The sequence below is a fragment of the Dendrobates tinctorius genome, unplaced genomic scaffold, assembly GCF_039654945.1.
Source record: "Dendrobates tinctorius isolate UK_male_01 unplaced genomic scaffold, ASM3965494v1 ptg000176l, whole genome shotgun sequence".
Classification (NCBI taxonomy): Eukaryota; Metazoa; Chordata; class Amphibia; order Anura; family Dendrobatidae; genus Dendrobates; species Dendrobates tinctorius.
In genome coordinates this window covers 261,319-549,676 of record NW_027361843.1, presented here as the reverse complement: position 1 = coordinate 549,676, position 288,358 = coordinate 261,319, and the positions used below count along the sequence as shown (strand labels likewise).

The following is a 288,358-nucleotide window of genomic DNA, read 5'->3' as shown; positions in this document are numbered from 1 at the left end:
TTGAAACACAGTGCAAAGCTCAGAAGGGAAGAAGCACCATATTGGAGTTTTTACTTAACGGTTTGAGGATTCCATATAACATTGGCAGAGCCCCTGAGGTGCCAGAACAACAGTACCATTCCGTAATTGACCCCAATTTACAAACTATACCTCCAATAAATTCATCTAGGGATGCAGTGATCATATTGACACCACATGTGCCTCACAGAATTTTATACCTTTGGGAAGTGAAAAAAATAATTATTACATTTTGCCACTCAATATTATTCAATGAGGAAGTGAAGATCTATAATTTTTTTTCTTACCTTTATTCAGTGTCAGGAAAAAAATTGAAACATTCTGTGTATGGAAGCATAAATCGGACGAGACTCACAAATGCAAGTCTATGGGTGCCAGAATTAAAAAAACCACCATGGTTACTTACCGGTAGCCGGTTTTTCCAGAACCCATGACAGCACACCTGAGAGAGGGATCCGCCCTGCCAGGACAGGAACCTACTGAGACATAAGGGGCGGCACCTCTCCCCCGCTTCAGTTGGGTTACAGAGCATTGAGAGGACTTCCCGGTTAGTTACATGTTAATCCAACACCACATCACTCAAAAGCACCCTACTAATTGTGCACACCCATACAGTGAAAAAGGGGGGGGGATATACGGGTGCTGTCATGGGTTCTGGAAAGTCATAGTTACTCACCGGTTAACGGTATTTTTCGGAGTCCATGACAGCACCACCTGAGAGAGGGGATCCGCCCTTTAGGAACAGGAAACCTACAGATACAAAAGGGTGGCACCTCTCCCACGCATCAGTTGGATTACAGAGCACAAGAGGACTTCCAAGGTTAATGCATGATTTATGTACAGTATTCTTATTATTATTATTATAAATGTTTATCACCAGTGGGCATATACAAGAGGAAGACGTGCACACCCAAATTAAACTAAAGGGAGGGAATATACGGGTGCTGTCATGGACTCTGAAAAATACCGTTAACCGGTGAGTAACTAAGACTTTATTCGGTCGTCCATGACAGCACCACCTGAGAGAATTACAGAGAGTAAAACTATTTAGGGAGGGACTACAGCCTGCAGTACCCTTATACCAAAAGAGAGGTCTGTGGAAGCACCCAAGTCTAGCCTATAATGACTATAAAAGGTGCTTGGAGAGGACCAAGTAGCCGCCTTACATATCTGGTCAATGGAGACTTCTGATCTTTCGGCCCACGAGGTCACCATGGCCCTGGTGGAATGCGCCCTCAGCTTCCCGGGTGGCGACCTGCCCTTTGAGGTGTATGCTATTGAAATCGCCTCTCTAATCCATCTGGCTAGTGTATTTTTCGACGCTCTACAACTTTTCCTAGGGCCTTGATGGGAGACAAATAGGGCATTATCTTTCTTCCAGGGATCGGTGACAGCCAGATATTCTATGAGGCATCTCCTAACATCCAGGGTGTGTAGTTTCTCATCCTTCTCGTTAGCTGGATTAGGGAGGAAGGATGGGAGGACTATTTCCTGTGTCCTATGAAAGCTAGAAACTACCTTAGGTAAGTACGCTGGATCAGGTCTAAGTATTACCCTATCCTCTTTGAACTGTAAATAAGGAGGACGCCTAGATAATGCCTGGATATCGCTTACTCTGCGAGCTGATGTTAGAGCTACCAGGAAGGCTATTTTGAGGGACAGGTTTTTTATGGAAGCTGATGAGATAGGTTCGAATGGGGTTTCCGTCATAGCAGTGAGGACTAGGTTTAAGTCCCATGGCATGAATCTATCATGCACGGTGGCTCAGTGGTTAGCGCTGCAGCCTTGCAGCGCTGGGGTCCTGGGTTCGAATCCCACCAAGGACAACATCTGCAAGGAGTTTGTATGTTCTCCCCGTGTTTGCGTGGGTTTCCTCCGGGTACTCCGGTTTCCTCCCACATTCTAAAGACATACTAATAGGGAATTTAGATTGTGAGCCCCATCGGGGACAGTGATGATGTGTGTGCAAAAACTGTAAAGCGCTGCGGAATATGTTAGCGCTATATAAAAATAAAGATTATTATTATTATTCACTATTGGTCTGGTTCTACCTGCCGCCTTAATGAACCTGCTGACCCAGTAATTACCAGCGATGTTGCAGCTAAAAAGGGCCCCCAAGGCTGATACTTGTACTTTAAGGGTACTGGTAGAAAGCCCCATGTCCAGACCTTTCTGTAGAAACTCTAATATCTGAATTATAGGTGCTGAATCCCCAGCGACTACTCCGGAGTTTTGAAGGAATTTTTTCCAAATTCTAACATAAATTTTCGTGGTAATGATTTTTCTACTTTTAAGTAGGGTATTAATTAGGTCTGGGGAGAAGCCTTTCTCTTCTAGCAGTGACCGTTCAAACTCCACGCCGTCAGATGTAGGCCAGCCACCTGAGGATGGAAGACTGGGCCCTGGGATAGGAGATCCGGGATGTCCGGAAGAACCCAAGGATCGGATACCGACATGGTCCTGAGGCATGAGAACCATGCCCTCCTGGGCCAAAATGGAGCGATAACTATAACCCTTGCTCTGTCTTTTCTGATTTTCCTCATCACCAGGGGTAGTAGAGACAGAGGAGGGAAGGCGTAGGCTAGCCTGAAGTCCCACTTTATCAGAAAGGCATCTACCGCCAGAGGATTCTCTCTGGGATTTAGGGAGCAGAATTGTCTCAATTTTCTGTTCTCCTTGGTGGCGAAGAGATCTACCTCTGGATGTCCCCACTTTTGTACAATCAAGTTGAATATGGAGGTGTTTAGGGACCATTCTCCTTGCTTTAGCTGATTGCGGCTTAAAAAGTCTGCCGTGATGTTGTCCTTCCCTTTTATATGTAGAGCTGTTAAAGATAGAAAATGCTGCTCTGCTAATTGGAACAACCGCTCTGCTAAAATCATCAGGGGTCTGGAACGGGTCCAGCCTTGGTGATTGATATACGCCACGGTGACCTGATTGTCGGAGAACACTCGCACGTGATGGCCCTGTAGATACACAAGGAGCTTTTTAGCCGCCTGTTCTACTGCTGTCAATTCTTTTAGGTTAGACGACATTCCTAACTGATGATGTTCCCATTGGTCCTGGACTAGCATTTCACCCATATGAGCCCCCCAACCGGAAGGGCTAGCATCCGTGGTGACTATGCGGGTTATGTTATACTCCCAGGGTACCCCTTTAGATAAATTATCCTTGTCTAGCCACCACTCTAGGGACTCCCTTGTGTTACGGGACAAGGTTAGCTGGCCCTCCAAGTAACCCCCAAGGACTTTTTGATGTAATAAAACCTCGCTCTGTAGTTTCCTTGCATGAAACTGGGCCCACTGGACTGCCGGGATACAGGCCGAGAGAGAGCCTAGAAGGGACATGGCTTTCCTGAGGGACATGGTGGGGTTATTGGAGGCGTTCAGGACCTGGTAGTGGAGGCGAACAAGCTTCTTCGGAGGCAGACGGCATTCCTGTTTCTCAGAATCTAGGATTAGGCCCAAGAATTGTTGGACTCTCATCGGTTGCAACCAAGATTTTTTGATGTTCAGCAACCATCCTAACCGCTCTAGGGCAGACATTGCCCTTTGTAGCTGTTCCAAACAATGATTCGCCGTTTTGCCTACAATAAGAAAATCGTCCAGGTAGGGGACCACCAGAATGTCTGATTCACGTAGATGGGCCATGACCTCCGCTATCACTTTAGTAAATACTCGGGGGGCGACTGCCACACCAAAGGGAAGGGCCGCATATTGGAAATGTCGAACTGAGCCATCGAACTGAACCGCCACTCTGAGAAAACGCTGATGAGCTGCATGGATGGGTATATGGTAGTAGGCGTCTTTTAAATCTAACACCACCATAAAGCAGTTTTGGAACAGCAATTTTATTGTGGATTTAATTGTTTCCATTTTAAACGGACGTATGACCAGAAACTTGTTGAGGACCTTAAGGTTTATTATAGTCCTAAAGGAGCTGTCTGGCTTGCGGACCAGGAACAGAGGGGAGTAGAAACCCTTCCCCCATTCTCCCTCTGGAACCTCTGTTAGGACTTTCTTGCCGCACAGGTCATGAACCTCGGCCTCCAGGGCAGCTTGTTCTGAAGTAGAAGACCTGAGTGGGGTGATTTTAAATCGATCATGGGGAACCCTAGAGAATTCTAGTCGCAGTCCCACAGCTATCACCCCCAGTATCCAGATGCTATTAGAGATCAGCGACCAGGTTGGGTAGAAGGCAGCTAGTCTCCCTCCTACCGGGGCAACTAGTCATTGGGGCGGCTTTTTCGTGTCACGAGCTGGACCTTCCTGGCGCCCCCCTCCTCCAAACATGAATCCTGTACCTATCCTTCTTTTCTCATCCCATCTGCCCTGGTAGGAGCCTTCTACGGAAATATCCTTTCCTGGTAAAGGGACGTCTATAAGAAGGATTCGGCAGACTGGGAAATTTCTTTTTGTCATCCCCAGCTTTTTCTAATAATTCGTCCAGGACGGGGCCGAATAGATACTCCCCCTCGCAAGGAATGGAACAGAGACGGGACCGGGCCTGAATATCTCCCGGCCAGCACTTTAACCAGAGCGCTCTTCGCGCTGCATTAGATAGACCCGCGGCTCTAGCCGCCATCCTTGCAGAGTCTGCTGAAGCATCAGCTAAAAACGCAGCGGCATTCTGGATGATCGGCAGATTTTTTCGAATGGATGCTCTTGAGGCTCCGTCTTTTAGCTCGGAATCCAGTTGATCTAGCCAGACCATCATGGATCTGGCTGTACAGGTGGCAGCTATCGCTGGTCTTAGTGCGCCTGCTGACATCTCCCATGTTCCTTTTAGAAAAGAATCTGCTTTTTTATCTAGCGGATCTTTCAAGGAGGCCATATCGTCAAAGGGTATGGAGGATTTTTTGGACGCTTTGGCTACTGCTGTGTCTAGTTTCGGGGCCTTATCCCATCTGCTTACTACTGGGTCATCAAAGGGGTATCTCCGCTTGAAAGCTGGTGGCCTGGTGCCCCTTTTTTCAGGTCTCTTCCATTCTCTGTCTATCAGGCTCTGGACTTTATCATTTAATGGAAAAGCCCTGCGTTTTCTGGGGTCTAGACCCCCGAACATTATGTCCTGTGCTGAGAGTTCCCGTTTTGTGTCCGCTACCCCCATGGTGGACCTTATTGGTTTCACTAGTCTGTCCATTTGATCTAAGGGGAAGCAGAACTGGCTAGAGTCTTCATCCGAGGAAGATGACGAGGAGGCCGAGGAGTCCGAGGAGTTATCGCCTTTCCTAGGGGTGACTGAGGCCTCCGAGCCTGAAACACTAGCCTCTCTTTCTTCTAGAAGGTTCCGCTTGAGATAAGACTTTCATCTCCGACCTGATTATCTCCCTGAGGCTTGAAGTGAAGTCAGGTGTCTCTTCCGCTACCTGCGTAAACAGGGGAGAGTATAAGGGCCTGACAATCTACCCCTGGACTCCCTGTCTCTATCAACCCCTACCGTCTGTCGTATGCATGGCTGACATAACTTTTTACGGTGGCCATCTGGTAGGGGGCAACTACAGAGGGCACATTCCCTGTGCTTCTGTTTTCCCGTAGCTTTCTTCTCCTGCGAAAAAACATAAGGGAACACTGCATCAGGGTACATTCACGGAGATCTCTTACCCATGCAGTTGAAGCAGGTACCGGATCACGGAGGGAGGCAGGGGGATCCTTTAGTCCTTTAGTCTGGAGGAACTTCCGCGGCTTTGGTCGCTTGTTCGTCTCTGTTTCTTTTGCTGGCCACTCGTATGTGGTTTTGTTGTGGCCTGTTTCTGCGGGCACTCCTGCGCCTCGTCCTGCTGGTCTATGGGGACTTCCGTCGTATCCATCGCTGGGCCCTTCGGAAGCACCCCAGCAGCGTCCCCGCCTGCCTTATATGGCCTCTTGGTGTCCGGGTCAGCAGGGATCTGGCCATGGCACCACCCACCTGGGATCCTCCCGTGACCTCCCCCCCATGCTCCGGCCCCCCCACCTTACCCAGGCCACCGCCCGCGACCCCCGGACAGGCGTGCACCCGTGGCGCGCATCGGAAGCCGGCCGGCACCCGACTTCCGGTTTCGGCGTTCCCGGCTCCGCCCCTTCCACCTCGTCACTCACCAGAGCTTTGCGGGAGCGCGCGCGAAGGAGCCGGCATGGCGCCCCCTGCCCGGAATGCCTCCCAGCCCCGCGCGCACCTCCATGACCGCCGACCAGGCGCCAACGTCGACCGGGAGGACCGAACCCGGGGGAGCGCACCAGGAGGGCCCGGGGCATACGTACCCGGTGCTGGCGTTCTGGAGGCGGTGTCCACCGGACCCTCTGCTCCACCTGCTCCGTCCACTGCCGTGGTGACCTACCCGGCCCCACCGTGCGCTTTCAGGGACCCCACACTGACCGAGGTAGGAGACCCCCCCTACCTGGGTCGGTCAGCCGGCCTGGGAATCCATGACGACTCCATGACGGACGATCTGTAGGGAGTCCTGTCCTCTAGGAACAGGAAACCAACTGATGCGTGGGAGAGGTGCCACCCTTTTGTATCTGTAGGTTTCCTGTTCCTAAAGGGCGGATCCCCTCTCTCAGGTGGTGCTGTCATGGATGACCAAATAAAAAACGGCTACTGGTAAGTAACCATGGCGGTTTTCCCTTCACCCATGACAGCACGCAAGATTTTTGGAGACTTTGAAACACCTTAGGGAGGGACCACCGCTTGCAGCACCCTTCTACCAAAGGTTAAGTCAGCAGAGGAGGATAGATTTAATCTATAGTGCTTAAAGAAGGTTGAAGGTGAGGCCCAGGTAGCGGCCTTGCAAATCTGTTCAATCGATACCTCTGCCTTTTCAGCCCAGGAGGTCGTCACAGCTCTGGTGGAATGAGCCTTAATGCCGTCAGGAATCGGAACACCACTAGCTGAGTAGGCTACACTAATGGCCTCCCTAATCCATCTAGCAATGGTCCCTTTTGAAACCCCATAACCTTTCCTGGCACCCTGAAAAACTATGAATAGTAGCTAGTGACTTATGTATTCTAACAGGGCTCTCTTGACATCCAAACTATGGAATTTTTCCTCCCCCAAATTTTTTAGATTCTCGCAGAAGGATGCGAGGACAATCTCCTGACCCCGATGGAAATCTGATGCTACCTTAGGCAGGTAAGCGGGGTCTATTCTTAACACCACCCTATCCTGAAAAACTTGTGTATAGGGTGGATTTACCGAGAGAGCCTGCAAGTCGATTATTCTACGGGCCGATGTAAGGGCCACTAAAATGATAGTCTTTAGGGTCAGAAACTTTAGGGGTAGCTGATGTAACGGCTCATACGGTTCCTTTGTAAAAGCCTCTAGTACTAGGTTTAAATCCCAGGGGGGCTATTCTGGGTATTGGGATAGGCCTAGCCCTACGGCAGGATTTAATGAACCTGGCAACCCATCTATTTGCTGCCAAGTTGCAGTTGTAGAGCGTCCCTAGTGCAGACACCTGAACTTTAAGTGTGTTTACCGCTAACCCCAGCTGCAACCCTGATTGTATAAACTCCAAGATGGTGCTAATCAGGGGTTCTTGTTCTAACGGCTTACCTAGGAACTGTAGGAACTTTTTCCATGTTCTGCCGTAGATGTTAGTCGTCACCGGTTTCCTACTTTTAAGCAGGGTGGCCACCAACTCGGGGGAGAACCCTCTATCTATTAAAAGCGACCTTTCAAATTCCATGCCGTCAGATGGAATCCTTTGACCTGAGCGTGGAATATTGGGCCTTGAGCTAGTAGGTTCGGGATTTCCGGCAGAACCCATGGATCGGAGAGGGACATTCTTTGTAGTAGAGAAAACCAGGGCCTTTTTGGCCAAAATGGGGCTATTAGAATCACCCTGGTTTGATCATTTCTGATCTTCTTGACAACTGTTGGGATCAGAGTCACTGGGGGGAACGCATAAGCTAGCCTGAAGTTCCACTGAATGTGCAATGAGTCCACTGCCCATGGCTTTTCCCTCGGGTTTAGAGAGCAAAACCTTTCTGTTTGCCTGTTGTGCTTGTTGGCAAAGAGGTCTATCACTGGTTTCCCCCAAAGCTGCGTTATTTTTTGAAAAATGGACCGATTTAGCGCCCATTCTCCTTGCCTCAGAGTATTGCGGCTCAGAAAATCTGCCTCTATGTTTTCTGCCCCCTTTATGTGCAAGGCTGTTAAGGAGTGTAGGTGTTGCTCTGCTCTGCTCAGAATGTCACTCGCCGCTTTCATTAGGGAGTGTGATCTCATCCCTCCTTGGTGGTTGATGTATGCCACTGTTACTTTGTTGTCCGACATGATGCGGACATTGCGACCCTTGAGTAGCGGAATGAAGTGACTTAGAGCTTTGTTCACTGCCCACAGTTCTCTCAGGTTGGAAGATGCCCCCATTTCTTGAGGCGTCCAGGAGCCCTGGCCTACGTGACCCCTTAGGTGTGCCCCCCACCCCGAGGAGCTTGCGTCTGTTAGAATCACATCTGTCGTCTGTCTGTCCCAAGGTATTCCTGAATCCAGGTTTGTACCGTCCAGTCACCAGTTGAGAGAGTCTCTGGTTTGTAAGGAAAGCTCCAGCTTTCCTTCTAAATGCCCTCTTAGCGATCTTTGTGCTGATAGTATCTCCCCCTGGAGTTGTCGGGTGTGAAATTGAGTCCATCTGACCGCCGGAATACAGGACGTCAGGGTAGCTAGTATAGACATCGCCTTTCTCAATGTCATATATGGTTGATTTCAGGCAGCCAAAGCCAGATTCTGTACCTTCTCTATTTTGGTATCTGGGAGCAGACACGCCTGCCGTTCTGAATCCAGGATAAATCCCAGGAAGGTCTGGTTTTTTAGGGGTTGTAATTTTGACTTTTGAAATTTATTATCCACCCTAATTCTTGTAAGGTGTCGGTCACCCGGCTCAACTGTGCCGTGCAGTGGTCCTCTGAGCTGCCCACTATAAGGAAGTCGTCCAAGTATGGTATGACCATATCGTGAAGCCAGAGGAAGGCTGTCACCTCTGCTATGACTTTGGTGAAAACCCTCGGGGCTATGGATATGCCAAATGGAAGAGCTCTGAATTGGAAATGCCTCAGTACGCCTTGGATATGAAGAGCTACCCTCAAGTATTTTTGGTAATCTGGATGGATAGGGATGTGATAATAAACTGTGCTCCAAATTATTATGCAAAAAGAGTTTAGGAGTGATAAGGTTACAATTTTTTTGCTTGTCATATAAACTCATTGATGGTGATGTGTGTCAGGGCTCTTTATATCACTGAAAGCAATTGCAGATACCTGTGCAAGTTAGTTTGGCAGGTGTGTCCAAATAAAGGCAAGACTACTTAAGAAGGCTGTTCCACATTATTAAGCAGCCTACATTTTTTGCCAAAACGGGAAAGAAAAAGGATGTGTCGGCTGCTGAGAAGCAACAAATTGTGGAGTATTTAGGTCAAGGCATGACTACAATCAACATTGCCAAGACACTTCATCATGATCATCGCACAATCAAGAAGTATGTAGCTGATTCCCAGCACACACGTGTGCGTGCTGATAAGGAAAAATTGAGGACTCTTTCCAACAGGCAATTGCGTCAGGTTAAAAGAGCAGCTGCAAAAATGCCTTGTCATAGCAGCAGACAAGTTTTTGAAGCTGCTGGTGCCTCCAACGTCCCCCGAACAACAAGATGCAGGGTCCTTCAGAGGTTTGCAGCTGTGCGTAAGCCATCCTGTCGACCACCTCTATCCACTGCACACAAGCAGAAACAGCTCCAGTGGGCCAAACGATACATGAAGACTGACTTCCAAACTGTTTTGTTCACCGATGAGTGCCGTGCAACGCTCGATGGTCCAGATAGATGGAGTGGAGGATGGCTAATTGATGGACACCCCATGAAAACACGGCTAAGGCGCCAACAAGGAGGAGGTGGAGTAATGTTTTGGGCTGGAATCATGGGGAGAGAGATTGTCGGCCCCTTTAGGATCCCTGAAGGGGTAAAGATGAACTCCATAATCTATGTGGAGTTTCTAAAACAGCACTTCCTGCCATGGTTCAAGAGGAAGAACCGTGCTTTCCGCAGCAAGATCATTTTCATGCATGATAATGCACCGTCTCATGCTGCAAATAACATATCTGCATCTCTGGCTGCTATGGGCATAAAAGAGGACAAACTTATGGTGTGGCCACCATCTTCCCCTGACCTCAACCCCATTGAGAACCTCTGGAGCATCATCAAAAGGAGTGTCTATGATGGCGGGAGGCAGTTCACATCTAAGCAACAGCTCTGGGAGGGTATTCTGTCCACATGCAAAACAATTGAAGCACAAACCATCCAAAAACTGACAAATTCAATGGACGAGAGAGTTCAGAAGCTTCTTTCGAACAAGGGGTCCTATGTGCAAATGTAACATCACCTAGAATAAAGTTTTGACTTGAAAACTGTTTGATTTCATTTTGTAATAAGCTGATAATGCTTATAATTTCACAATTGACAATTTTTTGTTCAAAATAAAAATAAAAAGGTTGAAAATTCTGCTGTGCATAATAATTTGGAACATGCATTTTGAGTGTTTCTTATTTTTAAAAATATACTGTTTTCATAGGCAGTTTGTTCAAAAACATTGCAATTATACTAGAATATTAGATGACTTGCATAATAATTTGGAACACAGTGTATGCATCCTTTAAATCGACTACGGCAATAAAACAATCTTGATGTAGTAGCTTTATGGCCGTAGCCACTGACTCCATCTTGAAGGTTTGTTTTTTTATCCACTGATAGAGCCGTCTGAGGTTTATAATCGTCCTGAAGGATTGATCCGGTTTCTTTATCAGAAAACGGGGTGAATAGAACCCCCTTCCTTCCTGTGTGTTTGGGACTTCGTAAAGTACCCGCTTGTCTACCAGGTTCAGGATTTCTGCTTCCAAGGCCAACTGTTCTTCGGTTACCTTCCTGATAGGTGTAATGACAAACATGGCTTTTGGCCGGCGAACAAAGGGGATTCTCAGGCCTTCTCTTAAGATGCCCAGGATCCAGGTATTGGAGGAGATCTTTTCCCAGGCCTGGAAAAAGAGTGCCAATCTCCCCCCCCACTGGAATACTGGCGCCATTGTGGCGACTTCTTTGAGGTGGAGGTGCCCCTACCAAACATAAATCCCGACTCTTTTTTCCTTTTATCCTCCCATCTTCTCCTGTCAGCCGGAGGACGTCCTCTATTGAATCTTTCCCTCCGAAAGGGCTGTCTTTGATCCGTCGGGAAGCCTTTCTTCCTATCGCTTGCCTTCTCCAGGATATCGTCCAAGTTCTTGCCGAATAAGAACCGACCATCGCAGGGGAGAGAGCACAGCTTAGCTTTAGACTGCAGGTCACCAGGACAGCCTTTAAGCCACAACGCACATCTGGCAGCATTTGATAATCCTGCTGCCCTAGCTGTCAACCTCATAGACTCCACCGAGGTATCTGCCAAAAAAGCTGCTGCCCCATGCAAGAGATACATATCTGCTAATATCTTCTCTCTTGGGACCTTTGATGCTAGTTTTTCTTCTAACTGCTGCAACCAGATCATGAGGGAGCGTGCCTTGCAGGTGCCCGCTATCGCCGACTTTAATCCTCCTGCTATCGCTTCCCACACGTGTCTCAAATATGAGTCCACCGTTTTGTCCAGCGGGTCTCTAAGAACCCCTGAGTCTTCCAGGGGCAGGGCCGATTTTTTTTTGAAGACCTGGATACTGCTGCGTCTATTTTTGGGACTTTGTCCCATATCTCTGCATCCTTGTGCTCAAAGGGGTATCGTCTCTTAGAGGTGGAGGGAAGGGCCCCTGATCTTTCAGGTTTCCTCCACTCTCTCAATAAGCGCCTGGACCTTTTCGTTTACTGGAAAGGTCCGTTTTTTCCTTTCTTGCAGCCCCCCCAAACATAACATCCTCTAGGGTTTTAGCCGCCTTCTCTTCCTGTAGGCCCATTGTAGTTCTAATGGCCTTTAGGAGAGCATCCGTGTCTTCAACAGGGAAACATGGCCTACCCCCTGTGTCACTGTCTGAGGAGTCTGAGGAGGATGCCTGTTCCGCTTGAGACGAGGCTGATGAGGAATCTGAGGGAGAACTAGGGGGATTTTTCCTACTTTTCCTCCCTTTTTTCAATAGGGTCTTAATTGAACCCTCCATCTCTGACCTAAGGGCCGATATCAAATTGGCTTCGAAACTAGGCGCTTCCTCCATGTTCCGCTGAATGCAAGTAGCACAGAGATCTTTCTGCCAGTCTCTTGCTAGGGGAGTTTTACATATAGCACAGTCCCTATTATTCTTCTTGCTTCCTGCTTTTTTGGGCCTTTCCTACGGGGTAAACCATACAACAGAGAATCCCTATTAACATAAATGCTAGCATTCACGAAGATCACTCACCACCCGTAATCAAGGGTACCGGACTCGGAGACTGCGTCGGAGCACGTGACCTGTGCTCTCTGGACCTTGAGGATTCTACCGACCTGCGGCTGGGGTGGCTGCTGCTTGTGCGGCTTCCATGTTTGCAGCCCGAGGGTTGTGAGGGAGGCAGAGACAAGGACCTCTCCTGCTCTGACTCCATTTTCCACCATCTCCCCTGCCGCTGGTCCTTATTTATATGCAGCCTCTGTCCTGGTGGTGTCTCCTCCCCTCCCCCCTGCGACTGCCGGCCGACCGCTTCAGAAAAGCCGGCGTCGCACCCGGCGCCATGACACCGTTGCCTTCTGCTGACGTCAGCTGGCGCACCCATAATCCACTGCGCTGCCGATGTCAGAGGCCGGACGAAGCCTGCGTCTCTCCCCTGCCTCAGGGATCGAGTTGCGGCGCACGTGAGGGGAGGGCGGTGCGGTGGGGGCTCCCCGGAGCCACCGGGAACCCACCTGCGCCTACACGAACCCGGAGCCCAGGGGAACACCGGGGACTGTGCCTCCAGCACCTGACGGCCGGCGCTACAGGTAAGATACCTGTTCTTCCCACGCCGGGATGGGCCTGGGTCCCTTTTTTTTTTTTCTTTTTTCTTCGCCCATGACAGGCACTGCCAACAGTAGGATTCCTTCCAGGACAGGAACCCAACTGAAACAGGGGGGAGGTGCCGCCCCTTATGTCTCAGTAGGTTCCTGTCCTGGTGGGGCGGATCCCTCTCTCAGGTGTGCTGTCATGGGTGAAGGGAAAAAAAAGGTCGGTACAAGAGCCATCTCTATGGTGTTTGACCACGCGGATTCCACTCATCTAAATTTTCTGGATGAAAATGGGTCAGATTTTTATACGCTAGTGTGAGCGAGTCCTAATCAGGAAATATTTTTAAAGCATAGTGCAATGCTCAGAAGGTAATGAGCACAATATTATAGTGCAGATTTTGCTATTAGGGGGCTTTTAGTGGGTTATGGCACCTGCAAACCATGAAGTGCCAGAACAGCAGAACCCCCCATAAGAGTCCCCATTTGCAAACTATACCTCTCCATTAATTCATCTAGGGATGCAGTCATCATATTAACACCACAAGTGTGTCACAGAATTTTAAACCATTGGGCAGTGAAGAAAAAAAATAAAAACCTTTTTACCACAAAAATTTTGCATTTGCCCCAGATTTTATACTTTTACACTGGGAAATTAGTAAAACAAATGGCACCAAACTTTGCCACACTATTCATGATGAATGTAAAAATACCCCATTTGTGGTTGTACAGTACTGCTTATCTGCACAGCGAGACTTGGGAGGGACAGAGCGCTATTTGCCTCCTGGAGCGCAGATTTTCCTAAAATAGTTTACGGACTCAATATACAGACACAGCTGTCGGGTGACCCGGGACCAGGGGCTCCTTCCCTGTCCCTAACACTAGGGGACGCCCTAGCTTGCCCTATTCCCTGGGATACTTCTGAAGATGAATACACCAGGGCCTCCGCCCTTGCCTTATCTCCTGAGTTAGCCCTCCATCTGTTCTCTCCCCCCACCCAGAGAAGAGGGGGCGCTACTGTGCACCGTGGTACACCAACCCGACAAACAAGGCAGCACAAACAAGGGTTAACAGAAAACTCCAGGCATACAAAATCTTCACTCACATAACAGAGGAATGCATCGGGGCATGAAGGTAGGGGAACAATCCAAAAGAGAGAAGGATAGGGATTTACCACACATACAAACCAAACAAACCAAACAACAGTCACAGATAACTGCTCCAGCTCTCCTTCTCATAAGTACCCCTCTCCCTCCGCTAGCCATGCGGCAAAATGCTTGGTCTGACAAGGATTTGTAACAGAGCTCAGACTATAAAGGGGAAAGGAGTGGCTAACTGAGCACAGCTGAGCACAGGGATTTCCAACATGGCCGATTAACCCCTGTTATGCCAGAAGAAATAAACACATTTAAAATGAAGAAGTGCTACTTCTCAGCGCCGGAGTAGGAGCAATCAAACATTGTGGTTTTCTTGCCACAGACTTTATTTGCATATTTGTATTTCCCAGGGAGCAATGCATCTAGGATTTCACTGATTGAGCGCCTTTGCCGGCTGCCGCAGTGTTTTCTTTGACTGGTCTCCCTGAGGTCAGTGATTGTTTCGTGACGGTAACCCCGTGACACAGGATTCCTAAGTGCCATCTCAAATTACTACAGAAATGCCATTTTGATACAGGAAAGATGTATATCTTTGTACCGTGTTAGCCAGTAGATTTTGTATTAGTCAATGCGTGATGAAGAGACCTGAGAAGTCTCGAAAGCCTGCAATGTGTTACCATCTTTTCAGTAAGCCATTAAAAGGTATCAACCACTGAGTACTCTAAATTCTGAATACAGAAATGCCAAACGTGGACACTATATGTGGTTTAGGAACATTATGGGGCTCAGAAGGGAGGGGACATTTGGATTTGGGAGCACATAATTCGCTGGATTTCTTTTTGGGGAGGATCTTTTAGTCCCCAATTTTTTTATTTTCTCAAGGGTAACAGGAGAAATTGGACCCCAAAAGTTGTTGTCCATTTTGTCCTGAGTATGCTGATACCCCATATGTGGGGGTAAAACTACTGTATGGCACACGTCGTGGCTCGGAAGGGAAGTAGTGACATTTTGGAATGCAGACTTTGATGGAGTCGTCTGCGGGTGTCATGTCACGTTTGGAGAGCCCCTGATGTGCCTAAACAGTGGAAACCTCCCAATTCAAACTCCAACTCTAACCCCAACACACCCCTAACCCTAATCTCAACCCTAACGGGAAAATGGAAATAAATACTTTTTTTAATTTTATTATTTTTCCCTAACTAAGTGGGTGATAAAGGGAGGTTTGATTTACTATTTATACCTGGCTTTTATGTTTGGCAGCGGTCACACGCTAAAAGACACTTTTTAGTGTAAAAATAGTTTTTGCATCACCACATTGAGAGCTATAATTTTTCTGAATTTTGACCCACAGAGTCACGTGAGGTCTTATTTTTTGCGGGATGAGTTTACGCTTTTATTGGTACCATTTTCGGGTATGTAATATTTTTTGACCGCTTTTATTCCGATTTTTTGGGACGCAGAATGAACAAAAACCGGCATTTCATGAATTTCTTTTGGGGGGGTGTTTACACCGTTCCGTGTGTGGTAAAACTGATAAAGCGGTTTTATTCTTTGGGTCAGTACGACTACAGTGATACCTCATTTTTACCTTTTATGTTTTAGCGCTTTTATACAATAAAAACAATTTTATATAAAAAAATCATTATTTTTGCATCGCTTTATTCTGCGAGCTATAACTTTTTATTTTTTTGCTGATAACGCTGTATGGCAGCTCATTTTGCGGGACAAGATGACGTTTTCAGCGGTTATTTATATCCGTCTTTTTGATCGCGCGTTATTCCACTTTTTGTTCGGCAGTATGATGATAAAGCATTGTTTTTTTGCTTTGTTTTTTATTTTTTTTAAGGGGTTCACTAAAGGGGTTAACTAGTGGGACAGTTTTATAGGGCGGGTTGTTACGGACGCGGTGATGCTAAATATGTGTATTTTTATTGTTTTCAAAAAGCTTGTCGGCAGAGGGAAGCATGAAGTGCTCTAAAATTTCCTGGTAGATGGCTATGCTGACTTTGGTCTTGATAAACCACAATGGACCTAGACCAGCAGATTACATGGCTCACCAAACCATCACTGATTGTGGCAACTTCACTGGACCTCAAGCAGCTTGGATTCCTCCAGACTCTGGGACCTGGATTTCCAAATTAAATGCAAAATTTACTTTAACCCCTTTCTGCCATATGATGTACTATCCCGTCCATGTGCCTTGGGACTTAATTCCCAAGGACAGGATAGTACGTCATATGCAATCAGCGGCGCTCACGGGGGTAGCTCTGCTGATCGGGACCGGGTGTCAGCTGATTATCACAGCTGACACCCAGCACTATGGGCGAGGGGCGGTCATGGATTACCCCTGGCACATTAATCCCTGGCACACTGCGATCAAACATAATCGCAATGCACCGGGGGGATAGGGAAGAGTCGCGCAGGGAGGGCGCTCTCTACATGCTTCCCTAAGACCTCAGAGCAAAGCGATGTGTTTGCTTTGTTCCAAGGGCCTCCTCCCTGCAGGCCCCCAGAACCAATATGGCCACGGGGGCCTTCGGGGAGGCAGCTTTCTCAGTGCCTACTGAGAGCAGGCGCTGAGAAAGCATCCTGCAGTGCCTGTCAGATCGCTGATCTGACACAGTGCACTGCAATGTGACAGATCAGCAATCTGACCAGGGGCGGACCCTGACAGCTTGGGGCCCCTGTGCAAGAAATGTGTCTGGGTCCTTTTATGGCGTCAAAGCTACATGCGTGTATATATATATATATATATATTGATATTATATAGCCACACACACATACATGTGTATATATATATATATAACAGTCTCCTTTATTATGTACATTGCTGTCCCTTACACAGTGCCCTCTCTTGTTATGTACAGTACCGTCCCTTACATATTGAATTATATAGTGCCCTGTTTTTTATTACATACCGTCATGTCTTGTTAGCTGTATAATGCAATGATGGCTGATGAATCAAGGGAAAGCTTCCTTTCTAATGGAGGAGCTGATGGACTGGTAGTTTGGTCACCGGCTCATCAATCAGCAGTCATTTTATATCTAAAAAGAGAGGGGACTATGTAATAAAAGAGGGCACTGTAAATAACAAAATTAACAAGAATACACTATGTAAGAGACAGCACTATAGCAGAGGAAGCTATATAATAAGGGACAGCACCATATATAACTAGAGAGGATGGTACGTAATAAGGGACGTGTTATACATAAAAGAGGAAACTATGTAACTAAGGATGGTGTTATACAGAATTAGTGAGTACACTATATACTAAGGGACTGTGTTAGACATAATAAGCAATAATAATGTCTTCCTCCACCTCCCCCTGTTCCTAAGGCCATTATAAGTCCCCCTTCCTCCCATCCCAATATCCCACAACCCTTATTGTCCTCCTTCCCATGCATCCCTTTATTGTGCTCTCCCTCACCCCATCATTGCCCTCTTCACCACCACCATCATTTTCTTCTCCCCACAACTCCCATCATTGCCCATTCCACCACCTCCATCATTTCCTCCTCCTCCACCTCCATTTATTGCCCTTTCCACCCCTATCAATGCCTTCTCCCCATCACCCCCATCATTGCCTTCTCCCCATCACTCCCATCATTGCCTTCTCCTTCACACTATCACTCCCATCATTGCCTTCTCCCCATCACTCCCTGCTCCATCACCCCCATCCTTGCCTACTCCATCACCCCCATCATTGCCTGCTCCATCACCCTATCACTCCCATCATTGCCTGCTCCATCACAACATCATTGCCTTCTCCCCATCACTCCCATCATTGCCTGCTCCATCACCCCATCACTGCCTTCTCCCCATCACTCCCCTTTCCACCACCACCATCATTGCATTCTCCCCCACCACCCCATCATTTCCTTTTCCCCCACCACCCCATCATTGCCCTCTCCATTATCCCCTATCAATGCCTTCTCCCCATCACCCTCATCATTGCCTTCTCCCCATCACTCCCATCATTGCCTTCTCCTTCACCCCATCACTCCCATCATTGCTTTCTCCATCACCCATCACTGCCTTCTCCCCATCACTCATCATTGCCTTCTCCCCATCACTCCCATCATTGCCTTCTCCATCTCCCCATCACTCCCATCATTGCCTTCTCCATTACCCCATCACTGCCTTCTCCCCATCACTCATCATTGCCTTCTCCCCATCACTTCATCACTCCCATCCATTGCCTTCTCTATCTCCCCATCACTCCCATCATTGCCTTCTCCATCACCCCATCACTGCCTTCTCCCCATCACTCCCATCATTGCCTACTCCCATCATTGCCTGCTCCATCACCCCATCACTCCCATCATTGCCTTCTCCCCATCACTCCCATCATTGCCTGCTCCATCACCCCATCACTCCTCGGGCACGGAGAAACCGGCCAGATTGCCCTCATCATTAGCCACCTTGAAGGGCCCCCTGGAGGCTCTGGGCCCCAATGCAGTCATGGTATGTCCGCCCATGGATCTGACACTATATAATAATGTCCCCCCGGGACAATATAATAAAGTGAAAAAAAATTGTGTACAAATTTAAAAAAAAATCCTGATAAAAAAAAATTCCCTAATATATATTTTTTTGTAAATAAAAAAAGATAAAAATACACATTTAGTATCGCCACGTCCGTAACAACCCGCCCTATAAAACTGTCCCACTAGTTAACCCCTTTAGTGAACCCCTTCAAAAAAACAAGGCAAAAAAACAATGCTTTATCATCATACCACCAAACAAAAAGTGCAATAACGCGCGATCAAACAGAGGGATATAAATAAACATGGTACCGCTGAAGACGTCATCTTATCCTGCAAAAAACGAGCTGCCATACAGCGTCATCAGCAAAAAAATAAAAAAGTTATAGCTCGCAGAATAAAGCAATGCAAAAATAATAATTTTTTATATAAAATTGCTTTTATTGTATAAAAGCGCCAAAACATAAAAAAAAGATATAAATGAGGTATCGCTCTAATCGTACTGACCCGAAGAATAAAACTACTTTATCAATTCTACCACACACGGAACGGTGTAAATGCATCCCTCCCCAAAAGAAATTCGCGAATTGCTGGTTTTTGTTTATTCTGCCTTCCAAAATTGGGAATAAAAAGTGAGCAAAAAATGTCACGTGCCCGAAAATGGAACCAATAAAAACTTCAACTCGTCCGGCAAAAAATAGACCTCATATGACTCTGTGGGTCAAAATCTGGAAAAATTATAGCTCTCAAAATGTGGTGATGCAAAAACTATTTTTACAATAAAAAGCGTCTTAGCGTGTGACAGCTGCCAAACATAAAAACCCGCTATAAATGATAAATCAAACCCCCCTTTATCACCCCCTTAGTTAGATAAAAATAATAAAATTTAAAAAAGTATTTATTTCCATTTTCCCATTAGGGTTAGGGGTGTATTAGGGTTATGGTTGGGATTAGGGTTAGGGGTGTTTTAGGGTTAGGACTAGTGTTAGGGCTAGGGTTAGGGCTAGGGTTGGGATTAGGGTTAGGGGTGTGTTAGCGTAAGGACTAGGGTTAGGGATGTGTTAGGGTTGGAGTTAGAATTTGGGGGTTTCCACTGTTTAGGCACATCAGGGGCTCTCCAAACGCGACATGGCTTCCGATCTCAATTCCAGCCAATTCTGCGTTGAAAACGTCTAACGGCGCTCCTTCCCTTCCAAGCTCTGTCATACACACAAACAGTGGTTTACCCCCATATATGGGGTATCTGCCTACTCAGGACAAATTGCACATCAACGTTTGGGGTCCAATTTCTCTTGTTACCCTTGGGAAAATAAAAAATTGAGGGCAAAAACAATTTTTGTGGAAAAAAATATGATTTTTTTATTTTTATGGCTCTAAGTTATAAACTTCTGTGAAGCACTTGGGGGTTCATAGTGCTCACCACACATCTAGATAAGTTCCTTGGGGGGTTCAGTTTCCAAAATGGGGTCACTTGTGGGGGGTTTCCACAGTTTAGGCTCATCAGGGGCTCTCCAAACGCGACATGACATCCACAGACCATTCCATCAAAGTCTGCATTCCAAAATATCTTCCAAGTCCCTACGTGTGCCCATACAGTAGTTTTCTCCCACATATGGGGTATTAGCGTACTCAGGACAAATTGGACAACAACTTTTGGGGTCCAATTTCTCCTGTTACTCTTGGGAAAAAAAATTGGGGACTAGATAAGTTCCTTGGGGGGTATAGTTTCCAAAATGGGGTCACTTGTGGGGTGTTTCCACTGTTCAGGCACATCAGGGGCTCTCCAAATGCGACATGGTGCCCAATCTCAATTCCAAAAATTGGGGGTGAAAAGATAATTTTTGTGGAAAAAATATGATTTTTTAATTTTATGGCTGTATGTTATAAACTTATGTCAAGCCCTTGGAGGTTCAAAGTTCTCTCCACACATCTAGATAAGTTCATTGGGGGGTATAGTTTCCAAAATGGGGTCACTTGGGGGGTTCACTGTTTAGGCACATCAGGAGCTCTCCAAATGCGACATGGCGTCCGATCTCAATTCCAGCCAATTTTGCGTTGAAAAAGCCAAACGGCACTCCTTCCCTTCTGAGCTCTGCCATGCGCCGTAACAGTGGTCCCCTCCACATATCAGGTTTCAGCGTACTCAGGACAAATTGCACAATAACTTTTGCAGTCCGATGTCTCCTGATACCCTTGGTAAAATAAAAAAAATTGGACCTGAAGCAATTTTTTTTGTGAAAAAAAAAGTTAAATGTTCATTTTTTTTGAAAAACATTCAAAAAAATCCTGTGAAGCACCTGAAGGGTTAATAAACTTCTTGAATAGATTGTATGCTTACGAGCAGGGCCCTCATTCCTCTTGGTATCTGTTATGATCTATGTGATTATTGTTATGCTGTAATGTCTATTGTCTGTACAAGTTCCCTCTGAAATGTAAAGTGCTGCGGAATATGTCGGCGCTATAGAAATAAAATTTATTATTATTATTGAATGTGGTTTTGAGCACCTTGAGGGGTGCAGTTTTTTTAGAATGGTGCCACTTTTGGGTATTTTCTGTAATATAGACCCCTCAAAGTGACTTCAAATGTGATGTGATCTCTAAAAAAAAAATAACCCTTATAAACTTCCAAACAAAAAAAAATTTTGGTTCCAAAATTGTGCTGATGTAAAGTAAACATGTGGGAAATGTTACTTATTAAGTTTTTAGTGTGCCATATTTCTGTGATTTAGGGGCATAAAAATTTAAAGTTGGAAAATTGCGATATTTTCAAAATTTTTGCCAAATTTCCATTGTTTTCACAAATAAACGCAAGTTATATGAATGAAATTTTACCACTAACATGAAGTACAATATGTCATGAGAAAACAATTTCAGAATCACCTGGGATCCATGGAAGCATTCCAGAGTTATGACCTCATAAAGGGACAGTGGTAAGAATTGTAAAAATTGGCCCGGTCATTAACGTGCAAACCACTCATAGGGGTAAAGGGGTTAATCTGAAACAACACTTTGGACCACTGAGCAACCGTCCAGTTCTTTTTATCCTTGGCCCAGGTAAGACACTTCTGGCATTGTCTATTGGTCACGAGTGGCTTAACAGAAGGAATGCAACACTTGTAGCCCATGTCCTGGATACGTCTGTGTGGCTCTGAAGCAGTAACTCCAGCAGCAGTCCATTCCTTGTGAATATCCCCCAAATTTTTGAATAGACTGTTAACAATCCTTTCAGGGCTGTGGTTATCCCGGTTGCTTGTGCACCTTTTTCTACCACACTTTTTCCATCCACTCAACTTTCCATTAATATGCTTGGATACAGCACTCTGTGAACAGCCAGCTTCTTTAGCAATGACCTTTTGTGGCTTACCCTCCTTGTGGAGTGTGTTAGCGACTGCCTTCTGAACATATGTCAAGTGAGCAGTCTTCCCCATGATTGTGGAGCCTACTGATCAGACTAAGGGACATTTTTAAATGCTTAGGAAGCCTTTGCAGGTGTTTTTTAATTATTCTAACTTACGGAGATAATGACTTTTGGAGTTTATTGGATGTAAGCCATAATCATCAACATTAACAGAAATAATTGAAATAGAGCACTCTCTAATGGCTCTATACAGTGGGGCAAAAAAGTATTTAGTCAGTCAGCAATAGTGCAAGTTCCACCACTTAAAAAGATGAGAGGCGTCTGTAATTTACATCATAGGTAGACCTCAACTATGGGAGACAAACTGAGAAAAAAAAATCCAGAAAATCACATTGTCTGTTTTTTTTTCATTTTATTCGCATATTATGGTGGAAAATAAGTATTTGGTCAGAAACAAAATTTCATCTCAATACTTTGTGATATATCCTTTGTTGGCAATGACAGAGGTCAAACGTTTTCTGTAAGTCTTCACAAGGTTGCCACACACTGTTGTTGGTATGTTGGCCCATTCCTCCATGCAGATCTCTTCTAGAGCAGTGATGTTTTTGGCTTTTCGCTTGGCAACACGGACTTTCAACTCCCTCCAAAGGTTTTCTATAGGGTTGAGATCTGGAGACTGGCTAGGCCACTCCAGGACCTTGAAATGCTTCTTACGAAGCCACTCCTTCGTTGCCCTGGCGGTGTGCTTTGGATCATTGTCATGTTGAAAGACCCAGCCACGTTTCATCTTCAATGCCCTTGCTGATGGAAGGAGGTTTGCACTCAAAATCTCACGATACATGGCCCCATTCATTCTTTCATGTACCCGGATCAGTCGTCCTGACCCCTTTGCAGAGAAACAGCCCCAAAGCATGATGTTTCCACCACCATGCTTTACAGTAGGTATGGTGTTTGATGGATGCAACTCAGTATTCTTTTTCCTTCAAACACGACAAGTTGTTTTTCTACCAAACAGTTCCAGTTTGGTTTCATCAGACCATAGGACATTCTCCCAAAACTCCTCTGGATCATCCAAATGCTCTCTAGCAAACTTCAGACGGGCCCGGACATGTACAGGCTTAAGCAGTGGGACACGTCTGGCACTGCAGGATCTGAGTCCATGGTGGCGTAGTGTGTTACTTATGGTAGGCCTTGTTACATTGGTCCCAGCTCTCTGCAGTTCATTCACTAGGTCCCCCCGCGTGGTTCTGGGATTTTTGCTCACCGTTCTTGTGATCATTCTGACCCCACGGGGTGGGATTTTGCGGGGAGCACCAGATCGAGGGAGATTATCAGTGGTCTTGTATGTCTTCCATTTTCTAATTATTGCTCCCACAGTTGATTTCTTCACTCCAAGCTGGTTGGCTATTGCAGATTCAGTCTTCCCAGCCTGGTGCAGGGCTACAATTTTGTTTCTGGTGTCCTTTGACAGCTCTTTGGTCTTCACCATAGTGGAGTTTGGAGTCAGACTGTTTGAGGGTGTGCACAGGTGTCTTTTTATACTGATAACAAGTTTAAACAGGTGCCATTACTACAGGTAATGAGTGGAGGAAAGAGGAGACTCTTAAAGAAGAAGTTACAGGTCTGTGAGAGCCAGAAATCTTGATTGCTTGTTTCTGACCAAATACTTATTTTCCACCATAATATGCAAATAAAATGAAAAAAAAACAGACAATGTGATTTTCTGGATTTTTTTTTCTCAGTTTGTCTCCCATAGTTGAGGTCTACCTATGATGTAAATTACAGACGCCTCTCATCTTTTTAAGTGGTGGAACTTGCACTATTGCTGACTGACTAAATACTTTTTTGCCCCACTGTATATGAGCTTCACTTTTTATATTGAAGAACTTAAATAAATGATCTTTTTCATGATATTCTAATTTTGTGTGAAGCACCTGTATATAGAGTATGTTCCATTACATTACTGATATTGTTCTGTGTAATGCTGAAACCTGAAGAAGTGTGTGGAGCATATTAATGCATTGATATTCCACAATGTCCAAGTGCAGACCCAAAAATCAACATCAGGCTCCCAGATTCACACGTAAAGAGACCATGAGAAGGGCAACACAATACAGAAAGTATAATAGAATATATAGAGATAGGGAGTACAAGTTTCACCATTGCACAATGTGCAAAGTTTTCCAAAAATAACCCAAGGGATGTGTATCATACACGCTGAAAGAGAACGTGATGGGGACCTCACAATACATTTTGAAGTTATCATTGCTAGAGATATGGAGTAAAAGTTTCACCATTGCACAATGTATAAAGGTACCCACACAGAGTATACATATATGACCACTATGTACTTGTTGCAAGAGGAGTAGGACATGATTTCCTTAGCAAAATGTTTATGGATGGTAAGACATGGACGTTAAGACAACTTCCAAAAAAGAACATTTGGCCTGCATTTACATAAAGTTGCTGTCATCCATAGGGCTTGCAAAGTCAGAGGAAATTAAGCCCTTGTTCAATTTTACCAGAGTCAGCCTGTCTGCATTTTCCATTGACAGGTGTGTGTGCCTGTTGTGATTGCAACGGCCGAACTAAAAATCTGCTCAGACAACACACTTGCAGTAAGGCATGGCAGCACCACTAAGGCTGGTTTCACATTAGTGCTTTTGTGCGCAGCGCATCGTGCGCACCCGTGCGCATGCGCACTGCGCACCTATGTTTAACATGACGTGCGCATGGTCTTGCGCACACTTGCGTTTTCGTGCGCATGCGTTTTTTTGTCTTTCGCGCCAGGCACGCCAGACGCAACATGTTGCATTTTTTGGTCCACCCTGTCTCGTCAAAAAAAACGCATGCGCACGCTTGCGCACGGAATGCGCAAAAACAACACATTGAAGTCTATGGGAACGCATGCGTGCGCATGGTCTTGCGCACGCTTGCATTTTTTTGCGCATGCGTTTTTGAGTTAAACAAGTCTAGAATGTTCTCTAGACAATGGAAAAAATGTCACACCTAAAAACGCATGTGCATAAAAAACGCAAACGCATGCAAAAACGCATGTAAAACGCAAGCAACGCTGCGGTTTTTTGACGCATCAGCGTGCTCATGACGCTAAAAAAACACGCGTTTGTTTTGCGTTTTTCTTTACGTTTTTTATGCGCCCTATGCGCTGCGCAAAAAAACGCTAATGTGAAACTAGCCTAAGGCGTACAAAGAGTGGTCAGGCCAAGTGTGCAGCTTGGACAACCAATATTTAAAGGGCACTAAAGAACAAGGAAGGACGCTGATATGGTCACTTAAATACTCCTTCACCATCTTGGTCAACTTCTCCTTCCTCATCACATCAGCAAGGGCTATCTCTGGGTGTATCTGTTTCACGAAAACAAGCCCCCTCACAAGTTGCAACTGACATGCGTGTCCCTCCCCTGCAGGGCCGGTTTTAGGTAAAGTTTACAATGGGGCCCCAAATGCTCGCATATTGCACATCATGCAGAAGCATTTTGGTTGTATTTAGTTACATGCGCTGAGTTCAGGCCGTTAAACAAGTGTGATCGACAATATTGAAATCATTCAATACTTGTGTCCAGGCCTCTTTACACCAACTGAGAAAGAATGATGGGGACAGAACAATCACTATTAGATCAATCTGTCCCCATACAAAATCATGTTATCAGCAGCACATCTACAGTTTACACCGGCGATGTGCTGCTGAGAACAATGATTTTTGTTCCGACATAAACAATCCAATCACTCGATGAATATGCAGCATTTTGCCTGTTTAGTATAATACACCCCATAGTCCTCCACATATTATAATGTGCATCACAGTCCTCCATATTGTAAAATGCACACCCCATAGTCTTCCATATAATATAATGTGCCCCATAGTCCGCCATATAGTATAATACACTCCCTATAGTCCTCCATATATTAAAATACACTCCTCAGTCCTCCACATAGTGTAATACACTCCTCATAGTGCTCCATATAGTATAATGCACTGCCATAGTCATCCATGTAGTACAATTCACTTCCCATAGTATAATGCACCCCATAGTTCTTCATATAGTATAATGTATTCTCCATAGTCCTTGATACAGTATAATGCAGCCCACATATAGTATAATACAGCTGCCTCACAGACTATAATGCAACTACGCAGAGCATAATGTAAGCCCCCACAGAATATAATGCAGCCCCCCTCATATAGTATAATGTAGCCCCCTCAGAGTATAATGCAATCACCCCTCATAGAATATAATAAATATAACACAGCCCCATAGAATATAATGTAGTCCTGAATAGAATATAATACAGTCCACCTCCCCATAGAATATAATGTAACCCCAAAGAGTATGATGCAATCCTTCCTCATAAAATCTAATACTGCCCCCATAGAATATAATACAGCCCACCTCATCATAGATAAAGTATCCCCCATAGTATATAACACAGCCACATAGTATATAACACAGCCTCCCCCACAGAATATAACACAGCCCATTTAGTATACAACCCCTGGCAAAAATTATGGAATCACCGGCCTTGGAGGATGTTCATTCAGTTGTTTAATTTTGTAGATAAAAAAGCAGATCACAGACAATTTTTTCCCACAAAATTGAGTGACTCCATAATTTTCCCCCTCTGTCTGGTCTAAAAAAGTAACCATTACTGACTACCACATTTTTTGTTCTTGATTTCTTTTAGTGTTTCTTAAAGCCAGAAAGTTGCCATTTGAATTGACTTTATTTTTGTGCCATGTCTGTGATCTACTTTCTTTCTACAAAATTAAACAACTGAATGATCATTCTCCAAGGCCGGTGATTCCATAGTTTTTGCCAGGGGTTGTATAACACAGCCCACATAGTATATAGCACAGCCCACATAGTATATAAGCACAGCCCGCATAGTATATAGCACAGCCCACATCCCCCCCCCCCCAAAGAATGGCCCCACAGTCCAGTACTCACTGTTATATAAAAAAAAAAAAAAAGACACTCCCCACCTCTCCTCGTACCCACGCTGCTCCCGGCTCCTGTCTCAGCAGCTGCACTGCCTGTTACACAGTGAGTGCGCGATGACATTATCACACACCTGCTGTGTCAGAAGCAGAGCGGGGAATGATGGGAGAGGGAGCGTCAGCTGATGCACTCTCCTCCATCATTGCTTTAAACTGTACCGGCAGACGTCAGTATAGTTCAATGTGGCAACGGCAGGAGTCGGCGCTGGGGGCAGGTGGACCTCCTGCCTCATGGGCACCATAGCGGCTGCATGATGTGCCACTAGCTGAGGGCCCCTGGGGGAGCGGGGGTTCTAGGCAGTTGCCTGGTCTGCCTGCCCCTAATACCAGCCCTGCTCCCCTGTAATCCTTGCTGGTGTAAAGAGCCAGTACTTCTGCCAGCAGCATTGTCTGAGGGTAATCTTTTCAGCAAGTCTTCCACGACAGGCCTCTGGCAGGCACGCACTGAAAAAAGCGCATCTGCATCTGACATGAGAGGATATTTCTACTTGTACCATGTGTCAAGAAAGGTGCACAGCCAGTATTTCATGGTGGACAAAATGTCTTTTATGGGAGGTGTGACGGATCACACAGGGGAAGGTGGTGTTGACTTCGCTCACCTCGGGGAGGGGAGAAAAGGACCTAGCAGGGGTCTGCTCTGGAACCACGACTTGCCTCTGGTCAGTCAAGGAACTCGTTCAAAATAAGCCCCGTCTGACAACAGGCTTATATCGGGGCAGAAACCAACCCAGGTAGCGTACAATTGACCAACCGAGCATGCGGACGTGGGGATTCGTGAATTGAGATAAAAGAGCAGTCCACGATTAATTTTTTATTTAATCATCGAAAAGGCACACTAGAAATATACAGGTATATATTTACAAGAACAATATACAGGCATACAGTCAGGAGTGCAGTACATAGGTAGGGCATAGATAGGTTGCAAATACTGTGTTATGCAGCATGTGACCAGAGGGAGGCGCTGATGGATCACAGGTCTAAATCTTAGTTATGTGGTTCCCTTGGCCGCGTCCGATAATGGGTCCTTCTGCCAGTAGAAAACTAAGTCCAAAATGAGGGACTGCCTTATATCTCCTAAGCTGTTCCCTCCCACACTCTGCTGCCACCCCTGGGCTGCCTACCTCCTCCCAAAGCTGAGAATAATGATTTTCTGTCCAGAATCTTGGATGGTCCATAACTTTCCGCCCGAAGCTCTGAATGGGTTGGTGGTGCCGCCACTGGGTTCCACTGGATTTTATCTGCGCATAGAGACCAAATATGAATACAGTATGTAATTCCTGGTGGCTAAGCTTTATAACTCCATAACGCAGGGTGCTACAGGCGGCTGTCAGACACGTGAGTATGTGGGAAGGAATGCCGATTCGAAGAATGCGCTTGGCTAGTCTCAAAGATATTCCATTGTTATTATAGGTCATTTTCCAGACTCAATACCTCAGAGCCTGCTGTGACTTGTTGTACCATGGTGGTATAGAAGACCAGGCACACACTCTTAAATGCAATGAAGAATTTTAATGTGCAATACATACAGTAGTCACATCACAAATGTTTCGGTCTGTCAAGACCTTCATCAGTGTGCTAAATACATTAGCCTTGAAGGGGTGTATCTGCCTTGGGACGGGGTGTCCACTCCGTGACAAGCGGTGGACACTGCGTCCCGAGGAAGATACGCCCCCTCAAACTCTCTGATCCTCCATATGAGGAAACCATCGTGCCTCCACTATACCCGTTCTATTGCCTACCATTTTATTTGTGCCTACTGCACATATGAAGGATAATCTATTTAGTACACTGATGAAGGTCTTGACAGACCGAAACGTTTGTGATTTGACTACTGTATTCCATGGCTTGGGAACCTACCAGAGGCACCTCCACCACTGGCTGTGCTAGCATTTTTTATGATTTATTTATATAGTGCCATTAATTCCATGGTGCTGTACGTGAGAAGGGGGGTTACATACAAAGTTATAGATATCGTTAACAGTAAACAAATTTTCAATGACAGACTGGTACAGAGGGGAGAGGACCCTGTCCTTGTGGACTTACATTCTATGGGCTAGTGGGGAAGAGATAGAAGGTCGAGGATACCGCAGCTCTTGGTGGTTTTGAGGCGGCGGCTCGGGCAGTGGTGAGGCAGATTAAAAACACACATGTGACATGCACAATGTGAACAAGTCTGTTGGACCATGTTCACTCCACCCTGACTGAAACACAAACAAAAAGCACAGAATGACAAATGTGCAAAAATACCTTGCAATAAGACATATAACAGTAGTCAGCAAGTGCTGATAAAAGGTAATAACAAACACAGGGTATTTAGTCTATACGTTTTTTTGCAAAAAAATGTATACCAAGCTGCCTCACCAACGTCAAGGTAACCCGTATTGAAGCAGTCCCTATCTAATGTATTTAATACCTGAACATATGAACTGTGTCTAAATGAGCAGGATTAAGATAGGCGCTTTCTGGTATGGGCACGTGATGCAAGACAGCTCCTTATGTGCATGTCACACAAGAGAGGGGTGGGGTCTCTCAAATCATGCATAAGCATGAAAAAAACTGGATTAAAAACACACATGTGACATGCACAATGTGAACAAGTCTGTTGGACCATGTTCACTCCACCCTGACTGAAACACAAACAAAAAGCACAGAATGACAAATGTGCAAAAATACCTTGCAATAAGACATATAACAGTAGTCAGCAAGTGCTGATAAAAGGTAATAACAAACACAGGGTATTTAGTCTATACGTTTTTTTGCAAAAAAATGTATACCAAGCTGCCTCACCAACGTCAAGGTAACCCGTATTGAAGCAGTCCCTATCTAATGTATTTAATACCTGAACATATGAACTGTGTCTAAATGAGCAGGATTAAGATAGGCGCTTTCTGGTATGGGCACGTGATGCAAGACAGCTCCTTATGTGCATGTCACACAAGAGAGGGGTGGGGTCTCTCAAATCATGCATAAGCATGAAAAAAACTGGATTAAAAACACACATGTGACATGCACAATGTGAACAAGTCTGTTGGACCATGTTCACTCCACCCTGACTGAAACACAAACAAAAAGCACAGAATGCTTCAATACGGGTTACCTTGACGTTGGTGAGGCAGCTTGGTATACATTTTTTTGCAAAAAAACATATAGACTAAATACCCTGTGTTTGTTATTACCTTTTATCAGCACTTGCTGACTACTGTTATATGTCTTATTGCAAGGTATTTTTGCACATTTGTCATTCTGTGCTTTTTGTTAGTGGTGAGGCAGAGCAGAATGGTTATTGCAGGCTGGAACCTGAAATAGATGGGTTTTCAGGTTCCGTTTGAAGGATCCGAGGGTGGTGGATAATCAGACGTGTTGAGGCATGGAATTCCAGAGGATAATAATCTTTATTTTTATATAGCGCTAACATATTCTGCAGTTTGTACAGTTTGCACACCTTATCATCACTGATGGGGCTAACAATCTAAATTCCCTATCAGTATGTCTTTGGAATGTGGGAGGAAATCGGAGTACCCAGAGGAAACCCACGCAAACACGGAGAGAACATACAAATTCCTTGCAGATGTTGTCCTTGGTGGGATTCGAACCCAGGACTCCAGCGCTGCAAGGCTGCAGTGCTATCCACTGAGCCACCGTGCTGCCCATGGATATGGGATAAGGATAGGGGATATTTGGGAGAAATCTTGGAGGCGGTTGTGAGAGGAACGAATAATTGTGGAGGAGAGTAGGAGGTCTTGGGAGGATCAAAGATGTTGGGAGATTAGTTCAGAGATATAGGGAGGGGATAGGTTGTGGATGGCTTTGTAGGTCAGTGTTAGTAGTTTGAACTGGATTCATTGGTGAATTGGAAGCCAGTGGAGGGATTTGCAGAGGGGAGAGACGGGAGTAGCGAGGAGAGAGTTGGATTAGTCGGGCAGCAGAGTTGAGGACAGACTGAAGTGGTGCAAGAGAGTTAGCAGGGAGGCCACAGAGGAGAAGGTTGCGGTAGTCAAGGCGGGAGATAATGAGGGCATGTGCAAGAGTTTTAGTTGATTGAGGGCTGAGGAAGGTACGGATTCTGGAAATATTTTTGAGTTGGAGGTGGCAAGAGTTTGGACGTGTGGTTTGAAGGACAGGGGAGAGTCGAGAGTTACTCCGGAGCGGCAGATTTCAGGTGCGGGAGAGTGTGATGCCACTTACCCTAATAGATAGCTCAGATAGGGAAGATACGTGAGATGGAGGAAAGATAAGTTCAGTTTTGTCTACATTGAGTTTTAGGAAGTGAGAGGTGAAAAAGGAGGATATGGCTTATAGACACTCCAGGATTCTGGACAGCAGAGAGGTGACATCTGGGCCAGAGAGGTAGATCTGAGTGTCGTCTGCATACAGGTGGTACTGGAAGCCATGGGACTTTATGAGTTGTCCTAGGCCAAGAGTATAGATGGAAAAAAGTAGGGACCCCAGGACAGAGCCTATAGGGACTCCAACAGAGAGAGGGCGGGATGAGGAGGTAGTGTTGAAGTGGAAAACACTGACCGTGCGGTCAGAAAGGTATGAGGCAATCAAGGACAGGGCAAGGTCTTTTATGCCAAGGGAAGAATCTGTAGCAGTAGGCAATGGTCGACTGTCGATGGCAGAGGGCAGGTCGAGAAGGAGGAGGATGAAGAACTGTCTGTTAGCTTTGGCTGTAAGTCATTAGTAATTTTGGTCAGGGCAGTTTCAGTGGTGGGGCGGAAGCCAGATTGGAGGATGTCAAGGAGGGAGTTAGATGAGAGGTGGGAGGAAAGTTGAGCATGGAAATGCTGTTCAAGGAGTTTGGAAGCAAGCTGGAGCAGTGATATGGGGCGATAGCTGGGCATGGCAGTTGGGTCAAGGTTTGATTTTCTCTTAAGTATTGTGCCATGGTATCTCCATGTGCTTGGTCAAACAAAGGGAGCCAGCTGGCTGTAGCTGCAGGAGATTTCACACCATTGTGTTAAGTGCTTCAAAGAGCTTCTTTCTGCATTTTAATTAAAGCAAAATATTGCATTGCCTTTTATAGCCGGGGGGGACACAAGGGTGGGGGCACATTCCAGGAGTGGATGGAGATGTCCTATAATCCAAAATGGATTCTCCCTCATCCCTCACATGAGGATCTTGGGAAAAACACCTGGACATGAACTGTGCCTTGTGTGGCAGACTACAAAGAGACAAACATTTAATTTTTTTATATCCCCTTTATGACACACACCAAATATACAACAGAGTAAGGAAAATTATTAGCACTGGTAAATTTTGACATTTACCTATCTCTGCAGGTTTTGCGCCAGTCGCACAACTGCTAAAGATACGCTATTTATTTAACCAACAGCAGGGAAATTATTGGTACTGATAAATTGTAACAGTTGCGTATCTCTGCAAGCTTTGCACCAGTCGCACAACTGCTAGATAAATATTAGCTATTTCAGCAATAGGCTAGGAATACTGTTTAGCAATTAGCTTTTAAAAAGGAGGTTACTATTCACTGGCACTGACAAATACTATTTAGCTGTAAAAATAATTATATATATTCATTCTGGTACACAGGAATACTATGTAACTCCCAAAAAATGTGTTTAGTTTATGCTGGTACTAACTAATATTATTTGGCTCTAAAAAGAGCGGTTTTGTATATTATGGTATTGAATTAAACCTTTCCTATCTATCACTAATCCCACAATCTGTTCCTAAACTATACAACACAATGCCAACTAGCAGAGATCTCCAGCATGTACTTGCAATGATGATAACACCCAAGTGCCTGCCTTTTACTATCCCTCATATTAAATCTCTCCCTATGCTATCTCCACCTAACAAATAACTAATCTTTACCCTCAGTAGCTCTTAAAAGAGCTTTTTTGGAATGAATAACTATCACTCCTACTATACAAAAAAACACAGCACTCCAGAGAAAAACAGAGGAAAATTGGTGCTCAAGTAAGGTTTCCAATCCATAGACATATGCAAAAATACTTGGCACTCAAAATCGGAGAAGCAATTTTTTTTATTGTGCATCCAGACAAAAATAGACTCATATCATATGAACGTTTTCGGTCCAACAACGGACCTTCATCAGAAAGGTCTTTTTGTTTCTTTTAGAGTAGACTATAAGTTACAAAAAAGTAAACAAGAGAACAAAACAATATGTCAGAACAATGCTGTAGACATATAATACACTTTCACAATAATAATAATCTGACGTCAGAAGCAGGATCTATAGTGAAGGAAAGTGACTGCAGACATTCATTCCAAAAGTGTAGATGCAGTTTTCAGATTTCATCTGTGCCATAAATGAGGGTGAGAACATGGTTAAAGAAAATGGATTTATGAGTAACAGAAAATTTTTTTCAGGGACCGAAGTCCACAACTATGGTGAAATGGCTATAAGTAAAAAGGATATCCATGTGCTCCCAGAGTGTTCATCACTATAATAGAATAGAAATGTCCATACTGACAAATATGGATGGCAAGGAGGATATACCTGTAAGAGATACAGTGGGGTAAAAGATATCCTAAGGCAGGAATGAAATCCTATAATGCTGAAAATAAGAAAAAGAACAAATAAGAGAGTGGTATGCAGCTGAATGGTACACAGAGAATACCAAGGGGTTAATGATTAGCATGAGTGACCAAGATAATGTGGTTGAATGGTGAGCTGTAAACCTCAGTACCTGTTTATTTTGTAATGACTGGAGCTCGAGTCTATCAAAGGGGCTGGATACAATATGACTAGAGTTGAGCGAAACGGGTCGAAAAAATTCAAAAGTCGCCGACTTTTGGCAAAGTCGGGTTTCATGAAACGAAACCCGACCCTAGGATGAGGTCGGCCACGAGGTCGGCGACTTACGCGCCAAAGTCGCGTTTCAAAAGTTTGTTTTGCGCTCTTTTTCAGCCAATCAGGATCCACGGACACTGTGGGCAACGTGATGACATAGGCACGGGTCACCACCATCTTTCAGAAGGGCATGCAAGTGATTGGCTTGCTTTGGTGGTCGTCACAGGGGGTATAAAAGGGCATGCACGCCGACCGCCATCTTACTTCTGCCGATCTTAGTATAGGGAGAGGTTGCTGCTGATTCTGTAGGGAGAGCGTTAGGCAGGGAAGAAGACAAAAAAACTGCTTCTGCTGCTAGCGATTTGGCCTGCACAACACACAAGTCACTGTGTGTGCAGTGCAAGGGGAGGCTATATTGTGGTGTATCAGTGGTGTTGGTTGTTGGGCTGCCTTCTAAGGCTTCCTGACACGCTGGCATTGCTGTTTACCCACTGCTCCGCAAACTGCTTTTTTAAAAGCAATCCAATCTCCCTTATCCTCTCGTCACTTTGGTCACAGGCAGCTGTGCCATCGAGCGTGTCACATAGCGCTCAGATATCAGTGGGCCGCACACAATCCACAAGTGTCCAGTGTCCAAAAGTGTACGCAGAGATTCAAAATCTCCATTATCCTCTCGTCACTTTGGTCACAGGCAGCTGTGCCATCGAGCGTGTCACATAGCGCTCAGATATCAGTGGGCCGCACACAATCCACAAGTGTCCACTGTCCACAAGTGTACGCAGAGATTCAAAATCTCCATTATCCTCTCGTCACTTTGGTCACAGGCAGCTGTGCCATCGAGCGTGTCACATAGCGCTCAGATATCAGTGGGCTGCACACAATCCACAAGTGTCCAGTGTCCAAAAGTGTACGCAGAGATTCAAAATCTCCATTATCCTCTCGTCACTTTGGTCACAGGCAGCTGTGCCATCGAGCGTGTCACATAGCGCTCAGATATCAGTGGGCCGCACACAATCCACAAGTGTCCAGTGTCCAAAAGTGTACGCAGAGATTCAAAATCTCCATTATCCTCTCGTCACTTTGGTCACAGGCAGCTGTGCCATCGAGCGTGTCACATAGCGCTCAGATATCAGTGGGCCGCACACAATCCACAAGTGTCCACAATCCACAAGTGTACGCAGAGATTCAAAATCTCCATTATCCTCTCGTCACTTTGGTCACAGGCAGCTGTGCCATCGAGCGTGTCACATAGCGCTCAGATATCAGTGGGCCGCACACAATCCACAAGTGTCCAGTGTCCAAAAGTGTACGCAAAGATTCAAAATCTCCATTATCCTCTCGTCACTTTGGTCACAGGCAGCTGTGCCATCGAGCGTGTCACATAGCGCTCAGATATCAGTGGGCCGCACACAATCCACAAGTGTCCACTGTCCACAAGTGTACGCAGAGATTCAAAATCTCCATTATCCTCTCGTCACTTTGGTCACAGGCAGCTGTGCCATCGAGCGTGTCACATAGCGCTCAGATATCAGTGGGCCGCACACAATCCACAAGTGTCCACTGTCCACAAGTGTGTGCAGAAATTCTAAAACTCCCCTGTCCTATAGACACCTTGTACCTTGTTTTACATTACTATATAGTTTGTTGGATTTTGTCTACATTTCTACCAAAAATGAGGAAGGCTGGTGGAAGAGGCCGTGGAATTGGGCGGGGGTTGGCAGCTGGTAATGATGGTGTTGGTGGTGGATCTGATGGTAGTGGCAAGAGCAAAATAGGACCAAATGCAGGAGGTGCTGACCCTGCGTCATCGTCTGTCTACATAAGGCCTCGAACGCTTAGTTTTCTAGGAGTTGGCAAACCGCTTTTAAAGGCAGAGCATCAGGAAAAAGTTTTGTCTTACATTGCTGACTCAGCCTCCAGCTCTATCGCCTCCTCTTCTTCAGTTGTAAAAAGTAAAAGCACTGAGTCGTCATTGGAGGCTCATGTTCATGAACCACACCTTTCCTTGTGTCCTTCACCCCAACCAAGATTGAAGGATGACGCAGGCCATACTACTGATTACTCCATGGAGCTGTTTTCACATACCATGCCTGGATTATCAAGTCAAATGGTGAATTACCCAGGCCAAGATGAATCTGACATGGAGTGCACTGATGCACAGCCGCTGATGGATGATTCTGCTGGTACATTCACTCAGAGCACTACATTGTCCTCGCAGTGTACAGAGCCAGATTTTGACCCTGATGAGACTCAGGTGCCCCTTCCCGCACACTATACCACCATACACGGTGACACAGAGAAAGGTGCACATGACATAGAAGAGGAGGTGATGGATGACCCAGTTGTTGACCCAGATTGGCATCCATTGGGGGAAGAGGGTGCTGCTTCCAATAGCTCAGATGAGGAGCATCCACAGCAGACATCGACATCGCAACAGCTGTTATCTGGCAGGCCCGGAGCACTCCAAAGACAGGTTCCAAACATCAAAAGAGTTGCTGGACAGCTTGTCCAGAGGGTCAAAAGATCACAGCGTGCTAGGCCGCAAAATGTCTGCCAAAGTAGGAAGAGTGCAGTGTGGCAGTTTTTTGAACAAAATCCTCATGATCAGGCCAAGGTTATCTGTAAGAAGTGCGCAAAGACCTTTAGCCGAGGGAAAAATCTGAAAAATTTGAATACCAGTTGCATGCTTAGACATTTAACCAGCATGCACTTGCAAGCGTGGACACAACACCAAACCTCAAGTGCCACATGTGCAACTGATCACAACGAAGGTAGTCAGCAACGCTACATTGTTTCCCCCACTGTAAGCACACCGGTTAGCACAGCAGCAAATGTTGAGGTGTCGTTGCAAGGCCACAGCAGTCAGGGAATCCCACTGTTATATCAACGAAAGACTGATTCTAGGCCATCAGAAAGAACACCAACTCCATCACCATCATCAACCCTCTCTCAGTCCGCCCTGTCCACCGCTACTTCCACCATATGCAGCTCTCAAGTCCAGCTCACCCTCCCAGACACTATGAGTAGGTCAAGAAAGTACTCAGTCTCTCATCCGCGTACACTGGGTTTGAACGCCCACATTGCCAAACTAATCTCGTTTGAGATGATGCCCTTTCGGTTGGTGGAAAGCACAGCTTTCCGCGAACTCATGGCCTATGCAGTACCACGCTATGACCTACCCAGTCGCCACTTCTTCTCTCGCAAAGCCATCCCAGCCCTCCACCATCATGTGAAAGACCGCATTGTCCATGCACTCAAGCAGTCAGTGAGTGGAAAGGTGCACCTCACAACTGATGCATGGTCCAGTCGGCATGGCCAGGGCCGTTACGTGTCCATCACTGCGCACTGGGTTAATGTGGTGGATGCAGGGTCCACAGGGGACAGCGGTGGTGGGACAGTGCTGCCTAGCCCACGGTCTAGGAAACAGTTGGCTGTAGGCGTTCGACCCTCCTCCTCCTCCTCCAGAAGCGACAGCTCGTCCACAGAGCGCAGTCGTACGAGCACTCCATCTGCAGCTGCCACTGTTGCACACGATGTGTCCCCCTATCGAGCAGCTAGTGGAAAGCGTCAGCAGGCTGTGTTGCAGATGATGTGTTTGGGCGACAGAAACACCGCCGAGGTGCTGGCCGAGTACTTGAAGCGACAAACTGAGTCATGGCTGGGCAGTGTACATCTTGAGGCAGGCAAGGTAGTTAGTGATAACGGCCGTAATTTTGTGGCAGCCATAGCCCTTTCAAAACTCAGCCACATACCTTGCTTGGCTCACACCTTGAACCTGGTGGTGCAGTGCTTCCTCAAAAATTATCCGGAGTTAACAGCCCTGCTCCAGAAGGTGCGAAGACTGTGCGCGCACATCCGCCGGTCGCCTGTACACTCCGTTCGTATGCAGAAGCTGCAGCGATTGCTCCACCTTCCCAACCACCGCCTCATTATCGACATTGCAACAAGGTGGAACTCCACCCTGCACATGGTGGAGCGGCTGTGCGAGCAGAGGCAGGCCATAATGCATTTGTGGGAGGATACACGGCCAGGCACTTTGAGAGCAGACATGGAGTTGACAGGCGTGCAGTGGTCGAAGCTGAAAGACCTTTGTAAAGTCCTTCAGTGTTTTGAGGAATGCACACGGCTGGTAAGCGCAGACGACGCCATCCTAAGCATGAGCATCCCACTTATGCGTCTGCTCATGCAAACTTTGACGCACCTTAAGGAGCAGGCGTCTGCAGCCAATGTTGATGAGGAGGAAGAGGAGGAGGGAATCCTTGATGACATTCAGCCATTGTCTGCTCAGGGACCTCTCCTGGACGAGGTGGAGGAAGAAGAGGAGGAGGATGATGGGGATGATTACTTAGGGGAGGAGGATGCATCTCGTGGGGCAAGTGAAAATGTTGGCGTGGCAAGGTCTGGTACAGGGTTTGTGCGTGACTGGAGGGATGTGGATTTGCCAGAAAGTGCTCCTCCACCCAGCACTCGCAGTGCATCATTGACACCGGGAACATTGGCCCACATGTCAGATTATGCCTTGCGGATCCTAAAAAGGGACCCCCGCATTGCCAAAATGATGAACGATGACGACTACTGGTTGGCCAGAATCCTGGATCCACGCTATAAAGGCAAATTACAAAACATCATGCCACAGGAGAACCTTGACCTAATATTGGCTAATAAACAAGCAACTCTGGTAAATCGGTTGCTTGAGGCATTCCCAGCACACAGCAGCGGTGATGGTTCTCACACGAGCCGTACGGGCCGGGGGCAGCTTGGCAGAGGTGTTCGTGGTGCACACAGCAGAAGTGGCGTTGGAGACAGGGGTTTCATGACAATGTTGTGGACTGATTTTTCAAATACCGCTCACACAACTGGTAATACTGCATCGATGGAAAGTGACAGGAGACAGCAGTTGTCAACTATGGTTACAAACTACTTTTCCTCCCATATCGATGTTCTCCCACACAGGTCATTCCCCTTTGACTATTGGGCCGCTAAACTGGACACCTGGCCTGAATTGGCCCAATATGCCTTACAGGAGCTCGCTTGCCCAGCTGCAAGTGTGCTATCGGAAAGAGTCTTCAGTGCAGCTGGATCAATCCTGACAGAAAAAAGGACCCGTCTGTCAACCCAAAATGTGGATGATCTAACCTTCATTAAAATGAACCACGCATGCGTTTCCAAGGATTTTGTCCCACCTTCCCCTGATGACACATAGGGTGACAGAAAAATGGCTTGCTTTGGTCCACCTCTTCCTGGTACTTCACCTATTTCGCCTTTTGCATCAGTTGAATGTCCAACATCAACATATGCCACTTTCTAAAACTCCCTAACTGTGCTGCCTCCCCCCCCATGGCCGGGGTCACCACCTAGCGCACGACACCGTGCGAGTGCCGTTGCCCTGGACAGGTGGGTAGGCCGACTCTTGGGCGCGGGCACTGGCACAGGGTCCCTCATAGTGCAATCAAGTGTCTCTGACGGTGGTGGTGCACACCCACCGTCAGACACACCGCTGTACTATGAGGGGCCCAGTGCCAGTACCGACGCCCACGAGTGGGCCCCCCTTGCTTGGCCAGGGCCCCAGCATTTGCAATCTTTACCTCTCCCTGCTCCTCCGCTGTGTAATCTGGGCCGTCAAATCCATACTGTGCCTGACACCGTCTGAGCCTGCCTCCTGATGTATAGACATATATTTTGAATGTGTACGCTATCCATACATGTTATCCGGGGATACGGTACCCCTTCTAACCTTTGTGCAATGACGTGCAATCCATACTGGGCCTAACACCGTCTGAGCCTGCCTCATGCTGTATAGACATATATTTTGAATGTGTACGCTATCCATACATGTTATCCGGGGATACGGTACCCCTTCTAACCTTTGTGCAATGACGTGCAATCCATACTGGGCCTAACACCGTCTGAGCCTGCCTCATGCTGTATAGACATATATTTTGAATGTGTACGCTATCCATACATGTTATCCGGGGATACGGTACCCCTTCTAACCTTTGTGCAATGACGTGCAATCCATACTGGGCCTAACACCGTCTGAGCCTGCCTCATGCTGTATAGACATATATTTTGAATGTGTACGCTATCCATACATGTTATCCAGGGATACGGTACCCTTTCTAACCTTTGTGCAATGACGTGCAATCCATACTGGGCCTAACACCGTCTGAGCCTGCCTCATGCTGTATAGACATATTTTGAATGTGTACGCTATCCATACATGTTATCCGGGGATACGGTACCCTTTCTAACCTTTGTGCAATGACGTGCAATCCATACTGGGCCTAACACCATCTGAGCCTGCCTCATGCTGTATAGACATATATTTTGAATGTGTACGCTATCCATACATGTTATCCGGGGATACGGTACCCCTTCTAACCTTTGTGCAATGACGTGCAATCCATACTGGGCCTAACACCGTCTGAGCCTGCCTCATGCTGTATAGACATATATTTTGAATGTGTACGCTATCCATACATGTTATCCGGGGATACGGTACCCCTTCTAACCTTTGTGCAATGACGTGCAATCCATACTGGGCCTAACACCGTCTGAGCCTGCCTCATGCTGTATAGACATATATTTTGAATGTGTACGCTATCCATACATGTTATCCGGGGATACGGTACCCCTTCTAACCTTTGTGCAATGACGTGCAATCCATACTGGGCCTAACACCGTCTGAGCCTGCCTCATGCTGTATAGACATATATTTTGAATGTGTACGCTATCCATACATGTTATCCAGGGATACGGTACCCTTTCTAACCTTTGTGCAATCACGTGCAATCCATACTGGGCGTGAGAACGGCTGGCGAGCTGTTAAGCAAGCTACAGCACCTGTCCAGACAAGTACAGGGATTCCCTAGCGAGGAGACTTATTTGATTGTTTTCTATGTTGGGACAGCAATTTTTGGGGAGCACTATACTCTGGAGAATGATAGATGGGGCCCACCATACACAAGGTGGACATCAGACACTGGAGCAGCATTTACAGGGCCCATTATACACTAGAGCATTAGAAATGGGGCCCATTATGTTTGGAGCATTATTTGGGCCCATAAGACAGTGGAGCTTCATCCATGGGGACCAACATATACTGTAGCATTATGTGGAGCTCATCATATACTGTTTCAAACATTATATGGGACCAATGATTTTGTATGGAGAAATAGATGGGCCTCGTCATGAGATGTAAAAAGTGAGGTATTTTTCATTGTACTATACCGCTATTTCTCTGCCGTATCGGAGCATGATGAGTTGTGGTATGTGTTAAAGGGGCGCTCTTTCGCCCAGGGCACATGAAAACCTGCAGCCAGCCCTCCCCCCCCACAAATTTAGCCAAATAACCCCCATTTTTCAGTGCGTAACTTGTATTATGAAGTTAATTAAGGTTGACAAGCTTAAGTAAGAAGAATTGATGCTTTTGGCATTCAAATGGGCACTGTAGGTGTGTTTCCTGTCCTCCTCTCACTGCCGACTTTTATTCCCCATTGACTTACATTGGGTTTCGTGTTTCGGGACGACCCCGACTTTTCCCTATAATCGGACGATCTTGCTCGACCCGACTTTTGGAAAAGTCGGGTTTCACGAAACGAAACGCGACCCTAAAAAAGCAAAAGTCGCTCAACTCTAAATATGACTACATAAGGAAGAAAACACGGGTGTTAAATGATGCTAAAATGTGCAAAAACATCTTAATGGTGGCCAGAAGAGACCAATAAATAACGGCACTATGTACCTGGATGAAGCAGGCCTTAGGGAGAGCGAAGAAGCCGAGCTGTATGGAGCAGTATCTGAAGGCCGCTGAAACAATCCAGGGTGCCGCTGTGAGAGGAGGACGCTGTGTGAGCCATGCTTCCGGGTTAAATGCCCAGCTGTAGCTGCGTCATGAGAACGTCACAGTGGTCACATGACCGCGGGGAGCTTACTGTGCATGCCCACAGATTCTAAGGCAAAATAGGAAGTGAGACCGCCTCTAAAGTGGTCATGTTTCCTGTGTTAGTAAGCAAGGAAGGCGCTTAACCCCGTAGTGATTAGGGGAGCCTGTTGTGAAATGCTGGTCATATTTAAAGGGGATTAAGTAAAAAAATGGCGAGTTATAATGCAGCGATATGCCAGTGGCAAAAAAAGGAAACTGCAAGGAAGGGATAGTGGATTATTTAGCAGAGCGCCGTATCTGCAATATAGTGGGGCAAGCTATCGATTGGTGTATGATTGAGGCAATTGGAGTGAATCATATGTACTCAGTCTCGAGTAGCACAGGGGTCTGTGTGTAATGAGGTATAAATATGAGTGGATGCATGTACGTATATACACAGTTATGTGCACATACACGCATGCATGGTTGATTTTGAGGGAATATGTTGTAAGATGCAAAGTGGGTACAAATACATACTATACAATTAGTGATAGAGATAGTGCCCAGTGGTAAAGTGACACCTAGGATTTCACTGATTGAGCGCCTTTGCCGGCTGCCGCAGTGAAGAATCTGCTGAGTTTTGGGGTGCCAGTTACTGGTAATTAAAAGGAACTACTGGATCTTTAAAAGGGGGTTTATTACAAACAAGGGATTTACAATGACATACATAAGGGAAGGCTAACTAAGAGGAAAGGGTACAATTAAAGGGAAGAGGTTACAGGAGAGGGTAGTAGCAGCAGGGATGTGGGGAAGAGAGAGATATAAATCTGATCCTTACATATATATTAAACCAATACACATCCACACCCACATACAAGCCATGACTCCACCCTTCCTCTGGTATCCTTTGTAGTAGAGTGTCCAATCATCTTCCCCTTGATGGCGTCCTTGGATTTAGGATAAAGTCCTGGTGTCAAAAGGCCTGAGGGCATTCAGTTTAGGCCAAGACTAGATGTCCATCTGAAGAACAATGGCTTGTACTTCACCTCCACATGGAATGTGTGTCCAAGATAAGATGTTCAATTGAGGAGTAATAGCTTATACTCCCAACCACACAGTTATGTATCCATCAAGAGGTTGGAGACACAATGTCCATCTACAAAGTAGATTCTCTTTATTGAAATAACAAAGGACTTTTCAATCCTGGACATAATAGCCTTCCTTTGTAATCACATATTAGATCTTATGGTCAGTCCCTTTGATGTAGGTTTTAGCGGTTATGTAGAGCTCAAAGAATGTTCACTGCCCTTATAGTATATGAACTGTCCATGTTGGCTCCAACATGCAGTGTTTTCTTTGACTGGTCTCCCTGAGGTCAGTGATTGTTTCATGATGTTGGTCTACTAGGCATTGCTCCCACCTAGCCAGAATCCTACTCCACACTGATGAGGGGCAACACCCCGAAACAGCTGTCTGTGGATACCTGGCCTTAGTATTTCCCTTGTCATATCTGTAAACTCGTAAAGAGCTGGATATTGACTTAAAGGGCCACTTAATATGGTGGTAATGGTGGTTTCTGAAAGGAGCCACTCCTTGGCTGGGTCCTTCCCTGGAGGAAGATCTGGCTAGTCCCGTGTTTGAGACTCTTAAATGAGGCTCCACGGACTTTATTTGCACAGTGGTAAAGTGAAAGACACGGTCAACGATTCTATAAGAGAAAGAGGTAAACAAAACACAACAGGGTTATTGACATTATAATGAGCATGATAAACATGTTATAACAAAGTTATAAAAAAAAGCCGACACATCATAATCCCCGTTCAAGCCCTTAGGTTCTAGGGTTTGCAAGGTAAAGATCCAGTAGGCCTCCCTTTTTTTTTTAGGATTTTATTCCTAATAGCACCCCTCCTCGAGATATCTACTTGTTCCAAGACCTGAAACTTTAAGGGTGTGTGCATACGCTGCAGAATCTGCTGCTGATTCATACGCGCGGATTTTGCAAAATCCGCAGGTCAAAAGACCTGCGGTTTCACCATCTCCACAATGGTGGAGATAGGAATCCGCAGAAAGAATCGACATGTCAATTCTTTCTGCGGTTTAGAAACTGCAGATAATCCGCGCGGAAAATTCCGCAGCGTCTGCACTGCGGTTTCCATTTCCCATAGGGAATAATGGTACTGTACACCGCAGTACCAACTGCTGCGGATCCGCAGCGGCCAAATCCGCTGCGGATTCTGCTGCGGATCCTAATTGTGCACACACCCTAATTGTGAGATATTGTGATTTTTTTGATGGAAGTGGAATGGGAGGGGAAGCTGAGTTTTCTTACATCGGTTGTTTGATTTGTGTTGGTACACTGTCTCTGATGGCCTGTGTCGTTTCCCCTACATAGGCGAGTCCGCACGGACACTTGATGACGTAAATGACATATGATGACTCACACGTGTAAAAGCCCTGAATGGGGATCCCCTGTCCTGTATGTGGGTGAACAACTTCGGCACCTTTTTGTACATTGTTGCACTGTAAACAGTGTAGGCAGGGGAAAGTGCCTTGTTTTTGGGTCTGAAGAAATGTCTGTTTGGGTTGTATAGTGCTACACCCTACATCAGCTTTTACCTATCTATCCTTCAGATTTCTGGGCAGGCGATAACACGAAAGGAATGGTACCTGGAACTCCGGAATGTTAGGATAACTTTTAGTTAGGAGATTCCAGTGTCTTCTGATGGACGACTGTATCTGATTGGAGAAGGGGTGATAGGTGCTAACAAAAGGGATGCGTTGGTTATTATCATGTGTCTCTGTGGGTCTGGAGTTGTCCCTGGCTTTGGATAATACTGCTAATGGGTATCCCCTGTTGTGGAACCTGTTCTCCATATCTGTCAATCTCTCTTCCCTTAGCTCTGTGTCAGAGACTATTCTGTCTATCCTTTTAAACTGAGACTTCGGAATCGCTTTCTTTATGGCTGGTGGATGTCAACTGTCAAAGTGCAGGAGACTATTCCGGTCGGTAGGCTTGGTGTATAGGTCAATAGCTAAAATGCCATCAGTGCCTTTGCATATACATGTGTCCAGGAAGTTAATACTGGTGGAACTGTGCTGGATAGAGAATTGTAACTCAGGCCAAATGCTATTGATGTGTTCATTAAAGAGTAGAAGTGATTCTAAAGGGCCATCCCAGATGCAAAATATGTCATCTATGAATCTGCGCCACAAGATGGAGTGTTTCTGAAACAGGGGGTGAGGATATACGAAGTCATCCTCAAAGGCTGCCATGTATGCAATAGCATACGGGGGTGCCACATTGGAGCCCATCATGGTGCCCTGCTGCTGGATGTAGAAAACATCCTCGAAGATAAAATAGTTCTCTTTGAGGACCAGGCCCAAAAGATCAGCATAAAGGTAAAGGTGCATTATAGGATTTCATTATTGCCTTAGGATATCTTTTACCCCACTGTATCTCTTACAGGTATATCCTCCTTGCCATCCATATTTGTCAGTATGGACATTTCTATTCTATTATAGTGATGAACACTCTGGGAGCACATGGATATCCTTTTTACTTATAGCCATTTCACCATAGTTGTGGACTTCGGTCCCTGAAAAAAATTTTCTGTTACTCATAAATCCGTTTTCCTTAACAATGTTCTCACCCTCATTTATGGCACAGATGAAACCTGAAAACTGCATCTACACTTATGGAATGAATTTCTGCAGTCACTTTCCTTCACTATAGATCCTGCTTCTGATGTCAGATTATTATTTATTATTGTGAAAGTGTATTATATGTCTATAGCATTGTTCTGACAGATTGTTTTGTTCTCTTGTTTACTTTTTTGTAACTTATAGTCTACTCTAAAAGAAACAAAAATACCTTTCTGATGAAGGTCCGTTGTTGGACCGAAAACGTTCATATGATATGAGTCTATTTTTGTCTGGATGCACAATAAAAAAAAATGCTTCTCCGATTTTGAGTGCCAAGTATTTTTGTATATATCACTCCTACTATGCTCTCCCTACGCTGTTTCCGGCTGCAATGTGCGCAAGATGGCGCTGGCAGGGATTAAATATCCCCTATGATGCTGTAAGGCTAGCCAATCACAGTAATGCCACACCAAAGTGTTGGTACACTGTCTCTGATGGCCTGTGTCGTTTCCCCTACATAGGCGAGTCCGCACGGACACTTGATGACGTAAATGACATATGATGACTCACACGTGTAAAAGCCCTGAATGGGGATCCCCTGTCCTGTATGTGGGTGAACAACTTCGGCACCTTTTTGTACATTGTTGCACTGTAAACAGTGTAGGCAGGGGAAAGTGCCTTGTTTTTGGGTCTGAAGAAATGTCTGTTTGGGTTGTATAGTGCTACACCCTACATCAGCTTTTACCTATCTATCCTTCAGATTTCTGGGCAGGCGATAACACGAAAGGAATGGTACCTGGAACTCCGGAATGTTAGGATAACTTTTAGTTAGGAGATTCCAGTGTCTTCTGATGGACGACTGTATCTGATTGGAGAAGGGGTGATAGGTGCTAACAAAAGGGATGCGTTGGTTATTATCATGTGTCTCTGTGGGTCTGGAGTTGTCCCTGGCTTTGGATAATACTGCTAATGGGTATCCCCTGTTGTGGAACCTGTTCTCCATATCTGTCAATCTCTCTTCCCTTAGCTCTGTGTCAGAGACTATTCTGTCTATCCTTTTAAACTGAGACTTCGGAATCGCTTTCTTTATGGCTGGTGGATGTCAACTGTCAAAGTGCAGGAGACTATTCCGGTCGGTAGGCTTGGTGTATAGGTCAATAGCTAAAATGCCATCAGTGCCTTTGCATATACATGTGTCCAGGAAGTTAATACTGGTGGAACTGTGCTGGATAGAGAATTGTAACTCAGGCCAAATGCTATTGATGTGTTCATTAAAGAGTAGAAGTGATTCTAAAGGGCCATCCCAGATGCAAAATATGTCATCTATGAATCTGCGCCACAAGATGGAGTGTTTCTGAAACAGGGGGTGAGGATATACGAAGTCATCCTCAAAGGCTGCCATGTATGCAATAGCATACGGGGGTGCCACATTGGAGCCCATCGTGGTGCCCTGCTGCTGGATGTAGAAAACATCCTCGAAGATAAAATAGTTCTCTTTGAGGACCAGGCCCAAAAGATCAGCATAAAGGTAAAGGTGCATTATAGGATTTCATTATTGCCTTAGGATATCTTTTACCCCACTGTATCTCTTACAGGTATATCCTCCTTGCCATCCATATTTGTCAGTATGGACATTTCTATTCTATTATAGTGATGAACACTCTGGGAGCACATGGATATCCTTTTTACTTATAGCCATTTCACCATAGTTGTGGACTTCGGTCCCTGAAAAAAATTTTCTGTTACTCATAAATCCGTTTTCCTTAACAATGTTCTCACCCTCATTTATGGCACAGATGAAACCTGAAAACTGCATCTACACTTATGGAATGAATTTCTGCAGTCACTTTCCTTCACTATAGATCCTGCTTCTGATGTCAGATTATTATTTATTATTGTGAAAGTGTATTATATGTCTATAGCATTGTTCTGACAGATTGTTTTGTTCTCTTGTTTACTTTTTTGTAACTTATAGTCTACTCTAAAAGAAACAAAAATACCTTTCTGATGAAGGTCCGTTGTTGGACCGAAAACGTTCATATGATATGAGTCTATTTTTGTCTGGATGCACAATAAAAAAAAATGCTTCTCCGATTTTGAGTGCCAAGTATTTTTGTATATATCACTCCTACTATGCTCTCCCTACGCTGTTTCCGGCTGCAATGTGCGCAAGATGGCGCTGGCAGGGATTAAATATCCCCTATGATGCTGTAAGGCTAGCCAATCACAGTAATGCCACACCAAAGATTGCGCCGGCATTACTGTAATTGGCAAGCCAACCCAACATGCTCATTGGCTCATTGTAGATTGTAGGCTCTCACTAGCAGGGTCGTATTAGTTTACTTTGATTATTGTATTATCTTTAACCCCTTAATGACTGGAGCTTTTTCGGTTTTGCGTTTTAGTATTTCACTCCCCTTCTCAGAGGCATAACTTTTTTATTTTTCTGTCAATATGGCCATGTGAGGGCTTATTTTTTGCGGGACGAGTTGTACTTTTGAACGACATCATTGGTTTTAGCATGTTGTGTACTCGAAAACGGGAAAAAAATTCCAAATTAAGTGAGATTGCAAAAAAAAGTGCAATCCCACGCTTGTTTTTTGTTTGGCTTTTTTGCTAGGTTCACTAAATGCTAAAACTGACCTGCCATTATGATTCTCCAGGTCATTACGAGTTCATAGACACCAAACAGGTCTAGGTTCTTTTTTATCTAAGTGGTGAAAGAAATTCCAAATTTTGCTAAAAAAAAAAAAAATTTGCGCCATTTTCTGATACCTGTAGCGTCTCCATTTTTCGTTATCTCAGGTTGGGGAGGGCTTATTTTTTTGCCCGCCAAGCTGACGCTTTTAAGGATACCATTTATGTGCAGATACGATCTTTTGATCGCCCGTTACTGCATTTTAATGCAATGTCGCGGCGACCAAAAAAAAGTAATTCTGGCATTTTGATTTTTTCCTGCTACGCCGTTTAGTGATCGGGATAATCCTTTATTAATGATAGATCGGGCGATTCTGAAAGTGGCAATACCTAATATGCGTATGTGTGATTTTTTTATTGCTTTGTTTTGAATGGGGCGAAAGGGGGGGTAATTTAAACTTTTATATTTTTTTTCATATATTTTAAAACTTTTTTTTTTAATTTTGGCATGCTTCAATAGCCTCTATGGGAGGCTAGAAGCATCCACATCTTGATCGGCTCTGCTACATATAGGCGGAGCAGATCGCCTAGTGTAGCAGAATTACAGCATTGCTATGAGCGCCGACCACCGGTGCTGCAGAAACGGTCAGCTCTGTACTGACAGAAAGTTGCTTATCATGCACTGCACATGATCAGCAGCTTTCCTAGCTGTGGTGACCCGGATGTCATCAGGACGACATCGGGTCCCATGGCAATGATCGAGACCTTGCATCACGCAACTGGCTCTTAGATCCAAGGGCAGAGGGGCTGTCATCCTTCTGCCGGCTCCAGGAATGCTGCGATCACATTCAATCGCAGCATTTCGGAGGTTAAAGTGACAGGAACGGTGCATGACAGAATCAGCTGACACCTTGTGGCGATCACTCACGCACCACCCGTGTGCATGGGCGATCAAGAGGACGTAATAATCCGTCTCTGGTCAAATCGGGCCAGGTCACATGGACAGATTATTACGTACGATGTCAAAGGGGTTATAGGCAATGGTACCAAATACTGATGAAATGTATGTAAACTTTTGACTTTGCAATAAGTAATAAAAATGCCTTAAAACATTCTCATTATTCTGGCATTTGGCAAATAATTATGGTATTCCTAGTTGACCTAAAATGGGAAAGGATTATTTTGATTTCATGTCAGATATTGAGAAAACTGTGTCTTTTTATAAAGAGTATGTAGACTTCTGGCTTCAACTGTATATAGGAGGCAATGTGGGGGCTCATACTCTACATGGAGAGCCTCTGTGGCGGCTCATATTGTATATAGAGAGGCTATGTGGAGAATCATACTGCAAATAGGTGGTTATATGGAGGTCTCATGCAGTATATGGAAAGGCTATGTGTGGAGCCTCATACTGTATGTATGAGGCTGTGTGGGGGTCATATGGCATATAGGGGATGTCAGCATTATTAATTCTGCTCAATATTAAATACTTAATAATCAGTAATATCTGACTTTGACCAGCACTTCTTACCATAGTGCATCCTTCCTCACAAAGAGAAAGTTTCCAACCCATTTCAAATAAATTGTATATATATTATATATATATATATATATACACATATACACACACACACACACACATCTAGATACACAGCACACATTATGTCTGTATATATAACGTAATACACAAATAATTTAAAAAATTAAAATGTCCCAAGGGTGTCCACAATCTTTAACCCCTTTCTGCCATGTGACATACTATCCCGTCCATGTGCCCTGGGACTTAATTCCCAGGGACGGGATAGTATGTCATAGCGGCTGGGTGTCAGCTGATTATCACAGCTGACACCCAGCACAATGTGTCAGGGGCGGTCACACACGATCGCGGTGTACCGGGGGTTAAAGGGAAGCATCGGCAGGGAGGGGGCTCCCTTCGTGCTTCCCTGAGCCCCCCACGGCAGCGCAAAGTGCAGCGCTGCTGCAGGGGGCTCTTTCCCTACAGGCCCCCGGATCGAAGATGGCGACGGGGACCTTCGCGGGCCTGTATGGAGCAGACTTCCTCACTGCCTGCAAAGCGCAGGCATGAGGAAGTCTGCAGCAGTGCCTGTGACAGATCGCTGATGTCACAGTGATCTGTGAAGTGACAGATCAGCGATCTGTCACAGGACAGTGATGTCCCACCTGGGACAATGTAATAAAGAAAAAAAAAAAAAAAATTTAAAAAATAATTTTAAAAAAATCGCTAAATAAATTAGTAAAAAAAAAAAAATATTCCTCAATAAATTCATTTTTTGAAAACAAAACAATAAAAGTACACATTTGGTATCGCCCCGCCCTATAAAACTGTCCCATTAGTTAACCCCTTTAGCAAACCCCTTAAAAAATAAAAAACGAAGCAAAAAATAATGATTATCATACCACCGAACAAAAAGTGCAATAACACGCGATCAAAAAGACGCATATAAATATCCATGTACCACTGAAAACGTCAGCTTGTCCCGCAAAAAACGAGCCACCATACAGCGTCATCCGCAAAAAAATAAAAAAGTTATAGCTCGCAGAATAAAGCGATGCAATTTTATTTTTTAAATAAAATAGTTTTCATTGCATAAAACCGACAAAACATAAAAAACGACCTAAATGAGGTATCGCTGTAACCGTACTGACCCGAAGAATAAAACTGCTTTATCAATTTTATCGCACACGGAACGGTGTAAATGCACCCTCCAAAAGAAATTCATGAAACGCTGGTTTTTGTTCATTCTGCGTCCCAAAAATCGGAATAAAAAGCGATCAAAAAATGTCACGTGCCCGAAAATGATACCAATAAAAACGTCAACTCGTCCCGCAAAAAATAAGACCTCACATGACTCGGTGGGTCAAAATACGGAAAAATTACAGCTCTCAATATGTGGTGATGCAAAAACTATTTTTACAATAAAAAGCGTCTTTTAGCGTGTGACAGCTGCCAAATATAAAAACCTGCTATAAATAGTAAATCAAACCCCCCGTTATCACCCCCTTAGTTAGGGAAAAATAATAAAATAAAAAAAATGTATTTATTTCCATTTTCCCATTAGGGTTAGGGCTAGGGATTAGGGTTAGGGGTATGTTGGGGATAGGGTTGGAGTTAGAATTGGGGGGTTTCCACTGTTTGGGCAAATCAGGGGCTCTCCAAATGCGACATGGCGTCTGATCTCAATTTCAGCCAATTCTGCGTTGAAAAAGTCAAATGGTGCTCCTTCCCTTCCAAGCTCTGCCATGCGCCTAAACAGTGTTTTACCCCCACATATAGGGTATCAGCATACTCAGGACAAATTGCAAAACAACTTTTGGAGTCCAATTTCTCCTGTTACCCTTAGGAAAATAAAAAATTGGGGGCAAAAATATCATTTTTGTGGAAAAAAATGATTTTTTTATTTTCACGCCCAGGCGTTATAAACTTCTGTGAAGCACTTGGGGGTTCAAAGTGCTCACCACACATCTAGATAAGTTCCATGGGGGGTCTAGTTTCCAAAATGGGGTCACTTGTGGGGAGTTTCAATAGTTTAAATATATCAGGGGCTCTCCAAACGCACATGACATCCGCAGACCAATCCATCAAAGTCTGCATACAGTAGTTTTCTCCCACATATGAGGTATCAGCGTACTCAGGACAAATTGGACAACAACTTTTGGGGTACAATTTCTCCTGTTACCCTTAGGAAAATAAAAAAATTGGAGACTAATTGATCATGTTTGTGGAAAAAATACGATTTTTTTATTTTCATGCCTGGGCATTATAAACTTCTGTGAAGCCCTTGGGGGTTCAAAGTGCTCACCACACATCTAGATAAGTTCCTTAGGGGGTCTAGTTTCCAAAATGGGGTCACTTGTGGGGGTTTACACTGTTTAGGTACATCATGGGCTCTCCAAAAGCAACATGACACCCGCAGACAATTCCATCAAAGTCTGCATTCCAAAACGTCACTACTTCCCTTCTGAGCCCCGACGTGTGCCCATACAGTAGTTTTCTCCCACATATGAGGTTTCAGCGTACTCAGGACAAATTGGCCAACAACTTTTGAGGTCCAATTTCTCCTTGTACCCTTGGGAAAATAAAAAAATTGGTGACTAAAAGATCATGTCTGTGGAAAAAATATGACTTTTTAATTGTACGGCTGTATGTTATAAACTTCTGTGAAGCCCTTGGGGGTTCAAAGTTCTCACCACACATCTAGATAAGTTCCTTGGGGGGTCTAGTTTCCAAAATGCTGTCATTTGTGGGGGGTTTTCACTGTTTTGGTATATCATGGGTTTTCCAGTCGCGACATGGTGTCCGATCTCAATTCCAGCCAAAAACGTCAAATGGCGCTGCTTCCCTTCCGAGCGCTGCCATGTGCCCAAATAGTCATTTACACCCACATATGAGGTATCAGCGTACTCAGGACAAATTGCACAATAACTTGTAGGGTCCTGTTACCCTTGGAAAAATAAAAATTCGGGGTGAAAAGATCATTTTTGTGGAGAAAATGATTTTTTAATTGTACCGCTGTACGTTATAAACTTCTGTGAAGCCCTTGTGGGTTCAAAGTTCTCACCACATATCTAGATAAGTTCCTTGGGGGGTCTAGTTTCCAAAATGGGATCACTTGTGGGGGGTTTCCACTGTTTAGGTACATCAGGGGCTCTCAAAACGCGACATGGCGTCCGATCGGAATTCCAGCCAATTTTGTATTGAAAAAGTCAAACGGCGCTCCTTCCCTTCTGAGGTCGGCCATGCACCGAAAGAGTGGTTCCCCCCCACATATCAGGAAATCAGCGTAGTCAGGACAAATTGCACAATAACTTTTGCAGTCCAATTTCTCCTGTTACCCTTGGTAAAATAAAAAAAATTGAACCTGAAGTATTTTTTTTGTGAAAAAAAGTTAAATGTTCATTTTTTTTTAAATATTCAAAAAATTCCTGTGATGCACCTAAAGGGTTAATAAACTTCTTGAATGTGGTTTTGAGCACCTTAAGGTGTGCAGTTTTTAGAATGTTGTCACTTTTGGGTATTTTCTATCATATAGACCCCTCAAAGTGGCTTCAAGTGTGATGTGGTCCATAAAAATAAAATGGTGTTGCAAAAATGAGAAATCGCTGGTCAATTTTTTAACCCTTATAACTTCCTAACAAAAAAAATTTTGGTTCCAAAATCGTGCTTATGTAAACATGTGGGAAATGTTATTTATTAAGTTTTTTTGTGTGCCATATCTCTGTGATTTAAGGGCATAAAAATTCAAATTTGGAAAATTGCGAAATTTTCAAAATTTTTGCCAAATTTCCATTTTTTTACAAATAAATGCAAGTTATATGACTGAAATGTTTACCACTAACATGAAGTACAATATGTCACGAGAAAACACGATAAGAATCACTGGGATCCATGGAAGCGTTTCAGAGTTATAACCTCATAAAGGGACAGTGGCCAGAATTGTAAAAATTGGCCCGGTCATGAACATGCAAACCACCCTTGGGGCTTAAGGGGTTAAATTTTGTAATTCTATAGTCAGACTAGTAGCAGTAGCCATACTCCTGTATCTGTGGCCTCAGCTCTGTGCCTCTAAAATGTTTGCACCACAAAACCAGATAGATGATATAAACTTCATAAAAAGCAAACAGCTTACAGTAAAAACTAAACGGTTACCATATTCTGCTCCTGTAGCATTGTTACACTGCTCCCACGCTGTCTCTGCATATTCACACGGCCTCCGCTCCCACGCCACCCGACAGCCACCTGACAGGCTCGCGGCCGACGCCATCTCTGCATACAATGCGCATGCGCCATAGGTCGCGTCTCCCTTATGCTTCTTGTGCTCTGGCTGTGCCCTGACCCGGAAGCACCTTCGGACCAATGGCAGACCAGATGGGGCCATACCAGGCCGCTTTTCCCAGAGGGAGTCGCCTGATCATTGTTACCTTGCACACTGGGCCCCGCTTCCTCCTTTGCTCTCTGCAGCCCCTCGGTGCCGTCCTCGGTGTTTCCTGCAGCAGTCTTGCAGCCTGTCTTCCCTGCAGTATTCTCAGTCCTGCTCCAGTGTTCCTGTTTCCTCCTTCTCCTGCCCTGTTCCTGTGTTCCAGCCTACTCCAACCCTGCCTCCAGTGTTCCTGCTCCACTCAGCTATCCACACTCCTACAGTCCTACTCCAGCCCTGTTCCTATATTCCTGTTCCATCCTACTCTAGTCCTGCCTCCGGGGTTCCTGTTTCATCCAGCTATCCACTCTCCTACAGTCCTACTCCAGTCCTGTCTCCTGTGTTCCGCTCCAGCCATCTCTCCACGTTCCAGCCTTACAGTCTACACTTCAGTCCCACACTCACACTCCAGTCCATCCTGAGCAGCCCCTCTCGGTACCGGCTACTGTGGTACTTGAACCCCTGGGCCAGCTCCTAACGGTCCCTGTATAGGGGTCGGTTCCACCTGGCAGCTCGCCCGGGGCCCCTCGGTGCCACGGTCCAGAGGGTACACTCCTGGAGATTCCGGCTCCTGACCACCCATGCTAACAAGCATAGGGACAACATGCCCAAGAATATGCACAACAGTGGAAATATAGTCATTTAAAGGTATGTTCTAAGGAAAACAAGATGCTTACAAAAGGTTTAAGATTGTGGATGTGTGCTATAAGGTACATTGGTTTTATTTTTAGAACAATAAAAGATTTAAATGAAGAACTAGAAATGATTTCTCAATATACTTTTTACAACCTTGGTTTGTTTTAAACTAAAGATCTTTACAAGTTTTAGAATGGGCTATAAAAAATAGCCTACGTTACTTTCCTCAGTACCAGCTGCTTTCCTAAGTAAATAACTTATTTTCAGATTTCAATGCATGGTCCTCAGGATTACTCGGAATCCAATTACGCATAAATAACAGTGAATGGTAAGGAATTCAGGTAATTTAGTCCAATTTTTTTATATGAAATCGTATGATAAAAAGTAATACTGTAGAGCTCCGTGATTTTGTATATGGCCTTAAAAAAAGAAAAAATAGGGCCCACACATCTTTAGTATTAAATTAACACGCAGGTACAAAAAATTTGCTATGTGTGCAACATAAGAACATATGCATACATGATGTGTCAGCACACTGCTACTAATGAATACATGAACTCCAATATTGGTGTAAACGTTTAAGGCGTAAGGTACTTAGTGTTTTTATTAATCACAGAGCTTTTTTAAAAAATTAAAGAGCGCAAAAGCCATCCAACCATATAAAAGGTGTACCTCAATATGGATGGTCCCCATCGCTGGAGTTTTCAATGTTTGCAGCAATATTGGAGTTTATTAGACCCTTAATCTACACACCGTACCCAGGCAAGGTTTTAAGTGACAGCTGTGTGCGTGGTTTCCTTTTCACATCCCCATTCAGATGAGGCCTGGTTTGGCACATGGAGAGTTAGGACATTATTAGTAGGGATCATCCATATTCAGGTACACCTTGACATGGCTGGAAGGCTTTTGGGCGTTTTGAAAAAAAAGAAACGCTAACAAAGTACCTTACTTTTTAAACGTTAACAGCAATAGTGGATTACATTAATCACAGTGTGCTGATGTATTGTGCATGTACATTTATATATGGCCTTGTCATGGCATGCTACCTCATCTTTAAACAGGCTTATGACATTTTTAATTTGCTAAAAACAATGGAAACAAGTTCTCGGAGATGATAGAATCGTAGAGTTGGAAGGGACCTCCTGGGCCATCTGGTCCAACCCCCTGCTCAAAGCAGGATTCGCTAAATCATCCCAGTCAGATGTCTGTCCAGCCTCTGTTTGAAGACAAGAGATGATGAATCACATTTCACTAGCAGGCTGCCTTATGAATCTGAAGGCCCCAAACACAGACTAATGTCTGCTGAACACACAGATATCGATGGATTCGTCAGATAATCTAATCTGTATGGGGGCACCAGCCAACTGATGGTTGAAGGAGATGTCAATTTGGCAAGTCCAATTTCAGACTGCCGATTACATTGTTCTTCTGGAGATAAGCTGCCTACCGACTCGGAAGCAGGCGGCCATCTCATAGAGAACACAAGAGTTGCTCAGTCAATCAAGTGATTCAGCGTATGGCAAAAATTGATTAAGATGGCTGTAGCCCGAAGGATCCTTTAGCCGATACCCATTTAATGTGTTATGGGCCCTTAAGTAGTATCCGAGTTTCTGGAAAACTGACCAAATGACATCGTGCCTATTGTAAAATTTGATGGGAGTCTGGATTACGGCATTTGGATTTTCCATTGAAATGTAATTTAAATGCTACAACAAAAACATTTTTCACTATGTCAGTGTGTTACAACTTTGTGGGAACAATTTATAGAAGCTTTTTTAGCTGGTTACCACTTTTAAATAGGCAAACACAAGTAAGCACCAATATCTGTGTAAGAGGCTCCCAATAAATAAACATCACACAATAATGTTTTTCATGGTTTTATTTAATGTTAAGGCTTTACAGCATTTTCCTTAACTGGTGGTTTATTCACACATTTGTTTTTAAAATATATAATTTGTGCAAAATGTAGTTCAGTGAATGCTTGTACCTTAGTTTGAAAAACGACTTTATAAAATGGTTTCTATCAAGATCGAGAACACTACAGACACATAAAAGAATTGCAGCACATCAACAAATCAGCATGTAGTCCGCCCTTTCTTTCCACTACTCACAATGCACTTTGGTCATTAACAAGTTATAAAAGAAAAATGTATTTTGTAGTGTTTGTGTGAACGCACAAGTAAGGACACAGTACTAGATATGGATGACATACATCGGCATTCAACATTATTCAAACACTAGATCTCCAATCTCATATTTTCAGTCTTTAAAGACTGGCTTCCCAGTATGGGATTTCAATAATGCTGGTTTGTAACAGTGCCGACCTTATATACAAAGTCAAAACCAAGACATACACTTATTGCAGCCAACACTGCTTCTGGAAATGTGAAACACTATAGCAATACCTAGAACAAATAGAAAACTAGTTTTGAGACTTATTGCTAATCCTTTTGTATCTGGAACATGGTTTAAAGGATCAAATTATTCCGGAATCCTTGAAGAGCGATAATTTTATCTGCAAGTTTTCCCAAGAGCAATTTTAAAAGGGACACCATCACCTTTCATTCATAAATACTTCACCCATTGTAAACACTCCTATATCCAACAACTCTTACATAATTACGTACCCCAAATATACAGATTAACATTTTCATTATTAAACGTCTGTCTGTGCCTTCAGTCGTGCTGCCACAATAAATGAGAAATTGTGTTTATAAAAGTGATCTGTTAACTGGGGATCCAGTGAAGTGGGATCATTCATTACCCATCCTTCTGCTAAGTCTTGGGCCGGATTCACACATTCAGTGTTGTATACTTGAATGGAGTGGTAGGGCACATGCAAGACCTTTTGTTTGCGTCACTCAATTCGCACTGGACGGGTTCTAGAAAACCAATTCACCTTTCAAAATTTAGAGAATTAATGGAAAGAGCACAAATTTCATGAAACCACAGTAAAGAAAAACAAAAACCCAGCAGTGTGATTAATAAAAATGAAGTTTGTTTTTATTTAGTCTGGAGATCCCTTTAAAGATCAATTTCCAGAAATTAATTCATTGTAACCCAACGGGTATTTTTCCCATTTCTTACCATTTGCCGCTTTACTTTTTAAGTCTCTGCCCTGCAGACTACATCTAACAATACCTGCTAATATCCTCTGACCAGTACAATCAAAAGCGCGTCATATTGCACACAAAAAATGATACATGTTTGATAAACTACTGAATGTACTGTAGAAACTAATTCCTTAGTTTATAGTGAAGGATCAGACAGAGATTTATCATGAATGGACTTTTAAAAGTCTACATTGCCATTATATATGCCAAAAGCTTTGCATGGTGTTTGCTAAATTTAGTGCATGTTTAGCTATAACACTTCTGGTTAGAGTTTTTTCTTCAGTTTTTATGTCCCACCACACATATTAAAAAGTTGCAATTCATATAATTGGATTGCACTTATTTGCTTGGCTAATCAAGTCCACTTTCCCAGTCACAAAAAATGCCAAAATTAGCAATTTTTGGGTGTAAAAATGTGCAACTTTTTGACCCCAGAAAACATACGCATTGACCTTGATAAATTCTCACCCCATAGGTTACACTGATGTCTCATCAATGATTGTCTCAGAAATCTAGCACTCCGTAGAGCGTCATACAGTTGTGGCCAAAAGTATTGACGCCCCTGCAATTTTGTCAGATATTAGTTTCTTCCTGAAAATGATTGCAAACACAAATTCTTTGGTATTATCTTCATTTAATTTGTCTTAAATGAAAAAACACAAAAGAGAATGAAGCAAAAAGCAAAACATTTATCATTTCACACAAAATTCCACAAATGGGCCAGACAAAAGTATTGGCACCCTCAGCCTAATACTTGGTTGCACAACCTTTAGCCAAAATAACTGCGACCAACCGCTTCCGGTAACCAACAATGAGTTTCTTACAATGCTCTGCTGGAATATTAGACCATTCTTCTTTGGCAAACTGCTCCAGGTCCCTGATATTAGTACGGTGCCTTCTCCAAACTGCCATTTTTAGATCTCTCCACAGGTGTTCTATGGGATTCAGGTCTGGACTCATTGCTAGCCACCTTAGAAGTCTCCAGTGCTTTCTCTCAAGCCATTTTCTAGTGCTTTTTGAAGTGTATTTTGGGTCATTGTCCCCCTGGAAGACCCATGACCTCTGAGGGAGACCCAGCTTTCTCACACTGGGCCCTACATTATGCTGCAAAATTTGTTGGTAGTCTTCAGACTTCATAATGCCATGCACACGGTCAGGCAGTCCAGCGCCAGAGGCAGCAAAGCAACCCCAAAACATCAGGGAACCTCCGCCATGTTTGAGTGTAGGGACCGTGTTTTTTTCTTTGAATGCCTCTTTTTTTTCTCCTGTAAACTCTATGTTGATGCCTTTGCCCAAAAAGCTCTACTTTTGTGTCATCTGACCAGAGAACATTTTTCCAAAACGTTTTAGGCTTTTTCAGGTAAGTTTTGGCAAACTCCAGCCTGGCTTTTTTATGTCTCGGGGTAAGAAGTGGGGTCTTCCTGGGTCTCCTACCATACAGTCCCTTTTCATTCAGACGCCGACGGATAGCACGGGTTGACACTGTTGTACCCCTGGACTGCAGGGAAGCTTGAACTTGTTTGGATGTTAGTCGAGGTTCTTTATCAAACATCCACACAATCTTGCGTTGAAATCTCTTGTCAATTTTTCTTTTCCGTCCACATCTAGGGAGGTTAGCCACAGTGCCATGGGCTTTAAACTTCTTGATGACACTGCGCACGGTAGACACAGGAACACTCAGGTCTTTGAAGATGGACTTGTAGCCTTGAGATTGCTCATGCTTCCTCACAATTTGGTTTCTCAAGTCCTTAGACAGTTCTTTGGTCTTCTTTCTTTTCTCCATGCTCAATGTGGTACACACAAGGACACAGGACAGAGGTTGAGTCAACTTTAATCCATGTCAACTGGCTGCAAGTGTGATTTAGTTATTGCCAACACCTGTTAGGTGCCACAGGTAAGTTTCAGGTGCTGTTAATTACACAAATTAAAGAAGCATCACATGATTTTTTGAACAGTGCCAATACTTGTGTCCACCCTCTTTTTTATGTTTGGTGTGGAATTATATCCAATTTGGCTTTAGGACAATTCTTTTTGTGTTTTTTCATTTAAGACAAATTAAATGAAGATAATAATACGAAAGAATTTGTGCTTGCAATCGTTTTCAGGAAGAAACTGAGTATTATCTGACAGAATTGCAGGGGTGTCAATACTTTTGGCCACAACTGTATATGGCCAACCAATTGTTTAAGTCAAGTTGTGTTTTATAAAAGGCTCAATAAAATGTACACTCCCAGATTAGGAAACTCAATGATAGTGAATGGATCCTTATTAAATAGGTTGTTAACATGATGGACATAGACAGTCCTTTGGTGCTCTTTGCCTTGCCAAATAAACTGTTTATATTTCCAGAAATTAAGATTCAGCACTACAAGTTCATTCGTGAATGGCATTGCTTACTGTCGAAACTTAGATTTTAGTTACAGCTGTATATAAATAAACCTCAAAACGTCAGTATGTCCTATTCCTGATGTTCTTGGTAAAGCTTTTACCCTGTGGATCACTGCATGTGAAAACCACATGGTTTATTTTAACATACAGACCCATAATGTCAATTTGTCTTCTGCATGAAGAAAACATTTTGATGCACGGTCTACAGTCTAGGAACAAGGTATAGAGAAATGCTAAAAGGTGGCATAAAATAAGTCAAGCAGAGAGATGAGCACAACGTTCAGGAAAGTCACAGCTCACAACCTTTATTCACCAATACAAGTAATGTTTGGCCACATATGAACTCCAGGAAACATGAATAGTTAGAAAGCTTGTGACCTCGACTTTCTACGAGTGCGGTAGTCATCTTTCTGGCTTATATTTTCTGGCTAACTTTATCAAAGACTGTGAAACTGGTCAAATACTGGACAAACCTTTAACAATGGCGCAAGGGTGCTGTGTACACCACAAAAAATAATGTTCACTCAGCACAATGGATCGCTCAGGTTTTCTGATATAAACAAGGTCTTTCTGACGCTTGGACAAAAATTTGAAGGCTGTTGCTAATTGGTTGCAGCAGTCACAAAATTGTTTATAGCAGGAGACCTGCTAGGGACTCAGGGCTGAGAGTGGAGCTGGTCTAGGAGGCAAGTATAGCGTTTTTCAATTTCAGTAGCAGTCTTGGGCCACTAATAAGAGATTACTCACTAGTGGACAACCTCTTTATGGTCTTACTAAGCTTCGGTCTTGTGATACCTCATTACATTTTCACAATAAAATACACAATCGTGACTGATCACATTATAAAAGAATGTTCGCTTCTGGGTCTGATTTGAAATATTCTGAGGTGTATTTCCACTGGAATCCATGGTAGAGATTGGGGATTGACCTTCAGATTTCTGTGATTGTTCTGCGCGTGACCTAGCTCATTTCAATAGGGTTAATCTGCGTTCGGCTACTACTTATGGCTTCTAGGCAGAAGCCACATAAAAGGGTCACATGACACTTTAGCAATTTTGAAATCCGTGGCAAAAAAATCTGCACCTATATAAATGGCAACTCAGATTAACCATTAAAAATTGGAAGAAGTTTGCAGGTTATTTTCACATGGAATTTGGTGTGGAACACACAAAATCCATCTGAAAAAAAAAAACCTGACGCTATGTAGTCTATGAGTAAACGTCTAGCTAAACCACCACTGGGTCCAGCATTATAAGTGGTAGAACTAATATGCTCTTCTGACTTTTGAAGACCTAACAATCGCCCCGTTCCTGCATGTTTGAAAATTGCTTTTTATTTTTAGCAATAAACTGCTATTCCTACATACAGTAGCTGCCTATAATTATTTTATGCTTTTCTTGGTATTGCTTAGATGCTGGTACAAATTCCTATTACGTGGAAATGAGTTATGCCAAATTGTTATTTTGTTTGACTTCAAAGACAATACTGCAAAACAGAAAATGCAATAACTTTACTGAAATTCACCCTTACAAATGGGGACATTTAGATGAAACACTGTACAATTTGACATTTTTGGCACTGACAATATCCTGAACCTATTTATGGTGTAAATTAAAGAAAAATAGCTTACATTTTACCCCCAAATAAAAGTTAATACTTAAGAAAAAAAAGAAAACATTTACTTAAGACAAAGAAATACAGTAAATAAATTGTTGACTTGTGTTGGTATAGGTAGAGGCCACATGCTAGTAAAATCATATTGGGGAAATGGCATAAGCCAAAAATTAGGCAAACAAAGCTTTTAAACAATAAAACACTACTAAATATCTACAAATAAATGTAACAGTAAAAGGTGCAGGGCTTCAAATCCACATTACTGCAAATAGTCACAAATACCAATACACAACCTACAGAATAGTAACCAAGAACAATTATTGCTTTAATGACAGCTTAATAGGAAGCAATGTGAGCAAAACCATCAGTGGAAGGTGAATTAGGGGGGCTATCACAGATTTGTTTCACAACTTTGTTGTCCAGTTCTAATAGACCATTTTGGTAAAAAACAAAATAAGAGACAGACATGATCAAACCTGTGTAGTCACCCGTTAATCAAATGCTATGCACAGCTATACATATGGACTGTGGTTAGCCAGAAATCGGCAAAATACAAAACAAGTTCCAATAGAAGTAGAAGCTAAAAAGGTTTTGAGAAAAAAAAAAAAAAAAAGTTTGTTGGCCCGTGTTTGCCCCCTCCCCCAAATTAAATAAACCCCTCAATCAGCCAGTTATTAAAACTGATATGTTGGAGGCACAAAAAATGGGCAAGACTAAGGATCTGAGTATTATTAATGATTATCAAAATGTGATAGATCATTTCCTAAACAGCACTTTTGTGTGTTTTTTTTTTGGTAAGCAGTGATCAGTGCTGATAAATTATATACATCTCCAAAGAAGGAAGGCGAGACAGTGAACCATGGTTATAGGCATTCCAAGCCCAATGATGCACATGGAGGAAAAAGCTAGCTTGTCTGGTGCGATGGGCTTCTGTAGCATAAATTGTTGAAAAAGTTAACTATGGATATAATCTAAATGTTTTAGGTCACACAGTGCATTGCAGTTTGCAGAGAATATCTCTACACAACCAGAAATTGGTCTAAGTGTCAATATTGAACCCTATCCACTGCCAAAGGCACCTACAATGGGTACACAAGCACCAGGACCGGGCTATGGACAAATCTTAAATCATGGATTTCTTTCCATCATGAGTGGCAGTGTACAGCGCATACATGGGGTAGAGATATCACCAGGGTGCACCATGAGAACAAGGCAATCTTGTGCAGGCAGTGTGATGCTGGGAAACCTTGGTCCTGACATTTATTTGGATGTTATGTTAACAGGGTTGTCCAGTACAAGTCTGTGGTCACTCTGTGCGACTCCAAACTTATGAATCTCAGCAGCGCAGAGTGAGTTTGAGCCAGGACCGGATAGAATGTATGCATTAGGCTGCTTTTACACTTACCGTGTTTTTGCGGGCCAAGTTTGCGGCCACAATATCAGCCCGCATAAATTCCACGGTGCGCCGTACGGCCGTATTTGCAGCTATGATAAAAGATCGAGCTTGCTCAATCTTTTTCACGGCGTACGGACACGGCCCCCACCTTTTTTTTTTCCCAGTACTATTTCAATAATATTGGAAAAATGAAAAACGGCGATCCGCAAGCTTTTTTGCGGTCCGTTATTGCGGCAGACCGTAAAAATTGCGGCGATACGGCCTGCAAAAACAGTGATAAGTGTAAAAGTAGCTTTATAGATACTCCCGGCCAGAGCCCATCCAGTGGGTGAGGCTTCATAAGGAGCGCTGCAGCCTCTGGTCAGCCACACCCATTGGACGGGTGCGCTACTAGATTGGGCATGGCTTTGCTCAACAGAGTCCTTTGCTCAACAGAGTCCCGGCGAATGCTTCAAGCACACAGTGCATGTGTTGGGGGATTCACAAGTCTGGAGTCACACAAGGTGACTGCAGACTTATTGATTTGGACCGGACAAACCTGAATGGTCCAATAATTATGCAATAAAGTAACAAACAAAATAAAATCTGAACCTCCCACCCTGTCTCTGTAATGGACCTATTATTTTATAACTGCTTTTTTTGGCCTATAGGCCGCACCCCAGATTTAGCGGTCATAAACTAGGAAAAACATATTTACCTCTAATTAAAACTTCCATGGCAGTGTAAAGAAAAGGATGAGTCAAAACACCAATTTTAATGCATTTCTGTACATGAGGTCCTATTTCTCCTGATTGTTTTTCTGCTGCATGTATACTATACGCACTCATAAGCTTTAAAGCATACAAACTCTACACGCAGTACACACACACACAGCTGATACATACACACACAAGTTCAGCTACATGTGCGCGCACACATTTGTCCTACATACAAAACACAGCTCGGCTACATAAAGACACACACACTGATTTTATGTGAAATGAAAACACTACTGCATTTTGAAGTTCCTTCCAGGAATATGATGGCTCACATGATCTTAAAGGTCCTTCAAATAATCAGAAGTTGAAGTAATAGTCCTGGTAGATTCCTCTCCTGCTCTGCATGATCTGATTGATCAGCGACTGGCAAGAGGAGAAAAAACCTGCGCCGCTGCCTAGTTCCTCTCGGTGATTGTGAAGGAAGCAATGTCAGGGTTCTCCACAGTTATATCAAGCTGCCTCCGGACTATAAGACGCCTAACGCTATTCAGCCAGATTTTTTTGTTTGTTAAAAAAAAGTCTTTTAGTTCAAAAATATGGCAATCTGATTAGTTGTGGTAATGCATTTCAATTCTCCCAGTTTAAACCATTCCAAAAAGTGACTACTTATCTTTTTATCACCAATATTATTTGTAGCCTCGTCCCTTCATTCAGTATACCCCACACCCTCAAGTGTATGCTGAGAAATTAAATGCAGACAATGGCTCAGTCACAGGGCAGTACATATTAAGCTGTATGAGCCAATGTAGTATACAAGATGCCTGGGCATTTGTACCGAGCAAGCACTGTTTACCTTATGTGGGATGCAAATTTTCTGAATACATCCCAAACAAAAAGGACATATTGCAGTGACCTAAAATGTACTAAATTCGCAATCAAAATACTGAAAACAGTGTAACACAAGTGTGACCAGAATCTTATTTCACCATCATCAACCAACAGTAATACTGCAAGTTTTAGTGACCTATTGATTCAAGACCGATGTTATTTACGCCAGTCTTGATGTGGGGTTGTGGTGGAGTCAGATGCTCCGTACACATTAACAAGTGCAAGCCAAAAGTTGCAAAATATTTACACAACTTAAAGTTGGGCAAAGATTTTGCAACTGATGCCTGAAATTTTGATGTATCAGGGCCAATATCGATAGGGCAGCAACCTGCAACACTGAAAGCGATAACTTTTTAATAAGTAATTATTTTTTAAAGAGAGTCACTTTTGATATAATTTGTGATCAGGAAGTTAATATCACAAATCTGCCTGTAAATGTGCATTTGTTGCTCCTGAGATTTTTCTTCTGCTCATACCGTTTACAGAAAAAATACAAAGAAATGTCATTAGAAATAATTTCGGATAAGGAGTTATCCAAGTATCTTGGGCGTGCTCGGATAATAGAGTCCCTGCAGCTGCCTCTTTTGCGGCGGTTAGGCAATCCCCGCTTGTATTGTGGCTGTCTGACAAACAGGCAATCATGGCATGTGTTGCGGCTGTATGACAAACCGACAATCAGGGCATATGTTGCGGCTGTCATAGGGTGACATTATCTTTTGTTCAGCACAAAAGATCTTTCTCGGCAGCGCATCGTCCTGTGTAATCATGACTCATGCAGCGGAGATCAATGGCAGTAAAGAACATTCAGTGTGCAAGTAAGGGTGTAGTCCGCCTGTGTAAACAGGATATTAAAGTTGCTTTTCAGCAATCATTTAGTGCCGTGGATTGATGTAAAACACAACTTAAAAAGTGTCTGCTAGCACTGCTGTCCACCTGTCTGCTGAGCTACTACTGTGACCTGGAGATAGTTGATCAGTACATGGTATAGGTTCTCTCCAGGTCACAGTGGGGCAGCTTCCTACTGATGGGCCATAATCATTACCACCCTGGACAAAATCAGTGTGATTTGACAAGCAGGGTTATTTGGGGATCTATTTATAATTACATTTTCTCTACTTGCATTTTTTTTTCTATTTTCAGAGAACCCCATCCACGTAAAAAATATAACACAAAAACAATCACAAGACAATCCTGATGTAGATTGAGTAACTAACCTAACAATTAAGAGATATTAGGTTTTGAAACAATGGTAGAAACACTTACCTGAACCAACAACATAAACACTTTCTAAGAAATGGGGCTAAATCATGAGGTATGGTAAAGAAGGCTAGAAACCAAACAGTGATAGCTCCCCCTGAAATCCCCTACCAAGTTTTGGTCAACAATCCAAATATTAAATTAGGAAATAATCAACTTCATATTTGTAATGCCAAATAAAATGTAACGGTTGACGCACTCCACTTTACTCTTTCCATTGATACATTTCTTATGTAACAGGACCAATTAGCTTCAGAAGTTCTGTATATTGTATCATTCAGCTCGTCATAGCTTGAGAAAACTGCTCCAGCCGCTTGAACTTTTCTAGCAGTTGACAAAACCGAGGAACAATGAAACTTGGAGGCTTAATTCCTCAAATGATGACAACCTTTGAATGTCCGATTGTGTTGTATTTTCCCCTTTTGTATTCATGCCGCCACTGGATTTTCACACAACCAAGAGGGCAAAACCCCTCATAACAATTACACATGCATCAAACTTAGGCTCTCCAATGTCTGCAGAGGCTTCTCTAAAGAGGTGCTGGTTGCCTTGCCTTGATGAATAGAAGCACGATCTACCACCATAGGCTAAAATAATAGAAAAATAAAAAAACAACAAACACTGACAAGGTAAAATAAATAAAGAAATTGCACAAGTCAGTCAGACGTAAACACTTCAGTTTTGATAACCATGTCTTGCCATAGGCCTCAGTTTCCGGACATAAGCACAGTAACCACTGAGAGGCAGCTTATTTTATGCCAGAAATAGTGCTCCACAGAACTGGTGGAAAATCCATCTGTTCAGCATCATGATTTGATCTTCCATAACTAGAAAGAAAAGTAAAAATAAAAAAAATTACCAAAAAGAAGAATATAACCATAATAAGTTTTTGGTTTCTACATTTTGCATTTGGATAAAATAATAACTGAAATGTAATTAGAGAAAAATCTTTACCAGTTTTTAATCATTTTATTTGTGCTTTTGACCATCCAGCTTCTTGACAGCTGAGTGACTAGGCTTTTTACCTGATGTGGGGTTAGTGCTGTACACTATAAAAGATGCATTTACACTGCACCATTATTGGGAATGAACTTGTCTCACCATAATCTTGCAGTGTAAACAGGCTGCCGATGTCCCAGCGAACAAGCAAAACACTTATTCATCAGGTGAAATGATCTTTTGGTTTACTTAAAAGATCATCATTCAGGCACAATCTATTACTGATTCTTCAGTGGTTCTTATTAAGGGTACCGTTACACCTAGCGACTCACCAGCGATCCCGACCAGCGATATGACGCGGTCAGGATCGCTGGTGAATCGCTGGGTGGTCGCTAGTGAGCTGCCACACAGGCAGATCTCATCTGCGACATCGCTGGGGACGGGGGTCGCTACTTACCTGTCAGACGAGGCGATCCTGCGTCCTCCCGCCCAGCTCCACGCGTCGCTCGTCGTCACAGCAGGAAGCCCAGCAGGAAGTGACCGACGAGAAATGATCCAGGAGCTTCTCGCGCGATCAGCGATAACCAGCGGGGGAGCCGGTCGGAGGTAAGTATCACATGCAGCGATATCGCTAGCAATATCGCTGCTACGTCACAAAATCGGTGACTTTACAGCGATATTGCTAGCGATATCGCAGTGTGTAACGGGGGCTTAAGGCATAGGTATATCAACACTAAGGTGCCAGTGTGAGGAGGGAGGTCAGGAGCTGAACTCTCTCCACATGTGGTTGACATTGGCTATATTACATAGCCAGCATCTGTGTCTAACAATAGCGGCTGACGCGGAGATCTGATCACTTCTATTTTCCATTTAAATATCGCTGTCAATGTCTGACAGCAGATCTTTAAATGGAGTGGTTTCTGGTGTCTGCATGCACCAGCTCCCAGTGACGCAATCGTGGGGAACCGATGACTTAGGGTACCGTTACACTTAGCGATGCACCAGCGATCCCGACAACGATATGGATCACTGGTGCATCACTAAGTGGTCGCTAGTGAGCTGCCACACAGGCAGATCTCACCAGCGACATAGCAGGGGTCGGGGGTCGCTACTTACCTGTCAGACGCAGCGATCCTGACGTCCTCCCGCCCGCGTCCACGCGTCGCAGGAAGCCCAGCAGGAAGTGCCCGACGAGAAATGATCCAGGACCTTCTCGCTCGACCAGCGATAATCAGCGGGGGAGCCGGTCGGAGGTAAGTATCAGACATTGCGATATCGCTAGCAATATCGCTGCTACGTCACAAAATCGGTGATGTTACAGCGATATTGCTAGCGATATCGCTATGTGTAACGGGGGCTTTACTCTGGCAGCTGAGAACCTGATGAAGACCGCTGTTGTTGCCATCTTGGTACTCCGATGAAGCTCAGCCCATAGGTCACAATTTTCACCAAACACCGCATACTATTGTAGATGAGAGCTTGAAATACAGCCTTGGTGTGATTTCAGTGGAATAGCTTTGCCTGTCATTGTACCAGTAATAGGTGGCTCTGGGTGTCACTAATGTGAGTGGGGCAGGAGTTGGATGTGGCTCTCGACCCTCTCTCAGAGCTGAATGTAGCTCGCGACCCGCTCTCAGAGCTTAATGAGGCTCTCAAGGTCAGAAAGGTTGGGGACCTCTGGCATAAGTGATCAGACTATAGGAGGTTTAAATCCCTTAAAAGGAATCTGTCAGCAGGTTTTTTCTACCTCATCAGAGAGAAGCATGATGTAGGCAAAGAGACCCTGATTCCAGCTATGTATCACTTAGCTTACTGGGTGCAGCTGTTCTGACAAGCGTTTTTAGATTTAACAATGCAGAAGAGCTGAGGAAGCAAACCCCGCCCACACCAGGCTCTGTATTCATAATGTCCATAGACAGTGAGGTGACATCACAGGAGGGGATGTGTCGGACTAACATACATGCGTTGCTGTATCCCAGCAATGATAAGGTCCTGGAGCTAAAACATTCATTGTAAGCAAACAAAACCATGTAGTTTGTCAAGAGAGGTATTGCTGAAACCTGTGTTTTAACCCCTACCTCATGCGATATTCAGCAAACACCTGCTGACAGTTTTCCTTTAAAGCAAACCTGTCAGCAATATTTTGCTCAGTAAACTACAGACAGTGTCAGGTCGGCGCTGTTATACTGATTAAAATGGTACCTTGGTTGATGAAATCCGTTTTGTGACTGTTTAATCTGTATTTGTAGTTTTTAGTTAATGATATTCTCGTGCTCCGGACCCCCCGTCTTTATGTGGTGCTCTGCTTAGATATGCACGTTTATGGGCTTATGACAGGTCACTGATCCTTCAGTGACCTGCCCGCTATTTAACATACTGCATATACTACTGAGTAGTTAGAAAAAAATTAAACTTCATCAAAATGGCACCAGCGTTGTAGCATGATACATGCCTATATGCATTTATGCTTTATACCTATACATGCCTATACAATTTTGGGGTAAAAAAAAAAAAAAAAAAAAAATTATCCTCATCAAAATGGTGCCAGCGGCGGCACTTGTGCAGTAGCATCTACTGCATTCCGATAGATGCTACTCCACAAGCACCACCGTCATTTTACTGCCGCCAATTTTTTTTCCTCAATCTAAATGGCACCTGCGCATGCACAGTAGAATCGATGGCATCCTGATAGATGCTACTGTGCAAGCGTCGCCATTTTGCTGGAGAAAAAGAACAAAACATTTTGCTCCATCAAAATGGCGCCTGTGCCATTTTGATGCAGCAATTTTTTTTTCCTTCAGCAAAATGGAGCAGGTGTTTGTGCAGTAGCATCTATCAGGATGCCATAGAGGCTACTGTGCAGGCATCGCCATTTTGATGATCATTTTTGTTTTTACTCCACCATAGTACAGGCATATAATCTGTGTTCCAAATTATTATGCAAAAAGAGTTTAGGAGTGATAAGGTTAGAATTTTTTTGTCATTTAAACTCATTGATGGTGATGTGTTGTCAGGGCTCTTTATATCACTGAAAGCAATTGCAGATACCTGTGCAAATTAGTTTGGCAGGTGTGTCCAAATAAAGGCAAGACTACTTAAGAAGGCTGTTCCACATTATTAAGCAGCCTACATTTTTTGCCAAAATGGGAAAGAAAAAGGATGTGTCGGCTGCTGAGAAGCAACAAATTGTGGAGTATTTAGGTCAAGGCATGACCACAATCAACATTGCCAAGACACTTCATCGTGATCATCACACAATCAAGAAGTATGCAGCTGATTCCCAGCACACACGTGTGCGTGCTGATAAGGAAAAATTGAGGACTCTTTCCAACAGGCAATTGCGTCAGTTTAAAAGAGCAGCTGCAAAAATGCCTTGTCATAGCAGTAGACAAGTTTTTGAAGCTGCTGGTGCCTCCAACGTCCCACGAACAACAAGATGCAGGGTCCTTCAGAGGTTTGCAGATGTGCGTAAGCCATCATGTCGACCACCTCTATCCACTGCACACAAGCAGAAATGGCTCCAGTGGGCCAAACGATACATGAAGTCTGACTTCCAAACTGTTTTGTTCACCGATGAGTGCCGTGCAACACTCGATGGTCCAGATGGATGGAGTGGAGGATGGCTGGTTGATGGACACCCCATGAAAACACGGCTAAGGCGCCAACAAGGAGGAGGTGGAGTAATGTTTTGGGCTGGAATCATGGGGAGAGAGAGTGTCGGCCCCTTTAGGATCCCTGAAGGGGTAAAGATGAACTCCATAATCTATGTGAAGTTTCTAAAACAGCACTTCCTGCCATGGTTCAAGAGGAAGAACCGTGCTTTCCGCAGCAAGATCATTTTCATGCATGATAATGCACCGTCTTATGCTGCAAATAACACATCTGCATCTCTGGCTGCTATGGGCATAAAAGAGGACAAACTTCTGGTGTGGCCACCATCTTCCCCTGACCTCAACCCCATTGAGAACCTCTGGAGCATCATCAAAAGGAGTGTCTATGATGGCGGGAGGCAGTTCACATCTAAGCAACAGCTCTGGGAGGGTATTCTGTCCACATGCAAAGCAATTGACGCACAAACCATCCAAAAACTGAAATTCAATGGACGAGAGCGTTCAGAAGCTTCTTTCCAACAAGGGGTCCTATGTGCAAATGTAACATCACCTAGAATAAAGTTTTGACTTGAAAACTGTTTGATTTCATTTTGTAATAAGCTGATAATGCTTATAATTTCACAATTGACCATTTTTTTGTTCAAAATAAAAAGGTTAAAAACTCTGCTGTGCATAATAATTTCGAACATGCATTTTGAGTGTTTCTTATTTTTAAAAATATACTGTTTTCATAGGCAGTTTGTTCAAAAACATTGCAATTATACTAGAATATTAGATGACTGGAAAATAACAATGACTGCAATTCATATAGGTAATTTAGAGAAAATATGAGGAAATATTTTTTGCATAATAATTTGGAACACAGTGTAGGCATGAATCATGGTACAGCGCAGGTGCCAACATTTTGAAGTTATTTATTTATTTTTTTTAAACCCACCATAGTATATTCAGTATGTAAAATAGAGTGGCAAGTCAGTGAAGGATCAGTGACCTGTTATAAGCCATACAGATGAAGATGAAAGCAGAGAGCCACACGAAGCCCTTCCTCCCCCCTACAGGCCGGCCCGAAGCACCAGAATCTCATTAACGGAAAACTACAAATAAAGATTAAACAACAATCAGAAGACGGATTTCATCAACCCAGATATCATTTTAATCAGTATAACGGCACCAACCTGACAGTGTCTGTAGGTTACTGAGTACAATCCTGCTGACAGGTTCGCATTAAAGGGAATAAAAAATAAAGTTTTAAATATACAAAATTTAAAAACAAAGATTAAAAAGAATATACGGCAGACACCATAAAAAGAAAAAAATTCCAGAATTGCATTCTTTGGTTACCAAACCTTCCTAAAAAAAATGTAACAAATTGCTATCAAAGTGATGCATGAACCCCAAATTGGTATCAAACATCAGCTCACATATAGAAAAAAAAAGCAGCCTGTACATAGCTCAATCGACAAAAAATAAAGCATGTTACAGGTTTCGGCAAATGGCTATAATTATGTCACTACTTAAAATATTGTGGTGCCCTGTAGAATCCAGTTTCCAGACTTTTTCCAATGTATGTCCTAAAAACAAATCCTAACACACAATAGCGGAATTAGATTTTTTTTCTTTCCACAATTCCATCCCATTTGGATTTGAAAAAAAAAAAAAAACCGCTTGTACAGCTACGACTGTGTAAAACTAAAAAATAGTTATGGCTCTTAAAATAAGGGAAGGGAAAAATGCAGAGTAAAAATTATTATTTGCTGAGAAAGTAATGCGTTAAACTAGGTCTACCTATATAAACACATTGTTAAAGAGGTAGTCTACTACTTGGACAACCCCTTCTCAATCCATACGTTTCCCACTTGTAAAATAATAGAACGTATACTTACCTCTGGTGCTGATGCGGCACCAAATGTGTCGGCCCTGGCTGCTCTCTCTTCATTTGGGTTTAAGTCATTCATTCAAAGGAGGGGAAAGTGAAGCCAATGGTGAGTGGCAGCAGTGATTGCATGACATAACGTCACACTATCCCAAGAGAGCCAGTGCCAACATCACTGGAATGGTGCTGGGAATGGAGGAGAGGGTACGTGCTATTATTTTGCAAGGGGGAAACAAAGGGATTGAGAAGTGGTTGTCCGAGTAGCAGACAACCCTTTTACACAGCAGCCGATCAGCAAACAAGTAGCCGATCAGCGATTGTTCAATGACTCCGTTTGGCTGATATAAACACATCTTAATTCAAATCTTTTACTTCTGCTACCTCTCAAAGCATAGGCAAGAGAGATGGCAGCTTACATCCTCCCTGGTTTCTATTAACTATTACGATGCACAGCTTTGTTACATGTTAATTTTTAGGGGGGTGGGGTGGAGATGACATGCATTATTGATTAATGCCAAATAAAAATCAATAAGTATTATTTAAAGGCTAGTCCCAGAAAACTGGAGAGTTCTCCAAGTAAGAAGCTTACCTTGAGATTAAATCCCAGTAGATCACTAATAACACCCGAAACAGCAGATAAAATAACCACCTGAGTGATATTATACAGTAAGGGATTCATTGTCAGACCGTATAACCTAAAGGGACTGTCCAATTCCTTCAAAGGAAAAAAAAAAAGCAAGTGAATTAGAAAATCAGCGTAAAATCAAATGCCAACATTAGAATTAGGCTATGTGCACACGTTGCGGATTGTAAGCGTTTTTCGTCGAAAACGCTTACATAACGCAACCCATTGAATTCAATGGCATTCCGCAATGCTGTGCTAATGCTGCTATTTTAAAAATATGCAGCATGCTCATTCTTTGTGCAGAATCGTGGCGATTCCGCACACATAGGAATGCATTGATCCGCTTACTTTCCGCATGTGGCTTTGCTCACCATGTGCAAAGTAAGCGGAAAATGTGTGGATGGTACCCAGGGTCTGGAGGAGAGGAGACTCCCCCTCACGTCCTGGGTACCATATCCCTGTTAAAAAAGAGAATGGAAATAAAAAATCGTGATATTCTCACCTTCCAGCGGGCCCCGCAGCCTTCCCATTCCTTGCGATGCTCCCGGCAACTCCCGTTCCCAGTGATGCCTTGCGACAATGACCTGTGATGATGTAGCGGTCTCATGCGATGCTATGTCATCTGGGGTCATTGTCGTAAGGCATCGTTGGGAACGGGAGATGTGGGGAGCATCGCGACGATTGGGAAGGCTGCGGAGGCCGCCGGAAGGTGACAATATCACGATTTTTTATTTTTCTATTATTTTTAACATTCTATCTTTTTACTATTGATGCCGCATAGGTAGCCTCAAGAGTAGAAAGTTGGTCACACTTGTCAAACACTATGTTTGACAAGTGTGCCACCAACCTGTCAGTTTTCCAAGCGATGCTACAGATCGCTTGGAAAACGCTAGTATTCTGCAAGCTAATTAAGCTTGCAAAACGATAGTGTTTAGCGGGAATACGAATGCCAATTTCCGCGGCAATTCCAAACGTGTGCACATAGCCTTAATGTTAACCTTCAATGCCAAGACAGCAATGTGTGATTAGAAATCTTGAATAATATTAATATGCCGCACTGGACGATGTTTGTTTCACTTTACCCTTTCAGAGAATCGGATTTGCTCGAATACCATTTCAAAACACATTTTAGAGTTACGAGAAAGATGCGACTTGACAAATAAAAGCTTTCTCCTGTTCTACTGCAGGCTCTGATCCGTCGTCTCACAAGGGAAAGCAGCGTGGATACTGCTACATCTAAACAAGCCCTAAAGCTGTTTGCAGCTGCACAATTGTTTTGCTTCACTTCTATTAGTTCTTCCATTTACTCGGGAACCTGAGTGTAACCCTTTGGGGAGAGCTGCCTAACGAGCTTACGGTTTAACCGTCGCCAAAATGCTTCAGCAAGTCAGCGCTCAATTCATGTACAACCGAGAAATCCCATTACAGCTGGTACTGCCATTACCAAGGGGAACATATGCATCACTGTTTATATAGAAAATGGCGATCACCAAGGAAATCAACAAGTAACGCAAACTGGATCAGAGATGCATTCATCTCTCTGTTGTGTATTTTTTGTATTGGCTTGGTATGAAGAGGAAAAGAAACATCTCTTAGGCTAGTTTCACACTAGCGCTTTTGAGCGCAGCGACGGCCTGCGCACGGCCGCCGCTAAGCCCCGCCCCTGCCACGCCTCCGCCGGTAGCTCCGCCTACCGGCGCATGACGCTGTATGCGTCCTGCGTCCCCTATCTTTATCACTGGGGGCGCAGGCCGTGCGCAGTATGCGTTTGGCGGCGCATGCGCCTTTTTGACGGTGTGCCGGCGCAACCAAACTGCAGCAGGTTGCGTTTGGCGCAGGTCGGCGCACAGTCAAAAGGACGCATGCGCCGCCAAACGCATACTGCGCACGGCCTGCGCCCCCAGTGATAAAGATAGGGGACGCAGGACGCATACAGCGTCATGCGCCAGTAGGCGGAGCTACCGGCGGAGGTGTGACAGAGGGCGGGGCTTAGCGGCGGCCGTGCGCAGGCCGTCGCTGCGCTCAAAAGCGCTAGTGTGAAACTAGCCTTACATCTTAAAAGGTAATCGGTCACCAGATTTTTCTACCCCATCTGCGAGGAGAATAATGTAAGAATAGAGAGCCTGAATGCAGTGATGTGTTAGTTACTGGGCTGCTTAGCGTACAGTAGTTTTGATAAAAATAAGCAGGTTTTCACTGGAAGACATGTAAACTTGCTGCCATGTAGTCCTACATATTGAGGAGCTCTGTTTAACCTCACGTCCCCACCGATTGGCAGCTTTCTGCCTATGCACATTGTACAAAGAAAACAGCCAATTAGTGATGTGGGCGGGGTTATACACAGCTCAGCATTCAGAGAAATGATCGATCTACACCTGTGAAAACAGTAATTTTATGAAAACTGCAGCAAGCAGTTCAGTAAGTGATACAGGGGTGGAATCAGGGTCTCTGCCCAAGATCATGCTGTTCTCGCATGGGGCAGCAAAACGTAGTGACAGATTTCCTTTAAATAAGTATTCCCATTTCATTAATGGTGGTATATTGCCTGCAGCTTGCGTAGGATCTGACCTCTGGGGACTCAACTGGACTCGGGAATGAAGGGGGAACATTAAGTGCTGATTGAGAACTGTGACCCCTTAAAGCCCTTCCATATACAGGAACCCCCCCATGGTCTCCTTCTCCAGCACAGTTAAATTAGCGAACACTACAGTGCAGGGAAACTGATCATAAAGTAAACGAAAATCCAAGTGGTAAGAATTGGCTACCCCAATAAAAAAAAAAATTGTAAAAAGATTTGTAACTTATTAATGTATCACTTACTTTTAACAGCTTGGTAGCTAATTTTAGCACATTGTTAACAAGCGTCAGCTCCTCCTTCTTGTTTGGTTTCTTCTCCATTTTCAAGTACAAATTAATCTGTTGAACATAGCAGATCGTTGCATGATGCATTGTTATAATGTGCCAACGTTACATCAGCTCAACAAAGCCGTTGCTTCCCACAATCATTCATGATTGATGAAATCATGAAGCAGGTATTTGGCATCACCTGCCCTGTTCTGTACTGTAGCTCCATTTCGAGTGACCATGGTAAAGCAGGTCCAAAAATCAGCCATAAAAGTAATGGTTTTCATACAATATGATAATCAAATGTTCAAAGAATTTCATTCATTAGAAAAAAAATAGACTACCTTTATTAATTGAGGTGTAACATGTAATTGCCAAAGTAACAAGTCCCAAATAGCTCACTTAGAAACGGGTGGAAACTACTGATTTCCATGAGATACTTCAAATCATTTGTAATAAGACAAAATCTTTCATATATAACGTAATTAGTTTAAAATAGCTTCATATATACTGTATATATATATATATAAAAAAAAAAAGTTGGACCTTTAGAGAAAAAGGTTACATTTATGGCCATTTTAAACCATGTCTGATTTGTCACTCCCTGTAGGTTCATAAAATGAATATTTCCCTGTACAAAATGCTACTCTGCTACAGTAATTAAATTATTTTTGTAAAAAACATATAAAATGATTTATTTGTGTGTGTGTGTGTGTGTGTGTGTGTGTGTGTGTGTGTGTGTGTGTGTGTGTGTGTGTGTGTGTGTGTGTGTATGTCCGGGATTGGCATCCGCACCGTCGCAGCTACAGCCACGAAATTTGGCACGGTCACATGTCTGGACCCCGAGAGTGTCCTAAGCTATGTTGTGATGCGAAATTTTAACCCTGCGCGTTCCAATTCACCAAACAATTTTGCCCCTATCTACATAATGGGGGAAAAGTGTGTATCAAGCCCCTCATTATGATGTCATAATGGTTGCCATGGCGACGCTGATGTCATAGGTTGCGAGCCCCGACGCTCATTATGATGTCATAATGGTTGACTATGAGATGAAGGATGTGTGATGGGTATATGGGCACGGGACTATGGGATGGAGAACATGTATGATGGGTATATGGGCATGGGACTATGGGATGGAGGATGTGTGATGGCTATATGAGCATGGGACTATGGGATGGAGGATATGTATGATGGGTATATGGGCACGGGCCTATGGGATCGTGGATATGTATGATGGGTATATGGGCACGGGACTATGGGATGGAGGATATGTATGATGGGTATATGAGCATGGGACTATGGGATGGAGGATATGTATGATGGGTATATGGGCACGGGCCTATGGGATCGTGGATATGTATGATGGGTATATGGGCACGGGCCTATGGGATGGAGAATATGTATGATGGGTATATGGGCATGGGACTATGGGATGGAGGATATGTATGATGGGTATATGGGCATGGGACTATGGGATGGAGAATATGTATGATGGGTATATGAGCATGGGACTATGGGATGGAGGATATGTATGATGGGTATATGGGCACGGACCTATGGGATCGTGGATATGTATGATGGGTATATGGGCACTCGACTATGGGATGGAGGATAATTATAATTTGCTATAACTAACCACAGTTAGTTACTATGCCCGGGCAGCGCCGGGCTCTTCAGCTAGTATATATATAAAAAACAGACAAATTACAAAGAAAAGAAAATAGAGGTTGTAACATGCAAGTATATAGATCATTTCTAGAAAGTAGCACTCAATGCCCGTCAGGGCCAAATAAACAACTTTTACCATGGAACTGTGTTCACTCTTGGTATATCCAAACTAGTAAAGCCCGCCATGAGAAAGAATAGAAAGAGCAGGAAGAGAGATATTCGGATGATCTAGGGTATAGTTTACAAATATCAGCAAACATGACTACATTGGGAAGAAGATGTCTTGCCTACCTGTTCGGTCAATAGTATTGAGGTATTGCTATATTTTTTGCTGGTTTCTGATCCAAGTGTAACAAATCTCAATAAAAAGAGAGTTAATGAAATGCACCAAATTACAAGTTCCCAGTTGTAGTGACACTCCAGAAACGTTTCGTGAATATGAAGAAGCTAGAACAAAAAAGGGGGAGTGGGACAGAATGAAAACAGATAATAAAATAGTATTTTTTTTTAAATAAATGAAAGACTGATGGAGGAGAGCACTCTTCAAATGTTCATCCAATGCATACTTGCTGATCGCGCGAGAACGGAATGGTCCATTTCTCGTCGTCGGCTTCCTGCTGGCGCCGACGAGCGACTCCATGGACGCGGACGGAAGACGTCACCCTCGCTGCGTGTAACAGGTAAGTGCCGACCGCTGCTGCGTTGCTGGTGAGATCTGCCTGTTTGGCAGCTGACTAGCGACCATTTAGCGATGCAACAGCGATCCTGACCGGGTGATATCATTGTCGGGATTGCTGGTGCATCGCTAAATGTAACGGGACCTTAAGTTCATGCTGGTGGCATGGTTCCAGTTGCATCCATAACACCAGTCTTTTGCGCAGCAGGAGGAAAGTCATCCCTGTATAATCAAGCCGTGTCAATCACTTGTTAAGGGATGTCTGAGTTAACAACGGTTATGGTACGCAGAATAAAAAGTGCGTCTCGTATCAGATTTCCTCACTAGATGGCAGACCGATCTTCCGCATGTTATTTTCAGATTTCAGAACAAACAAAAGCCTAATTGTATACCATCAATACGGTACAAAGCACTGTATAAAATCTGTATGGATCACAAGGTCATCTGCACATGTTGTTGGAATGCCATATAGAATTTATGATTAGCCAGATCAGAAATGTTTAAGCTGATTATAAGTTATGATTATTGTAGAATCCTTTAGTAAATTTGTGCTGTGTGTGACTTAAGGCCCCGTCACACACAGCGATCTCGCTAGCGAGATCGCTGATTTTGTGACGCCACAGCGATCTCGCCAGCGAGATTGCTGTGTGTGACATGGATCAGCGATCAGCCCCCCCGCCAGGTATCGCTGATCGTGCACCATCGTCCTAGGCCATTTTTTCATCGTTGCTCTCCTGCTGGCCAGCGCGCATCACTGCGTGTGGCAGCGAGAGCCAACGATCAGCGAGGCTCCCAGTGCTCTAAGCAGGTGCTGGGAGCTGGTCTCTAAGGTAAATATCGGGTTACTAAGCGGCGCACGACACTTAGTTACCCCATGTGTACCTTAGAAACCTACGTGCTGGCAGCTCCCGGCACGAGCACACAGGTTTCTAAGGTACACATGGGGTAACTAAGTGACGAGCGCCGCTTAGTAACCCGATATTTACCTTCGAGACCAGCATCCTCGATGGTGCGGGTCGCTGGTGAAGCTGCCTGTTTGGCAGCTCACCAGCGATCATGTAGCGCTGCACCAGCGATCCTGACAAGATCGTATCGTTGTCGGGATCGCTGGTGCATCTTTATGTGTGACAGGGCCTTTAGAACCAAGGACAGCTGACTTACAGAACTGTAATGAAGGGCCATCAAGGTTATACAGTATGTAAAGATAAGCTTGACCTAACCGTAGGTCACAGCCAGTCATTCCACACTAAACCTTCAAGGGGTTGTCCACTACAAGGACAAACTCTTCTCGATTTGAATGTTTGCCTTAGATAAAAGACGGGGGTAGAGACACCAGCTGATCCATATAATCCCACTATGTTAGAATGGTGACCCGATGATGAGCTGATAAGTGTCCATATACTGTACTACATGGAGGAACCCTGGCTGCGACTCTTCCCTTCTCCTGCAGCTCCACCACAAGGGGAAACTAAGCATTACACAATTCTCATTTAAATGATTAAACTGCCCTTTGCAAGATGTTCTCCATTCAGTCATATTAAAATATTAAAAAGAGTACAGAAGAAGAAACTCCATCTTTAAAAGGTTATTTCCTTCCCAAAAATCATGTTTGATATGGCTCAATCTGAATAGTAAGGGTCCTGGAGCATGCACAGTGCCACTCCATTCAACATTTATAGGGCTGATGGAAAGTAATTTTTTTTTACCTGTGCACAGCAAATGAACACCACCGATATGGTCAGTAAGAAAGCTGATGATACTATTACATCCACTGAACGTTGGGGTCCTCTCCGCTGTAAGGGGAAAATACACAAATATTCTCCATGTTAGCAAATAGATTTCAGGTATATTACACAACCCTTAGCAGCGTAAGAAGACACCATACACTGCTGCACCATTACCATCTTCCGGTTATCGGCCTAACTTAGAAATGATAAAAATGACTATTTTGTATGCTAAATATGTAAGGTCAAACATTCACTCTTGGGAAGAAACCAAGTTTGGATTGTCCTATCATATTTCTATTGTAAATGGAGCCCAAGTGTTCTAAAGTTTCCCTCTAAATACAAATTTCTGCCACTTTAATCTGAGACAAAGAATAAACAGCATTAAATATATGATCCTATCTAAGTGCAAATGTCCTCCACTGTGGAAGTGACCAAATGGTTGGAAAAAAATAAAAATTAATTTCTAGTCAAATGTAATCTAAGTAGACAGAGTTTCATCATGCTTTACATAAATTCAGAAATAGCAGCAAACACTGATAAATTTTAGTCCAGTTTTCGCTACAGAACTGATTTTTAGGGAATGTTCCATAATGTTGCTTTACTCTGTTGGGCAAGTGGAAAAAATGTTTTCATGTGTAGATACTGCTGTAAATTAATATTGCCAGGTCCTCTTCAAAGGAATGTCAGACCAGTTAAGTTCTCAAAAAAATTGAGCTAAAAGGGTATTCCCATCTCCAATATCCTATCCCAATATATAGTAGGTATAACAAAAATAGTAAACACCTCGAATTAGAAAAATAGTATAGTTCTTCTGATTTGCTATGGGCAGGGCATTGCAGCAGTTGTAGTATCCATGGTTACCACCACTCAAAGAAAGTTAGTTAGCTGTTAGTGTTCGTAACCATGGATACCTAAGCTATTGCAATGCCCTGCACATGGGGTAAGCAACTTAGTGAATCTTGAAAACTATGCTATATTTCTAATTGGAGGTATTTGCAAATATTATCAATAAATCTGAAACATATTGCGATAGGATCTTGGAGATGAGAATACCTCTTAAATACCTTGTAATAATACTTGAGAGTCGCTGATTCTGCTGTTTTTTTATTTTCCAACCTAAAACTGCGTCACTTTATTGCTGAGATGTTTACATTTGTTGGTTTTAAAGCTCAATATGTGAAAACGCTACTTAAAGTCCAACTGGGCGTTTTTTCAGAGTCCTTCTCGGCAGCATCTGAGACTGCGGTTTGTTTTTATGGATGGTTGTGGGTAGGTACGAGTCTCAAATGGTATCAGTGCATTTTCACCTACCTTTAAGTACGAACGAAGCGAGAGCCACATTTTTATATTTTGGACCTTTTTTAGACGGAAATGTGGAACTTCTGATTTTCTAGCTCTTCTGGCACTAGTCAAATGACCAAATAATTTTGCAAACAGCAATCTCTATAATAAAACAATTAAAATAAATTGTCGCTTTACAGCAATCAAAAGACATTTTTTTAATTTGAAAGTCATGAAAAGAAAGTATGGTATATCACACAAAATACTAATGGTGCACCAATGCTCCGATATACTGCAGCCAGCCTCTTTCATACAAGTTCAACATATTAGTCTTGGTCTTTAGAGTGAAACCATCACTTAAATGTCATATTAAGTGGATTATGCACAGACTTTAGGCTAAGTGCCCACGTTGTAGAAATGCTGCGGAAATGTCCGCAGCATTTCCCCAACTCCCCACCGCGGGTAAAACGCATGCGGAATTCGCATGCGTTTTCCCGCAAAACACAATAGTTTGGCAAGAGTTTTTAGCTTGCAGAATGCTTGCACTTTTACAAGCGATTTGAAGCATTCCTTGGAAAAGTGATTGACAGGTTGGTCACACTTGTCAATCATAGTGCTTGACAAGTGTGACCAACTTTTTAAAAGTTGAAAAAGAAAGAAGCTGGTAGCGTGGCTGAGAGGCGGGAGGATTCCGGGGGCCGACAGATGGTAAGTATATCCCTACTTTTTATTTTAATTCTATTTTTTTTTAGAGGCATATGGTACCCAGGGCATGGAGGAGTCTCCTCTCCTCCAGACCCTGGGTACCATCCGCACATGAAGCGCTCACTTTACGAATGGTGAGCATAGCCACATATGTAAAGTGAGCGTTTCAATGCAATCCTATGGTGGTGGAATCGCCGCAATTCCGCAGAAATAAGGAACATGCTGCGGATTTTACAGCTAAGCGATTCCGCAGAGGTAAAATCCGCAGCATGGGCACAACAACTGTGGAATCCCATAGGATTGCATGGAGATGCGTTTTTTAAGCGTTTACGTGGCTGCAAAAACGCGGCAGAAACGTTAAAAAAACGCAACGTAGGAACATAGCCTAATAACGGAAAATAAAAATTCTATTTTAAATCATAGATTAATTACTGATGCAAATAATGAGATTATTAAATATTTACAGTGCAGAATGGTCATGTGACAATATAAGGTGTTATAATATCACCAATATCAATAAAAAGAATTAAAATACATCAGTTTATAGTCATTTATTAAAACCGTGAACATGTACTATTAAGTAAAGTCTCAGCAATGCTTATATATGATTATCGTGTGGAAACAATCACCAAGAGTGATAGAATTCTGCCCAATGTTTTCACTCTTAGAGATTACATAAGTGATACAAATCCAGCTGATTTTGCTATGAATTAACAACGGTCTTCAAGGAGATCTCATTTATATGTATAAATATATGTATGGTCAATACACAGGACTGGCGCATGACTTATTCCTTCCAAGGACCAGACTAGGGACCTGGGGGCACTCATTACGGGTGGAAGAAAGGTGATTCCAGAAGCTAAATCGGAAAGGGTTCTTTACAGTTAGAGCAGTCAGACTGTGGCTTGCCCTACCACAAGAGGTAGTAATGGTAGACACAATAAAAGATTTAAAAAAAATGGCTGGATGATTTTCTCTGTACAAATAACATAGTGGGTTATAGATAATCTAGCGATAGAATATATATAACTGGAGGAGAAAGGTGGATCTTGATGGACCCAAGTCTTTTTTCAACCTATGTAACTCATGGGTACCATGAGCCGATATGGATGTGTATTGTGTACAGATCCATAATATGCTTTTCCCTCCATCCAATCTTTCATTCTATCAATGAAGCCTTCCATGACCAGCTGTGATAAAGTCGAGTTAATCGTACCTGTTTGTATGTCCTCTCTGCTACACATAACAAGAAAAAGAAAATCCAGACCAAGGAAACCCGAACCACAAAACTAATAACCACCATGGAAATGACCATGACATCAGTGCTAGACCCAAAAGCAATGTTGTAAATTTCAGAGGCAGAAAGAGTCGCCAGCTGCTCCAAGTCTCTGGATTCAGAAAGCCTAAATGCAAATGGAGTCAATCCGAGAATAAGAGAAATGAAGTTTCCAAACATCTGATAGCCAATCCCAGGGGTGTAGTTGTTCACCTGCAAACAGGTACAGAGGTTTTATTTCATAGTACAGACACACATAAAACACTGAACCAGTTACATATAACACACATGCTACCCATCATGGCCGATAAAACCAATATAAAAATTTGGTTCTTAACTTATGGTATGTTTATCCAGGGAGGTACAAATTATGCATTTAATCAGGGTTGTAGCTAGAGGGATGATGGCGGGGTAAGTAGTGTGGATGCTGTGAGATAGCAAACAGCCACTGCCTCATATCATTTAGATACAGGACTACAACAATGATCGGTAACTTTGCCCCAGGTAAAGGGGAAACCTAAGGGTACGTATGCATGCATGTACGTATGTATAGTCATGGTTTAAAGTGTTGGCACCCTTGAAATTGTTCCACAAATGTTTTGGGGCTTTTGTTATATTTGACAGTGGCACCATTTGGGGGTATATATAACGCTTTACATAACATTTATTAACGCTTTTTTGGGATACATAGAAAAAAAAAAATCTGCTTTTATTGAGGTTTTAAAGTCAGAACAATTACTGAAAACCAAGATTTATATTTTTATATCTAACTATTTATTATTACCACTTGAACATAAGATTCTTCTATCACATAGCCAATACACTTGACTACTTGTAGTGCAGTGCATTATCTGAGCCTGTCATAGCCGTACCCATCAACTCTCCTCAACATTGTTGCAGCTGCGGATGGGGTGACAGATGAAGTGCTCTTCCTTTGTCAAACTCCTTAGATGCCGTGGTTGCCATTGACTGCGCAATTAAAACATTGAGCCTCTGAAATTGACAGACAGTGCTCATATCTACCGCCTGTGTCATTGTTTGCAGCAGGGAGTGAGCGCAGATAGGCCGGGGTCACAAGAGCGATAATTCTCTCATGCGAGAATCGGGACGATTATGCTGATGTCACACGCACTTCTAGCTCAACTAGCAATAAAATATTGGGCAACTATAACATTGTACAAGCAGCGTAAAGCTAACTATTTACTAGGTTACCCAACATGTTCATGTAAAATGGGAAACTCCACTATTGACTAAGACTTACAATACTCTGCTATTAAAGTTACCAAATAGCTTTATTTTAGGAGCCCCATTTACTGATGGTATATTGGGAAACAATTTACAAAAAGATCACAATTTGACATGCATAGCTCACCCGGTTCATGATCATTCCACTTATCTCCAACACAGACATATCTGCTTTCTTGCAGTCATTGCCCTCCCACACTATCGCACTGACTTTTTCAAGTCCAGGATTGGAGCTGTGTAGCCAAGGTAAATGGCTCTATGAAAACAAAAATGTTAGGATACATTACCTGACCACTATATACAGCAAAAGTTTCCAGCATAGGAAGTAGTTACTGCCTGTTACTTGTTACAATGTACAGTTCATCTGATTAATAAACAAGAGCTTACGTATAAACCCAGCTGTGAAACATAACATGCCAAAATGAGTCTAGACATTACAGGTTTGATTCATTCATTTTATTAACTTGCTTAACTTTTCACAATAACAGTCATTTTGACCTGGGGTGCTCAAACTTTTACATCCCACTATATAAACTAAACTTATACACTTTCAGTTTTTGTTATACATGAGCAGGTAGTGCGGTTCCATTGCAACTTCTTTATGCACATAAGTGGAGGCGTTAGTGTATCTGTATAGAAGTTTTTGTGCCTTGTTAGCATTAAAAATTGCAAAACTTTTAAAAACTCGCAAAAATTTGCCAAATTGAAAACTCCTCCAGAAAGTTTACTCAAGGGGAAAACTGAAGTGAGATGCCCCCCAAAATTTGACATTTGGTATGAGTTGCATTTTATGAATCTCAAAAAACATCTGGATTAGCAAAGTTCTTGTGGAAGAGCAAAAAAAAAAAAAAAAAAATCACAAAAAAGATTTAAAGAAAAAAAATACAAATATAGAAAAGGCATAAATACTAAAAGCATATTACACCAGAAAAGTGGAGAAACAGCAATGATGAATTTGAGCCTATTTGTGGAACATCTCATTATTTGTTTCAGGCCAAAAAAGTTTCGGGGCAATTCATTAAGATTGGTAAAGCGCAAGCTTGCGCTTCATCAGTCTTGACAGAGCACATGGAGCCGAATTCATTAACCCCTTTACCCCCAAAGGTGGTTTGCACGTTAATGACCGGGCCAATTTTTACAATTCTAACCACTGTCCCTTTATGAGGTAATAACTCTAGAACGCTTCTTCCATGGATCCTGGTGATTCTGACATTGTTTTTCTTGTGACATATTGCACTTCATGTTAGTGGTAAAATGTAATTGATATAACTTGCGTTTATTTGTTAAAAAAAACACAAAAATGAAAATTTTGCAAAAATTTCACAATTTTCAAACTTTGAATTTTCATGCCCTTAAATCACAGATATGGCACACAAAAAGCTTAAGTAACATTTCCCACATGTTTACTTTACATCACCACAATTTTGGAACCAAAATTTTTTTTTTGTAGGTTATAAGGGTTAAAAGTTGACCAGTGATTTCTCATTTTTACAACACCATGTTTTTTTTTTTTTAGGGACCACATCACATTTGAAGTCACTTTGAGGGGTCTATATGATAGAAAATACCCAAAAGTGACAGCATTCTAAAAACTGCACCCCTCAAGGTGCTCAAAACCACACTCAAGAAGTTTATTAACCCTTCAGGTGCTTCACAGGAATTTTTTGCATGTTTAAAAAAAAAAAAATGAACATTAACTTTTTTCACAAAAAAATTACTTCAGGTCCAATTTTTTTAACAGAAGAAATTGGGCAGCAAAAGTTATTGTGCAATTTGTCCTGAGTATGCGGATACCTGAAATGTGGGGGTAAACCACTGTTTCGGCGCATGGCAGAGCTCGGAAGGCAAGGAGCGCCGATTGACTTTTTCAACGCAAAATTGGCTGGAATGGAAATCCATTTTTTCCACAAACATGATCTTTTAGTCCCCAATTTTTTTATTTTCCCAAGGGTAACAGAAAAAAATTGGACCTCAAAAGTTGTTGTCCAATTTGTCCCGAGTACGCTGATACCCCATAGAATCATAGAATCGTAGAGTTGGAAGGGACCTCCTGGGCCATCTGGTCCAACCCCCTGCTCAAAGCAGGATTCGCTAAATCATCCCAGTTAGATGTCTGTCCAGCCTCTGTTTGAAGACTTCCATTGAAGGAGAACTCACCACTTCTCGTGGCAGCCTGTTCCACTCATTGATCACTCTAACTGTCAAAAAGTTTTTTCTAATATGTGGGAGAAAACTACTGTATGGGCACACGTTGGGACTCGGAAGGGAAGTAGTGATGTTTTGGAATGCAGACTTTGATGGAATGGTCTACGGGTGTCATGTCGCATTTGGAGAGCCCCTGATGTGCCTAAACAGTGGAAACCCCCACAAATGACCCCATTTTGGAAACTAGACACGTTAAGGAACTTATATAGATGTGTGGAGAGCAAGAAGTGCTTCACATTAGTTTATAACGTTTGACTTTTTCAACGCAGAATTGGCTGGAATTGAGATCAGACACCATGTCGCATTTGGAGAGCCCCTGATGTGCCTGAACAGCAGAACCCCCCAATTCTAACTCCAACCCTAACCAGAAACCTAATCCCAACCCTAGCCCTAACGGGAAAATGGAAATACATTTTTTTAATTTTATTATATTTCCCTAACTAAGGGGGTGATAAAGGGGGGTTTGATTTACTATTTATAGCAGGTTTTTAGGTTTGACAGCTGTCATACGCTAAAAGACGCTTTTTATTGCAAAAAATTGCTTTTGCTTCATCGCATTTTGAGAGCTATAATTTTTCCATATTTTGACCCACTGAGTCATGTGAGGTCTTATTTTTTGCAGGACGAGTTGACATTTATATTGGTACCATTTTCGGGCACATGACATTTTTTGATCGCTTTTTATTCTGTTTTTTGGGACATTAAATGAAAAAAAAACAGCAATTCATGAATTTCTTTTTTTTTGGGTGGGGTGGTAAAATTGATAAAGCAGTTTTATTCTTCGTGTCTGAACGATAGCAGCGATACCTCATTTATATCTTTTTTATGCTTTGGCGCTTTTATACAATAAAACAATTTTATATAAAAAAAATTATTTTTGCATCGCTTCATTCTGCGAGCTATAATTTTTCAATTTTTTCACTCATGACGCTGTTTGGCGGCTCTTTTTGCGAGACAAGATGACGCTTTCAGCGGTACCACGTTTATTTATATCCATCTTTTTGATCGCATGTTATTGCACTTTTTGTTTGGTGGTATGATGATAAAGCATTGTTTTTTGCCTTTTTTTTTTTTTTTTTTTAAGGGGTTTACTAAAGGGGTTAACTAATGGGACAGTTTTATAGGGAGGGTCATTACGGACGCAGTGATACTAAATATGTGTACTTTTATTGTTTAATTTATTAGGGATTTTTTTTATTTTGGAATTTTTTTTAAATTATTTTTACACATGATTTTTTTTTTTTAACTTTATTATATTGTCCCAGTGTGGGCCATTACGATATAAAGTCAGTTCAGCAATCTGACAGGCACTGCAGGCGGCTTGTCAGCGCCTGTTCTCAGCATGCACTGAGAAAGCTACCTCCCTGCAGGACCCGGAAGGCCCCCACGGCCATCTTGGATGCGGGGGCCTGTAGGGAAGAGGCCCTTGGAACAATGCAAGCACATCGCGTTGTTCCGTGGGTCTCAGGGAAGCACGCAAAGAGTCCCTTCTCTGAGTGAGTCTTCCCTATGACCCCGGTACACTGCGTTCATGTTTGATCACAGTGTGCCAGGGGTTAATGTGCTGGGAGCAGTCCGTGACCACTCATGGCACATAGTGCCGGGTGTCAGCTGTGATAATCAACTGACACCCGGCCGCGATCAGCTGCGCTCCCTCGTGAGCGCAGCTGATCGCTAAGACGTATTATCCCGTCCACGGTCATACGGGCCCAGGGCACCTGGACGGGATAGTATGTCAGATGTCGGGAAGGGGTTAAGAGGTGCAAGCTACTTAATGATTTTGGTGCCTCTTGTAAGTGGCATGTGCTACTGGAGTAGCATCTCCGGTGTAGATAATACAGGGAGATTTGATGAATTCAAAGAGGACAAAGCCATATCCCAGCTCCTCTGAATTCTGTCTATTTCAGCGGAGCCGATTTATAATGGTGTGAAAACACCAAAAGTCGCAGAATTATTGTACAGCTCTGTGTTGGTCAAACATTTTGTTACTTTTCAAAGATTATACTCCACTTTTGTATCCAATCAGATTAAAACAGTAAAACAACACAATTAAAGCACGCTCATCTAAGTTTTTATCCTTGTAATATATTTCAATGATATTATACAGCACTGTGTATTTACAACTGCTCATTTTGCCATCTACCCAGTTAATTCTTCTCTTTTCTCTGCTCTATGTAGAAACAGAAAGTTTCTTGTCCCTGCAGTAATCATTCCTGTCCCCCCAAATATGGACTTTTCCAGTAACTCAAGCGCAATGCCGGTTTTAGACAAATTGAGGCCCTGGGCAAAATTCAAAGTGGGGCCCTCAATCCTGAAATATTCCACCAACAACACTGTTAGGCCCCCTTCACATGTCCATGTAAAACACGTACGTGTTACACCGAAATAGGGGTCACCAGTGTCATCAGTGTGTCGCCCGTGTGCCATCCTTGTTTTTCTGATAGTGGAAATGAAATTACAAAGCTTCCCACATACTTTCCATGTTAATCACGTACGGCACATGTACAGCACATGGATAGCACACAGACGGCATATTTACACGGACCCATAGACTTGTATTGGACATGAGTGCAGCACCGTAGCTTAAATAGGGTAACATAGTAACATAGTTTTGAAGGCTGAAGGAAGACCTTATGTCCTTCTAGTTCAGCCTATTTTTAGTGCAGCTGTTCTGCATTGTTGATCCTGGGGAAGACAAAAAACCCACAGAGTAGAAACCAATTTTCTCCATAGGGAAAAAAATTCCTTCCCCCCTAAGCTGGGTCCACCATCTACCTATAATATTATGTTATTCATAACCTTCTATACTGTTACTCACAAGAAAAGCATCCATTCCTTTCTTAAATTCATTCAGTGAGTTGGCCATCACCACTTCCTCAGGAAGAGAATTCCAGAGCCTCACTGCTCTTACCGTGAAGAACCCTCTTCTATGCTGGTGCAGAAATTGTCTTTCCTCCAAACGAAGAGAATGCCCCCTTGTTCTTGTCACAGTCCTTGGTACAAACAGTTCATTGGAGAGATCTCTGTATTGCCCTCTGATATACTTGTACATATATATTAAGTCTCCCCTAAGTCTTCTCTTTTCTAGAGTAAATAGACCTAATTTTGATAACCTTTCTGGGTATTGTAGTGAACCAACTCCATTTATCATTTTAGTAGCCCGCCTTTGAACCCTTTCAAGTTCAGTAATGTCTTTCTTGAGCACCGGCGCCCAAAATTGCACACAATACTCCAAGTGTGGTCTGACGAGTGATTTGTACAGAGGGAGAATTATGTTTTCATCTCGTGTCCCCAGACCTCTTCTAATGCATCCCATCACCCTATTTGCTTTGGTGGCAGCTGCCTGACACTGGGCACTCCAATTTAGCTTCTTATTGACTAAGATGCCTAAGTCTTTTTCCATGTCTGATTTCCCCAGCAGTTTCCCATTTAGTAAGTAATTGTAGCATCTGTTTCTCCTTCCCATGTGCATAACCTTACACTTATATGTGTTAAACCTCATTTGCCATTTTTCAGCCCAATTCTCCAATGTACTCAAATCTGTCTGTAGTTGCAAACTGTCCTCCTTTGTGTTAACTACCTTACATAGTTTTGTATCATCTGCAAATACTGATATTTTACTGTGTAAGCCATCCACTAGATCATTAATAAATATATTAAATAGTAGGGGGCCCAATACAGAACCCTGTGGTGCCCCACTAGTAACTCTGGCCCAATCTGAGTATGCACCATTAATAACCACTCTTTGTTTTCTATCACTAAGCCAGCTACCTACCCATCTACACACATTTTCCCCTAGCCCAAGCTTTCTCATCGTACTTACCAATCTTTTATGTGGGACAGTGTCAAATGCTTAAGAGAAGTCGCGATAAATGGCATCCAATGATTCTCCTTGGTCCATTTGAGAGCTTACATCCTCATAGAAGCTGATCAGGTTAGTTTGACAGGAGCGATCCTTCATAAATCCATGTTGATATGGAGTTAAACATTTATTAACATTGAGATATTCCATAATGGTATCCCTTAGAAACCCTTCAAAAATTTTACCCACAACAGATGTTAAGCTTACCAGCCTATAGTTTCCAAGTTCCCTTTTACACCCCTATTTGAATATTGGTACCACATTTGCTTGCCACCAATCAAAAGGAACAGACCCTGTTTCTATAGAGTCTTTAAATATAAGGAATAGAGGCCTGTCTATCACATTACTTAACTCCCTTAATACCCGAGGGTGAATGCCATCAGGGCCTGGTGATTTGTCAATTTTAATCTTACTAAGCCGGTTCTGCACTTCTTCCTGGGTTAGGCAGGTAATACTTAATGGGGAGTTTACATTATCACTCTGCATTTCCCCTGGCAAATCCTTTTCCTGTGTGAACACTGTTGAGAAAAAAGTATTTAAAAAACATTTGCTTTTCCCACATCGCTCTCTATGATTTCACCCTCATTGTTCTTTAAAGGGCCGACATCATCAATTTTAATCTTTTTACTGTTTATATAATTAAAGAATAGTTTGGGGTTTGTTTTACTTTCATTAGCAATGAGTCTCTCAGTTTCCACTTTTGCTAAATGTGTTTTTTTTTTTTTTTTACACATTTTATTTTTTTCTCTATAACTTTTTAATGCTTCTTCATTGCCTTCTTGTTTTAGCTTCCTAAATGCCTTGTTCTTGCTATTTATTGCCCTTTTTACATCCTTACACGTGGCATCTGTGAAAAACATGATACACTGTTGTGTGAAGAGGGCCATACAGTCAAATAGAAAACATTAGCAGAATTGTCGTCTTTTTCTACATCCTACCTCACAAACGGTAGAATAAAAAGTGATTAAAAAAAATAAATAAAGTCCTACATGTCCCCCAAACTACTCTGCTAAAGCTCCTTTGACCACAGACTGCACTGACACAAGCAGAGTTCAAATGAATTTTTTTTTTCCCCGAAATGGACAGATTTATTTCCTTAGGGTATGTGCACACTAGCAGTAACTGGCAGCGCTTTGGTCTCAGCACATGTCCGCTGCCGGCTATTGAACACAGGTGAATCCTCTGTGTTCATTGAACCGTGTGGAATCACAGTGTCCAATATATTGTACTGGTGAAATTTATCTTGCGCAGATTCACGTCTCTGCAAGATAAATAGATATACTGCGGTCTGGAAAGACGTTCCGCATGTCTGTCTCCACAGGTGATCCACGGCCATCTGTGCACACATAGTGGACATAGGATTTCTTGAAATCCATCCACTATGCTGTAACATGTGGCGGCTGTGGGTTGGATGCAGTTTAGAGTTTACTGATCGTGTGCACCTACCCTCAGAGTCAGTTTGTGTTTTTTCTTCTAGTGTCCACTTTTCTGTGGCTGTTGGAACAGATGGACACGTTCAGGAAAAAAAAAACCATCACATGTGGAATTCATTTGAACTCCATTCCGGTCATTGCAATCTATGGCTCTATAGGGGATTCAGGCAGAAACCACCAGGCGCAATAAAGACAGTGTGAATAGGCCCCAATGCAAGACACAGGCATTAGATATAAACCACTGATCCCTATTATGGCGAAACTACAATTACAGCACTATATATGCAGCACATATACACAGATATACACTATACATGTACACACATATATACTTTACAAATATAGAAACATACGCTACATATTGTATATACAGTAAGCAGACACACAGTGTGTACAAGAGTCAGTGATAAGCGGTCATAAAGGAGCGCTTAGGAAGCAACCCAGGGGCAGACAAGGATGTCAGGTCTCCACCGCAGCTCCAGCTGAAAACCTCCAATGAAGGATAGGAGCAATGAGAAAGGAAAAACGGTCTTAGGAGTGCAGGAAAGAGACTCCTACAAGACTCCTTGTCTGAGTATTTCCTGCGCTCCTAAGACCGTTTTCCATTTTCTCACAACACAGTGTGTACAAGCACATACAGTATATAAAGTATATACACAGAAACACATTCAGTTTATATACAGTATATACAGTATGCTCACATATACACTTTATACATATATTTACACAATATACTGCACACATGCCATATACATATATAATATACACAGACACATACTATATACTGTATGTACATGCATATTATATATATGCATATACATATTCACACACACAACAGATTTACACAATCATACTATATACACACACACTGCATACTGCACATGTACACACTCAGATATACATATATATGTATACTTACCAGGTCCCGCTGCTTCACTGCAGATCCTAGGACAGTGGTTAAGGAGCAGCCATGATGAGGAGGAGGGGACACAGAAAGGGCTGCAGGCACCTTCCTGCTCCAGGGTCTGACCTCTGCTGTGCTGAGACGGCTCCTCCCCCTCAACTTCTAACCTGACACTGCTGGGGGATAGGGAGAGAGACGCTCTGGGACTACAGAGGATGCACAGAATTATTTACTGTAAGTAATGCTGTACACCCTCTGTGCATTTCATAAAAGGGCTGCAGATGCAGGGGGCCCCCCTTTGTGGTTGGGTGCCCAAGGAATCTGCCTTGTTTGCCTGCCTCAAAAGTCGGCCCAGCTCATGAGTCATAAAGGGAAAACTGACCTCCCATTTCTACATAGAGCTTAGAAGAATTCATATAGTCAGTTTTTAAGCACATGATGTCATAGACCTAATGGAAAAAGGAAAATTAACTGGGTAGACAGGCAAAATGAGCAATTGCAAGTACACAGTGCTATATAATATGATGATTGCAGTATATTAAGTGGATAAAAACTTTGATTGAAGTGCTTCTTTAATTTATTAAGTAAAATCTGAATTGGCAGTTTATTTTAGTCCCGTAGAGTAGACGACCCTTTGTACTTTGAAAAGAGGTGTACCTGGTGAAAAGGGTCATCTCTGAATTCCCTCTTCACACACAAGTTTCCTTGATTGTCCGCATCGGTCTCACTGCTGCAGGAAGAGCGACACTCGGCGCAGTGAAGCAAGTCTTCCCATAGAACATCCTCCGTTTCAGATTCGGGACGGGTGCTTTCAGAGTCTTGACGAGAACTTGAGCAGCGTGAGCTACAACTGGTTCCTGATTTTTGAATGTCCTAAAAGAATATTTTCATTATCGAACATTTGAGGAATCCATCAGAATAGATATTTCAACTTCTTATTACTCAACATGCAAGGAAGGTAAATGGCTAATAATTTTAAAGACCCTGCTAAGGATTTTCTTTCAGAATTTCTCTGTATAAAGGTGATCTAATCATAACCCTGCAACTCAGAAGAATTAAATATAGAAAACTAAATCAGCACCAAATTAATAGAAACCAGTCAGAGGGAGACCGCAGGATATTAAAAAACTGCATGCCATGGAATAGCCTTTCACCTTAAACTTCAAAGTGTAGACAGTATCGGACTTGAGGCTGGGGTAATAAATAGTGTTTGTTGTGTGTGTAGCTTGTGTCTAAGGGGCGTCTGCAGAGAGGTCACTTCCTAAATTTTGCAGAGGCTTTCTACTGCATCACTAGAATTAATTGTTAGGGCAGAACCTCAAGCAACAAATAAACAAAATACTTTCCATTTAATAGATCAATGGATTCTCCTAGTAGATGATATTGATGACCTGTCCTTGGGATAGGCCACCAATATCAGGTGGGTGAGGGTCCGGTACCTGGCACATGCACCGATCAACTACTAGCAGCTCAAAAGAATAAGAGCTGATCTTCAAAACCCCACAGTGCAATTCAGTCCATTCAATGCTGAAATCTAGCCACTAGTGACGAGCAAACGTGCTCGGATAAGGTGTTATCCAAGCATGCCTGGGTGCTAATCGAGTGACTATGGCGTGCTCTAATAGGTTACTGAATAGTGGTTGTTCTTACAAATAAAAAAAAAAAAAACTACATCAGTTATAACATTATTAAAAATCTTATTGGAAAATAAACGCTTTATGTCATCAAATGTTAGCCAGGCAACATGTGATGATAAAAAAAAACAAAGTATAAAAACCATCAAGGATAATTTTCATTAAAACATATAGATTGTGGACCTATATATTAAAAAAGAATAGAAATTAAAAGACACACCTTGGTAAATTAATATATTACCAGCCAATTACATATTGCAATGAATATTAAATTACTTTTCTTCAGCAATTAAAAGCTAAAGGATGCAAACACAATGCCATACCTCTCCGGTGACTGAAAGTCATGAACCTAAGTAAATAAAACAAAGGAGATATCTAACTGGACTGACTGATATTGAAAAAGGTACGCGCCCTCAATTACACTTGAAAACTTAATGGGAAAGCCACAGGGAACTTGATTTAATTGTAATTAGTTTTCAATTGTATGCATTAAAAGCTTGAAACTGGCACGGCGCTCAATATCAAAAATCTTCTAAATACAAGGATGAATGCAAGAGGTTAGGGTGGGGAGAACTTCTAGATAGAGAGAGATCCTGGACAGGACATTTTAGGCTAAGTCACAACAGGAGCAAAATGAAGAGGATAGATATAGAGCCTAAAAATTAATCTCCTTATAGCGGATAATTCTAATGACCCTTACAATCAGCATTTCAAAGGCATTCTTCAGGGGTCAGTGCTAGCCAGGGACAAGAGCAGGGTCTTCCACATGAGGCATATAGAAGACTATGCTCATAGCAGAATGTCAGTCTGTAGGAAGTACAGGGATTAGATAGAAGACTGGAAGAATGATTGTCCGGAAAAGAAAAGGTGAACACTACTATGGGTCCTGTGTGACGCCAACAGTAAAGCATCCTGAGACCAGTCATGTATGGAATTGCTTTTCATCCATGGAGTGGCCGCACTCACAATTTTGCCTAAGAACACTGACATGAATAAAGAATGGGATTAAACTTCCCCGAACTGCAACTACTCCCAACGATCCAGGAGCAGTTTGATGATGAACAACGCTTTTTCCAGCATGATGGAGACCATGTCACAAGGCAAAACGGGATAACTAAGTGGCTCAGTGAACAAAACATTGAAATTGTGAGTCCAAAGGCCAGGAAACTCCTCAAATATCAAACCTATTGCGAACTTATGGTCATTCTTCAAAATGTGAATGGACACAGGAAGACACAGCAATTGTGATAAACTCTAAGCACTGATTAAGCGGATATCCAGCTGCCAGGGCGAATGGCAGAAGTCGGGAAAACCGAGGGTCAACAATGTAAATATTTGAGTCTTTGCATAAAATTGATGCATTTGTCAACAAAAGTATTACAAAATATGAAACGCTTATAATTGTACTTCAGTAACCATAGAAACATCTGACTAAAAGATGTAAATACACCGAAGCAGCAAAATTTTAGAAAAACCACCATGGTTACTTACCGGTAGCCGGTTTTTCCGGAACCCATGACAGCACCACATGAGAGAGGGATCCGCCCCGCCAGGACAGGAACCTACTGAAACATAAGGGGCGGCACCTCTCCCCCGCTTCAGTTGGATTACAGAGCATTTGAGAGGACTTCCCGGTTAGTTACATATTTATCCAACACCACATCACACAAATACACCCGACTATTGTGCACACCCAAACGGTGAAAAAAGGGGGGGAAATATACGGGTGCTGTCATGGGTTCCGGAAAAACCGGCTACCGGTTAGTAACCATGGTGGTTTTCCCTTCACCCATGACAGCACCACATGAGAGATTCTGGAGACTTCGAACACCTTAGGGAGGGACCACCGCTTGCAGCACCCTTCTACCAAAGGTCAAGTCAGCAGAGGAGGATAGATTTAGTCTATAGTGTCTAAAGAAAGTTGAGGGTGAGGCCAAGGTAGCGGCCTTACAAATTTGCTCTATTGATACCTCTGCTTTCTCAGCCCAGGAGGTCGCCACGGCTCTGGTGGAATGAGCCTTGATGCCGTCAGGAACCGGGACGCCACTAGCTGAGTAGGCTACACTAATGGCCTCCCTAATCCATCGGGCAATAGTCCCCTTTGACACTCCATAACCTTTCCTAGCACCCTGGAAGGCTACGAATAGGGACTGGGACCTCCTCCACTGGCTGGTTATAGACATATACTCTACTAGGGTTCTTTTAACGTCTAGGCTATGAAATTTCTCCTCCCCTGGGTTTTTCGGATACTCGCATAAGGAAGGGAGGACAATTTCTTGGTTTCGGTGAAAGTTAGTTACTACTTTCGGCAAGTAAGCAGGGTCTGTTCTCATAACCACCCTATCCTGGTATATCTGGGTATATGGTGGATTGACTGAGAGGGCCTGCAAGTCACTAACTCTACGCGCCGACGTTAGAGCTACCAAAATGATGGTTTTTAGGGTGAGATTTTTAGTTGAAATCTGCTGTATGGGTTCAAACGGCTCCTTCGTAAGGGCTTCCAGCACCAGATTTAGATCCCATGGAGCTATTTTTGGTAGGGAAACTGGCCTAGATCTGTGGCAAGATTTTATGAACCTGGCTACCCATCTGTTTGCCGCTATATTGCAATTGTATAATGCACCCAGCGCTGAAACCTGTACCTTGAGGGTATTAACCGCCAGGCCTAGCTGTAGGCCTGCCTGCAAGAACTCCAAGATGGACTCGATTGGGGGTTCTTGACCTAACGGTTTTCCCAGGAATTGTAGAAATTTCTTCCACGTCCTGCCATATATGTTGGTTGTTATAGGTTTTCTACTTTTCATTAGAGTAGTCACCAACCCCGGGGAAAAAACCTTTATCTCTCAAAAGTGCCCTCTCAAATTCCACGCCGTCAGATGGAACCCCTTGACTTGTTTGTGGAATATCGGCCCCTGAGCTAATAAATCTGGAATTTCTGGCAGTACCCACGGGGCCGAGAGAGACATCATTTGCAGTAGTGAAAACCACGGTCTTTTTGGCCAGAACGGGGCTATGAGGATTACTCTGGCTTGCTCGTCTCTTATCTTTTTTACCACTGCCGGGATTAACGCTACTGGGGGAAAGGCATAGCTCAGTTTGAACAGCCACGGGATTTGCAGAGCGTCTACTGCCCACGGGTTTTCCCCTGGGTTTAAGGAGCAGAACCTCCTCACTTGCCGGTTGTTTTTGGTGGCAAAGAGGTCGATCACTGGCTGCCCCCATAACTGTACTATCCTCTGGAATATTACACGATTTAAGGCCCACTCTCCCTGTTTTAACTTGTTGCGGCTTAGAAAGTCGGCTTGAACATTTTCTGTCCCTTTGATGTGTAGGGCCGTCAGGGAGGTTAGATGTTGTTCTGCTTTGAGAGAGATTCTTTTGGCTTCGTCCATTAGGGAGTTTGACCTTGTCCCTCCCTGGTGGTTGACATACGCCACTGCCACCCTGTTGTCTGACATAATTCGGACATTTTGACCCTGTAACATGGGAATGAATGCCCCCAAGGCTCTGTTTACCGCTCTTAACTCTCTTAAGTTGGAGGAAGCCTTCTGCTCTAGGTGACCCCAGGACCCTTGGGCTATTTGTTCTCTCAGGTGTGCCCCCCATCCCGAGGAGCTTGCGTCCGTCAATATTACATCGGACACGGGCCTGTGCCACAAAGTTCCTCCTGCTAAATTTGTGCCGTCTAGCCACCAAGTGAGAGTGTTTCTCCCCTTTTCGGAAAGTTCCAGCTTCCCTTCTAAACGCCCTTTCAATCGTTTCTGGGCTGACAAGATTTCCGCCTGCAGTTGTCGGGTATGAAACTGTGCCCAGTTGACCGCAGGGATACAGGCTGTTAGCGTGCCCAACAGGGACATTGCCCTTCTTAGGGTCATGTGAGGTTGTTGTATTGCTGTAAGGGTCATTTCTCTCACTTTCTCTAGTTTTTTCTCTGGCAAGAGACAAACTTGACGGTCGGAGTCCAAGACGAAACCTAGAAATGTTTGTTTCCTTAGGGGTTGAAGTTTGGATTTCTTTAAGTTTATCATCCAACCCAGTCTTTGCAGGGTTTCTGTTATTTTCTCTACTTGATGTGCGCAGTGATGTTCTGAATTGCCAATGACCAAAAAATCGTCCAAGTAAGGCACCATAATCACATTGTGGATTCGAAGGAAAGCTGTCATTTCCGCTATTACTTTCGTAAAAATCCTTGGCGCTATGGAGATACCAAACGGAAGAGCTGTAAATTGAAAGTGCCTGAGGTCGCCCTGGATGTATAGGGCTACCCTCAGGTATTTCTGGTATTCTGGGTGCATCGGGATGTGGTAATAGGCATCCTTCAAATCTATTACGGCCATGAAGCAGTTGTGGTGTAACAGCTTTATGGCCGAAGTCACCGATTCCATTTTGAATGTTTGGTTCATGATCCATTGATTGAGGCGCCTGAGATTTATTATCGTTCTGAAGGAGAGGTCTGGTTTTTTTATTAGGAAGAGGGGAGAATAGAACCCCCTTCTCTCTTGATCTTTTGGGACCTCTATTAGAACTTGTTTCTCCAACAGTCCTAAAATTTCTATTTCTATGGCTGATTGCTCTCCTGGTTCCTTTCTGATGGGGGTTACCACAAATGAAGCTCTCGGATGCTGGAAGAAAGGGATTTTTAGGCCATTCTTTATAATGCTCAGAATCCAATTGTTGGCCGATATTTTCTCCCACTCTTGAGAAAAGAGCTTCAATCTTCCCCCCACCGGAGGGCTGGCGTCATTGCGGGGATTTTTTGGCGGTTGAGGTAGTTCCCCCAAACATGAACCCTGGTTCTTTTTTCCTCTTGTCGTCCCACCTTTTCCGCTCTCCCGGGGGACGGCCCCGATTGAACTTTCCCCTCCGAAAGGGCGGTCTCCTCTGATCACCCATGAATCTGGGGAAGCCCTTCTTTTTATCATCGGCCTTCTCCAGGATGTCATCCAGGTTTTTCCCAAACAAGAACTGCCCATCACATGGTAACGAGCATAATTTCGCCTTAGATTGAATGTCCCCAGGGCAGCCTTTGAGCCATAACGCCCGTCTTGCGGCGTTCGATAGCCCCGCTGCTCTTGCCGTTAACCTCATTGAGTCGGCGGAGGTGTCAACCAAGAAAGCGGCAGCTCCGTGTAGCAAGTACATTTCTCCCAATATTTTCTCTCTTGGTACCTTGGAGGCTAATTTTTCTTCAAGTTGTTGCAACCAGACCATTAATGACCGGGCTGTGCAGGTGCCGGCTATTGCCGGTTTCAGACCCCCTGCCGCTGCCTCCCAAGTGTGCCTTAGGTATGAGTCCGCCTTTTTATCCAAGGGATCTCTCAAAACCCCTGAGTCCTCCAGGGGCAGGGCCGACTTCTTGGAAGACCTAGACACTGCTGCGTCAATCTTTGGGACCTTGTCCAAGACGTCCGTGTCTTTAGCCTCAAAGGGGTATCTTCGCTTTCTCCGGTTTCTTCCATTCTCTTTCGAATAGGGCCTGAACCTTGTCATTGACCGGAAAGGTACGCTTCTTCCTTTCTTGCAGGCCGCCAAACATTACATCCTCAAGTGATCTCTCTACCTTCTCCTCTTGCAGGCCCATAGTGGACCTGATGGCTTTGAGGAGAGCGTCCGTATCTTCTACGGGAAAGCAAGGTCTGCCCCCCGTATCACTGTCTGAGGATGAAGATGACCCGTGCTCAACTTGATACTCCGAAGAGGAGGAGCCTGACGAGGAACTCGGGGAGGTTCTCCTACTCTTACTCTTCTTTTTTAATAATTTTTTAAGTGAGCCCTGTACCTCAGATTTTATTATCGATCTGAGGTTTGTTGCCAGGCTCGGCACCTCTTCAGCCATAGTCCGCTGGATACAGCTGACACATAAGTCCTTTTGGTAGTCTTTTGCTAAAGGGCTGTGGCATATGGCACATTCTCTATTTTTCTTTTTGCTTACAGCTTTTTTGCCTCCCTAAAAAAAGAAAAAACAAGACATAGGAAGGCCTATTAATGTCTTACTTTCACGGAGATCACTCACCACCCAGGAAAGACGGATACCGGGCTCTGGGGCTGCGAAGGAGCGTGCGCTCTGCGCTCTTTTGATCTCGAGGAATCCCTCGATCGGTGACTCGGACGGCTGCTGCTTTTGCCGCTCGAGCGGCTCTTGCGACCAGAAGCTTGCGATGGGGCAGGGACAATGGGGACGGTGAGCGATCCTCCTGAGACGCCATTGTCACCCCTGCAGCCGCTTCTGCTCCTTCTTTTATGCGGTGAGTGAGCCCCTCATTACCCCTCCCCCCCGCGACCACCAGCCGCTTCTCCTGGCCGGCGTCGCGCCCGGCGCCATGACCGTCGCGTCCTGATGACGTCAGCGGTCGCGCTCCCACGTCAGACGCCGGTCTCTGCCCCCAGCTTCCCCTGCATGCAGGGGAAGGAACGGGCGCGCGCGCAGGGGGAGGGCGGCACAGGGAGGAACCTCCGAAGGGAGGACATCGGACCGTGCCCGCACGAACCCGGGGCCCGTATGAGGAAAAACCCCGGGGACTGCGCTACCAGCTGCCGACGGCCAGCGTCGCAGGTAAGCCAGCCCTGCATTTTTACACGCCGGGACGGCCCTGGGTCTTTTCATCCTGACAGGCACCGCCGCTGTCAGAGGGATTCCTTTCCAGGACAGGAACTCAACTGAAGCGGGGGAGAGGTGCCGCCCCTTATGTTTCAGTAGGTTCCTGTCCTGGCGGGGCGGATCCCTCTCTCATGTGGTGCTGTCATGGGTGAAGGGAAAATAAAATTTATCAGTCCAGCAAAACTGGCCATGACCATCTCAAAACTTCAAGTACCACTGGCAGCAGAAGAGAATGCCTTTAAAATGTGTACTAAGCTTATTCGCTACAGGTAGAATAATTTTCCTATATACAGCTCTGGCAAAAATTAAGAGACCACTGCACAGTTTTATAGATATCCACTTTTCTACATGTCTGACTGCCATTCCATTCCAGTGTCAGTTGAATTCCAGCCAGAGTACACCTCATTCTACTTAATGTGCTTCTGATTAGGTGATCACCTGAACCAAATCTTATTTACTGAAGTATAAAAAACCCTGCTGTGGAGTTCACAGTCCTCTTGCAATAGGACAAGCTGGATGGCAAAACAAGTGCTAGTAATATCCCAAAAGTAATAGGAATGAAAAAATAACTTTTAACCATGCCAAAAGAGTTGAAAAGAAAAGTCTTGAGTGAGGAAAAAGGACCAATTCTGGCTTTACTACCAGAGGGATACAGTGAGCGTCATGTTGCCTCCATCCATCTTAATTTTTGCCAGAGCTGTATACCTTCTGTTCTTTGCATGTGCTCTGCACTATGGAAGAATCCTCTACTAGGCCATCTCTACATTAACGTATATACTTGTGTATAAGCCGACCCGTGTATAAGCCGACCCCCCTAATTTTGCCACAAAAAACTGGGAAAACTTATTGACTCGTGTATAAGCCGAGGGTGGAATCCATAGACTATGCCCCCATATGCTGCTCCATAGTTTATGCCCCCATATGCTGCTCCATAGAATATGCCCCCATATGCTGCTCCGTAGAATGTGCCCCCATATGCTGCTCCGTAGAATGTGCCCCCATATGCTGCTCCGTAGAATATGCCCCCATATGCTGCTCCGTAGAATATGCCCCCATATGCTGCCCCATAGACTATGCCCCCATATGCTGCCCCATAGAATATGCCCCCACCATATGCTGCAAAAAAAAAAGAAAGCCATACTCACCTCTCCTGGGTCCATCGCCGCTGTCTGGCGCTTCTTGTGTCAGTGACTGTTCAGCCAGCAGGGGGGCGGCGGGCACTAATCACGTCACCGCGCCCCCTGTTGCCTAAACGTCACTGACACAGGATGCAGCAGAGACAGTGGTGAGCAGCGATGGACCGGGGGACAGGTGAATATCGCTATACTCACCCATCCTGCCGCAGTCTCTGCAGCCTCGCTCGCTTCTCCACTGTCTCCCTTCCCTTCCTGTCTTCAGCGGTCACGTGGTACCGTTCATTACCACTCATGAATATGCGCATATCCATGAGCGGTAATGAGCGGCACCACATGACCGCTGAAGACCGGAAGGGTGACAGTGGAGAAGCGAGCGAGGCTGCAGAGAGTGCCAGAACGGGTGAGTATGATCTGTGACACCCCTGCCCCCCCTCTCCCGCTGACCCCCAGGTATATGACTCGTGTATAAGCCGAGAGGGGGACTTTCAGCCCAATAAAAATGGGCTGAAAATCTCGGCTTATACACGAGCATATACTATTTGAGCTCCATGCAAGAATTCTAAGGACCCAATATGTTTCAAGTCATTAAAGCCCAACACCATGGTCTTGTAACTCGTCTTTTTCACAACAATAACAAGGTGGGTTTACAATAAACTTGATATTTACCAATAAAATTTATCAGAACCATTTTAATTTGGCCAACTTTTTAATGCATAACAATAAAATTGATGAGAAAAAGTGGCCAATTCAGAGATGTCTAACCTAATATGATACTTTTCTGTGAAAAAAGTCAAAGAAATAAGAACATTTACAGCACTGTTTAAGTTCTTCTCGACCCGAACCTTTAGAGCACAGCACTATTATGTAGTACCAACTTGATGTACAGTACATTGGAGATTTGTGAGACGTAGCTGGCAAACTCTTAGATGTAATCCCACTATGAACATCCATTACATGCCTCACAAGATCTCCGCAATATAGAGATAATACAAAAATCTTCAAGAGTCATCGGGATTGCTGTACAAACCAGAACAAAAAGCGTAATCCAGTGAAGGCGAAATGAGCTCTGTACACTCTAGATTTCTAGCACAGAGGAAGGAGGAGGAAGATTGATATTATACCTCAGTTGTATAATGCTTTTTGTAATGATGAGACTTTCGATTCCTAAGCATGCTGTCACCATGAGGGTGGTCCATACTACGGCGTGCCGAATATCCCGTGCTTGGGTCATCTTCACTGGAGACTTCATCTGAGATGTTAGCAGGTGACCTCGCCATATCCTGGATATAGATAAAATGTATGTGATTACATGAAAAGCATTAAATAACACAAGTACAGGATTTTTAAACCTCATACAATTTTTGGCTTTATTATTAATTGTAGGTCAATGTACCGAAACGGCAACATAATTCAAGGGAACACGGCAATACTTTACAATCAGAGTTTATAAATAATTTATTGTAACATTTCAAAAAAGTACACCCAATGAGTCAGAACGGAGTGCATGTGCCATCGGAGTACAAAAAACAGATGTTAAAGAAAAAGCTAGGAAAATACTCTAGTACATAAGTAGGAAATAAGGCAAAAGTGTTTGTTTTGATTGGCAAGACAAGACCATCAACATGCCTTTGTTCTTCTGAAATACGTAAAAAAAAAAAAAAAAAAGGTCTACTACTTAGAGGGGTTTCCAATTTTCTTGAATAGGAGCACACCACTCATTTGTCTCCTGGAGGGCGGTGCATTCCTCTTTGGCAGTTTGGACCAGCAGTATTGGCAGGCTATGCCCTCTTTGAATAAAGCAAGCACATGCAGAATCAGAGTGGCACCATGAATCTGGATCTGAAGCTGCTCGAATCAGTAGTTAACAGTGTGCTCCAGACATCCAACCAGCTCTTCTGAGCAGCACTTACAATCTCTATTGAAAAGAGTTTGTAAGCAATGCACATTTTAGACTGCCGCTGCTAGACTGTATTGGCGACTGTTAATCTAGGTAATGAACGGTGAGCAATAGAATAAAAAAAAAAAAATCCTTCCATTCTGGAAAACAGAAGATCTATTTATGTCATTGCCTTGTAATGTTTTCATTTCCTGTTCTGTCCAGATGTCACCGTATCTGTCCTGGGCCCTGTATTGTTCAACATCTTTATCAACGATTTAGATGAAGGAATTGAGGGTAAACTGATTACATTTGCTGATGACACAAAGCTAGGAGGGATAGCTAATACTAGAGAAGAGAGAGAGAGGATTCAAAAAGATATAAATAAACTGGAGCAGTGGGCAGCAACTAACAGAATGGTTTTTAACAGGGAAAAATGCAAAGTACTACAACTGGGCAATAAAAATGAGAAAAGCATATACAAAATGGGAGGAATAGGCCTAAGCAACAGCACATGTGAAAAAGACTTGGGTATACTAATAGATCACAGCCTGAATATGAGTCAACAGCGTGATGCAGCAGCCAAAAAGGCAAATGCAATTCTAGGATGTATTAACAGAAGCATTCAGTCTAGATCACGTGAAGTCATTATTGCCCTCTACTGCTGTTTGGTCAGACCTCATCTGGAATACGGTGTCCAGTTTTGGGCACCACATTTTAAAAAAGACACCAACAAACTGGAGCACGTTCAGAAAAGTGTGACCAGAATGGTGACCGGTCTGCAAACCCTGTCTTATGAGGAAAGGTTACAGGATTTGGGAATGTTTAGCTCGCAGAAGAGAAGACTGAGAGGAGACTTAATAGCTGTCTACAAATATCTCAAGGGCTGTCACATTGTAGAAGGATCATCTTTATTCTCATTTGCACAAGGAAAGACTAGAAGCAATGATTAGATATTAAAAAAAACTTTTTGACAGTTAGAGTGATCAATGATTGGAACAGGCTGCCACGAGAGGTGGCGAGTTCTCCTTTAATAGAAGTCTTCAAACAAAGGCTGGACAAACATCTGTCTGGGATGATTTAGCGAATCCTGCTTTTGAGCAGGGGGTTGGACCAGATGGCCCAGGAGGTTCCTTCCAACTCTACGATTCTATGATTCTATGTATCCCAGAATTCCAAGTGGAGGAAGTTCACCGACCACCATACTGGGACACCCAAGTGAAGGGTGTCTCAATATGGAAACTGCTGCTGGTACCAACCTATTACGCGGTACCACCAACGGAACACACACACTCTATACGCACCACTCACACACGCAGCCTCTTGCACGGTACCACTAGTGGATCACCGTCGCGTGAATCATTCGGCTGATCCCGGCGGCAGATGCGCGACGTGTCTACAGGCAGAGAAAGCCAGTCACATTAAAGGGGTTTTCCCACGAACGAAAGTTCATTTTAAAAATTGTCTGTGTCTGACCGTGTACGGAGCATACCACATCTCCTAGGCAGGGGAGGAAGCAAAAGACAATACTGACATTACAGCAGGGGATCACATAGGATTCATTTTGTGAGGTAAAATATTTCACTGACTGTTTTTAAACAATATTTTACCTCACAAAATGTATCCTCTGCAATCTCCTGCTGTATTGTCAGTATTGTCTTTTGCTTCCTCCCCTGCCCAGGAGCTGTGATATGTTCTGTACACGGTCAGACACAGGGGTGAGAGACAGAGCACAGGGGGGAGACAGCTCAAACGGGAAAGCATATGAGGGGAGAACACAGCACAGGAAGGCGAGAGACAGCAGACAAGGAGGATAGCACATGGGGTAGACAGGTCAAAGAAGAGAGCACAGACAGGAGAAGTCAGCACATGGGGAAAGAGAGAGTGGATAGGTGGGTGAGCACATGGGGGGGGGGGGAAGAGATTCTCAACGCTGCAAAGCCTGCCCCCATCGTGACACTAACACCCTCCATCTAGTTGTTAATAACAAGTAAACTGCAGCAAAGATTACCAGCATTGTACAATTTTACCTAAGATGTGGAGCAAAATTTACCAAATAAGAAGTAGGCTTTGGAAATTACCATTTTGGTTTTATTGTACATCGCCTTGGTTTGCGTCTGATGTGTCCTGCTTGCTGCTGCTGCCCATGTTGTCTCTTCGGAGTGGATCATTTCACTTTGTGGCTCATGCACTTGAACCCCATCCTCGCTGCTTTTACCTGTTATTCTACCTTCTAATGACACGTAACCATTGTCAGTTTCTGTTGATTTGTCGATGGAATTTTTGGCTTTTTTTGAACTGAGGCAAAAAAGTTGAAAAAGTTATTCAAGAAATTATGGATTTTCCAAACATTTCTATGAAGAAAAGACAAGTAAAGTGATTGCAAATTAAAATCAATAATGTGGCTTACAAATTTCAGGACAGCAGATGAATAATAGTTTTGGTAGAAAAAAAAATTAAGACACTAAAGCTGTAATTAAAACAAAAATGACATGTGACCATCACAACACAGTGAAAGAGCCAGGATTATACATAATAGACAAGTTGTGTAAAATGTTCATGATAAATGAACTGACACTACGAATTAAGGCTATGTACACACGATGCAGATTTCCTTCGGATCCGCAGCGGATGTTTCTGCGCAGAAACACTGCAGATCCGCACTGTGATTTACAGTACAATGTCAATCAATGAAAAAAAAACCAAAACGCTGTGCACACGCTGCGGTTTTTTCCGCGCTGTATTTGTGAGGTCCAAAAAAAGCAGCATGTCACTTCTTTTGTGCGGTTTTCTACCTGTTCCATTCTCCAAATCCGCAGGGGGAAAACCGCACAAAAACCGCTGGAAAACCGCAATAAAAAGGAATAAATCTGCAGGAAAAATAGAGGTCATTTGACCTGCGGATTTCTTAAAATCTGCGCGGAAAAATCCGTAGGACGAAAATCTACGTGTGCACATAGCCTAAGGGGCCACAATTTAGCAGTCTGCTCATTTGCAACAAATTTTTATCATGATTACAGAATGGGATTGCGGCAGTTTATGCCATAATAATCATGCTGTACAGTTATAGATCTGTATCATAAACCTCATGCAGAACAACGGAGTACCTTAGAGCAGGCCTTTCATTATGGTGATAGTCACAACCACCAACTAAAACACAAATGGCAACACACATCTTGCTCATAAAAAATTCTGATAAAGTTCAATCACTAACAAATGTGCAAAAAGATTTTACGACAATACAAAACTACAGTAGATCTACTTATTCTATACATTTTATTCTGCAACTCTACTCCTTTCAATTTGTTCCTAAAGTATTGATAAAAGATTTGAGAACCCAGCAAGTGAGAGAGATGGAAGAGAACATAACTGCAAGTTCAGACAGCACATTATCTGATTTATGGACACAAAAATCATTAATTTAAAAAAAAAACAAAAAACTACATGCAGAACAAAAGTGTAAGAGGTAGTCCAAACCCTTTGAATTATTGTTACAGACAGTTGCCAATGGCCTAAAATTACAAAAGTGGCAATATTTTACCAATTACCTGCTTCTGCTGTGCTGATCCTTCCCTGGTCCCCCACCAGTCTCTGCTCACCTGATTCAAGCGATGACATTTTGAAATTGTATGTGGCCTGCAAATCAAAGGTCACAGCAGTCACCTTATGGGTGTCAACACTTCACTGGCACAGCCAGCGATTGGCTGCAGTGGTAAAGAAAGTACTCACAACACACTGCTGAAGCAGGGTGAACAGAGACCAGCTGGGGACCAAGTAACTCTCAACATGGGAGCAGCAGTAAAATATAAGGGGACAATTACTCATTTGTATTTTGGACCGTGGTGTGCCATTTGTAAAAAAATATCAAGCAACTAGACATCAACTTTGAAGAGGACCCGTTACCTTGCCATAAATATATATATATTTTTACCTGGTGTAAATGCCTATAGGTCAATTGACACTGCAATATCACGAACGAGCATTCCTAGGAACGCTTATTTATGATAATCTTGCAGTCCAAATGACAAACTGCTAAATCCTAATCAACGCTTGTTCATCAATGAAAAGATCTTTTGGTTAGCACGAAAAGATAATCGCTCTCGGCAGCACATCATCGTGCTGCCGAGACAATGGCAGCCTATGCCGCTCAGCGCACATCGTTAAGTGTGGTCAGCCTTCGTGAACAAGCAATTACACAAACGCTGAACGGTAATTACATCCTGATTGGCGGTAGTTTAATGCTGAAAAATCAGATAAAAAAAACCAAAAAACTTTATGTTCTCCTAAATCAGGAATTCATTTTTTTTTTCTTTTTGCGCATCTTAATTCCTAATATATGGCCCCATTTCATCATAAACAAATCGTCATTCCAGTCAACTGGACTTGGTCCTCAAGAAAACTCCCAAAGAAAAGTTGAGGACTAGGACCATTTGTCTGAAAAGACTAGATTTATACACAGAGAAGCTGAGGCCATACCTCAGAAATGGAGGCACAAAAGAAAAACCACACCAGGGCAGCCATGGCATTTAAACCAGGTAAAAACATTATGACAAGTGAAAGGCCCTCTTTAAAGCAAAATTAGACACTAAACCGGCAGAACTATATGAAAACAAATTAAATTAACCTGATCTTTAATAATCCACAATGGAAATGATCAAAATGTAACTATGATGTGCGTGTAGCAATCCTCCCCACGCTCTAAATATGGAATGTGAAATGTGCACTATACAAAACTTGATCAGAATTTTAAAGAGCATTCAAGACAACAAATACAAATAAGCGACACAAAGACGGACAGAAAAATAACATAAGGAGGTACACAATATCCCTTCTCACGGCAAGAAGACTTTTTGTGCATTTCCAAATAGAAAGAAATTAGATCTAAACCTGCCAACCATAAACTATGTATGAGGTGCTGTGCCAAACGCATTTCGGTTTCACAGCCACGTAAATTTTTAAACAGGTACAATTTCAAGATCAAATGAAAAAACAATCTAACTAATGTCTTCTGCTCAGACGTCAGTAACTCCTCCACCAAGGTGTTTTTTTTCTAAAAGTCAGTGAGAAATAGAAATGGCAGTAGTTACGGTAAATCCTTACATTTCTGTTTCACAGTAAGGTTTGTTATTAGGGTTTTTCAATTAGCCCCTTTACAGATCCATGCAGTAATGAATGGTATTGAGTAACATGATGTCACATATCCCAAAAAGTTGCTCTATCTCCAATCGCTTGTCTCAAATGATGTTATCACTGTAATAAAAGTGATTCTTCCAACATAACGTTTTCGCTCACCAAAACAGCTATACATTTGGAGGTTAGTGGCAGGCTTTAGATAGTTTAACTAAGGCTAGTTTCACACTAGCGTTTATGAGCGCAGCGACGGCCTGCGCACGGCCGCCGCCAAGCCCCGCCCCCTGCTGCGCCCCGCCGGTAGCTCCGCCCACCGGCGCATGACGCTGCATGCGCCCTGCGTCCCCAATCTTTATCACTGGGGGAGCAGGCCGTGCGCCGACGCAACCTGCTGCAGTTGGTTGCGTCGGCGCACCGTCAAAAAGGCGCATGTGCCGCCAAACGCATACTGCGCACGGCCTGCGCCCCCTGTGATAAAGATAGGGGACGCAGGGCGCATGCAGCTCATAAACGCTAGTGTGAAACTAGCCTAATAGTGTACAGAGAAAATAATAGATAACGGATGGCAACTACAGTGCCAATCATTTCCAGAGAAGGGATAATGCATCTCTCCAAGAGAACAAAGCTCAGAATAAATACAAACCCTGATAAAAAGAAAGCAGCATGCCAGATATCTCTGAAGACTGCGCCAATACTGTGAGAGCTGCTTGTACCGTAGGTCTGCAAAGTCCCCTCTTGTGTATTATCTGTGGTACTAGAGCCATCGCCTTCCCTATGTACTTCCAAATGTGCTGCTTTTCTTAATTTCCTTCAGCAGAGAAGATGAAAAAGTCGGAGGGCCTTCATCATTCACTTGCATTGGGGCAATGAAACAATGGCTGGGCTACATTTACAAATGTAGTGTGTATATAAAGAAGAATGAACCATCCCACATCAGACAATCCCCACTACCTAAAATGAAGACCCCAACCAAGGACATGGTTCAGCGGCAAAATCCAAGCTAAAAATAAGTGCATCACCCAAAAGGAAAAGACAAAAAATACTGCTAGTGGAATACCCCAAGAGAAATACAGTTAGGTTGAGAAATATTTGAGCAGTGACCAAATATTCATGATTTGGGCTCTGCATGTCACTACTTTGGATATAAGATGAAACAACTGAGATGCAAATGAAGAAGTGTAGACTTTCAGGTTTAATAAAAGAGGTTGAAAAAAATATCCTGTGAAACATCTAGGAAATGCAATCATTTTTCTACAAAGCCTCTTCATTTCAGGGACTCAGAAGTAATTGGGCAAATTAACTTTACCATAAATAAAATGCTCATTTGTAATACTTTGTAGAGAATCCTTTGAAGACGATGACTGTCTGAAGTCTGGAAGCCATAGTTATCACCAAATGCTGGGTTTCCTTCTTTGTGATGCTTTGCCAAGCCTTTACTGCAGCTGACTTCAATTGTTGCTTGTTTGTAGGTTTTTCTGCCTTGTTTTGTCTCGAGCATGTGAAATGCATGCTCGATGGGGTTGAGATCTAGGGATTGACTTACCCATTGCAGAATATTTAATTTCTTTGCCTTTGGTTGAGTTCACAGTATGCTTTGGGCCATTGTCCATCTGCTCTGTGAAACGTCGTCCAATCAACCTTTCTGCATTTGGTTGAATCTGAGCAGAAAGTATATCCCTGTACACTTCAGAATTCACCCGTCTGCTTCTGTCTCAGTCACACCATCAATAAACACTAGTGACACATTGGAAACCATGCATGCCATCACACTGCCTCCGTCATATCTTACAGAGGATGTGGTGTGCTTTTGATTATGAGGTGCTTCAATCGTTCTCCATACTTTCTTCTTCCCAACATTCTGGTACAAACTGAACGTTTTCATTTATTCAAAGAATGCTTTTCCAGAACTGGGCTGGCTTCTTTAGATGTTTTTTGGCAAAGTCCAATCTGGCCTTTCTATTTTTAAAGCTGATTGTGGCTTGTGGTGAACCCTCTATTTTCTCTCATGAAGTCTTCTCTTATGTTAGACTTATATACTGAAGCACCTACTTACTGGAGAGTATTCTTCACTTGGATGGATGTTGTTAAGGGTTTTTTCTTCACCATGGAAAGGATTTTGCGATCATCAACCACAGTTGTCTTGCTTGGACATCTGGGCCTTTTTCAGATACCAAGCTCACCAGTGCGTTTTTTTTTTTCTTTTTGCAGAATGTACCAAACTGTTGATTTGGCCACTTCTATAATTTCTGACCTCTTGCTGATGGAATTCTTCAGCTTAATGATGGGTTGTTTCTATCCTTTGACCTTATGTTGTGAGTTCACAGAAAAAGCTTCCAAATGCAAATGCCACACCTGGAATCCGCTCCGGACCTTTAACCTGCTTAATTGATGATGGATTAACAAGGGAATAGCCCACACAGGGCATTAAAGAGCTTGTGAAATAATCGTCCAATTACCTTTGGTCCCTTTAAAAAGAAGCAACTACATATTAAAAAGAGTTGTAATTCCTAAACCCTTAATTCTATTAGGATGTGAATACCCTCTAATTAAATTGATTGTATAAGTGAATAACTCTTGAATATGGTTTGGTAAACAGCTAAAATGTCAAAACGTAGGTCCATATATATTTGGACAGTGACAACTGTAGCTTTTCTGCTTATTCACAGCATCTTTTTCAATTTATCTCAGCATCAATACACAAAGTTTTGACTGCTTGTGATGTTTGGGTGATTTTTAAGCACTAGTGCTTGAAACAGACCCAGTTGTAATAAGGGGGTTGTAAATATCTAAGGGTATGTGCACACATAGTTTTTTGTCTCTGCGGATTTTGTAGAGAAAACCGCAGGAAATACGCAGGACAAAGTGCTGCGGTTTTTCTGCGGTTTTTCCCTGCGGTTTTACACCTCATAATGGATGAGGTGTAAAACTGCAGCGTTTCTGCACCAAACAATTGACATGCTGCGTTTTGAAAACCGCAGCAAAACTGCGCGGAAAAAAACGCAGCATGTGCACAGCTTTTTTTTATTTCCATAGGAAATAAAGGTACTGTACAACGCAGCAGAATCTGCTGCGTTTCTGCAGAGCCAAAAACGCTGCGGAAACCGCAAAGTGTGCACATACCCTAATTTTTCTGTGCACCTGTGAGGAAGAAAATATGAGTGGGGAGTTGACTACTTTTGCTGCATACTATAATGCCTTACTGGATAAAAAGATGGATCTTTCATTTTTTGTTTAGGAAGGAAAAATAAAGAAAGTAATCTAAAAAGTAAAACAAACTATACATAGTTTTTCAGCTTTTTATACACACTAAAGAGATTGTTCATATTAGGTACATGCGCTTGGGACATGATTCTGTGGCACATAGAAATATAGTAGTATTACATGACCTTCTCAAACCCTTAGTACAGCACTCCTGTCCACAAAACGGCCGCTAATGGAGGAGCATGTGATCAAACCTGTCCATCAGACTCCTCCACTCTAATAATACTGAGCATGGGAAAGCGTTTTTTTCATTTGAGAAAGCTGGAGGACAGGTCTAGTCACATGCTGACCATCAGAAGCCATATTATAGACAAGAGCACTGAGCAATCTGTGAGAAAGTCAGCATAACAAGTGCAGGAGGCCAGTAGTACTTATATAGAAGTGCCACATCATATCCCTAACACATTAATTAAAAAAAAGAATATGAATATGAATATATATATATATATATATATATATATATATATATATATATATATATATATATATATATATATTTTAATAGGTGTCTGGGTTTCCTCCCACGATACAAAGCCATCCGGACAGTTATAACCAGCTTTGAGATATACCACGTGAGCAATAACAATTAAGGAAACGTGATCACCATCAAACGGATGGAAAGTAATCATGTAATATAGTAATTACAGTAAATCAGTATATGACACATATGAGCAAGAAAAGCCAATTAATAATTCATGATGATTACAAATGAATGGCTAATCCTAAGGCATGAAGAACACAAGAAGTATAATGTCATGAGAAGAATCTTAATAGACAAGTTATTCTAATGCCAGCATGGTTACACTTTCGTTCCTCTCAGCAGGATGTGGTTTTAGAATATTTCACGGTCTAGCTTTCTTGAAAACCCAACACTGCCCAGATCTACACTGTGCAGGAATACCCTCCATTCTGCTCAAAAGAAAGCCAAGAATGCACTCAGGTGGAGATCTGCAATGGTACATAACTACCTGTGTCATGTAGTACTCGCTATACTCCAAGTAACCAGACTAGTTCTAATCATTCTGTATCTCAAATGCAGAAATCCCTGCATGGGCACTGTACGCATTAGGCCTGTTTCACACATCCGTTTGTGTCCATCAGTCAAAATCTGCCTTTTTGCAAAAAAAAAAAAAAAAACGGATCCGCCATTTTTCTTGGCGGATCCTTTTTTTTTCCCATTGAGTTGCACTACCGGCGGGTGTTGACGGATGGCCATCCGTTGGATCCGTTTTTTTGCGGATCCGCCAAAATTTTGACGTCAGCCAACATGTCCGCACGGACCATGCAACGTTTTTTCGGCCGGCAGGATCCACACTTCTCACTGCGCATGCCCGAAAGACTTCACTAAGACGGAAATTTAACTCTAAACTCTGTTCTGGCGGCTGAAAAATACTCTCTCTCTCTAGGCAGCGGTTCCTTTAAAATCCTTCCTTTGACGGATCCGTTAAAATAACGGTCCGGTGACAAACGTGGTTAGTACAGGAACGGATCCGCTATCAGCCATTTTAGCGGATTGTGACTGACAAAAAAAAACTGGTGTGTGAAACAGGCCTTACTGAACAATCTGAATTCCTGAGAATCTATAGTAATGCCCTCAAGTTATAGATCAGTGTAGGAGCAACCGATGGTACCAACACTGTTCGCCAGAGCGGGGCACTTATTCCCACAAGACAGGAGTTGCAGTGCACTTGCTTGACTGCCACTCCATTCATTCTCTATGAGGTTGCCAGAAAAAGCCAAGTGCACTAACAATCCAGTATAATGGGCATACAAGTGCTCCATTCTGCTGATCGGAGCAGGTGCCAGCAGTTGCATCCCCACCGATCTATAAGTAATCACCTATACAAAATTAGTTCATGATAACATTTTTTTTTTTTTTATTTATTCCAAATATTACCCACATTGATAAATTGCTTTTGCTTTGCATTTCTAGTTGTAATGAATTCAACACACTTATTTGAAAAAAGAAATCATGAGCCCACATTTAACCCTTTGAATACCCCAGCCCAGTATCATTTGGCTTGGCTATTTAGCTAATCAGATATATATTTTTGACATTTGCATCACATTCACATTTCCAGAAGCTCTACTGCAAGTTTTCATTCATTGATCCTTCAATCCATATAGCATCCAAAGGGTTAAAGGGACAGGTGCCACACTAAAGTTCATTAGTCATAAAAACACTTCATGCTTGAAGAACGCACACATTAGGAATGTACTGAGTATTTCCCCCATTTACCTTCTTCTTTTTCCACCTATGGCTGGAGGAGATTTAACCGTTCGTGTTGACACGATCTGACAATGAACTGTTCCAAGTAACAACATTAACCATATTGGTCCGACAACTTCAGTAAGGGGTACACAGTGAGGTCCTGGTGATATGGTGAATAATACTACTGAGGCAACTGCAAAACAGAAGCAGAACCTACACTAAGTGCTAAAAACATACAAGAGAGGACAACAAACAATTAGAGAGAATGTACTGTACATTTTATATAATGGAGAGGTCTCACCAAGTGTCATGATGATCAACAAGGCTTGAGTACGACTGGAGAACGGGGATGCTTATTACCACCTGAAGGCTCTGCACACAGTGGTGTGGAAAGCTCCATTGGAAATATGATAGACCTGTTACGGTGCAGCCATAGAGCTCACCCATCACCTGGTTAATAAGCAACTGCAAACTGTGTCAGTGTGAGGTTTAACTGCAAAACGTTGTAGCCATTAACAAATCGTGTAGCCAGCGTATGGCCGCACATGCAGCAGAGATGTGGACTGGCAGATCTTCTTACTGACAGGTAATGGCTGCAAGGTCATTTTAGGTCCAACCACAAAGGAGTTTGTATCCTGGAAGAATTTGCGGCCAATAAGCAAGACTGAGGTTTAACAGATATATGTCAATTACTCAGACAATCCCTTAGAGTGAATCTATCGGGAGGCCTTTGCTGAGAGTACCATAACATAGTACACGAGAGTCCGATTTCAGGATGTGTCGCGTGTTGTAGTTTCAATGGAAACAATATTTTGCCAGCAGATTAAAGGGAACCTGGCACCATGAAAATACAAACCAATCTGCAGACAGAATGTTGTAGGCCAAGGGGAGCGGAGCAGATTGATATATAGTTTTGTGAGAAAAGATTTAGTTTAACCTGTGATTTAACCATTTAATCCTCTGCTCTTTCAGGGATTTTCAGTCCACAGGGCAGTCCAATCAGCCACTGACAGCTTTCTCTGTACAAGTGTGCAAGCAGCTATAGCGGTCACTGATCGCAGCGCTGAAAATCACAGAATAGCCAGAGGCGTAAAGGATTAATTCACAGGTTATACTGAATCTTTTCTTACAAAACTCTATAAATCAATCTACTCAGCTCCTCCTGCTCTATAACATGGTGCTTCCAGATTGGGCTGCATTTTCATGGTGACAGGTTCCCTTAAAGGGAATCTGTCCCCCCTTTTTCGAATATGAGCTGCTGGCACCGACATCAGGGGCTTATCTACAGCATTCTGTAATGCTGTAGATAAGCCCCCCGATGTAACCTGAAAGATAAGAAAAACACGTTAGATTATACTCACTGGAGAGGCGGTGGGTGTCGCGGTCCGATGCCTGCACACTGCAATATTTTGCTCTGCCCTCAACAGTGAGTATAATCTAACTCTTTTTTTCTTATCTTTCAGGTTACATCAGGGGCTTATCTACAGCATTACAGAATGGCGGTGCCGGCAGCTCATATTAAAAAAAAAAAGGGGTGACAGATTCCCTTTAAAGGGAATCTGTCACCTCGTTTTGCCGCTATAAGGCCACATGCACACATCGAGTATTTGGTGAGTTTTTTACCCCAGTATTTGTAAGCCAAAACCAGGAGTGGAAGAATCAGAGGAAAAGCATAATAGAAACATTTGCACCACTTCTACATTTTTCACCCACTCCTGGGTCCGGCACCTCCTATTTTCGTGCGATGTCATCATCCTGCTTGCTTCGTGCCGCGCTCCTGTGCAGGCGTACTGATCTGCTCTGTTGAGGGCAGAGCAAAGTACTGCAGTGCGCAGGCGCCGTGAAAGGTCAGAGAGGTCCAGCGTCTGCGCACTGCATCCCCTCCATCAGACAAAACTGGTATTTTTATGAAAACTACACCAAGCAGCCAAATAAGTGATAAAAACCAGAATTACATTCTATTGCCCCATCTCATGCTGCTCTCAGATTACATAGCAAAAAACTGTTGACATATTCTCTTTAAAGTAGATAGCAGGGTATTCTAATAAATGTAAGCTTCAAAAAGAAAACTGGTAAAAATGTATTTTAATAAAACCAACTACATCACAAAATGCTTGCAATGCACTGAAACAAAACATACAAGGTGTCAGTCTTTAATGCATCCAAAGTAACAATCCTGGTGCCCTTATGATACATGAGTCTTTCCATAGTAACATAGTTAGTAAGGCCGAAAAAAGACATTAGTCCATCCAGTTCAGCCTATAAAATTCTGTCAGAATAAATCCCCAGATCTACGTCCTTCTAAAGAACCTAACAATAACTGTAAGACACAATATTGTTACGCTCCAGGAAGACATCCAGGCCTCTCTTGAACCCTTCGACTGAGTTCGCCATCACCACCTCCTCAGGCAGGGAATTCCAGATTCTCACTGCCCTAACAGTAAAGGAATCCTCTTCTATGTTGGTGGAAAAACCTTTTCTCCTCCAGACGCAGAGAATACCCCCTTTTGACCGTCACCTTCCTTGGTATAAACAGATCCTCGAAAAGATATTTGTATTGTCCCCTTATATACTTATACATGGTTATTAGATCGCTTTTGCTAATCTCTCTGGGTATTGTAGTTCCCCCATCCCCTTTATTAATTTTGTTGCCCTCCTTTGTACCCACTCTAGTTCCATTATATCCTTCCTGAGCACCGGTGCCCAAAACTGTACACAGTACTCCATGTGCGGTCTAACCAGAGATTTGTACAGAGGCAGTATAATGCTCTCATCATGTGTATCCAGACCTCTTTTTATGCACCCCATGGTCCTGTTTGCCTTGAGATTCTTTCATCCCTGTATTAATGATGAGCTATATTCGGAAATCTACTGACACGTCGGCTTTCTGTGAACTATAAATACAGGACAAATTCCAGAAATTTATATATTTGTACATGAATCGTTAAGAGTTTTTCCAAAAGCGATCTGTTTCTGCCATGATCATGTGTCAAGAAATTACTTTGTATGTAAAAAAAAAAAAATAATAATCATTTTAATCCTGACATGGGGGTGATCTTATCAAAGTGGCTTTTATAATTGTAACCTCAATAAATATAAAGCATATGTGCAAGCTAAAAATAGGTTGCCATGGAAACAAATACCAGCAAGGGAATGAAAATAAAAGCTACCCAGGCGCTTGCGGAAAGGTCATACATACTAGATATTTTATTGCACCATAAATTATTTCATGTGCTCTCATTTACCGTAGCACAGGTCACCATAGGCCTCCGAATTAATAGTCTGCTGAGCTAACGGAGATTATTTTCATTGAAACGCCTTTTCAGCTGAATTTAAAGCAGAATGTGCTGTGGGGAAAACCTGAATACAGACATCCAGGTATAAAAGTCTCATCCTGAACACAAGAACATGGCCAAGAAACAATTCCATTTATTGAATACACTAAAAAAAAAGCCATAAGGGAAATGAAAAATGTAAAAAAAAAAAAACCAGCAATAAGAAGTATTGGAATCAGCTGCATTATCTATCTGGTTCTAAGGGAAGGCCAGGCATGGGATGAAGCCAGCTCACCCGAACCAGTTGGTAAAATAAGGGCCGATGCTGCGACCTAGTAGAAAGCAGGATGTCAATCCGGTGCCCCATGTTCTTGATCCAATTGTATTCACATATGTCAAATGAAAATACCATTGAGAATCCAGCTGGGGACCATGGCCAGAGACAAGACTAATCCAGTGCCACCATCGGCTGGCTCTTCCCATCACTGCTCCAGGCGATTGATCGGTTTCTCCCTCGTGTGTACATAAGGAGCCACCTGTCAATCACCTGCAGCATTGTGTGGAAAATACAGCTGAGGAGCACAACCAGAAATGAGACTAGGCCAGATCATCTAGCTATATATTTTATGAAACACTGGGAGTGTTTCAAAGAAATACCTGGCTGCAACTGTGCAGCCAAGCTCTGATTTATGTTGCCCGCAGTTTGAGCAGCATGAATCAGATGGCAGATTCCCCATAAGAGGTTTGTTGACTGATCTGCTTTCAATCAATGATGACCATGGTGCCCAGCATACAAGGCACATCTCTGATTGCTGTATTGTAACAAACTCTGCCACCGTGTATCCAACAGATTATACAGGGGTTATCTGGCCTCTGTGTACAAGCCTGCAAATTGCATATTTCCGGCCACATTCCAACTAGATGTATCGAGACTCGCTCCAGACACTTGCACTGTGCGAGGCCGCGCATGTCTAGTCGACATGTGACAGCATATATGCAAATCGCATACTTGTGGTCTCGAGCCTCCCAGTGGAGACACCGTTGATTCCTCACAGCGCAGTGACTGCAGACTTCTACCCCCAAGGTCAGACAGCCCATTAAATCTTGAAGTAAACAATGAAGGATACCATGCAATGACTACATACATTTCTTGAAAACAATGATTTGATACGCATTAAAATATGAATAACTTCCCATTATACAATGAAACAGCTCTATTTGCCGAAACAAAAAAAATCTTTACTAACAAACAAGACGTTATTTATGTTTATTATAGCATTGGTCTTGCTTGTTTTATTATCTGGTATACTGACAATATGTTGACTGTAGTCTAAGTTAAATCTATTCATAAAGCCAGTGTCTTCTTGTGAAGCCTCCATAATGTGTTTTTTTTTTTTTGTCTTGTAGGATTGTTTGATTATTTTTGAATACAAAAACTAGTCCATTGGGAGAAGTACCGTAGATTTGTATCTTGTTACAGTCCTTTCCCCACAAAGCAATATTGTTTCCGCTACCTACACAAAAGCTGTTCAGAACATAAAAAGCAGAGCAGTTGTAAAAACCAACAACATATGTTTCCTGCTAACCACAAGGGAGAGCTGTGCAAATTGCTGCTACACGGCACAGCGACAGACTGCGCAGATATTCCTGAGCATCTAAGTGAGCTCTATCCATCTGCATCTGAGTGCAGAAACTTTGGGAGGAGTAAGTGCCTACATTTTTATAAAGGCTGGCAACAGAAGGGGTTTTTGTACCCATGACTTATACAGAAGACACTTGGCAATCTCAACTATGAGTCAGTGTCTGGTGGTTTTCTAGCTACAAACCCAGGATTCAAGCCACAAGACAAAAAAAATTGATGAGAAATATTTGCATTACCAAGTCCATGCGAACAGGAAGGATTAATTGGGATACGTTTGAAAATCAATACAACACATTGAGTAAAGGCGTTTTCCCATCTTGAGAGAGGTTTTCACCCAAAGAAAAAAACATCTGTATTTCCATTACCATGATCCAGCACTTAACCACTGCAGCCAAACCCCTGAAGAGGATATAGACATCACAAGCTGCTGAGATCAGTGATTGGCTGCACCAGTTACATGTGCGGTCATCCTGATGTAACTGCTGCAGCCAGTACAGAAAAGCCGTTGCATTCACCCTGCCCCCAAGTGATTATTGTTTTCACATTGGGAAAAATTATGAGGTTAAAAAATTTCAACTTGGGAAAACCCAGTTAATATCATTAACAATACTTGTAAATTACAGGCTATTCAACATTTAGTTTTAATAGATGTTGTGAATAATATTATATATATATATATATATATATATATATATATATATATATATATATATATATATATACACACACATACACACACACATGCACAGTTGGGTCCATATATATTTGGACAGAGACAACGTTTTTCTAATTTTGGTTTTAGACATTACCACAATGGATTTTAAACAAAACCATTCAGATGCAGTTGAAGTTCAGACTTTCAGCTTTCATTTGATGGTATCCACATTAAAATTGGATGAAGGGTTTAGGAGTTTCAGCTCCTTAACATGTGCCACCCTGTTTTTAAAGGGACCAAAAGTAATTGGACAGATTAAGTAATTGTAAATAAAATGTTCATTTCTAGTACTTGGTTGAAAACCCTTTGTTGGCAATGACTGCCTGAAGTCTTGAACTCATGGTCATCACCAAACGCTGTATTTCCTCCTTTTTGATGCTCTGCCAGGCCTTCACCGCGGTGGTTTTCAGTTGCTGTTTGTTTGTGGGCCTGTCTGAAGTTTAGTCTTTAACAAGTGAAATGCATGCTCAATTGGGTTGAGATCAGGTGACTGACTTGGCCATTCAAGAATATTCCACTTCTTTGCTTTAATAAACTCCTGGGTTGCTTTGGCTTTATGTTTTGGGTCATTGTCCATCTGTGGTATGAAACGACGACCAATCAGTTTGGCTGCATTTGGCTGGATCTGAGCACACAGTATGGCTCTGAATACCTCAGAATTAATTCAGCTGCTTCTGTCCTGTGTCACATCATCAATAAACACTAGTGACCCAGTGCCACTGGCAGCCATGCATGCCCAAGCCATCACACTGCCTCCGCTGTGTTTTACAGATGATGTGGTATGCTTTGGATCATGAGCTGTACTACGCCTTTGCCATACTTTTCTCTTTCCATCATTCTGGTAGAGGTTGATCTTGGTTTCATCTGTCCAAAGAATGTTCTTCCAGAACTGTGCTGGCTTTTTTAGATATTTTTTAGCAAAGTCCAGTCTAGCCTTTTTATTCCTGATGCTTATGAGTGACTTGCACCGTGCAATGAACCCTCTGTATTTACTTTCATGCAGTCTTCTCTTTATGGTAGATTTGGATATTGATACGCCTACCTCCTGGAGAGTGTTGTTCACTTGGTTGGCTGTTGTGAAGGGGTTTCTCTTCACCATGGAGATTATTCTGCGATCATCCACCACTGTTGTCTTCCGTGGGCGCCCAGGTCTTTTTGCATTGATGAGTTCACCAGTGCTTTCTTTCTCAGGATGTACCAAACTGTAGATTTTGCCACTCCTAATGTTGTAGCAATTTCTCGGATGGGTTTTTTCTGTTTTTGCAGCTTAAGGATGGCTTTTTTCACCTGCATGGAGAGCTCCTTTGACCGCATGTTTCCTTCACAGCAAAACCTTCCAAATGCAAGCACCACACCTCAAATCAACTCCAGGCCTTTTATCTGCTTAATTGAGAATGACATAACAAGGGGATTGCCCACACCTGTCCATGAAATAGCCTTGGAGTCAATTGTCCAATTACTTTTGGTCCCTTTAAAAACAGGGTGGCACATGTTAAGGCGCTGAAACTCCTATACCCTTCATCCAATTTTAATGTGGATACCCTCAAATGAAAGCTGAAAGTCTGAACTTCAACTGTATCTGAATTGTTTTGTTTAAAATTCATTGTGGTAATGTCTAGAACCAAAATTAGAAAAATGTTGTCTCTGTCCCAAATATATATGGACCTAACTGTATATAGATACACACACACACACACACACACACACACACACACACACACACACACACACACACACACACACACACCATATTTGCTTGCAAAATCCTTCACAAGCAATCACAAATAAACAATGGAATCAAAGGTGTCAGTCATTGTCAACATAATTACCAGTTGACCACAATGAATGCTGCTGGAAAGCTCAGCCCTGTACCTTAGTACATTAATAATGCATTCCAATGTGATGTGAACATACAATACTAAAAGCACAAGGACACGTTGAAGGTTTTCTCTATCAAGTAAACTAGGCCAAGTGTACAAGCCCTGTGCAGAGAAAAGTAAATCAAGTATACAGAATATCTCAGTGCTTCATTACACCTACCTTGTAGGAGATATAGAAGAAGCAGCCAGGAGAAAATGACCTTTGATGTTACTTGAAGCCACCATCTGAAGAAAAATGGAAAGAATACAACTCGAACTATTCCTTTTCTTGTAAGGGATGTCCATGGACTTTCTGGTTTTGCTTTTGCAAAAGCAGAACCTAGTGTGAAAAAAAAAAACAGTATAATTAAAAGGATTATTCCAAAAATGGCAATATTTTTTGTAAAGTACAACATGTCCATGACTACTGTTGATAGGCTGTAAAAGTCCAACATAAAGTTTCTTTATTGTACCCTCGTGACTGTTTTCACCTCTTTCTGCACCTTTGTGCATCCAGCTTCCCAGATCTGGATGGGCAGTCCTATTCTTATCTCATAAAACCACAGCAACACACTGCTTCTTCTCAGTGCTGCGGGTCCCTCCCCATGCCCTAAAGTGAGCTTCCCGATATAGATCTCAAAATGAGCAATTATTTCTATAGATGATGTTACCATTGATAGTTTTCAATACAGTGAAACTATTTGACTATTATTCATTACCATTTACAAACTTCACATTTCTTTGGTGGTTCATGGGATCTTCAGATCATGCTCTCCCCTGCATGCATAGCAGAGCCAAGCATAGCATAGTCAGGGCAATGGGGTTGCAATGAGAGAGTCTGGAGGACATTTTAGTAGACAGGGGCATATGTTCATCTGTTTTTCATGAATCAGACAGGGTCATTAGGTGCAACTGATATCAGTGGGATTTTCAGCATAACATTGTAGACTGAACTTCAACCTGGATGTTAGACATTTTACTAGACAGGGTCAATAGGAGCACCTGAGCATGTTCGACTAACAGAATTAGAACTACTGGAGATAGAATCCAGTAGCAACAAAGTGTAGTCATTAATGTGGGGGATGATTGCTGCAAGTCAATGCAGATTTTATAATGGGCTGTATTGGCATACACAATTTTTTATGCGAGATCACATTAAGATTTTGGGAGTAATCTTTAATAATTGTATCTTTTATTGAAGAAAATAAATAAAAACAACATAAAATATTTTCATGCTGAACTATTTAGTCTATCCTACATATGAACTTAATATCAAGTGAAGCCTTCACCTAATGACAGGTTCATTGTAACAATCGTAGCAACCCATGGTATATCATATCAACAATGCAATATTGGGTGCAGCTATAGCGTGTGTACATATAAGACTAACTGAACATATTTCCATGCCTGGGAAAAGCCACGCTTAGAATTACTCAATGGTATGCTATGTTTTCTATGTCAGCTATGCAATTATATGCTGCAACCAGTATCAAAATGCATATTGTGTGCATCGACACAAATGATTATTTAGTAGAATATGTAATCTCATTTGAGTATTGCGAGTGCACTGTGTTTCACGTCCAGTTCTGAAGACCCTGCCTTCACTCTAGATATTCAAGGAGATGACAAATTATGACAGGCAGTATTGTAAAATTGCAAGCACTTCCAGACAACAGTGCAAACTTATCAGGCCTAAGGCTTCATGCACCTGACAGGTTGTGACAGCCTGCGATTACCTTGCACTTGCTTGACATCTTTTTCCATTGTGATCTTACGGTATTTTGAGCTGCTAATAGTAACACAAATCGCATTGCAGGAGGAGACTTCTAATCACAGTTAAATACTTTACCTCTCACGAGATCCACATCAATGAGGTCTGGTTTAACGTGCCCAGTTTTCTTTGGCTTGTTTCGTAAACCCTACACAAGCGAAGAGAAAAACAAATTCAGCCATTTCCATCTAGTGTGACAAATATTTGGACTTACTAGTAACTAAGTTTTGTGTGTCAGCTGGCCATTCACATCAGGTAGATTTCTGAAGGACGCCCCCTCTCCCATTCTCTCTCAGTCAGACCTGCTTGTGTTTTGAATAGGGAGAGGGAAGTCAGTTACTGCCTGACACAACTACCGCGACTTATCACCCCTGGAAATAGAAGGATCGGGAATTGAATTTCAAATAGGCCCATCTTTCTGTCTCTCAATATCATCTGTTTAAGGAGTTGGGAGGGTCCTACACATGCAATATGAAATAGGGGGGCAAAGCCAACATTTAACGTGTTCTGCAAAGTCCCATCCTGAGGATCTGTGGGCTCCCAACAGAAAGTCAGCGATCAATAAGTTATCCCCTATCTTATATGTAAGGGATAACATATACTTAGTACTAATTTATAAGGGCACCATAAAGCAACACTAAGAACTTGAGATAACACAAAAGTTTCTTAACCTTCTATCACTTTCTAATATATTTCTGCTAGTGTTGAGACACCTTTTTATTGTATGGTCCGTTTGTATTGTACATATTATAAATAGTAGAGACGCTAATTTACTGACCAATTGTTTTATTCATGGATGATTCATTCTGCTTTACTTCTGCTAAGTATCACGTGAACCACATTCCGGCTCCTGCAGCCTCTTACGATGTGGACAGAAGTCAGTTTTTCCAATGCATCACTCTAACACCCGCAATGTGAATATCATAACAACACATATCATGTACTATACAAAATAATATTGTGGTACCGTGTTAACCAGAAAAATAGATGTAAATACTTATGTCCCCCAAAAAATTGAGAAAAGTATTCAAGGTGTGAAACCTTTATTGGCTAGCTAGAGAAATTATATTTGCAAGCAAGCTTTCAGGGCTCAGAAGGCCCCTTCATCAGGCTAGTTTGCAAGTGAATTACTGAGAAGAGACGGCAACATTTAAATAGGAATTATAACAGGACATGAGGTGATGCTACCTAGAGACAGGCCACGGAAATCAAATTAAGGTTTTTGTTACACATGCAGATGAGGACCAAGTGTTCTATTAGAGATCTGAAGACCTTCTTGTGGAGGTGTGAACTGTGTCCATGTAATGAGTCATGAATCCAGGTGTCAAATTCAGTCCTATTGTTAGGGTTTCAAACATATTTATAAATTTGAACTCCCGAATTTTTCTTTCTCTGTCACTATTAAAATGACCTTTCAATATTAGGACTTTTAGATCTGCCAAGCTGTGTCCAGGTCTAGAGAAGTGTATTCCTACAGGTGTGTCCAGCTCATTTTTAATAGAAGTCTATGCAGATTCATCCTTGTTTTTAGTTTTTGCTTAGTTTCTCCGATGCATGTCCCTGCATTGCACCTTGTACACTGTATCATGTACACTACATTGGAGGATGTACATGAAAAAGAGTCCATGATCTTATAGTCCTGATTTGTGTTGGGTATGGGGACTTTATCTGTTGGTGATATGTGGGTGCAGGTCTTGCATTTCTTACTGTTACAGGGGACTGTGCCTGTCTCTGATGGTGATGTGAGGGCACTTCTGACAAGGATATTCCTTAGGTTGGGAGGCTGTTTGTAGGAGAGCAGTTCTGAGAATATTGCTTTCAGTCTGTGGTCTCTGTGGAATATGGGTTGGAGGTCAGCGCCAATTTTCCTTAAAATGTTCATGTGAGGGTTGTACGTTACCACAAGCGGCACCCTGTTGTTATCCTCCTTTTGTTTGTAATCCAAGAGGCTGCTCCTTGGGATCCTTGTAGCTCTGTGGATCTGTTCATCAATTACAAGTGGATGATATAATTGGTGTAGGAATGTTTTCCTAAGTGATAGCAGTTGTAGTTTTCTATCCTCGTTGTTTGAACAGATCCGAATGTACCTTAGAGCTTGACTGTAGATTATTGATTTTTTTGTGTGTCTTGGATGAAAGCTGTTCCATCTCAGGTATGCCGGACGTCCTGTGGGTTTATGGTAGTCGTTTGTACGGTATTGTCTTTGATGTATATGGTTGTGTCTAGAAAATGGATTTGGGCTTTTGAAAAGTTGAGGGTGAGTTTGATGGTTAGGTGGAACTTGTTGACGTTTTTGTGGAAGGTAAGCAAGTCCTCCGCTGAGCCTTTCCAGATTATTAGTAGGTCATCAATGTAGCGGAAGTATGCTAGAGGTTTGATAGTGCAGAATGCCAAAAAGTCTTGTTCTAGTTTAGACATAAACAGGTTAGCATACCGTGGTGACATTTTGCTTCCCATGGCGCTGCCCATGCACTGTTGGTGTATATATTGTTTCCAAAGGAAAAATAGTTATGGTGGAGCACAAACCCAAAAGGAAATAAATTCTCTACAGGACAGAATACAAGGACCTGGTTCATGTCTATTCAAAGAGACATTACAGGATTTTTACAACAAATTACAATACCACCTAATCATCAACAAGAAAAAAGCTCAACAAACTCAGGAGGAAAGCAGGTCTCAATCTTGCGGAAGGTAAGCCCAATATAAACAATAATTTTAATACATCATCATCTGTTGTGAACATCTCACCGTATGAGCGAAATATGGCAGAAATGAAAGTTCTAGCCAAGGGTCTAACATTCTGTCCCACTAAACAGCTTGACACAGCTCAATTCTGTAGTGATATTGAGGAATTCTTCTGCAGATTAAGGCTAAAAGAATTCTTCCATGACCACACAGATAATCCATCACAAATCAGTGAGACAGACACATCAAAAAAGAAAAAGAGGACAAACTGGACCCCACAACCTGGGCACAACCAAACTCTGGACCACTACATAGACTGTTTCCGCAAAAAAGTAAAATCTGACATTTTGGACAAACACCTCAAAATACCACACAATATGAGCACGGAGGAAAGAAGAGCCATAAAATCCTTAAAAACCAACAACAATATCATCATTAAACCAGCAGATAAAGGGGGAGCTGTAGTAATTATGATTAAGACAGATTACATCCAGGAAGCACACAGACAACTCCTGGACAAAAAATATTACATCCCCCTTCAGGAAGATCCCACCAAAAATTGCAAAGAGGAATTAACTAAGATCATCTATGGGTTTGACTGTCATCCTCCCTACTGGACCTAATACCAGACAACCCCCAAATAGGTACCTTCTACATGTTACCTAAAATACACAAAGAAGGTAATCCAGGGAGGCCCATCATCTCTGGAATTGGGACATTAACTGAGAATATCTCTGGCTGGGTGGAGAACATTTTGAAACCCTTGGTGAGGCAAACACCCAGCTACATCCAGGACACCACAGACATTCTCTGCAAATTGTCAGCACTGGGTCCACTCCCAGAGGATACAATATTGGCCACCATGGATGTAGAGTCCCTATATTCCAACATTCCTCACAGACATGGGATTGCTGCATGCAAATATTTCCTCCAAAAAACAATCTGGCCACGGAACCAGCCTTGCAATTCATCAGGTTTGTGCTCCACCATAACTATTTTTTTCCATTCTACATGACGGCACCACGAGAGAGGGGATCCTCCCAATGAGGACAGGAAACCTTCAAGATAAAAAGGGGCGGCTCCTCTCTCTGCATCAGTTGGTTTCCTGTCCTTCGATGGGGAACCCTCAAGATGAAAACCTCTTGAAGGTTCTGGAAGAAAGAAGAAAGAAGAGGATGCCTGGGCCTGGGTCGGGTGATTACTGCCAGGCACCGGTCTGCTACACCCGTCGCCAGGTACCGGTAGTCGCCTCGGGGGCCATATATTCCTATGCCCCCCCTGAGCGAGTGCATGGCAACAGCCTGCGAGGCAATTGCCCGGGTGAAGTTTGCCTCGGAGACCACATTGGGTGTACCCTCCCAGATGCCGACATACCCCATAGAAGTCCACGGAGGCCACTTTTGTGCTCCCTCCCTGTTGACGTGTGGTGGCCATGCAGCCTGTGAAGCACATCGGTGCCCGGGCAGAGGTAAGACTCCTTGGAGGACCCTCTCAGAATCCCTCCCTGTTGAGCCCAGAACGCCGGTCACCGTTTGGGCCATAAAGAAGAAGCAGTACCTGCAGAACAGTGGTGACCAGCGACGTGATCGCTCCCTCCAGGTAAAATCCAGCAAAGGTATGGAGGAGGTGGAGGTGACCGAGTGTCTTGGTAGCCAGGGGTGGTGCAGCGTTATCGCCCCCTCTGGGCAGGTCCAGGAGGGAGGGGGCGGCGGTGCCGGGTGTCATGGCGGCCGGGCGTCAGAAGAACGCCAGGGGAGGCCGGGCGTGCACCGGAAGTGACGTGCCCGATAGTGGCAAGACAGAGACGCGCACCAGGAACTGGCCAGAAAAACTCGCCAAGCGTAGAAAGGGAGCACGCACCCGGGGGAAAGGCTGGCGCGCTCTGGGGCATGCAGGGGAGATCAGCGCACACCAGTAGTGGTTACTGGGGGTGCAAACAAGTCGGATGTAGTACGCATGTGGATAACGCCCAGGAAGTGCAGGTGACTGGCAGGACCAGCCCGCAAGCGCAAAGAACTTTAGCTAATATAGGACGCTGTGCAGAATGGCTTAAATGCTGGCTGGGGGACACACAGGCAAAGATGTAACTCTGCCCTTTACTGTGTGAAGGAAATTTCCTATTTTGGTCAGACATTGGATGGCGTATGAGGGAAAACCGACAACAAAAAAGAAAATTTTCCCAAAAGACAGCCATCTTCAGGCCTCTTTCAGCACTCCTTTCGGAAGGGCCGGAAATCCAGGAAATGGTAATATAAGGATCAAGACAGAAACAGCTCTGACAAACGATCCATATGTGGGAGAGGCTTCTATTTTAGCAAACCCTCCAAAGACACCAAAAAACCCTTCCAGTGACAGGCAGTCTCAGGTGCACTTCCTCCCAGCTTGGGAGAGGTACTCGTCCAGCGCCTGGATCTGGCAAATTGTGGGATCAGGTCTGGAATTAAGGTTCCACCACTGGCTTCTGAGAGGACATATGCAATCCTCTCAAAGACGGTCTGGAAGGGGAAACCACCTCACTCCTAGACCAACATGTCCTGGAAAAGATTTCGATAGAAGCCCCAGATAAGTTCATGGAGGTCAATTATAATTCTGAAAAGACCTCAATAGGTATCTGATAATCCCGGTGGAGACGATAAGGCCAGCAGTAGAATTCCTCCTTCCTCGAATGTTATATAACAGTTCCGAGATCTCATGAACACTTATCACCAGATCCGGCAATAAGGCCATATACGTCTCAGAGTGACAGTCCGGATGGGTCTCAGTAGTGTCACTTCCAATACAGGGCCCTGCCCTGTGCAGTAGTGATAGCCCTCGAGTTTTCACAAGGCTAATCGCAGAAATCACAGCGCACCTCAGAGGGAAAGATGCTTTGATGATACTCTATCGGGACAACTTCTTGTTAATAGGGAAGAAGTCTCCCTTACTGTCAAGATCAAGTCAGGATAGTGATGAAAACACTATAGATGTTGGATGGCAGCTGGACCTCAAAAAAAAAAATCCAAACTGGAACCAGCAATGATCTAGAAATTTTTGAGGTTAACAATGAACTCAGTGGAGCAGGAGCATCACCTCTCAGAGGAAGACAAGGGAGATAAAAAGCCAGAGATAGCTCTGTGGAGGACCATGTTGTTGTTGGGGTCCCTCACCTCCTGCATACCAACAGTGAAATGGGCCCAGTTCCACAAAAAGGAATTGTAAAGGTGTGTGCTGCAGAACAACAGGGAACTGCAGGGAAGGCTAGAGCAAAAGCTCACCCTTCCGTCTCTGTACTCCAGTCACTCAGGTGGTGGTTACAGATAGTCCTCTCCGAGGGGAATATCCGAAACACACACACACACACACACACACACCATGCCTCCAAGGTGGTCACAACGGACACTAGTCCTTGGCGGTGGGGAGCCCACCTAGACACATTATGGCTCCAGGATCCCTGGGCCCTGGAGGAAAAGAATCTATCCTCGAATGATTGAGAACGTCTAACAATCAAAATAATGCCAGAGGAATTGTTACCACACTTAAAGTGGACACCACGTGAGAGTCCTATCAGGACAACTAAGCAGTGGTTGCATAGGTAAAGCACCAGGGAGACAGCCGTTCTCAGTCCTTGAGGCAGATAATCACCGGCCCTTTCAGGCTGAAGGTGACTGCTTTTGTCAAAGGGCGTCCGCTAAACAACTTGAGGCCAGATCATGACTCTGGCAGAACACCAGTCCCTCTCATTATCGGCCCTGCATATCCGAGGTATAGACAACCTGAAGGCAGACTGTCTGAGCAGGAACCACTTGAGGCAAGTAAAAAAAGTGCCAAAAAGAATCCGTTTTTCAACGGATAGGAAACATGTGGGAAAATCCCAGTATAGATCTCTCTGCCTCAAGAAAAGCCAACAGGAAGGTTCCGAAATTCTGCTCCCTAAGTCCAGCGGAAAGACCATTGGCAGTAGACGCCTTCAGGATAAGAGTGGACATCAGGTCTCCTGTATGCCTTCCCTCCAATATGCCTCATACCAGCGGTTCTGAGGAAGATCAGGGAGGACAGAGCCAGAGTAATTTTGGATAGCCCTTTTTTGGCTGATAAGGCCATGGTTCTATTGGCTGAGAGTAATGTTAGTGATAGAGGTCTAGGCCCCTCTAACACAGCGTCCTGCTGCAGTTGACAGCCTGAAATTTAAAAGGCCACTACTAGAGGAAAAGGGATTCTCAGTAGCGTTAATATCCACCTTACTCAGTAGCTGAAAACCAGTGACTACAAAAATTTTTTTTTAGGAGGATATGTGAAAATTCTTGTCTACCTCAGAGCCAATACGGGAAGGGAAAATCCCGATAGTGGCAATGCTGGAATTGTCTGCAGAAAGGTTTAGGATTGGGGTTAGCTGTCAGTACCTTCAAAGCACACGTCTCAGCATTGGCTGCCTTATTCAGCTGCGACCTGACAAACAATAGGTGGGTGGTCAGGTTTATCCAAGCCTGTACTAGAGCTGACTCTGTCCCGTCCTCTACTCCTCCTCCTTGGGATCTAAATTTAGTCCTGTCATCTTTGACAGTCCGTTGGAACCATTTAAAAACATAACATTAGACAGGGATTCTAACATTAAACAGCCTTATTAAAGGCGCTCGCGTCGGCCAGTAGGTTGAGGAGTTACTCGCATTATCAACAAGACCCTCCCCTACACTCAGGCCATAGATGATAGAGTTGTGTTAAAAATTAGATCCAGCATACCTTCTCAAGGTGATATCAAGATTCCATACGGCTCAGGAGATAACCTTACCATCTCTTTTGTCCTGACCCTAACGACCAGAAGGAGGAGAGGCTTCATGGCCTAGATATGAGATGTCACCTGCAGTATTTGGAGGTAACGAGACCTTGGAGAAAACAGGGAGCATTATTTGTCTCATTCCAAGGGGCAAGGAGGGGCCTTAAAAGCCTCTAGACAAACTATAGCTAGATGAGTGAGAAAGGTCATTATGCCAGCAGATAGCAGTGCAGGCAGGGCTATTCCAAAAGGCCTAAAAGCCCACTCCACGAGGCCCGTGACGACTTCCTGGACAGAGAGAGCAGACGCTCCCATTTACCAATTCAAAAAAGCGGCCACTTGGTCCGCTCCGTCTACCTTTGTCAGACATTATAGGTTAAGGAAAAAACACTGTGTGCACAACTGTGGTGGTGCCGAGGTAGGTTCCTAAACCATATATATAGTATAATGAAAACCTGGCACTCAACTTAAATGCTTAAATGGAACAGTTTATTTGTAGTACCAAACAAAACGTTTCGGTCAGTGCAGACCTTCATCAGTTACGTGCTCAAAGATTGTCTGTATTTAGATTCGAGGGCGCTTTTTGTATGTCCCTGTAAAGCCAAATGTCAGTGTGCTGCTGGAGCGCAGTTAAGTCTTATCTGTCTGGCAGGGAAAGTGCAAGCCTGGTCCTCCTGGATGCTGTGTTCGACAAGCTGTGGTCCCTCCCTAAGAGAATACAAATCTCTGTAACTCTCTCGTGGTACCGTCATGTAGAATGGAAAAACACGGGTATTACATACCTGGTAATGTGTTTTTTCATGAGACATAACGGCACCCTTATATTCCCTCCCTATTGATCACATCATTAGTTGGGTGCATTATTAGCATTATACACTTCCTTGGGTGTCGGAAATTTAGCAGTGTAAAGGATGTATTATTTATATGTAGACTAACCTGCGGAGTTCCTCTCGTGCTCTGTAAAACAACTGATGCGGAGAGAGAGGAGCTGCCCCTTTTTATCTTGAAGGTCTCCTGCCCTCATTGGGCGGATCCCCTCTCTCGTGGTAACGTCATGTCTCATGAAAAAACACATTACCAGGTATATAATACCCGTGTTTCCTTTGGAAACAATATATATCAACAGTGCATGGGCAGCGCCATGGGAAGCAAAATGTCACCACAGTATGCAAACCTGATTATGGCTAAACTAGAACAAGACTTTTTGGCATCCTGCACTATCAAACCTCTAGCATACTTCCGCTACATTGATGACCTACTAATAATCTGGAAAGGCTCAGCGGAGGACTTGCTTACCTTCCACAAAAACGTCAACAAGTTCCACCCAACCATCAAACTCACCCTCAACTTTTCAAAAGCCCAAATCCATTTTCTAGACACAACCATATACATCAAAGACAATACCGTACAAACGACTATTTACCATAAACCCACAGGACGTCCGGCATACCTGAGATGGAACAGCTTTCATCCAAGACACACACACAAAAAAATCAATAATCTACAGTCAAGCTCTAAGGTACATTCGGACCTGTTCAAACAAGGATAGAAAACTACAACTACTATCACATAGGAAAACATTCCTACACCAAGGATATCATCCACTTGTAATTGATGAACAGATACACAGAGCTACAAGGATCCCAAGAATAGAATACAATTGTGGTACACATGGTAGGTAAAGAAATAAACTTACATACGGAGATAATACTCACACATCAGTCCTATACCATGGGAATATGTAGGACATGAAATTACAACTGCACTTCATGCAGAAAAAGCCAATACATACGCAGTCAAGAAGTCCAATAAAAACACAATTTTATTCAAGATTATATAATAAAACATGGACACAGAATTGCATGGAAACAAGGGGGAAGGAAATACCATATGCACAGATTGGCAAGATAAAAGCCTTATAGAGCACAAGAGTACACACAGGACCAGGATAGCCCACCAACATAGGATCACATAGATCAAGTCTATATATATATAGTCAAAAAGAATGTACAGCCGGTAATTCCAGCAGAGGATGATATATAACATAGAATAGAGAGCAAGTGCTCAGATAAGAGACAGTTTATGTGACATATAGACATGAGCAATCATACAGCTATTGCTGGTGTTAAGATGCTACATACAGGGGCCTTAGGCATATAGCCTTAACTGGGCACTAAATAATCATACAGCTATTACTGATAGTCAGACGCTACATACAGGGGCCTTAGGCATATAGCCTTAACTGGGCACTAAATAATCATACAGCTATTACTGATAGTCAGACGCTACGTGCAGGGGCCTTAGGCATATAGCCTTAACTGGGCACTAAATAATCATACAGCTATTACTGATAGTCAGACGCTACGTGCAGGGGCCTTAGGCATATAGCCTTAACTGGGCACTAAATAATCATACAGCTATTGCTGGATTTCAAACGCTACATGAAGGGGCCTTAGGCATATAGCCTTACCTGAGCGCTGTATGTAGGAGTGCTGACGGCCAACCCCGACACGCCCCCTGAGGAAGGAGCATAGCGCTCGGAAACGCGTGTCAGGGTTGGCCGTCAGCACTCCTACATACAGCGCTCAGGTAAGGCTATATGCCCAAGACCCCTGCATGTAGCGTCTGACTATCAGTAATAGCTGTATGATTATTTAGTGCCCAGTTAAGGCTATATGCCTAAGGCCCCTGCATGTAGCGTCTGACTATCAGTAATAGCTGTATGATTATTTAGTGCCCAGTTAAGGCTATATGCCTAAGGCCCCTGCATGTAGCGTCTGACTATCAGTAATAGCTGTATGATTATTTAGTGCCCAGTTAAGGCTATATGCCTAAGGCCCCTGTATGTAGCATCTTAACACCAGCAATAGCTGCATGATAGCTCATGTCTATATGTCACAAACTGTCTCTTATCTGAGCACTTGCTCTCTATTCTATGTTATATATCATCCTCTGCTGGAATTACCGGCTGTACATTCTTTTTGACTTATATATATATATATATATATATATAAATATAAATATAAATATATATATACATACATATACACACACACAGTGCCTACAAGTAGTATTCAACCCCCTGCAGATTTAGCAGGTTTGATAAGATGCAAATAAGTTAGAGCCTTCAAACCTCACACAAGAGCAGGATTTATTAACAGATGCATAAATCTTACAAACCAAAAAGTTATGTTGCTCAGTTAAATTTTAATACATTTTAAACATACAAGTGTGGGTCAATTATTATTCAACCCCTAGGTTTAATATTTTGTGGAATAACCCTTGTTTGCAATTACAGCTAATAATCGTCTTTTATAAGACCTGAGCAGGCCGGCACAGGTCTCTGGAGTTATCTTGGCCCACTCCTCCATGCAGATCTTCTCCAAGTTATCTAGGTTCTTTGGGTGTCTCATGTGGACTTTAATCTTGAGCTCCTTCCACAAGTTTTCAATTGGGTTAAGGTCAGGAGACTGACTAGGCCACTCCAACACCTTGATTTTTTGCCTCTTGAACCAGGCCTTGGTTTTCTTGGCTGTGTGCTTTGGGTTGTTGTCTTGTTGAAAGATGAAATGACGACCCATCTTAAGATCCTTGAAGGAGGAGCGGAGGTTCTTGGCCAAAATCTCCAGGTAGGCCGTGCTATCCATCTTCCCATGGATGCGGACCAGATGGCCAGGCCCCTTGGCTGAGAAACAGCCCCACAGCATGATGCTGCCACCACCATGCTTGACTGTAGGGATGGTATTCTTGGGGTCGTATGCAGTGCCATCCAGTCTCCAAACGTCACGTGTGTGGTTGGCACCAAAGATCTCGATCTTGGTCTCATCAGACCAGAGAACCTTGAACCAGTCTGTCTCAGAGTCCTCCAAGTGATCATGAGCAAACTGTAGATGAGCCTTGACATGACGCTTTGAAAGCAAAGGTACCTTACAGGCTCGTCTGGAACGGAGACCATTGCGGAGGAGTACGTTACTTATGGTATTGACTGAAACCAATGTCCCCACTGCCATGAGATCTTCCCGGAGCTCCTTCCTTGTTGTCCTTGGGTTAGCCTTGACTCTTCGGACAAGCCTGGCCTCGGCACGGGAGGAAACTTTCAAAGGCTTCCAGGCCGTGGAAGGCTAACAGTAGTTCCATAAGTCTTCCACTTCCGGATGATGCTCCCAACAGTGGAGACAGGTAGGCCCAACTCCTTGGAAAGGGTTTTGTACCCCTTGCCAGCCTTGTGACCCTCCACTATCTTGTCTCTGATGGCCTTGGAATGCTCCTTTGTCTTTCCCATGTTGACCATGTATGAGTGCTGTTCACAAGTTTGGGGAGGGTCTTAAATAGTCAGAAAAGGCTGGAAAAAGAGATAATTAATCCAAACATGTGAAGCTCATTGTTCTTTGTGCCTGAAATACTTCTTAATACTTTAGGGGAACCAAACAGAATTCTGGTGGTTTGAGGGGTTGAATAATAAATGACCCTCTGAATAAACTTTTCACAATTTAAAAAAAAATTAAACAAATAATTAACATTCTTTTTTGCTGCAGTGCATTTCACACTTCCAGGCTGATCTACAGTCCAAATGTCACAATGCCAAGTTAACTCCGAATGTGTAAACCTGCTAAATCTGCAGGGGGTTGGATACTACTTGTAGGCACTATATATATATATATATATATATATATATATATATATATATATATATATATATATATATATATATATATATATAGACTTGATCTATGTGATCCTATGTTGGTGGGCTATCCTGGGCCTGTGTGTACTCTTGTGCTCTATATGGCTTTTATCTTGCCAATCTGTGCATGTGGTATTTCCTTCCCCCTTGTTTCCAAGGATCCCAAGAAGCAGCCTCTTGGATTACAAACAAAAGGAGGATAAAAACAGGGTGCCGCTTGTGGTCACGTACAACCCTCACATGAACATTTTAAGGAAAATTGGCGCTGACCTCCAACCCATATTCCACAGAGACTACAGACTGAAAGCAATATTCCCAGAACTGCCACTGCTCTCCTACAAACACCCTCCCAACCTAAGGAATATCCATGTCAGAAGTGCCCTCACATCACCATCAGAGACAGGCACAGTCCCCTGTAACAGTAAGAAATGCAAGACCTGCACCCACATATCACCAACAGATAAAGTCCCCATACCCAACACAAATCAGGACTATAAGACCATGGACTCTTTTTCATGTACATCCTCAAATGTAGTGTACATGATACAGTGTACAAGGTGCAATGCAGGGACATACATCGGAGAAACTAAGCAAAAACTAAAAACAAGGATGAATCTGCATAGACATCTATTAAAAATGAGCTGGACACACCTGTAGGAATACACTTCTCTAGACCTGGACACAGCTTGGCAGATCTAAAAGTCCTAATATTGAAAGGTCATTTTAATAGTGACAGAGAGAGAAAAATTTGGGAGTTCAAATTTATAAATATGTTTGAAACCCTAACAATAGGACTGAATTTGACACCTGGATTCATGACTCATTACATGGACACAGTTCACACCTCCACAAGAAGGTCTTCAGATCTCTAATAGAACACTTGGTCCTCATCTGCATGTGTAACAAAAACCTTAATTTGATTTCCTTGGCCTGTCTCTAGGTAGCATCATCTCATATCCTGTTATAATTCCAATTTAAATGTTGCCGTCTCTTCTCAGTAATTCACTTGCAAACTAGCCTGATGAAGTGGCCAACTGAGCCCTGAAAGGTTGCTTGCAAATATAATTTCTCTGGTTAGCCAATTAAAGGTATCACACCTTGAATACTTTTCTCAATTTTTTGGGGGGACATAAGTATTTACATCTATAATAACACATAGAGACACTGACTTTTGGTACACACATTGGGAATGGGATTTGGGGAGTAAGAGTGCAAGTTATGTGACAAGGGAGGAAAAACTGGAGTGATCATTTGGAAACTAATCAGGCAGTACGCAAATTAATATCACTACTATTTACCTTATGTACATTGCAAATGGATTGACATGTCACTAGGTGATTTTTTTAACCCCTTAGTGAGAGCCAATTTGGTACTTAATGACCAAGCCAATTTTTACAAAGCTGACCACTGTCACTTTATGAGGTTATAGCTCTGGAGCACTTCAAGTAATCCCATTGATTCTGAGGCTGTTTTTTCGTGACATATTGTACTTCATGTTAGTGGTAAAATTTCCCACATGTCAAATTTACATAAGCACAATTTAGAAAACAATTTTTTTTTTGTTAGGACGCTATAAGGGTTAAACGTTGACCAGCGATTTATTTTTACAACAAAATTTACAAAACCATTTTTTAGGGACCACCTCACATTTGAAGTGAGTTTGAGGGGTCAATATAACAGGTGCTTCATGAGAACTAAAGCAATTTGGAAGGAAAAAATGAACATTTTACTTTGTCACAAAAAATTTTACTTTGGAACCAAATTATTTTTTATTTTCACAAAGGGATCAGGAGAAAATGGACCACAAAATTGTTGTGCAATGTCTCCTGAGTACGCCAGTGCCCTGTAATGTGGGGGAAAGCCACTGTTTGGGTGAATGCCAGGGCTCAGAAGGCAGGGAGCACCATTTGACTTTTTGAACGCAAAATCGGCTGGAATCAATGGTTGCATCATGTCAACTTTGAAGACCCCATGATGTACCTAAACAATGGAAGCCCCCCAATTCTAACTCCAACTCTAACCCAAACACACCCCTTTTTAACGGCTCTGAGAAATAAGGGTATAGTGTCCCCCAGAGTCTGAATTTCTCTGGGGTCTTGGCTGCCGGGGGTAGCCGAGACCCCAGTTAACATGATTCGGGTCGGTTTTTACCGACCTCGGTGTTGCGATTGCCGTTATTAATGGTATAACGGCGACCACAAATAAGAAAAAAAAAAGTCCGATTTGTCATTTAATTTCTCTCTCCTCTGATCATATCCCCCCCCCCTTTCCCACAGTACCTCCCAGTGTCCCTGGGCCCTCCTGTTTCACCCCACGGCCACAGTGTTCTTCTGGGGAAAAAAAATAGAGGGCGCAAGCGCAGTGCGCCCGCCGAGATCTGCCAGCCGGCACCTGGCAACAATAGATTTTTCCTATTGGTTCATTTTGGTCACTGTGATAGACCCTATCACAGTGATCAAAATACAAAAAAAATAGTAAATCAACCCCCCCCCCCCTTTATCACCCCCTTAGTTGGAAAAAATAATAAAATAAAAAAATTATACATACGTGGACAAAATTTTTGGTACCCCTCGTTTAATGACAGAAAAACCCACAATGGGCACAGAAATAACTTGAATCTGACAAAAGTAATAAATCAAAAATCTCTGAAAATGAACAAATGAAAGCCAGACATTGCTTTTCAACTATGCTTCCACAATATTTTTTAAAAATAAAACGCATGAAATAGGCCTGGACAGAAATGATGGTACCCTTAACTTAATATTTTGTTGCACAACCTTTGGAGGCAATCACTGCAATCAAACGATTCCTGTAACTGTCAATGAGACTTCTGCACCTCTCGACAGGTATTTTGGCCCACTCCTCAAGAGCAAACTGCTCCAGTTGTCTTGTGTTTGAAGGTTGCCTTTTCGGCATGTTTCAGCTATTTTCAAAGATGCTCAATAGGATTTAGGTCAGGGCTCATAGAAGGCCACTTCAGAATAGTCCAGTGTTTTCCTCTTAGTCATTCTTTGGTGTTTTTAGCTGTATGTTTTGGGCCATTATCCTGTTGCAAGACCCATGACCTGCGACTGAGACCAAGCTTTCTGACACTGGGCAGCACATTTCTCTCTTGAATCCCTTGACAGTCTTGAGATTTGATTATACCCTGCACAGATTCTAGACAGACGGTGCCAGATGCAGCAAAGCAGCCACAGAACATAACAGAGCCTCCACCATGTTTCACAGTAGGGACAGTGTTCTTTTCTTGATATGCTTCATTTTTCCATCTGTGAACATAGAGCTGATGTGTCTTGCCAAAAAGTTCCATTTTTGTCTCAGCTGTCCAGAGGACATTCTCCCAAAAGCTTTGTGGCTTGTCAAAATGTAGCTTAGCAAATATAAGTCTGGCTTTTTTATGATTTTTTTTTCAACAATAGTGTCCTCCATTGTCGTCTCCCATGAAGTCCACTTTGACTCATACAACGACGGATGGGGCAATCTGACACTGATGTTCCTTGAGCTTGAAGTTCACCTTTAATCTGTTTAGAAGTTTTTCTGGGCTCTTTTGTTACCATCCGTCTCTTGGATTTGTCATCAATTTTCCTCCTGCAGCCACGTCCAGGGAGGTTGGCCACAGTCCCATGGGGCTTAAATTTCTGAATATGTGCAAATGTATTCACAGGAACATCAAGCTACTTGGAGATGGTCTTATAACTTGTACCTTTAACATGTTTGTGTATAATTTTCTTTCTAATCTCCTGAGACAACTCTTTCCTTTGCTTCCTCTGGTCCATGTTGAGTGTGATACACACCATGTCACCAAACAGCACTGTGAGTATCTGTAGCCCTCTATACAGGCCCACTCACTGATTCCAAGATTGTAGACACCTGTGATGCTAATTAGTGGACACACCTTGATTTAAAATGTCCCTTTTGTCACATTTTCAGGGGTACCATCATTTCTGTCCAGGCCTATTTCATTGGTTTTATTAATTTTTTTTTTTTTTTTAATTCTGTGGAAGCATGGTTGAAAAGCAATGTCTGACTTTTCATAGTTTTTTTTATTTATTATTACTTTTGTCAGATTCAAGTTATTTCTGTGACCATTGTGGGTTTTTCTGTCATTAAACGAAGGGTACCAACAATTTTGACCACGTGTGTATTTATTTCTATTTTCCCATTAGGGTTAGGGTTGGGGCTAAATTTGGGATTAGGGTTAGCGTTGGGATTAGGGTTAGGATTGTGGTTAGGGTTGGGATTGGGGTTAGGGGTGTGTTGTGGTTAGGGTTGAAGTTAGAATTGGGGGTTTCCACTGTTTAGGCACATCAGTGGCTCTCCAAATGCGACATGGTGTCTGATCTCAATTCCAGCCAATTCTGTGTTGAAAAAGTCAAACGGTGCTCCTTCCCTTCCGAGCTCTGCCGTGCGCCCAAACAGTGGTTTACCCTCACATAAAGGGTATTGGCATATTCAGGAGAAATTTCACAACAAAGATGGCGGTTCACTTTCTCTTTTCAAACTTGTGAAAATAATTAAAAAAAAAAAATGGTTTTGATGTAAAATGTTTGTGAAAAAAAGTTAAACGTTCATTTTTTCCTTCCACATTGCTTCAGTTCATGTGAATCACATAAAGGATTAATTAACTTCTTGAATGTGGTTTTGAGCACCTTGAGGGGTGCAGTTTTTAGAATGGCGTCACTTTTGGGTGTTTTCTGTCATGTACACGTGATGTGGTCCCTAAAATAAAAATGAGAAGTCGCTGGTCAAATTTAACCCTTATAACTTCCTAACAAAAAAAAAAATAATTTGTTTCCAAATTTGTGCTAGTGTGAAGTAGACATGTGGGAAATGTTATTTATTAACTATTTTGTGTGTCATCTCTCGGATTTAAGGGCATAAAAATGAAAAGTTTGAAAATTGCAAAATTTCAAACATTTTCGCCATATTCCCATTTTTTTTTTTCATAAACGCAAGTCATATCGAAGAAATTTTACCACTAACATGAAGTACAATATGTCATGAAAAAAAATCTCAATCAGCGGGATTCGGTAAAGCGTTCCAGAGTTATAACCTCATAAAATGACAGTTGTCAGAATTGGCCTGGTCATTAAGTAGCAAATTGGCTCTGTCACTAAGGGGTTAAATCAAGAGCGTGGCGGCTGCGTGGGTTCAGTCACTATGTATAGAGAGCAGTGACTCACAGCTGGCCCTAATGCTGATATGCAGTCAGTCAGTGCTTGGGGTTGCGGTGACAGATGCCACTCTTTATACACCGAATGGTGACTGAACTCGCGCTGGCCCCACCCCTGTGACTGAATACTAAACACTATCAGAAGGCATAAAGTTAGAGCTCTTCTGCCGGGAGGAAATTAAGTGTGGGCACCGAGCAGGTTCAGACTAACCCCATATCTGCAGCTTAGTAAGTGACAGATTCTCTTTAAAATCTCATTGTAACCAGTAACCTAGGAAAAATACATGTACTAATCGCAGGCTCTAAGCTTTAGATCCTGCTTGTGCTGCTCAGAAGATGACCGGATCACTGGCTCCAACCAGCCTCAGTCCCCCTATGCTTCTACCAAGGTGCAGAGTCAAAGCTGCCTCTGCTAGCAGCCTAGGGGAGAGCTCAATTTGAATCAGCAGTGCTACCATACCGCTGGTCTTATCTGTCAATCTTCAGGAGCACACCATGCCCTGGTATCCAAGGTCCTGAGAAGCACAAGACCAATGAGATGCAAATACTGAAAACACAAAACACCCCTTTAAGTAATATGGCTCTCCTAGCTCAATGGTAAACCGGGAGCCAGCTAGTGAGCTACATGAAAAGGACCAAAGGGTGACTGTTTAATCAGATGATGCCCATTTAGAGTACCTAGCAGATTTCCACTGGACCCAAACATCAGAGAGTTACGACACCTCGGTCCTTCTACCCTATAGTTCTGCCATTCTGTAGCTCAGGCATTACATTCCAAGAGCCAGAAATTACAATGATGAACTCTGCAACGTGCCTCCCGAAGTGTGGAGTATCGCACTGCACAAAAGTGAGGGCCAATAAAGCAGAAAAGTGTTTCAAATGGAATTTGGCCAAAATGTTTTTATTCATTTCTACTTTTTCATCTTTAGTCATAAACAACTATTAAAAAAACACAAGGAAACCACAGTGTATGCAAATACACTAAATGCATCTAGAGTTTCTATTAGCAGAAAACTGTCATGAATAGTACATTACATTTATATACCCCGGCAGCTAAAATACAAACTTTTAACATTTTTATACTTTTGCAAATTCATTCATAAACTTCTATAACCTCAAACTGCACTAAACCGATGACATACAATACTTCATAGTCAGCATACACAGATCGGAACATTTGTAATATTTCCCCTAGGACTGTGACCAAGGTTGAGGTTATATGTAAATTTGACATAGTGCATAAACTCTTTAACAGAATAAATAGGAAACTATTAAATTTTATTAGTGGAAATTAACATTATACGCATTGCTGACATTTACATGTGTAGTGTATATACCTGGGTGAGAATAGATTTACATATAATAGCTATCAGAAAAGTCTCTATAAACGTCATGCATTGTGGAGGAAAAGCCATGCTGCGTACAACACATCTATTGGCTTGTGGACACTCGCTTGTAATGTACATGGTAACTACAGTTAGTAGGTCTCATACGTAACCAAGACAGACCTAGATCAGAGGTACCCTATGTGGAAGCCAAGAACCAGAATGGGAGGCCAGTACAATGGATTGGCCATGAAAGCAGTCCAGTACTCAAGGCAGTGCTGCTAATGAAGAATTGGGACTCCCAGAATCAGATATTCTGATCAGTGGTGTCCTCAATATCTGGAGTCCAGGTTTAATGGGGTTGTCCATGGAAAACAATTTAGGACTCATCGATAAGATAGGTGATTTCTTATTGATTGATGGATGTCCCACCAGTAGAATCCACACTGGCTGGCAGATCAGGGAACCTTTATCCCGTTAGAATGGACCAGCAGTGCAAGCTCAGCCACCTCTCTAAGTGCTTATTCTGCCAGTCCTACAGAAAAAGAATGGTGCATCAGTTAGGCATCCAACCTACAGCTCCATTTTGGAATGGGGACAAAAAAATCTGTCGGGGGATCAAAATTTCCCGTTCTGCCACTCAGCGCAGGTTTCAGCAGTAAGACACCCAACAATCAGTAAGTTACCATCTAACAACCCCTTTAAACATAGGTTGGTGACCTCTAACCTAGACATTTCACAGTTGCTTTAAATAAGAAGTCTGGCAATATTCTGCTTGATTACTAAATGTTACTGTAGTATAACATGCAATTATCCAAACACAGTGAGAATTTTTAAAGGGAACCAGTCGGGAGATCTATGCTGTCTGTACCGGGGTGGCATGAAACAGTGACAGACTCCTTTATTTTTATTTTTTTACAAACAGCTGCTTGATTGACAGGTCTTACACAAAGCGGGAGATCCTGACAGGTATCCTTTAAATTCATTCCCACAGGTTTCCACACATTATCAGAGAACAAACTGCAGAAAGTGTTAGAATCACAGAAATACAATATCACGATAGCAGTTATCATGGCATCTGGGTAGTTCTGTAACAGTGATATGGTACCAAATCATTTCCAGTTAGACACCACAAAATACACACTATGCAGGTCTGTACTACTTACCAATCTAATGAACTGTATACAATCACAAAAAATACCATAAAAAAATGAATCATCTTGGTTACACGGTTCATGGTAAAGGCTGTGACTACTATACATGGCTAAACATGACCATGTCACCTAAGAACAGACGGCAACTCATAGCCAGCAAATTGTCATGTTCTGACACTGCATGGTTTGTGCTGATAAATTATATTATATAACTGAGCAAACATAAAAGTCAAAAACCACAGGTACTGCTGTGTGAACACTAAAACTAGCTATAGAGAGAACCTTCCTTCAGTCTGAGCAGGTTAAATTGGCCACTCAGCTCTACAGCCACAATATTGGATCTAGAGCTGAAAAAGACGCAATTTTTATTTTTTTATTTCTCCTCTGCTGGAGAAATATTACTTAGGAATGTTGAGGTTATAATTTATGCTACAATTCAACTGGGTGATACTAGAGATTTGTCTTTGGGGATGTGTACTTCTCCTGCATGAGGTGGACCAATCAAAAGCAGGCAGTATTATGCAGGGGAGAAAAGAACCCGACCTCCTCTCCTCACTGATCACACAGCTCTGCAGCCATTACATTCCTCACACTGGTAATGCCCCTTTTCACTTAAACTCTGGAGGCGGAATCTCATGGAGATCAGTGTCCGTCCTGTAGTAGCTAGTTTCATATTAAAAAAAAAAAAAAAAAAAAAAATTCTCTGGAATAAAACATTGGATTGCAGACATTAAGAGATAGTCAACTGTGAATGACCTACATATCCATGTAGACTATATATATTTTATTTTTTGAGTGTACATGATTTGGATTGAAAATAGTTTATTTTATTTTTTTTGAAACATCATTTTTATTGATTCTGTAATGAAGTTGCATATTACAAGTTATAAACGTTGCATTGAATTGTTACAAAGAATATATTTAAGCATGCTTATCATCTAAGCCTGAATAGAAGCAAAAATAAACTTAATATAAAATCATCAAACCCCCTTACCTCCATATTTTCATAGATTACATTGACTGAAATCAGACACCTTATCTCCACCTTATCCTCCATACAGCTCATATAACACATTTCAGTTTACCCAGATTACCACTGAAATCCTCTAATAGATACCAATCCAAATCCACAAAGGCGCTCATTAAGTCTTGAATTTCTCTGGTGGTCAGTGACGTTTCTATAAACACTCTCCATTTTTAAAAAAAAAAAATTTCGTCATTTTATCTTTATTTCTTTCTGTTTCTCTTTTTTCCAAACATAAGACCGATGTTAAACCTTCCTAGATCTCTTTTATCCCTGGGAGTGTTTTAGCTAGCCAGTGTTGCAGAATTAGACATTTTGTCACCACTGCATGGTGTGAAACAAGTCATGTAGCCGTCCCCCTCTTGTTTTACCCGTCGTAAAGTGAAACAGCCAACACAGTGGATCTACTTCTACCCATATCCCACATATCTTCAGATACATATCCTGGACTTTTAACCAGAGTTCTTGTGTCCTGGGACATGACCACAATCCATGTTCTGTGTCTGTTTTGGGCATTGTACATTTTGGGCAACTTGTCTGCCTATCAGGATTCTGCGGAGTCGGAGGTATATTGAAGCCACATATTGTTTTATGCATTATTCTGAACTATCTCTCCATTATTCATTGATGATAGGCTTTCCTACCAGTTCCCAGCCCCGCAGCATCTTATGCTCAAGTTCTTCATCATGTACAGTGCCTTGCGAAAGTATTCGGCCCCCTGGAACTTTTCAACCTTTTCCCACATATCATGCTTCAAACATAAAGACACCAAATGTAAATTTTTGGTGAAGAATCAACAACAAGTGAGACACAATTGTGAAGCTGAACGAAATTTATTGGTTATTTTAAATTTTTGTGGAAATTCAAAAACTGAAAAGTGGGGCGTGCAATATTATTCTGGCCCTTTAACTTAATACTTTGTTGCGCCACCTTTTGCTGCAATTACAGCTGCAAGTCGCTTGGGGTATGTCTCTATCAGTTTTGTACATCGAGAGACTGAAATGCTTGCCCATTCTTCCTTGGCAAACAGCTCGAGCTCAGTGAGGTTTGATGGAGATCATTTGTGAACAGCAGTTTTCAGCTCTTTCCACAGATTCGCGATTGGATTCAGGTCTGGACTTTTGACTTGACCATTCTAACACCAGGATACGTTTATTTGTGAACCATTCCACTGTAGATTTTGCTTTATGTTTGGGATCATTGTCTTGTTGGAAGACAAATCTCTGTCCCAATCTCAGATCTTTTGCAGACTCCAACAGGTATTCTTCAAGAATGGTCCTGTATTTGGTTCCATCCATCTTCCCATCAATTTTAACCATCTTCCCCGTCCCTGCTGAAGAAAAGCAGGCCCAAACCATGATGCTGCCACCACCATGTTTGACAGTGGGGATGGTGGGTTCAGGGTGATGAGCTGTGTTGCCTTTACGCCAAAAATATTGTTTGGCATTGTTGACAAAAAGTTCGATTTTGGTTTCATCTGAACAGAGCACCTTCTTCCACATGTTTGGTGTGTCTCCCAGGTGGCTTGTTGCAAACTTTAAACAACATTTTTTATGGATATCTTTGAGAAATGGCTTTCTTCTTGCCACTCTTCCTTAAAAGTCCAGATTTGTGCAGTGTACGACTGATTGTTGTCCTATGGACAGACTGTCCCACCTCATCTGTAGATCTCTGCAGTTCATCCAGAGTGATCATGGGCCTCTTGGCTGCATCTCTGATAAGTTTTCTCCTTGTTTGAGATGAAAGTTTAGAGGGACGGCCGGGTCTCGGTAGATTTGCAGCGGTACGATACTCCTTCCATTTCAATATGATCGCTTGCACAGTGCTCCTTGGGATGTTTAAAGTTTTGGAAATCATTTTGTATCCAAATCCGGCTTTAAATTTCTCCACAACAGTATCACGGACCTGCCTGTTGTGTTGCTTGGTCTTCATGATGCTCTCTGTGCTTCAAACAGAACCCTGAGACTATCACAGAGCAGGTGCATTTATACGGAGACTTGGTTACACATAGGTGGATTATATTTATCATCATTAGTCATTTAGGACAACATTGGATCATTGATGATTCAGAGATCCACAATGAATTTCTGGAGTGAGTTTGCTGCACTGAAAGTTAAAGGGGCCGAATAATATTGCACACCCCACTTTTCAGTTTTTGAAATTCCACAAAAATTTAAAATAATCAATAAATTTCGTTCTACTTCACAATTGTGTCCCACTTGTGATTCTTCACCAAAAATTTACATTTGGTATCTTTATGTTTGAAGCATGATATGTGGGAAAAGGTTGAAAAGTTCCAGGGGCTGAATATTTTCACAAGGCACTGTATATGTTTTTCCAATTTGTGAAATATTTTGCCCTTCCCTGAAGGGTGTAATATGTCCCTCAGCATCCCATATATTGAGGTGATAGATATTTCTCTAATGTCTTTGGTAACCAAGTCCTCCCATATTTCTGAATCGATTTCCTTCCTCACATCCTAAAGGAAGTCTAATACATAATGCTTTAATTGACTATATAACATCAAATGAAATCTCGGCAGCTCAAATTTGTCTATCACCTCCAATCCCGTCAACCAGCGGCCTTCTTGTAGATGTAAGTCCCCCAACGTCTGTATACCTTTCCCCAACCACTCTGTGTATAACTTATTTTCTCTTCCTAATATAAAGGCAGGAAATGTCCAAGGATTCAGGTGTTTCGACACTCTCCACAACATTTTTAGTTTTTTTCTTAAGGCCCCATCACACATAGCGACTCACCAGCGATCCCGACAACGATACCAGCGTGTCAGGATGGTTGGTGAGTCACTACATGATCGCTGGCGAGCTGTAAAACAGACAGCTTCACCAGCGATCAGCACAGCGACGCCGAGCGCGCAGCGTCGCTGTGTACTTTAGTTACCAGCGCGCTGATGCTGGGAGCTGGTACTAAGGTACACATCGGGTTTCTAAGGGGCGTGCGTCGCTAGCGAGATCGCTATGTGTGACGGGGCCCTTACTGCCTTCCATGCGGCAATGGTATCTTTACATATTACCGAATATTTAATGTTTGGCGGTATGTGTGACAGCGGCGTAAGTAGCAGCGCCGTCAGGTCCCACTAACCACAAAATTCCGTTTCCAATTTGTAGTCAGTATATCGCCCCGTTTTTTTTAATACAGTCTATTACATTCCTCATTAAACACGATAACTTATATCCCCTAATATTTGGCAATCCCACTCCCTCTCCCTCCTTTGTGTGCATTAGAGCTCTTATAGCCAATCTCGCTCTTTTACCCCTCCAGATGAATTTAGAAAAGGCCCTGTTTAATCTGAGAGCATCTGCGTGATGAATTAACATTGGGATAGTTTGCATTGGGTACAGTATTCTCGCAAAGCTTGTCATCTTGATTAGGTGGCAGCGACCCAGCAGCGAGAGGGGTAGAGTTCCCCACCTCTCCAACTCCTTCTCTATTTTGTCTATAATAGGCTTACAATTGAGATCATAAATTTGTTTCGGCGTTCTCCCCAAATAAATTCCCAAGTACTTTATAGATGTGGTCGCTTTCGGGATACCCATTATATTACTCTCCTGGCCACGTTTTACCTCACTCCTCATGAACAGAATCTCACATTTAGACTTATTTAAACGAAAGCCTGAGAATTTTCCAAACTTTTCAATTTCAAGCAGCAACATAGGGAGATCTTCCTCTGGGTTGTTCATGAACAGAATTATGTCATCTGCAAATAGGGCATTTTTGACTGTCTCATTTCCCACCTTTATCCCTTTGTAGGCACTGCAATCACTTAAATATCTCGACATAGGTTCTATCGCCAAATTAAACAGTAAGGGGGACAGCGGGCACCCCTGCCTCATTCCCTTTTTCAGCTCGAAGGCATCTGAGAGAAACCCCGGCGTGTATACCCTTGCTTTGGGATTCTGATATAGTACCGTCTAAATGGACCTACCAGATTTATTTTATCCAACACTTGACCCAGCCATGGCCACCTCACATTATCGAACGCTTTTTCTGCGTCCAGTGTGAATATAGCTGGATCCTCTCCCTTATCCAAATGCTTCCCTCTAATCTTGCCTAGCAATAACATGGCTTTCCTTATATTAGTAACGGCTGATCTTCCCTTCACAAAACCTGTTTGTTGCTTTGATATCAATCTAGGCAGTATCCTAGCCAGCCTGTCTGCCATTATTTTTGACTTTGAGAGAAGTTTAACATCTTGATTTATTAATGATATCGGTCTATATCCCGAAGGGTCTTCCAAATCCATCCCTCCCTTCGGGAGAAGCTTTATGTAGGCCGTATTCATCCCTTCGGAGATAGCTTCCCCTTGCAAAATGTGATTATATAAATCTTTAAGCGTGGGAACTATTTTCTCACTCAACGCCTTATAAAATGAACCATTAAATCCATCGGCCCCTGGAGCCTTATTGGCCCCCAGCCCTTTTATTGCCATACTAATTTCTTCCTCCGTGATGCAACCATTTAAACCCTGTAATTCTTCCTCTGTCAGTTTAGGGATATCAACTCTACCCAGCCATGTCTCCCCCGCTACATCTTGATGATCCTCATCCTTGTATAACCTAGCATAGAATTTGCCCAGCACTCTGTTTATATCTTTGGGATTAGTCAGTCGTTGTCCTTTATCTCTAATTGCCATTATAGATGTACACACATATCTTCCCCTAGCCAAATTAGCACAGTATTCTCCCTGCTTTGTCACCATACCCATTTAATTCTACCTCCCAGTGTTTTCTATATAATTGCTCTCTTTTTACTGCCAATTCTTCAAAAAAAAATTTGGCCCGCATCCAATTATCTTTATCCTCATCCAGTAGTGAGTTCTTATATCTTGTATAGGTGCTCCTAACTTCGCTGCTTGCTGCTAAGTACTGCTCTTTTATTCGTTTTTTTATTCTCTGCGTGTAAGCCATGATATTTCCCCTTATCACCACCTTCGTTGTTTCCCAATATAGTCTAGGGTTAGACTTGTGCTCCTCATTATACATTGCAAACTCTGTCCACCATTCCCCCATCCGTTTCACAAAATCTTGCTCTTTTGTCATGTTTCCCTTTCTGATGTGCGTCAGCTAAGTCTAGAGCTATAGGACTATGATCAGATATCACCATGTCCTCAATACTGACATCACACATTTTGTGTAGTATCTTGTCTGACACAAAGAACATGTCTATTCTCGACCATGTCCTGTGTGCATGAGAGTAATGTGAAAATTCCCGATCCGTAGGGTGTGACGTTCTCCACGCATCTTTCAGCTGCCAATTCGATATCATATCTTCCAAATAACCTTTTTTCCCTCTATATTTCTTCCCTTCTCCTGGATTTAATCTTATTAAGCTCCCTTTCCTGTCCTCTTCCTCCTTAGGCCTCTTTCACACTTCAGTTTTTTGCATCAGTTATAATCCGCCAAAAAGGCGGACAAGCGGATCCGTTCTAAACTGATGCGAACGGATGGCACAGGATCCGTTTTCAGAGGCCGGGAAGAGGAAAGAGAAAGAGAAAGAGAAAGAGGGAGAGGGAGAGGGAGAGGGAGAGGGAGAGGGAGAATTTTTTTATTTTTGTCCGGCACCCAGAAAGAATTTCGGGTTAAATGAGTGTCTGGAGGATCCGCCAGAGAAAAAAACGTTACAAGCTCCGTTCTGAAATCTTTGAGGATGGTGACGGACAGCAACTTTTGGCGGATCCTCACAAAAAACGGATGCAACGGACAGCAATCCGTCACAATCCGCCATTAATGCAAGTCAATGGGAAAAAACGGATCCTCAAAAAAAAATTGAGGATCCGTTTTTTTTTCAAAACCTGGCGGATTGTGACTGTAAAAAACGGAAGTGTGAAAGAGGCCTTAAGCACCTCATTACAATCTCCTCCTATGATTATGTTGTTACCACTATCAGCCAGTATTTTGTTCTGTAAGGACAGAAAAAATTTAGTTTGATTTATGTTCGGGGTATATATATTGTACAGGGCAATACTTCCATTATTTATCTCTAATTTCAAACGGATGACCCTACCCTCCTGGTCCATTTCTATGGATGAAACTCTGTGCCAATGCTTTATGTGTAAGTATTAGGACTCCTGCTTTTCTGTCTACGGAGCTAGAGCCATAAACTTCTCCCACCCATAATTTCTTCATTCTAAAAAAGTCTTCTTTACCCAAGTGTGTCTCTTGGAGCAAGGCTATATCTGCTCTCAATCTTTTCAGGTGACGAAGTATCATCATCCTTTTATGTGGTGAGCGCAACCCTTTTATATTCCATGTTATTAATCTAACCATTTTTAGTTGCAAAATGGTTTCTTCTGCGAGGACGTGTGAAGCTTCTCCCTCTCAGGTATGGACTGCCAGTCAATGTCATCTCAGTCAGTAATAAATTAATTAGTACAATAGCAGTGGACTCATGAACTTTAACTTCCCTCCCTCTCTTTCCCCCCCTTCTCATCTCACCCTCTCTCCATATAACATCCTCTTTGTTGACTCCTCTTTTTTCCGCCATTATCCAAACCCAAAGAGAAATAATTTCCCGCCCGCCTATTATCCCATATTTATCATGTTGTACCTATTTTATATCCATTCTCTATCTGAGCCCTGACCCTCATGTAACCTTGAAACTCTGAAATCTTAGATCAACATCAATTTCCCTGAATTTATCATATCAATTTCCTAACATCTTAATACTCACAACCATATTATCTTAAAGTCCTTCTCCATCTCTCCTTTTTGATGTCAGAGAGGTATAAAAATACTTTACTCCCACCCCCTTCATCCCCCCAAGCAATATCTCCCAATGTGAACCTAGCATTTGTATGATACTTTCCCCCTGGAAATACTCCCATCAACATTCAATGAAAATAGTTTTATATTTAGTGTCACATTATTTTCATTATATGATTTATTTATTTATTTATTTTTTAAAGACTGCCTCATATTGATGAAATCCCTTGCATTTTATCTTTCTCGATCGCTTACTTGTATTGTAAAAAACAAAATTAAAAAATAGGGCACAAATGTTTATGAATATTTCGATTATAAGGTAGAGTGGGCCTTATTTGACATGTAGAGTAAAAAAAAACCCTATTAAACCCCCATCAGGTGTTCAAAGATTTTTCTTTTATTATATTAAAAGATATCCGTGAACGTTGAAATAAGAGCCAGCAAAATTACCTTGATTTCCCTTTGTTCCACAGATTTTTCCCATATTTGCTGGTCGTAGGCTCCAATCTACAAAAAAACAAAAATAAAACAAACATTAGAAAGTAAAAGAATAACTGTACTTTTACAGACTTTGCATAAATCAAAAGTACAAGCAAATATTACAAAATTTGTATTACCGTATGTCTTATCAAATAAATATACTTCTTTCTCCAGTTAACAGCCACTTCTACTTATCCTCCTACCTCATGAACTCACCATCCACTCTATGGAGAAAAAAAAAAAATCTCCAACTTGCTAAAGATTGTGTGCCAGCACAGTGAGGTGTCAGGTGCAACTGTTATGTGAGGAAGGTGAAAGAGGAGTGAGCAGCATAGTAATAACATAGTAACATAGTTAGTAAGGCCAAAAAAAGAAAGTCCATCCAGTTCAGCCTATAAAATTCTGTCAGAATAAATCCCCAGATCTACATCCTTCTAAAGAACCTAACAATAACTGTAAGATACAATATTGTTACGCTCCAGGAAGACATCCAGGCCTCTCTTGAACCCTTCGACTGAGTTCGCCATCACCACCTCCTCAGGCAGGGAATTCCAGATTCTCACTGCCCTAACAGTAAAGGAATCCTCTTCTATGTTGGTGGAAAAACCTTTTCTCCTCCAGACGCAGAGAATGCCCCCTTGTGACCGTCACCTTCCTTGGTATAAACAGATCCTCGGAGAGATATTTGTATTGTCCCCTTATATACTTATACATGATTATTAGATCGTCCCTCAGTAGTCTTTTTTCTAGACTAAATAATCCTAATTTTGCTAATCTCTCTGGGTACTGTAGTTCCCCCATCCCCTTTATTAATTTTGTTGCCCTCCTTTGTACCCACTCTAGTTCCATTATATCCTTCCTGAGAACCGGTGCCCAAAACTGTACACAGTACTCCATGTGCGGTCTAACCAGAGATTTGTACAGAGGCAGTATAATGCTCTCATCATGTGTATCCAGACCTCTTTTAATGCACCCCATGATCCTGTTTACCTTGGCAGCCGCTGCCTGGCACTGGCTGCTCTAGGTAAGTTTATCATTAACTAGGATCCCCAAGTCCTTCTCCATGTCAGATTTACCCAGTGGTTTACCGTTCAGTGTGTAATGGTGATATTGATTCCTTCTTCCAATGTGTATAACCTTACATTTATCATTGTTAAACTGCATCTGCCACCTTTCGGCCCAAGTTCCCAAATCAAGCAAAGCGAGACACAGACACAGAGTGTACAGATATTTTTAACAAGAGATGGAGTCACAGATCACGACTGCTGCATAATTTCCTCCCCGAATTTGCAGCTTCGGTTGGTGTGCTGCTAACTATTGAATAAAGAGCGGGAATCTGGGTACTGAGATATGTATGGGACAGATTATAGCAGCTAGTCTTCTCCCAACAGCTCATTGTCAATTGCACATTAAATAGAGATAGTCAGTTCAGCATGATTGTTCAAATCAAGTGCAGGCGCTCGGTATACAGCCAAAAATTTAAATGCACCTTGCCACCTACCTTTATTCCATCCATCTCTGCCCACTTCTGGCTCTATCAAGTCAGAGCAGTCAAAGAAGAGAGGGAAAGGAGATCGAGAGACGGAAAACAGATGTGAAGGTGCACTAAAATATTTAGCCACGCAAAGGCTGCACCAAGCACCTGTAATTAGTTGACAATAACTTTGTGGTGACAGACTCCCTTTAAGGCCGGGATCACAGATGCAAGAAACTCGGACGAGTCTTGCATCTTAATACCCGACACTGCCGCCGGCACTCAGGAGCGGAGTGTGCGGCTCCATGTATTTCTATACATCCCCGCATGCTCCGCTCCCGGGTGCCGGCGGCAGTGCCGGGTATTAAGATGCAAGACTTGTCCGAGTTTCTCGCATGTGTGATCCTGGCCTAAGACAGAGAGTCTGCAGAGGGGAAATGCTATCATTCCTCATGTACACACAATAGTTTATTTTGAATAGTCACTTGGAAGCCTAGTTCTGCTTTTTTTACATGGGGGGTACAAATCATTGACAACAATAAAGAGGCTGTCTGTGCAAATAAAACTTTGGACAGGGTATGTAAAATAATAAACTTGAACCAAACTCTCCTACTGGCACCCACCTACAGTGGGGAAAAAAAGTATTTAGTCAGTCAGCAATAGTGCAAGTTCCACCACTTAAAAAGATGAGAGGCGTCTGTAATTTACATCATAGGTAGACCTCAACTATGGGAGACAAACGGAGAAAAAAAAATCCAGAAAATCACATTGTCTGTTTTTTTTTCATTTTATTTGCATATTATGGTGGAAAATAAGTATTTGGTCAGAAACAAAATTTCATCTCAATACTTTGTGATATATCCTTTGTTGGCAATGACAGAGGTCAAACGTTTTCTGTAAGTCTTCACAAGGTTGCCACACACTGTTGTTGGTATGTTGGCCCATTCCTCCATGTAGATCTCCTCTAGAGCAGTGTTGTTTTTGGCTTTTTGCTTGGCAACACGGACTTTCAACTCCCTCCAAAGGTTTTCTATAGGGTTGAGATCTGGAGACTGGCTAGGCCACTCCAGGACCTTGAAATGCTTCTTACGAAGCCACTCCTTCGTTGCCCTGGCGGTGTGCTTTGGATCATTGTCATGTTGAAAGACCCAGCCACGTTTCATCTTCAATGCCCTTGCTGATGGAAGGAGGTTTGCACTCAAAATCTCACGATACATGGCCCCATTCATTCTTTCATGTACCCGGATCAGTCGTCCTGGCCCCTTTGCAGAGAAACAGCCCCAAAGCATGATGTTTCCACCACCATGCTTTACAGTAGGTATGGTGTTTGATGGATGCAACTCAGTATTCTTTTTCCTCCAAACACGACAAGTTGTGTTTCTACCAAACAGTTCCAGTTTGGTTTCATCAGACCATAGGACATTCTCCCAAAACTCCTCTGGATCATCCAAATGCTCTCTAGCAAACTTCAGACGGGCCCAGACATGTACAGGCTTAAGCAGTGGGACACGTCTGGCACTGCAGGATCTGAGTCCATGGTGGCGTAGTGTGTTACTTATGGTAGGCCTTGTTACATTGGTCCCAGCTCTCTGCAGTTCATTCACTAGGTCCCCCCGCGTGGTTCTGGGATTTTTGCTCACCGTTCTTGTGATCATTCTGACCCCACTGGGTGGGATTTTGCGTGGAGCACCAGATCGAGGGAGATTATCAGTGGTCTTGTATGTCTTCCATTTTCTAATTATTGCTCCCACAGTTGATTTCTTCACTCCAAGCTGGTTGGCTATTGCAGATTCAGTCTTCCCACCCTGGTGCAGGGCTACAATTTTGTTTCTGGTGTCCTTTGACAGCTCTTTGGTCTTCACCATAGTGGAGTTTGGAGTCAGACTGTTTGAGGGTGTGCACAGGTGTCTTTTTATACTGATAACAAGTTTAAACAGGTGCCATTACTACAGGTAATGAGTGGAGGAAAGAGGAGACTCTTAAAGAAGAAGTTACAGGTCTGTGAGAGCCAGAAATCTTGATTGCTTGTTTCTGACCAAATACTTATTTTCCACCATAATATGCAAATAAAATGAAAAAAAAACAGACAATGTGATTTTCTGGATTTTTTTTTCTCAGTTTGTCTCCCATAGTTGAGGTCTACCTATGATGTAAATTACAGACGCCTCTCATCTTTTTAAGTGGTGGAACTTGCACTATTGCTGACTGACTAAATACTTTTTTTCCCCACTGTATATCCACAGGCTGCTCTGGTGGCTATATACAGACAAGAAGTGAAGTCAAAAGTTCCACCAGTGGTATTGTTGGCCCCATCGGTCAGGAAATTTAGACCAGCGCATCACAAAAAATAAATAAAAGGGCAAGCATAACTTTAGTATTATATTAATGTGTAGGTACACAAATAAGCTGAGGTCAATATACAAACTTAAAGCACTTGAATGCATGTTAGCACATCGAATAATGGATGCATGAATTCCAGCATTATTATACATGTAAAAATGTGATAGTTTGTCAGCTTTTTTTTGATCATCAAAAAGCATAAATGCCATGCAACCACGCCAAGGTGACCTTAATTTGGACAATCCCTAACCCTAGTGCCCAGCGCACCATCACCAATGACAGCACTACTATAGTCACCTGCAGCGGGCCAGTAGTTGTGGCATAACAAAATTACTGCTTCATGTCTCTATAAAGCCTGTGCTGGATCCAAGTAGGTGTCAGCAGGGGAATATAGTTGAGTTTGTTATTTTAAATATATCCAGTCCCCTGGGCAAAGTTTTATTTTGCTGAGAAACCCTTTTAGGCTGTGTGCCCACGATGCGATTTTTAAGCGTTTTTGCTGCGAAAACGTTTAAAAATCTTGTACAGAACGCCCCCCATGCATTCCTATGGCATTCCGCACATGCTGTGCTAATGCTGCGCTTTTTTCCGCGGCGGAATCGCATTGCGAAAAAATCGCAGCATGCTCATTCTTTTGTGTGGAATCGCAAAGAATTGCCGCGATTTCGCACCCATAGGAATGCATGAGAATCACTTACTTCCCGCATGTGGCTATGCCCACCATGCGCGAAGTTAAGCATCTCATGTGCGGTTGGTACCCACGGTGTGGAGGAGAGGAGACTGTCCTCCAGGCCCTGAGTACCATACCCCTGTAAAAAAAAAAATAATAAAAAAAAAAAAAAAAAAAAATCGGGGTATATTTACCTTCCGACGTCCCGCGCTGCCATCCCGGGCCTCAGCGTTCCCAGTAATGCCTTGCGGCAAGGTCCTGTAATGACGTAGTCTCGTGTGACTCTAGCGGTCTCGTGAGATCACTATAGCAACGCGAGACCAACGTCATCACAGGTCTCGCAAGGCATTACTGGGAACGCTGAGGCCCGGGATGGCAGCGCGGGACGTCGGAAGGTAAATATACCCCGTTTATTTTTTAATTATTTTTTACATCCTTTCTTTTACTATTGATGCCGCATAGGCGGCCTGAATAGTAAAAATCTGGTCACACTTCTCAAACACTATGTTTGACGAGTGTGACCAACCTCTCAATCACTTTCCAAGCGATGCTTCAAATCGCTTGGAAAGTGCTTGAATATCGCACGCGAAAATGGCGGTAAAAAACGCGCAGAATAAACCATGCGATTTCTGGGAAGGAGTCCGGTTTTCAGTGTCCGGATTTAAACGCTATGTGGGCACATAGCCTTAAGGTAACAAAGCTAAACTTCTTACTGTAAAATGGGTATAATAAAATAAAAGGCACTACAACATAACATACATGCGGAATGTAATGAAGGTTAATTTTACAGCAAGATGAGCCACATAAATAAGCCATTATGATGGCTTTTATATAGTCCACCTACAGCTCAGAGCCTCCATTAGATTATCATTACCTACATAAAACCACGAGCTGTAGATGCCAAAAGGCACATTTGCTAAGCGGTAATCTTTATACAGAATGCTTCAGATTTTCACAGGAGGAACAGTATCATAGAACGTATCATTGTTAAACAATGCTGCTAACACACTGTTATAAGGAAAGAGAACATTGTACAATAAAAAAAATAGAAATAAAATTCAACACGCCTGAGGCGCAGGCATTACACTTAGGTTTAATCCTACAAAACTGTTTCCAATTTAGCTCCATGAGCACAGAGGATATAAAAGCAGTCAGGTTTAGCATGTTTTGTTTTTTCTACTCCCCATTAGAAAAGTAATATGTATCACATAACTTTCAATAAACTAGTAATCACATTGTGAGAACCTTTAAAAAGGGGTTGTCACCTAAAAAATAGGCCATCAATAAAAAAAAAAAAAAAAAAGTAGTGGCCAGTCCCTTTAAGTCATCCATTATAAAAGGTAAAAACAGAAATAAAAATAAAAATAGGTCCAACTTCTCAAATGCATTTGGTTTCTGTTCCCTTAACCCCTTGACCCCCAAGGGTTTGAACGTTAATGACCGGACCAATTTTTACAATTCTGACCATTGTCCCTTTATGAGGTAATAACTCTGGAACGCTTCCATGGATCGCAGTGATTCTGACATTGTTTTCTTGTGACATATTGTACATCATGTTGTTGGTAAAATTTTCAAATAACTTGCGTTTGTGAAAAAAAACGGAAATTTGGCGAAAATTTTGAAAATGTCACAATTTTCCAACTTTGAATTTTTATGACCTTAAATCACAGAGATATACCACACAAAAAAACTTAAGTAACATTTCCCACATGCTTACTTTACATCAGCACAATTTTGGAACCAATTTTTTTTTTGTTAGGAAGTTATAAGGGTTAAAAGTTGACCAGTGATTTCTCATTTTTACAACACCATTTTATTTTTAGGGACCACATCATATTTGAAATCACTTTGAGGGGTCTATATGATAGAAAATACCCAAAAGTGATACTATTCTAAAAACTGCACCCCTGATGGTACTCAAAACCACATTCAAGAAGTTTATTAACCCTATTAATTCCTTTTGTAGGTCACTTGATATCATCCTGCGGTTGCTGAGTGACATTTGAATAAGACAATGGTCATCCCGGTCAGTGAAGAGTCATTTTCTCCCTCTGCCTGTCTATAGCTTTGTTGTCCCCAATGTCTGCTGCTTGACCTTGTTGTAATGGACTGCCATCTCAGAAATTGGAAGGATGGAAGCAACATGACGCTCACTGTATCCCTCTGCTAGTAAAGCCAGAATTGGTCCTTTTTCCTCACTCAAGACTTATCTTTTCAACACTTTTGGCATGGTTAAAAGTTATTTTTTCATTCCTATTACTTTTGGGATATTACTTGTTTTGCCATCCAGCTTGTCCTGTTGTAAGAGGATTGTGAACACCACAGCAGGGTTTTTTTTTATACTTTCCTTCAGTAAATAAAATTTGGTTCAGGTAATCACCTAAGCAGAAGCACAATAAGTAGAATGAGGTGTACTCTGGTTGGCATTCAACTGACACTGGAATGGAACGGCTGTCAGTCATGTAGAGAAACTTATTTTTATAAAACTGTGCAGTGGGGTCTCTTAATTTTTGCCAGAGCTCGCTCGCTCTATCTATCTATCTATCTATCTATCTATCTATCTATCTATCTATCTATCTATCTATATATATATATATATATATATATATATATATATATATATATATATTTTAACCAGAAGTTTACATACACTATATACAAAAAACATATGCATGTTTTTATCAATATCAGACATGAAATCAGAATAAACCTTTCCAGTTTTAGGTAAATTAGGCTGGGTTCAGATTGCGTTATGGCAGTCCATTAGGGAATGTGCACACATAGTTTTTTGTCTCTGCGGATTTTGTAGAGAAAACTGCAGGAAATCCGCAGGACAAAGTGCTGCGGTTTTTCTGCAGTTTATCTGCGGTTTTGCCCTGCGGTTTTACACCTCATAATGAAAACCGCAGCAAGACCGCGCGTAAAAAAACGCAGCATGTGCACAGATTTTTTTATTTCCATAGGAAATAAAGGTACTGTACAACGCAGCAGAATCTGCTGCGTTTCTGCAGAGCCAAAAACGCTGCGGAAACGCAGCAGAAACCGCAAAGTGTGCACATACCCTTAGACGGACTGCGTTACAACAGGCACAACACAATGTAATGTCATAAGCTGCCATAACGTGGCGCATTGCTAACGCATGTCAAAATTGGCATGCGTTAGCATTGTGCCGTCATGCTGTGACAGACCCTCGGACGCGGTTTGCAGAGTCCGAGGGTCCGTCACTGCTAGCACAGATGAAGCATCTGCACTAGCGGGAGCTCATTAAGCGATCGCGTTATGCAAGTAGCGTTAATGCTGTCCGTCAACGCTATGCGTTGAACAGACTACATTAATGCAGTATGAACCGGGCCTTAGGATTACCATAAATACTGATATTTGCCAAATGCCAGAATAATGAGAGAATGTTTTAAGCCATTTTTATTACTTACTGCAAAGTCAAAAGTTTACATACATTTCATTAGTATTTGGGACAATTGCCCTTAAACTGAATGACTTGGGTTAAACGTTTGGGATATCCTTCTACAAGCTTCTCACAATAGTTGGTCGGGATTTGGGCCTATTCCGCCTGATAAAACTGGTGTAACTGATCCAGGTTTGTAAGTCGCCTTGTTCGCACCTGCCTTTACCCATAAATTTTCAATAGCTCTGATCTCAATCCTATGTGATGGCCACTCCAAAACATTGTCTTTCTTATCCTTAAGCCACTTTGTTACTATTTTGGCAATATGCTTCGGGTCATTGTCCGTTTGAAAGACTCATTTCCCATTAAGCTTTAACTTCCTGGCTGATGTCTTGAGATGTTGCTTTAGTATTGCCACATAATCTTCTTATGATGCCATCTGTTTTGTGAAGTGCACCAGTCCCTCTCCCTCTTGTAGCAAAACAACCCCACAACATGATGCTTCCAAGCTTCTTTTTCCTCTAAATGTAACGACTGTCATTATGCTCAAAAAGATTAATTTTAGTTTCATCAGACCACAGAACAGGTCTCCAAAAATTAAGGTATTTGATTCTATGTGCATTTGGAAACATTAATCTGACTTTATGTTTCTTTTAGAGTAATGGCTTCTTCCTGGAAGAGTGGCCTTTCAGCCCATGTTGATACTGTACTTGTTTCACTGTGGGTATTAACATGATCTTACCAGCTTCAGTTATCATGTGAAGACAAGGTCTTTTGCTTTTTTCCTTCGGTTGATATGCCCATGTCAGGCCAAAGCACATTCATCTCTGGGACACAGAACCAGTCTCCTTCCTGAGCAGCATGATGGCTGCACATTCCCATCTTGTTTTGTACTTGCATATAGTTTGTACAGATGAACGAGGCACCTTCAGGTATCTTTAAATTGTACCCAAGGTTCAGCCAGACTTGTGCAAATCTACAATTCTCTTCCTGATATCTTGGCTGATTTCTTGAGACTTTCTCATGATGCTACACAAAGAAGCAGTGTGTTTCAGGTGTGCATTATAATACATCCACATGTGTGTCTCTAACTCAGATATTACCCAAAAAACTACCAGAAGCTTCTAAACACATGACATTATCATATGGGCAGTCCAGAATTGTTTATGGTAATCCTAACTGACCTAAAACGGGAAATGTTTATTCTGATTTCATGTCATATATTGAGAAAAACATGCATATGTGTCATAGATATAATATATACTGTATGTATGTGCACACACACCAGCCTCATTATCTCCTATGTGATGTATATATAGTAAGCAGCCCCAGTGTCTCCTGTGTGATGTTTATATTAGCTAGCAGCCCCCAGGATCTCCTATGTAATGTATATATAGCAGCCCCAGTGTCTCCTATGTGATGTATACAGTCATGACCGAAAGTGTTGGCACCTGTGACTCTAGTCACTTCTCATGGCCAAGCTGCGAGACAGGATAGTCAAGAGATTCCAAAGGTCAGAAGCCCAGTGGGTACCTCATAAACAGAAGGAAGAGACAAAAGCATAGTCAGGTAACGTTCCAAGATCCGAATACCAGAAGGATAGTGGATCAGAGCAGAAGGGGTTAAACAGGCAGCTGGACAGAACAAGGTCTAAGGTCAGGCAATGAAATATCAACATACAGAATACAAGGCACAGAGGAACAAACCACACTTAGCTGAATGTGCGTCTGGCAGAGGTCTGGGAGAAACAGCTCAATTAATTAAAATGGCAATCACCAGGGGTAATGAACATATGGAGACAGCCAGCGCCTCCCAGTCTGAGATTAGATAGTCAAGCTGCCATCAACATACTGTCAGCTCAGCACGCCCCTGTACCAGACTGGATGACTGAGCTGTCAATAACTGTATCCCATGACACACTGAAGGGTGGAACCATGACAATTCCCTTGAAATTGCTCCAGAAAATGAAGTATTTCTCCCAGAAAATTATTGCAGTTGGACGTTTTGTTATACACATGTTTATATGTCCTTTGTGTGTATTGTAACAACACAAAAGCAGAGAAAAAAGATAAAATTGGGCATCACTTCACACAAAACCCCCCAAAATGGGCTGGACAAAAATTACTGGCACCTTTAACTTAATGTTTGGTTTCACACCCTTTTGAACAAATAACTGCAATCAATCGCTTCTTATACCTCTCAACTGGAATACTCGACCAATCTTCTTTTGCAAACTGCTCCAGGTCTCTCATATTTTAAGGGTGCCTTCTCCCAACATCAATTTTAAGATCTCTCCACATGTGTTTAAAGGTATTTAGATCCAGATTCATTGTTGGCCACTTCAGAACTCTCCAGTGTTACGTTTCTATCCATTTCTGGATACTTCTTGAAGTATATTTGGGGTTATTGGAAGAAACCCAAGTTTCTGACACTGGGCCAGGGCTGTGGAGTCGGAGTCGTGGAGTCGGTGCTCATTTTGGTGGAGTCGGAGTCGGTATAAAATGGAGCGACTCCGACTCCTAAAATATATAATAAATTGGGTACAGTAATTCAATGCAGGATGTGCTGAATATTTTTTCATAGGAGTTTGGGAAAGTTATGAAATGTCCTATAAATGGCTGTTCTATTCCTGATCTAAGGCTACATTCACACACAGCGTTTTTCCTGTGTTTTTTGAGGATACGTTTTTCAGCTGCAAAAGCTGATCATCTTTTTAAAAAACCGCATCACCTGAAAGGTTTTTGAGCTCATAGATAATGTTTTCAATAGCAAAAGCAGATTAGAAATCTGTTCTCTCTATCCACTTATCCATATCTGTCTATCCATATCGTATCTGTACCAAAAAGAATGAAAACCGGGTAGTACACCAATATATATTCTGTTCTATCTAAATATCTTGATTATTGGATCATAAAAATGATTAAATGTCTGAGGTTCACATTGTACTACAATAAATTTTTCACTCAAATATAAGCAATATGTGTGGGAGTCGGAGTCGTGGAGTCGGAGTTGGAGTCGGAGTCGGAGTAAGGGAAATTGAGGAGTCGGAGTCGCAGGTTTGGCTTACCGACTCCACAGCCCTGCACTGGGCACTATATTGCGATATAAAATCCATTGGTAATCTTCATATTTCATGATGCCTACCATACTGTCAAGGCACCAAGTGCCAAAGACAGCAAAACAACCACAAAACATATTTGAACCTCCACCTTATTTGACTATAGGTACACTGTGTTCTTTTCTTTGTAGGCCGCATTCCTTTTCTGGTAAAGAGTAGAATGATATTCAGGCTTGCCTCCTGCTGTAAGTCGCCGTCATTTACCTCATGTGATTAAGTCTCATCCTACCATCCAGAATTATGTGAGAATGACTCATTTACTGTCCATGATATCTTAAAACGTCTAAATTTAAAAAAAACATAATACTGAGCATGCATCAGCATTGGACTGTCAATACTTCAAACACAGTAACAACTGCTGGCAATCACACATTCATATGATTAGTACTGTGTCATTTTATCTATTACTATTTGCATAGCAGAAATGTGAAAGAGGAAGTATATTAATAATATTAAACTCTGAAGATAATTCACTTGTCAAAAAATGTTTCATGTAAAAAGGTGAAATTATCAAAAGTGGTATAAATGTAGTCAATTTCAAAAGGAAGAGGGTAAAATATTTTACTGATATATGCTGCAACACATTAATGACTACAATAAAATAAAATGACACCAGTGATTCTATGCCAGTGGCCAGCTTGGAGCAGAGATATAACTTTTTTCCCAATTTGCACCTTTCTATTTAGAAAAGGTGTCTATATCCTGGCCGGCCAGTAGGCATACCCACTTTTCAGCCCAGTTTTATAAAGAGAAAAGCAATGCAGAAATGGCTGATAAATACCATAACACTGGTAATTATGTAGTAAAATGTGCTAAACAGGTGCAAAGAATTTATTAAATGTGGGCAATTGTGTTTAATGAACGACCAGCTATTGATCATTAGAATCTAGTATATCACCTCGAACTAGAAAATATCAGATGTGTGTGCTGCGCCAATAGCTGAAATGTATTACTAAATCCATATAGCATGTGCACAAGTCTACACGTGAGAAGGAATAACAGGATACGCTGCTATACTCTAATTAGAATGTTATACAGTGATATAACGTGGGAGCAGAAAAATAAATATTCATAGACATATTCACAGTGTCATTAAATTCAGCTTCTGACTCATCTTCAAATCGAAGCCTGAAGAGATTTCTTAATTTATCACAGTCTATAATATACATATATTATAAGAAAGCAGGAGGCGAGGTCCTGGATGGCAGGTATGAGTCACTGAGGTGGCTGACCCGGGAGAGGTGCACCAGTAACAATAGGTTACCAAGATGGTTTTATTTTGGATCCAGGATTTAGGAAGGACCAAAAGTACCTGGGTGGGAAAGGTCACTCCCATACACCAGTCCAGGTCTTGGACTAGCTTAGGGAGGAGGAGTAGAGCTGAGGCTGAAGAAAGACAGAGCTGATGGATAGTCTGTGTTATAGCTGTTCCTGAGATGCCAAGTTGGTGAGACAAGTTGATTTTGCCTTATCCAAAGAAGGAACGGTTTTATTCATTTGTGCTGAAGAAAGTGGTTTTCATTTTTAGGCTGAAAAGTTTATGAAGAACAATCAAAACTTTTGTTTGTTTTTTTTTGTTAATGAAATCCTATGCGTGTTCAAGCAACAACCAGAGAGCTAAAACCCTCAAAATATAAACATAGATATTATGCACGCACGCTGCACACACTAAAAGACCTATTATACTGGACAACTCCTCTTAAATGATAACAGCATGCTTAATAAAATAAGGCATACTCCTCTCCGTCACTGGCACCACTCCTCAGCCCCCAGCAGTCGTCTGACTCACATGATAGAAAATATGTCACAAGGTCACCGATGTATGCAGCTTGGCGCAAAGGAATAGTGCTCGTCTAGAAGGTATGTTTTTTTCTAAATGTACACTGAGGGAATTCGAAAAGGAGTTGTCCAATAGTAAACAACTCCCATTTGAAACATTAATAAGGGCTTGTTCACACAATCAATTTTTGCCACAAAGAGCGAGAGAGAAAAAAAAGGAGCGGTTTACAGTTTTGGCAAAGTGAGCGAGTTTTCTGAAACCTTGTGCACCCGCTGCCTATTTTTTTTCTTGAAGAGTTTAATCAGATTTTAATTTTTTCAGATCAGTTTCAGATATATAAAAAAATAAATAAAAATTTTTTAAAAAAACAACATGACAAAAAAAAGAGCATATTTTCACAGCGTTTTTCCTGCACATACAAAACGTGCGAAAAGCAAGATTCTAACCAGCTAATGTATTCACAAAACAAGGACTAATCAACCCAATACTTTTAACCAGGGATAACTAAACACAGAACAACAAAGTGTACACTGGGATATTGTATGAACGGAAGTATTGAAACATCACAACGAAAATAGCGCCTTCAGGAAGCTGGACCATGAGAATATAGAGTAAGACGACACCTACAAGCATATGGAAATATCTACATTTATAGAAGAAGAAATAAAGTCAGATTAATATAAAACCAAATGGGAAAATGGAAACACTACTACACAATAATGTAGATTCTTTTTTTTTTTTTTTTGGGGGGGGGGCGTGTGATGGGATGTATGTGATGGACGGGAGTATTACATATCATTTCTACAAGGCCCAGTGACATTAGAAAGGTTTTGGGGCTTCAAGTGGTTTAAGATGATTTAGGCTCGCGTTCACACTGGTGTCATGGATTTTGTTCCAATAGGATCCATGCCAGGTATCACAGACCCGAACGACCATTTAATGTATTGTACGTTTTAACAAGCGTAAAGCATGGTACAGAATACTACACTATTCAGACTCTGAAAAAGTAGCCTGATGGAAAAGATTGCTCCCATTTTCTTGCAAGTACGGAAGAACCTTATAAAATATATAAAAATAATACATTTATAATGATTCTATAGACCCGATTCATGATTGCATTTGCACTTTTTTTGGTTAGATTTTTAATGTTTTTTTTCGCAGTTTCTCATTGCCTTATTTTTATTTTATGATTTTTTATAGTCTATTCCATTTCTTTATTTTATGTTCGTCAACATCCAGGCTTTAAGATTCCCAGATATTTTCAGCTGATTTAACAATTAAAGATTTTTTTTTTTAAAAGCCGCAATTTTTTGGATGCAAATGTACTACAGAGTTCCCCTGGAGTGAATTATGCATGCTTTTATTTTATTTGCACAAATTTTATGACATTTTAGAGGAGCATATGACTGCACTAAAAAGTCACAAAAAAAAGAGTTAGATAAAATAGGGATCATTTTTTATTTTGCACAAAATACATGAACTGTATTAAGCATTTTTGAAGAAATTCGCACACAAAAAAAAATCAAGGGCAAAAAGCCAAAAACCAAAGGTCATTCAAATATTTAGTGAGACACTTAATATTTATAATTTTCCTCTTTTTCCTCACACATAAGTTGGTAAGGGTGATAAGAGTGGGTTAATAATAAAAAAAAGCCCCAAAACTGAAATCACAGATGAATATAACTGACACTGAAATATACGGTAAGGCTGTGTGCACACGCTGCGGATTCTGCTGCGGTTCCGCAGCGGTTTTGGCCGCTGCGGACCCGCAGCAGTTTTTGCTGCGGTGTACAGTACCATGATTCCCTATGGGAATCAAAAACCGCAGTGCAGACGGTGCGGAATTTTCCGCGCGGATTATCTGCGGTTTTCAATCCGCAGAAAGAATTGACATGTCAATTCTTTCTGCGGATTCTCCTGCGGTTTGCCATTTCCTCCATTTGAGGAGATGAAAAACCGCAGGGCAAAACCGCAGAGCAATCCGCAGGTAAAACCGCAGGTCTTTTGACCTGCGGTTTCACCTGCGGATTTTACAAAATCCGCGCGGATGAATCCGCACCTAATCTGCAGTGCAATGTTATAAGGTTCTAGACATGGAGAAAAGTCAATAGTGGAGATTATTTATTTCCCTTTAATAGGCTTAAAGCTACAATGAAACACAAAAACTATCAATAAACAAACATGAACTTGAGCTAAGGTTAGATGTCAATGAAGTCAGATAGCCACAAAGCTTCACAACACCTGAAAAAATGATCAATATTTCATTGTCTCTCGCGCTAGCCAGTTTAGCAGTTCAATGCCATTACTGTCCTTGCACTGTGACTCCTGGCAGATTAGGCACGTACAATTCATTGATGGATTTCATTCAATTGTATGAATGAAGAGTTGTTAAAAACAGCAGCCAGAAAAGATAAGACATTGGCAATATAAAACTACTCTAGCAGCTTTACCACATTTAACAATGGCTATTTAGTATGATCATAATGAAGAATTTTATTCTGGGGGTACTGTTCTCAACAGTAAGGTAAAACCATAAAATGACATTTGGCAATATAAAAAAATACAAAAGAAAAAAAAACATGATTGCTCCTAGGAAATTAAAGGAACCTCAAAATTCAGCATATATGACAAAAAATAAACCCTCTTAAACATAGGTTCTTCAAGGTGTAAACAGAGTATACAGGTGCTTCTCACAAAATTAGAATATCAAAAAGTTTATTTCAGTTCTTCAAGTGTTTATTTCTGTTATTGTTGATGATTATGGCTTACAGCCAATGAAAATCCAAAAGTCATTATATCAGTAAATTAGAATACTTTATAACACCAGCTTGAAAAAAGGATTTTAAAATGCAAAATGTTGGTCTACTGAAATGAATGTTCAGTAAATGCACTCAATTCTTGGTCGGGGCTCCTTTGGCATCAATTACTGCATCAGTGCGGCGTGGCATGGATGCGATCAGCCTGTGGCACTGCTGAGAGGTTATGGAAGCCCAGGTTGCTTTGATAGCAGCCTTCAGCTCATCTGCATTGTTAGGTCTGGTGTCTCTCATTTTCCTCTTCACAAATCTATGGGGGTTAAGGTCAGGCGAGTTTGCTGCCAATCAAGCACAGTGATACTGTTGTTTTTAAACCAGGTATTGGTACTTTTGGCAGTGTGGACAGGTGCCAATTCCTGCTGGAGAATGAAATGTTCATCTCCAAAAAGCTTGTCGGCAGAGGGAAGCAAGAAGTGCTCTAAAATGTCCTGGTAGACGGCTGCGCTGACTTTGGTCTTGATAAAACACAGTGGACCTACACCGGCAGATGACTTGGCTCCCCAAACCATCACTGATTGTGGAAACTTCACACTAGACCTTGGAAATCACGGTCCCAGAGTCTGGAGGAAGAGTGGAGAGACAGACAATCCAAGCTGCTTGAGGTCTAGTGTGAAGTTTCCACAATCACTGATGCACCTGAAAAGCAAAGTCGTCACCCATACCATGTCCTTGTTTATTGGTAACTTCAGATACGGATGATGGATACCATTCCAAGATATACACATTTGAAATCCAAAATAAACTCTTGCCCTTACTCCATTTATCACAATGTCTTCAGTAGGTGAAGAATTACCAGTAAAAGAGATGGCACCATTCATTTAACTATCAATAATTAGTACATCCCTGAGCAGAGGTGGTCATCAAGAAAAAAAAGAAAGACAGCAGATTGTTATATTTGGTAGGTGGGTTGTGCACTCATACCCCCATCGAGCCCTGTTTGCTTCATGATCTAATGATTCATTTTGAAAGTGGTTTGAAAAAGTGTATAACCACAAGGGTGTGAAAAAGTCTATCATTGTAGAAACCCTTTATAACCAAGTTACAGAGGACACTGTATAAAAGCTATTTCACACAACATAGGATGCAGCAAAGAGCTAGCCAATATAGCAACCAACAAAAATTGTTCCAGCTGTATCTGGAATCAATAAAGAGCCATCACAGACTTCTAAATTGGCCGCAACCTCAAAAAGCCATTGGAGTTAAGAGCTGGATCAGATTTTTAATAACAGGAACATTTTGTGATAAATGGCGTTATGTCAGCATAAGGCCTGAGAGGGCAGGACTAGAAATAGGAGTCAGTGCAGGTTTGGGGCAACGTCCATGTCATGCCCTGACAACTCAGGCCCTGCAATAGCTCAAAAACATGAATTCAGTCTTATCCAGAGTTTTCCTTGGATTTCTAGTAACATTTCAAATGTAAAATCATCACTAGTTAACTGGCTTTATATTATATGAAGACCAAATGGAAGAAAATACACTGCCTATGTGAACACTAGTCACTGTACATAAAGTAAATCATAGCCACATACAGTGGGGCAAAAAGTATTTAGTCAGTCAGCAATAGTGCAAGTTCCACCACTTAAAAAGATGAGAGGCGTCTGTAATTTACATCATAGGTAGACCTCAACTATGGGAGACAAACTGAGAAAAAAAAATCCAGAAAATCACATTGTCTGTTTTTTCTTCATTTTATTTGCATATTATGGTGGAAAATAAGTATTTGGTCAGAAACAAGCAATCAAGATTTCTGGCTCTCACAGACCTGTAACTTCTTCTTTAAGAGTCTCCTCTTTCCTCCACTCATTACCTGTAGTAATGGCACCTGTTTAAAACTTGTAATCAGTATAAAAAGACACCTGTGCACACCCTCAAACAGTCTGACTCCAAACTCCACTATGGTGAAGACCAAAGAGCTGTCAAAGGACACCAGAAACAAAATTGTAGCCCTGCACCAGGCTGGGAAGTCTGAATCTGCAATAGCCAACCAGCTTGGAGTGAAGAAATCAACTGTGGGAGCAATAATTAGAAAACGGAAGACATACAAGACCACTGATAATCTCCCTCGATCTGGTGCTCCACGCAAAATCCCACCCCGTGGGGTCAGAATGATCACAAGAACGGTGAGCAAAAATCCCAGAACCACGCGGGGGGACCTAGTGAATGAACTGCAGAGAGCTGGGACCAATGTAACAAGGCCTACCATAAGTAACACACTACGCCACCATGGACTCAGATCCTGCAGTGTCAGACGTGTCCCACTGCTTAAGCCTGTACATGTCCGGGCCCGTCTGAAGTTTGCTAGAGAGCATTTGGATGATTCAGAGGAGTTTTGGGAGAATGTCCTATGGTCTGAGGAAACCAAACTGGAACGGTTTGGTAGAAACACAACTTGTCGTGTTTGGAGGAAAAAGAATACTGAGTTGCATCCATCAAACACCATACCTACTGTAAAGCATGGTGGTGGAAACATCATGCTTTGGGGCTGTTTCTCTGCAAAGGGGCCAGGACGACTGATCCGGGTACATGAAAGAATGAATGGGGCCATGTATCGTGAGATTTTGAGTGCAAACCTCCTTCCATCAGCAAGGGCATTGAAGATGAAACGTGGCTGGGTCTTTCAACATGACAATGATCCAAAGCACACCGCCAGGGCAACGAAGGAGTGGCTTCGTAAGAAGCATTTCAAGGTCCTGGAGTGGCCTAGCCAGTCTCCAGATCTCAACCCTATAGAAAACCTTTGGAGGGAGTTGAAAGTCCGTGTTGCCAAGCGAAAAGCCAAAAACATCACTGCTCTAGAGGAGATCTGCATGGAGGAATGGGCCAACATACCAACAACAGTGTGTGGCAACCTTGTGAAGACTTACAGAAAACGTTTGACCTCTGTCATTGCCAACAAAGGATATATCACAAAGTATTGAGATGAAATTTTGTTTCTGACCAAATACTTATTTTCCACCATAATATGCAAATAAAATGAAAAAAAAAAAAAACAGACAATGTGATTTTCTGGATTTTTTTTTCTCAGTTTGTCTCCCATAGTTGAGGTCTACCTATGATGTAAATTACAGACGCCTCTCATCTTTTTAAGTGGTGGAACTTGCACTATTGCTGACTGACTAAATACTTTTTTGCCCCACTGTATACTACTAGAATGATGAAATGTCTAGAGCAGGGGTAACAACCTGCAAAAATCCAGCCTGCCTTCCTCTACACAACTGTCCAGTACTCCCCTCTAGTGATGAGCGAGCATGCCTGGATATCATGTTGTCTGAGGACGCTAGGGTGTTATCAGAGTATCTTTAGTGTGCTCGAGTAATATGTTCTAGTCCTCTTGGTTGCATCAATCGCGGCTGTTAGACAGTAGCAACACTTGGGGATTGTCCAACAAACAGGCAATCTCCTCGTGTTGCGGTCGTCTAACAGCCGCAAATCATGCAGCCAAGAGGACTTTAACATACAGTCATGGCCAAAAGTTTAGAGAATGACACAAATATTAAACTTTCACATGATCTGCTGCCCTCTGGTTTTTATGTGTGTTTGTCAGATGTTTTTATCACATACAGAAATATAATTGCAATCATATTATGAGTAACAAAAGGTTATATTGACAGTTAAGGGGGTTTTACACTAAGCGATATCGCTAGCAATATCGCTAAAACGTCACTGGTTTTGTGACGTTATAGCGATATTGCTAGCGATATCGCTATGTGTGATACTTACCAGCGACCGGCTCCCCCGCTGTCCATCGCTGATCGCGCGAGAATGTCCGGCTCCATTTCTCGTCGGGCGCTTCCTGCTGAGACTTCCTGCTGTGACGACGAGCGACGCGTGGAGGCGGGCGGGAGGACGTCAGGATCGCTGTGTGTGAAAGGTGAGTATCATGCGCTGCGTCGCTGCTGCATCGCTGTGAGATCTTTCTGTATGAAAGCTCACTAGCGATCATTTAGCGATGCACCAGCGATCCTGACCGGGTCGGATCGCTGGTCAGATCGCTGGTGCATCGCTAAATGTAAAAGGGCCTTTAGAATGAGTTAATGCAGCAAGTCAATATTTGCAGTGTTGACCCTTCTTCTTCAGGACCTCAGCAATTCTCCCTGGCATGCTCTCAATCAACTTCTGGATCAAATCTTGACTGATAGCAGTCCATTCTTGCAAAATCAATGCTTTTATTTTGTCTGAATTTGAAGGTTATTGTTTGTCCACCCGTCTCTTGATGATTGACCACAAGTTCTCAATGGGATTAAGATCTGGGGAGTTTCCAGGCCATGGTCCCAAAATCTCTATGTTTTGTTCCCTGAGCCATTTAGTTATCACCTTTGCTTTATGGCAAGGTGCTCCATCATGTTGAAAAAGGCATTGTTGATCGCCAAACTGCTCTTGGACGGTTGGGAGAAGTTGCTCTTGGAGGACATTCTAGTACCATTCTTTATTCAAGGCTGTGTTTTTAGGCAAGACTGAGAGAGAGCCCATTCCCTTGGCTGAGAAGCAACCCCACACATGAATAGTTTCAGGATGCTTGACAGTTGGCATGAGACAAGACTGGTGGTAGCGCTCACCTGGTCTTCTCCGAATAAGCCGTTTTCCAAATGTCCCAAACAATCGAAAAGGGGATTCATCAGAGAAAATGACTTTACCCCAGTCCTCAGCAGTCCACTCCCTGTACCTCTTGCAGAATATCAGTCTGTCCATGATGTTTTTTCTGGAGAGAAGTGGCTTCTTTGCTGCCCTCCTTGAGACCAGGCATTGCTCCAAGAGTCTCCGCCTCACAGTGCGTGCAGATGCACTCACACCTGCCTGCTGCCATTCCTGAGCAAGCGCTGCATTGCTGGTAGCCCGATCCCGCAGCTGAAACACTTTTAAGAGACGGTCCTGGCGCTTGCTGATCTTTCTTGGGCGCCCTGGAGCCTTTTTGGCAACAAGGGAACCTCTCTCCTTGAAGTTCTTGATGATGCGATAGATTGTTGACTGAGGTGCAATCTTTCTAGCTACGATACTCTTCCCTGTTAGGCCATTTTTGTGCAGTGCAATGATGACTGCACGAGTTTCTTTAGAGATAACCATGGTTAACAGAAGAGAAACAATGATGCCAAGCACCAGCCTCCTTTTAAAGTGTCCAGTGGTGTCATTCTTACTTAATCATGACAGATTGATCTCCAGCCCTGTCCTCATCAACACCCACACCTGTGTTAATGGAGCAATCACTGAAACGATGTTAACTGGTCCTTTTAAGGTAGGGCTGCAATGACGTTGAAATGTGTTTTGGGGGATAAAGTTCATTTTCTAGGCAAATATTGACTTTGCAAGTAATTGCGGTTAAGCTGATCACTCTTTATAACATTCTGGAGTATATGCAAATTGCCATTAGAAAAAATGAAGCAGTAGACTTTGTAAAAATTAATATTTGTGTCATTCTCTAAACTTTTGGCCATGACTGTACAGTATTACTCAAGCACGCTGAAGATACTCTGATAACACGATATCCAAGCAGGCTCGCTCACATCCCTACTCCCCCCCCCCCCTCAGAATCTGCTTCCCTACCATAAATACTTTGACACTTGCTCTCCAAATCACATCTTACCATAAGTGGACTTGATCTTCTCCAATCCCAACGCATTCTAAACCTTACTGATATGTTTATCCCATCCTTAAGCCATTTCTTGAACTTAACACTAACCACTGTCATCTTCACTTCTTCCTTTAAAAATGCCAAAAATCACACCCAATCCTAAACTAGGATCACACTGACTTTTCTGGAGCAGATTCAATAGAAAATCCTTCTCAAAAAAACACTTTAAAAAAATGCCTGGAAGAGAAGGAGTTTCTTGAGCTTATTTTTTCATGTACTGTGTCACAGTCACGGCACATGCATGGAGAGCCCAACAAACAGGCTCTCCAGGCATGTGCTGTGACATAGCCGCAACACATGCAGCAGCGGCGACGATCAGCTGGCGCGATCCAGGAAGCCAGGTTCCCTCTGCAGCTTATTCGGTAAGCGCTATAGCTTACCAAATAAGAGGGAAGCCGAACAATTCGCTTAATTCTACTGACCACTTCACTCAACTGAAATCAGCTTAATCAAAATCATTAATGATTTGCATTTTGGCAAAAAGATTATTCTATGTCCCTCCTTCAAGGCCCGTCCTCCACGTATGAAAAAGTTGACCACTCCAGCTTGTTACAAACTTCCTCAATCCCCTGGTATCATACACTTTGCCCTACCTGGGATCTCTTCATACTTGAATAGAACAATTACTTAGGTGACTTCATTGCCATTTCCTGGCACTCCCGACTCTTCTTCATCTACACTTCTGGCCTTGGAAAGCTCATAGAATAGCTTTCAGTACCACTTTTACGTTAGGTCACGTGAGCCCTGCCGCAAATCAGCACTGGCATCAATGTTTGGACATATAAGCAACCAAGAAGAAATGAGCGGCCAGCCGCAGCTCTCACTTCCTCTTGATTAATGAGAAGTCCAAAGGCAGGGACCATGACGAAAGCATTGAGATATCACATGAGCCCTGCACCCTAACATCCTTACGTAAGCCCAAGAACGCGACTTATAGGTCTTTATATTTTAACGGGACCAAACATTCAGAGTGAAAAGGGGTTGTCTTAGTAGTGAACAACCCTTTTAAAATTTAACTCTCAGGCCAAGATTTCAGCACTTTGATTTCCAGAGCATTTGTTGTATCCTATTTTTTCTCTTTATAAAACTCAATATCGAGAAATCCGAATTCATTATCTTTTGCACCATCTCACTCAACTCCCTAGCAGACATATCTGTGTTAAATGGTTCACACTTTCCCTAATCTTGCAATTTGATGTCTTGGTAAAAACGGACTTTGCAGCATGTTTTTTCAACCTGCATAAAAAAAGCCTTTAGCAACGTCTGCTAATTCCCAACTCAAAAATATTTCATAAGTCTGCCCAGTCTTCAAATCTGAGTCAACAAAATTACTAGTACATGTCCCCTTCATCACGTGCCTAGACTACTGCAACAGCCTCTTCTACCATTCTTCACTGGCTGTACACTTCCCAATTCCCTAAAGAGGGAATTCAATTCAAATTACACTGCGTGCAGAATTATTAGGCAAGTTGTATTTGAGAGGATTCTTTTAATTATTGAATAACTATGTTCTCAATCAACCCAAAAGACTCAGATATCAAAACTTAATATTTTTGGAAGTTGGAGTGGGTTTTTTTTTTTTTTAGATTTGGCTATCTTAGGAGGATATCTGTTTGTGCAGATAACTATTACTGTGCAGAATTATTAGGCAACTTAATAAAAATCAAATATATACCCATCTCACTTATTTTCACCAGGTAAACCAATAGAGCAACACAAAATTTAGAAATAAACATTTATGACATTCAAAAACAAAACAAAAAAAAAAAATCAGTGACCAATATAGCCACCTTTCTTGACGATGACACTCAAAAGCCTTCCATCCATAGATTCTGTCAGTTGCTTGATCTGTCTACGATCAACATTGCGTGCAGCAGCCACCACAGCCTCCCAGACACTGTTCCGAGAGGTGCACTGTTTTCCCTCCCTGTAGATCTCACATTTTATGAGGGACCCCAGGTTCTCTATGGGGTTCAGATCAGGTGAACAAGGGGGCCATGTCATTATTTTTTCTTCTTTTAGACCTTCACTGGCCAGCCACGCTGTGGAGTATTTGGATGCATGTGATCGAGCATTGTCCTGCATGAAAATCATGTTTTTCTTGAACGATACCTACCGACTTCTTCCTGTACCACTGCTTGAAGAAGATGTCTTCCAAAAACTGCCAGTAGGTCTGGGAGTTGAGCTTCACTCAATCCTCAACCCGAAAAGGTCCCACAAGTTCATCTTTGATGATACCAGCCCATACCAGTATCCCACCTCCACATTGCTGGCATCTGAGTCGGAGTGGAGCTCTCTGCACTTTATTGATCCAGCCTTGGGCCCATCCATCTGGCCAATCAAGAGTCGCTCTCATTTCATCAGTCCATAAAACCTTAAAAAAAAATCAGTCTTAAGATATTTCTTGGCCCAGTCTTGACGTTTTATCTTATGTTTCTTGTTGAAAGGTGGTCGTTTTTCAGCCTTCCTTAGCTTGGCCATGTCCCCGAGTATGGCACACCTTGAGCTTTATGATATTCCAGTAACGTTGCAGCTCTGAAATATGGCAAAACTGGTGGCAAATGGCATCTTGGCAGCTTCACGCTTGATTTTCCTCAATTCATGGGCAGTTATTTTGCGCCTTTTTTTATCGACACGCTTCTTGCGACCCTGTTGGATATTTGCTATGAAACGCTTGATTGTTCGGTGATCACACTTCAAAAGTTTGACAATTTTAAGACTGCTGCATCCCTCTGCAAGACATCTCACAATTTTTGACTTTTCAGAGTCCGTCAAATCTTTCTTCGGACCCATTTTGCCAAAGGAAAGGAAGTTACCTAATAATTATGCACACCTTATATAGAGTGCTCATGTCTTAGACCACACCCCTCCTCATTAGAGATGCAAATCACCTGATTTACATAATTGGCAGTCAGCTTTCAAGCCTATACAGCTTGCAGTAGGACAACATGTATAAAAAGGATGATGTGATCAAAATACTCATTTGCCTAATAATTCTGCACACAGTGTATGAACAATGACTAAGAAGCCTGTCCATATAACCCGTCTCATCGATACAACGCTGTTAATTCTCCCATTAACAAAATATCCAGTCCTCATAACCACTCCTTTGTTCTCCTACTGACTGCTTCTCACAACAATGTCAAAACTTAAATCTCGTGCTTATCTTATGCTCTGTAAACTCACTATCCCAATAGGCGAGACTTAACCCCATCTTAAAGACCGATCTGTTCAATTAAGCCTGCAACATACAATAACCCCAACAGGGCAGGATCCTCCCTCCCTGTTTATAAGTATGTCACCTATACAGTGGTTAATTTCTACTATACGATATAATTATGTATTGCTATGTGTATGTAACATACAGTAAACACTTGTGCAGTATCATAGGCACTTCAAGGGGTATGCTCAAGTATGAACGTTATCCCTTATACATAGGATAGATGACAAATGTCCCAATCGCTGAGGGTCTAGCCGTTGAGACCCCCATTGATCAAGAGAATCAGTGCTTTGAAGAGCACCGTGTGATTGGAGCAAAGGTCAACCATTCATTTTTACAGGAGTGCCAGAGACCAGCCAACATAAGCGCATGGCTATCTGATGACAATACGGATGTTTTGTTGGGAGGACTTCTTAATAACTCACCTGCTGTAGGTATATTGAAGAGCTGTGCCTCAGCACATGAAGGTACATAAGGCACTACTGATTCATTGCACATACCGTTTCCATAATTTTACATTTACAAGCTGAATACTCAAACTATTTTGGTATTAGGCTTGTAGCCAGGTTAGAAAGGCACATTACTCTTAAATGTCATTGGCTGTGGATTACAAGAAATTCCATGTGAGCAACTCCAGCCCTGACATAAGCCGCTCATTAGTCTAGATTACACACAAAATGAATCACTGTATCGGAATATTGAAAACAGACAAACACAAAGTACGTGAGTATAGAAGAGACCGAGAAACCTGTGCTGTTAGAAAGAATACAAACACGACCCATAGAAATAAGCCAAATGTTACGTAGGTGTTCAGTGGGTACATTTCTACATTTTGGATGGGATAAATCACTAAACTTCTGACCAATTTCTTTTTTTGCTTTAAATTAAATATTCATTCACATTCCATTGTGAAAATAGCATTATTGTTCACAAGAGTACACTGGTTTTCTGAAATTATCAATGTTCATTGGGCCAAACTTACGCATGTAGCTTGAAGCAGTTTTAGGTGCATTTTATGTTTAGCCACAACTGGGATTAGATCTAAGAAGTGAAGTACAGTGCCATGTAAAAGTTTGAGCATCCTATTATTGTGAACAGTTCAGCAAGTTTGAAGATGAAATGAGCTCTAAATGGCCAAAAGTTAAAGATTACACATTCCCTTTGCATTTTAGACAAAACAAAAAAAAACTAAATTATATTGTATACTAGCTGAAGAGCCCGTTGTTGCCCAGGCATAATAACTAACAGAGAGCGGGCATGCCGAGGGAGAACGCGGGACGGCGTTTTGAGAGTGGAGCTGCGGAAGGAAAGAGCATGACAGTAGATGGAGAACTGGGATGCAGAGGGAGACTGCAGGGCTGCGGAGCGAAAGCGGGGTTGCTGACGGAAGGAGTGGGACGGCAAGTGGAGACAGGGGCTGCTGAGGGAGAAAGCGGGATGGTGATTGGAGAGTGGAGCTGCGGAAGGAGAGAGCATGACAGTGGAAGAAGAATATAAGTCTGTCTGCAGAACCTGCACGGCACAAATCAGATTAGGGAAAGCTGACAATGAATTGAGGTTTGCAAGAGATGTCAAAAGCAATAATAAAGGATTTTGGGGATATGTCAAAAGTAAAAGAAAAGTCAAAGATGCTATAGGATTTTTACAGGATGAAAATGATGAAATAGTAAGACAGGATGTTGAGAAGGCCGAGCTTTTAAATTCCTATTTTGCATCTGTTTTCTCTCAGAAAGGAAATGTAACATCAACCGTTCTTCACTGTCCTATTAATGGAATAGAAGAATCCAGGATATCTATAAACAGAAAGATAGTGAGGAAACACTTAGCTAACCTAAATGAATTCAAGTCTCCAGGTCCAGATGAATTACACCCCAGAGTACTGAAGGAGATAGCAGAAGAAATTTTTGAACCCCTCTCCATAATCTTTGAAAATTCTAGGAGAACAGAAGAAGTCCCAGAAGACTGGAGAAGAGCAAATGTTGTTCCTATCTTCAAAAAGGGGAAGAAGGTGGACCCAAGCAACTATAGGCCGGTGAGTCTGGCTTCTATACCAGGAAAGATCTTTGAACAAATTATTAAACAACATGTATGTCAGTACCTGGATAAGAATGAAGTGATTAAACAGAGTCAGCATGGGTTTGTAACTAATAAGTCATGTCAGACTAACTTAATTTCCTTCTATGACGGAATCACTGATTGGGTGGATCAAGGAAATGCTGCAGATATAGTATATCTTGACTTCAAAAAAGCATTTGACAAAGTATCTCATACAATCCTTATTGAAAAAATGACTAAGTATGGAATGGACAAGGCAACTGTTAGGTGGATTCATAACTGGCTTAGTGATCGGACCCAAAGAGTGGTCGTAAATGGCTGCACATCCAGTTGGAAGAATGTCTCAAGTGGAGTACCACAGGGCTCTGTCCTGGGCCCTGTATTGTTCAACATCTTTATCAACGATTTAGATGAAGGAATTGAGGGTAAACTGATTACATTTGCTGATGACACAAATCTAGGAGGGATAGCTAATACCAGAGAAGAGAGAGAGAGGATTCAAAAAGATATAAATAAACTGGAGAAGTGGGCAGCAACTAACAGAATGGTTTTTAACAGGGAAAAATGCAAAGTACTACATCTGGGCAATAAAAATGAAAAAAGCATATACAGAATGGGAGGAATAGGGCTAAGCAACAGCACATGTGAAAAATACTTGGGTATACTAATAGATCACAGACTGAATATGAGTCAACAGTGTGATGCAGCAGCAAAAAAGGCAAATGCAATTCTAGGATGTATTAACAGAAGCATACAGTCTAGATCACGTGAAGTCATTATTGCCCTCTACTCCTCTTTGGGCAGACCTCATTTGGAATATTGTGTCCAGTTTTGGGCACCACATTTTAAAAAAGACATCAACAAACTGGAGCAAGTTCAGAAAAGAGCGACCAGACTGGTGACCGGTCTGCAAACCCTGTCTTATGAGGAAAGGTTACAGGATTTGGGAATGTTTAGTTTGCAAAAGAGAAGACTGAGAGGAGACTTAATAGCTGTCTACAAATATCTAAAGAGCTGTCACATTGTAGAAGGATCAACTTTATTCTCATTTGTACAAGGAAAGACTAGAAGCAAATGGGATGAAACTGAATGGATTAGATATTAGAAAAAACTTTTTGACAGTTAGAGTGATCAATGAGTGGAACAAGCTGCCACGAGAAGTGGTGAGTTCTCCTTCAATAGAAGTCTTCAAACAGAGGCTGGACAGACATCTGACTGGGATGATTTAGCGAATCCTGCTTTGAGCAGGGGGTTGGACCAGATGGCCCAGGAGATCCCTTCCAACTCTACGATTCTATGATTCTATGGATGAAGAGCTGGGCTGCAGATGGAGAGAGCGGGACGGCCAGTGGAGAGGGGGGTTGAAGAGGGAGAGAGCATGACGGCGAGTGGAGAGCAGGACGGCAGTTAGTTACTTAAGCTAGTGTGTATGTGTATACATCTATGGCAAAAATTAAGAGACCACTGCCAAATTTTCGGTTTGTCTGATTTTTCTCTTTATAGGTATATTTTTGAGCAAAATGTAAATTGCTCTTTTATTCTATAAACTACTGACATGTCTCCGAATTACCAAGCAATAAATTTTGTATTTATTTTCAGAAAATGAGAAATGGTCAAAAGAACAAAAAAATGCAGTGCTTGCAGACCTCAAATAATGCTAAGAAAACAAGTTCATAATCATTTAGAAACAATACTAATGTTTTAACTCCGGAAGAGTTCATAAATCAATATTTTGCGGAGAAATCATGATTTTTAATAGCAGCTTTCATGCATCTTGGCATGCTTTCCACCAGTCTTTCACAGTGCTTTTGGGTGACTTTATGCCACTTCTGGTACAAAAACATAAGCAGTTCTTCTTTGCTTGATGGCTTATGACTATCCATCTTCCTCTTGATTACATTCCAGAGGTTTTCAAGAGATTGAGCTGGCCATGACAGGGATTTAATGTGGTGGTCCTTCATCCACACATTGATTGATCTAGCTGTGTGGCATGGCGCATTGTCCTGCTGGAAAAAACAGTCCTCAGAGTTGGGGAACATTGCCTGAGCAGAAGGAATCAACTGTATTTCCAGGATAACCTTGTATGCGGCTTGATTCATACGTCCTTCGCAAAGATTAACCTGCACAATTTCAGCCTTGCTGAAGCAGCCCCAGATCAAAACTGATCTTCCTCCAAATTTCACAGTGGGGGCAAGACGCTCTGGCTTGTACGCCTCTCCAGGTCTCCGTCTAACCAGGTGTTGGGCAAATCTGAACATTAGACGTATCAGAGAAGATCACCGTACTCCAGTCCTCTATGGTCCAATCCTTATGGTCTTAGGCAAACTTCAACCTGGCTCTTCTTTGCTTCTCATTGATGCTTTACATGACTTGAGCCCTGCCTCTAGGAGCCTGTTACAAACTGTTCTTGCCGTGCACTTCACACCAGCTGCCATTTGTCATTCCTTTTGTAGGTCACTTGATGACATCCTGCGGTTGCTAAGTGACATTCAAATAAGAGGATGGTCATCACGGTCAGTGGAGAGTCGCTTTCGCCCTCTGCCCGACTGTAGCTTTGTTGTCCCCAATGTCTGCTGCTTGACCTTGCTGTAATGGACTGCAGTCTTAGAAATTTTAAGGATGGAGGCAACATGACGCTCACTGTTTCCCTCTGCTAGTAAAGCCAGAATTGAGCCCTTCTTTTCCTCACTCACTTCTCAACTCCTTTGGCATGGTTAAAAGTTATTTTTTCATTCCTATTATTCCTATTTGGGATATCACTAGCATTTGTTTTGCCATCCAGCTTGTCCTATTGCAAGAGGATTGTGAACACCACAGCAGGGTTTTTTTTATACTTTCCTTTGTTAAATAAGATTTGGTTCAGGTGATCCCCTAATCAGAAGCACATTAAGTAGAATGAGGTGTACTCTGGTTGGAATTCAACTGACACTGGAATGGAATGACTGATTTTTATGAAACTGTGCAGTGGTCTCAATTTTTGCCAGAGCTGTGTGTGTGTGGGTCCTGCTGCTAGATTGTTGCCCTCCTACGGCCCGCTCCACGTCTCCTTGTGTACTGACCTGTCTCTTGGTAGCGCCTCCAGCCTCTGGACACTATGCTGACAGACACAGCAAACCTTCTTGCAACAGCTCGCATTGATGTGCCATCCTGGATGAGCTGCACTACCTGAGCCACTTGTGTGGGTTGTAGAGTCTGTCTCATGTTACCACGAGTGTGAAAGCACAACCAACATACAAAAGAGACCAAAACATCAGCCAGAAAGCATTGGTACTCTGAGATTTTTCTCTCTCTCTGAGACTTGAAGTTACCTTTTAATACAAGTAATTTAATGTCCATCATGCTATGACCAGGGATACAAAAATGTTTTGCCACAGGTAGATCCATTCTTTTTTCTCTTATTGTGTGATGATGAGAATTCATCCTTGTTCTCAGTTTTTGCCCTGTCTCCCCCACATACAGACTCTCAGTAGGACATTTAGTACAAATAATTAAGTACACCACATTAGATGTGATGCAGCTGAAAGTACCTGGGATCTTGTAGTCCTGATGTGAGTTGGGGATATTTATCTTGTCCGTAGTCATTATAAATGGACAGGTTTTACATTTTTTCTGGTTGCAAGCATGAGCAGTAGACCATGAGCCCCACAAAGCCTCCCCATGTAGGGCACGAGTCCCACACAGCCTCCCCATGTACAGCATGAGCCCCACACCCCAATAAAATAAAAGTTTATATTCACCTCCCGTGACGGCTCTATTCCCGCAGCTGTGATGTGGTGGAATGACACGTGATGCCCCGCGCTTAATCAGCACTGGCGTCACCGTCTCCACCATCAGTCAAACTGAACATGAAGAGGAAGTCCGGCTGCAGCTGATTTCTGACTTCCTCTTCACGTTAAATTTGTCCAAAAGCGGAGACAGTAACGTGAGCGCTGATTGGGCATTGGTGTCACGTGTCACAAAAGCGCATCACAGCTCCAGGAAGAATGAGTGCTGACACTGCGGTAACGGTACCAGCACCGTAGAGGAGCATAAGCTTTATTATTTTATTGGGGTCAAACATTTAGTTTACAAAGGGGTTGTCCTAGTAGTGGGCAACCCCTTTAACCCCTTAACGACCAGGGGTATTTTGGTTTGGCATTTTCATTTTTTGCTCTCCTTCTTCCCAGAGCCAGAACTTTTTTATTTTTGGTCAAAATTGCCATTTGAGGGCTTGTTTTTTTGTGGTACGAGTTATACTTTTGAACGACACCATTGGTTTTACTATGTCCTGTAACAGAAAACGGGGAAAAAATTTCAAGTGCTGTGAAATTGCTAAAAAAGTGCAATCTCACACTTGCTTTTTTATTTGTCTTTTTTGCTAGGTTCACTAAATGCTAAAACTGACCTGCCATTATGATTCTCCAGGTCATTACGAGGTCATAGACAACAAACATGTCTAGGTAATCTTTTATCTAAGTGGTGAAAAAAAATTCCATTCCAAAAAAGCCATTTTCCGAGACCCGTAGCGTCTCCTTTTTCGGTATCTGGGGCCGGTGAGGGCTTATTTTTTGTGCGCCGATCTGAAGTTTTTATAATCCTCCATTTTGGTGCAGATACGTTCTTTTGATTACCCGTTATTGCATTTTAATGCAATGTTGCAGCGACCAAAAAAAACCGTAATTTTGGTTTTTCGATTTTTTTTCTCGCTACGCTGTTTACCGATTCGATTAATTCTTTTTATATATTGATAGATCGGGTGATTCTGAACGCGGCGATATCAAATGTGTACATTTGATTTTTTTTTTTTTTTGAAAGGGGGTGATTTGAACATTTATATTTTATTTTTTTTAAATATTTTTAAAAAGATTTTGTTTTTACTTTCTACTTGCTTCAATAGTCTCCATGGGAGACTTGAAGCTGAAGTTGTCTGATCGCCTCCGATACATAGAGCAGGGCTGCTCACTTGCTATGAGCGCCAACCACAAGGTGGTGCTCATACATGCAGCAATGACAACCACAGGTTGTCATGCCAACCCGTCGGCAACCCGCGGTCATGTGACATGGGCGCCGATGGGAGCAGGAAGCACTTTATTTTGAACATTTCGCAGTAAAACTAATAGGAAGCTTATTCAAAGACAACTTGAAGCACCGCATGTCTACAATTTCTGAGCAAAAGTCAGTACAGCGGGTGTATACAAAGACGACTGAAGGAATGAAGATTTTCCAAGTAAAAACGCCAGCATCTTTTATTTTACAAAACATATTTAGTTAATTAACCTTATCTAATGAAAGTCGCAGTTACTTCTCCGAGCTCACTAAATGTGTAATGTAATCAGCAAGAAGAAATTAAACTGATTACCTAAAAGACCAATTCCTCTTCAGTGCCGCAGCCAATGCGCGCGCCGTGCTTATTCACACGCTAATCTAAAGTGGAATGTTGTTTTCACTCACTGAATGCCTAACAGGCATCACAATCACAACAGGTACGACCGCATTACCTTACTGAGCGCAAATTCTACTCCAAACCACATAATGATCAGCACTGGATACCTGCTGGAACGTTACAGGATGAACGTGGGGAGCCACTAATGCCAAAAATAAATAAATCCTCAGATTTTCCACCAGGATGTAAACACATGTCACAGTAAGCATCAGTACACACATACAGTCACGGAAAAGATGATCAGGTGTCTCGTGTTTATCAGAAGGTCTGAGAATAACATGGGGAAAAAAAAAAAAGAAAAGATAAACGAACACCATATTGTTATGAATACGGCTACGTTCACACTGCTGATTCTCTCAGTGGAAAATTCGGCTGTGAAATTTGCATCAGAAACACATGGCTGACCTTCAGGCTCCTCCAGCTGATCAGGAGATAGAAGCCATGAAGATAAGCCCCACTGAACACAACGGGACTCAGTCTGAGGACAACCTTCAAATAGATTTTGGAGCAGAATACACGCTGAAATTTGCGAGAAAAAATACTCCACGTGAACGACTCTAAACAGCAATAAAAATCAACACAGTTTCTTAGGTGAACGCCAATCAGCCACATATTAAGCGATTCGACCGCACATCACTAGGTCTGGTCTTCTCTCAAATCAACCAATTTTAAACCTTCACTAAGAAACATGCATACAAAATAGAATCAAATCCACAAAGCTCCACAAAGAAGCAAATGTTCTTACCTTTTTCTGATACCAAACTATTGCATCTGTCACTTTGGACGCCATTTATTCTACGCATTTGACATCTTAGGCTGCAATGAAAAAGAGAGACATTTACTTCCACTCTGGCGTGAGGATCCAGAGCTCAGTTACCTGCACACCAGGGGCGGGTGTCACTGCTTAGGTTACACCCTTCCTCATTACTATTTTACTAATGTGATCATTATACTGCCTTACATCACCACCATACTTTTGCAGAAACAGTGGGGATAAAAAACAGTATATTACACACATACTGTATATCCATATCTCTACATCTACCTGTAGTGAGTATATTACAGTATATAGCTATATATCTACAGAACTTTTATTCACCCCATGCAGATAAAATATAGAACATACCTATCTTTATAATACAGTATATTTTACATGATATATACATACAGTACATATATACATATACAAAACACTTCAAGACCAAAGAGCTGTCTAAGGACACCAGGGATAAAACTGTAGACAAGGCTGGGATGGGCTACAAGACTATAGGCAAAACAAAAAACACAAATATCCTAAAAGAAAAAATTACTGCAAATAATGCATGAAGGTAGTAATAATAATAAAAGGGTATTTAGTAAACATAATTTTGATCAAAATAATGTACAAGCCATCCCGCGACGTCAAGGCAACCCTTGTGGGACAGTCCTAACTCTAGTATTTAAAACTTTTCCACTTGCCAAGTGATGTGAATGTGAACAAGGACCAAGGGACTGAACCACTAGTAACAGCTTAGGCCAGACAGGATGGTTTTCCCAGCTCAGAAAGAAGGCGGTCACACCCTTATATGCACAGAATGAACACTGAAATGAATAAACAACTGGAGTTGGGTCTTGTAGTGACCTAGCCAGTCTCCATTGCTGAACCCAATAGAAAATCTTTGGAGGGAGCTGAAACTCAAATGTTGCCCAGTGGCAGCCCCGAAACCTGAAAGATGTGGAGAAGATCTGTATGGAGCAGGGGTGGGCAATTAATTTTCCCGATGGGCCACATGAGAGACCATGACTGTTGTGGAGGGCCGAACCAATAGCTTGAAATTAATTCTACTCAATATTAATTTATTAATATTAATTGTATCACTTAATATTGAGCAGAATTAAGTATACTAACCCCCCTATATATATCTTTGACCCCCCCCCACAGCCCCTTATATACAGCACGAGCCCCACACAGCCTACTACATATGCGGCACGAGCCCCACACAGCCTACTACATATGCGGCACGAGCCCCCACACAGCCTCCCCATGTCCGGCACGAGCCCCCACACAGCCTCCCCATGTCCGGCACGAGCCCCCACACAGCCTCCCCATGTCCGGCACGAGCCCCCACACAGCCTCCCCATGTCCGGCACGAGCCCCCACACAGCCTCCCCATGTCCGGCACGAGCCCCCACACAGCCTCCCCATGTCCGGCACGAGCCCCCACACAGCCTCCCCATGTCCGGCACGAGCCCCCACACAGCCTCCCCATGTCCGGCACGAGCCCCCACACAGCCTCCCCATGTCCGGCACGAGCCCCCACACAGCCTCCCCATGTCCGGCACGAGCCCCCACACAGCCTCCCCATGTCCGGCACGAGCCCCCACACAGCCTCCCCATGTCCGGCACGAGCCCCCACACAGCCTCCCCATGTCCGGCACGAGCCCCCACACAGCCTCCCCATGTCCGGCACGAGCCCCCACACAGCCTCCCCATGTCCGGCACGAGCCCCCACACAGCCTCCCCATGTCCGGCACGAGCCCCCACACAGCCTCCCCATGTCCGGCACGAGCCCCCACACAGCCTCCCCATGTCCGGCACGAGCCCCCACACAGCCTCCCCATGTCCGGCACGAGCCCCCACACAGCCTCCCCATGTCCGGCACGAGCCCCCACACAGCCTCCCCATGTACGGCACGAGCCCCACACAGCCTCCCCATGTACGGCACGAGCCCCACACAGCCTCCCCATGTACGGCACGAGCCCCACACAGCCTCCCCATGTACGGCACGAGCCCCACACAGCCTCCCCATGTACGGCACGAGCCCCACACAGCCTCCCCATGTACGGCACGAGCCCCACACAGCCTCCCCATACAGAGCATGAGTCCCCACACAGCCTCCCTATACATGTACTGCATGAGCCCCAGTTTCCTCATATACTACATGAGGCCCACACAGCCTTCTAATATACAGCATGAGCCCTACAGTCTCTCTACATACTGAATGAGGCCCCGCACAGCCTCCCCATGACAGTATACAGCCTTCCCATAGCCACATCCATGTGCAGCATGACACCCCCCATAGCCTCCCCGTGTGCAGCATGACACCCCCATAGCCTTCCCATGTGCAGCATGACACCCCCATAGCCTCCCCGGGGGCAGCATGTCACCCTCATGTTCACCCCCATATTCATACACATGAAAAAACAAAAAACACCACCACATACTCACCTCGGTCCCATTCCCAGGCGCCCTGCTTCTGCCTCTGTTGCTGTCTCTGATGCGCTAACTCTCCGACGGTACACAGCTGACGCAATGACAGGGGAGAGAGAGAGAGGGAGAGAGAAAGAAAGAGCGAGAGAGAGAAAGAAAGAGCGAGAGAGAGAAAGAAAGAGCGAGAGAGAGAAAGAAAGAGCGAGAGAGAGAAAGAAAGAGCGAGAGAGAGAAAGAAAGAGCGAGAGAGAGAAAGAAAGAGCGAGAGAGAGAAAGAAAGAGCGAGAGAGAGAAAGAAAGAGCGAGAGAGAGAAAGAAAGAGCGAGAGAGAGAAAGAAAGAGCGAGAGAGAGAAAGAAAGAGCGAGAGAGAGAAAGAAAGAGCGAGAGAGAGAAAGAAAGAGCGAGAGAGAGAAAGAGAGCGAGAGAGAGAAAGAGAGCGAGAGAGAGAAAGAGAGCGAGAGAGAAAGAGCGCGAGAGAGAAAGAGAGCGAGAGAGAAAGAGAGCGAGAGAGAAAGAGAGCGAGAGAGAAAGAGCGAAAGAGAGAAAGAGAGAGAAAGAGAAAGAGAGAGAGAAAGAGAAAGAGAAAGAGAGAGAAAGAGAGAGAAAGAGAGAGAAAGAGAGAAAGAGAGAGAGAAAGAGAGAGAGAAAAAGAGAGAGAGAAAAAGAGAGAGAGAAAGAGAGAGAGAAAGAGAGAGAAAAAGAGAGAGAGAGAAAGAAAGAGAGAGAGAAAGAGAGAATTTCGGGTTAAATGAGTGTCTGGAGGATCCGTCAGAGAAAAAAAACGTTGCAAGCTCCGTTTTCAAATCTTTGAGGATGGTGACGGACAGCAACTTTTGGCAGATCCGCAAAAAAAACGGATGCAACGGACGGCAATCCGTCACAATCCGCCAATAATGGAAGTCAATGGGGAAAAAAAACGGATCCTCAAAACAAAATAGCGGATCCGTTTTTTTCAAAACCTGGCGGATTGTGACTGATTGTAAAAAACTGAAGTGTGAAAGACGCTTTAGGCTACCAAGCACAACTTTATAAAGTAAAAGAGCAGAACAAGAACAATAGTGGTGCCAGTTTTAGGGACTGAAAGGACCTTCAAAGGTTACCTTCAATGATCTCAACAATTTTTGCTTAACAAGTGAATACTTTGGGGACAATAATTTTAGTCTTCATTCACACCATATCTCCAGTAAGCGCAGAGTCGCCCTTCTAGGATTTGTTTCACAAGGATCTTATAACATCAATAAAATAAATAAAAAAATAAATATTTTATAATGACTTTTCGTGACCATAGAAAATAAATTGCAGCACAAACAAAATCTTAAAAAATTCCACAGTTTATTAAATACAAAGTAAAAAAAATGCCAAAAAACAACATGACAAACGATATGAAAAGAAAGTGCGTGTCATTTCTTTAAATCAACTTCTGATGGAAACTAATCCAAATTAGGCACTACCCAAGCTAAAACCTAGTGTGCAAATAACCTCAAGTGGACAAACCCTCTAAATTCATTATATATTCCTTATACATGTTAGTGACGCCCCCAATACTCCGCTCATAACGCTGTATATAAAGTACACCAACCAGAACACAATAGGATGATATAATATCCACACGTACATATTACACAAGCATTATGAATACTGTGCCATAAAACCTATTCATCTACACATTGCAATGTGTTATAGGGAAATAATCAGCATACCTCCTGTCTCTAGCTGCCAAGACTGAAAAACAAGGACAAATCTGATTTTTTTGCATGGTCACTGATAGGAGCACATAAAAAAGCAATCTAAACATTGCCAACCAAAAACCATTTCCCCATTGATTGCGTCATTAGTGATTTTAGAATGAAGGTATCATTATCCAAAACAGATTCCTGCATTAAAAAATATATATATATATATACGGTCTATGTTTTGGCGACAAAATGGCTAAAGATAAAAGCAAAACCTAAAAAAGAAAATCCATTATTGCAGCTAAAAGTCCAACTTAGTAATTTGTGTTCGTTTAAGGCAAAAAATAAAGAAAAAAAAAAAAAAAAAAGTACGCGAGTGTGAAAGGGATCAAAAGTAAAAATAATTTTATTATGTAAATGTCCAGAAAGGACAAAGATAAAAACACTTAAAAAGTCAACAGACGGCAATCAGTACTATGTACCCTCAAAGAGGTAACAACCTACCCCCCTTGCCAAAAATGTATCACAGAACAGAGCACTTTTTAAAATTAAATTCAGTATTGACGTAAAAGGACATTTAAGTGCCAGTTCCAAACAATGTATAGACTATCAAGCAATAAACAAAAATCTGGTATTGCAAAAACACCTAAAAAAAGAAAAAAATAATATACTCGGTATAATAAAACAAGAACATCAGAGATTATAAAGGTACATCGAACACAACTGTAATAATAAACCCTTTAATGGGGAAATAAGCACTTAAGATCTGTAATGAAAAGAAAAAAAAACAGCATATTTGACGATGCGAGCATGGGTATAGGAAAAACCTGTCATTTGAGGCAGAAGGAGGGTGAAACCCCATGTGTATCACCAGTAGACTTGTGGCTTCATCAAGGGTAAGGGTACTGATTGATTGCTGCCTATTGGCTTAAGCGTTTTTATCTTCAGCCTTTTTGAGCATTTGCATAATAAAATTATTGTACTTAAAAAAGTACAAGTATAAAAAAATATATATACGGTATTTGTAATTATGGAGATCTCTTTTGAACTCATACTATTTCTTTTAAATGTTTAAATAAATAGGTATGTGTTAAGTGGATTACATTAATAAACATGCCCTTTTAGCTTGCTTTTTTCTATAACTAACTGGATTCCTCGCGAAAAATTCCAGAATACTTTTCTATTTTTTTTTTAACTCTTAAGTTTATGCAGTTCATCACAAAAATTTATATGAGTGCTCCAGGGGTGACTTTTTCCCCTTTGTTAGCAATTTTATGCATGTATCTACAGTGGCTTGTGAAAGTATTCATTCCCCCCTGGGTTTTTACCTATTTTGTTACATTACAACCTGTGTTTAAACATTTTTGTAATCCAATTTGTTCAGTAATAAATAGTTTAAGTTGGTGAAGTGAGAAAAAATGTAGTATGTGTCATGTGCATATGTATTCACCCCTTTTTCTATGAAGACCCTAAAAATTTGTCTGGCGCAAACAATTACCTTCATAAGTCACAACCCTAATGAAAGGAAGTTCACCTATGTGCAATCTAAGTGTCACATGGTCTGACAGTATATACACACACCTTTACTGAAAGGCCACAGAGGTTGCAACACCAATAAGCAAGAGGCACCACCAACCAAAAAACACCATGAAGACCAAGGAGATCTCCAAACAAGCCAGGGACAGTTGTTGAGAAGCACAAGTCAGTGTTAGGTTATAAAGAAATATCCCAATCTCTGACTATGCTCCCAAAGCACCAAATTAATCAAATGGAAAGATCAAGGTACCACAAACCTGCCAAGAGAGTCGCCAACCAAAACTTTCAGCCTGGACAAGGAGGGCTTTAATCAGAGAAGTACCAGAGAGGTATTGTGGTCAGATGAGACCAAAAATCTAAGTTACTTTGCGGTATTGGGATTTTTCAGTGCCCATGACAGTAACACCTGAGAAAGGATTCATCCATCCAAGACAGGAAACCCACTGAAATAAAGGGTGGCATCTCTCTTCCACGCATTAGTTGGTTTATAGTTATAGAGCATGAGAGGACCTCCAAATAATTATTAGTACACACCTACACCAAATTATCATCACACTAAGTTTAATCACTCCACCTGAAAAAGTGCACCCACAACCAGTGACAGGGGGGAATATGTGAGTGATGTCATGGGATCTGGAAAATCCTATTACTGGTAAGTAACTAAGACACTTCCCTTTACCCATGACAGCACACCTCAGAGATTTATATTGGCATTGACTGGTCTGTCCCCCAGCAGTAATACCGACGGAGATAAAAATAATTTCCTATTTAGGGCTGTATTAATTAATTTGACCACATCCTTCCAGAGAGATTTCACTATTGGACAAGTCCACCATGTGTGTGCCCACTATCATTACACCCCCTAAAACAGTTGCCTGGGATTTTGTGGTAGATATTGTGTAGGAAGCTAGGCACATAGTGAATTCTATGAAACAATTTAAGGGACGTCTCAATAAGTGAAATTTGATTGCTACCCTTCACAATATTTTCGTAGCACCTGTACCACCTTTGTGGTGTGAGGGAGATTTGTAAATCTGCTTCCCATTGCTCCATAGACTTCAGTTTCAAGCATTCTCTACGTATTTGGCCCTTTATTTTATTCCTAACCCTCCTCCTGTTATATTTTAATATATTGTCCTGCTGAGCCTTTTTTCTGAATCATTATTGTTTTGATATTCAATGTTAATAAAATCGTTTTTTTTGTTTTGTTTTTTTTACAAATATGCATTGTGTATCATGTTTTAGGTCACCTACACGAGACAAAAAAACTGACTGGCACATCCAAACTAATGTGAATAGGTGCATACCAAGAGGAGCTACCCCCATATACAATATACAAAGAATGGTTGCACTCTATCATGCTAAGGCATGTCAATGTGGAATATATGCAATTAGAATTGCAATACAGCTTTAGAATTATAGAAAAAAAAATATATGAGACTCTTAGCATAAAATTTGGCCACCTTGACGTTGGCTGGTGGGCAGATAATATTTGACCAAATTTTATGCTAAGAGTCTTATATATGTTTTTCTATAATTCTAAAGCTGTATTGAAATTCTAATTACATATATTCCACATTGACGCATGATAGAGTGCAGCCATTCTTTGTATATATGTTTTAGGTCACCATTAGTTGGTTTATAGTTTATAGAGCAAAAGAGGACATCCAAACAATTATTAGTACACACCAGGGCTGTGGAGTCGGTAAGCCAAACCTGCGACTCCGACTCCGACTCCAACTCCGACTCCACGACTCCGACTCCCACACATATTGCTTATATTTAAGTGAAAAATTTATTGTAGTACAATGTGAACCTCAGACATTTAATCATTTTTATGATCCAATAATCAAGATATTTAGATAGAACAGAATATATATTGGTGTACTACCCGGTTTTCATTCTTTTTGGTACAGATATGATATGGATAGACAGATATGGATAAATGGATATATAGATAGAGCAGATTTCTAATCTGCTTTTGCTATTGAAAACATTATCTATGAGCTCAAAAACCTTTCAGGTGATGCCGTTTTTTTAAAAAGATGATCAGCTTTTGCAGCTGAAAAACGTATCCTCAAAAAACACAGGAAAAACGCTGTGTGTGAATGTAGCCTTAGATCAGGAATATAACAGCCATTTATAGGACATTTCATAACTTTCCCAAACTCCTATGAAAAAATATTCAGCACATCCTGCATTGAACTACTGTACCCAATTTATTATATATTTTAGGAGTCGGAGTCGGTCCATTTTATACCGACTCCACCAAAATGAGCACCGACTCCGACTCCACAGCCCTGGTACACACCTACACCAAATCATCATCACACTAATTTTAATCACTCCACCTGAAAAAGTGCACCCACAACCAGTGACAGGGGGAATTTAAGGGTATGTGCACACGCTGCGGATTGGGGTGCGGATTTGGCCGCGCGGATTTTGTAAAATCCGCACGTAAATCTGCAGGTCGAAGGACCTGCAGATTAGCCTGCGGTTTTTCATCTCCACAATGGAGGAGATGGCAAACCGCAGCGGACATGTCAATTCTTTCTGCGGTTTAGAAACCGCAGGAAAACCGTGCGGAAAAATCCGCACCATCTGCACTGCTGTTTTTCATATCCATAGGATATTATGGTACTGTACACCGCAGCAGAATCCGCAGCGTGTGCACACACCCTTAGAGTGCTGTCATGGGTTCTGGAAAATCTTTTTACTGCTAAGTAAATAAGACCTTTCCCTTGACCGCACCACCTGAGAGATTTATATAGAATAACAATCCACCTTAGTGAGGGACCACTGCTTGTAGAATCCTTCTACCGAAAGATAAAACAGTCATGGAGGATGAGTCCAGTCAGTAGTTTTTATAGAAGGTTAAAACGGAGAGCACTACGTTGCTGCCTTACATACAGTTGAAGCCAGGAGTTTACATACACTATATAAAAAAAAAAAAGACACATAAGTAGGCATGCTTTTCTCAATATCTCACATGAAATCAGAATAAACCTTTCCCGTTTTAGGTAAATTAGGAATACCATAATTACTGATATTTGCCAAATGCCAGAATAATGAGAAAATGTTTTAAGGCAGTTTTATTACTTACTGCAAAGTCAAAAGTTTACATCCATTTCATTAGAGTTTGGTACCATTGCCCTTAAACTGAATGACTTGGGTCAAACGTTTGGAATATCCTCCCACACCCTTCTCACAATTGTTGGTCAGAACTTGGGCCCATTCCTCCTGACAAAACTGGTGTAACTGATCCAGGTTTGTTTTCGCCTTCCTCGCACCTGTCTTAAGCAATGCCCATACATATTCAATAGGAACGAGATCAGGGCTTAGTGATGGTTACTTTAAAAGATTGATTTTCAAGCAAAAAAGGAAGCACACTGTAGCGCCAAACCATGCAAACATGAAAAATGAATTGCATTACTGCATTAGAAGTATGAAAAATTGAGAAAGTTTAGCGCATAAAATGGCCAAGTTATGTGTACCTGGAAGCCACATTAAGGCATTTCTCCCTTTCCAGGTCCCTATTCTATGCCAATCCTCACTAAGACTGTAGTCTCCATCTGAATGGGAACCTATGAAAAATCCTCTGTTAGGAATGAAGTCTATATCTCTGTGGAGGGGAAATGGCCCTGGTTTGATTAACCCCTTTCTGACATCAGACATACTATCCAGTCCATGGGACCCGGGCCCCTATGCCCATGGACGGGATAGTACGCCTAGCGCGATCAGCTGTGCTCACAGGGGGAGCGCAGCTGATTGCGGCCAGGTGTCAGCTGATTATCACAGCTGACACCTGACACTGTGTCAGGGGAGGTCACGGACCGCCCCCCGACAAGTTAACCCCTTGCACACCACGATCAAACACGATCACGATGTACTGGGGGTTAAAGGGAAGCATCGGCAGGGAGGGTGCTCCCTCCGTGCTTCCCTGAGCCCCCCACAGCAGTGCAATGTGCAGCGCTGCTGCGGGGGGCTCCATCCCTGCAGGTCCCCGAATCTAAGATGGCGACGGGGACCTTCAGGGAGCTGGTTTCCTCAGTGCCTGCAAAGCGTAGGCATGAGGAAGTCTGCGTCTATGCCTGTGACAGATCGCTGATCTGTCAGTGATCTGTGATGTGACAGATCAGCGATCTGTCACAGGACAGTGATGTCCCCCCCGGGACAACCTAATAAAGTGTAAAAAAAAAAAAAAAAAAAAAAAAAAATATTCCCTAATGAATTCATTTTTTGGAAATTAAAAAAAAAATAATAATAAAAGTAAACATATTTAGTATCGCCGCGTCCGTAACGACCCGCCCCATAAAACTGTCTCATTAGTTAACCCCTTTAGCGAACCCCTTAAATAATAAAAATAAAAAATGAACCAAAAAATGATTATCATACCGCAGAACAAAAAGTGCAAAAACGCGCAATCAAAAAGACGCATACAAATATCCGACAAAAAGACGCATACAAATATCCGACAAATATCCATGGTACCGCTGAAAACGTCATCTTGTCTCGCAAAAAACGAGCTGCCATACAGTGTCATCAGCGAAAAAATTAAAAAGTTATAGCTCGCAGAATAAAGCGACGCAAAAATAATTATTTTTTATATAAAATTGTTTTCATTGCATAAAACCGACAAAACATAAAAAAAGACAAATGAGGTATCGCTGCAACCGTACTGACCCGAAGTATAAAACCGCCTTATCAATTTTACCGCACACGGAACGGTGTAAACGCACCCCCCAAAAGAAATTCTTGAAATGCTGGTTTTTGTTCATTCTGCGTCCCAAAAATCGGAATAAAAAGCGATCAAAAAGTGTCATGCGCCTGAAAATAGTACCAATAAAAACGTCAACTCGTCCCGCAAAAAATAAGACCTCACATGACTGTGGGTCAAAATACGGAAAAATTATAGGTCTCAAAATGTGGTGATGCAAAAACTATTTTTACAATAAAAAGCGTCTTTTAGCGTGCGATAGCTGTCAAACATAAAAACCCGCCACCATTAGTAAATCAAACCTGCCCGTTATCACCCCCTTAGTTAGGGAAAAATAATAAAATTTAAAAAAAAAAAATTTATTTATTTCCATTTTCTCATTAGGGCTAGGGTTAGGGGTGGAGTTAGAATTGGGGGGGTTTCCACTGTTTGGGCACATCAGGTGCTCTCCAAACACAACATAGCGTCTGATCTCAATTCCAGCCAATTCTGCGTTGAAAAAGTCAAATGGTGCTCCTTCCCTTACAACCTCTGCCATGCGCCCAAACAGTGGTTTACCCCCACATATGGGGTATCAGCCTACTCAGGACAAATTGCAAAACAACTTTTGGGGTCCAATTTCTCCTGGTACCCTTAGGAAAATAAAAAAATGGGGGAAAAAATATCATTTTTGTGGAAAAAAATATGATTTTTTTATTTTCACGCCCGGACGTTATAAACTTCTGTGAAGCACTTGCGGGGGTTCAAAGTGCTCACCACACATCTAGATAAGTTCCGTGGGGGGGTCTAGTTTCCAAAATGGGGTCACTTGTGGGGAGTTTCCACAGTTTAGGCACATCAGAGGCTCTCCAAACGTGACATGACACCCGCAAACCATTCCTTCAAAGTCTGCATTCCAAAACATCACTACTTCCCTTCTGAGCCCTGACGTGTGCCCATACAGTAGTTTTCTCCCACATATGGGGTATCAGGGTACTCAGGACAAATTGGACAACAACTGTTGGGGCCCAAATTCTCCTGCTACCCTTGGGAAAATAAAAAAATTGGGGACTAAAAGATCATGTTTGTGGAAAAAATATGATTTTTTTTTATTTTCATGACTGGTCATTATAAGCTTCTACGAAGCACTGGGGAGTTCAAAGTGCTCACCAGACATCTAGATAAGTTCCTTAGGTGGTCTAGTTTCCAAAATGGTGTCATTTGTAGGGGGTTTCCACTGTTTAGGCACATCAGGGGCTTTCCAAACGCAGCATGGCGTCCAATCCCAATTCCAGCCAAAAACGTCAAATGGCGCTGCTTCCCTTCCGAGCTCTGCCATGCGCCCAAATAGTGGTTTACCCCCACATCTGGGATATCAGCGTACTCAGGACAAATTGCACAATAACTTCTGGGGTCCTGTTACCCTTGGAAAAATAAAAATTGAGGGTGAAAAGATCATTTTTGTGGAAAAAATATGATTTTTTAATTGTACAGCTGTACGTTATAAACTTCTATGAAGCCCTTGTGAGTTCAAAATTCTCACCACATATCTAGATAAGTTCCTTGGGGGATCTAGTTTCCAAAATGGGGTCACTTGTGGGGGGTTTCCACTGTATAGGTACATCAGGGGGTCTCCAAACCTGACATGGCGTCCGATCTGAATTCCAGCCAATTTTGCATTGAAAAAGTGAAACGGCACTCCTTCCCTTCTGTGCTCTGCCATGCGCCGAAACAGTGGTTCCCCCGCACATATCAGGTATCAGCGTACTCAGGACAAATTGCACAATAACTTTTGCAGTCTAATTTCTCCTATTACCCTTGGTAAAATAAAAAAAATTGGACCTGAATTAATTTTTTTTGTGAAAAAAAGTTAAATGTTCATTTTTTTTAAACATTCAAAAAATTCTTGTGAAGCACCTGAAGGGTTAATAAACTTCTTGAATGTGGTTTTGAGCACCTTGAGGGGTGCAGTTTTTAGAATGGTGTCACTTTTGGGGATTTTCTCATATAGACCCCTCAAAGTGACTTCAAATGTGATGTGGTCCGTAAAAATAAAATGATGTTGCAAAAATGAGAAATCGCTGGTTAACTTTTAACCCTTATAACTTCCTAACAAAAAAAAATTTTGGTTCCAAAATTGTGCTAATGTAAAGTAAACATGTGGGAAATGTTACTTATCAAGTTTTGTGTGTGCCATATCTCTGTGATTTAAGGGCATAAAAATTCAAAGTTGGAAAATTGCAAAATTTTCGCCAAATTTCCGTTTTTTTCACAAATAAATGCAAGTTATATGAATGACATTTTACCACTAACATTAAGTACAATATGTCACGATAAAACAGTCAGAATCACCAGGATCCGTGGAAGCGTTTCAGAGTTATTACCTCATAAAGGGACAGTGGTCAGAATTGTAAAAATTGGCCTGGTCATGAACGTGCAAACCACCCTTGGGGGTGAAGGGATTAAATGAGTTGGTGACTCTATGTTAAGCACCTGTTCACACTCTGCTTATGCTTGGATGTGACGGTCAGTTTTTGAAATTTGTATTCATTTACCTTCTGACTGAGCAATCCACCTGTTAGCTGCAGGCGTTTTTAATTAAACCAGGGCCATTTCCCCCTCCACAGAGATATAGACTTCAGTCCTAACAGAGGATTTTTCATAGGTTCCCATTCAGATGGAGACTACAGTCTTAGTGAGGTTTGGCATAGAATAGGGACCTGGAAAACGAGAAATGCCTTAACGTGGCTTCCAGGTACACATAACTTGGCCATTTTATGCTCTAAACTTTCTCAATTTTTCATACTTCTAATGCAGTAATGCAATTCATTATTCATTTTTCATGTTTGCATGGTTTGGCGCTACAGTGTGCTTCCTTTTTTGCTTGAATGTATATGAGTTGGTGACTCTAGGTTAAGCACCTGTTCACACTATGCTTATGCTTGGATGTGACAGTCAGTTTTTGAAATTTGTAAAAGATTGATTTTGTTATCCATTAGCCACTTTACCACCATTTTGGCAGTATGCTTTGGGTCATTGTCCATTTGGAAGACCCATTTCCTCAGAAGCTTTAACATCCGGGCTGATTTATTGAGATGTTGTTTCAGTATTTCCACATATTCTTCCTTTCTCATGATGCCATCTATTTTGTGAAATGCACCTGTCCCTCCTTCAGCAAAACAACCCCACAACATGATGCTGCCACCTGGGTGTTTCACAGTTGGTGTTCTTAGGCTTCCAAGCTTCTTCCTTTTTACTCTAAACGTAACAATGGTCATTATGCCCAAAAAGTTCAATTTTAGCTTCATCACACCACAGGACATGTCTTCAAACATTAAGGTCTGTGTTCCGGTGTGCATTTGCAAACATTAATCTGGCTTTTTTATGTTTCTTTTGGAGCAATGGCTTCTTCCTGGCAGAGTTGCCTTTCAGCCCATGTTGACACAGTACTTGTTTCACTGCGGATAATGACACAATCTTACTAGCCTCACAAGGTCGTTTGCTTTTGTCCTTGGGTTGATATGCACATGTCGGACCAAAGCACATTCATCTCTGGGACACAGAACCCGTCTCCTTCTTGAGTTGTATCATGGCTGGATATTCCCATCTTGTTTGTACTTGTGTATAATTGTTTGTACAGATGAACAAGGCACCTTGAGGTATCTTGGAATTGTACCCAAGGATGAGCCACTGCTGAGATGTTATGGAAGCCCAGGTTCCTGTCATAGCAGCCTTCAGCTCATCTGCATTGTTGGGTCTGGTGTCTCATCTTCCACTTGACAATACCCCATAAATTCTCTTCGGGGTTAAGGTCAGGTGAGTTTGCTTACCAATCAAGCACAGTGATAGTTGTTTTTAAACCAGGTATTGGTACTGTTGGCAGAATGGACAAATGCCAAGTCCTCCTGGAGAATGAATTCCATCTCCAAAAAGTTTGTAGGCAGAGGGAACCATTTAGTGCTCTAAAATTTCCTAGAAGACGGCTGCGCTGACTTTGGTCTTGATAAAACATTTTGGACCTACACCAGCAGATGACATGGCTCCCCAAACCATCACTGATTGTGGAAACTTTATACTAGACCTCAAGCAATTTGGATTGTGTGCCTCTCCACTCTTCCTCCAGACTCTGGGACCAAATGAAATGCAAAATTTACTTTCATCTGAAACCACCTTGGACCACTGAGCAACAGTCCAGTTGTTTTTTCTCCTTAGCCCAGGTAAGATGCTTCTGGCATTGTCTATTGGTCATGAGATGCTTGACAAGTAATGCGACACTTGTAGTACATGTCCTGGATACGTCTTTGTGTGGTGGCTCTTGAAGCAATGACTCCAGCAGCAGTCCGCTCCTTGTGAATCTCCCCCAAATTTTTGAATGGCCTTTTCTTAACAATCCTTTCGAGGCTGAGGGTATCACGGATGCTTGTGCACCTTTTTCTACAACACTTTTTCCTTCCACTCAACTTTCCATTAATATGCTTGGATACAGCACTCTGAACAGCCAGCTTCTTTAACAATGATCTTTTGTGGCTTACCCTCCATGTGGAGTGTGTCAATACAGTGCCTTGTGAAAGTATTCGGCCCCCTGGAACTTTTCAACCTTTTCCCACATATCGTGCTTCAAATATAAAGATACCAAATGTAATTTTTTGGTGAAGAATCAATAACAAGTGGAACACAATTGTGAAGTTGAACGAAATTTATTGCCTATTTTAACCCCTTCACCCCCAAGGGTGGTTTGCACATTCATGACCGGGCCAATTTTTACAATTCTGACCACTGTACCTTTATGAGGTCATAACTCTGGAACGCTTCCATGGATCCCGGTGATTCTGACATTGTTTTCTCATGACATATTGTACTTCATGTTAGTGGTAAAATTTCATTCAAATAACTTGCGTTTATTTGTGAGAAAAACGGAAATTTGGCGAAAATTTTGAAAATTTCGCAATTTTCCAACTTTGAATTTTTATGCCCTTAAATCACAGAGATACGGCACACAAAAAACTTGATAACTAACATTTCCCACATGTTTACTTTACATCAGCACAATTTTGGAACCAAAATTTTTTTTTGTTAGGAAGTTATAAGGGTTAAAAGTTGACCAGCGATTTCTCATTTTTACAACACCATTTTATTTTTAGGACCATATCACATTTGAAGCCACTTTGAGGGGTCTATATGATAGAAAATACCCAAAAGTGACACCATTCTAAAAACTGCACCCCTTAAGGTGCTCAAAACCACATTCAAGAAGTTTATTAACCCTTTAGGTGCGTCACAGGAATTTTTTTGAATATTTAAAAAAAAAATGAACATCTAACTTTTTTTCATAAAAAAAATAATTCAGGTTCAATTTTTTTTATTTTACCAAGGGTAACAGGAGAAATTGAACTGCAAAAGTTATTGTGCAATTTGTCCTGAGTACGCAGATACCTGATATGTGGGGGGGAACGACTGTTTCGGCGCATGGCAGAGCTCAGAATGGAAGGAGCGCCGTTTCACTTTTTCAATGCAAAATTGGCTGGAATTCAGATTGGACTCCATGTCACGTTTGGAGAGTCCCTGATGTACCTAAACAGTGGAAACCCCCTACAAGTGACGCCATTTTGGAAACTAGACCCCCCAAGGAACTTATCTAGATATGTGGTGAGAACTTTGAACCCACAAGGGCTTTACAAAAGTTTATAACGTACAGCGGTACAATTAAAAAATCATATTTTTTCCACAAAAATGATCTTTTCACCCCAATTTTTATTTTCCCAAGGGTAACAGGACCCTAAAAGTTATTGTGCAATTTGTCCTGAGTACGCTGATACCCGACATGTGGGGGTAAACCACTATTTGGGCGCATGGCAGAGCTCGGAAGGGAAGCAGCGCCATTTGACGTTTTTGGCTGGAATTGAGATCGGACACCATGTCGCGTTTGGAAAACCCCTGATGTACCAAAACAGTGGAAACCCCCCACAAATGACACCATTTTGGAAACTAGATCCCCTAAGGAACTTATCTAGATGTGTGGTGAGAACTTTGAACCCCCATGGGCTTCACAGAAGTTTATAACATAAAGCCATACAATTAAAAAATCATATTTTTTCCACATAAATGATCTTTTCACCCTCAATTCTTATTTTTCCAAGGGTAACAGGACCCTAAAAGTTATTGTGCAATTTGTCCTGAGTACGCTGATACCCCACATGTGGGGGTAAACCACTATTTGGGCGCATGGCAGAGCTCGGAAGGGAAGCAGCGCCATTTGACGTTTTTGGCTGGAATTGAGATCGGACACCATGTCGCGTTTGGAAAACTCCTGATGTACCTAAACAGTGGAAACCCCCCACAAATGACACCATTTTGTAAACTAGACCCCCCAAGGAACTTATCTAGATGTGTGGTGAGCACTTTGAACCCCCCCCAGTGCTTCACAGAAGTTTATAACGCCCGGGCGTGAAAATAAAAAATTCGTATTTTTTCCACAAACATGATCTTTTAGTCACCATTTTTTTATTTTCCCAAGGGTACCAGGAGAAATTGGACCTTAAAAGTTGTTGTCCAATTTGTCCTGAGTATGCTGATACCCCATATGTGGGAGAAAACTACTGTATGGGCACACGTCGGGGCTCGGAAGGGAAGTAGTGACGTTTTGGAATGCAGACTTTGATGGAATGGTCTGCGGGTGTCATGTGCGTTTGGAGAGCCCCTGATGTACCTAAACTATTGAAACTCCCCACAAGTGACCCCATTTTGGACACTAGACCCCCCACGGAACTTATCTAGATGTGTGGTGAGCACTTTGAACCCCCAAGTGCTTCACAGAAGTTTATAACACTCGGACGTGAAAATAAAAAAATCATTTTTTTCCACAAAAATGATATTTTTCCCCTCAATTGTTTATTTTCCTAAGGCTAACAGGAGAAATTGGACCCCAAAAATTGTTTTGCAATTTGTCCTGAGTAGGCTGATACCCTACATGTGGGGGTAAAACACTGTTTGGGCGCATGGCAGAGCTTGGAAGGGAAGGAGCACCATTTGACTTTTTCAACTCAGAATTGGCTGGAATTGAGATCAGACGCCATGTTGCATTTGGAGAGCCCCTGATGTGCCCAAACAGTGGAAACCCCCAATTCTAACTCCAACCCGAACCCCAACATGCCCCTAGCCCTAACCCTAACCCTAGCCCTAGCCCTAACCCTACCCTAACCCTACCCCATCACACCCCTAGCCCTAACCCTAATGGAAAAATGGAAATAAATACTTTTTTATTTTATTATTTTTCCCTAACTAAGGGGGTGATAACGGGGGGTTTGATTTACTATTTATGGCGGTTTTTATTTTTGGCAGCTGTCGCACGCTAAAAGACGCTTTTTATTGTAAAAATAGTTTTTGCATCACCACATATTGAGAGCTATAATTTTTCCGTATTTTGACACACCGGGTCATGTGAGGTCTTATTTTTTGCGGGACGAGTTGACGTTTTTATTGGTACCATTTTCGGGCACGTGAAATTTTTTGATCGCTTTTTATTCCGATTTTTGGGATGCAGAATGAAGAAAAACCAGCGTTTCATGAATTTCTTTTGGGGGGGTGCGTTTACACCGTTCCGCGTGCGGTAAAATTGATAAAGCGGTTTTATTCTTCGGGTCAGTACGGTTACAGCGATACCTCATTTAGGTCGTTTTTTATGTTTTTGTCGGTTTTATGCAATGAAAACTATTTTATATAAAAAATAATTATTTTTGCATCGCTTTATTCTGCGAGCTATAACTTTTTTATTTTTTCGCTGATGATGCTGTGTGGTGGCTCGTTTTTTGCGGGACAAGATGACGTTTTCAGCGGTACCATGGATATTTATATGCGTCTTTTTGATCGCGCGTTATTACACTTTTTGTTTGGCAGTATGATAAATCATTTTTTGCTTCGTTTTTTATTTTTATTTTTTAAGGGGTTCGCTAAAGGGGTTAACTAATGGGACAGTTTTATAGGGCGGGTCGTTACGGACGCGGCGATACCTAATATGTGTACTTTTATTGTTTTTTTTTATTATTTCCAAAAAATGGATTTATTGGGGGAATATTTTTTTTTTTTTCTAATTTATTTGGCGATTTTTTTTTAATTATTTTTACACTTTTTTTTTTTTTTTTTTTATTTTATTAAATAGTCCCAGGTGGGACATCACTGTCCTGTGACAGATCGCTGATCTGTCACATCACAGATCACTGTGACAGATCAGCGATCTGACACAGGCACTGCAGAAGGCTTCCTCATGCCTGCGCTTTGCAGGCACTGAGGAAGCCAGCTTCCTCAGGCCCCCGTAGGCCCCAGTCGCCATCTTGTTTTCGGGGGCCTGGAGGAAAGGAGTCCCCCGCAGCAGCGCTGCACAGTGCGCTGCCGTGGGGGGCTCAGGGAAGCACGGAGGGAGCCCCCTCCCTGCCGATGCTTCCCTTTAACTCCCGGTACACCGCGATCATGTTTGATCGCGGTGTGCAAGGGGTTAACGTGTCACATAGTGCCGGGTGTCAGCTGTGATAATCAGCTGACACCCGGCCGCGATCAGCGGCGCTCACCACGTGGGCGCCGCTGATCGCGCCCGAAGTACTATCCCGTCCATGGGCATAGGGGCCCAGGTCCCATGGACGGGATATACCGTCGGATGTCAGGAAGGGGTTAAATTATTGTGGAAAGTCAAAAACTGAAAAGTGGGGCGTGCAATATTATTCGGCCCCTTTAATACTTTGTTGCGCCACCTTTTGCTGTGATTACAGCTGCAAGTCGCTTGGGGTATGTCTCTATCAGTTTTGTACATCGAGAGACTGAAATTCTTGCCCATTCTTCCTTGGCAAACATCTCAAGCTCAGTGAGGTTTGTTGGAGATCGTTTGTGAACAGCGGTTTTCAGCTCTTTCCACAGAGATTTCGGACGAGTCTTGCACGTCAATACATGGCACTGCCGCCGACACTCGGATCGGAGCTGCATAGAAAAACATAGCCCTAAGGCCTGTTTTACACTTCCGTTTTTGACCATCAGTCAAAATCCGCCGTTTTTTTTCCCCATTGACTTGCATTACCGTCGGATCTTGACGGATGGCCATCCGTTGGATCCTTTTTTTGCGGATCTGTCAATTTTTTTGCGTCCTCCGAGATGCCTCTGGACCATGTAACGTTTTTTCTACTGCAGGATCCGCATTTTTATAGAGCGCATGCCCGGAGGAATGAAGTCAGGAGGAAATTTAACCCTGAAATCATTTCTGACGGACAGAGAAAAAAAATCTCTCTCTCTCTTTCCTTCTCGGTCAGCGGTTCCTTTAAAATTCTTCATTCGGCGGATCCGACATAAAAACAGATCCTGTGGCATCCGTTCACATCAGTTAGGAACGGATCCGCTTTCTGCCTTTTTGGCGGATTTTAACTGACACAAAAAACTGAAGTGTGAAACAGGCCTTAGGGTCAGATTCTTGATGGAGGCTTCCTGTAAGGTTTCAAAAGGAGCTTTTCACCACAGCTTCTAGAACTATATTCAAATCCAAAAGGAGGTATCTTTGGGCTACGGTTCGGTCTAGATCTATGACAGGATTTAATAAACCACACAATCCAACTATTGGCTGCTAGAATCAATTGTATAGCGCCCCCAAGGCCAAAACCTGAACCTAAGAGTTCTGGTAAAATACCCAAGTTATAAACCTTTTTGGAAAAATTCTAGTATAGATTTTATTGGGACTCGTCCATCTAGTTTCTACCCTGAACTTGATGTAAACTTTTTCCATGTTCTACTGTGTAGTTTACTGGTTCCAGGTTTTCTGCTTTCCAAAAGGGCAGATACCAGAAACACTGCCCTATCAACAATTCCCTCTCAAAATCCAGGCTGTTAAATGGAGCCCTGAAACCTGAGGGTGATAAACTGGGCCCTGGGAGAGCAGAACCAGGCCCTCCGGCATGATCCAAGGATCTGAAATTGACATCTGTCTCATCTAATAAAACCATTGTCTTTTGTGACAAAATTGAGCTATTAATATCACCTTTGCCCGATCTTCCCCAATATTCCTTAGAATGGATGGTGACAGTGTTTGACAAGTGTGACCATCTTTTTACTATTGAAGCCGCCTATGCAGCACCAGTAGTAAAAGATAGAATGTTAAAAATAATTTTTTAAAAAAAAAATTGTGTTTGTCTCACCTTCTGGCGGCCCGCGCAGCGTTCCCGATCATCGCGATGCTCCCAGCAAGTCCCGTTTCCAGCGATGCCTTGCAACAATGACCCCAGATGACGTAGCAGGTATTGCGAGACCGTGACGTCATCAAAGGTCATTGTCGCAAGGCATCCCTGGGAACGGGACTTGACGTGACCATTGCTGAGGCCTGGTGACGCTGCGAGGGACGCCGGAAGGGGAGAATAACACGATTTTTTATTTTAATTGTTTTTAAGCGGAACAAAGCATTCCTTTGTGTGCGGATTTTCCCGCGATTCCGCACAAAGAATGAACATGCTGTGTATTTTTCCGCAAAGCAATTCTGCCGCGGAAAAATATGCAGCATTAGCACTGCATGTGCAGAATGCCATACGATTGCATGGGATGCTTTTTTTCCCCATTTTTGCGGCAAAATCGCAAGTTTAAAAACGCCGTGAAAACGTAAGAAAAACGCTACGTGTTATCTCAGCCTTAAGCCGATGAATTTCAAAACTATGGTCTTTAGCCTTGTTCTGCTGCAACTGCTGCTCCACACAGACACTGTGATTCACCTTGTCACATATGCAGTCACATGGAGCAGACCAATGCACAGCTGAAAACGGCAGATGGCGACTAGATAGTATACTACTGCACACATTATACATACACTCATCATGGCTAGCAAAGGGGGAAATAAAAAAAAAAAATTTAATCAGAGTGCTCCTTTAAGAATAAATTCACTAGTGGGTGTTACTAATTGGGGGTGTCCCTACACAGTCTGGCATTGTCCAATCAGTGCTGGCACCTTCAGACACTAAGAACAAGCAGAGGTTGCAATAACAAGTCTACACATGTCATTGAGGCTTGTAATGTGAAAATAATTCTCTTTCCACTCAACCTGATATTCAACAAAAGACATCAATCACCAATGTAGCATTTTTCAGGGGCAGGGAGGTTGTCAAAACATACAAATGTTCAGCAGGTACGTTGTGTCACTCTCATCAGCATACCTCACCTCAGATGCATAATTAAGCAGCATAGAAATTCCACTTTTAAAGGGAATTTCCACTGCTAAAGAACCTCTTCTTAATGACTTGCAGTTTAGCATAAAGTAAACAAACTTGCCACCAAAGCCCCCTGTCTCACATAGCGAGATCGCTGAATTGTCACTGATTTTGTGACGCAACAGCGACCTCGCCAGTGATCTTGCTACGTGTGACACACAGCGGTGACCGGCCCCCCCGCTGGATATGGCTGATAAGTGCTTGAATGTCCTGGGCCATTTTTTAATCGTTGGTGTCCCGTTAGCCAGCATGCATCGCTGTGCTTGACCTCGTTGGCAACGCAGAACTCAGGGACGCAGGCGGGAGTCATTCAGAAAAGCTGCTATGTGACAAGGTACCAACGACCGCCGAGGATCGCTGGACCGCTGCTGCGTCGCTGAAGGGATCTGCCTGTTTGACAGCTCACTAGCGACCATTTAGCGACACACCAGCGATCCTTACCAGGTCGTATCGTTGTCGGGATCGCTGGTGCGTCGCTAAGTGAAACGGGACACCAAGCCCCACACGAATTCTCCAATCCCAGCCCTATGTTCGCCGACAGTATCCCACCATATACAAAGTCAGTGACCACTGCTCTGACGGAATACTGAAGACTGCAGCAAATCAGGCCATATGACATTGTATATGGCAGTATACTGACCGGGGATTGAATCTGGTCAGGGAGCTCATTAGCGTAGATTTTATGCTGCCCTTGGGGCTATTAAAGGGAACCTGTCACCAGTTTGTCATATATCAACTAAAACTATCACCTTATTCAGCAGGGTGCGGATTACTATAGTGCGGGAGAACTTTAAAAGGTTTTGGGGGTTATACAGGGGGAGTCAGAGGGTAGTATAAGCTTTTATGGAATGCAGCACTGATGCTGAATAAGGTGATCAGTTTTGGGAGGGGTCATTTGGTAGTGGATAATGCTTTTACAATAGGAACAGGAAACCTGCTCTTATCATTGCCGAGGTTACAGTAAAATAGACTGGATCAGTCTAAAGTGGATGGGACTCTCCTTCAACAGATGATGTCAGGGATGAGAAGGATCCTGCTTGCTGAATTTCAGTGCGTGATCCGGTTGTTTTTTCCCTTCAGGAAAGCTGCCGCTGGTGGAGTCTGGCAGCAGCCCTCCCATAGAGGACACAAGAACAGTCGGCCAAGCGCTCCAGAATTTGTGCAAGCCAGGGAAACAGCTGTTGGCCAAATGATTTTACAGCCATCTAATCTGTTTGGGGGCATCATCTATGCATATATACTGTACATTTGTGTTATAACAATTCACGGCACCTCATGTGTATAGACCCCAATGAAAGGGGTTAATATGCGCACCTAGAACAGGTCAAACGGCAAAAAAGCAGAGGGTCAGTTTCAGATTTCTGCTGCACATAAATGGCAGATTTGCTTCTACACTGAAAACCTCCAGTAAATTCACATCTAAGCAGACATAATAAAAGGCCGGATGGTTTCTCTACTTTGTCCTGATGCCATTCAGTTCTGTTCCTGGCACTAGATATGAGAGCTAACACCACTGTGGATCCTAATATAAAAGTGAAATTCTGCCTTGTAAATGGACATGGACGGTGTATTTCAAATTCACAATATGTCAATATTTGCAGCAGACTTCACCCCTTGCAATGTAATTAAATATGTAGTGATATTTATAGCATATGGAAAAATACCGTCCAAGCTGGAAATTCAGTGTAAAGATGCTGACTCATCTGGAAACCTCTTTCCAAAAATAGGGCTCTCTGTTCAGAGACCTCTGCAGAACACAGGCCTAGGGGCGATTGTACTGCAGTATGGGGCAAAGGCATCAATTATTCTTACCACTGCAAGCGGAGATAGGCTGCAAGTGTACAAGGGCGCCAGAACCGTCCACTGGGCTAGGTAATAGCACATCAGCATCATTCCCACCCCTGCCCCCTCCAATCCTGCTCATTTCTAAGTCTGATCACTTTTCTACATAATCTTGTAGTAAAGCCTCTTTATACTTTAGGAGCAGGTCACTCTCTGCCTTGCCAACAAGTATATGCTGCAATCAAGGCATAACGGGAATCATAATCTCAATAACAGCAAGACCACTTCCAATGAGATAATAAAATCCGGAAAGGCATGCCAGTGCATATTAAACAATTTTAGGTATACAAACGCTCATATACTAAAAATTCTATCTACAGTTGTGGCCAAAAGTATTGACACCCCTGCAATTCTGTCAGATAATACTCAGTTTCTTCCTGAAAATGATTGCAAACACAAATTCTTTGGTATTATCTTCATTTAATTTGTCTTAAATGAAAAAACACAAAAGAGAATGAAGCAAAAAGCAAAACATTGATCATTTCACACAAAACTCCAAAAATGGGCCAGACAAAAGTATTGGCACCCTCAGCCCAATACTTGGTTGCACAACCTTTAGCCAAAATAACTGCGACCAACCGCTTCCAGTAACCATCAATGAGTTTCTTACAATGCTCTGCTGGAATTTTAGACCATTCTTCTTTGGCAAACTGCTCCAGGTCCCTGATATTAGTAGGGTGCCTTCTCCAAACTGCCATTTTTAGATCTCTCCTCAGGTGTTCTATGGGATTCAGGTCTGGACTCATTGCTGGCCACCTTAGAAGTCTCCAGTGCTTTCTCTCAAACCATTTTCTAGTGCTTTTTGAAGTGTGTTTTGGGTCATTGTCCTGCTGGAAGACCCATGACCTCTGAGGGAAACCCAGCTTTCTCACACTGGGCCCTACATTATGCTGCAAAATTTGTTGGTAGTCTTCAGACTTCATAATGCCATGCACACGGTCAAGCAGTCCAGTGCCAGAGGCAGCAAAGCAACCCCAAAACATCAGGGAACCTCCGCCATGTTTGACTGTAGGGACCGTGTTTTTTTCTTTGAATGTCTCTTTTTTTCTCCTGTAAACTCTATGTTGATGCCTTTGCCCAAAAAGCTCTACTTTTGTCTCATCTGACCAGAGAACATTCTTCCAAAACGTTTTAGGCTTTTTCAGTTAAGTTTTGGCAAACTCCAGCTTGGCTTTATGTCTCGGGGTAAGAAGTGGGGTCTTCCTGGGTCTCCTACCATACAGTCCCTTTTCATATAGACGCCAACGGATAGTACGGGTTGACAATGTTGCACCCCCGGACTGCAGGGCAGCTTGACCTTGTTTGGATGTTAGTCGAGGTTCTTTATCCAACATCCGCACAATCTTGCGTTGAAATCTCTTGTCAATTTTTCTTTTCCGTCCACATCTAGGGAGGTTAGCCACAGTGCCATGGGCTTTAAACTTCTTAATGACACTGCGCACGGTAAACACAGGAACATTCAGGTCTTTGGAGATGGACTTGTAGCCTTGAGATTGCTCATGCTTCCTGTGGTGTAGTAACCACTGTGTCCACTAGGGGGCGCTGTGTGGATGTCCCAAGAGAACGGATGAGTGGCAGAATCCTGAAGGATGGTTATGTATCTCAAAGTGGGTGGCTTTGAGATGGAGACTTGTGTATGTGTGATCAGCAATATCATTACTGAGGTGTTGTTTCAAAGTGTAAGGGAGAAGTCTTCAGGTAACTAGAGAGATAGGCGGGTTCTGGTTACCTACAAACCCACCCAGGGGTGTGTCTGAAAACGCCTGTATTAAAAGGCTATGTGAGTGTGTGAAGGACCTGTGATGAGGTCATAGTCATGTGACCCAGTGGGCGTGGCTAGACCATATAATGTGGCCAGGGTAGGTCATATGTGGTGAATGCTGGGACCCGATTGGTCCGTCTGGAAGGTCTCATGCAAAGAGATGTCTGTTTTCCTAACAGCACGTGTGGACGCTGTGACTAATGGCGATTTGTGCCTGACAGTTCCCAGGGAGAGGGAAGGAACGTTTGCAGTGTAAAGCAGAATGCAAGGTAACCCGGAGACGGGACTGCTACTGAGAGACTGTATAGCCTGTTGGCTAGATGAAGCACAGCCTGTGTGACTAGGAAGGCTAAAGGGGAGCAGAGCTCCAGTGTGAAGATACCTTGCTGTCTGCTGTAAGACTGTTGCATATCATTTTGGTTTATGATAATGAATAAACCTCATGGGCTGTGATGATGTTTATGAAAACCCGGTGCCGGATCTGATTTATACGCTGCCAAGCGAGTGTCCCCCCAACCTTGAATGACAGCGCTACCTCATATTCCTCACAATTTGGTTTCTCAAGTCCTCAGACAGTTCTTTGGTCTTCTTTCTTTTCTCCATGCTCAATGTGGTACACACAAGGACACAGGACAGAGGTTGAGTCAGCTTTAATCCATCTCAACTGGCTGCAAGTGTGATTTAGTTACTGCCAACACCTGTTAGGTGCCACAGGTAAATTACGGGTGCTGTTACACAAATTAGAGAAGCATCACATGATTTTTCGAACAGTGCCAATACTTTTGTCCACCCTCTTTTTTATGTTTGGTGTGGAATTATATTCAATTTGGCTTTTGTGTTTTTTCATTTAAGACAAATTAAATGAAGATAATAATACCAAAGAATTTGTGATTGCAATCATTTTCAGGAAGAAACTGAGTATTATCTGACAGAATTGCAGGGGTGTCAATACTTTTGGCCACAACTATAGAGGAAATTACTACATGACATCACTTTGTAAGTTACTATAAGACTGGCTGGCACAACTGCCAAGTCTGCAGTTTAGCTATTGAGGAGAATAAAGGATTAAATTATTGAATGGTACCACAACAAAACCTACCTCAATCATTTTTTCACATATTAAAAAAAAAACCATTATATATATATATATATATATATATATATATATATATATATATATATATATATATATATATATATATATATACACACACACACACATACACACACAGTATATACCGTAAACAGTGAATACTTTTATTGCTTTATATCAATTAAATCTTAAAACCACTGCACAAAATTGGATAAAACATTTCATTCCGTCCCATTTAATTCTCATACTGCTCTTCCTCCATTCATATCCCACAAAGAGCCTGGCAGAATTATCTGGGTGACTACCATTACAGTACATGCCGCTATGTGTGCTGCAGAGGTCACAGAAAGTTCTGCTATACAACACCCTGCCTCTTCACAATACACAGACTTGTTTCAAGTCCCTCCTACTCAGGCAACAAGAATTCTGAGAATGAAAAAAAAAAAAAAAAAAAATCAGGCGAAGCTTACAGGAAATATTGCACAAATATACAACACCAAATTAAATAATTACACTAATGATTGTTTTCAAAATTAAAGATACACAAAAAAAATATATATATTACTGGAATTCATACCACCACAGACAACAGAATGACTAAGACCAAATACAAAATGCTTATTACTAAAGAAGCTCCTGAGTCATCTGTCTCACATGCCTGGGACATGAAGCAGAGAGCGCTGCTTTTATTCCACCTATGAACAATAACAGCGTCATATCGCTGGTCCATCGCTAAGTGTGCCAGTACCTTAAGTCTCACAAGTATTAACCATGCACTCAGATATCATACAATAGACTTTAGATACCATTTTGTGTTGCATCTTGGTAGTTTGCACCATGTGGTATACAGCCTTTCCTGGCTGCTTCACATAATGATTTTATACTTTGGAACTCATTTATTTCTTGTATTTTTGTAGCTTTCTATTTAATAAAACATTTATTGGCTTTACATTGGTTCAATATGCATTATTTTTTCCTTTTTGTCCTCAATCTTGATGCGGAACCTTATTTAGTGACAGCTTAGGCTTAAGCTTATTTCAATAGATTAGTCTGGTTATTCACTTTCAAATCATTTTTGTACCTTGACCAATTGTTTCTATTGGTGTTTATAGAAAAATTGATGCTGCTTTGAAGGTAAAGGCTATGTGCCCAAGTATGCAGAAAAAAAACGCACTTCTTCCCATGAAAAACGTGCAGGCTTTTTTGCGCGATTTTTGCACTTTTCACGTTTTTCCCACGATTTTCGCATGCGAAATTCAAGCACTTTCCAAGCGATCTGAAGCATCACTTGGAATGTGATTGACAGGATGGTCACACTCGTCAAACATAGTGTTTGACTAGTGTGACCAACTTTTTACTATTAAGGCTGCCTATGCAGCATCAGTAGTAAAAAGATCTAATGTTAACCCCTCTCTGCCATATGACATACTATCCCGTCCATGTGCCCTGGGACTTAATTCCCAGGGACGGGATAGTATGTCACAGCGATCAGCGGCGCCCACGTGGTTAGCGCCGCTGATCGCGGCTGGGTGTCAGCTGATTATCACAGCTGACACCCGGCACAATGTGTCAGGGAGGTCACGGACCGCCCCGACACGTTACCCCCTTGCACACCGCGATCAAACACGATCGCGGTGTACCGGGGGTTAAAGGGAAGCATCGGCAGGGAGGGGGCTCCCTCCGTGCTTCCCTGAGCCCCCCACAGCAGCGCAATGTGCAGCGCTGCTGCGGGGGGGCTCCATCCCTGCAGGTCCCCGAATCCAAGATGGCGACGGGGACCTTCGTGGGCCTGCAGGGAGCTGGCTTCCTCAGTGCCTGCAAAGCGCAGGCATGAGGAAAGCCTGTGCAGTGCCTGTGACAGATCGCTGAACTGTCACAGTGATCTGTGATGTGACAGATCAACGATCTGTCACAGGACAGTGATGTCCCACCTGGGATTATTTAATAAAGTTGAAGAAAAAGAAAAGTGTAAAAATAAAAAAATAAAAAAATCGCTAAATAAATTAGAAAAAAAAAAATTCCATAATAAATTCATTTTTTGGGAAATAAAAAAAAACAAAACAATAAAGTACACATATTTAGTATCGCCGCGTCCGTAACGACCCGCCCTATAAAACTGTCCCATTAGTTAACCCCTTTAGCGAACCCCTTAAAAAATAAAAAACGAACCAAAAGATAATGATTTATTATCATACCGCCGAACAAAAAGTGCAATAACGCGTGATCAAAAAGACACATATTAATATCCATGGTACCGCTGAAAACGTCATCTTGTCCCGCAAAATAAAAAAAAGTTATAGCTCGCAGAATAAAGCGAAGCAAAAATAATTATTTTTTATATAAAATTGCTTTCATTGCATAAAAGCGTCAAAACATTAAAAAAAAAAAAGACCTAAATGAGGTATCGCTGTAACCGTACTGACCCGAAGAATAAAATCGCTTTATCAATTTTACCGCAGGCGGAACGGTGTAAACGCACCCCCCAAAAGAAATTCATGAAAAGCTGGTTTTTGTTCATTCTGCGTCCCAAAAATCGGAATAAAAAGCGATCAAAAGATGTCACGTGCCCGAAAATGATACCAATAAAACAGTCAACTCATCCCGCAAAAAATAAGACCTCACATGACTCAGTGGGTCAAAATATGGAAAAATTATAGCTCTCAATATGTGGCGATGCAAAAACTATTTTTATAATAAAGAGCGTCTTTTAGCGTGCGACAGCTGCCAAACATAAAAACTGCCATAAATAGTAAATCAAACCCCCCGTTATCACCCCCTTAGTTAGGGAAAAATAATAAAATAAAAATTTTTTATTTATTTCCATTTTCCCATTAGGGTTAGGGCTAGGGTTAGAGTTAGTGCTGAGATTAGGGTTAGGGGTGGAGTTAGAATTGGGGGTTTCCACTCTTTGGGCACATCAGGTGCTCTCCAAATGCAACATGGCGTCTGATCTCAATTCCAGCCAATTCTACGTTGAAAAAGTCAAATGGTGCTCCTTCCCTTCCAAGCTCTGCCATGCGCCCAAACAGTGCTTTATTCCCACATATAGGGTATCAGCGTACTCAGGACAAATTGCAAAACAACTTTTGGGGTCCAATTTCTCCTGTTGCCCTTAGGAAAATAAAAAATTGAGGGCAAAAATATCATTTTTGTGGAAAAAAATGATTCTTTTATTTTCACGCCCGGGCGTTATAAACTTCTGTGAAGCACTTGGGAGTTCAAAGTGCTCACCACACATCTAGATAAGTTCCTTCGGGGGTCTAGTTTCCAAAATGGGGTCACTTGTGGGGAGTTTCAATGGTTTAGGTACATCAGGGGCTCTCCAAACGCACATGACACCCGCAGACCATTCCATCAAAGTCCGCATTCCAAAACGTCACTACTTCCCTTCCGAGCCCCAACGTGTGCCCATGCAGTAGCTTTCTCCCACATATGAGTTATCAGCATACTCAGGACAAATTGGACAACAACTTTTGGGGTCCATTTTCTCCTGATACCCTTGGGAAAATAAAAAAAATTGGTGACTAAATGATCATGTTTGTGGAAAAAACACGATTTTTTTAATTTCATGCCCGGGCATTATAAACTTCTGTGAAGCCCTTGGGGGTTCAAAGTGCTCACCATACATCTAGATACGTTCCTTAGGGGGGGATCTAGTTTCCAAAATGGTGTCATTTGTGGGGGTTTCCACTGTTTTGGTACATCAGGGATTTTCCAATCGCGACATGGTGTCCGATCTCAATTCCAGCCAAAAAAGTCAAATGGCGCCGCTTCCCTTCTGAGCTCTGCCATGCGCACAAATAGTCGTTTACACCCACATATGGGGTATCAGCGTACTCAGGACAAATTGCACAATAACTTTTAGGGTCCTTTTACCCTTGGGAAACTTCTGTGAAGCCCTTGTGGGTTCAATGTTCTCACCACATATCTAGATAAGTTCCTTGGGGGGTCTAGTTTCCAAAATGGGGTCACTTGTGAGGAGTTTCCACTGTTTAGGTACATCAGGGGCTCTCCAAACGTGACATGGCGTCCGATCTGAATTCCAGCCAATTTTGCATTGAAAAAGTCAAACGGCGCTCCTTCCCTTCTGTGCACTGCCATGCGCCGAAACAGTGGTTCCCCCCCACATATCAGGTATCAGCATACTCAGGACAAACTGTACAATAACATTTGCAGTCCAATTTCTCCTTTTACCCTTGGTAAAATAAAAAAAATTGAACCTGAAGTATTTTTTTTTGTGAAAAAGTTAAATGTTCATTTTTTTTTTTTAAATATTCAAAAAATTCCTGTGACACACCTAAGCGTTTGAGTTATTACCTCATAAAGGGACAGTGGTTAGAATTGTAAAAATTGGCAAAAAATGGCCTGGTCATGAGCGTGCAAACCACCCTTGGGGGTTAAGGGGTTAAATAAAAATATATATATATTTATTTTATTTTTTTTTATTTTTTTTTTAAAAATCGGGTTATATTCACCTTCCGGCGTCCCACGCAGCCTTCCCGGGCCTCAGTGATGCTCCGGTTCCCAGTAATGCCTTGCAAGACCTTTGATGACGTCGCGGTCTCGCGATTCTGTAGCGGTCTCGCGAGGAATAGGGACAGCTACATTATCGCGAGACCGCGACATCATCAAAGGTTTCGCAAGGCATTACTGGGAACCGAAGCATTGCTGAGGCCCGGGAAGGCTGCGCGGGACGCTGGAAGGTGAATATAACCCGATTTTTTATTCTTTTTTTTTTTACAGGAATATGGTACCCAGGGCCTGGAGGACAGTCTCCTCCACACCATGGGTACCATCCGCACATGAGCCGCTCACTTTGTGCATGAGCCACATGCAGGAAGTAAGCGGATCTCATGCATTCCTAAGGGTGTGGAATCGTGGCAATTCCGCAAAAAGAATGAGCATGCTACGTTTTTTTCCGCGTTTTGTAAGCGTTTTCGCGGCGAAAATCATGGCAAAAATGCTTACAAATCACAACGTGTGCACACAGCCAAAGGATGATATCGCCACATATTGATTTAATTTAGATTTTTCTTTTGTTCATTCACTTTAGGTTTTGTCCTGTTTTTAAAGCAATCTTAAATTTGCAGCATTTTTCCCCCACATCTGCCTAAAACCTTTGCACAGTAATGTAGCTACACAGTTTTATATGTTTTACATCTGCATATATAGAATGTATGTTTTGTATAAGAAGGCTCCCTCTGAACTGCAGACAGTTTATCACTAGTGTTGAGCGATACCATCCGATACCCTAAAATATCGGATCGGATGGTATCAGCCCAATACGAAAAAAGTATCGGGTATCGCCGATTCCGATACCGGAAGTCCCATTCAAGTCTATGGGACTTCCGGTATCGGAATAAGAAAAACCCTTTTCTGTCCTTGTACAGCCTCTCGGGGGGGTGTACGGACCTTCCGGGGGTCTGTGCCGACTGCCCGGGCGTCTGTGCGGACAGCCGGGGGGCTGTGCCGGCCTGCCGGGGGGCTGTACCGACTGTCCGGGTGTCTGTGCAGGCTGCGGGGGGCTGTGCCGGCCTGCCGGTGGTCTGTACCGACTGCCCGGGGGTCTGTGCAGACTGCCGGGGGGCTGTGCCGGCCTGCCGGTGGTCTGTGCGGACTGCCGGTGGTCTGTACCGGTCTGCCGGGGGGGCTGTGCCAACTGTCCGGGGTCTGTGCAGGATCGTCCGATGGGACTACAAGTCCCATCGGGCGATGCCTGCTACCATGACGGTGATTGACACATTAGCCAATGATGGGACAGTAGTAGTCCCATCATCCGGCCTATGTGTTGAATGTAAGAAAAAAAAAATACATACTACATACATCCTACATACATGCAACATATACTACATGCATGCAACATACATACATACTGCATATATACCACATGCATGCAACATGCATACTGCATATATACCACATATATACTACATGCATGCAACATGCATACTACATATATACCACATATACCGGGGGTCTGTGCCGACTGTCCGGGGGTCTGTGCCGGCATGCCGGGGGGCTGTGCCGGCCTACCGGTGGTCTGTACCGACTGTCCGGGGGTCTGAGCAGCCTGCCGGGGGGCTGTGCCGACTGCCCGGGGGTCTGTGCCGGCCTTCCGGGGGGCTGTGCCGACTGCCCGGGGGGCTGTGCCGGCCTGCCGGTGGTCTGTACCGACTGTCCGGGGGTCTGAGCGGCCTGCCGGGGGTCTGTACCGGCATGCCGGGGGTCTGTACCGACTTTCCGGGGGTCTGTGCAGGTTGCGGGGGTCTGTGCAGGCATCATCTGATGGGACTACAAGTCCCATCGGGCGATGCCTGCTACCATGACGGTGATTGACACATTAGCCAATGATAGGAGAGTAGTAGTCCCATCATCCGGCCTATGTGTTGAATGTAAAAAAAAAAAAAAAAAAATGCATACTACATACATGCTACATACATACTGCATATATACCACATGCATGCAACATGCATACTACATATATACCACATACATACTACATGCATACTACATATATACCACATATACTGGGGGGCTGTGCCGACTGCCCGGGGGTCTGTACCAGCCTGCCGGTGGTCTGTACCGACTGTCCGGGGGTCTGTGCCGACTGCCCGGGGGGCTGTGCAGGCATCGTCCGATGGGACTACAAGTCCCATCGGGCGATGCCTGCTACCATGACGGTGATTGACACATTAGCCAATGATGGGACAGTAGTAGTCCCATCATCCGGCCTATGTGTTGAATGTAAAAAAAAATATATTACATATATATATAAACTACATGTATATATATATATATATACACACACACACATACATACTACATACAGTGGGGAAAAAAAGTATTTAGTCAGTCAGCAATAGTGCAAGTTCCACCACTTAAAAAGATGAGAGGCGTCTGTAATTTACATCATAGGTAGACCTCAACTATGGGAGACAAACAGACAAAAAAATCCAGAAAATCACATTATCTGTTTTTTTTTCATTTTATTTGCATATTATGGTGGAAAATAAGTATTTGGTCAGAAACAAGCAATCAAGATTTCTGGCTCTCACAGACCTGTAACTTCTTCTTTAAGAGTCTCCTCTTTCCTCCACTCATTACCTGTAGTAATGGCACCTGTTTAAACTTGTTATCAGTATAAAAAGACACCTGTGCACACCCTCAAACAGTCTGACTCCAAACTCCACTATGGTGAAGACCAAAGAGCTGTCAAAGGACACCAGAAACAAAATTGTAGCCCTGCACCAGGCTGGGAAGACTGAATCTGCAATAGCCAACCAGCTTGGAGTGAAGAAATCAACTGTGGGAGCAATAATTAGAAAATGGAAGACATACAAGACCACTGATAATCTCCCTCGATCTGGTGCTCCACGCAAAATCCCACCCCGTGGGGTCAGAATGATCACAAGAACGGTGAGCAAAAATCCCAGAACCACGCGGGGGGACCTAGTGAATGAACTGCAGAGAGCTGGGACCAATGTAACAAGGCCTACCATAAGTAACACACTACACCACCATGGACTCAGATCCTGCAGTGCCAGACGTGTCCCACTGCTTAAGCCTGTACATGTCCGGGCCCGTCTGAAGTTTGCTAGAGAGCATTTGGATGATCCAGAGGAGTTTTGGGAGAATGTCCTATGGTCTGATGAAACCAAACTGGAACTGTTTGGTAGAAACACAACTTGTCGTGTTTGGAGGAAAAAGAATACTGAGTTGCATCCATCAAACACCATACCTACTGTAAAGCATGGTGGTGGAAACATCATGCTTTGGGGCTGTTTCTCTGCAAAGGGGCCAGGACGACTGATCCGGGTACATGAAAGAATGAATGGGGCCATGTATCGTGAGATTTTGAGTGCAAACCTCCTTCCATCAGCAAGGGCATTGAAGATGAAACGTGGCTGGGTCTTTCAACATGACAATGATCCAAAGCACACCGCCAGGGCAACGAAGGAGTGGCTTCGTAAGAAGCATTTCAAGGTCCTGGAGTGGCCTAGCCAGTCTCCAGATCTCAACCCTATAGAAAACCTTTGGAGGGAGTTGAAAGTCCGTGTTGCCAAGCGAAAAGCCAAAAACATCACTGCTCTAGAGGAGATCTGCATGGAGGAATGGGCCAACATACCAACAACAGTGTGTGGCAACCTTGTGAAGACTTACAGAAAACGTTTGACCTCTGTCATTGCCAACAAAGGATATATCACAAATTACTGAGATGAAATTTTGTTTCTGACCAAATACTTATTTTCCACCATAATATGCAAATAAAATGAAAAAAAAAACAGACAATGTGATTTTCTGGATTTTTTTTTCTCAGTTTGTCTCCCATAGTTGAGGTCTACCTATGATGTAAATTACAGACGCCTCTCATCTTTTTAAGTGGTGGAACTTGCACTATTGCTGACTGACTAAATACTTTTTTGCCCCACTGTATATACCACATGCATGCAACATGCATACTACATATATACCACATATATACTACATGCATGCAACATACATATATACTACATGCATGCAACATACATATATACTACATGCAACATGCATACTACATGCATGCAACATACATACTACATATTACACCACATGCATGCAACATGCAAACTACATATATACCACATATATACTACATGCATACTACATATATACCACATTCATGCAACATACATATACAACATACATACTACATATATACTACATGCATGCAACATACATACTACATATATACTACATGCATACTACATATATACTACATGCATGCAACATGCATACTACATATATACTACATGCATGCAACATACATATATACTATATGCAACATGCATACTTCATGCATGCTTCATACATACTACATGCATACTACATATATACTACATGCAACATACATACTACATATATACCACATGCATACTACATATATACTACATGCAACATACATATATACTACATGCAACATGCATACTACATATATACTACATGCATGCAACATACATACTACATATATATATATACCACATGCATGCAACATGCATAATATATATATACATACATACATACACACACACCACATATATACTACATGCAACATACATACTACATACATACTACATATATACCACATGCATGCAACATGCATAATACATATATACCACATGCATGCAACATGCATACTACATATATACTACATGCATGCAACATATATACTACATGCATGCAACATACATACTACATATATACCACATGCATGCAACATGCATACTACATATATACTACATATATACTACATGCATGCAACATACATATATACTACATACAATACATTCAGACAATACATACATATAGACATACAGTACATGTAAAAAGCTGTGTGGGAAATTTCTCACACAGCAATGCCATAAAATGAGACTAGGGACTTTTTTTTTGTTTTTTACAGTGGCGGAGGAATACAGGGCGGAAGGATACCTACCTCCCGACACTGGTTTCCTGAGCCCGTAGAGAACGGTAGCATCAGCTGATGCTGCTGTTCTCCACGCAAGATCGTCGTGGGACACCCGTGGACTTCTGCGGATCAGGGGTGAGTATATTGGTGCTTTGTTATTTTAATATTTATTCCATAGATGACAATGGCTTCGGGGATCAAAGTGACAAGTTATGGTGAGTATGTACTCTATGTTATATGTACTGTATGTCTATATGTATGTATTGTATGAATGTATTGTATGTAGTATATATGTATGTTGCATGCATGTAGTATATATGTAGTATGCATGTTGCATGCATGTGGTATATATGTGGTATATATGTAGTATGTATGTAGTATGTATGTTGCATGTAGTATGTATGTATTATATATGTATGTTGCATGCATGTAGTATATATGTGGTATATATGTAGTATATATGTATGTTGCATGCATGTAGTATATATGTGGTATATATGTAATATGCATGTTGCATGCATGTGGTATATATGTAGTATGTATGTTGCATGTAGTATATATGTATTATATATATATGTTGCATACATGTAGTATATATGTGGTATATATGTAGTATATATATGTTGCATGCATGTAGTATATATGTGGTATATATATATAGTATGTATGTTGCATGCATGTAGTATATATGTAGTATGCATGTTGCATGTAGTATATATGTATGTTGCATGCATGTAGTATATATGTGGTATATGTAGTATGCATGTTGCATGCATGTAGTATATATGTATGTTGCATGCATGTAGTATATATGTGGTATATATGTAGTATGCATGTTGCATGCATGTAGTATATATGTGGTATATATGTAGTATGTATGTTGCATGCATGTAGTATATATGTAGTATATATGTTGCATGTAGTATATATGTTGTATATATGTATGTTGCATGCATGTGGTATATATGTAGTATGCATGTAGTATATATGTGGTATATATGTAGTTTGCATGTTGCATGCATGTGGTATATATGTAGTATGCATGTAGTATATATGTGGTATATATGTAGTTTGCATGTTGCATGCATGTGGTATATATGTAGTATGTATGTTGCATGCATGTAGTATGCATGTTGCATGTAGTATATATGTATGTTGCATGTAGTATATATGTAGTATGTATGTTGCATGTAGTATATATGTAGTATGTATGTTGCATGTAGTAATATGTAGTATATATGTATGTTGCATGCATGTAGTATATATGTGGTATATATGTAGTATGCATGTTGCATGCATGTGGTATATATGTAGTATGTATGTTGCATGCATGTAGTATGCATGTTGCATGTAGTATATATGTATGTTGCATGTAGTATATATGTATGTTGTCTGCATGTAGTATATATGTAGTATGTATGTTGCATGTAGTATATATGTAGTATGTATGTTGCATGTAGTAATATGTAGTATATATGTATGTTGCATGCATGTAGTATATATGTGGTATATATGTAGTATGCATGTTGCATGCATGTGGTATATATGTAGTATGTATGTTGCATGCATGTAGTATGCATGTTGCATGTAGTATATATGTATGTTGCATGTAGTATATATGTATGTTGTCTGCATGTAGTATATATGTAGTATGTATGTTGCATGTAGTATATATGTAGTATATATGTATGTTGCATGCATGTAGTATATATGTGGTATATATGTAGTATGCATGTTGCATGCATGTGGTATATATGTATGTATGTATGTATGTTGCATGTACGTAGTATGTATGTAGCATATAGTATGTATTTTTTATTTTTTTTTTACATTCAACACATAGGTCGGATGATGGGACTACTACTGTCCCATCATTGGCTAATGTGTCAATCACGGTCATGGTAGCAGGCATCGCCCGATGGGACTTGTAGTCCCATCGGACGATCCTGCACAGACCCCCGGACAGTTGGCACAGCCCCCCCGGCAGGCCGGTACAGACCACCGGCAGTCCGCACAGACCCCCGGGCAGTCGGTACAGACCACCGGCAGGCCGGCACAGCCCCCCGGCAGTCTGCACAGACCCCCGGACAGTTGGTACAGACGACCAGCAGGCCGGCACAGCCCCCCGGCAGGCCGGTACAGACCCCCGGACAGTCGGTACAGACCACCGGACAGTCGGTACAGACCCCCACAGCCTGCACAGACCCCCGGACAGTCGGTACAGACCCCCGGACAGTCGGCACAGCCGCCCGGTATATGTGGTATATATGTAGTATGCATGTTGCATGCATGTAGTATATATGTAGTATGCATGTTGCATGCATGTAGTATATATGTGGTATATATGCAGTATGTATGTTGCATGTATGTAGTATGTATGTATGTAGCATGTATGTAGTATGTATATAGCATGTATTTTTTTTTTTTTTACATTCAACACATAGGCCGGATGATGGGACTACTACTGTCCCATCATTGGCTAATGTGTCAATCACCGTCATGGTAGCAGGCATCGCCCGATGGGACTTGTAGTCCCATCGGACGATAACTGCACAGACCCCCGCAACCGGCACAGCCCCCCGGCAGGCCGGTACAGACCCACGGCAGTCGGCACAGACCCCCGGGCAGTCGGCACAGACCCCCGGGCAGTCGGCACAGACCCCCGGGCAGTCGGCACAGACCCCCGGGCAGTCGGCACAGACCCCCCCGGAAGGCCCGAACTGACGGCGCATCATGATGCGCACAGACCGCGCATCATGATGACGTCATTTCGGCAGCCAATCAGAGCCACAGCAGTGGCTCTTTGCATTATGGGAACTTCCGATTCCGATATCCGATATTGACAAAATATCGGTACTCGGTATCGGAATTCCGATACATCGAATATCGGCCGATACCCGATATTTGCAGTATCGGAATGCTCAACACTATTTATCACACGGCATGCCAGCCATACAACAGGGGGCACTGCCTATTACAAGAGTGTTCCGTTTAATGCATCCGTCATGAGACAGTCGCCCGTTAAGTTAAGGCATCACTCTGCAGCACTTCAGCACTTGGCATGTCCAACCATTCTAACTGAAGACTGATTGAAACAACCGGCTGGCTAATAAAGCTCTGAGTCTATGGACCGTTCTATACTACTTGTTCTAACATATCCAAACTTAGGTTGAAAACTATCAGTCAAGACAGCTGGGAATGGAAATAGCATCAGGAACAGTGATGAGCGAGCATGCTCGAGTGCTAATAGAGTATCTTCGGTCTTTTCTAATACTATATTCGAGTTGCTGTAGCTGCATGTCTCGGGGGTGTTCAACAGCCGCAACACATGCAGTCATGGCGACTCGAACATAGTATTAGAGCACGCCGAAGATACTCTATTAGCACTCGAGCATGCTGGGATAACACCTTATCCAAGCAGGCTCACTCATCACTAAATTCAGGAACTATCCCATTGACTAGTCCACTTAATCACCTTGTTCCATGCTCCCTGTGGAACAATGATATTTGTAATGATAGAGCCCGTCTCTGATTCATGCTACTCATGGTTTGGAAAGCATGAATCACTTGACAGGTTCTTTTTATTACTCATGAAAGTGGAGCCATAAAAAGGTAGAGCGTCACTTTTGGCTAAAATTAGCAGCATGGTCTTGTATGTCAACAACTCTGCAATGAGAATGAGCGATGTTACATGGATAGCTCATCACGGCAGTCATCAGGTGGCCATACACAGCAGATAGTTCATGGCTAAACGACTAAGTTAAAAAATGCTTCTATTGTATTTATAGCAGTAGAATATCGAAAATTAAAATTAATCTTAGTTGCTTTTCTTGCCATGCAGCTAGATTACTTCTATGCCTGGAAACTATGGGATTTTATTTACAATAACCCATCCACAAACTTCTCCCCTACAACTTGGTGTATGGGACAGAGTAGGGAGCTGTAAAATAAAACAGATTTCAAAAGTGGTTAGAGGTTAAAAAGAGATTATATACAGTGTGTATATATATTATTATTATTAATAATATTATATATATATATATATATATATATATATATATATACACACACACACACACACACACACACAAACACTACTGAGCAAAGGGTCTGAATACGTATGACCATGTGATATTTCAGTTTTTCCTTTTTAATAAATTTGCAAAAAATGTCTACATTTCTGGTTCTTTTCAGTCAAGATGGGGTGCAGAGTGTACATTAATGAGACAAAAATGAATTTTTTTTAAGTTACCAAATGGCTGCAATGAAACCAAGAGTGAAAAATGTAAAGGGGTCTGAATACTTTCCGTACCCACTGTACACTCTGCTGTTAGGGTAGTAGAATAATAACTGCTCTAGAAGAATTTACAAGCGCACAGGCATTGCTTATAGCTGCAGAAAAAAATTCACCCACAATTATCCTCTATTAAGAGTGAACTATCTATTCAACACTAGAAAAATGTCAGCCAGATGCCATCAATGAGAAACGCCAGAATCACAGGACCACCCTGAACGCTGTAGGTGACAGATACTCGGACCTCTTGTGAGTCGTTCCATGTAACACAAGATACCGAGGTATACATATAATGGGGAGCCTTTCATAGCGAAGAGGACCTCAGTGAATGTGACTCGAGAGCTATCCCGTGCACATCTACAGTCAGTCCGTCCTCTCACCATCACTTCATAGACATTACAGCAGTGGTATGCCATTGAGAAATGAGGCTCCTGTGCATTTCAACTCTTAAAACAAGTCCTTACAGCCTGGCTGGGAGTCGTGTCATCTGAACGGGCGTCCAAACCTGCCGGCCATTCCAGTAAAACTCTAGAACTTACCAGAAAATGACGTCTTGAGCAGTGACTTAGGTAGCTCTAACACGCAGTAGGTGCAGCTTCTCTCGCAGGAGCCAGAGATAGCATTACATGGCCACATCCACTGGAAGGTCACAAGCACTTGGCAGCTTTCTGTCACCGTCATACTGCTATCCCAGCCACTTTATCTGCATACCGCAGTCCAGAGAAGAACAGTCATGTCACCTCTGACCTTAAGAGGAAAACCAGTCTGGGAGACACAATACAGTAAAGACATCCATACGCATTAGATGGTTGCCAGCTGAACAATGCTTTGGCCGACAGCCATCTCTCACAATCAAAGGAGCGCTCATTCAGTTCAATGTCACTAGCAGCGTGAAATCAGACATCAGTGCTTGAAATCTTCCCCAACCATCGGAAGGCCTTTCTCATGACATATTGCACTTCATGATAGTGCTGAAACTTCTACGATATGACTTGCGTTTATTTGTTAAAAAAAAAAAAAATTATATATAATATATATATATACACATATATATATATATATATATATATATATATACACACACACACATATACATACACATACATATATACACACACACACACACACACACATTATATATATATATATACACACACATATACATATATATATATATACACACACACACATATATACACACACATATATATATACATACACACACATACATACATATAGAGAGAGAGAAGTTTTACGAAGATTTTGACAATTTAGCAATTTTCAAACTTTTATTTTTTATGCTCTTAGATCAGAGAGACATGTCATACAAAACAGCTAATAACATTTCCCACATGTCTACTTTCCATCAGCACAACATAGGAAGTTATAAGGGTTAAAAGCTGACCAGTGATTTATTTTCTCATTTTTTCCAACATTTACAAACCATTTTTTTTTTTTTTTTAAGGGACCACATCACATCTTAAAATGACTTTGAGGGGCCTATATAACAGAAAATACCCAAAAGAGACAACATTTATTCTCCTGCCCGGCATGAAATGACACATGGTTTACATATAGTTAACCATTTCATTTCATATTTTTATTGTTATATCTACACAATTAATTAGATGAGGGTTTGTGGGTAAAATTTGGGACTTGTAGGGGTTAATTTAAGGGGTTAATTCGTTGTATTAAATTGCAGGGACTCCTGCTGACGTCACTGAGGCTGCAGGGAGTCCCCGTAATTTCATATATATATGTCTAGATCTAATCATTCTTTATTTAACCGGTCTCTGTGATTTTACTGTATTTGAAGAATTGCCGGCTTTGGCTAAAGGACACCGGGTGCGATATTATCGCAAGTCACACATCTAGTCCGTTTTTAGTCCCATTTTTTCTCGCCCCCATAGACTTGTATTGTCGAATCCGATCCGAAAATCGGTGACAATCGCAGCATGCTGCGATTATCTCGGTCCGAGGATCGCATCCGATCAAAAATCGCATGATGGAAGCTGCCCCATAGAATAACATTGGGACGAATGCAATGCGATTTTTTTTATCGCTTTGCATTCGTCCGATTTAATCGCCAGTGTGACCCCGGCCTAACAGGAGAAATTGCACCCAAAAAATTGCTGTGCAAACTGTTTGGGCTCACAAAACAAGGAGTGACATTTTGGAATACGGACTCGTTTCAAGACATGACACCGAACCTCACAAGTGACACCATTTGAAAGCTAGAGCCCTCAAGGAATGTGTCTAAATGTGTGGTGAGCACCTTGAACCCCAGCTGCTTCACAGAAGTTTATAACGTAGAGCTGTGGAAAATTAAAAAAAAAAATTCACATTTTTCCCACAAAAAATGTTATTTTAGCCCCATTTTTTTATTTTCACAAGGATAGCAGGAGAAAATGGACCCAAAATATGTGGTGCAATTTCTCCTGAGTAAGCCAACACCCAATATGTGGTAGAAAACTACTTTTGAGGCACAATGCACAGAACGGAAGAAGTGCCGTACTGGAGGTCACATTTTTCTAGAGTGGTTTGACCGTGCCATGTCACATTGCAGTTTTGGTAACTGTTTTATCTGCTGCAGATCTACTGGTTCACTAAATGTTAACCCTGTATGCATTGCCCACACCATAGATTGGCATGTTTCTGCCCATGCAGTGTAAGGCCAGTTTCACACGTCCAGATAATTCCGGTACCGGAGCTATCCGTGTCCGTGTGGATACCTAGGCCATCCGTGTGTGATCCGTGTACTATCCGTATGTCCGTGTGTACCATCCGTGTGTGATCAGTGTGCTGTCCGTGTATTGAAAAAATTGGTTTCAATGTTAACCCTATGGCTACGTGCACACGCTGCGGAATGGGGTGAGGATTTGGCAGCGCGGATTTTGTAAAATCCGCAGGTCAAAAGACCTGCGGTTTATCTGTGGATTATCCTGCGGTTTGGCCCTGCGGACATGTCAATTCTTTCTGCGGTTTAAAAACTGCAGGAAAACCGAGCGGAAAAATCCGCACCGTCTGCACTGCATTTTTTTTATTCCCATAGGGAATAATGGTACTGTACACCGCAGCAAAAACCGCTGCGGAAACGCAGCAGAATCCGCAGCGTGTGCACACACCCTATGACTTGTAAAAACGCACACGGACGCCATCCGTGTGTGGTACGTGTTTACACGGACCCATTGACTTGTACGGGTCCGTGTGATCAGTGCTGTTGCACAAAAACGGACATGTCAGTGTATTTTGCACACGGTCCGTGAAAACACGCTGACATAAAGTGCTGCGGAATATGTCGGCGCTATAAAAATAAAATTTATTATTATTATTACATCTGCATAGACACATTCATTCGAATGTGTCTACGTGTGTCAGTGTCTCCGGTACGTGAGAAAACTGTCACTACACGTACCGGAGACACTGACGTGTGAAACTGGCCTAAGAGGAAGTTGCCATTCAGTGGTGGGAGTGGGGTTACAGAGCTAATGAACATGGGAGAAGGTTTACTAGTCCTCTAGGGATAATTAAAAAAAAAAAATCAGCATGATTATGAAAACCACAGCAAGCAGCCCAGTAAGTGACATACTGCTGCAATCAGGGTCTCTACCTCTACATTTTGCTTCTCTACTATTAGTTGGTAAAACCCTGGTGACAAATTCCCTTTAAGTTACAATAGCTCCAATTTACAATGATCCACTGCACATTGTGACTGTTCCACAGAGATGATGGCCCCTACAAATGTGTAGGACAAAATACTAATTTATGCACCACAGGGACGCGACAATGAAGAGACCGTACAAATCGCACAAATTGCAATAAGTAAACCAAAAGTGTTAGAGAATATATATATATTCTCTACCATGTATACACATAGTACAATATCTGCTATTATTCCGTTAATGCAGGTAAAAGGATTTCTGGCAATCCCAACCTAATGAATGAGACAACCATAGCAACATGGTGTGAGAGCTTCACCCACTAACAGTATAAAATGGGATATTCTCTACCACACCATAAATAACATACACCAGAAATGAAGGAACATCCCTGAGTGCAGAAGGTCATTATGTTCCTCTGGGGCCTCATGCACCCCAACGTATTGTTGCTACGGGGGAGTAATTCGGCAATGAGGTTCTGTACAGAGCGAGGAGTGCCTACGGCTATGTGGCTTGAGGCGGCAATGCGGAGGACACAATTGCAGAAACCAGTTCTATAATATGGGTAATCGCTTGTGAAGAGGGTCACAGCATTAAAATCAGTAGGCAAGAAAAGAAAATCTGAAAAATAGCAACTTAATGTTATCAGTCTGTAAAAATAACTTGAAGGGCTATTCATTTAATCATTTTTGGGATAACCCCTTTAACATGTGCGTGTATTGAGAACCCCACCCTTCTCCTGCTGGGAGGGTAAATATAACTGAACCACAAGACAGGTCTAGGTAATTTTGGATCAATCACCAGCACATGATAACTCAGCATGATATCCTGCATTTCCTTTCTGGCACGACACTCCAGCCAGTAACACACATGCAACCAAGACAAAAACTGTGCAAATCCATGAAACAAATGCTAGATGAGAAATATCAGCAATATCTCCAGATGGGTTTCAACAGCTTCCACTATTAAACGATAACGCAAAGACGTTGAGTATTAAATTAATTCAAAAAGGGTTCTCCGGTTTCGTAAAGAAAAACTGGGCTCTACTTGTTCTCCACGGGTCCAAGACTCCATTTACACCGCTGCTCCCGATGTCTGTCATTGTCTGGAGAGCCAACGTTACATCGATGGACTCAACACTGGACCCAGTGAGGGAGAGTAAAAAAAAAAAAAAAAAAAGAAGAACTGCACTGCAGGTACATGGGTTTTCCAAAAGCTGAAAACCTCTTACCTGAATTCACAGCAAATTCAATATTACTACTTCAGGTATTATATGATGTATGATTTCCTTCTCCGTATGACACTAAATGCTGGAGGCTAAAGGTAACGCCCAATCAGCCTGTCAATGCAGATATCAAGGATGTATGATGGCTTATGAGGCGAGTTTGTGGGAAGAAGCCAAGATGATCTTCAGAGGAAAATGACTCTTAGCAATGTTGAATAGTTTCTAAAAAATACAAGTAATTATAGTGCATCACGCTCATTCACCATTGGTTCTCAGAATGGACGGTCGCATCTTGGCACCGTCCAAGTTGAAAATTATTAATCCCCAGACATGGATTACGGCGTGGGACAGAACGACAGATAGGTGAGGAATATTGTTGTTTCTTTATTTTTGGTTTATTACAGGATTCAGTGGAATTAGGCGTTATAACAAACACAGTTGGGCGAGTATATTTAAATAAAAATGTTTCTAATAAAATACTTTATTCTGGTTGTGTCTTTATTCACCATATAACTATAGGAACCGCGAAAAAAAAAAATGGGAAAATCTAGCAACGACAAATGTCACAAATCACATTTATTAGATTTAAAACATGAAAACGAAAAGTTTAAAAAACATGATCGTTATCATGGTTTTTAAATTTTTCCTTTTCAAGTTTTAGGCTGTGTGCCCACGTAGCGATTTTTAAGCGTTTTTGCCGCGATTTTCGGCGCCAAAACGTTTAAAAATCGTGTACAGAACGCCCCCCATGCATTCCTATGGCATTCCGCACATGCTGTGCTAATGCTGCGCTTTTTTCCGCGGCGGAATCGCATCGCGGAAAAAATTGCAGCATGCTCATTCTTTTGTGCGGAATCGCAAAGAATTGCCGCGATTCCGCACCCATAGGAATGCATGAGAATCGCTTACTTCCCGCACGTGGCTATGCCCACCATGCGGGAAGTTAAGCGTCTCATGTGCGTTTGGTACCCACGGTGTGGAGGAGAGGAGACTGTCCTCCAGGCCCTGGGTACCATACCCCTGTAAAAAAAAAAAAAGAATAAAAAATCGGGGTATATTTACCTTCCGGTGTCCCGCGCTGCATTCCCGGCCTAAGCGTTCACAGTAATGCCTTGCGGCAAGGCCCTGTAATGACGTAGTCTCGCGAGATTGCTATAGCAACGCGAGACTACGTCATCACAGGTCTCGCAAGGCATTACTGGGAACGCTGTGGCCCGGGATGGCAGCGCGGGACGCCCGAAGGTAAATATACCCCAATTTTTTATTTTTTTTAGCATTTTAACATCCTATCTTTTACTATTGATGCCGCATAGGCGGCCTCAATAGTAAAAACCTGGTCACACTTGTCAAACACTATGTTTGACGAGTGTGACGAACCTGTCAATCACTTTCCAAGCGATGCTTCAAATCGCTTGGAAAGTGCTTGAATATCGCGGCAAAATCGCGATCATAATCGCGATAAAATCGCGGTGAAATCGCGCGGAAAAAACGCGCGATTTCTGGGAAGGAGTCCGGTTTTTAGTGAGCGTTTTAAAACGCTACGTGTGCACATAGCCTTAAACCTACTACTAAATGTGATGTTTTATGACTTTTGCAGTTGCTGGAAATTTCCCATTTATTTCACGGTTCATTTACTCAGGAAACCAGCCTGAAGTCTCAGAGCACCACACCCCTGTTCTAGGAATTTCTCAACCTGGTGAGCTGATGGTTATTCTACCCTATCTAACTATAGGATTAGCAATGGAGAGGTGTCTTATAGACATCAACCCCACAAATATGAACCCCACTTGCCACCGCTACAGGGCAAATGGGAAGAGCCGGGCAAAGCACCAGAACTAGCGCATCTCAAATGCGCCTTTTCTGGGCAGCTGCGGGCTATTTTTAGGCTGGGGGGGCCTAGATCAATGGCCCCTTACAAGCCTGTGAATACCAACCCCCAGCTGTCAGCTTTAGCAAAGCTGGTTGTCAAAATGGGGGGACCCCACTCCATTTTTAAAATCAAATAAAAAAAAAAACCAGCATGGAGACCCTTCTTTTCTTGATAACCAGCCTTGCTGAAGTTGACAGTTGAGGGTTGCAGCCCCCAGCTGTGAGGTTTGCCTGGCTGGTAATAGAAAATAGCGGGGAATCCACACCGGGTTTTTCATTTACTTATTTTTAGCGCAAGCGGCAGCTGAAGAATAGTCCCATGAGCCGCTCCTGCTGTCACTTATTAGAGGCAGAGGCGTATGCTGATGGGAGTAATAGTCCCATCAGCCGCCACCTGCGGTCATTGTGATCACTTGAATACAACTCAACATTCTCCCCTGCTCGCGCTAATCGCCGGTAGAGTAGGATAGAATGAAGAGAGTAATCTTCAGCACCCGGGGCAGGTAACAGCGCTTACCGTACCACTGCTTCTCAGGCGCCAATGCGTGTCACACAGATGACATCCATGTGTGTCATCCGAGTGCATGTGTGTGGGACATTTTGCAGCCCGTGCTGATGGTAAAAAGGACATGTCAGCGTGTTTTGTCCATGGACACACGGTCCGTGGAAACACACTGACATGTGCACAGACCCATTCACTTGTGTGTGACACCAGCCAAACATAAAAACCCAATATATATCTGTAAAGCTGTAACTGCAAGGACCTGAATAAAAAAAATTGCCTAATCATTTATACCACCCTTATAACAAACTGTGTAAAAAATAAACAAAATCAATTCTTCACCTGCTGTTGATTTTTTTCATTCTGCCTCCCAAAAGATCACAGTAAGGCTCGGCTCACATTTATCCTGCACTCTGCACTGAGCGCTTACACCAGGTTTCCGTGTAAATCCCTGAAATACGTAATTCAGACAGAACCCCCGGCGGAAAATTCGATATGAGATAGATGGAGGCACTGTAGATGCTGTCCGACCTGTGATCCAGCGGGGTCCGTCTTTTTATTAAAAGGGCATAAAAGTGTTGTTGGCCAGTTTTCTGTACCTCTAGAAAAAAAAAAGGACACCGCTGAACAGAGGCCAGAAGGGGTCCAGAGTAACTCTACTGCCTCATTATAGTGAGTGTCTCCCTCGGGATTTTCATCTGAATTACATCACTCAAAGGTTTAAAGGGAAACCCTGATGTAAGTGGTCAGTGCAGAGACAGGATAAATGTGACCCAAACTGTTATGCAAAATGTTCTCAATTAAAGCTTCAACTCAATCCATAAACAAAAAAAAAAAAAAAGCAAGTTCCCACTCGGGTCTGTATATGTGTCAATGGAATTATTGAGGGCTTCCACGTTACTGGCAGCACAAAAGGTCTGGAAAAGCAAAATGGCCCTCGCCCCCAAAAAGAAATTCAGCAAATTTTGTGCTCCGAAATCCAAATACCCCTTTCCCTTCTGATCCCCAGTCTGCCTATTCCGCATTTAGCATCCAGATGTATGGCATTTCTGTAGCGATGTAAGCCCGTCTAATTTACAGATGCATAAGCTGGGCATAACGTACTGGTCACCATAACACAGTGGTCACCACAGCAGTTTGCAATTTTCACTCAGTAACATCCACTGCTGCTTGTTTCTGGAAAACTACAGTGCCAGGAACGATTTTGACTCCACTGACAGCCAGGTCTCAGCTGTCAGAATCAGCCCACACCCTATGCGCGGGCGATCGCCATGACGTACATGTACTGCATTGGTCGGGAAGTCCATCACGATCATGACATACATGCACTACAAATTTCAGGAAGGGGTCAAAGCTAACCTGTCAGCATGATTTAGCTCAGTAAACTACAGACACTGTCAGGTTGGTGCTGTTATACTGATTAAAATGATACCTGGGTTGATGAAATTCATCTTGTGGTTGCCGTTTAATCTGTATTTGTAGTTTTCAGTTAATGAGATTCTGGTGCACCGGGCCTGTGGGAGGGGGTCTTTATGCAGTGCTCTGCTTATATATTAATCTGTATTGGCTTATGACTGGTCACTGATCCTTCAGTGACCGACCTCCTATTTTACATAATGCATATAAATTGTAGGCTAAGAAAAAAAAAATGACATACAGTAAAATGGCGACGTTGCAGTAGCATCTATCTTTTAACAATAGATACTACTGCAAAAGAACTGCTGCCATTTTTGTTTCCTCCAGCACAGTGGTGCATGCACAGTAGCATCTATCGCTTGCCGATAGATGCTATTGTGAAAGCAATGCTGCCATTTTGCTGGAGGAAAAAAATGTCTATGCAGCAAAATGGAGCTGGCGGTGTCACTTGCACAGTAGCATCTATCGCTGCCATTTTGCTGGATGTAAAAACAATTTCAAAGCCTACAGCTGATATGCATTATGCAAAATAGAAAGCAGGTCAATGAAGGATCAGTGACCTGTTAGAAGCCCTCAGGCCGGTTTCACACTTGCGTTAAAGGCCGCAGCGTCCGCGCCCGGCCGCCAAGCCCCGCCCCCTGCCATGCCTCCGCGGGTAGCTCCGCCTCCGGGCACATGACGCTGCATGCGTCCCCTATCTTTATCACTGAGGACGCAGGCCGTGTGCAGTATGCGTTTTGGCGGCGCGCCAACCAGCGCCAAACGCAACCTGTTGCAATTTGCAAGTGTGAAACCGGCCTTACAGATGAATATCTAAGCAGTGCCCCACATAAAGATCCCCCCCCCCGCAGGCTGACCTGAAGCTCCAGGATCTCATTAACTGAAAACTGCAAATGCAGATTAAACAATCACAGGTATCATTTTAATCAGAATAACGGCGCCAATCTGAAAGTGTCTGTAGTTTACTGAGCAAAATCCTGCTGACAGGTTCGCTTTGAGGAAGAGTCATGAAATTATGGAAAAAAACAGGATAGACATTCCAAATTTGATCGATGTTACACAAATCAGGAGACGCAGCAGGTCGAGGTACCAAGCTTGATACACTCAGGTTGTTCACAATAGCAAATGCGGCCGGGAGTAGAACATCTCCTGGGACCCTTTGGAAAAATGGCAGTACTACTGGTTCCACAAAGGATCCATTCTGTACTGATAATGAAAATGGACATCACTTACTAAGCCATCAAATAGTGTCCACGCAAAGCGCCAGAAGGCATTTACATGACATTGGGCTGTGAAGATGTCCAGATACATGCTTTATATTGACCTCATACCGGTAATCTCAAAGGCTATTATGGTGCATTACTGCAATGGAGGCTGGCATGGAAGTTTATCCTTTTCAGCCACGAGTCTAGATAGACAAAAGCAGGAATTTGGCTTAGAGCGGTCTTGAAGAGAGAATGTCACACCAATCCTACTCCCGTGATTCATAGTGGGGGGTTGCATAATATATAATAGCTGGACCCTGCTAGTCTTCAATCCAGGTACATTAACCGCTCGGGGTTACATTGACATTGATCGTGGAATCAGTGGTATGGCCATTTGTCCAAAGTGTCCCAAGAGACATTTTTCAAAACAACAACATCTGGCCGCATGCTGTTTGGGCTACTATGAGTAGTCTGTGTAGTCACAATGGCCTGCAATGTTTCTAGACTTGTCTTCCATTGGGCGCACCTGGGATGTCATTGGTTGGCAAATGCAAAGGAAGTTGCCTCGCAGATCTTGAAAACAAGTACATAAAAACAGAAGACAAACAACCTAAACAAATGCCATGCTTGGGACCCGGTCCTGCTCATCCCTTATTTATACAGAATGTCACTATGACGCAGGGTAAGGTTTAAGGCTATGTGCACACGTTGCGGACTTTGATGCGGATCCGCAGCATTTTTTGCCGCGCGGATTTGCATTAAATCTGCAGTGTAGTGCCCAGGCAATGTTAGTCTATGGTAAATTAAGAATTGCTGTGCACATGCTGTGGAAAAATCTGAGCAGATTTGCAGCGGGTTTTTTTCCACAGCATGTCAATTCTGTTTGCGGATCTGCAGCAGCGGTTTCCAATGTGGCACATAAAAAAAAAATATCTCTAATCCGCATGAAATCAGCGTTTTTACCTGCATTTTCTGCCACGAGATGGGGATTCTGTGCGGATAATTCCGCACACTAACCTGCAATGTGAGCACATACCCTTAATATTGGAGTGTAGGACCAGCCCGATTGTGGATACACCTTGACATTAGTGGGATGGCTTTTATGCTTTTTTTTTTTTTTTTTTTTTAATTAAAAACAGTGTTTACCAAGTACCTCATGTTATTTCTATGCACAATTGCTTTTACTTACAGCAGGGTATTTATTTTGTTTCTGTCTTGGGTTTTGTCTGTTTGATGACCAGTGTGAACATGCTCCTATTTTACATGCATACCAACGTGTACTCCAGCTTATTTTTTTCCGGTTATGCACAATGACATTCATCATGCCAGAACATTCCTCAGACAACCATTAATAACATGCTAAGGTGTACGTGACGTGTGTTTCAGTGATGTTCTACTCCGCAACTGCATCACTCTCACTCCTCCAGAGGAAATCTATGTTTGGAGCAAGTCAGAATTGCTGCTCCTCTCGGACTTCCTCTGGATATCAGGTAAGTGCAAAGGAAGGGACAGTGAAGCAGCCCATTATTAGCTGCCAGTGATTGGCTGCACGGCTCACGTGAAACAACATTACTTGAGCCCCAGCGACGATGTGCCAGGAAATGTGCGGAATGTGAGTACAGGCAGTTTTTATTCTACACGGTGGAATATACTAAATGAGAAGGGGTTGTCTGAGTCGAGGACAACTCATTTCACATGGAGTTGGTTTCTCCTTTGTAGCTTTAATAGTCAATTCTCTTCTGGGAGAGACATCTACTAAATTTTACAGTGCATCTGTGGAAGTGTTTGACCATGCATGCAGAAGAGAACCACACACGGATGTTAGTCGTTATTTTAGGTGTTCTATTGGGGTGAGTTTAGGGCTTTGTGTAGGTCAGTCAAGCTTTCCACAATAAACTCACCATACCATGCCTTTATGGACATTGGTTTATGAACCAGAGGCATAGGCGTGCTGGAATGCTTTAGGCTGTGTGCACACGCTGCGGATTTTGCTGCGGTTCCGCAGCGGTTTTGGCCGCTGCGGACCCGCAGCAGTTTTTGCTGCGGTGTACAGTACAATGATTCCCTATGGGAATCAAAAACCGCAGTGCAGACGGTGCGGAATTTTCCGCGCGGATTATCTGCGGTTTTCAATCCGCAGAAAGAATTGACATGTCAATTCTTTCTGCGGATTCTCCTGCGGTTTGCCATCTCCTCCATTGAGGAGATGAAAAACCGCAGGGCAAAACCGCAGAGCAATCCGCAGGTAAAACCGCAGGTCTTTTGACCTGCGGATTGTACAAAATCCGCGCGGATGAATCCGCACCTTTTCCGCAGCGTGTGCACACAGCCTCATTTACCGTACATGCGCTCCCTACGGTTCCCAAAAAGTTGGAAGCGCATAGTTGTCCTAAGTGTGATTTAATATTTCCTTTCACTGGAACTAAAGGGCCTAGACAAACTTTTTTTGGGAAAAAAAAAACATTTCTCTTCCACTAAACTTTAAAGTTGGACAATGCAATCAGACAGGTATCGTCCTCCTAGCATTCACCAAACCAAGATTCCTCCATCAGATAGAGAAGCGTGATTGGCTAAATCCACAGAATAGATTCCCATTTCTCCAGAGTCAGCGATGTTCATGCCATAGAAAGTTTGGGCTCTACAGTTATGGAGTCAGAAGAACAATATATATTATATACTGTATCTATCAGTGAAGTGGGGGGAAATAAGCTTTTAATCCCTTGCCGATTTTGTAAGTTTGCCCACTGAGAAAGACAAGAACAGTCTTGACCCTGCGGATCTGCAGCAGTTTCTGCTGCGTTGTACAGTACCCTTTTAGTCTCTGTAAATTGAAAACTGCAGTGCCCACGATGCGGAGTTTTCCGCGCGGATTTGCTGCGGATTTAAATACGCAGCATGTCACTTCTTTGTGCGGATTCCGCAGCACTTTGGCACCTGCTCCATGACAGGTGTCAAACCGCAGGGGAAAACAGCAGGCTAATCCGCAGGTCTTTTGACCTGCGGATTTAGACAAATCTGCGCAGACGATTCTGCAGCAGAATCCGCAACATGTGCACACACCCTAAGAGTTCTGGCTCCTACAGACCAGTTAGATGCTCCTAATCAACTCATCACCTGCATTAAAGACAGGTATCTTACATAGTCACCTTTATAAAAGGCTCCTGTCCACAGACTCAGTTAATCAGTCAAACTCTAACCTCTACAACATGGGCAAGACCAAAGAGCTTTCTAAGGATGTCAGGGACAAGATCATAGACCTGCACAAAGCTGGAATGGGCTACAAAACCATAAGCAAGATGCTGGGTGAGAAGGAGACAACTGTTGGTGCAATAGTAAGAAAATGGAAGAAATACAAAATGACTGTCAATTGACATCGATCTGGGGCACTATGCAAAATCTCAACTCGTGGGATATCACTGATCATGAGGAAGAGGAGAGATCAGCCTAAAACTACAGGAGAGGAACTTGTTAATGATCTCAAGGTAGCTGGGACCACAGTAACCAAGAAAATCACTGGTAACACATTACGCCGTAAAGGTTAAAAATCCTGCAGTGCCCCCTGCTCAAGAAGGCACATGTGCAGGCCCATCTGAAGTTTGCCAATGAACACCTGGATGATTCTGTGAATGATTATTAGAACGTGCTGTGGTCAGGTGAGACAAAAATTGAGCTCTTTGGCATTAACTCAACTCGCCGTGTTTGGAGGAAGAGAAATGCTGCCTATGACCCAAAGAACACCGTCCCCACTGTCAAGCATGGAGGTGGAAACATTATTTTTTGGGAGTGTTTCTCTGCTAAGGGCACAGGACTACTTCACCTCATCAATGGGAGAATGGATGGAGCCATGCACCATAAAATCGTGAGTGACATCCCCTTCTCTCCTCCAGGACATTAAAAATGGGTCGTGGCTGGGTCTTTCAGCAAGAAAATGACCCAAAACATACAGCCAAGGCAACAAAGGAGTGGCTCAAAAAGAAGCACATTAAGGTCATGGAGTGGCCCAGCCAGTCTCCAGACCTTAATCCCATAGAAAACTTATGGAGGGAGTTTAAAGGGAAGGTGCCATCCAAAAAAAAATTTTTCAGCAATTGAAAAAATGTAAAGAATTAATGTTTACATTTTCTTAAAAAATATTATCATTTGTTTTTAATTTTGCAAAATATGAAAAATAATTTTAAAAAGTTTGGCATTTCCACTTGTTAACACTAGGGGGAGCAGCTACTAAAATCTGGCACAAAAACCTATGACATCTAGGAACACAGTGAGCAGCCATTTTGATGGGGCCTGCAAAGTTACTGACTGTCTTTGCATGTAAAGTCTGGATCAGAACAGGCCATCAATCAGCAGAAATGTTTCCTGGATTTCTGTGGAGCAGACAAGCAGACGGTCCATCCATGTGTATAAAACACAGCGCTCTATGTACAATCCCTGGCACCGAACAGGGCGCCCCCCATAGACCAGCACACTGCTCTCCTGAAATACTCTGTGCTGCTGTCACTCTGCTCCTTCCACCATATATCAGGCCCCTGTCGCCTCGCTTTCACACATCGCCAGGACAGGATCTGAGGAGAGGAATGGGGTCTTCGGTCACTGAGGATGGCAGGCAGGAAGGATTCTGGGAGCAGGGTGACAGCAGCACAGAGTATTTCAGGAGAGCAGTGTGCTGGTCTATGGGGGGCACAGAGGGAGATATATGGGGGAGGAGCAGGGTGACAGCACTACAGAAATCCAGGAAACATTTCTGCTGATTGATGGCCTGTTCTGATCCAGACTTTGCATGCAAAGACCCCATTCCCCTCCTCAGATTCTGTCCTGGTGATGTGTGAAAGCGAGGCGACAGGCGAAGTCCAGTGTGACGCTGGGAAGCAGGCGGGGGGGAAATGTCGCCATACAGTAGCGATAAAAATGAGACCCCTCTCTTCAGCTGCCTCCCCAGCCCTCCCCTGACTGCACCTATTACCCCTGACCCGTGTGCAGGTGCTCAGCCAGAACCACCCTAGAATGCTTTTAGCAGATAATACTGCCATAGTGTTCTCACATAATACCGCCATATACTTCACACATAATGCCGCCATATAGATCATACACAATACCACCATGTAGATCAGGGTTCCCCAACTCCAGTCCTCAAGGCCCACCAACAGGTCATGTTTTCAGGATTTCCTTTGTATAGCACAGATGAAGCAATTATCACCTGAGCAATACTAAGGAAATCCTGAAAACATGATCTGTTGGTGGGCCTTGAGGATTGGAGTTGGGGAACCCTGATGTAGATCACACATAAAACCAGCAGGGTGACAGCAGCACAGAGTATTTCAGGAGAGCAGTATCACACGGGATAGGATTAGATACACAGCTCTGCAGACAGTATCACATGGGATAGGATTAGATACACAGCTCAGCAGTCAGTATCACACAGGAGAGGATTAGATACACGGCTCAGCAGTCAGCATCACAAGAGAGGATTAGATACACGGCTCAGCAGGCATCACACAGGAGAGGATTAGATACACGGCTCAGCAGTCAGCATCACACAGGAGAGGATTAGATACACGGCTCAGCAGTCAGCATCACACAGGAGAGGAATAGATACACGGCTCAGCAGTCAGTATCACACCAGACAGTATTACAGATATGCCCACACTGGTGAAACTTCCAGCCCCCCCCCCCCCCCCCCAATTATACACTAGACTATGGGCTGTATATGTCACTGTCCTCCTCAGACAGCCATAAAAGCTCTCATAAAAGCAAAGGTGTCAGATTACCGGAGATCACTGGGGCTGTGTGTGAGGAGGCGGAGACAGAGCAGGAGAACAGTGGAGCTGGAAGCACGGTGCAGAAAGTGGAGCTCAGCAGATAGCACTGGGCTACAGTAAAATGGCGCCCAGCCACACCTACAGCAGTGAATGGTGCAGCCCACAGGGGCGTGCCCAGTTCACTGCTAATGAGGCTGCATGGTGGGGTCGGGAGCCGACCGCAGTCTCCTATGTCCAGGGACGGCCATATTTGCAGACTGTATGAGTCCTCCACAGATCTGCAAATCAAGATGGCAGCGCCCAGTGGCTACATTAAAACATTACTACAAACAAACCATAAATCCTGGTTAGTACAACATTTGCTGAAACAACATGTTTTGTTACTTACTCTTTTTTTGCAAATTATATAAAATTGCGGCACCTTCCCTTTAAGCTCCGAGTTGCCAAGTGACAGCCTCCAAATCATAATGATTTAGAGATTATCTGCAGAGAGGAGTGGATCAAAACTCTTACTGACGTGTGTAAACCACATCAACTACAAAAAAAAAAAAAAAATATATATATATATATATATATATATATATATATATATATATATATATATATATATATATATATATATATATACACACACACACACACACACACACACACACTCCACTTTGTTGGTGCTTTTTTGTGGTTCCTAAACACTTCCACTTTTGAATAATAGCTCCCACAGGTGATCGTAGATTATTTATGAAGGAAGAAATTTCATGAACTGACTAGATACAACAATGGCATCCTATTATAGTAAAATGGCAGAATTCAGAGAGCTTCTTAGAATGAGTTATTCTTTCACAAACATTCAAAAAGGCAGACAGCATCAAGTGGGGCTGGATATTATACAACTGCAGCAGTGAGATTGAATGAAAAACCTGAAATCAATGATTCAATTCTAATTGTTTGCTATTTATACACACGCTATATGAACAAAAAGGTGTTGAAAAATGCTAAAAATTACTATGTACTTTTTATAAAAATTTGAAGCATGAATATAGAAAACAGTGACTTTGGGCATGGTCACACTAAATAACCTAGAGAGTTAATTCAACTGGTTATTATAGTCAAGTGGACAGCTAATAAGTGTTGGCTTTCGGATCCCAAGGTCCAATACAGGCAGCAGAATTCCCACGGCCTGACTACATCTGTCTCCTCAGTGACAGCCAAGGATCCAACCCGCTCCTGCTAGAATTCAGGAGCTTTAAGGAACACCAAGGGAGCTGCATTTAAATCCTCACATAGACAGTGCTGGCATGGAGACTGACAGATCCCATAACCGGTAATGTCACCCGAGAACATTTACTCACACGTAGCGGGAGTTTCTTTGACTGTACATCCCATTCACAGCAGAAATCTATGCACACTGATCTCCAGTGACAAACCTTTCTATAATGCATCTACCACTTGTCATTATGCCCTAATGTATAACTAATATAAATATTTTTAAGTGTACAAAAGGAAAGTATTTACAGATAAGCCGACATTTATGCATGAAACCCGGTGGGTCACACCTTTCATACCTGGCTGATTAGCAGCACCTCAACACTCGTTCTTTCACCACGAGGCAGAATTATTTCGCAATCAGATGGGTGGATGAGCCTCTATGCGTGTCCTAAGTGTATGCGGATGTATGACACTGGCTAAAGTAAAGGGTTATGTGACACTGGCGTTCGTTTCTCACACTGTACGTCATTTGCTTTCGTCACCTAGTCTATTGACCTACCCAGTGCTGAGACATTGCTCTTCCCTTCTCCACTCAGCTCCAGGTAATAGATGATGACTGCAGGATTATAGAGAATCACCTAATGATGTGACATCAAGAAACACTCCAGGAGATCAGCACGCCACACCAACACACTCAGGCAATATAGACTAGTGTGTAGACCTGGACTTGGGGCATGTTCAGTCTATGTGCACCACAGACCCCACACCGAACAGACAGCACACAGACCTACTCTAGCCAGTGTGCCGGAACACAAGGGTGATTGCAGCATGTTACAGACCAGAATAATGCATGCAATGTATAGGCAGCTCCAGCACCCGGCCACCGTGAAGATGGGCACACAGAGCCAGGCATATTTTACAATAGGGCCCTCAGAACACAACATTAGTGAGTTTATAAAGAAGGCATTTCCTACAGGTGTGAAAAGAAGCATTACAAATTTCATTTTAACAACCTATGAGCTCATTCTGATGGGAAAATTTAGATCTTATATAGCACTTACATACATTACCATTACTATTGAGGAACACAATCTAGATTCCCTATCAGTATGTGTTTGGAGTGTGGGAGGAAACCCACACTAACATGGCGAGAACAAAAACTCCTTGCAGATGTCCTTGGTGGGATTGGAACCTTGAATCCCAGCGCTCCAAGGATGCAGTGCTAACCACTAGGCCACCATGCTGCCCACTCATCTTCCTTCGGACCACAAAAATTCAACTTGTCTTTCATGTTATTATCAATCAACTCATTTTGCAGCCAGCAAAGACAGTGCCACACACCAGTTGTACAAGGCAAACAGAGAAAAAAATGTTTAAAGATGTCTCAGTAAAAATGTCTTCTCTCCTGATTATGTACAAGATTTAATACCATATCAATTGCCGTCTTTCCCAATATCCATCACCACTCAGACTAGGCGAGTCACTGAGGGCTTTATGTGTGGAGAAGAAGACGACGACATGTTCTCATGGCTTATTCACACGACTGGATTTTTGGCCAGAGTGCTGGCTGTGAAAAGAATAGCTAGCCCTCGTACCAATGTTATTCAATGAGGCGGCGCAAATGACTGATTTTTTCACTCACCAAAACTGTGTGGAAAAAAAAAAATAAATAAAAATCAGAGCATGCACGAGTGTCTTCCGTAAATCGGATGAAACTAACCCATTCAAGTCTATAGGTGCATAAAAAAGCCACAGTATAGCATCCAAGTTTTATGGATAGATTACAATTCTGTGGTAACTCTAAATGGTCCTGTAAATTAACATTGCATATGGACTGCGCATGGATGACAATTCCTTCACCTTTCTGGATGAAACTCTGACCAATTTAACACCCTTGCGAGAACCTATCCCTCAGGGTGTGTGCCCACAGTCAATAAAGGCTGTGGGTTGGCGCTGCACACTTGTGCGGCGTCCAGATGTTAGGCTGGGTTCACACGTACGTATGGCTGGTCTGCGTATGGCTGCGTACTTCCTCCCTTAAGCTCCGCCTCCTTCCGCATGCATCCTGTGTAACTATCTTCAACATTAGGTACGCAGGGACATGCGTTGTATGTGAATGCGTCCACAGGCGGCGTTTTTACGTGCCCACCCGCCCCACGAGAACGCGTACCCAATGTTAAAAGATAGGTACGCAGGATGCATGTGGAAGTAGGCGGAGCTTAAGGGAGGAAGAATGCAGCCATATGCAGACCAGCCATACGCAAGTGTGAAAGTAGCCTTACCATATACCAAAGGATCATCTATTCAGGTTGATGCCACACGTGGTGGCCTGCTACCCCTGTCTTTAATTGTATATTATTGTCTTTTATCATGACTTGTGATTTTCTGGGGGATTTTAACCCCTTAGTGACAGAGCCAATTTGCAGCTAAATGACCAGGCCAATTTTTACAGTTCTGACCACTGTCACTTTATGAGATAATAACTCTGGAACGCTTTAACGGATCCCGCGAATGTTTTTTCGTGACATATTTTACTTCATGTTAGTGGTAAAATTTCTTCAATATGACTTGCGTTTTATGAAAAAAACGGAAACATGGCAAATTTTTAAAATTTTGCAATTTTCAAACTTTTAATTTTTATGCCCTTAAATCAGAGAGATATGTCACAAAAAATACTTAATAAATAACATTTCCCACATGTCTGCTTTACATTAGCACAATTTTGGAACCAAAATTTTTTTTTGTTTGGAAGTTATAAGGGTTAAAAGTTGTCCAGCGATCTGTCATTTTTACAACAAAATTTACAAAACCTTTTTTTTTTTTTTTTTAAGGACCACATCACATTTGAAGTCACTTTGAGAGGTCAATATGACAGACAATACCCAAAAGAGGCACCATTCTGAAAACTGCACCCCTCAAGGTGCTCAAAACCTCATTCAAGAAGTTTATTAACCCTTTATGTGCTTCACAGGAACTGAAGCAATGTGGAAGGAAAAAATTAACATTTAACTTAAACGTGTAAAAAGAGAAAACGAACCACAAAATTTGTTGTGCAACTTCTCCTGAATACGCCGATACCGCATATGTGGGGGGTAAACCACTGTTTGGGTGCATGGCAGGGTTTGGAACGGAAGGAGCGCCATTTGACTTTCTCAATTCCAGTCAATTCTGCATTGAAATCGGACGCCATGTTGCGTTTGGAGAGCCCGCTATTTTTTATTTTCACAAGGCTAACAGGAGAAATTGGACCACAAAAGTTGTGCAATTTGTCCTGAGTACATCGATACCCCATATGTGGAGGGGAACCACTGTTTGGGCACATGGGAGAACTCAGAAGGGAAGGAGCGCTATTTTGGAATGCAGACTTTGATGGAATGTTCTGCGGGCGTCATGTTGCGTTTGCAGAGCCCCTGATGTGCCTAAACAGTAGAAACTCCCCACAAGTGGCCCCATTTTGGAAACGAGACCCCTCAGGGAGCTTATCTAGATGTGTGGTGAGAACTTTGAACCCCCAGGTGATTCACAGAAGTTTATAACGCAGAGCTGTAAAAATAAAAAAATAAAATTTCCACAAAAGCGATTTTTTAGCCCGCTATTTTTTTAATTTTCCCAAGGGTAACAGGAGAAATTAGACCCCCCCAAAGTTGGTGTGCAATTTGTTCTGGGTACGCTGATGCCCCATATGTTGGAGTAAACCACTGTTTGGGCACACGTCTGGGCTCGGAAGGGAGGAAGCACCATTTGACTGTTTGAACGCAAAATTGGCTGGAATCAATGGTGGCGCCATGTCACGTTTGGAGACCCCCTGATGTGCCTAAATAGTGGAAACCCCGCAATTCTACTCCAACCCTAACCCCAACACACCTCTAACCCAAATGGAAAAATTTAAATAAATATATTTTCTTTATTTTATTATATTTCCCTAACTAAGGGGGAGGTTATTTACTATTCTTATTTTGATCACTGTGATAAACCCTATCACATTGATCAAAATGTACAATGAATGAATGCGCCCGCCATGTTCTTCCGGACAAAGATGGCGGCGCTCACCGGAGGATGCACGAGGACCACCGGGAGGTACCGGGGGAGGATAGGGGACCCTATTTCTATATTTTTTTTTATTATTTTTTTTTTTGAATCTTTAGTGTTCAAGCAGTTTATTTATAGTTTCTGGTGTCTACTTGAACCATATATAGCACAATATGTTTATACTTGGGTATCAAATTTCTCCTTATCTTTGGTTTACAGTACGTAGAATGGCAAAAGCTGGAGTTGTTGACTCTTTGGCTATGTTCACACATTGCGTTTTGTTAGCCGCATATTTGCAATGCAACTTAGGCTGGTTTCACACTAGCGTTTGATCGCGCGCTATCGGGCGCACGCGCAATGTTCCCCTATCTTTAACATGGTGATCACAGGGTCTTGCGAATGTTCGCGCTCATCAGCATTTAGCGTGCGCTGCGCATTTTACAGGTGTGCGCCCAGACGCGCCGAACGCTACATGTTGCATTTTTTGTTCCGGCTACATACTTATAAAAAAAAATTAATCGCACGCGTGCACTCGATGTGCGCCCAAAAATAGCATTACAGTCTATGTGATCGCTGACGAGAGCTTGGCACCGCGTATGTCAGCGCCTTATGCGCGCAAGCACTTTGAGTAAACAATGTCTAGACAATGTCTAAAACTCCCCCTAAACAAGCAACATTGTTTGGGAGGAGTGTAGATAAAAGGTGTCTTCAGGGTCAGACAATTACTCTACAGACAGCCTTGCAGAGAGCAGACAAAAGCCCAGAAGAGCCTTCCAAGTGTGGATTCAAGCTTCAGGAGCCAAAATGTGAGTATTCTTCAACATAATGTCTGTGTGTCCTGTACAATTTTAAAATGTACTAATGTTTATTTTGTTTTCATTTCAGCATGTCTTCTTCTGGATCGGTCTATTCGCCATCTTGGCAAGAACTGGCCCAAGCTGATCGTGAGGTGACAATCTTGCTGCCTTTGGGTAAGTATAGCTGCCTCTAGAAATGTGTTTTAACTTTTGATTTCGTTACAGACATCGGACACGGGCAGTGAGGATGGAGTGCGGGAGCAGTCTGAGCGGGAGCAGCGTAGTCAAGTCATGGCGAGGAGACGCAATGTGAGTATATAATGTGCCTTTTTTTTTCTGTCTTTATTTTCATCTTTTATCTTGCTTCTTCCCTGTTTCTTTTTCTATCTTTTTCATTCTCCAAAATTACAAACATTCTAATATTTCTTTTTTACTAGGTTCCACAACGGGATGACGAAGAAGTCTACATCGACAACGAGCACCTGATCCGCCTCGTTGAGGAGCGTATCCCGTTGTGGGACAGCCGTGACCAGCAGTACAAAGACACAGTGGTGACCCGGCAGCTCTGGAATGAGGTGGCCGCAGCTATGATGGATGGCTGGGACAGTGCCTCTGCAGCTTCCAAAAGGGCGTTCAGGAAGTATAAAGATGCTCTGTGATACTGCATTGATTTTTTGTCCCGATGGTGCTGGTGCTTTTATGGCAAGATATATTGTAGTGAAAAGTTCAATCTGTTGTGTATGCTGATATTTAAGTTGCCTTAAGTGCATTTTATAATTTTATTTTGTTTTTGTTTTTTTTTTTTTTTCCCCAACAGTGAACAAAATACGCACACGTTGGCGCTCGATGAAGGACCGCTTCAACACTGATGTTCGTGCTGAGGGACAGGTTCGGAGTGGTTCAGCGCCAAGGCGCAGAAGAAAGTACCGCTACTATCAAGAGTTGGCTTTCCTGAGACCGGTCCTGGCCAGCAGAGCATAAGTTTTTTTTTGTTATTACTATGTGCTTTTCAATTCAACAGGTGATGCTTCTTGTAAATACATGATACTAATGTTTTCCCTTTCTTTCCACAGCACTTGGAGCAGCACCCTGCAACCTGTCCCGGGAGCGGTTCTTCATCGATCGACCTCGGACCAGTCCCAGCCATCCGACAGCCAGGAAGCATCTTGCAGGTCAGCAACACAGACAGCTGGTGACCAGGAAGATGGTCCATCAGGTGTTCCCCTGTCCCAGGTCTCTGTCACTGGTTAAGCGGGCACTACCCGCCAGCGGCAGAGGACCTTGGACAGGCCTGTTATGCCCGAGTTCATGCACTTGAGCGAGGCCTTTCAGGCCAGCCTCAAGGCGCTGTCCGCCAGAACGGAAAGCGTTTTTTCCCTGATGGAACGTGGTTTTAACCACATGGAACACCACTTGCACTCTGTCGACCAGCGCCTTGACTGTCTAGAGGCTGACCTCAACAGACCGGCGCACCATTTTTTCAGTAAAATTGAACAGGGCACGGCAGAACACCTTAGTCCTGAGCAACAGCTGAGTGTGTTACAGGCCTGCAACACTGCTTACTTGCAGGCTATGCAGCAGAATCGGTATGCTCAGCAGTCAGTGGTGTCATTTCCAACAGTTCCAACGCTGACTCGCTTTACCACACTACCGACTCCTGCTGCATACCACTGCACGGCCACCTGCATTCCCAGCTAAGCCAGACACCACCCCAAGTCTGAGTGCTGCTGGACACTCCTCCGCCACCACCACCATGTCAAGCGCTGCTCCTGTATGGAGCACCACCACCGCCAAAGCACCACCAGCTTGGAGCCAAACCACAACAGAACCTGCTTGGGTCACTGACACCACCAGTCAACACCAAAGGAGCACCGCCAGCACTCTTCAGCAACAGAGCACCGCCAGCCCTCCTCAGCAACAGAGCACCGCCAGCACTCCACATCTAAGGAGCACCACCACCACTCCTCATTGAAAGATAACCGCCACCAATTCTCCTCCTCAGAGTCCCCAAATAAATTTGGCTGAGATCCCAGACAGGCAGCCGCCTGCTCGGAGCACTGACCCAACTTTCTCCCCTTCTAATAGCACTGCCACTTGCAGCAGCACCGACACCACCACCACAGAGCAGCAAAGTGGTGATCCGCATTCCCTTTTTACAGGGCAACGCCACAGTCCACCGTCACCAGGCGGTCAACAAAAGTAAGGCGTTCACAGGCTGCCAGTCGGTTCGGGCAGGATATTCCTGCGCCAAAGGGAAAAAAAAAAAAAAAAAAAAAAAAACTTTTTTCGTCCATCCACCCTCTCCTCCTAATGTCTCTCAACATGCCTCCTTGTCCATTCCAGAGCTCCCTTCCCCCAGTACTTTCGTCGCCCCTTCTCCTAGAACCCCTTCCTCAACCTCCAGTCGTTCCTCGTCTCTCCACACACCCAAAGTATCCCAAACTTCCCCGAAACGTCATTCCTAATAAAATATATATATTTTTTGTTACAAAATAAATGTGCACTTGTGCTTTCACAAAATCTGGATTGGTTACTGTGTCTATCGCCAACTACACACACTGCGCTGTACACTTAGCGTTTTTGCCACCAGATATCTCCATTACTGACATGTTTCTTGTGTCAGTCTTGGAGATATGTGTTGTCAACGCAACAAATCTACATGACTTGTCTTTTAAACAGCAATCTCTACATTCTTGTAATATTGCACGGTTATCCAAATCCAGTCCTCATGGGCCACCAACAAATCATGTTGTATGGAATCCTCTTTTTATTTCATTACAACATGATCTGTTGGTGGACCTTGAGGACTGAAATTGGGGAACCTTGCTGTATCCAGACTGTGCAATATTACACGAATGTAGAGAGTTACCTACTCAGGAGTATTAGTGAATTCATGATGCACAAAACACAGCATCATAAATTCACTGATACACCTGGCTACTTGCTAATGGTATTGGGAGTGTAAAAACTGAGAATGCACTCAGTACAGGTATCAAAACAGTTTTTTTTTATTAACATACCAGCAACATGCAATAAAAATTTTTTACAACATTTCCTCTTGCCATTCCACCCGTCCTACATCTGAGTTGAAGTAGGCCGCAAATTGGTCCCTCATTTGGCCAACTTCAACGGATGACCTGAGAGGGTGCTGTGTAAATTCTGGCAAAGGATTAGGAGCAACATCATCAAGATCAAAGTTCAGGTGCGCTCGAGAAATTACAAAATTATGTAGAACAACACAGGCCTTAACCACCTCATCCACTGTTTCCAGTTTAAGATTAATAGCTGTGCCAAGAATGCGCCATCTCGATACAAGTATACCAAAAGCACACTCTACTGTTCTCCTGGCCCTGGTCAGCCTGTAATTAAAAATTCTTTTTTGTAGGTCCAAGTCCCGGCTTGAGTAGGGTTTGAAGAGGTTTTTGGCACATCTGGAACGCTTCATCACCAACCACTACAAATGGCTGTGGCGGACCTTCGGTGTTGGGAAGAGGACGTGGCATGGGGAAATCGAAGTTGTTGCCATACAACCTCCTGCCCATGTCCGATGTTTTAAAAGCCTGGGAGTCATTCCCACGGCCAAATGCACCAATGTCCACTGCAATACACTTACAGTCTGCATCCGCAATGGCCATCAGTACAGTAGAAAAGTACTTTTTGTAGTTATAAAACTCAGAGCCAGTTCTTTTCGGCGATTTCCAACCACTTTGCTGCAGTGGGCATGGGCATGAATTTGGGACAAAGAACGTTCCAGAGAGCCCGGCAGGTGTCCGCTACAATTCCAGACAACGTGGAGATTCCAATCCGGTACTGGAAGTGCAGTGACGAGAGGGTCTCTCTGGTAGCCAGGAATCTGTAACAAAAAGAAAACAATAATTAATATTTGTGCATACGTAATTTTTTTACACACGTTTAATTAAAAAAAAAAAAAAAAAAAATTTGCAGCCTTTGGTTTATGAAAACTACGTACCTTAATGAGACCAGGAGCAGTTCCTCAGGAGTAATCGCACACCGGAGCGGCGTGTCCTGTCTACGGATGACTTCTTTTACCCGACCAAGCAAATAGTGAAAGGTTTCTTTGGTCATCCGGGTATAATCTGTAAATTTCTCCGGGTTTGCCTGTAGCTCACTGTAGAGGGTGTGGTACGCTCCACGGCTCTCCCGGAGTTCAATAATGGGATGTATCCACATACGCCGCAGCTGCCGTCTTCACTGCCTCTCTCTCTCCCCCTCTGTTCATGGCAAACAACTGCATAAGCCTGAGCCATCCTCGTGTCCAGATCCAAGTCAAAGTAAAAGCTCTTCCAGCGCAGATCCATGTTTATCAAGGCAAATGCAAGCAAATGTGAAGAATTCAGCTGTAAACAGGGTCTATATAAAGATTTTCCATAGACACACCCACTGCTTTCCCATTGCTTGAGTGTGTTGCAAGAATTTTCCAAGGATCTTTTCTCTAGTTTATTGCGTATAAAAAATGCAAACGCATGAAAAACGCTTACAAACGCTGCGATTTTTGGTCGTTATGCGCACAATAATGCTACAAAAAAACGCAGCGTTTACAAGCGTTTGTATGCGCTTTTCACATGCGTTTCATGTGCGCTAACACAGCGCCAAAAAACGCTAGTGTGAAACTAGCCTTAAAAGCTGCTTTTTACAGTACCAGCAAAAGCTATGACATTTGAGAAATCTCATGGACACACCTCGTTTTTTTTTTCCTGACTGAACTGGAAAACTGCTGCATTTTTGAAAACTGAATCCCATCACTTCTTTCAGCATTTTGGCAGCATTTTTTACCCATAGAAAGCAATGAGTAAGTGCAATAAAGCATCAAAAATGCACCTAAACAGCTTGCCATCAGTTCTTACAGCTTACAGGTACAGCAGGATGTGAAACCTATTTTTGTGATTTTCCGAACTTTAAACCAAAATCTCTTGGGGTCCTCACATAAGCATGGCTGTTAGGATTAGTACAGCTTACCGTATTTTGCGAACTCTTAAGACGCACCCCAAATTTTGAGGTGGAAAATAGGAAAAAAAAATTGCTTTAAATAAAATGATGGAGCGCCTTCTAGCCCACGGCGACGGTTAAACGAAGTCACAGAAGGCAGGGTCACTGCTCAGGGGGCCGACAGCAGTAGGGGTGAGGGGATACTGTGGGCCCTGGATTGGGTGGAGGGCGCGACCAGGCAGTGCGAGGCTCTCATAAGATGTCGGTATCGGTGAGCAGACTCCCCCCTTCCCATGATTTCCTTGCAGTGGGATTCGTGAAAATGGTCGTCTCCGGTAGAGCATGCCCAGATTGAAGACTCGAGAGACGAATTTTGAGGGGAGAAGAAAAAAAAAAGTGTGTTTTATAATCTGAAAAATACGGTAATTAAATTAGTGATATGTTTTTATAATTGCAATTCTGTATTTTTTCATGAACTTTTTGTACAGAATAGTCACTATTTTTTTCAGACATAAAAAATCTTTTTCCACTAAATACTTTATTCAAGTGACCCTGTTTTCTAAAAATGTTTTATGGTTTCATGTGTTGCATTGATGACCTAATACCTTATATCGTTCATACTTGTATGATGGAAGCAAAGCTTAACTTTGGGATCCTGAAAAATGCAGCAAAAAGAAAGAAAAGCAGCCTTTGACTGATGAGACATCACGTTTTGGCAGCAGAAAAAAGCAGCAATAAAGCAACGTGTGAACATAGCCTTAGCCTATGTTCCCACGATAACAAAAAAAAAAAAAAAAAAAAAAACACAACTTAACTACACTCCACATTTTTGCTGCAGCACAAACGCCAATCAATTTGCTAGAACTGCAAGATGCTGCATCTATAGAAAGTGGGATCTTACGCTCACTCTGCTTCTTTTTACTCAGTGTAAACTGACCTGTGGTGTGTCTCAAATCCACAGCATATCAATTTCTCTTACAGCTACGATGAATTTTATTTGTTTTTCTGATGTCTTAGATGCGAAAGTCTGCAGGTAAAAAAGACATGCATTTTTAGAGCATTCCTAAGGCGGAAATGCATCAAAAACGTCTAATCGGCACCCAAGTCTATCAATAAAGTTTTGTCAAAACGAAACACTAGGCGCTATCAAAAACAAAATCAGCTTTATTTAAAGCATTACAAAACAAAAAGACAAAAAAAGTACAGCAACAAAAAGGCTATAACAATACACGTACAAAAAAAAAAAAAAGTGATGAAAATTCGCAACTAACCTAATTTAAATAATAGATGCAGAAATGCCGCAGTGTCAAACTCACCAAAAGCTCATTGTGGGGCCGTAGCCTCAGTCCACATGCACACGGTGAGTATTTGGTGAGTTTTTTACCTCAGTATGTGTAAGTCAAAACCAGGAGTGGGTGATAAATCCAGAAGTGGTGATGTGTTTCTATTACACCACTTCTTCTCTGCCTGTTCCATTCCTGTATTGGTTTACGAAAACTGAGGTAAAAAGCTCACCAAATACTCGTGTGCACCTGGCCATACAGTTTAGGTTGTGGTTTTACTGCATTTTGTAACATACAATGCACTTATGTTTAACCCCTTCCTGACATCCGACGTACTATCCCGTCCATGGGACCCGGGCCCCTATGCCCATGGACGGGATAGTACGTCTACCGCGATCAGCGGCGCCCACGTGGTGAGCGCCGCTGATCGCGGCCGGGTGTCAGCTGATTATCACAGCTGACACCCGGGCACAATGTGTCAGGGGCGGTCACGGACCGCCCCCGACACGTTAACCCCTTGCACACTGCGATCAAACATGATCGCGGTGTACCGGGAGTTAAAGGGAAGCATCGGCAGGGAGGGGGCTCCCTCCGTGCTTCCCTGAGCCCCCCATGGCAGCGCAATGTGCAGCACTGCTGCCGGGGGCTCCTTTCCTGCAGGCCCCCGAATCCAAGATGGCGACGGGGGCCTTCTGGGGCCTGCAGGAAGCTGGCTTCCTCAGTGCCTGCAAAGCGCAGACATGAGGAAGCCTTCTGCAGTGCCTGTGACAGATTGCTGATTTGTCACAGTGATCTGTGATGTGACAGATCAGCGATCTGTCACAGGACAGTGATGTCCCACCTGGGACTATTTAATAAAGTAAAAAAAAAAAAAAATAAATCGCCAAATAAATTAGAAAAAAAAAATATTCCCCCAAATAAATCCATTTTTTAGAAATAAAAAAAAAAACAATACATGTACACATATTAGGTATCGCTGCGTCCGTAACGACCCGCCCTATAAAACTGTCCCATTAGTTAACCCCTTTAGCGAACCCCTTAAAAAATAAAAATAAAAAACGAAGCAAAAAATAATGATTTATTATCATACCGCCAAACAAAAAGTGTAATAACGCGCGATCAAAAAGACGCATATAAATATCCATGGTACCATCATCTTGTCCTGCAAAAAACGAGCCGCCACACAGCATCATCCGCAAAAAAATAAAAAAGTTATAGCTCGCAGAATAAAGCGATGCAAAAATAATTATTTTTTATATAAAATAGTTTTCATTGCATAAAACCGACAAAACATAAAAAAAACGACCTAAATGAGGTATCGCTGTAACCGTACTGACCCGAAGAATAAAAACGTTTTATCAATTTTACCGCACGCAGAACGGTGTAAACGCACCCCCCAAAAGAAATTCATGAAACGCTGGTTTTTGTTCATTCTGCGTCCCAAAAATCGGAATAAAAAGCGATCAAAAAATGTCACGTGCCCGAAAATGGTACCAATAAAAACGTCAACTCGTCCCGCAAAAAATAAGACCTCACATGACTCGGTGGGTCAAAATACGGAAAAATTATAGCTCTCAATATGTAGTGATGCAAAAACTATTTTTACAATAAAAAGCGTCTTTTAGAGTATGACAGCTGCCAAATATAAAAACCGCCATAAATAGTAAATCAAACCCCCCGTTATCACCCCCTTAGTTAGGGAAAAATAATAAAATAAAAAAAATGTATTTATTTCCATTTTTCCATTAGGGTTAGGGCTAGGGTTAAGGCCCCGTCTCACTAAGCAATCTTGGTAGCGAGATCGCTGCTGAGTCACAACTTTTGTGACGTAACAGCGATCTCACCAGCGAGATTGCTGTGTGTGACAGCGATCAGCGAGCGGCCCCCCTGCCGGTATCGCTGATCGCTGCAAGAAATCTCTGGACATTTCTTTGGTCGCTGGTCTCCCGCTGGCCAGCACGCATCGCTGTGTGTGACAGCGGGAGACCAGCGATCAGGTGTAAAAAAATAAAAAAAATATAGTTACGGTATTCTCACCTTCCGAAGTCCCGCGCAGGCATCCTGCCTCTCTCCACGCTCCGGTCCCAGTGATCCTTTGCACGAATGACCGCGAGACTTTGTTATCCCTCGAGACCGTGACATCTCGAGGTCATTCGTGCAAAGGATCACTGGGACCGGAGCGTGGAGAGAGGCGGGATGGCTGAACGCGACGTCGGAAGGTGAGAATAACTATATTTTTTATTTTGATTCTATTTTTTACAGGATGGCCAGCGATGCCGGGCGCTCGGCATCGCTGTGCTGATCGCTGGTGAAGCTGTCTGTGTGACAGCTCACCAGCGATCACATAGCGACTTACTAGCGATCCTGACACCTTCATATCGGTGTCGGGATCGCTGGTATGTCGCTTAGTGAGACGGGGCCTTTAGGGGTGTGTTGGGGTTCGGGTTGGAGTTAGAATTGGGGGTTTCCACTGTGTAGGCACATCAGGGGCTCTCCAAATGCAACATGGCGTCTGATCTCAATTCCAGCCAATTCTGAGTTGAAAAAGTCAAATGGTGCTCCTTCCCTTCCAGGCTCTGCCATGCGCCCAAACAGTGTTTTACCCCCACAGGTAGGGTATCAGCCTACTCAGGTCAAATTGCAAAACAATTTTTGGGGTCCAATTTCTCCTGTTACCCTTAGGAAAATAAAAAATTGGGGGCAAAAATATCATTTTTGTGGAAAAAAATGATTTTTTTATTTTCACGCCCGAGCGTTATAAACTTCTGTGAAGCACTTGGGGGTTCAAAGTGCTCACCACACATCTAGATAAGTTCCGTGGGGGCCTAGTGTCGAAAATGGGGTCACTTGTGGGGAGTTTCAATAGTTTAGGTACATCAGGGGCTCTCCAAACGCACATGACACCCGCAAACCATTCCATCAAAGTCTGCATTCCAAAATGTCACTGCTTCCCTTCCGAGCCCCGACGTGTGTCCATACAGTAGTTTTCTCCCACATATGGGGTGTCAGCGTACTCATGACAAATTGGACAACAACTTTTGGGGTCCAATTTCTCCTGGTACCCTTGGGAAAATAAAAAGATGGTGACTAAAATATCATGTTTGTGGAAAAAATACAAATTTTTTATTTTCACGCCCGGGCGTTATAAACTTCTGTGAAGCACTGGGGGGTTCAAAGTTCTCACCACACATCTAGATAAGTTCCATAGGGGGGTCTAGTTTCCAAAATGGTGTCATTTGTGGGGGGTTTCCACTGTTTTGGTACATCAGGGGTTTTCCAATCGCGACATGATGTCCGATCTCAATTCCAGCCAAAAACGTCAAATGGCGCTGCTTCCCTTCCGAGCTCTGCCATGCGCCCAAAATAGTGGTTTACCCCCACGTGTGGGGTATCAGCGTACTCAGGACAAATTGCACAATAACTTTTAGGGTCCTGTTACCCATGGGAAAATAAAAATTGGGGTGAAAAGATCATTTTTGTGGAAAAAATATGATTTTTTAATTGTACCGCTGTACATTATAAACTTCTGTAAAGCCCTTGTGGGTTCAAAGTTCTCACCACATATCTAGATAAGTTCCTTGGGGGGTCTAGTTTCCAAAATGGGGTCACTTGTAGGGGGTTTCCACTGTTTAGGTACATCAGGGACTCTCCAAACGTGACATGGCGTCCGATCTGAATTCCAGCCAATTTTGCATTGAAAAAGTCAAACGACGCTCCTTCCATTCTGAGCTCTGCCATGCGCCGAAACAGTCGTTCCCCCCCACATATCAGGTATCAGCGTACTCAGGACAAATTGCACAATAACTTTTGCAGTCCAATTTCTCCTGTTACCCTTGGTAAAATAAAAAAAATTGAACCTGAAGTATTTTTTTTGTGAAAAAAAGTTAGATGTTCATTTTTTTTAAATATTCAAAAAAATTCCTGTGACGCACCTAAAGGGTTAATAAACATCTTGAATGTGGTTTTGAGCACCTTAAGGGGTGCAGTTTTTAGAATGGTGTCACTTTTGGGTATTTTCTATCATATAGACCCCTCAAAGTGACCTCAAATGTGATGTGGTCCTAAAAATAAAATGGTGTTGTAAAAATGAGAAATCGCTGGTCAACTTTTAACCCTTATAACTTCCTAACAAAAAAAAAATTTTGGTTCCAAAATTGTGCTGATGTAAAGTAAACATGTGGGAAATGTTAGTTATCAAGTTTTTTGTGTGCTATATCTCTGTGATTTAAGGGCATAAAAATTCAAAGTTGGAAAATTGCGAAATGTTCAAAATTTTCGCCAAATTTCCGTTTTTCTCACAAATAAACGCAAGTTATTTGAATGAAATTTTACCACTAACATGAAGTACAATATGTCACGAGAAAACAATGTCAGAATCACCGGGATCCATGGAAGCGTTCCAGAGTTATGACCTTATAAAGGTACAGTGGTCAGAATTGTAAAAATTGGCCCGGTCATGAACGTGCAAACCACCCTTGGGGGTGAAGGGGTTAATAGGTCACTAGAATATTGCGAAAACAATATCCACACAGGTAGATGTTCGCTGTTTCATTGATGTATTCCACTGTCTTCACAGTTTATGTCGGATGAAGGTATTAAGTTTAGGATAAAATTAATATTTCTTTAGGACAAGGGATAAATCCAATAAAAGGCAACACTGCACATATAGTGGGTAGGAGGGAATGGAGTCCAACACTTCACTCCACTACTATCTGGATGAGTTTTGGAACCATCTAGGTTGCCTTTACAAACTGCGATTCCACTTCCTCTGTGGGAACATTTTAACTCCTGTTAGATGTTAGCAAAAATCTGTAATGGAACTGTGACATTACATAAAAAATACACAGGATAAAACTATGTATAAAACAAATAATAGTATCGTAGATTTATGTAGTAAGAACACAGAGTTCAATACAGATATATATGTGGAAAATATGGAAAAAAATAAATATAATTTTGGCATTTCCAATCCAGAGAATAAAACTTTGCTAATGAAAAATTGTGAAACTTATGGCTCTCAGACTAAGGAGACAAAAAAAATAAAATTATTATTTTTTTTTTTCAAAGAGTGTATTAATTGTAAATAAAAAAAAAAGTTACAAAAAAATAAAATCAATATAAGTGTAACAATACTTTATTCATCCTGACCGGCAGAGTAAAGTAACAGCTTATTTTGGCAGCATGGAGGTCAGAGTAAAATAAAAAAAAAAAAAAAAAAAAACACAAAAAAAGTGGTAGAATTGCTGTTTGGATTATATTTCTACTCAGAAAGAGTGAACAAAACTTTGCTAATAAAGTTATACGTTCCCCAAAGTGATGTCACTGACAAACACCATTACTCCCCCCACAAAAAAAAAACCTAAATATAACTAGGTCACCGAAAAAAATGGAAAAAAAAAGTTAAAACTTCTAGAAAGTGCCAATAGAAAAGTGAGAGATAAAAAAAATGGTCTGGCATAAAAGGACAACAAAAAATGAAGACACAAGAGATCCTGAAAATACGGTAGTTGTCAGAGTTACTTAAATACCCTGCAAGTGTAAAGCGACGGCTGCCCTGGACGCCTGACCTTCGGGTATACCAATCACAGCAACAGATGGCTGCCATCATATGGGGAAAACCCAGTAACACTTCATAACACAGCCAGGCATTTCCAAAAAGATTTCATGACATTGCCAATAATTACAAAGACTATGGTATTTTCACCTGTGGAAATCTATGTGGCCTAAAAAAACATTAGTTCCTGACTATTTCTGCAGCATGTGCGTGAATTCTTACAAACCCCAAGCACCATGAATTTCTCCACTCTCTGCAGTTTTACTTGTAACATTACCAGACAAATGCCAGGGTGCACATAGCCAAAATACGAAGTCAATGGATGTTGGCAAGAGTAAGGTATACCTCATCCAAAAAAAGAAAAACACTTAGGCAGTGGCAGATATACCTACATATTTTGGGTTACCAGGATTTACAAAGTTTCAGTAATCAGATAACTTTTCTTGGCATGCTCTCCCTGGTGTATCACCACACATCTCATAGTGCTTTGGTGACAATGATTATATTGATCCAGTGGGTTTGCTTGATGGAATTGGCAGACAGCGGTTAAAGGGAAGCTGTCAGCAGGATTGTGCACACATCCTCTTCAGCCACATAATATATGAATGACACACGGTCATACATGGTCATGCCGTGTCCTTCAAAACAAGAGCTGTTCATTGTAGCAGCCCTGTGCTTTGCTAAAACAAAAAGGTGTCCAATGTCAGAAGGTCCCTTTATGACTCTCATACAAATTTATACAATTGTAAGAAAACAGCATGTAAGCCTGAACATCTCCAGCAGCTGTCATGCGATGGTCTTCTGAGGCGGAACAATTCCAGATTTAGGCTCTAGACTGTAATGTCAGTGACAGCTAAAATGTAAAAAACAAAGTGACAGCTGCTATTAAGAGAACAATGGAACACGCCTCTATCCTGAAAGCTGAAAATTACTAATATGTTCTATTACAGCCCTATCTAAGCAGCAAACAGTAAGCACCTGCACCCGGTATTGTGTGCAATCCATGTGCACCGCAGTACTCGAAGCGTCAGGAACGGTGGTGTATAGTTAGTCCTGTATCAGCTGTGGTGCATAGTTATATTGTCCTGTATCAGTGGTGGTGGAATTAAATTACAATGCGAAAGAATTCCTACCCTTGGCTTTTTTCTTTACCTATTTTGTTACATTACACCCTGTGTGATAACTCTGTTGTCGGAATACCCGCGGCCAGGGGCTCCTTCCCTATCCCTAACGCTAGGGGTGTCCTAGCTATCACTGCTCCCCGGGTTACTTCTGATGGTGAAGACACTGGGGCCACGTGTCTTGCTAACCTCTTGAAGCAGCACTATATCTGTCTCCATCTCCCTCCCAGGGAAGTGGGGAGTAATAATGCATGATACAAACCAGACTAACAAGGAAGGAACCATGGCTACCTAAGGTCCTCCAATTCCTGCACATAAGGAAAAAGAGACCTGGAGAATTAGAAAAACTAAACTACATGATTAATTGGAGTTATGTGATAATAATAAATAATGATACTACACCTATTATATATTGAAATAGGACTTTGGAGATGGGAATACCCCTTTAAACACAGGTTGTATTGTATCAAAATAGACAAAAAGCCAAGGGGGTGTGCATACTTTAGCAAGAAACTGTAGAAGTCCTGTATCAATAGCAATGCAGTAAGGTATATAACACTTCTGGATCGCCATTATGTACACTACTGTTCAAAAGTTTAGGGTCAAACTTCCTTATTTTTTAAAGAAAAGCACAGTTTTTTTCCAATGAAGCTAACATTAAATTATTCAGAAATACACTCTATACATTGTCAATGTGGTAAATGACTAATCTAGCTGCAAATGTCTGGTTTGTAATGCAATATCTTCATAGGTGTATAGAGGCCCATTTCCAACAACCATCACTCCAGTGTTCTTATGGTACTTTCTGTGTTTGCTAACTGTGTAAAGAAGGCTAATGGATGGTTTGAATACCCTTGAAAACTCTTGTGCAAGTATGTTAGCACAGCTGAAAACAGTTTGGCTGATTAGAGAAGCTATAAACCTGACCTTCCTTTGAGCTAGTTGAGAATCTGGAGCATTACATTTGTTGGTTCCATTAAATCTCAAAATGGACAGAAGAAAAGAACTTTCATGGGAAACTCGACAGTCTATTCTTGTTCTTAGAAATGAAGGCTATTCCATGTGAGAAATTGCCAAGAAACTGAAGATTTCCTGTAACGGTGTGCACTACTCCCTTCAGAGGAGAGCACAAACAGGCTCTAACCAGAGTAGAAAGAGAAGTGGGAGGCCCCGCTGCACAACTGAGCAACAAGACATGTACATTAGAGTCTGTAGTTTGAGAAATCGACGCCTCACAGGTCCTCAACTGGCAGCTTCATTAACTAGTACATGCAAAACGCCAGTGTCAATGTCTACAGTGAAGAGGAGACTCCGGGATGCTGGCCTTCAGGGCGGAGTGGCAAAGAAAAAGCCATATCTGAGACTGGCTAATAAAAGTTAAAGATTAATATGGGAAAAAGAACACAGACATTGGACAGAGGAAGATTGGCAAAAAAGTGATTTGGACAGACGAATCCAAGTTTGAGGTGTCTGGATCACACAGAAGAACATTTGTGAGATGCAGAACAACTGAAAAGATGCTGGAAGAGTGCCTGACGCCATCTGTCAAGCATGGTGGAGGAAATGTGATGGTCTAGGGTTACTTTGGTGCTGGTAAATTGGGAGATTTGTACAAGGTAAAAAGATTTTGAATAAGGAAGGCTATCACTCCATTTTGCAACGCTATGCCATACCCTGTGGACAGCGCTTGATTGGAGCCAATTTCATCCTACAACAGGACAATGACCCAAAGCACACCTCAAATTATGCAAGAACTATTTAGGGAAGAAGCAGGCAGCTGGTCTTCGATCTGTAATGGAGTGGCCAGCGCAGTCACCAGATCTCAACCCCATTGATCTGTTGTGGGAGGAGCTTAACTGTATGGTACGTAAAAAGTGCCCATCAAGCCAAACCAACTTGTGGGAGGGGCTTCTGGAAGCATGGGGTGAAATTTCTCCAGATTACCGCAGCAAATTAACTACTAGAATGCCAAAGGACTGCAATGCTGTAATTGCTGCAAAGGGAGCATTCTTTGACAAAAATAAAGTTTGAAGGAGAAAATTATTATTTCAAATAAAAATCTTTTTTTCAAGCCTTGTCAATGTCTGGACTAGATTTTAAATTCATTTGATTAATAAAAGTATGAGTTTTCATGGAACACACAAAATTGTCTGAGTGACCCCAAACTTTTGAACGGTAGGGTGCATACATATATATGTACACAGAGAGTCTGATGATGACAGCAGGCACTGAGTTGAGAGCTGGCGAGGATGTCGCACACCGATCAGTAATCCCCTCCTGCCCAGTACATGGGGCACTGATGCCCCCTCCACCGCACACACGTGATGAGCCGGTCACACTTGCAGCAGCCTCCCTGTGCAGCGACTGTCACAATTGCTGCTCTCACATCCTCCTCGTCTAGTGGGTAACGGATGTGAGCTGTGAAACTCGTGCAGCAGGTGGCGGCGACACGCAGAGGAACCTGTTCTGTGTAACACAAGGCACAGCAGCTAATCTCAGCCCCCGCGGCTGCCCCGGAGCCCTCCCCGCAGCCCGCCGGCTTACCTGCTGCCCAGGAGCCGCCTCCTCCTCCCGCCGCGGGCGCGAAGCTGTTTGCTCGGAACATGAGCTCAGGGACCCGCGCGGTCGCTGGTACCCGGGGTACGAGCCAGTCCTCCAGGGCTACAGGCACCGTGCTAGCCGCCCCTGGCAACGAGCAGAGCGTCACGGATCATTATCCAATCAGAGCGCTCGCAGGTCACGTGACGCCGCTTGGGCCACCGCAGTGGCTTGAAGGCGCATTATGGTGAGAGTGCCTTAACAAACATGGCGACTGCTCTAAAACCAATTCAACCGGGCTGTCAGCTTTCATTTTGATGAGGGCCCCGCCATAGCTTGTAAAGAAGGCTGTGTTTACATTATGGCGCCCGCCGGCTGAGCTTCTAGGACATTAGTGTGGAAAGCTGGTACCTGCCTGTCCGTGATTAGTAACACAGAACGTTGCCCTGACTAAACATGTCCGCTACTGGCGCAGTGACGTATGCGGGCAGCTGCAGGAAGCACGCTGATTGGACGGCGACAGCCTGTGTGGGCGACAACAGGAAGCGTCTCTCTGCAGCGGAGAAGAGGAGCGAGTCTCCGGTGGATATGACCGGCGGCCGCTGCTCCCCGGTGAGGACATTCCGCGCGTGTCCAGCCTCCCGTTCATGAACACCGGCGGCTGACACATCTCACTGAACTGGTGTGCGCCTCCGCCAGGCGGCCATTCTGGGTGTAATGCACCAGTAATGGTGGGTGTGCTGGTAGGCATTACTGCTGACTGGCTGCCCACAGCCGTGACTGTAGGGCTGGTATTGGCCGCCCCCGGCTTATACAGTCATTGCTGCTTTCCTGTTCTGCCATCTGTTGTTATTCAGGTGTTTCTATGGTTACTGGAGGCCAGCTATGAACATTTTATAAGGGTTTCTCATTTTCTTCACACATTCATCAAGCTCATGTGACAGACTGTTTACATTGTTGACCCTCGGTTTTCCAGACTCCTGCCCTTCTCCGTGACAGCTGGATATCCGCCTCTGAGCCAAATCCTGAGGACAACACATTCTTCCGATCAGTGCTTGGAGGTTAGCACAATTGCTGTGTCTTCCTTCGGCCAGTCTCATTTCCAAGATTGACCGCAGGTCCTCAATAGGATTGAGATCTGGGGAGTTTCCTGGCCTTGGACTTACAAAGTTTTGTTCACCGAGCCACTTAGTTATCCCGTTTGCCTTGGGTCTCCATCATGCTGGAAAAAGCGTTGTTCATCATCAAACTGCTCCTTGATTGCTGAGAAAATTTGCTCTTGGATACGTTTTAGATCCCATTCTTTACTGATGTCAGTGTTCTTAGGCAAAATTGTGAGTGCTCCCACTCCATGGATGAAAAGCAATTCCATACATGACTGGTCTCGATGCTTTACTGTATGACTCATTGTAGCACTCACCTTCTCTGCACAATCCTTCTTCCTGATGTCAGAAGTGGGCTTCATTAGAGGAAATCACTTTATCCCAGTCCTCTGCCAGCCAATCACTGTACTTCCTGCACATCTGTCTCAGCTGGTTAAGCCTCTATAGACTGTTTGTGACATCTGGAAGAATGATTGTCCACTGAAGAAAAGGTGAGCGCTACCACGAGCCCTATATCGTGTCAACAGTAAAGCATTGAGACCATTCATGTGTGGGGTAGCTTTACATCCATGGAGTAGGCACACTTGCAATTTTGCCTAAGATCACTGCTATGAATAAAGAATGGGATCTACACGTCATCCAAGAGCAACTTCTCTCAATCCAGGAGCACTTTGATGATGAACAATGCTTTTTCCCCATCATGATGGAGCACCATGTCCAAAGTTGCCAACCGTCCGTAAAAACCTGGGTGGTTCTCTCTGTAGGGTCCGGTAGAAAGAAGCACCGCACTTGAGTTTTCCACCCACCCTCGACGTTTGGACGGCGCTTGCTCCAAATTGGCTTGTACAATACAAACAGGACAGGACCAATCTGCCACACTCTCCTCTCATTATCAGCTGGTGGCAATGCAATTTAAATAAGCAGCAGTGACCGGAGAGTGTTGATCTACCGTGGAGAGGAAGCCTGGAAATTATGAGCACTAGTGGAGCTGAAGGACCTGACATCACGGCCATATGACCAGAGGTGGGTGGGTGGAACTACAGGATGCAGGAAACTTTGGTGGTTTCCCTGGGACAAGATGTCTGAAGGAGCAGAAGAGCACTGCAGTGGTGAGCGGTTGTGATATATATCCTAGTCTGGTCATTTTCGGGCATGGTCTTTAGGGGGCATGTCAAATGTCTGTAAAAACTTTAGGCCATCCTTGAATTTGAGTCTAGAAAAAAAAAAAATTCAGGAGGTTGGCAACCCAGATTGTCACAAGCCAAAAGTGCTAAGTGGTTCAGTGTGTCCATGGCCAGAAAACTCTCCAGATCTCAATCCCAGACTCAACCTGTAGTGGGTCCTCAAAAAGTGTGTGGACAAATATTGTGAAAAACTCAACAACCCATACTTGCTGAATCTTTGCTTTCATCAGGATGTGGCTGAGAAACTGATATCCAGGGAGCCATGGCGAAGGAAATTGAAAAATAAAGGACAACAATGTAAGTATTGAGTTGCTATATAACTTTAGTAAGTTTTACAAACTTATGTGAAATTATTTTAATCATTCCTTAGTAACCTCTGACTAATAAATCTAAAGCCACTGAAACAGTCTCAGCCCTTTTGGCCATGACTGTACACAATACAGTAGTTTGGACTGTCTGAGCTGTAGGGTCCAGAACGTGGGAATGACACAGCAGCTGCATTAGCATCAGATGAGACTGGTGGAAGATTTGGGGCAAATTTACATTTGATTCAAGGCATTTCTTTTCCATGGTCCATTTTTTTCCCAAAACTTAAGATTTTTTTCTTTTTAAAGCAGCATTACTTACCTTTGTGACTACTGCTGCTCCAGCACCACCTTTCCACTGCCCCAGTATTTGGTTATAAGGCTGTGGGATAATGTCCTATCTATATCATGTGATCACTACAGCCAATCATTGGCCACATTAGCAATGTGTCACTATCTCAGCAACACCACTAAGGTCCGTGCTTGGCTTCAGCAGTCACATGTTATAAATGGAATACACCCTTGCAGCAATATAAACAGAACCCCCTGTGGGTGTGGTGGGGAAGCAGACTGAAGCTGCGGAGGCTTCATCAGGCAGTTCCCTTTTTTTTATTATTATTATTAGCATTACATAGCCATGCCTTTTGTTATATGCTCCACATCTTCCACCATATTCTGGTGTAGAAGCAATGCTCCTTGGGGATAATATAGCTGTAATTTTACATGTGATTGAGCACGCTACAACTTTTCCTTTATCACAGGTTCATACAGAATCTGCGAATAAGAACTCTGCAAACTCAGACTTGATGGTAAAGTATGGACATATAGTGTACGAGGCCGAATCGGTGGGTATTGGCCAAGTGTCTAAATTGTAGGCCATGTTCACATTGCATTTATAGCCTCTCTACACTTTGACAGCACGAATAGAGCTGATTGACCTATAATATGAGCTTGGCTCCTATAAGTGCCATTTAGCTTTCTTGCCTGAAAGTTTTGGCGCAGTACCATGTCTGGCATAGAAGCCATAACACAGATGAGAACACAGCCTTGGGTGTGCTACCTTAGACCCATGTATATATGCTGAGTCTGTTCTCGCTCTATCTTGCAGGAATACATCTCTTCATCTTGGCTAAGAACCCCCTAAAGTCAGTTTAAATGAGAATGTCCCTGGCGCAGAGGGTGCTGCTGACATGGCTCTTCAGTTTACTTTTCTTGATCATGCTGGTGCTGAAGCTGGATGAGAAAGCCCCATGGAACTGGTTCATTATCTTCATCCCCATCTGGATCTTCGATACAATTTTAATCGTCATGTTAATTGTAAAAATGGCAGGACGGTGTAAATCTGGCTATGACCCCAGGAATGGAGCTCAGAATATGAAGAAAAAATCCTGGTATCTTACTGCAATGCTCCTGAAATTGGCATTTTGCCTTGTGCTATGTGCTGTGCTGGAACAGTTTACCACTATGTTGCTAAGTCTGGTGTTTATACCATTGTGGATATTGCTCATTGGAGGACTGATTGAGCTGGGGTACAACGTGTTTTATGTGAGACGTGACTAACAAGTGAACAAGCTATCCACATGTGTTTCCACTAGGTCAATATCTCACCTGACTTATCCAGCTTGTATTCCTGTAGAACAGCATGGTTACAAAATGTGTCCAACAACTTACTTCAACTGTACAATATGTAAATAAAGTATACATAAAAGCACCTGCAGTGGTGTGTCTGCAGGAAACACACTTTGGGCAAACCAGTGTTGTGGGCATGAAATATTCATGAATAGGCCACAGCTTCCACGCTACCTTCTCCACATATTCTAGTGAGGTTAGCATCCTAGTACATTGGACTATCCCTTTTGAATTAATTGATTCCAAGATAGATTGAGATGGCAGATTTGTGGGCATCCACTGTAAAATATTCACAAAAGAAATTTTACTTGTGACAGTCTATGTTCCTCCTCCATATAACAATATTATTTAGAAAAATATTGCTTCACTAATGAATAAGATACCAGGAATTCCAGTCCTTTGCATGGGAGATTTCATTAATATTGTTCATCCAGATTGGGATAGATATAAGGCTAGGTTCACATTTGTGGATGGCCTAGCTGCGTACTTTCTCCGTGAAGCTCTGCCCACTGCCGCACCTCCTCCGTTCAGCTCCGCCTGCATCCACATGCGGCCTGCGTACCTATAACATTGGGTACGCAGGCCATGCGGATGTATGCGGATGCCTCTGCTTGCGTCGTTTTGATGATGTGGCGCAAACGCAAAATGTTGGAATTTGCGGTTGCCGCATCATCAAAACAACGCATGCGGAGGCATCCACATACAGCCGCACGACCTGCGTACCCAGCGGTAAAGATAGGTACACAGGCCGCATGCGGACGTTGGCGGAGCTGACCGGAGGAGGTGCGGCAGTGGGCGGAGCTTCACAGAGGAAGTCCGCAGCTCTGCCATCCGCAAAAGTGACCCTAGCCTTAATCAGACATTGCTACAAAAACTGCCCCCATAACTACGTTTGGAGAAATGCTATCAGAACTATCATTAGTGGACATTTTTTTGCTATTGTAAAACACATAAAACATTATGGCGTATTGATATGGTATTGGGCATGGAACATATTTCCCCCTTGGTAAGAAGAGTGGAATATTTACCCAGAGCGCTATCAGATCATTCACCCTTGCTGACTACTTTCTGTTTTTTACCCAAGCCGCTGGATTCTCTGACCATGTGGGCCATGAAACCCTTTTAGTTTCAAATTATAGATATTCCACTGACCACATTTACCTTAGAACATTATTCTAAGGAAAACAACAAACGAGTGTCATAAAACACATTATGGGATGCCATGATAGCGTGCTTACCAGGAGTCTTAATACAGGCCAAAACTAAGACAAAACAGTTCGGGGAGTTTTTACGGGATAAAGTTAGATCTGCAGAAGAGAAATTCGTACTAACCCGTGTAAAAGAGGACCTGATGGAGTGGGGAGTGGCGCAAGAAGCGTACAACACACATATCAAGGAAAAAGTTAAAAATAAATGCATGTTTGCCCAGACACTTTTCTTTGAGGAGGGGGAGAAGGCAGGACACTTACAGTGCTGTGCAAATTAATTGGGACTGTGAGAATCATGTGGGACTAGTGGATGAGGGCAGGTATATCTCGCCCAGATTCCTTTCCTATGTGGCCTAGTCTGGTCAGTATCGCACCTGCTTGCTAATGAATAATGGGAGGTGGATATAAAAGGATGCCAGGTGGTTGTGTGAGTGTCTCAGCCTGGGAACACAGAGAGCCTGTCTGTGTGAGAGACACATGTGAGTAGAAGCAGTGCCCACTGCAACTGTGCTTTGGCTGGACGGGAGAAGCCCGCCAGTTGGTAGTTAGGTTGTCCATTGTTTAGTTAGTGCCGGACAGGCAAGGATTTGTTTTATGTTTTATTTCCTTTTGCATTGCTTTCACCGTTAATAAACCTGACCCAGGGTCAGTTACACCCGAATCCCAGCTCTGCGCCTGAGTTTTCATGCTGAATGCACGTGACCTTTGACCCCAGCAAAGGCGATCCCGGAGTGTTTTATCACATTGTGATGGAGAGCGCGGGCATCACGTTGCAAGCATGAGCATGGAGGACGTGGTGAAAGCGCTGGTACAGTCCACCGCCGTCCAGCAAGATGCTAATCGGGTGATGATGGCCCAGCTGAAGGAGTTGGTGGACATGACAGTTACCGATCGTTCGCTTCTCCAGCAGGTGGCGCAGCGCTTGGCAAGCTTACCTGAGCTTAACCTGGAAGCCGAGTCGAGAGTGATTCACGTGAGTCGGTACTGGCAGAAAATGACGACCGAAGATGACGTCGAGACATACCTGACCACGTTTGAACGGACGGCGGTGCGAGAAAAATGGCCGAAGGCAAGATGGGCCGGCCTAATTGCCCCGTTTCTTTCCGGTGAGGCCCAAAAGGCTTATTATGACTTAGAGCCTGAAGCTGCGCAGGACTTTGACAAACTGAAAGCCGAGATCCTGGCCCGGCTGGGAGTGACGACCGCTGTCCGTGCACAGAGAGTGCATCAATGGACTTATCAGCCGGATAAACCACCGCGGTCACAGATGTTCGACCTGATCCACGTGACGAAGAAGTGGCTACAACCCGAGGTGCTGACAGCGCCAGAGATAATCCAGAGAGTCGTCATGGACAAGTACCTGAGAGCTCTACCGCCAGCCCTGAGGAAGTGGGTAAGCCATGGAAATCCTACGACGGCAGATCAACTGGTGGATCTGGTTGAACGTTACTCCGTGGCGGAAGGACTCCGAGACGACGCTACCCCACCTCGTTCTTCATCATCTCCACGTGGAACCGGTAAGACTGTTCCAGGGAGTAGGGGAGATGGAAAAATCCCTAAGACAGTGGGGGAGGAAAACGGGACTGCCCGCACTGCGAGGCCGAGAGTAACGAACTATGGTCTAAGCAAGGGGCCCGTTAGGTGTTTCCGCTGCCAAGAGATGGGACATATTGCTGCGAACTGTCCGGTCACTACTGAACCCATGCAGTGCGACGTCACAGACTCTAAAAACCGCATGTCTATGGTTGCACGGGTAGTGAGTGTGAATGCCGGTCAAAAGGATGTGGAAAAACACTTGTGTGATTTAACTGTTGATGGCAAAAATGTGGTGGCATTGTTAGACTTGGGAAGTGTGGTGACTCTGGTGAAGGCCAGTCTGGTGTCAGCCCCGACTGGACCATCAGACAAATTTTCTGTAACGTGTGTGCATGGAGACACCTGTTCGTACCTCACCACGGTCATATGCATTACAACTTCCTATGGGTCTGTGCAACATAAAGTGGGACTCGTCCCGGTGTTATTGCATGATGTTATCCTGGGCCGGGATTTTCCCCACTTCTGGCAATTGTGGGAGAATCAGTTGATGCCTTTGGGTAATAGTGTACATGATTCTTCTCCCAGGGCGCGTGTGGGTCCCGAACCCCGGGAAGAGGTCTCCCCGGAAGAGTCTGCGGGAAATGACCTGCAGTTCCCGTTTTCAGTCATGGCGGGTGATACGGAGGAGACCGGGGAAGAGGAGGAGGCTGACAGCCATCCACCTCCCCGTTTGCCGGATTTAGAAGTTCAGAAAGATGACTTCCAAAGCGAGCAAATAAAGGATCCTACCCTTTCTCAGGCTAGGACAAATGTAAAAGTGATAAATGGGGTACCCGTAGAACCTGGCTCTAGGCTGGCATATCCTTACATGGTTCTGGAGAATGATTTACTCTATCAGATAGAGAAAAAGGGGGAAGATACGGTGCAACTATTAGTCGTGCCAAAACCCTATCGGCGGCAGGTGCTGGACCTGGCCCACGGACATGTGATGGGAGGTCACCTGGGAGTCCAGAAAACCACCGAAAGGATATTACACTGTTTTGTTTGGCCAGGCATGCATCACGATATTCGAGTATATTGTGAGTCTTGTCCTGACTGCCAAGCCTCTGCACCTAAGCCCCGTTTCTGTAGCCCTTTGGTACCCCTACCTATTATTGAAGTCCCGTTTGAGAGGATTGGGATGGATTTAGTTGGGCCCCTTCCACGGTCTGCACGTGGACACCAACATATCCTGGTCATCTTGGATTATGCCACTCGTTACCCGGAGGCCATCCCTTTGCGTAACACGGCCACCAAGACGATTGCCAAGGAACTGGTGCATGTGTTTAGTCGGGTCGGTATCCCAAAACAGATACTCACCGACCAGGGGACCCCCTTTATGTCCAGGGTAATGAAGGAGCTCTGCCGATTGTTACAAATCGAACCGTTACGCACATCCGTGTATCACCCTCAAACAGACGGGTTGGTCGAACGGTTCAATAAAACTCTGAAGCAGATGCTGAGAAAGGTGATAGACAAGGATGGGAAGAACTGGGACTATTTACTTCCGTATTTGCTTTTTGCCATCAGGGAAGTACCCCAGTCTTCCACGGGATTCTCGCCTTTCGAGTTATTGTACGCCCGACGTCCTCGCGGACTGTTAGACGTTGCAAAAGAAACCTGGGAGGGTCAGGTCACTCCGTTTAAAACAGTGATAGATCACGTCACACAAATGCAGGACCGTATTGCGGCTGTTATGCCTATCGTCAAAGAACACATGATACAGGCTCAAGGAGCCCAAAAAAGAATCTATGATAGGGGCGCCAAGATCCGTACGTTTGCACCCGGAGATAGGGTGTTGATCCTGGTCCCCACGGTGGACAGTAAGTTCCTGGCAAAGTGGCAGGGCCCCTTTGAGATCAAGGAAAGAGCTGGTGAAGTAAACTACAAAGTATACCAGGCAGGTAAACGGAAACCTGAACAGATTTATCATGTAAATCTGATAAAGCCCTGGAAGGATCGGTCTGCCTTGTCAGCGGAGCTGGCCCGTCCTGTCTGCTCGCATACCGTACTGGAGGTACAGGTTGCAGAGACTCTCGGAGCGGCAAAAGACTGAGGTCAGGCAGTTTCTACTTCACAACCAAAAGTTTTTCTCAGAAAAACCCGGGCAGACTACGCTAATAAAACATGACATCGTAACGGAACCTGGTGTCACAGTTCACGTAAAGCCCTACCGAATCCCGGAAGCGCGCCGTGAAGCCGTTTCCTGAGAAGTGAAGGCAATGTTAGAGTTAGGAGTCATTGAGGAATCGCACAGTGCGTGGTCCAGCCCGATTGTGCTAATTCCTAAACCGGACGGCACCATCCGGTTCTGCAATGACTTCAGGAAACTGAATGCGGTCTCAAAATTTGATGCATATCCTATGCCCTGGGTCGACGAGTTAATAGATCGGTTAGGAAAAGCCCGGTATATTACGACCCTAGATCTAACAAAGGGTATTGGCAGATCCCTCTGGTGGAGGCTGCCAGAGAAAAGACAGCATTTGCTACCCCAGAAGGTCTATTTCAGTATGTGTATATGCCGTTTGGTCTGCACGGAGCGCCGGCGACCTTCCAGAGACTGATGGATCGAGTCCTGAGGCCACATAGGCAGTACGCTTCGGCCTATTTGGACGACATTGTCATTTACAGCTTGGACTGGGAGACTCATCTCCAGAAAGTACAAGCTGTGATTGACGACCTGTGGGAGGCAGGTCTAACCGTGAACCCCAAGAAATGTCACATCGGGCTAGAAGAAGCCCGGTATTTGGGGTATGTAATTGGGAGGGGTGTTGTTAAACCCCAGGTTGATAAGATTCAGGCCGTTCAGGACTGGCCACAACCTGTCAACAAGAAGCAGGTGCAAGCCTTCCTGGGGATCGCCGGTTATTATCGCCGGTTCATACCCAATTTTGCAGCCATCGCTACCCCCCTGACGGATCTTACAAAAGGGAAAGACTCCGTCATGATTAAATGGAGTTTAGCGGCTGAAGAAGCCTTCCATAGCCTAAAACGGGCACTTTGCTCTCAGCCCGTACTGGTGACTCCGGACTTCCGCAGTGAGTTTGTGGTACAAACGGATGCCTCTGATACCGGTATCGGGGCCGTACTCTCACAAGTGAGGGACGGAGTGGAACACCCAGTCCTCTATCTCAGCAGGAAGCTGAATAAACACGAGCAAAGGTATGCAGTCGTAGAAAAAGAGTGCCTTGCCATTAAGTGGGCTCTAGAGGCCCTCAAATATTACCTGGTGGGCCGAAAGTTCAGGCTGATCACTGACCATGCCCCTCTCAAGTGGATGCACTTGAACAAGGAACGGAATAGCCGGGTGACCCGGTGGTTCCTTGCCCTGCAGGCCTACACTTTTACGGTGGAGCACCGCCCAGGGGTACAGATGGGAAATGCAGATGCCCTGTCCCGAGTGCACTGTTTGGCGGGTGTCATTGCTCGACCGGAGTGGTCTGAGCAGAAGGAGGGGATATGTGAGAATCATGTGGGAATAGTGGATGAGGGCAGGTATATCTCGCCCAGATTCCTTTCCTATGTGACCTAGTTTGGTCAGTATCGCACCTGCTTGCTAATGAATAATGGGAGGTGGATATAAAAGGATGCCAGGTGGTTGTGTGAGTGTCTCAGCCTGGGAACACAGAGAGCCTGTCTGTGTGAGAGACACACGTAAGTGGAAGCAGTGCCCACTGCAACTGTGGTTTGGCTGGACGGGAGAAGCCCGCCAGTTGGTAGTTAGATTGTCCATTGTTTAGTTAGTGCCGGACAGGCAAGGATTTGTTTTATGTTTTATTTCCTTTTGCATTGCTTTCACCGTTAATAAACCTGACCCAGGGTCAGTTACACCCGAATCCCAGCTCTGCGCCTGAGTTTTCATGCTGAATGCACGTGACCTTTGACCCCAGCAAAGGCGATCCCGGAGTGTTTTATCACAGGACAAAGCATTTTTTTAAGTAAAATCGTAAGTTGGTTACCAGTCAGTGATTCAAACCAGTTTTAACTGCTTTGAACAGGTGTGAGTGCCTAGCCATGATAGCAAGAGCCCAGATAGGGAGTTCTTTTATTGGAGCTTTGAAGGACAGGGAAGGAGTGGTAGTGAATCAGACTGACCAGATCTCAAACACTCTGCTAGAATTTTATAAAGATCTGTATACATCCAAATTACAATTTAATAGAGGACAGATCTTATCCCACTTGAGGGAAATCAAACTACCGACATTCAACGGTAAAGACCAAGAATTTTGAAATAGACCACTAAAGCTGGAGGAGTTACAAATGGCAGTAGCCTCTATGGCTAATAAATTGTCAGGACAAGACGGGCTTCCCACAGAAATACAGTATATAAGAAATTTGGAAATATTCTACTTCCCCACTTGCTGGCTACCTTCGAGGAGGCGGTGAGGGGGGAACCTTACCACATTCAATGCAGGAGGCTGTGATAGTAGTCATACCTAAGCCAAATAAAGACTTTCATTTCTGACGCATACAGGCCCATATCTTTATTGTCAACTGATGTTAAAATTATTGCAAAGGTTCTGGCATCTAGATTGAATACAGTGATTTCTACATTTATCCATTCTGATCAGTCTGGCTTCATGCCTGCTAGATCCACAGCTGTTAATATCTGGAGATTGTTTCTTAATCTACAATAGCCGGTGGATGGTGCTGGGGATAGAGCTGCATGTTCTCTGGACGCCGCTAAGGCATTCAATTCTGTTGAGTGCGAATATTTATGGGCGGTGTTGGAAAAGTTTGGTATAGGACCTAGGTTTATTTCATGGGTTAAATTGCTGTATGGTAGGCCGATGGCTAGAATATGGGTAAATGGACACCTTTCCTCAGCTTTTGGACTGAGTAGAGGTATGAGGCAGGGGTGCCCCTTGCTCCCCCTGCTCTTTGCACTGGCCATTGAACCCCAGGCATCGGTTATCAGGGAGCATCCAGGAATAGTTGGGTTTCGTAGAGGGAATAGTGAAGAGAAGGTCGCGTTATACGCTGATGACACTTTATCTCTGGCTAAAACGTCTGAGTCCCTTCCTATAACGATTGAAACGATAGAAAAATTTGGAAAATGCTCTGGTATGAAGAAAAATTGGAGCAAATCAGTTATACTTCCATTGGATAATACAGATGAGAATGCTTCCCATTACATTAACTCGGGATTACAAGTGGTATCGGAGTTTAAATATTTAGGCATCAATATTTCGGCAAAAATAAATGATTATGAGAAATTGAATCTTAATCCAGTCTTAATTAAATTTAGAGGTAAATTAGGCTCCTGGTCTAAGTTACCGTTGTCGGTTGTGGGCCGTGCTAGCCTGGTCAAAATGATCTGGATGCCACAATTGCTGTATGTTCTACACAACTCCTCAGTATGGATAAATCAATGGTTTTTCTTTAAAGTCAGTCAGGAATTTAGAAAATTAATATGTGGCAAACAGACTCCGAGAATTAAACTGGAAACATTGCAAAGAAAACAATGGGAGGGCTTGCGGTTCCTAACCCATGGGTATATTATGTGGCATCTCAGCTTCAACATATTCGGGGATGGGACGACCCTGGGGGAGCTGAGTTCAGCGTACATTGCTACAGCACTATTTTCAATCGGATAAACTCTGAGGTATTGGAGGCGCATAAATTTGGCACACGTGGAGGCAAAATATCAACTGTGATATGTCATAAACTTAGGGGGACGGTGAAAAAATTACAAGGAATAGGTGTTTTACAATTTACTTAATTATTGAACACTTTATGGCTTCCAAATCTATACCACCTGGTGGGATTTGGCTCCTGGAGCACAAAGGGTTTAGGCTGTGTGCCCACGTAAGCATTTTTACAGGCAAAAACGCTTAAAAATCGCTTAAAAGAAGCATCCCATTCATTTTAATGCATTCTGCACTTTTTGTGCATATCGATGCGGTTTTTTTCCGCCCAAAAAAACGCATCGCGGTAAAAAATGCAGCATGCTCATTAATTTTGCAGAAAATTCCGCTTTTTTAGCTATTTTCTATGAGACTGGGGACGTGCGGAAAAAAACGCATAAAAACGCGTTTTTTGCGCAAAAAACGTGCGGGGAAAAAAACGCGTTTTCTGGGAAGGAGTCCAGTTTTCATGCAGAAATTTTCTGCATACGTGTGCACAGAGCCTTAAACAGACTTAATTGCTGATAAGTGATGTGATTATGGAATTTTCACAGCTGCAAAACTAATATGGGTTACCTCCCTATGAACTCTATAAATACTTACAATTTAGGCACGCATATCGGGCGGAAGGCATTGTTTTGGAAGGAGGGGTACCCCGAAACTCAATAATACAGAGAATAGCTAATCTACACAGTTCTCGTGGACTGATCTCATTATTTTATAACATTCTCTTAGACATTATTTTGAAAAAAAGCTGTTGCGATCAAAAGAGAAATGGGAGAGTGTAAGGCCGGGATCACACTACCATGTGTGATGCGAGAAACTCGCGTGAGTCTATCGCATCAATACCTGGTGGCACTCAGGACCAGAGCTGCGGCTACATAGAAATACATGCAACCGCAGCTCTAGTCCTGAGTGCCGGCAGTAGCGCCGGTTGTTTATGCGAGAGAGTCGTGCGAGTTTCTCGTATCACACATGGAAGTGTGATCCCGGCCTAAAGGGACCCATAGAGGAAAATTACTGGTCAGCTATACTGGAAAGCGTTCCGCAGCTGTCTTTAAAGTGAATCCCATAGACTGTCCTATATAAATGTAATACACCAGGTATACAGGACATCTCAATTCTTAACAGGATTTCGCTCAAGTCCCCACAGTCCTAGATGCAAAACTAATATAGCAGATATGCTTCATATGATGTGGAACTATTCTAACTTGGTGTCCTTTTGGAAGAGTGTTGTAGCAATGATTAAGGCCGGGTTCACACTTGCGTTTGGGTAGAGTGCGTAGGACTGCGTACTTCCTTAAGCTCCGCCTATTTATGCACTTCTTCCCTAAAGCTCCGCCTACTTCCCCATGCATCCTGCGTACCTATCTTTAACACTGTTCACGCAGGGACATGCGTTGTATGCGGATGCGTCTGCATGCATTATTTTGACTTGCCTGCCGAACGCAACATGTTTCTGTGCGATCGGCGGGGACGTCAAAACGCCGCATGCGGCTGCATCTGTATACAATGCATCTCCCTGCGTACCAAATGTTAAAGATAGGTACGCAGGATGAATGCGGAAGTAGGCAAAGCTTAAGGGAAGAAGTACACAGCCCTACGCAGACCAGCCAAACGCTAATGTGAACATGGCCTAACAGGGTTTATTCAGTTGACGCACAGCATTCACCATTAGTATGTATATTGGGTTATGTTGAAGATCTGTCTGTTGTTGTGTGTTTGTCTGATTTTTCTCTTTATAAGATATATTTTTGAGTAAAATGTAAATTGATCTTTTATTCTATAAACTACTGACAATATGTCTTCGAATTTCCAAGCACTAAATGTTGTATTTATTTTCAGAAAATGAGAAATGGTCAAAATAACAAAAAAATGCAGTGCTTGCAGATCTCAAATAATGCTAAGAAAACAAGTTCATAATCATTTAGAAACAACAATACTAATTTTTTAACTCCGGAAGAGTTCAGAAATCAATATTTTGTAGAATAACCATGATTTTTAATCACAGCTTTCATGCGTCTTGGCATGCTTTCCACCAGTCTTTCACACTGATTTTGGGTGACCTTATGCCACTCCTGATACAAAAATTTAAGCAGTTCTTTGTTTGATGGCTTGTGACTGTCCATCTTCCTCTTGATTACATTCCAGAGGTTTTCAATGGGGTTCAGATCTGGAGATTGGGCTGGCCATGACAGGGATTTGATGTGTTGGTCCTTCATCCACACATTGATCGACCTAGCTGTGTGGCATGGCGCATTGTCCTGCTGGAAAAAAACAGTCCTCAGATTTGGGGAACATTGCCTGAGCAGAAGGAATCAACGGTTTTTCCAGGATAACCTTGTATGTGGCTTGATTCATGCGTCCTTCACAAAGATTAACCTGCCCAATTCCAGCCTTGCTGAAACATCCCCGAATCATCACCTATCCTCCACCAAATTTCACAGTGGGTGCAAGACACTGTGGCTTGTATGCCTCTCCAGGTCTCCGTCTAACCATTAGACGACCAGGTGTTGGGCAAAGCTGAAAATTAGACTCATCAGATAAGATTACCTTACTCCAGTCCTCTAGGGTCCAATTCTTATAGTCTTTGGCAAACTTCATCCTGGCTCTACTTTGCTTCTCATTGATGAAAGGCTTTTTTTCTACCTTTACATGACTTGAGCCCTGCCTCTAGGAGCCTGTTACGACCTGTTCTTGCCGTGCACTTCACCCCAGCTGCAATTTGCCATTCCTTTTGTAGGTCACTTGATGTCATCCTGCGGTTGCTGAGTGACATTCGAATAAGACGATGGTCATCCCGGTCAGTGGAGAGTCGTTTTTGCCCTTTGCCGGTCTGTAGCTTTGTTGTCCCCAATGTCTGCTGCTTGACCTTGTTGTAGTGGACTGCCATCTTAGAAATTTTAAGGATGGAGGCAACATGACGGTCACTGTATCCCTCTGCTATTAAAGCCAGAATTGAGCCCTTCTTTTCCTGACTCAAGACTTTTCTTTTCAACTCCTTTGGCATGGTTAAATGTAATTTTTTCATTCCTATTACTTTTGGGAAATTACTAGCACTTGTTTTGCCATCCAGCTTGTTCTATTGCAAGAGGATTGTGACCACCACAGCAGGCTTTTTTATACTTTCCTTCGTTAAATAAGATTTGGTTCAGGTGATCACCTAATCAGAAGCACATTAAGTAGAATGAGGTGTACTCTGGTTGGAATTCAACTGACACTGGAATGGAATGGCTGTCAAACATGTAGAGAAGCTGATTTTTTATAAAACTGTGCAGTGGTCTCTTAATTTTTGCCAGAGCTGTATCTGGCAAGAAAATTGATAGCCCAAAAATGGATAGCTGATCAGGAGCCTATGATATCAGAATTTATTGATAAAGTTAACTGGCTAATAAATTTAGAAAAAGGCATATACCTAAAAAGAGATGCGATCTCTAAATTTGTCAAGATATGGGGGTCTATGGATTGATGGCTCTGGTTTGACATGTAAGGAACTGAGATTTCACCTCGGCTTGCTTTGAGTTATGTTTATATGGTGCCTCAAATTAAACTTCTTTGAAAATTAGAATCCCAAAAAAAGGCTAAATATAATGAGCTCATCCATGTATATGCATAAAAAACAAAAAAGAGAAAACGGACATCGGGGCAATGATAAAATATTCTTGAATTTTATTGATATGTTCACAAATAGAATAAAATTAAATAATGATAATAAACAGAGACTCAGCGACACCCAGTACCACACTGAAGTGAGGCTGGTAAAAATGAGGACACTAATAGGAATGTAGGTTGATAGATAAAATAATCAAAAAAGCATAGGCTACACAAGACAAGTTCATATATTCAAAGCTATAAAGTGCAAAAATAGTGCCAATTTTCTCATAGTGAGTACATATGGTATTTAGCAAAGTCCTGCCAGGGTTAAAAATATCAGTCCATAATACCCTTTAAACAGTGCAAATAAACCATATAAGTATAAGAATGATGGATCTAATAGCCTATTTGCATCAAAAACGGACATGTCTGTTATATGGGTACATGTGTTATCTTTGAGGGGAAAAAAAAGGATACCACACGTACTTACTTAATAACTGTCTACAAGTATCTCAAGGGATGTCACATTGTAGAAGGATCATCTTTATTCTCATTTGCACAAGGAAAGACTAGAAGCAATGGGATGAAACTGAATGGGAAGAGACAGATTAGATATCAGAAAAACTTTTTGACAGTTAGAGTGATCAATGAGTGGAACAGGCTGCTCCGAGAGGTGGTGAGTTCTCCTTCAATAGAAGTCTTCAAACAGACATCTGACTGGGATGATTTAGCGAATCCTGCTTTGAGCAGGGGGTTGGACCAGATGGCCCAGGAGGTCCCTTCCAACTCTACGATTCTATGATTCTATAATTCTATTTCTAAGTTTGTATTGAGAGAAAAACTTTGACTTACCTTTGTTCGTGGGGAAAACCCTTTAATTAATAAAGCAACATTTTAATCACTAGATCTTGAAATAATATGTTCCACAAGTGGATGTATTAAATAAAATGTTCCTGTGTTGGGATAATCTGATAAATGTGCCCCTGCTGTGTACTGTGTAAGGCTAAGTGCACACGTACCGGAACTCTCGCGGAAATTCCCGCGAGAATTCCGGAATTCCATTCCGCGGGAAAATCGCATTTTAAATTCCCGCAATTTTCCCGCGGAAAAACTAGCATTTTGCAAGCGTATTTAGCTTGCAAAATGCTAGCGTTTTCCAAGCGATCTGTAGCATCGCTTGGAGAACTGATTGACAGGTTGGTCACACTCGTCAAACATAGTGTTTGACGAGTGTGACCAACTTTTTACTACTGAGGCTGCCTATGCAGCATCAGTAGTAAAAGATAGAATGTAAAAAAAAAATTAAAAATGGTGTTATTCTTACCTTCCGACGTCCCGCGCAGGCGTTCCCAGTAATCCTTTGCGAAAATGCCCGCGATGACGTCCGTTCTCGCGGGATCGCAATGTCTCACGGTAATTCGCGATGATGTCGCGATCCCGCGAGAACGGACGCCATCGCGGGCATTTTCGCAAAGGATTACTGGGAACGGGAGCGTGGAGAGAGGCGGAAATGCTGCGCGGGACGCCGGAAGGTAAGAATAACAATATTTTTTTATATTAAAATTCCATTTTTTACGGGGATATGGTACCTACAGCCCGGAGGGCAGTCTCCTCTCCTCCGGACCGTGGGTACCATCTGCAATTGTTCTGCTTACTTTCCGCATGGTGTGCACAGCCACATGCGGGAAGTAAGCGAAACAATGCATTCCTATGGGTGCGGGATCGCCGCGATTCCGCAAATTAATGAGCATGCTGCGTTTTTTACCGCAAAGCGATTCCGCCGCGGTAAAAACCGCAGCATTAGCACAGCATTGCGGAATCCCATAGGAATGCATGGGATGCTTATTTTTCGCGGTTAAAACCGCCGCGGAAACGCGAAAAAAACGCCACGTGTGAACTCAGCCTAATGGCTGTCTGACTTTATATTTAAGGCCATGTGCACACGATGCAGATTTCCAGCGGATCCGCAGCGGATTTTACCGCGCAGAAACCCTGCATATCCGCATTGTGATGTACAGTAGCATGTTAATTAATAGAGAAAAAAACGCTGTGCAGACGCTGCGGATTTTTCCGCGCGGTTTTCTATTGGTTTAAAATATGCAACATGTCACTTCTTTTGTGCGGTTTTCCACCTCCCCTGCCTCCAAATCCACAGGGGGAAATCCGCAAGGAAAAACCGCAAGAAAAAAGGAAGAAATCCACAGGAAAAATGCAGGTCATTTGACCTGCGGATTTCTTCAATTCTGCGCTGAAAAATCCGCAGGGCAAAAAAGTACATCTGCACTTAGCCTAAAGACTCTAAAGGGTCTGTTCCTTTTGATTGGCGGCAAGCAAATGTGGTACAAATATTCAAAAAGGGGTGTAAAAGGGAACCTGGAAACTATAGGCCGGTAAGCTTAACATCTGTTGTGGGTAAAATTTTTGAAGGGTTTCTAAGGGATACCATTATGGAATATCTCAATGATAATAAATGTTTAACTCTATATCAACATGGCTTTATGAAGGATCGCTCCTGTCAAACTAACCTGATCAGCTTCTATGAGGATGTAAGCTCTCAAATGGGCCAAGGAGAATCATTGGATGCCATTTATCTCGACTTCTCTAAAACATTTGACACTGTCCCACATAAAAGATTGGTAAGTAAGATGAGAAAGCTTGGGCTAGGGGAAAATGTGTGTAGATGGGTAGGTAGCTGGCTTAGTGATAGAAAACAAAGAGTGGTTATTAATGGTGCATACTCAGATTGGGCCAGGGTTACTAGTGGGGCACCACAGGGTTCTGTATTGGGCCCCCTACTGTTTAATATATTTATTAATGATCTAGTGGATGACTTACACAGTAAAATATCAGTATTTGCAGATGATACAAAACTATGTAAGGTAGTTAACACAAAGGAGGACAGTTTGCAACTACAGACAGATTTGAGTAAATTGGAGAATTGGGCTGAAAAATGGCAAATGAGGTTTAACACAGATAAGTGTAAGGTTATGCACATGGGAAGGAGAAACAGATGCTATAATTACTTACTAAATGGGAAACTGCTGGGGAAATCAGACATGGAAAAAGACTTAGGCATCTTAGTCAATAAGAAGCTAAATTGGAGTTCCCAGTGTCAGGCAGCTGCCACCAAAGCAAATAGGGTCATGGGATGCATTAGAAGAGGTCTGGGGACACGAGATGAAAACATAATTCTCCCTCTGTACAAATCACTCGTTAGACCACACTTGGAGTATTGTATGCAATTTTGGACGCCGGTGCTCAAGAAAGACATTACTGAACTTGAAAGGGTTCAAAGGCAGGCTACTAAAATGATAAATGGAGTTGGTTCACTACAATACCCAGAAAGGTTATCAAAATTAGGTCTATTTACTCTAGAAGAGAGAAGACTTAGGGGAGACCTAATATATATGTACAAGTATATCAGAGGGCAATACAGAGATCTCTCCAATGAACTGTTTGTACCAAGGACTGTGACAAGAACAAGGGGGCATTCTCTTCGTTTGGAGGAAAGACAATTTCTGCACCAGCATAGAAGAGGGTTCTTCACGGTAAAAGCAGTGAGGCTCTGGAATTCTCTTCCAAGGCTAAAAAAATAGAAACAACAAGGCACTCTTCAAATAAAAGGTACTTGGTGCACAAGTAGGGTCTCCAGCTCATATAATACTTTCAAAAAAACTCGGCACTCAAATGGCAAAAATGATTTTGATCCTTCGTTTTATTGGCATCCAAATTATGTTAAACGTTTTCGATCCAACAACGGATCTTCATCAGAACTTCTCTATAAAGGTATATTTACAAAAATAGAAAATAAATCCATGTTACTAGATATTACATTTAGTAGAGATAACATACAATACAATGCATAATACAAGAAGCTTGATTAAGCTACTCATCAGAATTTACATAAATCCCGTCAAATAAAGTCTTGAAGGTGATTTTTTCGATGTGAAGTGATCCGTGAGGTAAGGTATATAGATCTGCATTAAGGAAAATTCCGCCAACATCACTTAGAGAGTCTGTAAAAACTATATCATAGATAGGCTCAAGGATATGATATTCAGGTAACAAGTGTCAAAAAGGTAACATAGTAACATAGTAACATAGTTATTAAGGTTGAAGGGAGACTTTAAGTCCATCTAGTTCAACCCATATCCTATCCTAACTTGCCCTAACATGTTGATCCAGAGGAAGGCAAAAAAAACCCATGTGGCAACAGTAAGCTTCACATTGGGGAAAAAAATTCCTTCCCGACTCCACATACGGCAATCAGACTAGCTCCCTGGATCAACGCAATATTAAGGAGACTAGTGTATATACCCTGTAATATTATACTTTTCAAGAAAGGCATCCAGTCCCTTCTTAAATTTTAGTAGTGAATCACTCATTACAACATCATATGGCAGAGAGTTCCATAGTCTCACTGCTCTTACAGTAAAGAATCCGCGTCTGTGAGTATGCTTAAACCTTCTTTCCTCCAGACGTAGAGGATGCCCCCTTGTCCCCGTCACAGGTCTAAGAGTAAAAAGATCATTAGAAAGGTCTTTGTATTGTCCCCACATATATTTATACATTGTAATAAGATCACCCCTAAGCCTTCGATTCTCCAAACTAAATAACCCCAAGTGTAATAACCTGTCTTGGTATTGCAGACCCCCTAGTTCCCTAATAACCTTGGTCGCTCTTCTCTGCACCCGCTCCAGTTCAGCCATGTCTTTCTTATACACCGGAGACCAGAACTGTACACAGTATTCTAAGTGTGGTCGCACTAGTGACTTATATAGAGGTAAAATTATGTTCTCCTCATGAGTATCTATGCCTCTTTTAATGCATCCCATTATTTTATTTGCCTTTGCAGCAGCTGCTTGACTCTGGCCACTAAATGTGAGTTTGTCGTCCACCCATACACCCACGTCTTTTTCAGTGACTGTTTTGCCTAGTGTTTTACAATTAAGCACATAATTATACAACTTGTTCGTTCCACCCAAGTGCATGACCTTACATTTATCCCCATTAAAGCTCATTTGCCATTTATCAGCACAAGCTTCTAGTTTACATAAATCCTCCTGTAATATAAAATTGTCCTCCTCTGTATTAATTACCCTGCAGAGTTTAGTGTCATCTGCAAATATTGAAATTCTACTCTCTATGCCCCCTACAAGGTGAACTATTACAGAAATACACGTGTTGTGTGAACTATATCTTTCCCTGTAAAAAGGAGAGAGCAAAAAGTAAATAAAGTACAGAGTGAGACATTATGCAATATTTAAAGAGCAATAGCAGTGGCGCACGTGTGTGAACGTGGGAGCGTTGCAAAGGCAAATATGAATCATGAATTATACCTGAGTAATTATAGGGAGAGCGCTGGTGTGACAAACCCTGTCACCTTTCTCATTATGGCGCTGTAAATGGAAAATAAAAGAGATTTTCTATGCTGTACCTCGCTCCTGGAGCGATCAGGAAATGTTGTTTGGTTGTTACCTGACCCCTCTGGTTATCGCTGGTGTGACAAACCCTGTCACTTAATTTGTTATGGCGCTGCAGAAAAATAGGAGAAATTGGCTATGATGTAAACCGCCCCTATAGTGGTGAGGACAAAGTTGTAAAGTTGTTACCTGACCCCTCTGGTCGTCAGAGTCCTGCGGTGTGACCGCTGAAATGGAGATACGTCAGTGGAATCCGGTCACATCAATGAAAGAAGAGCGCAGGGTTTGTCACACCAGCGATAACCAGAGGGGTCAGGTAACAACCAAACAACATTTCCTGATCGCTCCAGGAGCGAGGTACAGCATAGAAAATCTCTTTTATTTTCCATTTACAGCGCCATAATGAGAAAGTTCACTGGGTTTGTCACACCAGCGCTCTCCCTATAATTACTCAGGTATAATTCATGATTCATATTTGCCTTTGCAACGCTCCCACGTTCACACACGTGCGCCACTGCTATTGCTCTTTAAATATTGCATAATGTCTCACTCTGTACTTTATTTACTTTTTGCTCTCTCCTTTTTACAGGGAAAGATATAGTTCACACAACACGTGTATTTCAGTCATAGTTCACCTTTTTGACACTTGTTACCTGAATATCATATCCTTGAGCCTATCTATGATATAGTTTTTACAGACTCTCTAAGTGATGTTGGCGGAATTTTCCTTAATGCAGATCTATATACCTTACCTCACGGATCACTTCACATCGGAAAAATCACCTTCAAGACTTTATTTGACGGGATTTATGTAAATTCTGATGAGTAGCTTAATCAAGCTTCTTGTATTATGCATTGTATTGTATGTTATCTCTACTAAATGTAATATCTAGTAACATGGATTTATTTTCTATTTTTGTAAATATACCTTTATAGAGAAGTTCTGATGAAGATCCGTTGTTGGATCGAAAACGTTTAACATAATTTGGATGCCAATAAAACGAAGGATCAAAATCATTTTTGCCATTTGAGTGCCGAGTTTTTTTGAAAGTATTACATGGGCTGGAGACCCTACTTGTGCACCAAGTACCTTTTATTTGAAGAGTGCCTTGTTGTTTCTATTTTGTGAATCTTCTATCTCAAGAGCACCTCCGGACAATGTCAAGCGAAACGTTTTCATTTAATGCCACGGAAACGGCCGAAATTGTTTCAAAGGTGACCGCATCGAGTGACTTTCTCCAAACTCCTACCAGGGATATCAGAAACAGAGACCTTGAGAGGGAGTCCAGAAGAGCAGTCAATTTAGAGCTTCACTCCATTACGCTAGCTGAGTACCTAAGGGTCTCACGCATACCTAGGGGCCTACGAGTACCCCTACAACCCACTTTCTTTAAGGAGGATAAGGAATACTGCACGAAGTTCGAACAGATTTTAAATAAATGTTCTTTTGATTTGACGACATTAACTTTATCTTTTTTACAGAAGAATTTGGAGAACATCAACTCACAAATATGTGTCATAGAAAATCAACTTTCAGCCACCATGAACCAGGAGGAGTTCCAAGAACTCAAACGGAAAAATCAGGAGAGTTTATCCATTCACAGATCAGAGTTGGAAAAGAAAAAAAGATCGAAATTTCTAAGAGACACCGAGGACTACCTACAAAACAGAGTCTACGGTTGGCGAGATATGCAACGATCTTTCAGACGCCGCACCTCCCGAAGCTCATCTGGGTCAACGGACAGTTGGTCCGGCACCACCAGCAATACTACCTCTTTTTTAGGACACAATCGAGGCCGCTCAAGAGGAAGACGAGGCTGGGCGGCCAATGTTACCGGGGACAACAGAACAGAAACCGGGTCGAAAGTGACGACAAGATCACAGGTAAAGCACCTCTGGTGATCAATATTTCTTCAAAAAACTTGAGTTCCAGTCAACTGACTGTTCTCCAAAAGGGGTTATCATTTTGCCCGTCTTATAAGTTTGATTTCTTTGAACTCGATATGGATCTACAAAGATTCTTTAGGAACCTTAGGCTTAAGACACACTTTGCGAGACAACCACATAGACCAGTTGAACAGGTTTCCACAAGCCTGCTTCAACTTACAAATCTGGGGCTTCGTACACGTAGCACCTTCATGCCCCCGAAGGGCAACCCACCAATTGAGACTTTTATCTCTCTAGTTGAAAGAGACATAGAGATCTTTCATAGGGAAGTCAATCAGGGCAAATTCCATCATCATACCAATTTATTGAGAGAAGAAAGAATGGCGCTTGACGACCTTTCTTCCGATAAATCATTAATCATCAAACCTGCCGATAAGGGTGGGGCTTTGGTCATCATGGACAGATCGGACTATCTTAGCGAGATTCATAGACAACTAAGTGACAGCGAGGTATATATGCCTATTGTCTATAACCCTCTTGATTCCATTATAAATAAAATCAAACCGATTATACAACATCATATAGGGGTGGGCACAATTGACAAAAAGATAGGTGACTTTCTTTTAAATTCAGATCCCATCACACCGGTCTTCTATGTATTACCGAAGATCCACAAGAGATTGGAGAAACCACCAGGTCGCCCCATTGTATCCTCAACAAACTCCATTCTTTCCCCACCGGCCATGTTTCTGGAGAAAATACTTACAACACTAGTTAAAACTACAAAGTCATACCTTAGGGACACCAATGAATTTATATCACTCATCAAATCTTTGGGTTCTCTTCCATCTTCTTCCTTCTTGGTCACGTGGGATGTTAACAGCCTATATACGTCCATTACACATGAGAAGGGTTTAAGAGCCATTGAGATTTTAATGGTAAAGGCAGACATGGATAGTAGAATCCGCAACCTTTGTTTGGACCTCTTACAACTAGTGTTAAAAGAGAACTAATTTCTCTTTCAGGATACGTTTTAAATACAGAAACAGGGTACCGCAATGGGGTCTCACGTAGCGCCCCCCTACGCTATTGCTTTTATGGCTTCATTTGAGGAGGACCATGTATATACCCACCCCCTATATAAGCAACACTCTTTGATATGGCTTAGATTTATAGATGACATCTTTTGCGTATGGAATGGTCCCCTGGATACCCTTATGCAGTTTGACCATCATATTAATAATATATGGCCTGAACTTAAATTTTCATTACAATTTGATAAAGATAGGATGAATTTCCTGGACACACTTATCAACAAAGACTCATTAGGGACTCTGAAGATAGACCTCTATATCAAACCAACAGATAGAAATAGTATCTTACATTTTGAAAGTTTTCACCCGTCCACAATTAAAAAATCTATCCCCAGATCACAGTACTGCAGGATAGATAGAATAGTCTCAGAGGGGGCCACTAAATCTCAGAGATTGAACGATGTGACGAAAAAATTTACTGAAAGGGGTTACCCAACAAAACTTCTAACTGAGTCGAGATCCATGATAGGCCAATTTGACAAAACCAAGAAAGCAGACAAACATATTCCCTTTGTTAACACGTATCACCCCTATTCGAGGAAAGTACAATCTTCTATTAACAGGCACTGGGGACTATTATCAAAAAGCTATCCAGAGAGAGGAATTTCAGAAACCATTTCTCCCTTGTTACCGGAGACCGAGAAATTTAAAGGATAAGCTAGTCAGAGCGGATATAGGCTCCATTACAAGGGTACCAAGACAAACTTTTCTCCAGACACAGAAATGTGGTACATTCCCATGCCTATCCTGCCTACAGTGTAACAACATACAAAAAGGTGATCATATCTTTCACCCACAGACAGGAAGGGCTATTCCTATCAAAGGGTTCTTTACATGTGAATCATCATACGTTGTGTATTTAATTAAATGTCCATGTGGCCTGGCTTATGTGGGGGAGACCACACAGATGGTGAAAGACAGAATTTCGCAACACAAGTCAAATAAAAGATGTAAAAAATCCCATCTCCCACTCCCGTACCACTTCCTCGATAAAGGGCATAATATTTCTCAATTAAAGTTTCAAGTATTGGAGCACATTGAAGCTGACAGGAGAGGATACGATAGAACAAAGAGGCTCAAAAAGAGAGAAGCCTATTGGATTTACACTTTACAAACCTTGGAACCCAAAGGACTTAATAGAGATTACGACACACAGAGTTTTCTGTGATATGAAGTGTGGTTGGACTAAATACGGCATATAACTTGAATCCTTTATAGTTTATGGTACCTGTTTTGACTATTGTTTTCTTCTTTCATATAGAATCGTTAGAATTGACTCTCCACTTCCTCACCGAGCACTACTGTTTCACCTGGTATAGTATTTTGCTCTCCGCCACATCTATGTAGATATATAACAAAACTTATGTTCATAATAGTTTGTTTCATAATAGTTTGTTCCATTCATAAACCCCAATTTACCATCTAAGGGCCTTTAAATATAGTTTAAATATACACACCATTTGTCCATTTGACCTCACAATAATGGAATCTTCAACCCTTTCTATTTCACTGCTCAGCGAAAATGAGCTTTATTTTTACATATATACAGTGAGCGCAATATAGATAACATGTCCGATGATTGACATTAGTGTCTTTCATCTATTATCCTCTCTTGCCCTGATCGCCATGAGCAGAGGTAAAACTCAGGCTCACTCCTCCATCGCCATAGATATTCTCTGTGCGCAGGCGCGTTCACATGGGGATTCACAAACAAGGGTAGGGCGCAGGCGCGCTCCTCTTTCATTGATGTGACCGCGGTGCTTGCAACACGCAGGCGCAATGATGTGGACAGCTTTGTCCTCACCCTACTGCACGTGACAGCATGACGCTCGGGGGAGTTTCCCCGCCGGGATTTATAAACCCGGAAGTAGAGCTCAGTACCTAGGCGTCCTTTACTACAGCGGTTATACCGCGATTCCACTGACGTATCTCCATTTCAGCGGTCACACCGCAGGACTCTGATGACCAGAGGGGTCAGGTAACAACTTTACAACTTTGTCCTCACCACTATAGGGGCGGTTTACATCATAGCCAATTTCTCCTATTTTTCTGCAGCGCCACAACAAATTAAGTGACAGGGCTTGTCACACCAGCGATAACCAGAGGGGTCAGGTAACAACCAAACAACATTTCCTGATCGCTCCAGGAGCGAGGTACAGCATAGAAAATTTCTTTTATTTTCCATTTACAGCGCCATAATGAGAAAGGTGACAGGGTTTGTCACACCAGCGCTCTCCCTATAATTACTCAAGGTAT

At 42.8% G+C, this 288,358-nt stretch overlaps 2 protein-coding genes across 18 annotated transcripts; one reads left to right on the top strand and one right to left on the bottom strand.

Annotated features, from left to right (window-relative positions):
* Positions 1 to 56,221: 56,221 nt before the first annotated feature.
* Positions 56,222 to 261,617, bottom strand: PHTF2 (putative homeodomain transcription factor 2). 2 transcript variants are annotated; one of them, XM_073551406.1, is made up of 18 exons: positions 261,480 to 261,617; positions 184,361 to 184,431; positions 151,662 to 151,718; positions 123,773 to 123,842; positions 122,105 to 122,263; positions 114,460 to 114,625; positions 109,603 to 109,767; positions 105,911 to 106,127; positions 103,075 to 103,233; positions 93,243 to 93,458; positions 84,309 to 84,437; positions 82,877 to 83,149; positions 80,986 to 81,117; positions 79,654 to 79,740; positions 77,563 to 77,718; positions 75,580 to 75,675; positions 72,724 to 72,849; positions 56,222 to 66,538 (listed from the first exon to the last, which is right to left on the bottom strand). In XM_073551406.1, exons 2-18 carry the CDS (start codon positions 184,403 to 184,405, stop codon positions 66,518 to 66,520), a joined length of 2,274 nt encoding a protein of 757 aa, XP_073407507.1. In that variant the 5' UTR covers positions 184,406 to 184,431; positions 261,480 to 261,617; the 3' UTR covers positions 56,222 to 66,517. The 2 variants fall into 2 exon arrangements, with proteins under 2 accessions (XP_073407507.1, XP_073407508.1); XM_073551407.1 differs by lacking the exon at positions 109,603 to 109,767.
* TMEM60 (transmembrane protein 60) lies at positions 261,592 to 265,776 on the top strand. Of its 16 annotated transcripts, none has more exons than XM_073551408.1 (5): positions 261,753 to 262,085; positions 262,450 to 262,534; positions 263,991 to 264,057; positions 264,827 to 264,874; positions 265,174 to 265,776. In XM_073551408.1, exon 5 carries the CDS (start codon positions 265,221 to 265,223, stop codon positions 265,623 to 265,625), a length of 405 nt encoding a protein of 134 aa, XP_073407509.1. In that variant the 5' UTR covers positions 261,753 to 262,085; positions 262,450 to 262,534; positions 263,991 to 264,057; positions 264,827 to 264,874; positions 265,174 to 265,220; the 3' UTR covers positions 265,626 to 265,776. The 16 variants fall into 16 exon arrangements, with proteins under 16 accessions (XP_073407524.1, XP_073407509.1, XP_073407514.1 ...); XM_073551413.1 differs by having other exon boundaries at positions 264,827 to 264,910; XM_073551409.1 differs by lacking the exon at positions 261,753 to 262,085 and adding an exon at positions 262,108 to 262,204.
* The last annotated feature ends 22,582 nt before the right edge of the window (positions 265,777 to 288,358 follow it).

What these genes read in the sequence shown, in the direction of transcription:
- PHTF2 (XM_073551406.1), bottom strand. Translation starts at nt 184,405, where the DNA reads ATGGCGTCCAAAGTGACAGATGCAATAGTTTGGTATCAGAAAAAG. An exon ending in CAGAGAGGACATACAAACAG is followed by an intron (nt 81,118 to 82,876) that starts GTACGATTAACT and finishes GTTTTATTATAG; the next exon opens with AGATTGCTGTTTGCAAAATT. An exon ending in TACTGGGATTTAATCTCAAG is followed by an intron (nt 66,539 to 72,723) that starts GTAAGCTTCTTA and finishes TTTTCTTTCTAG; the next exon opens with TTATGGAAGATCAAATCATG.
- TMEM60 (XM_073551423.1), top strand. Translation starts at nt 265,221, where the DNA reads ATGAGAATGTCCCTGGCGCAGAGGGTGCTGCTGACATGGCTCTTCAGT.